This window comes from Liolophura sinensis, chromosome 9, assembly GCF_032854445.1.
Source record: "Liolophura sinensis isolate JHLJ2023 chromosome 9, CUHK_Ljap_v2, whole genome shotgun sequence".
Lineage (NCBI taxonomy): Eukaryota > Metazoa > Mollusca > Polyplacophora > Chitonida > Chitonidae > Liolophura > Liolophura sinensis.
In genome coordinates this window covers 24,216,619-24,504,976 of record NC_088303.1, presented here as the reverse complement: position 1 = coordinate 24,504,976, position 288,358 = coordinate 24,216,619, and the positions used below count along the sequence as shown (strand labels likewise).

The window sequence follows — 288,358 nt, the reverse complement described above, 5'->3', positions numbered from 1 at the left end:
CTTTAGCTGTGATACTTTATTTTTAGTGGGCTGCTCTATGATATTTTCAATTTAGTTGTTTTCAATGTATTGGTTAAAACACGTGTTAAAAGTTATATATAACTTCATGGGAATAAATTCTACATTTCAAAAAAAATTTAGACTGTAAACCAATAGGCAGCGCATTTGTCTCATAATCACACTGGCACGGGCTCTCTGAATGTTGTGAGTTTCATCCTCAATTTGTAATATATTTTACAAATACCTCATTTAAACTTGTTTTCATAAAATCAACTGCTTTCAGCTCATCACATCGAGTGAGTGAGTGAGTGCTTGGGGTTTAACGTTGTACTCAACAATTTTTCAGTCATATGACGACGAAAGAAATCATTAGGGTGCATGTACGTATAATGTGCCTCCTTGTTGCAGGACGGATTTCCACCGCTCTTTTATTTAGTGCTGCTTCACTGAGACGACTTACCGAAGACAAGTAAGCCGCCCCGCCCGAGCCATTATACTGATACGGGTCAACCAGTCGTTGCACTATCCCCTTCATGCTGAACGCCAAGCGAGGAAGTTACAACTTCCTCTTTTAAAGTCTTAGGTGTGACTCGATCAAGGATTGATCCTGGATTCATCACATCGAAACTCAATTTTTGATAACGAATTCTAAACCTTTCACCTTTTACCTCAATTGTTCCGTTGATATTAACCTAAAGCTTATAAAAAACGCTGTAATCAGCGGCCTGGGCAGCGCAGTAGGCAACGCGTCTGTCTCATAATCACAACTGAACGGGCTATCTGTCGATCCTCAGTTCGATCTAAGCTTGCATTTTTGTCTGAAATAGGAATGTTTGAGAAACTATTTTTAACCTTTCTGTTTTTACTTACGGTTTTGGTAAAAAATCTGGACAGTTAACCAGCAGGCAGAGCATTTTTCTCGTAATCAGACTTGCACGGGCTCCATAAATGTTGTGAGTTCCATCCTCACCGTGAACATCTCAATTTACTTGGAAACATTTACATATATCCTACAATTACCTTATTCCAACTAGTTTTTATGCATGAAAACTCTTTTCAGCTCAACACATCGAAACGAATTAAATGTTTGATAAAGAATTCTAAGCCTTTCACCTTTGACCTCAATGGTTTCGTCGCCACTAACACTAAAGCTCATAAAAGACACTATAATCAGCGGCCTCGGTAGCCCAGTAGGCAGAGCGTCAGTCTCTTAATCAGATTTGAACTGGCTATCTGATCGTAGTGAGTTTGTTTTGTTTGGAACAAGAATGTTTGAGAAACCATTTTGAATCTTTCTGCTTTTACTTACAGTTTTTGTCAATAATTTGGACGGTAAACCAGTTGGCAGTGCATCTTTCTCATAATTTAAAAATTAAACGAGTTTTACCTGTTGATAATTCTACCTCATGTCAGTCTGGAGCGGAGAAACTACGTGAAAACAAGGGTGATCTGGTCAATCTTCAAAGGCGAGTGGCCATATTTATTCACAGACGTGGCAGGGTAAACAAGATATAATCACTGAAACACAATGACACGAAAGGCACGTAATTGCTCCGTTCCTTACTGAAATGAGGTAGAATTACCAACAAACTTCAACTTACAGGTATGTCTCGTTTAATTTTTAAATTGTACCTCATCACAGTTTACGAAGCTACGAAATCACGTGAGACTTCAAAGCCAATATGCCCACGAGCAAAAGGAAATAAGGATACAAATTACAGTTTTAGAAATAATTAAGTATGTATTGTACCCACACAACATAGAAGATATGTATATAATTTACTGAGTATCATGTAAGATGTGTACAAACTCGCAAACAAATCATTTACCAGCGTTTAGCTTCAGTAACTCAGAGTCAAAATTACATGGCAGGTCAAGAAACTTATTATAAAATTCACCAAACACTTTGCAATTCGACCATCCGGCAGATTTCATAATAACCTCTACAGGTACACTATTCTTTAAATCAGCACTAGTGGAGCCTACTCTTGTACTGTGAGGTCTAAAGGTGACAGTATCAATTCCTGCAGCTTGAAGCACCAACCTTATCCACCTGGATACCGTGTCTTTGCTTATTAGCTTAAAAGGTTTTTGAAAACTTAACAACATTTGGGAGTTCTCTCCCCAACAGGTACAGTTCGCTTCAAATAAACATTGATATATAGAACAAGACAAAGTCTTTTGTCCTGCTTATATGCCTCCAAAATAATAGGAGCTTGCTGATAGCCTGGTTTCCTGTGCTTCAGCAGACTTTGGGCAGAAATCACACACTGACTTCCCAGTAGATCCATATGTAAAACACTTAGTGCTCGTAATGTCTGGCTTCTTTGCCCAGTAAATAACGCTAGGAGGGTTACTAACTTAATTCATAAGCTTTTCAAACTGATATCTTCAGCAGGTGATAAAAAACTTAAATATTTGGGCCTAACATTTACATCCCATGTTGACGAATATCGGGCTAACGTTGGTTTCTTCTGAAACACCCCTTTCACAAATCGATTAACCAAAGGATGAGCACCAAAGGCAGTCTGGTTTTCAGTGTTTAAGACCAATGAAATGGCCGACCTGGCCGTGTTAATAGCGCTGTAGCCTAGCCCACTGTTTACTATTTCAGCGAGGAAATTTATTCCCTGAGTCACAGGTGCTGAAAGCGGATGGATCTTTCTGTCAATACAGAAATGTCCCCATTTTGAAAGGTAACAAGTGTACTGTCCTTTGGTGCTATCTCTCCAGGAGCCCATGATGATATCTGAAGCCTCTTGTGAACTACCAAGACTTTGTAGCTGTTCCCAGACAAATGGCATACTAACATTTGAGGTTTTCGCCAGAGTGGATCTGGCCGATTTGGTTGAGTTGGCAGGCTCGAGAGTTGTCTGCTCCTGGTCAAAAGATTAGAGTGGTCTGTACGTAAGCGCTTTGTTTGGGAATTCCAAGGTTGGTTTGGCCAGTTAGGTAGCACTACTACTCCGGTCGCCCCCTAATTCACCAATTTCTGCTATACCGATGGGATGACCCTGAATAGAGGAAAGCATAAAAGTCAATATTATGCCATTAATGTGTAAAAGCATCAATGGCCATAGCTCCGGGTTCTGACCTATAGGACATAAACTAGGGAAGCTGTTTGTTTGCAAACAAATCCACATTTAAGTTAACTCTCAGTAGAGTCAAAGCTTGTTACAATGTAGATTTTTTTAGCATCCATTCTTTATTCATATTCTGTTTATACGATTCATTGTCTGCCGCATTGTTAAACACGTCTGCTATATGAGCAGTAGTGAGCCAAATACCTCTGAACGGTCACCAACTCTACATTTGATTAATAATGTCATTACAGGAGTCAGAATGGGTAATACCCATGTGATCTACACAGGAGATTGTTGTGGTATTATCCATTCTTAGACTAATGTGCTTAGTAGTGATTCAAAAGAACATAATGCCAAAAAAGTTGTCTGGGTGTATACGGTGTAACAGTTTCATAGGGAATAACTGAGTTAGAATGGATTCGCTGAACCGAATTCTGGAGTAACCTCCCTTCCTGGTGACCTCGCCACGTTCACCTCTGAAAACGCGCCATAACCACACCTCTTCGGAACGTTTTGCACGATGTTTTTGTTACGGCACAGACTTAGTTCAGCCTATAAATAAGTTTTGCTCATGCTATCCATCACATCAAGTTATTAGTCGCCACTTCAAGTTATTTGTAAGTAACCTTTTATGATTGTTCATGGAGTTGACTTCGCGATTGTCGAGTTCTGTAATCAGCGACTTATGTTTTAGAATAATGAATGTGTTTGTTTATTTATTTATTTATTTATTTGATTGGTGATTGTACTCAAGAATATTTCACTTATACGACGGCCGCCTGCATCATTGTGGGTGGAAACCGGACAGAGCCCGGGGGGAAACCCACGACTATCCACAGGCTGCTGCCTGCGAACGTATGGCCGGAGTGGAAGCTAGCATGACCTGGACTTGAACTCACAGCGACCGCATTGGTGAGAGGCTCCTGAGTCATTGCGCTGCGCCAGCGCGCTAACCAACTGAGCCACGGAGGCTCCCGTGAATGTGTTTCTAATAACATAAAAGTCAACATATCTAGTGTAGCACTACATGTACAATATTTCCTGGCATAAGATCAGATGGTATCTCAAACATTGTTTTGTGGAAAAGCCACAGGATAGGAGTTTAGTGGATTTATGCATTGTGAGGTAAATAATCAGTTACTAATTAGTTTTTTGTAGACAGTTACTAATTAGTTGTAATTTGTGTGGTTTCAGTTGGATAGTAAACACCCTCAAAAAGATGTACTATTGTTATGATGATATTAATTAGTAGTATAGTAAGTTGTTTCGGCGTCTTATGGGTGGTGTAGACCACAAGTTTCTTTAGTTTTCATGTATATCCATTTAATTAAGATTAAGAAAAACCGCCCTACAAACTAAGCAGGTAAATATTAGAATACTTCAATGCAGGAAAATCTTCGTATTGTTAGGCGTTGAAGATGGTGCGACTATTTGTACTAGAGCAGAATGTACAAATGTTCGCACTTCTGGCCGTTTTCGCTTCACCACATCAGCTGCTTACAATTGTGACGTGCGTGATTGTATATGTATTTTTCGGATTTTGTGATACTGAGGAGACGAAGAAAACATAATATAAGACTAACAGATTATTGCTAATAGAGGTCACTATGATTACTACTCTTGTGCAAATGGAGCAGTTATGTTTTTTGGGGAAAATGACGTCCTTTAATTAATACCAAAGTTGACCATCCTAGTTTGAGCAATAGGACATCTTATGGATTCATACAAAACGCTTAGAAGTTATATTTTAAAGCATTCTATACAACCCATTGAACCCAAAATAGCTTTGATATCCAACTTATAGCAATTAAACGTTTGGTGCTTTTAAGCACGGGAAATTTGGTGCTCCTAAACAAAAATTTTTTTTGACAGAAAACCGTTTAATGTTTCAAGATGGAGAGGCTGGTTGTTTTGGTGGTTTATTTCTTCCACGTATTCACTGACTACATAGCGTCAGGTAAGTTTACCGTTGCAATGTTTTCATGACTGTTAAATAAATGTGATGCTAACACAGCATTTTAAATGATTCTAAATGATAACTTGCAAATAACACCACTGTATTGTCTACCTAGTTCTACTTCGGTTTTGTTTAATTTGAATCTGTTTAGGACTTGAACAGAATAAAACCTGAAGTGAGGTGAATTCAGAACGGTTTCCATCGGTTACCTGTGATAATTATCACACACACACACACACACTGTCGCCGCTCCTTTGGTTTCACTCTCAGTACTGTAGTTTTTTATATTACATTCGTGTATGCATAAAACAGGATTCTCCAGCTGTGCTGTTCACCCCCATGACCGGACCCTTTTGCATTATGTTGACATGATTGTTCATTAAATGCTTTAATAACATACCGTTTTGAGTCGCTTCTGATAAACTGCAATTAGCACAATGCATTTTGTTTGCCTTATTGTGCTTGAACCATGATGTTAGGAGACGTACACATTGTTTCTATATGATCATTTATGTGAACAGATTTCACCGGTTGCATGTGACTATTTGCAAACTATCACACTGTCGTCGCTGCTCGAGTCTTTTATATTATATCCTTCATTACATACATTAACGCATCGGATGTTTATGGCTGGTTGACAAAACTTTGGTTCCCTTCTTGTGAACTGCTTACTGTAAGTGATAAGAATGTAAAATAAGTCTGACTTATGAGAAATCTTTGTGTTATGTAAAAACATATTGGCGGAGTCCACAGCCTAAACTGTTATTATCTAGACTGTATACCGAAGTCGAAAATTGTAACTAACTAACACATTGTTTCCACTGTTTGACAAGAGTCAGCCGTTTTCTAGAATCACCGTTTCATCCTTTGAAGTTGGAAAGGGTTGCTCAAATATACCTCAAATAATACACATGTAACTTAACAATTCGTGCCGGTTTTGTGATCTTCAGAGTGATGAAATGTTAATAATGATTACAAAACCATGCATGAGCTTGAGTGAACCATATCCGGGATACTTCTAGATAGTATAAGCAGACTCCAACCGATTCAGACTAGGAAGACTTCAGAGTTATGTTAAACTGACTTGGAAAAACAAGCGTGCAAAAACGTAATTAGCGCAACTCAGCTCTCTCATGAAATGTATTTAACTGTACACGGATAAAAATCACTATATTTTACGTTATCGGAAATCAATCAGGTGCTTACAAGTTTTAATCAAAGCCTAACTAAAGTGAATTGACAGGAGGCTGGATGTCACGAGAGATTCATGTAACCATTTGTCAATTGTGACACTGTCACCAATTCTCTGGTTTTATTCTCCATTCTGTTGTCTTTTATACAGGATAAATACGCTATGGTAAAATCTAAACATCAAAAGTCACTTTCCATCTGTCAGTGAATAAGCTTTCAACAAAGCAGTCATGCAAAATTTTCATGAACCAGTCAAGCCATGGACCAAGGAGTGAGTGGATCATCGGATGAATGAAACTATTAGCACGCTGTGTTATGAACTAATGGATCAATGATTAATTAATCGAATTCAAGCACTAATCGAAGCACTCAATCAATATTATTTGTGTAAATCAATTACATGCACATATACGTGCAATGTGCAATCAGTTAGACATCAGGCAATAAATACATGACACAGTCTTTGGCGCTTTTTGCCAGCATGCCATGCTAAAGTAATCACTTTTAAATCAACCAACCAAGGAATTATCTATTTGTGTTAATATTTCCCTCTGATCTCAGGTTGCCCACCTGTCCCTGGTACTGTGAACACATATTACAGAACAGATACAGACACGTGTTACTATGCATGGCCGGTTCAAGCTGTTTACAACGATGCCAAATCCACGTGTGCCACCAACGGCTTGCACCTTCTACAGCTGGAAACACTAGATGAGCAAGTGTGGCTCAACACACAAACCAGTAAGTCGAGCATTTATCTGGCTATGCCGCGTCATCATTCAAAATCCAAAACTCATTTTATATTATTGTGTACTTGATAGTACGTGTACAACCTAAAATATGGACAAGCAAATATTAATAAGTAAACCAATAAAATTATTTAATAAACTAATACATTAATTATTAACTTATAAATTAATTGAATAAATATAAGAAATAAATATTCCATTTCTACAGGTATTCAACACTGGCTCGGACTCTCAAAAAAGGAAGGGGTTTGGAGATGGGAAGATTCCGGGCAGGTAGTGTCTGGCACTGACACCCGATGGGTGGCTTGCTCTTCAGGAAACAAGGCATACAAACAAACCGCCACCCACTGGGCATCAACATTCTCCACGTCTTCCTACGCCGTTATCTGCGAAGTTGGCAAGAGTAGGTCTTTGCAAAGATGAAACAAAACTTATGTTGCGTGATGTTTAGAATTTGATGCCTCTGAAAAAAAAGAAAAAAAAGTTTACATATGATCAGTTAGGATATGCGCATCGTGAATTTAGAGAAAAGGGGAGTGAAAAAACAAATTCTGTGAAAATGCAGAGATTTGTGTTCTCAAAGATCATATTTAAAATAGATTTTTCAAATAACAGACTGGGATACAAGTGTCTAGCTTGTAATGGACTGCATTAAGTTCTTGCCTCTTTTGGTAACGACATCGAGTGTGGTGTATGGCCGTTTCGAGTTCGAACCCTTTTGTCGTTCAAAGTAGAAAAAGTCCAACTGTATCATATGACCTGTCAAAAATGTTAGGCAACTATTTTTGATCCCATTCACTATCAGGTGGGCGTCTGTAAAAAGTGTCATAAAAAGTACTTTTGAGGAGACGAACGGATGAGAAAACTGAGAATCGGAACGTGTGGTGAACTGGAGAAGTTCCTAAAGGAAAGTGGTGTTATTTGTGCTTCTGGAAAAGGGTGAGACAGTTGATCAGTAAATCAATTTCAACAAGGTTGCCTAACATTTCTTACCGTCCACATGGTACAGTATGACTGTTTTTACCTTTAACGACAAAAGAGCTCCAGCCCGAAGCTCCCTTATTGCCAGAAGTGATGTTATTCCTTCGTGCCATCCCACCAAAGGACAAGAAAATACTAAGATCTCCCTGCATTAAAGGATCAGAAACGGTCGACTGTTCAATCGATCACATATGTGGTTTAACATGAGTTTTTATAGGTCACATGCCGTCCACCAGTTTGGTATAACAGCGATTAATCGTCAGATGGCAATGTGTGTGTCATAAGCTCATCAGTTACTTGTCGGTGGCCCGTGGTTTACTCCACGCATTCAGGCATTTTTTCTAGGTATGAAACCGGTCGTCGTTGCTCCAGTGAACCTGCAGATGCAATATGCTCTCAGTAAAAGTTCCATCGTCGAAGAGATTCCTCTTTTATAAGACAAAAATAATTCGAAAACTAGAATAACTGTGGAACCTACTTGCTTTCCATATGCTCTCATATAGAGGAGAAAGTCCTTGACAAGGTGTTGGAGAAGAGATACAACCATACAAACGATGATAAACAAATACTGAATATGCAATAGGCTATATTTTAGCCTAAAGGAACCATGCAATCAATTGTTTTCTTAGGGCCGGGTCTGAAATACTTTGAAAAAGGTTTATTTATTTGATTGGTATTTTACGGCGTACTCAAAAATAGCATTATGGTGTGAGGAAACCGAGCAGACCCCCAGGGGATATCCAGGGCCATCGGCAGGTTGCTGTCCGACATTCCCAGGTAAAACGAGAGAGGAAGCCAGGATGAGCTACTCTTGAGTTCATAGAGACCAACTTTGTGAGAGACCACTCAGTCATTATTCTGCGCTAGCACGAGTCACGTCACCCAACGGCCCACCTCACAAAGAATGGATAACCTAACATTAAATTACTTGGTGATAATTTTAGTAAGCTGTATGGGATTTTAAAACATTAAAAGCCAAACTTCTAAGATGGTTTACATAAAACCTCACCCTGTTTGTTCTTCGAATGCTTCCAAATGTAATATCTGTGAGTTCAAAATAACTCCTTCTCAAGTTGTTCAGACATTTAGAATTCTTGCTCGACCTGCAAAGTGTTGATTGTGCATCCCTCTTTGTGGCCACTGACGGATTACTCACTGCACGTGTCACTCTCTGTACAGTAGTCTTCTATGTTGAAGTACGACGTTAAACCCCAAGCACTCACTCACTCACTCTTCTATGTTGTACTTCTTTAATTATATTCTATACTGTAGTCCAAGATAAACGAAAATTATGTTGGCGAACTAAGCATACCCGATGCTTCGTCCATATGCGCTGTTTCAATGTGTCTGAGTGACAAATCTCATCACCGCATTCTTTATTGATAATTCAGCTTAAGCCATGGTGCGAGAGGGTATGTAAGTTGTTACTACTTAGCATTTATTTAGACAGTTACAAAAAACTCTTACCGAAGTAAATTGATATTTTTCAGGTGGACGGTCATGTTTTGGATTTAGGAAATTTTATTTGCACAAATTTACAGCGGGTTACCGGGATACATTACGGATAATCGCACCTGTTAGAAGCAAACTGGAGAGTACAGTCAAATGCATAAAAGACGTCAGTTTCAGTGGTGTTCGTGTCGAGTTATACCAAGGAATATGCGCCCTACTGAATCCTTCCGCTGAGTACAAATCATGTGCTGACGATGCGACTTGTTATCGAATTGTTGATGACTCCATCATCATGCAGTGAGAGAAAATCTAACTTTTAAAACAGGCAATTCACTTTAATCTCTTACTTGATGAATGGAAACATTGCTGCACTAATGTCCTCACATTTCGTTAGGTCCTCTGTCAGAATACCAAAATAAGGTATCAATGAATGATTGACCGATAAACTGGTGTTTTAAGTTGTGTTTAAAAATTCCCAGCCTTAAGACGGCAGTCAAGTTGATGTGTGTGATTGTGCGCCTGAGAGTCGCAGGTACGCAGCCCTTCAGCCATCATTGACAAAACTAGATATGGTAGAACAATTCACCCAAAGTACAAATTCATGGGTTAATAACAGAAAAACGAAAACACAGGGGGGCTAATGTATAGAATAATCAGTTTAATCCGTTACTTTGATATAATTTAATCAAAAAAAATATTCTATGATCATTTGAATTATTTAGAGAATTATCAAAACAAAACATTAACCCAAAATTATTAATACATGTTAAAGCTTTTAAAGTTTTTACACAATGAAAGAAGAAACAGGAACAGGGACTTCCATTCTGAAATCGCAGGATGGCCTACACATATTCCATAATCATTGGAATCATTTAGAGAATTATCAAAACAAAACATTAACCCCAAATTATCCATACATGTTAAAGCATTTACACATACAAATAGAAACAGGAGCAGAAACTTTCATTATGAAAGCTCAAAATAGCCCACACCGGTGCTGCCAAAATTATATGCGAATAATATACGTGATTTATTGAAAAGAAAGTAAGACAACTGAATATAGCTTTTACAAAACAGGTTGTCTGGGTGGATGGAAGCTTTTGTTAAGCGTTTTAGAAATAATGTGTTTCTTAAGGAAACTAAGCCTACAAAAAGGTGCACCGTTTTGTCTAAATTGGACGTATGTGTCTGAAATCAGCTCGACCACAGCCAAGGGCATTTGGCACCAATCGAAAAAATCCAACAAATAACATACCGCAAATAAGCGGAAAGCACTTGAAAATAAGAAACGACTCGTCAGAAAACTTTATCATTGTAGTGACCGCTATATAGCTGTACTATTACAGGTCATTCCTCTAGAATCAGCATCCCAGAGCTTCTGACTCTTCGCGTCTAAAATGGTAATCAGGGTCGATCAAACTCGAATCTACACACTGGTTATGCATTACGGCCTCATTGTCCCGTGCACACTGAACTGCATTACAATCCCAATGTCTCCTGCAGGCTGGGATGCATTACAGACCGACTGTCTCTGACACAATGGGCTGCATTATAGCCTCATTGTCTCCTGCAGACTGATCAGCATGGAAGGAAATATTATGTTTTCTCCCTGCTATCAAATCAGGGTTACGGACAAGAGTGTACGCCACGTGCCATCGTCGCCTCGCCCGCCTGTTTGCGTCACCTTAAAAAAGACCAACGTATTAAAGCCCAAAGGAAAGGGCAACAAACAACAGTTCAGGTAATTCCAATATATAATGAAACACATACATTTGCTTGAAACGTATGAATACCAGCAGCATTTTTATAACGGAAAGCACTCCATGGGCTTTGATGCATACATTAATCTGGCAAGAAAAAATAACTATAAAACATAGGCATGGAAAAATACTCTTCGAACATATATAAATCATTTATTTAACCATTTGGCTCTTCTTTAACGCAAGAATTTTTCATAATATGCAAATTATAATTCTCATCCAAATATCAAAATCCAAAAGTGGTCCGAAAACGAAGTGATGCCTATGTGTACATGGGGATACGGGTTAAATGGCAATATGGTTTCCATGGCAGCCGCGGTAATAAACAAATGCCAGGCACGTCATGTATGCATCTACCAAAAATCAAGATTTTACATGCTGATAGGAAGAGTTAAACCCACGCCACGAAGCCATGAGTATTTATTTAGTGGATACAGGAAAACTACATTTCGTGTTGCCACAGTAACCACAGATATGAAGACGTGTAATGTCACACGTTGTCATCCTTCTATGTATCCACACAAATTAAAATTAGACTTGCAAGGAAAACAATTGGAGTTGTAGATCGGTCACGAAGCCATGCTTCATTATAGAATGAATACTTTATTAGAGATCTGGTAAGCTTGGCAACCACCCACGACGACAACAGTACCGTGCTGGCAACTACCCACGACGGTAATAGTACAGTGCCAGCAACTACCCACGACGGTAATTTTACCGTGCTGACAACTACCCACGACGGTAATAGTACCGAGCTGACAACTACCCACGACGGAAATTTTACCGTGCTGGCAACAACAAACGACGACAACAGTGCCGTACTGGCAACTACGAACGACGACAACAGTTCCGTGCTGGTAACTACTCACGACGGCAATAAATCCGTGCTGGTAACCACCCACGACGGCAATAGTACCGTGCTGGCAACTATCCAAGACGGCAATCGTACCGTCCTGGCAACTACACACGACAGCAATAGTACCGTGGTGGCAACTATCCACGACAACAATAGTACCGACCTGGCAACTACCCACGAGTGCCATGTTGGCAACTACAAACAACGGCAATAGTACCGTCCTGGCAACTACCCACGACAGTAACATAACCGAGCTAGCAACTACCCACGACGGTAATTTTACCGTGCGGGCAATTACCCACAACGGTAATAGTACCGTGCTGGCAACTACCCACGACGGAAATAGTACCCTGCTGCCACATTGTCTTCCCTAGTTACACATATCCAGTGGAAAAGAGCCCCATATCAAGTAAAGTGTGAAATATACAGGGCGGACACAAGGCTAAGAACTTACAGACGACCCGTCGCGATCATTATAAGGCCAACTCTACAGCGTCATCATCACTAGCGATAATCTCTGAAATCTTTACCTAAAAATATTTTTACATATTTTTTACCATTCTCCTGAACAGAATTAAATGAATTTAAATATTTCAAATTTAATTTATTTAAATATTGCAGATGTACAATTGGCTACTGACAGCATTCTGGTGGAATGCATTATGTATTGTGTTTCTACATGAAAAGAGTCATTCCACCAGCAAATATAATAAACAAAAACAGACACTTCCCACGTGTTACTTTGTGTTCCAAACATAAAGTGGACGAGAATTGTTTATCTTTTGAGGATTGCTAGCGTCTTTTTCTGGCAACCAGCAAATTCTGCACAGGTCTTGATGCTCACCCAACTGCAATGGTCGGAAGGGTCAGGTTAGACCTGGCCATTATGGTGTTTGCCCATATTAACAACATCGTACTATCCATTTTCAATATAACTTATTTCTTCAAACGCGAAGTTTCTTTTTGTATTCAGTAAACATGAGATAGTACAACATAGAAAAGATTGACGTCATCATCACAATTCTTCCACCATCGTCTAAAAAGCACATATGGTACACAGTTGAAATATCTCGATACTTTAGATTCTGTACACGAGACGCTATTCATTCTTATTACCTTTGCTCGAAGAAGCCATCCTGTATTGATCAAATGGGCTTTGAAACTTTAAATTATCTGTCAAAGTTAGCAACTCGTCGCAGAAAATTCTGAGCACTGGGTGGTTGTGCGTGTAGTCCAGGAAAAGCTGTCCGAGATAGGCACAGTAACCTGATGGGGAGCACATAATGTGGCACATAAAGCAGTGCACAAACAACAGAAAATACATATGAATATTAGCCCATCGAGCCGTGCTATACTGACTTAGTATCTATATATAGTGCCACGTGTGATACTATGTCGCCCAGTAGGAAAATTTCACTGGCCTTTACCACTTGATTCCATGTTTGGTATTCCTTGAATCCACAAGTTATCCAAGTTAAAATGATATAAATACTTCCACCGGCAAACCGTCTTCTAACAACGTCAGCCGTTGAATTTTGAATCGAAAATTTAAACTGACGACCGCCATGTTTCATGCTTGAAACTTATGCAAGGTACGAGCTGGCTGTTTGTCAACGAATTCCAAAAGTATAATTATACTTGAAGGCAAAACCATGAAAAAGAAGAAATCAAAATAACTTGCCAAAGAGAAGATACGAGTATGGATTTCACAATGCTAGTGATAAACTAAACGACAAAAAATAATTTGCTCATGATGACTTATTGACAAGCATTCGGAAGAGACTTCTGCCATCACCAGGTGTAGAGGAAAACAGCTTGTGAATAAGTCATCATGTACAAAGTGTTTTTTGTGATTCTCTTCATCACTAGAACTGCCAACGAGTCTCGCTGAAATATACTTTAGAGCCTAACCGGAACAAGTTAGATTTTAAAGTTGAAACGGCTGGATTTCTGTTAAAATATGGTTTATTGATGCAGACTTTGGCACGTTTACAGTTTGGATGAGTTAGGAGATCAGTGTATGCCACATGCAAAGGCGAGTTTAAGTGGTAAATGTCTGTGAGGCTTCCCGCGTGGAATAGATATCAGCCATCCAAGGCTACACCTAAGTAAGTAATATCCCTGTCCGATGTGATAAATGTATATGGCATGTTACAGAAAGAAATTCGCCCAACAGGACAAAATTAATTCTAAAATGTAGCGTTTTTGAGCCCCCTCCCCACTCCCTGGCCGAAATTGTTCTGAGTGCTCTCACAGCTTTGTGCTTACATTCGTTCAGCAGAACAATTTGGCAAATCAAAATTTCAACATGAACTCGATTAATCTAGAATCCTGGGACCATATTCATAAAAGGTTGATAAGCCAAGTTGTCTGCTAACTTGGCTTTTAGTTGATAGCTAAGCCTAACTGAAAGCTAAGTGATATTCATAAAACTTTGCTAAGCTTATCTGGCTGCTACTTTGGCTGCTAAAGTTGATCTCGAGTGACTAACTCACAAACTGGCAACCAAACATATTGAGAATAATACATTACGCAGGAAACATGGTAAGGCGCATATTTGAGTTGGCAAAATAAACCGCTTAATGCCCAGAGAACGTGTTTTCAGAGACAGGCTAAACCCCACTGATATATCTGATGACGTAAAATTAATAAAAATGTACAGATATTTACACGTGCAGGGATTCTCTTCATCGCACTTTTAGCAAAAACGGCGATTGGACACCCAACAACGAGAAACCAGTCTCTTCGGCTATATCAACAGGTCCTCATTGTTTACAGTATTATGCCACAGGGACGTTTCATTCTGTGGTGGGTCATTCTCTTCAAGTTTCACAACCAACTGCATGTAGAACAATTTATCGCTTCTCTCGGACATTTTCAAGGAAGATAAATGATTTCGTCCGATTGCCGAATGAAATGGATATTGCAAGACTGAATCAGGAATTTGCAAGAATCTGCCAATCCCCCTGGAGTTATTGGGTGTGTGGACCAGACACATTTATACTTGATTCTCCACATGAGAATGATGTGGACTACGTAAATAGAAAGGGGTATCATTTCATTGATGGCCAGGCCATACGTCACCATTGTAGTAAATAGATAAACACTGTGGCAATGTGGTCAGATTCTGCCCATGATAGCCAAGTCCTTAGATTGAGTAACGTTTTAGATATGATGGAAGACGGTGCTCTCCGGGGGTATATCCATATAGACAGTGACAATCCATGTCGTCCGTGGCTGATGGCGCCACGCTGCACCCTAACACCCAGAACGGTCGTACAACAAGGTCCATAAAAGTTTGAAACACAGTATGCCAGCCTAGTTACTTCTTAAAATGCTAAGTTGCCAACTATCTTGTAAGGTGCTTAGCATGGCTTAAAGAATATAAAATTAACTGCTTACTACGGAGCAGGCAACTAGGGATTGAGTAGTCTGCTAAGGCCTAGCTGCTTGCTGAGTTAAGAGTCTTTTACAAATATGGGCCCTGTTTTCTAACAAGTGTTCAGTTGATCTTCTTCACTTGGCTCGTACGTGGGAAGGTATGCAAGCAGCCTGCGGATGGTCGTGTGTTTCTCCCGGTTTCTGCCCGGTTTCCTTCCACCATAATGCTGGCGGAAAGATCAAATAAGTAAATAAATCTTCACTTGGCTCGTACGTTGGAAGGTCTGCAAACAGCCTGCGGATGGTCGCGTGTTTCTCCCGGTTTCTGCCCGGTTTCCTTCCACCATAATGCTGGCGGAAAGATCAAATAAGTAAATAAATTTTCACTTGGTGGAAGCGCTCCCGGAACTCAGATCAGCTACTGATTACCTTTCCGGCATAGTCAGTTCACATAGGCCACAATCTGTTTTACCTTTTCACCAATAACAAGTAAAGCATCAACATCATGTATCACGCTGGATTTGATTTATATGAACATAAATGTCTTATTTAATGTCAATTACCTTTGTCCAAGCGCTCATAGCCCCTCTTAACGAAAGGCTGGTCTGTTCTGCCCAAAGTTAGAAGACCAACAACGGATGACAGTAACAGTCTTTTCATACAAGCAAACAAACCGATGGTAATGTTGAGGAAGAAGGTGATGTAATAAGCCGAATCGAAAGCATTCCTGGAAATGTGAAACGAAAGTAAACTAAAATAAATATTAACACGCCTTTAAAGATCCTTAACAGACACTTTTTAAAGCGAAGCCAAAATGAAACATTTTCCAGTTTGTTGCCAGTAACGAGACATTTCATTGATATATTTATTTATTTATTTATTTGGTGTTTAAAGCCGTACTCAAGAATATTTCACTTCATACGATGGAGGCCAGCATTATGTTGGGACTGGCGAAACCCAAGACCAACCGCAGCACAGTTCATTGAGTTCAAAGATATATCTGCCCTTGCACATTCTATTTTCCTACATTTTTTCAATTCTTCACTGAATATGAAAGAATTTATCTCAAAGGCCTAAATCAACAAGCATTCTGGAAATAGTGCCTCATATGGCTATGTGAAAGTGCACAAGTTTTACACTTATAAATTTGATATGTTTTACACTTATATACATATGGTGCTATTACAGATACTGTTAGACTATAGTATTTTGCACTGCAGTACACTGCAGATAGTGTTACACCTACACTATATACGGTAAATGCTTTCACTTGTGAGCCAATCCAAAATGTTGGATAAAACACTAGTTATATATAATATTTCAGTTTTAATACCGTAATTACCGGTTATCTAGCGCAAGTGGGACAGGTTGATCGGGCCCGGGGCGAGGCTGAAGGAAGAAAAAACGTGCCCAAGCTTTTTGGCTGTAGAAAATGATGAGACTCATCAAAATTGGGGATCTGAAATCAGGGAACAAAACACAGATACAGTTTCACATTGTACTTACCTTTCCAGTCCCAATTTATTTATTTTACTGGTTTTAAAAAAGGCTGTACCGAAACTGAACTTTCTGTATTTCTCCTCTGAAACGCAACTTCTGCACTTTCAGAGAATGCCAATCTGGGTATTGTGAGATTTTCTATTTTTACACACAAATTAATTTCTTTATTACTTCCAGTTTTAATATGTGCACAAGCTTTAATGAACATTGTCATATGAGGATGCAGAAACCCGCCATTACGTCAAAGAAAGGTTGAAGATGTGAAATCAATCGTAATGGGACATTCGACTGATCTGTTTGCAGTAATATTGATTATCAATATATTGAAAACAACATAAGACAAGTTGATCACATTTTGACAGTTACAGTCAATACAGATTCTCACGGTAATTTTGCCCATGAAATGATCTATTTATTTATTTATTTGAATGGTGTTTTTACGCCGTACTCAAGATTATTTCACTTACACGATGGCGGCCAGTATTATGGTGGGAGGAAACCGGGCAGAGCACGGGGGAAACCCACGACTATCCGCAGGCTGCTGGAAAACCTTCCCACGTACGGCTGGAGAGGAAGCCAGCATCAGCTGGACTTAAACTCACAGCTACCGCATTGGTGAGAGGCTCCTGGGTCATTACGCTGCGCTAGGGAGCCAATCAACTGAGCCACGGGGGCCCCGTCCATGAAATGAATAAACTTGTTTAATTTCATGCCTTAACTCCATTTTCTTTACTTGTGTCTTTCCATTAAATAATACACGTTTGAAGATAAGGAATTTACTATCCTGAAACGATTAAATAGAAGCATCATGAATTTGATTATTGAAACGAAAGTAAACGTTGTTGTGGCTCTATTGACCAACAGTGAAACCCTGTTGGGGTTACCTTCGTCTAAACAAATCTTCTGGAGAGTTATGAAAGACAGGAATAGAACAGAATAAAAATGGTATCATAAAAGCAACGAAAAAAATTTATTTAGTTTGATTGGTTTTTACGCTGTACTCAAAAATATTTCACTTATGCGACAGCTGCCAGTATTATACTGGGAGGAAACATGGCAGAGACCGAGGGAAACCCACGACTTTCCCACTTACAACCGTAGAGGAAGACAGCTTGAGTTGGACTTGAACTCACCCCATTAGTGAGAGACTCAATGCACTGTGCTGGCGTGCTAACCCTCTAGTCCACAGTGGCCCCATCAACATAATTTAATGCACTCTTAAAGTTATCATCATATACATTTAATTTAAACTAAACCTTGCTTGAAATGTAAAACTTACACAATCCATTCAACAAGATTTCCCACGCTATTCCAACCTGATAAAATGACAAGATACACGCCAAATATTACACAGAAGAGAATTGCCCAGACGGTACAGAAGAAGATTAAAAGACCTGCAAAACAAACAAAAAAATGAAACCTATTTAATACAAGACGTAAATGCATGGAACGATTGGTTCAGTCGTGTTCGTTGTCTGAGTTGTAGTGTCAATTCGTCGAATGCGACCAATGGAATAAATATAGGAGAGATTCTGTTCATACATGGATCTTTTACTTTGTTCTCGAGCTTGCCGAACGCAATTAAGATAGGAACTATGAACATTCTATTTCAAATTGGTGAGCTCGGCAAGAAACAGTAATGTGTCTGCGATACACCTCATAATGCTACGCATGGAAGAGCTCAAGTGTCGATGAAAGAGCCCATGAACTGACATGTGTATTCTTGAAAGGTGTACTGGAATGGCCATCTGTGATTTCAAACTTGATGAGGTGAGATAAGGGTGGTGTATGTTTGCTTGGGTTTGCTTGCTGTTAAAGAGTTGTTGGGTTTTCTGTCAAGAGTATAGAACATACACACCCCAGAATAGGTAAGCAATCTGATATCCAGGCCATCGCATGCCGGTAGCCTACAATTAGATGAAATGGCAATAAGAAATAAATGAAATGAAATAACAATTCAATGAAATGACAGTAACAATTCAGTGAAATTACAATAACAATTCAATGAAACGACAATAACTCCCATAAGTGCTTTGGAAAAAATAAATTGAATTAAACTAGAACTGCAAATCAGTTTCGGCCGGGGTCCAAGTCGTTTGATGTCATAGTTCTCACTGTACACCATCAAATAGGTGACAGCACAGCTATATCTAAGCGCACAACCGCTTTGGGAAATCATATATCTGTCCTGATGCCATCTACCTCAATGTTCAAGCAATGGGATTGAATAAAAAAAAACCGTGGTGTCATTTAAACGTTTCTAGTGTGAAAACTACTGATCGTAGTTTAAATCTCTAGGCATTCTCCCGAAAGAACATGTGTTGGACTAAACTCTGGAGCAAGCGTCAGATATCTAGCTACCTAAGTGCTAGAGTTACAGTCCCTTTATTTATTTATTTTTTGGTGTTTTACACCGTACTCAAGAATATCTGACTTATACGACGGCGGTCAGCATTATGGTGGAAGGAAACCGGGCAGAGCCCGGGGGTAAACCCACGGCCATCCACAGGTTGCTGGAAGACCTGCCCACTTACGGTCGGAGTACAGTCCCTTGAAATTGCGTAACTAAAATTAGGTGTTTGAATATATCTAAAAAGTTCAGACAAAAGCAGATTCGGAATCTTCGTCCACAAATTCACCAGAATACGTTAAAATAGCTTTTAAAACAGCTTTTTAAAGGCAGCGAAGTAGCGCGGTTATGTTAACTACCAGAAAAATGTGATATCATTTGTACGTTAATATTCATTTTATGATACAGAGAGTATACATGTTGAATCAGTTCAATAAACCCCTCCGTCTAGTTGGTGAAATATTCTTCAGTGTGGCATAAAACACCAATCAAATAGATAAATAAAATATGGTAGTTCAATTAAATTAAATGTTGAGGTCGTTTTTCAGCTTCACCTCAACATTTAATTTAATTTAAATATAGTTGAATGTACTGTGAATAAAAATAAAGAACATGCTGTACAAAGCCTACAAAATGGCTTCCAGATAGATTTGATTGATGGATAAGAGTAAACTGTAATTCACAGTACAAATTGTCAGGTAGGCTACCTGAGGAGGTATGGTGATGCTTTTCTCAGGTCCTGTTTGGTTTTATTTACCCACAAAATTGACCGACAGCATACATTAAGCGAAAAATGCTCGTGTATAACATAAGAAACAACTGAATAAGTGACAAAGAACTTAACCACAGGTACTTTATAAATTGTATTTCCGTTTTTATATCGTTCTACCTGATACTATAGCCGTTGCCACCGTAGGGTCGATGCTGCTTTTACCTCAGTACAAACGAAAAAAAAAAAGAATGAAAAGAGCAATGTTTTTTAATAATACGTATTGAGTAAAGCATCTGGCAAGTGTCAGGAGAATACTTTCCATTCGAAAAAACATCAATTTACAATTACTTTCAACTGGGTAATGTGAAAGCGTGAAAGGTCCGTTGGATCTAGCATAAAGCATGAGCCGATTGCTGATTTGCGCGTAATTGCAAGAAAACCTCATGGCTGAACTTCGTCCAGTATTCATTCGTCTCCGGGCTCTTGCTCCAACTACGGCTAGGAGTCACAGAGAAAGAAAACGCTGTTGAAAGGATTAATGGTGATTATGTGTCATAAAATAGTGAAAATCAAAAGCGTTTAGCGCAGACAAATTTTAGAATCTGGAACGGTTAACACTTTTCCCCATCATGCTTTCAACGTGGAAGCCATGACATAAAAACCGGAAGTTCGGCGACCATATTTACCGTGTCTCACGAATATGACGGGTAAATGAATTAAACTCACACAATACCTATAGGCCTCTCTTTGTTCGACTCGTCCTTCGGCCTCGCCTTATTACGTTCGGTATTAAGTTTTATTTTAATGCATGACACCATTCGAACTTACCATCAATGTCGTTGGAGAGAGGTTTATGGGTGGTAGAAAAGATTTATCTCCCCTGAATAGTTGCAAAATGTTGCGCCTGGAATCAAAGATTCCACAATTTTTGATGAACTGACAGTCATTAACACATAAAATACATTAATTCTTAGACGGAGTCCGAGGGAAATCCAGAAGCATCCGCAGGTTGCTGCAAGACTTTCTCAAGCTCGACCGGAAGGAAGCCAGCATGATCAGAGCGAATTTATAGCGACCCCATCTGTGAGAAGCTCCTTAGACATTATGCTGGGCTAGCATGTTAACCACACCACCATATTTTTACTGTTACAAATCTAGCATAACTGTAAAGAAGGATGAGGTGCATATGGAAACTAAAGAAAGATAATGCACAGTTCTAATTTGCCTACCTGTAATTTTTTAAGATAAGGAATGAAGTTCCGATCATGATGAGTAGCACCAAGACGCTTGCGATCCACGTGCAGACTGGAACAAAAGATTTTTTAAAAAGGAATGGTGAGGATTTTGGATTGTAACAAAAATACAAACCAATATTCATCCTACGCCATAATTTAAGTAACTGTACCCGCAGCCCGAGCCGCTGATTGTACCCAACAACCAGCCATGCTATGGAACACAGCGTCAATCATTGTGTTCATATACAAAAATACGTAGGGAAATATTTACCGGTCATAATGGTCAGCGCGTCTAACCCAGTGGGTCTTAAACTCACACCTTCAGGGACAACCCGTCTGGCCAACTCTGCAGCTTTCGTCGAAAGTGTGACAGTAAGGTCGAATATGTCTATCACAATCTTTTAAAAAAAGGAAAAATAAAATGAACAGGGAGTAAGCAATAAAACATTCCAGCACAACTATGCACAGGCGCAAGTTGAACACAATGCCCTCCAGTTGAGCATAATGCCCATGAGAATTAGGCTGGGTTGGTTGCGGTTTTTGTAGGAAGGAGCGTTGCAAATGATCAAGTCGTTTATACAAGTCGTACACAGAATAAATGATTATGGCTTAACGCCACATGGGAAATATCGCAGCCATATCGTGGAGAAATGACCCCATTGCACAAGTGGAAAATCTACAAACTAGCACAGATCTTCTTTTGTCAAGAGTGTATCTTCCGCCTACCTAACCTTCAAAACTTTCCATTGATAAGTGTCGGAGGATTTGATCATACAAAAATTTTCTAAATCATACCAACGAGTTAGATATATACTGCAATGTAGAACAATCCTAGACCGTAAACGCTTCGCATGATTGAAGAAACTAATATACATGTAATTAAAACGACCCATTAACAGACAAACATTCTTAGAACTTGCATATATTCGTGTTTGTTATACTTGTAGACTTATATGGGTTATGACTAAAACACACCTGGTAAGACAGCGATATGCCCACAAACAGCACACACAGTATACGAGAGGGATACGAGAAACCGTGAATAGACTTGTACTTGAAGGTATCCACAAAGCCTTCATCGAACACATTTACTCTGGAAAGGTAAAACAAATTATATACACGCTGGTTTTTTCTCTAATACAGCAAAGCAATTGTTATTTGAGTCAAAAGAACGTCAGGTTTTATCGCTACTATCTCTTGACTGTGTGGAGGTCGGGCGAAAGTCGGATGGAAATAATAACACGAGCATCGCGTGACGTATGTACATGACATACGTCACGCGCTGCCGGTAAACGTGTGGCTGTTAGGAGTTCGATTCACGCGTCTACCTACAAATATAACGGCCGTCGTTCAAAGAAAAGTGGGACGTAGAACGACAACAAATAAAAAGGGTCAGAAGCCGTTAGAGTGATGTTCGAAAAAATGTTGTTCCATGTAATCGTCTTCTAAAGAATCCTATAAAGAATTTGTTTGTCAGTATACACCTATATTTACTTTATTTATTTATTTATTTGATTGGACCATTTTACGCCCTACTCAAGAATATTTCACTTATACGACAGCGGCCAGCATTATGATGGAAGGAAACCGGACAGATCCAGGGGAATTATGTGTAGAGGACAATCTGCTTTAACCGTGTGTTGAACAGCTGTTTAGGTTTCAATACTTAGTTTTGGTGCATGAATTGATTAAAATAACTCTGTCTTGTTGATCGAAAAAAATGCCCCAATATTAAAGAGTTCATTTACATCGTCATGCTCGTGGAAATACAATGGAACTGAAGTGTTTGTTTCTATGGTGTGACGAACGTAAAGAATTTACGGCATTTTGCTCTACATGGAAACCTTTTCCCCCATGCTCCTTTGCAGGCAAAGCGTCATTTCATTTGATGAGTTTGACGAAATAAATAGCAACTACAACTGCAAAGCAGTTCGGCCCGAGTCCACGTCGTTCGTTGTCGTAGTTATAATTTTACGCTACCAAATACGAAACAGCATAACTATATCTAATTGCAAAACCGCTATTGGAAATCATGATATGCTGCAAGTCAAATAAACCAAGCCCAGTTACTATCACATTCAATGATAAAGCAACAGGATTAACATCTACTTCCTAAAAAACGGTGCTGTCATTCAAACGCTTATAACGAGAAAACTATCAGTCATAACTCAAATCTGTTGGCATGTTACTGAAAGAGCATGTCTTGGGCTACAATTTCGTGCCAGTTTCACATTTCTAGCCTCCATGGTTTTCGAGTTACGTTACATTGAAATTACGCCACTAAGTGTTTGTTATTTTGACTATATCTCAAAAAGCTCCTGAGATGGACAAAAAATAAAAGCAGATTCGGGATCAGTGGCCCACAATATACCAGAATGTGTAAAAAAAAAAAAAAAATTAAATTTCAAATCTAGTTGTGACGATACAAATTCGGCCACTGGCAAGCTTCTTGCTTCTATTTGTATAGCAAATTTCAGACAATTCCGTTCAATGGTTCTTGAGAAGAAAATGTTTCATCAATTTGCTACATAATCCAATATTGCCGCCAAACCAAGTGATATAGAAAAAAGGAATAGCAAGATTTAAAACTTCAGGTATTAGGCAAATTTTACTGCAAAGTTTCAAGTAAATCAGTCAAACGGTCTAGGCTGTAGCGTGATTACAAAATCCGAACAAAAGCAACATGTGTCCCCCAGGACTACCTGCGTCGACCCATAATAATTCACATGAATTTTAACACCATATTTCTCACATAATTAACGTCGTAAATGTGGGGGGAAAACACATATTTAACTTTTTTATTCATATGAACGTTTCGTCCTTTTCAAGGCTGGACTGATGGGTAGTGTTCCAGAACAGTGAGATTCCGAACTAGCGTAGTTAGAAAAAAATGTTCTCATACCTGATTTTTTGTCTATCAGCGAGGAATAAATTTCAACCATAAGGTATACATCAACATGATTCAAATCATTTAATATGTGATTATACATTATTTACATATCAGAGAGGAATACAATTTAAACCAAGCATCAAATGAATTAAAACCATTTAAAAATAAAGACAAAAGAAAGTTAACTTGAAACACTCTTTATGCAGAGTAAATAATTTGCCCTGTGATAGCACAACTGGCGTAGAAGATCGTGGATAACTGTTGATTATCAAGAAATTTTAAATCTCCATTTACAAAGTTTGAAAGAAAAGGTATTTCACCCGTCCCAACACCAGCATTGTAAACAAATGTCACAAGAAAAGGAATACTTACATTCGCTTAGGCAGTTTCCCATTCAGCAGGCATCTAGCATAGACAAGATGATGGGGCAAGGCCAGTCGCCGTTTTTCCTGCAAAGGATGAAAATATGATTCTGTTCACAGCAGCAAACAAACCATTGCTATGTGAGTGTCATTTCTTTACTTTTGCAATATTATTATCACTGCCTTAAAGTTCAGCATGGAAGGGACAGTGCAACGACTGATTGACCCGTATCAGTATGATGGCCAGGGCGGTGCGGCTTACTTACCTTCGGTAAGTCGTCTCAGTGAAGCAGCACTAGACAAAAGAGCTGTGGAAATCCGTCCTGCAACAAGGAGGCACATTACATGCACCTTAAGGACTCCTTCGTCGTCATATGAATGAAAAATTGTTAAGTACGACGTTAAACCCCAAGCACTCACTCACTCACTCACTCAAGTATATCCCATTTTTCGGGGAGGGGGTGGGGGGTGTAAATAAGGTGCATCGTTATAATGATGTTTCAAACGACAAAAAGCCGGCCGATTGCACAGAATCTGTTACAACACGATTTCATCTCAAGTAAGAAAATTTTATGAAATGAAAATATTTTAATTTCTTGCAGCAAAAGCATGGCTCATTACAAAGGTATGGTGTGCGGCGAACATAGAAAAAAATCACGCCCAGTCAAAAATAAACTGAATTAATTAAGATTACAAATTACTGCTAACAGTTAACTAGAGAAAAAGGCTAATGGATTTATTGCTCTACTTCTAACTTCTAACAGTAAGAAAGAAATTCGTGTAAAAACCTTTAAAAAAAAAGACAACGGCTTCCTGTAAATGAACAAGAGCACCGCGAAAAGACTAGACAGCGAATCGCTACATTCTAAAACGTTTTAGCCTATCGGTATGCTTAAATAAAAATGCGGACTACTTGAAGAGGCTCTATAAGTAACGTAAAATTAGTCATCAATTAGTCTTGGTCTTCATTCACAATTTTTTGTCTTAGCTGGGATATAGTACTTCAAGCACAATTAGGAGCTGATATATACATGCATGTAGGTTACTTTACAAGATGTTAAGCTTTTCGCTACGTGCGCTACCACGGGCAATCTCGGTGGTATGTGACATTCACCGTTATGATCCCAAAAATAGCGCAAAAACCAATTCGATAACCTTTCGCGACATAAAATAAAAAAGATAATTTTAAATATAATTTAAACATAATTATAAATTTTATTCAGTCCATAATCGTTACATATAAATTCAAACAAAACAATAAAGAAAACATCACGAAAGGAAGTTAATATTTGACCGTTAAACACGGTCTATTTCGTTAAACGCACTCACACTGAGTACTTGGGTGAAACTACTTCCGGCAGTTTGTTCACATTTTTTCATGCCTCTTTGATGGGCGTCTGGCGATTCTCACCAATACACCCATAAAACGTGATCATAAACTTTGACTGATAGTATCAAAGATCCATGGCGACTGGCAACATCATTGTGTGTTGGGAGTGGCTCGGTGGTAAGCTGTACAACTTCTGAATTTGTTTTTCAGCTTCAAAAAATAAATAAATTATAATCATTACGTAAAAATAATAGAAAGCAGGTGAAAAATTTTACGCACATTTTGTAAACAGTGGGTGATCACAACAGAAAGCAGAGACGAAAGAACAAGGGTGCGTCCGGTTTTTCTGGAAGTTTTTAGCTTTAAGAATAAATACATATATTTGTTTTGGACACAGTTTGTAAAGAATGGGCGATAACTCTCACAACAGAAAGTCGAGTCGAAAGAACAAAGGACTACGCGCTTTGCTAGGGCTATGGTAGCTTAGACTTTCTTGTGCACACAAAGGGTGATTTATTCCTATTTTTCTCCAGTCAATAGATAGACTTTCAGAAATGAGACAAATAATAAAGTTAAAGCTGAATTTGTATTTTCCTAGCCACTTCCGGAAGTGATAAAGGATTTTGGACTAGCTTTCTAAATAGAAGATAAAATCATTAGTCTACAGCCAGATACATATGCTTTTTTCAACAATTTCATACATAAATATAAACACATGTATTGAGAAATAAATACGCTGATAAAGTAGTCTAGTAAGTCGATTTAGGCCCCGTTAACTATTTATGAAGCACGTTTCTGGTTGCAGCGAGCTCACTGATTTTTCCTGCCACTCCATTAAACGATTTCTGTAAAAGAAAGTGTTAAATCTTTTCGGCACTTTATCTAAACTACCTGTTACAAACAGAAGTGCATAAGTTTGCTATTTATGCAATATGTGAATGTTTACCTTGACAACAAATACCCTTGTTTCCCAGCAAATCCACAGCATGTAAACAGAATGACCCACGATGACGAGAAAAAAAGCTGCCGAGGGCCATTGCAATATCAGCTTGCTGTAGCTCAGGTTCAGTTTTGAAAAAAAAGTAGGAAACTGAAAAAAGACGAATAGTCCCAGTGAATAAAAGTGTAATTAACATACGTATCGCTTTTCAGATTGTATTTTTAACCAGGTACAACAGTATGTCTGCCAAAGAACTCGCACGTTTTACAAGCGAAGTGTGAATTATTTGATTGTTGTTTTACACTGACAAAAATAGTCCGATGGGAGGAAACCTGGCAGAACTTGGGGAAAACTCAAGGGCAACTTCTGCAATTACGTTCTCACGTACGACTTGAGAGAAAGAAAGGAAAATCTTAGCTCGAACTTGAACTCACAGTGACCGTAACATCTATATTAAACGCTATCACAACTTAAACAGATATTAACAGCAGCTGAGTTAAGATACACGCCATCATCATGATCTGAAAAACTGTCACTACACTCTGGTTCATTCACACTCAAATTTTGTAGTATGTCAAACATATTATCGCTTTTTATTGTCCCTCTTGCAAGTTTCTTTGTCCCTCATTGGATAAAATCTCGTCGCATGAGTTTCATCAATACGCCATGTTGCACCTTTGGTGCGAAGAATGCAATATATAGCAGCTAAATCGTGTTATAACACATTAGTTTGTATCCCGGTACATGCGTCGTCTGCTTTTGTATATGTACATAATCAGCATATAGGCATATGTAAAACAATGATATATCATTGAAAACAGTATTGCATGCTGCAGAGTGTAACACGTGTTTTGTCCGCTCTTGATTGTTGATTCGTCTTCGTTCTATATTAGTTATGTTGAGCCAACTAATCACCATAGTAATTATTTATGGTATATGAGAGCGGGAAAGGCCTCAGAAATAAAGTTGCACGACCATTAAAGAAGAGGCACTCCAGCCACTGGTTTAATTCCCATATTGGACAGCCTCTAGATTGCACCGCTGTCGTATGTGTCAAAGTGGTCCTTGAGTACGGCGTAAAACACCTATCAAACAAATCAAATAAACACTTCTGTCACTTTGGTTTCCTCACCCAGTAAACCCAGTAAACCCGACCACCCGTCATGGATGTGAAACATTCTGGAGTATGGAATAACTCAATTCAAATAAATAAATCAATAAATCAATAAATAAATCATAGTGTACAACACAGTAAGACATAAATAAAATCGGGTAGTTCACAAATGAGGAATGTCTTGATACGTACATCAGTGTGAGGGCAGTCAAACATGTATATCAGCTGAACGATACACCTGCAACGAAGAGACGCAAATGCAGTTAGTATGTGAACTCAGACAGGGCATATGTGAGATGATTTAACAAGGCCGTTTGACAAATATCAGGCCACGTTAATTTCGTTGAGTCTTGATTACCCACACCTTACCAGACGGTCTTAATTTTAATAGTGCAGACAACACTAGGCACTTTATGCATCGATAAAGTATCAGTCAAAAATGCTAAAATACATCCCTTTTCATTTTTTTAATGGTGCATAAAAAAGATATCACAGTTCAAAGTAAGTAGAATCGCGCAAACTCAAAGCGAGGCCACGCTGTCAATTTTAAGCAATCAAGAGCGAGGTATTTCCATATCCCGAGAACGCAGTCGTTTCCGCTGACGTCGCACGAACATTTTGTTTTCCCTTTTAACTGTATATGTGCTTGGGGTGCGATATAATCAAAGACGAACACCATAGAAAGTAAAAACGGAGCACTAACGATAGTGTGATAACTGACAAATGGCCACACCTAACCGGTGAAATACGGCCTCTTCTATGGGTTTTATTAGTTCTACAGGTTCATGTAAATAGTGGCAATTTCACGCGGCATGAAGCTGAATTAAGTAAAAAAACAAAAAAAAAAGAATGCAGTGATGTTCATTTCAATTTATTAAACGTCAGTAATCTAGATTCACTCAAAATGCTGTATTGTTATCACTTTAGCATATAATCACTTTAAAACAATGCCAAACTATTAGGCCTGGGGCATGCTTAGTCCACCAGCAGAATCCTGTTTTATGTAAGAATACAATGCAATTGAAGACGTACAGCATAGAGAGTAAAACCAGAGCAACGACGACAGTGTTTCAGCAGGCAAGTGATCACACCTAAGACGTACAGCATAGAGAGTAAAACCAGAGCAACTACGACAGTGTTTCAGCAGGCAAGTGATCACACCTAAGACGTACAGCATAGAGAGTAAAACCAGAGCAGCGACGACAATGTTACAGCAGGCAAGTGATCACACCTAAGACGTACAGCATAGAGAGTAAAACCAGAGCAGCGACGACAATGTTACAGCAGGCAAGTGATCACACCTAAGACGTACAGCATAGAGAGTAAAACGAGAGCAGCGACGACAATGTTACAGCAGGCAAGTGATCACACCTAAGACGTACAGCATAGAGAGTAAAACCAGAGCAGCGACGACAGTGTTACAGCAGGCAAGTGATCACACCTAAGACGTACAGCATAGAGAGTAAAACCAGAGCAGCGACGACAATGTTACAGCGGGCAAGTGATCACACCTAAGACGTACAGCATAGAGAGTAAAACCAGAGCAGCGACGACAATGTTACAGCAGGCAAGTGATCACACCTAAGACGTACAGCATAGAGAGTAAAACCAGAGCAACTACGACAGTGTTACAGCAGGCAAGTGATCACACCTAAGCGGTGAAATACGTCCACTTGTCAATGTTCCTCGCTCGACAGCGTGTTTCCGGCTGCTCTAACAAGGCGTACCACATGGCCTCGTGAGCATTCAAGATTAAAAGCTGAGTTTTGACGAAGCAAGTCAGAACAAAATAACCCGTCGTATGCTATATTAATTGTTGTCTTTTCTTTTATACCCCGTCGACAATGCTTCATGATTCAAAAGATCAAAGATACTGTTCAGTTCGATCGAGAGTTCACATGACGCGTACATTGCTCTGCTGTCATTTCCAAATTTCAACCCATCTTGACTGTCTGAATAAATAATTTCCAGATTTCAAACAACTCTTCCATACTGTAAGTGGTAGGCTTAGCCACTAGTTGCGATACTCAAACAACTCTTCCATACTGTAAGTGGTAGGCTTAGCAACTTATTGCGATACTCAAACAACTCTAAAAATGTGCAATGACCAAAACTTTTTCACTTTCATTAAGACCATCAGATTTTTGGGTTAAACTTAAAGTGTATAAAACCCATCAAATAGGTAGCTGAAAATTATCGTAAAAATACTATAATCCATTTGTTTTCACACTTTTCGGTATTATGACAGTATACCTAGCCACTGGCGGTATGGACCATGTATACATTATAATTTGCACATTTGACTGCATTAAATTCAAATAAAAAAGAGAATACGTGAACAGATGAGTGGAGACAATTTTCATCGGTCTATCTCAAGATGAATGTTAGATTTTCATGGTCATAGAGCTCAGGAAACCACCTCACCACGCCTAGAAACTGAAAAATCTTCTAGGGTAAAGTTGCATCAGATCCAGTTCGACTATGGCTTAAGGTGCTCTATACATAGTTCAAATAGTTCAGGTTGATTAACGCAGGCTATTTTAATCGCAGGAGGTTTAACTGGAAGTCGAGTGTGTATCGGTCTTGCAACTGGGAAGATTAAACATCTTCTGAAACATCCAGCTGTACCCAGTTCCTTCGATCTACACAAACCTCTACGTCCAGTTGGTGACAGTTGTTTACGACTTGTTCAATTGAACCCAACTGATTCGGATCGCAAGTCAACCGACCCATGGCTTAACAAAATAATGCAGAATTTATCATAAATGACGGGCAAGGATAAACAGACTTCATAAGATTTGCTTAAATCAAGATGGCACACGAGACTTACCACGTCAAGGAATAGCATACTCCCAAGATTCCCCCAACCAATTTGTAAGGTGAGTTTAAACACGCAAAGATGGGGTAGAACACCAGACTTGTTTCCAACATTGCCAAAAGCAGGAGTAAAGCTGACATGAGGAAGAAAATATGGAATAACGTAACAGGAGGTATCTTTAACTTGTAGAAAGACAATCCAATGTTCAATAATTACTTTTACAAAACAACACATTTCAAGGAAACATATTGCCGATTGCAGCAATAATTGTGCCGCTGTTTTAAACGTCATCTACATATAGTTAAGACTTTTAGATGTCTTCCCGCAAGCATCTGGCCTTGAGTGCACAATCGAATGTTCAGTTTTATCCCGGAGTTTCACTACGACCCGTCCACCCACTCAAGTCGCTATATTTACAGACACTGCCAAGGATTGACTTTCTTGACTGATTTACCTTCCCTTGTATTTTAAACGACGAGAGATGTTCGGTGAACTTCAAATATCAGACAGGAATTTGCAGCGTAATGCAGGCAACTTTTGTTCTGCCTTAGGCCAGACAGAACACTGAGAATTACCAAATATTCATAATGTATAGTAGATAGAAAGGAAGATCGTGTTTGGTTTACTAGGCTTATGACAAGCTTTCAATCAGTCATATTGTTTACAGGTGTGATCCACGAGCGAACATTGTATTGTGGGAATCTCTCCGCTGCGTCACTTGCAAGCTATCTGGTCGCTTGGACAGCTTAGACGAGTGACGAATTCCCCTTTGTGATTCTTTTGATTGACATTTTTTTTCGGAAAATATACGCATGGGGCGATTAGTTAGCAATTATATGCAATTCATTTTTGTATCTATCTGACATAACTCAAAAAAAATCTGAGTTCCTGTCCTTTTAAGACATCATCAGAGTACTCCATCAAGATCAACCGGAGATCAATTTAAGCTGTGCGAAACAATGCACAGGACCTCATTGCAGTGGGCGAAGAATTGCTCTCAACGTCTGTCTGCTGAAACGGCCATGTTCCAATTTTAGCTGATACATCAACAGTTCTGAATCGTTACTGTCCTTGATCTGGAACGTTATCACGTTGTGTGTTGCCCTGTTAATGGTTTTAATGGAAACAATCCACGAGTTTGTCTTTTGATGGATAATGCCCGATTGCCGTCGACAAGATTTGAAAATGGCGGTAACTGACTATCACATTATAGGGTTTACTATCCGCGAGTAACTAGGTAATATGAAATCAAAATTGCTTCAGAATTAAAGGAAACTTAGGGTTCCAGTCTAGTTTTTATTATTTTTTTTAACTTGGTACTCTTTATTTATTTATTTGACAGGAAGTTTACGCCTTACTTATACACTTGTACGAAAGCCCGGCGCACCGCAAATTGCTGGAACACCGCCTCACGTACGACCGGAGAGGAAGCCAGCGCGAGCTGGACTCGAACTCACTGCGTTGAGTTTGTGAGAGAACTGGCCAAAGTACTGAGGAGGAGTGTCAGATCTGGTGTCCTTGGCACAGCGTTGTTGTGAAAGTGTCAACCAGCTCGTTACAAGTCACAATGTAAATGTTGAAAGCGACGGTAAACCACAAACAAAAACAAGAACACAATTACGAAACTCGTTACATTCGTGTCAAATACTAGTGATACATGCAGTACACTAAACGTGAAACTGACTTCGTTTAACCCAATAGGGAGCCACGACGTCTTCACCCCAATACTGGTCACGATTCACAACGAGGGCGAGAAGCCTGTTCGACATAGCCCCGAATGCCGCAGCATGTGCCCAACGGTTCGTATAGCCATCCAGGAAGTCCACTGGCCTACAAGATAAAAGTGCCACAGATAGGAATCAGTACCATATTAGCACATCCGTTTTTCGGAAATGTAATTATTTGTATTTTAAAGTCTCTATTTGCTGCCAGCCTGCCTTTTTGTTGTGCAGGTGCGAGCTTGGTATCAAGCTGATGGAGACTGTCTAGACTTTGAACAGGTTATTTTATCTGATTTATTTATTTATTTGATCGGTGTTTTACGCCGTACTCATGAATATTTCACTTATACAACGGCGGCTAACATTATAGTGGGAGGAAACCGGGCAGGGCCCGGGGGATACCCAGTGGCAGACCTTCCCACGCACAGCCGGAGAGGAAGCCAGCAAGAGCTGGACTTGAACTCACAGCGACCACATAGGTAAGCAGGTTTTAACGATGAAAGTTTGAAATTCTGGGCGAGAGACCATATGGTGGTGATAAGGCTGCGAGGTCAACCTATGTCAAGGTTTTTATGGCTGCTTTCTCATAGCTGGGCAAGGTAAGCACCTAAGCTTACTGGCCACGGAATGTTCCGAACTGAGTTACAACACTAAACGTTAACATCAGCACTTTTCTTTTAAATTATACTGCAAAGGAATTAATTCTGATAATTGGAATGTCATGCTATTTTTAAAATACTAATGAATTCTACGAAATCAGCATTTTTCTTTTAAATTAAACTGCAAACAAACTGTGATAATTTCAACGGCATGCTATTGTTAACGCACACTTTCACTATAGACCCGATGTAATGGATACGTCTTTATCTCAATTATTGAATTCGTTATCTTATAGTGTGTGTGTGAGTCCCAATTGTACATTTCTGACATTCTATTCGGTTTCAAGAAAAGGGTATTAAGCGAAATTTTGTTTCGTATAAAAAGTAAGTACATGTAGCTCTGAAATCCCTGGGGAGAAAACTTACACGACCATCCCAGGCCTCCAAGAAAGGCGTCCGCATTTGGTATTTTTTCTATGCAAAATTGCAAACACCGCGATGATGGTAATCTGTATTAAAACAAAAAAAGAAGCAAATGGACCCATAAAAGAATGAGGTGACAACTGAATTAGAACGCATTTTTTCTGTGCAAAATGACAAACACCGCAATGAAGGCAATCTGTATTAAAACACAAAAGAAGCAAATGAACCCATAAAAGAATGAGGTGACAACTGAATTAGAACGCATGGATGGAAATGGTTAATATAATAAGCACAATGAACCCAAAGAAGGCAAAGGATGGATTCTTGCTCATGCACTGACTAACGTAAAAAGTCTTATAAATTACTACGGTTCCGTTGAAATACCTGGCTATTTGAAATGATACCTGTAACAAAGTAAATATTTCTATTAAATACGTTCCACTGCATGCACAAACAGGTATATAAGCGTTATTAACCGTGTCTTATCACCAATGTCCCACGTAGAACCGCCACACCCCTTTATGTTGTATACTCTTGTCTTAAATTTGATGATAATGATTATGCCGCATTATGAGATTTTAGATATTGATATGATATTACACACGACAAACTTTGCAGGTTTAGTATGTTAGTTATTGCTTTTCTTTAACAGAATCCGGTTATAGATAAGTCAAATATGTAAACTTACAGATATGATATTTATTTGACAAGAGAGAGAGAGAGATTAGCTATTGAGCTAAGCTTAAAATATATCATGATTCAGGCAAACTGGGGATTCTGGGGATTCTGTTATCGTGGCAGATTATTGTGTTAAATATTTATTTATTTATTTATTTCACGACCAGCATTATGGCGGCAGGAAAGGGCTCAACCCGCGGGAAAAACACGACCATCAGCAGTTGTTGACAGACCTTCCCACGTACGACTGGAGAGGAAACCAGCACGAGCTAAATTTCAACTCACAGTGACTGCATAGGTTATTTATTTATTTATTTGATTGGTGTTTTACGCCATACTCAAGAATATTTCACTTATACCACCGCGGCCAGCATTATGGTGGAAGGAAACCGTGCAGAGCCCGGGGGAAACACACGACCATCCGCAGGTTACTGCGGGACCTTCCCACGTACGGCCGGAGAGGAAGCCAGCATGAGCTGGACACAACGACCGCATTGGTGAGAGGCTCCTGCGTGACTTCACCGCGCTGGCGTGCTACCCACCTCGGCTACTTAGGACCTTTCTGTTAAATATAGCATACACATTCTATTAACATAAAGATTGTATCACATAAACAGTAAAATATGTTGAAAATAACACTACTGTTGTAATAACAGAAATAGGCTACATTTTAGCATTACTCAGACAACAGTCATTCTGTTAAAACTAACAGATTATTTTTTTTTTCAGTGTAAAACTTATTTTTCGGTACTTGATCTGATTTGCTGAGCGTGCTACTCTATCCACACAAAAACGCTTTTTACAGAATGCGAGTTCCTGTATACTTCGATGCCTTGCCTACCAACGATCAACACAGAAGAACATACATGTACTCACCGAAGGGATCAGGGCAAAGTGCATAAATGTGGACGGCTGAAGCAAGACAGGGCACTCGACTGTGACATTGACAGTCGTTCTGTTCATGTCGTACATGTTCAAGTCGTACATGTGTGTATCGTTGGTTAGCGCGCTAGCTCAGCGTAATGACCCAGGAGCATCTCGCCAATGTGGTCGCTGTGAGTTCAAGTCCAGCCCATTCTGGCTTCCTTTCCGGCCGTACGTAGGAAGATTTGCCAGCAACCTGCGGAAGGTCGTGGGTTTCCCTCCGGCTCTGCCCGGTTTCCTCCCACCATAATGCTGGCTGCCGTCGTGTAGGTGAAATATTCTTGAGTACGGCGTAAAACACCAATTAAATAAAGAAATAAAGTCGCAGTCAGAACAGCAAGAGCTGGAGTCGAAAACGTGACCTATTGGTCAAGAGCTTTGCGATAGCGAGGGCCGAAAGTAACTATTATAAATTGATAGAAATAAGACTGCAAATATTCATAACCAAACTTTGCAAATAGTATCAAAATAAGCTGTTGCAAAAATAATGCATGAAAGAGTAAACATCGTTTGGTTCGTATCAGGATACAATCCTAGTACATGTAATGCACTTTCGCTTTCCCTAAGCCCTTTCCCACAAATATTTGTAATACATGTAAATCCAGACATGACGTCTCTCTGAGAAAATGGTTTCCTCAATAAAGTTGGAATTAACCTGAAGTTATAAAGTGCAGAAATGAGAAGGCATGGTTTCAAGTTTCCAGCTTCTACAATGCTGACATTTTTTTTACGCTTCAATATTAAATTTGCTTTATGCAAGAAGTTCGAAAAGCATCTGGACTTGAAAGTTTTATTGGCGTAGTCAGGGCTTATCAGTACAACTACATGTACATGTTTTTCTTAGTTTTTTCCTGAACCAAGTCGACATGTTCCAGTCTGCTACATATAATTGATTGTAAGTGAGCCTTATTTTCTCCCCTATCGCAAACGTAAGAAAGAGAGAAACGGATATCGCATAGTTCACGTACACATGTGTGTATATATGTGCAAGCACACAGCTAGCTTAGTACAGAAACCGAAAGAGAACCTTTTCTTACTTGGTCGTCGCTACCACAGACGTACAGGGCAATAGCGACAGAGCGAGATATCAACGCCAGGTATCGAGGCAATAAAGCGAGTTAGACGTACTTCGCCCTGTATCACAAAAGCTCGATTCTTCGAGGAAGCAAGGTAGCGAAAGGCCCTCCATTGGCTGGTATTGGCCTATACTTAAAGGCTGTTAGGCTGTTAGGCCTAAAGCCTGTTTATTTATTTGATTTGCGCTTTACGCCGTACTCAAGAATATTATGGTGGGAGGAAGTCCGGCAGAACCCGGGGGAAACCCACGAGCATCCGCATGTTGCTGACAAACCTTCCCACGTACAGCCGGAGAGGAAGCCAGCATAAGCTGGACTTGAACTCACAGCGACCGCATTGATGAGAGGCTCCTGGGTCTTTACGCTGCGCTAGGGCGCTAATCGAATGAGCCACGGAGCCCCTCACCCCCATCGCAATGTCTGAAACCAATTCAAAATCCGATTAATTCAGAATAAAAGCCCACTGCGGTGAAGGACACCACCTTGCCCTAACTATACATAATGAAATTAACAGTACGCCTGCTTTATTGCTCTACATTATACTGCAATTACACGCTGTGACTACAAAAACTGGCACCTGATGATCAAATAAATCCCCAGCATCATTTACTGATATTTGGGCCTACAAATTTCCAAAATAACTGCTTTACATCACCATGAAAATGTATGACGGCTTACAACATAGTACTATAAGCAGACTCAAAAGATCCATCTATTAAAATGTACCTGAAGAGATTATCCGCAGGCGCACCAATATACATGTAGCCCTATTATCCGCCGAGACACACGTTTAAGGAGCTTGATCTCGTGTATGTGCTTATACAAGGGAGATAACTCCTATCCAGTGGTACTCACCTTTCAACGAACATAAAATGAAAACTGAATTTATGAGCATCTAGAAGAGTTTACAGTCGAGGACTTTTAAGCAAAGGCGAAGTAATATCCCTGTGACGTATTTATCATGCGTTGTACAAACCTCCTTGAAGTTTTGTAAATCTGTAAATAAGGAACTTTCCGAGTGGTAAGGGAGAGTGGGGCACTACAGTCTTGCTAACTTTGGAAGCTCAGGTGCGAGTTTCAGTAGTTACATGGGTAGTGTGTAATCGATCACGTTATAACAGACTACGTAAACTTTCATTATACACATGGCCAGGAATCTCACGTGTCCACAGTTCCGCCAGTAAATGAAAAAACGTTCACCTGAGAAATGTCCGTCTTGCCCCTGGGTCCATTTTGCCCCATTAGACATTTAGCACATAATTCGGCACTGATATCACGCTTTTTATTCTTCTTCTTTCAGTGAGGTAAACAAACGATTTGTAACACAAAATGTAACAACACCGATGGTACACTTACACATGCGGTGTGAAAAAGGCACAAATATCAATTTTTTCACTTCTATAGACAGTGTTCTCAATAACCTTTTTTCACATTTCTTTAGCAGATGAGTTTTAATTATAAAGCATACTTGATTATAATTCATAAGACTCAGTTGTTAGAAAGAATTGGAAATACTTCAATAGACAATGAATTCAGTTTGTTACTTTACTGGGGCTGCCTGCATTTGTATACATGTGCCAAGCCATGCAAGGGTGTGGAATGACACCTAAACACCATCCCCTTTATTTTGTTAATTATTTGATTGGGGTTTTACGCCGTACTCATGAATATTTCACATTTCATATTTCACGGCGGCTAGCATTATGGTGTGAGGAAAATGGGCACAGCCCGGGGGAGGTGGGGGGCGAAGAAATCCACGACCATGGGCAGGTTGCTGCAAGACGTTCCCACGTATAAACACTCTCCCAGGCTAGAGATGAAATGCGTTTACTTGGCCCATAACACAAACATAAACTCAGATGTGTAGCTTTGCTTTCAATTTTTATGTAGACCAATGGATGGTTTTAATTTTGGCGTACATATATATATATATATATATATATATATATATATATATATATATATATATAGGCCTATATTATTTTCTTACTATATATATAAATGATTAAAATAAAAAGTTGGTGCAAATATATACTTTTACATATACAAGGACCACGTGATCAACAAGCTGAGAGTTCGCAATGCCCTAGATCACTATAAACTCCTGTGTTAACTGCAGATATTGTAGATCCTTATGTTGGTCCCTTCATTTTTTTCATCTGTACTGAATGTTGTGCATGCTGTTGTGGTTAAGCAACCTGTCATGCACTAAGATAAAATAGAAGCGATAGGGCCTAAGTGATGGACTGCTCAACGGTTTAATAGGTTTCCAATAGTTGAATACATTGCACTTCTTTATCTTCGTCTTTGTTGTTCGTTTTAGTACATGTAGTGAATGTGGAAGAGTTTAAATTATAGAATGAGAAGTCAAATATAAGGCAGATTAGAATATCTAATCTAATAGAATAATTAAAAGATTCGTGTAACGTTATGTTCTCTTGTGCGCCTGCTCTATATTTAGGCGTATAGTTTATAACATGATTTGAGCTTGGATAATTTTACACTATTAATGAAGGAAAACAATATGTAAAAGGCTGGGAGTTTAATATGTTATCGTAAACTACCATTTCAAGCTGCAGTGAAAGTTTACATTATACATAATTCATATGTTGTAAACATCATGCATCATATACGTTTATATAAATAATGGCTCTCCCCACCTTTCCTCTGATTTGCTATGATTGTTGTTTTCAAACTGGTATTTTCTTCTTTAATCATGTTAATAGCCTAAAGAGTGTTTGCCTAAGTTAGGGTATTTAATTGAGCATATGAGGTAACGGGGCAAAATGGACAAGAAAGAAGGGCAGTTGTTGACAGGTTTTGCGATATTGCGCATTTGCCAGGCGTTGTAGGCGTTGTCGATTGCACATAACTGTCGAATATTAGAGGAGTCGGAGCTATTCCGTAAATTGCAGGTCGGAGATTACCAAGGCATTTTGCTTGGAGATCCGGCGTTTTCGTGTCGCTAATTCAGTTTGACGCCTGATGGTAACATACAGAAATTTGTTACAATAATGCCCAGAGAAGCACAAGACGTATGACTGAAAGGGCATTTGTGATTTTGAGGAAAAAATTTCCATGCATTTGAAAAGGAACGCACCTCTGGTGTTCAGTACCGGTAAATAAAAGTCTTCGTCCGTTTTATAGACGTCACTGGACTAAATGACTTATGCTTAGTAATTGTCGTGATTAAATTGAACCAAAATACGTTATAGCATACCGTATTGCCGAACAATGACACGGCTGGCGTTTAGCCTAAAATCATCCGCGCATAGCTAAACGCCCGATCATGTGAGCTCTTGATTTACCGTTTAGTCAGTCGTTTAGCTTATCTCGTACCCTGAGCTAAAATGTAAACCTTTACTAACTGTAATGTACACTGAACCTTTGAACACGTGAACCCTTGAGTCTGCCTGTCGTAGCCTTATATCCCAGAACTCTAACTCTTCAATAGCCACACACAGAAATATTTAAAGAACACCCACTACTTTGTCTTGAAAACAGCTACCGTTTTGTTCGAATAACAAGAGACGTAACCAGTGACAAGGGCGCTATGTAAGAAATTTCTGGGCAAATAAAGTTATACCCCTTGTTGAAATTTGCGTACCAAGGCTCACATAAGCAATGAAGACGGAGATATCTAGAAATTGCCTCTCCAAGCGAAGACTTGCATTTATGTCCTAGGCCTTATGGCCAGCCCCAAGTACAAGATTGCTATAGGCTATGTGAAGCAATTAATTCTCAGAGGAATCCATCAAACGTTGGATTCAATTTAATGTCACGTGCATACAATTATGTAGAATTATGGGCATGACCCCAAATAGAACTACAAGTGAAGACTATTCCACTAGTTTCATGTAACATTCGCGATTGGTTTTCATCATCTGCTTCAGCGTAGTGTTTTACGCCGTACTCAAGAATATTCATTGATATTTTAAGATACGCAGTCATATGACTGCTGTCGCCTTGATGGCATTTGGTTGAGTTTTGTTTTTCCCAGCCACAGCTATAAAACTTGTATTAGGTCAAAACTAAGGTCGCTTAGGGTAGCTCAGAACATAATAGTAATTGCCACAGGAGAACTGGATTTATTTATTTGATTTATATTTTACACCGTTCGTTATCCCCGGGCTTGCCTGGTTTCCTCACGCCGTTCGTTATCCCTGGGGTTGCCTGGTTTCCTCCCACCATGGGAGAAGGAATCTCAGTTCTTTTTCCGGATTGCCTCTTGAATTCTCCTTTGGGAGTATTTCGATTCTTTGTCTAACGCATCATTGTTTTAAAAAATGTGACCAGATTCCGTTGTGTATGTTAACAAAATCTAGTTGAACTGATTTACCTTCTTGTGTGCAATGTATATGATTGGATGGATGACAGCCTTCATTCATTTACCTGCCAGTAATTTCCAGATTTCATCACTGAAACTGATACATGCCCAAAGTTTAAACACGCTTCATTCCTACGAATGTATCTGTAGACTAAAAACTCCTGAATGGCAGCAAAGAAACAATTTATTCTGTGAAAAGGTCTGCCAGCAACCTGCGTATGAGCGTGGGTTTCCCTCGGGCTATGCCCGGATTCATCCCACCATAATGCTAGCCGCCCTCGTGTAAGTGAAATATTCTTGAGTGCCGCGTAAGATCAAATAAATAAAATAAATACGACGTCAGGTAATGATAAATCTGAGAGTGACCTCCCCCTGACGTTGTTGTTTACATGTACAGCTGCAGGCAAAGGAATACCCATCTTTTGATACCCAACATATATGTCAATATTTTTTGTGGAGCACAATTATTCAAGTATAAGCATAAGTTTTCACAGATTTTTTATGTAGTTATATGTAAAGATGTAGTGAGTCCTGTCGCACCCCTTCGTATCTGCCCACGAAGCCACAAGCACTGCATTCACAAGATAAGGGCAGCCTTCCCCGTCATGTCGTCTTCGCTCCTCGCGTCACTCCAAACCTGTCGTCGTCTTCTGTTCAAAACACAACAGTTAGCCTCTCCGCTAACAGGTAGCTGCACAGTAAGTCAATTCCACTAGTTTTGTATCATCTTGATTGATCTTTTCCCGTCTGTATGTTTTAATCTTCTCTACAACTCAAGCAGTTGTTCAAGCTTCAGCATGTCGTCGATAAAACGTCCAGCTGGTGATTAACTGATCGTTACGTCAAGACAGAACATTGTAGGGTTCCATTTGTTCGTGCGTTTCATTGATAATATTCTTGCGCGTACTTTGTTATTACGAGGAGGGGTCGTTTGTAAACAAACACGCTCTCGTGTGAAAAAATCGGCGCGAAAGTTGAAAGTTTGGAGCCTTACAACACGAATACGGTACAAACCTGAAAGCTGTAATTTTGCACATAAGCTGTATTCATCGAAGTCTATCATACAGTGGAGTTTCAATTTTCAAGCACTGATCCCACTACCTCGCTTCAATGTCATTCTTGTGTTACATAATTTAGAAGCTACATGCATTTGTCAAAGGGCTCAGTAGATGTAGGCCTACACAACACATTGCATGATACATGGCCTAGGCGGATACAATGGTACGGATATGTATCTTTACAAGTTATGTAGGCTACAGCGGTAAAAATGTAAAACCTTACGAGTTGTATACAGCGGTACGGGTATGTAACCATACGAGTTGTATACAGAGGTACGGATATGTGACCATACGAGTTGTATACAGCGGTACGGATTTGTAACCTTGCGAGTTATATACAGAGGTTCGGGAGTATAACAGCGCAAATATGAAGCGGCTCTAGTATTTAACAGTACAAGTATCTTCAGTATGGTATAGACGTATACAGCGGTTCGGGGATAATTTGGGAAATTTTGTAGGCTCCCACTTGTATCTCGGCCAAGTGTGTGTAAGAGGAGCTGAGACAGAAAGTTCAAAGTTGAAGTATTTGTGTAAACTTTACTTCGTCTGAGCAGATAATTCTATACTGTAGACCCCGTGTGAGTAAACAGTTCTATACTGCAGGTCTCGTCTGATTTTAAAATCTCCAGCCAGGCTATATTTGTCAACTATAAATCCGTCAGTCACTGCATTCAAAAATGATCATGCTTTAAGTCCGTAACACACCACGTGTTCAAAGGTTCAGTGTAGATTACGGTTAGTAAAGGTTTACACTTTAGCTCAGGGTATGAGATAAGCTTACGTGGGAAGGTCTGTCAGCAACCTGCGGATGTTCGTGGGTTTCCCCCGGGCTGTGCCCGGTTTCCACCCACCATAATGCTGGCCGCCGTCGTATAAGTGAAATATTCTTGAGTACGGCGTAAAACACCAATCAAATCAAAACGAGATAAGCTAAACGAATGTCTAAACGGTAAGTCAGGAGCTCACATGATCGGGCGTTTAGCTATGCGCGGATGATTTTAGGCTAAACGTCAGCCGTGTCATTGTTCGGTAATACGGTACACTATAACGTATTTTGGTTCAATTTTATCACGACAATTAGTAAGCATAAGTCATTCAGTCCAGTGACGTCTATGAAACGGACGAATGTTTTTACTCACCGGGACTGAACACCCGTGGTGCGTTCCTTTTCAAATGCATGGAGAATACCTCTTACCTCTTAACGATGTCATAATAACTATAATTCGTGTACATTTACATTGAGACATCGTGCCGCAACATGACTTTATGTTGAATATGATGCATCAATATTATATTATATAAACAGAATACATTCTAGCATCACGCAGACAACCGACTTTCTGTTAAAATCAGCAGATTATTTTTTGAGTGAAGACTTACTTCGACAATGATCTTGGTCCGATTTTAACACATATTTGGTGGTATGAACTTTTATGGCGTGTTTGGGGGCATGAAGTTTCAAGCTCCCGGTTTCCGCCCACCATAATGTGACCGCCGTCGTATTAGTGAAATATTTTTGAATACAGCGTAAAACTCCAATGAAGTAGATAAATATTCGCAAGTGCTAATGAACTGAGGTGGTAATACAGATTTCTTTTGTATTGTTACCCGGAGGACTGAAACATGATAAGCATCTATTTTCATAATATGCGCACTATTAGGCTACCCCATAGTCAGATTCAACTAAACAAAAGCCAAGTTTATTGGTTTATTCTGGGATTATAACGAGTGATGACATTTACCCCATGTTACTCATATTAAGTTGTTTTGCTTACTGCGTGTACATTTTGCCTACTGCGTGTACATTTTGCTTACTGCGTGTACATTCACATTTTATAACACTCGTAAAAATTCATACTTGTGCATCTAGGAAGTATAGGAAGGGGTTCCAACCAAATTCAACCACCATGACGTCTTCTGTAAAAGTAAGAATCGGGCCAGCAGTGCGGTGACCAAACCTTCCAACGATAAACCACTCTAAATAATTTTGCTCTTTAAGTTTCTTATTGTTAAAATATGAAACTTCACTTGAGGGAGAAAGTTTCAAGTTTTCTCAAACAAGCATGGTGTCATCATATGTTTTTTTCATCATATACCATTAAGTTTGATGGCGAGGCTTTCCTCCTGTGTGTTGTCTGCCCCCGACGGCCGATTCCACAAAGCCATTTCAGTCTAATGTCAAAATTCGAAATCCATTAAAAGCATGTTAAAGCTTATTTTTCGGCTTTAAAAATTAAAGAAATTGGAAATTTTTGTCCACCTTATCAGAGTCATCTAAAGACATACTTGTCTAAATTTCAACTTCCGGTACCAAAGACTGAGCACTGTGAAGAGATTTAAAGTTTTGACTTAAGTCACAAACGGCTTTGTGGAATCGACCTCTGGGCTTTAACTCGCCAGATTATTGTTCAAGAGGCATTTATGCATGCACGTAGATTTTGTCGCTCGCTATAGACAAGCATGCGTTCTTTTCCTCCAATGCATAAACGTCGTGAAGTCCGTTTTTCGCTTTTTTTTTTCTCAATCTTTTAATCAATACGTCACTGTGTCTGTGGAGTTGCGCTCGTGTCACGGATTGTACTAACTAGGGTTCTGAATCAACAATCCCTGGGTTTAGACTTCACGCATTTGCCACTGGGCTAAAGGGTTATATATGACAATGGTACATTCAGTGACAATTGGCAATCGTATGAACATGCACGTGCCACATTTGGTAGCATATTCGGTCCGGGGAAGGGACAAAAGCCCCGCTTGACATAAAGCCCGCGGACATAAAACTTGCGGTAAACTCCACCGCACAAAAACCAGCGGACGTAAACCCCGCGGTTGCCGGTCATCAACCTCGCGGCCATCGACCTCGCGGGCATAAACCTCGCGGCCATCGACCTCGCGGGCATAAACCCCATCGGACATAAACCCCATTGGACATAAACTGCGCGGATATAAACCAGCGGACGTAAAGCTCGCGGTTGCCGGCCATCAACCTCGGGGGCATAAACCTCGCGGCCATCAACATCGCGGGCATACACCTCGCGGACATAAACTTCGCGAACATAAGCCCCACCGGACATAAACCCCGTTGGGCATAAACCCCTCCGGACATAAACCAGAGGACATAATCCCCACCAGACATAAACCCCACTGGACATAGACCCCTCCGGACATAAACCCCTCCGGACATAAACCCCTTCGGACATAAGCCTCGCGGACATAAACCCTACCGGACATAATCCCCACCGAACATAAACCCCGTTGGGCATAAACCCAACGGACATAAACCCCTCCGGACATAAACCCTGCCGGACAATATATTCTGATTAATATGACTATTGATTATTTATGATGAATACGAAGATAGGGGAATACATTCTCTTTAAGGGACCGTTCAGACTTTAATAATGAGAAACTTCAAGGACGAAAAAAAAAATGGTTGTGGACTGTATGAGAACCTATCAACTGAACTCTTACTTCTACAAACGACGACATGCTGATTCAAACACATGTACAAGGGTCCGTGGAGGAAGGAGAACCCTTTCTCATACAATGTGTTTTATGTGTACAACGTGTATGACCTGCTGGCCTTTTCTCCTCGATTCTGCTGCTACATTGATGACTGTTTGACGATTGACACCAGCCACTCAAGATCAGATATTATCTGGTTTGATCGAACCTATGATAGAAACAGGTCTAACTGTAAAAGTAATTTGTTTTACACATCGTAATTACTATATGACTTCTGTATACGCCTTTATCACTATATGTCCTTAGGTCTTTCCTCTTTCAGAGTTCAAGCATGTGCGTACACTCAAAAAATCAATCTGTTAATTTTAACAGAAAGTATGTTGTCGGAGTGATTCTGGAATGTATTCTGTTATTGTAACACAATATTCTGCCATTTCAACATAACATCCTGTAATCCTAATAGAATCTTAATGTTCAATTAAATGAATATATATGAGTGTTATATTTAACAGAATAATCTGCTACAATAGCATAATACATTCTAGCATCACTCAGATAACAGGCTTACTGTTTAAAATTAACAATTAATGTTTTGAGTGTACGGTCTTTTACTCATATACCGAAAAACGTTCGCGTCGCTGTCTCCACAAACACGGAAGAGTACATACTATTTCAGTTGTAGTACATTTCTCCCTCTTTCCACCCACTCTCAGCACCGGCCCTTTTATATTTATTTATGCAGACTACACAAATGGCCGCAGTGCGGCCGATCGCATGTTGACACGAAGGCCCCATAATTGACAGGTGAGGAAAACACAGGATATATAACTTTAAAAAAATTAAAATGTGCAGGAAAATAACTGGATTTATATTTTTAGAATTTGCTCAACCTAGTAAAATGCATTTGAAACATATGAACATTTAACATAATCTATGGTGGGCTTTTATGACCATATTGGGCCCAATTACCTCACGTAATGGTTTTGCTACTGAACACACATAAGACGGCAACATTTCATCATTCAACATGCATATACATACATATGTATATATATGAATGCATTCGCCGATTTGACCTGGAAACGAATTATTTGAGGCAAAACATGTGGATGTGACGTCATTGAGACCCTTTGTGTCACAACAGACCGCCGCAGAATCTGACATTTTAACACCATTTTTTCTCGATTTAAAAAATTCCTACAAAATAAATCCAACTCTTTTCCTGGACAGTTTTAATGGCTTTTTATGTGATAAATTTTCAGTTTAGTGTTGTTTTTACCTTTAAGCAGTGAAGTTTTTTACTTATACAATGACGGTCAGTGTTAATGTGCGAAGGAAAGCGGAGTGAGCGGGGTAAACCATCGATCTAACGAACTTCCTCACGTGTGAAGTACTGATATGCATGACATATCGCTAGAAAGCGAGTATTCTTAAACAAATGTTAGACTGCGCAAACGGTGGAACAAGGTAAAAAACATAGAAACCAAGCTCTGACAGATGTTAAGAAAATGTTATTTAGTAAGAAGTATACAAGCCCGTTTTGGCTGGAAGTCCTCGCCCGGCCTAAGTCCGGTTAAAAGAAAATATAATATCAGCCAAAATGTATACATCCATCGATAAAGTATCTCACATGGAATTTAGAAAGCATACCGTTTCATTTTTGTTATGTTGCTTAACCGAGATATCGCCGTGACGCGACGTCGTGTTTCCGGTTGCTCTAAAACAGCGCATTCTGTAGCCTTCGAAAGAATTCCAGATTAAAAGTTGATTTATAGTGTTATACAAAGGACGTCAGAAAAATACAGATAGTCGTTTAGGTCTGTTTCCACCCTCATTTCTTTATAACTCAGCTTATATTATTTGCTGTCTTTTCCTTTAACACAGTCGCCATACTATATATACACGTGCCGTGATTAACATTCAAGGCTATGCTGCAATTGTACGTACAAAAGACTTGGATCTGTTTATCCCGCCAATCCGCTGTCTTTTTATGTGTTATTTTGATAGGATTGATCTCTATTTCCCTACTGTGTTAAACCTATAATGAAGCGTATGATAGGATTGATTTCTGTCTCTCTACTGTGTTAAGCCTGTAATGTGTTAAATTCAGGTTTGTACTCGCTGCATCCATCTGTAGTTCTCTGTTGTTAAGTGACCACCGATGTCAGTTAAACACTGATCATTCTGTATACGGCAATGATTTTACGCTGCAAACTCTCATTATATGGCAACATCGCGACATTTTGCTCCTTCATGCTCGCCTACACAAATTTGACTGCCGTCGACAGCTAGGACATCAGATGTAGGCCTGCTGCTCAGACTGCGCATTTTGCAAACGTACGCGCCAAAAAACACAATTATATATGCAAAACTGATGATGACGTCAACTAGGTGGTACTTAATGCGCAAATCTGCAATGTCATACAACGCACATGCGCCCTTCACACCGCAAGACTTGTGCCAGAGTCTACACGTGGTATCAGTCACATTGCCAAACAAGATCGGCCCCAAAAAACCATCCTGGAAGAAAGATAATAATGTATTCTGTGATATTAAAACGACTGAGGTTTTACACGTGTATCTACACGTGGTATCAATCAAATTGCCAAATAAGATCGGCCCCAAAAACCATCCTGGAATAAAGATAATAATGTGTTCTGTGATATTAAAACGACTCAAATTTTTATTTGATTGATGTTTTACGCTGTATAATCAAGAATATTTCACATACAGGACAGCGGCCAGCATTCTGGTATAGGAGGAGACCGGGAAGAGGCCAGCAGAAACCATGGTCATCCGTAGGTTGCTGGCAGACGGCCGGAGAGGAAGCCAGCACGAGATGGACGAACTCACAACGATGACATTGGTGACAGTGACTCGTGCGTCATTGCACTGCGTTGGAACGCTTACCACCTCAAGCACGCATCCCCCATATGTACTTTATCAAACAATGTGGCGCTAGAAGAGAGTATTACGTAGAACTGGCAAGTAAACTGACAGTATTGCTAATCTTTAACGGGCTAACTCGCTTGGTGCTAAGCACTGGGAAGTTAGAGCAAGGGAATATGACAAGTTGACCTGACGTCAGTTAGTCCGAATACCTGACGCCTTGGAGTCAGGTATTCGGACTAGGTGTCTGTATAATGTGACTGGATGGAGTGTCATGTCTGGTGTCTTCGGCATGATAATTCAGTGGCGGCAGCACTTTGGCGCCATGGACTCGCCCTGCCACAATTAAGAAGACACAGTACATGTACACACACCTAGTGACTCCTCGTCGTCGTAAGTTTGAAAATTGTTAAGTACGAGGTAAAACCCAATGCATGTATACATACGTTCTTGCTTAGGGCTTAACGTCATACTGAACAAACGTTTCAATCATATGACGACGGAGACGTCCTTAGAGTGCATGTACGTGTAATGTGCCTCCTTGCTGCAGGACAGAATTCCAAAGCTCTTTTATCTAGTGCTGTTTCACTCAAGCCAATATACTGACACGGGTCAATTAGTCCTTGCGCTGTCCCCTTAATGCTGAACGCCAAGCGAGGAAGTTACAACTTCCTCTTGTAAGGTCCTTGGTGTGACTCAACCCGGGATTGGCCCTAGATCTACCTCTCCCGAAGCTGACGCTCTACCGACTGAGACCCCGGGGCCGGTCCCAGATCGAGGAGGACTCGGACCTGCTACCTCTGTGGTGAAGGTTAAACGTCATGTAGCAGAAGCCATTTTCCACTCTGACAGCGATATCCTTTGTTTAGTGTTATAAAGAATAAATAAGTCGTCACCGGCTAACACATGCGGAGGACAGCATTGCATCAGAAGAGGAACTGTACATAAATACTAACCAATGAGAGAGTCGGTGAAGCGAGAAACTCCTGTGGCGAATGACTTGTCCCTGTGGTTTACTGTCCTGAAACGTAGGGGTATATTGATGTAGCTGTATGATAAGTGGGCATAGACGACATATTGCATAAAGCATTATATGTAGAGATAGACTGATGTAGATGTACACTATGTCAGGATATGTTTGATATGCACTGATGTAGAATGTATACATGTGGGGAACACTGATGTAGGTTGTATGATATGTGGGGATAATGCAGGTAGAATGCATATATGTGGGGATAGACTGTTGGAAGATGTATGGTATGTGGGGATAGACTGTTGGAAAATGTATGATATGTAGGGATAGGCTGTTGTAAGGTGTATGATATGTAGAGATAGACTGATGTTGATGTATAATATGTGGGGATGTATAGACTTTGATATAAGCTGATGTACGATGTAGATATCTGGGGATACATTGGTGTACAGTGTATATATCTGGGGACACAGTGATCTAAGATGTATGCTATGTTGGAATAGACTTATGTATAATATGCATGATAAATGGGGATACACTGATGTAAAATTTAGGATATGTTGGAATAGGCTGATGTATAATATGCATGTAGGGATGTACAGCCTTTGATATGCGCTGATGTAGAACGCGGATGCACTGATGTAACATGCATGATATGAGGATGTACTGATGAAGAATAAAGAAGACAGACTAAAGAAGATGTATAATATGTAGGCATGTATATACTTTGATGTGCGCTGATCTAGACTGCATGATACATGGAGATACACTGTTGGAGGATGTATGCTATGTGGGGATAGACTGATGTAAATGTATAAAATGTAGGGATGTATATACTTTGATATGCGCTGATGTAGAATGTATATATGTGGGGATACACTGATGTAGGATGTATATATGTGGGGATACACTGATGTAGGATGTATATATGTGGGGATACACTGATGTAGGATGTATGATATGTGGAGACACACTGACGTAGGATGTATGATATGGGGAATAGGCAAATGTGTGGATATCTGTTGTAAGTGAATAGACTGATGTATAGATGTATATGTGGGGATCGAGAGTTATAGAGAGAGAGGAAAGATAAGTTTAGATAATCCTGTGTCTTAAAGTTTGTCCAATTATGAAGCACCTTACGGAGCCAAAATGAACAAAAAAACAAACCGATCGTATATTGCATTGCAGAAAATAACGAGTACTGTACCTTATAATAGCCAGCGGTAGACACAGCATGCTCACGGCAGCAGTAAACCAGGCCAAGAACTGTAAAATGGTGAAGAGGAGGTAAGAGCTGCACCGGGAACTGCACATGCCTGGAACGATTTCCGGAAGGAGATCTTTCGTCGGAGATACAGTGGTGGTCGATATACATCTGCAGCCTGAATAACCCTACAGTGAAACCATGTATTATATATACACGTGTCCAACACGTCTTCTGTGGTCACTGTGACTTCAAGTCCAGCCCACGCTGGCTTCCTCTCTGACCGTGCGTGGATAGGTCTTCCAGCAACCTGCGGATGGTCGTGGCTTTCTGCCGGGCTCTGACCGGTTTCCTCCTACCATAATACTGGACACCGTCGTATAAGTGAACTGTTCTTGAGTACGGCGTAATACAATCAAATAAATGAACAGAGCCATCCATGTACCAGATTTTACATGCCGCAAAAGCTTTAATGAAGCAAATAATGACATCTAAAATGTCCTAGCAAGTTACAATGTAAAAACATTGCAAACATGTAGAATGTACAAAAAAGTACAAGCAGTTATTTATAAACATTCTAAACTGTGCATGAATGATTTTCAAACTAAAAGACAGTACTAGTATAATCTCTGAGAGGAAAGGCACCTTGTCAAATTGAAAGGAACATCCAGCATGGCAGGGAGAGAAGTAGGTCAGCCCATCCTGCCCGCATACCGGGTCATACCTCACGCCATGACAGTCACAGCTGGAACTACACTCGAGCGTGATGTTGGCGGTAACGACATCGACAGTGGTGGATTGAATACTAAACAAAATTTATATCATTTTGTAATTCCTGTATGGCATGCAAAATGTTTGGAAACAAAAGCCAAAACAGCAAGATCATACATGTACATTAGACGAACTTGATTTGTTTGTTTGCTTTGTTTGAATTATTTGTCATGTCAAACTTACCAAGCTTCTTGTGCAGAATTAACAACTTTGACTAGATCTGGATTGTGGATTACAGCAATAAAATGTAACAGCAACAGGAACGTGTATGTTTCTCAGGCTTCGCCGGACAGCTCGGTATAGACCATGCAGGCATCTGTTTTAAAAACTTCAGACATTTTGGGCTAAAGTCCACTCTTTAATTTCCTTTACAAAATTAAATATCTAAAGGTGGATGCTTAAACTTAAATTGTACTACGACATCACAAAATCAGCGGTCAAATTGTATCGTTTCGATGCACGTATTGTCATAATAACAGTTTAGTTTGAAAGACAGTTTAAGCTAAGTCTTGAAATCGCTTTGTGAAACTGACCCAAGTGTCCTTTTGTCAGATAACTGGTTTAAGTTAAATATAAAATACTAATTATTGGTGGACATTAAACCTTGAATCCGTGAATTTGTTCACGTTATTAACGTTCTATACTCGCCTGGTGATTTAGTGTCATGTCCATGGCTTCAGATAAGGGTTTATGCCTTCCAATTTACCTTGTAATCAAGTATCACTGGAATCATTGACATGGGTTTGTGCTTTTTGAATTTACCTCATGATGTCCAAACCTCTGATGGATGGCTGTGGACAGGAAATGGTCATTCCCAGCAGGAACAAGATGCTGGAAATCGTCTCACAAAGCAGGGCCATCCGCAGCAAACCTTTAAACTGCAGTTTGAGCCGGGAAATGAGAATCCCGTTGAGAATCACAGACACGATGATGGCTGACGAAGCTGACACACCTATAGGTACAGATCAGGACACATTCACAGGATTTCCAGAGTCACACAGTCAAATCTCTCACATTAAGCCTTAACATTTTAAGGCTAACAACAGTTCAGGTTAACATTTTGTATAGTTATATCACTGTACAGTGTTTCGTTCATTTCTGTGTCATGCAAGTCAGTTCACATTCAAAACTAAACTTTCTCCTCTATACGTGTTCGTGCTGCAGAGGGTGTGCCATCCGATAGGGATACGTGTTCGTGCTGCATAGGGTGTGCCATCCGACAGGGATACGTGTTCGTGCTGTAGAGGGTGTGCCATCAGTTATGGAGACGTGTTTGTGCTGCAGAGGGCATGCCATCCGATAGGGATACGTGTTCGTGCTGCACAGGGTGTGCCATCCGATGAGGATATGTGTTCGTGCTGCAGAGAGTGTGCCATTAATTAGGGCTTCGTGTTCGTGCTGCAGAGGGTGTGCCATCCGATAGGGATACGTGTTCGTGCTGCTGAGGGTGTGCCATCAGTTATGGATACGTGTTCGTGCTGCAGAGGGTGTGCCATCCGATAGGGATACGTGTTCGTGCTGCACAGGGTGTGCCATCCGATGAGGATATGTGTTCGTGCTGCAGAGAGTGTGCCATTAATTAGGGCTTCGTGTTCGTGCTGCAGAGGGTGTGCCATCCGATAGGGATACGTGTTCGTGCTTCACAGGGTGTGCCATCCGATGGGGATACGTGTTCGTGCTGCAGAGAGTGTGCCATTAATTAGGGCTTCGTGTTCGTGCTACAGAGGGTGTGCCATCCGATAGGGATACGTGTTCGTGCTGCTGAGGGTGTGCCATCAGTTATGGATACGTGTTCGTGCTGCAGAGGGTGTGCCATCCGATAGGGATACGTGTTCGTGCTGCAGATGTATGGTTGCTAATTTTCTGAGCTTGATGTAGGTAACTGGCTACAGATTTGGAGCTTTTTGTATGGAATAGGCTGAAGATTCTGAGCTTTATGTAGGGATTGGCTGCAGATTTGGAGCTTTTTGCATGGAATAGGCTGCTGATTGTGAGCTTTATTTAGGGATTGGCTACAGATTTGGAGCTTTTTGTATGGATTAGGCTGAAGATTCTGAGCTTTATGTAGGGATTGGCTGCATATTCCACAGGCCTGTGTACGCCTTGTGTTAATTTTGTATTAGCGAAGCGCAGTGATTTAACCAGTGATCTTCATATGTCCCTTGATATATTATCTGTCATATTTAATAAGCGAAATAATCGGTGTATAAATTAATTAATTAGTTATCAGGTCTTCCAGCACGTAGCTAGATTCCAGGACGCAGCTAGATTCCAACACGCAGCTAGATTCCAACACGCAGCTAGATTTCAGCACGCAGCTAGATTTCAGCACGTAGCTAGATTCCAACACACAGCTAGATTTCAGCACGCAGCTAGATTTCAGCACGCAGCTAGATTTCAGCACGCAGCTTGATTCCAGAACGCAGCTTGATTCCAGTACGCAGCTTGATTCCAGAACGCAGCTGTATTACGGATTTCTAGTTATTTACACCAAAAATTATAGACTGATTTCACCTGCTATGGAAAAGCCAGATATGCAGGCTTTCCTACTACCAATCTACATGTCGTAGAAGAAACCTTCCTTACATTTATTTCCACTCAGTTTCATCCCTAATCAAATCAGACGTATAGTTTAATGAGACAGTAGTTCATTCCATTGTGCATACCAAATCTGAAATTCTCATGGAAACCAATGTCGTCTATTACCCTCAGATCTTGAAATTTGCTTTTGTCAATTGGTTGCCACAGAACCCAGAAATTAAATGGAATCGGAACCAGTTTGACTGGGAGAGTATAGCTTACCTAAACAGGAATCGGTGTATTGAATTTGAAATCCTTGTGTGAAATGGTAAGGTTTTTGTTATGTTTATATCATTCAAACTTGCCAATTCTGGAAATTTGTTATGGCCATTCATCCACTTGTCCATATGTACGCTGCTAACGTACATCGGATAAATGTATTCCTACGGGAAAATAAATGTATTCAGTATTAAACAAATAAACTTACCGCCAAAGAGGTTAGCCTCCGATGCAGTGAGACTGAAATGTACTTCCATGTACTTCGGATTGAATGCTGCATATCCCGCGGTGCGGAGAGCCTTCAGCCCAATGCCCAGAACGAGGAGAGTATACACATGATTGATCAGTAGTCTTAAAGTTGTAGCAGGTATGTCTGCGAAGTGAAAAACTTCTAAGGTTATTAAGAAACTAAATGGTGGCAAGTGCAAATTGCTTAATTCATGAAATATGTGACAACAATCAACTCTCCACCTACCACTAACAGCACCTTGTACGGATGCGAAGGATATACTTTTTAGTAAGTCATTATTTAATTTATTTATTTATTTGATTGGAGTTTTACGCCGTACTCAAGAATATTTCACTTTAACGACGGTGGCCAGCATTAGGTTGCTGACGGACCTTCCCACTTACGACTCACAGTGACCGTATTGGTGAGAGGCTTCTGGGTAATTGCGCTGCGCTAGCGCGTTAACCGACTGAGCCACGGAGGCTTGTATCAGTTTTACATCTACAAATACAAAGCTATATCTTTGGCCAATTTTTTTTACCATAATTGCGATTTTCTGCCTAAATGCTAAGCTCGTTGTTTGTTTCCGGTGTTTGTTTCATCTTTGCATAAACCTGGCACTTATATAAATAAAAGTAGCCCTCCATGTACAGGCAAAGAATATATTATGTTTTACAACGAAGTATAAATTGGGCACAAAATAAACAAAAACTGTCATCCACAGATCAAGTACATATATTGCACCCTACATCCATAAGGTCACTTTATTGGTCGAATTCTGTACTGTATAACAGGGAGGAAGAAAAGTGGTTATCGATTCTTTCTGATTAAAACATTCAATGACCTTTGACCTGTGTGGACAGAGATGGCTTGATCTCCCCAGGACGCTCAGGTAGCTGCGTTCTCCTTTCTAGAGCTTGTGTTGTTGAAAGTCGTCTGGGAAAGAACCACAAGGGAACGGGAATGACGACTGCTACGGTTCCCTTGACAACGAAGCCAAGCCACCAGGCGCCGATCCAGCGTGGGTCCTCGGGTGCCATAAGCGTGTCTGTGAAAAGAACGATTGGATACTGCAATGACACTCGGGAACCTGCGAGATGTATTCAGAAAGCTTCATACAAAATAAGTCTCACTTATACATGACAATCAGATGGACAAAACTGCGTCCTATTAATGGAGTGAATACATCGACCTGTTAAGGATACATTTGGATACATTTGGATACATTTTCACTATTTTCTTACAAATGTTCTTTTATTTTTTGATTTTGTGATTTCCTGAAAGATGTTACACTATCCCCATGACGACATGTCCTCTGCCCAGAGTATTGTGTAAAAGGTCCGTCATAGCGACTAGGCCTAGCTGAACAGGGTGTTGGATGAACACGTAGGCAATGAGCAGAGTGTCGGATGATTAAGAGGACGATGAACAGCGTGTCAGAGAAAAAAAATGGACAAAGAACACAGCGTCGGGAGATCAAGTGGATGAAGAGCAGGGTGTCTGTTGTACATGTCAGCGATGAACAGGGTGTCGGGTGAACAAGTTGGCGATGAAGAGGGTGTCGGGTGAACAAGTAGGCGATGAACAGGGTGTCGGGTGAACAAGTAGGCGACGAACAGGTGAAAAATTGAGCTCAATCACACACCTTTCAGAGACACGTGAATCCTGCTGAAAACAGCGCCCATGGAATATGCCAAGGTGTAGCCAAGCAGCATCATGGATGAAGTGATTGCTGCAAAAAGAAACTTACACCATAAACGTAGTGCTTTTGTCTGCGAAAATATACCATTATTTATATCAATTTCATTCAGAAGTCATTGCTACATAATTGTTATGGCTGTTGTTGGTCATACAATTAAGATTAATTAAGATCAATTAAGACCAATAAAGTGAAGGATGTTTATTTATTTGTTTATTTGACTGATGTTATACGCCGTATTAAAGAATATTTTACTTAGGCCTATAGGTCCGGCGGCCAGCATTGTGAAGGGGATGTTACCTTAATGGCTCACTCATATGCAAATATTTTTGGAAGGGGGGCAGTTTAAGCAAATTCCTCTCTTAAAAAGTAGTCTACAACAATACTTCACAAGTGATTATAACGACTATATTATTGTCTTACCGGAATAGAGGACTGTTTGTGAGCTCTGGACGTTGTCATCTATGTATGTTAATGTCAGTGGCACTCTGGGACTGTTAGCAAACCCTGAAGAAACATTCCGGAAGCGATCAGAGCAAAAGCCACGGTTTTAGCTTGGTTGACGTGGTCTGTGTTGGACTTCGAACACGTGTCGACTCCGGCGTACTTTGATGTGTTTCGTTCACTCGACATACATAAGCTGGAAGTGTTCATGTCATCTCCATGTGCTGTCAGTGACCATGTGCTTTTTTGCTGTCGACCGGTTGACAACACAAAATGTGGCAGAGCACAGATGATGGCCCCGACGCCAACAAAAAGCAGCAAATAGCGAGGACCCTGGGGATGTGGGATTGGCGAGTAAAATAGGTAATGGCGAGAATGCTGGTTAAATAGCCCACCTCATTGATAGAAACCAATATGCCAATTCGACCACTCGACCATCCATATTGCTTCTCCAACGTTGTGATCTGAGAGGAGAGATAACTGGAGAGTGCTGACGTAACGAAGGCCACCAGACCGGCGTACAGGGCGAAAGGCATCATAGATAGGTGACATGATTGACAGGGTAGGTTACGTGACCTCTGCACCTCGGCCCGGGCCTGCAGATTTTCCGTAGGAGGAGTTTCTGGTTTTCATTCGAAGTGAATCTTCGGCTTCCGAAGAGGCTGCGGATGTCTCCATATTTCATCCACTTGACAAATACACACAATTCTTGTTCATCAACCTGTAAATTGGTGAGTTAGAATTTTTTGTTCATCAAAACTCCTATCAACAGATTTCCACAAGATTTCTTGAAACTTTGAAAGTGTCTGTTTTTTGGGGCTAGCATTGCCTAAATCATTTTTTAAAGTTATCGCCCTTTAAGGATGGAATCTGGGCTTAAACAGAAAACGAGCTTGCAACACATCTCCTCCTAAAGTTTTCCACAAATTTTCCCAAAACCTTGAAAATATGTTGGAACTGGCTCTCATTCCGAAATTATTTTTGCAGTTTTCGCCGTTTAAAAAAGGAATTTGGACTCTACAAAAAGAGAAAACGCTTCTTGCCGAAAACACTGCAAATGTGTTAAGAAAGGTAGATGTGCTTTTTCGTAAGCATTCCACCTCAAGAAACAGATAACTGGGGAAAAACTCTTGGATTGGAACCCTTGACAAGTATCGAGCTCTAGTCGTCTTCCGAAAAATCTGATCATGCACTTAGCGAAAGAGATGCCCTAGCTTGCAAAAAAAAAAACAAATGAAGAAGAACGAAAAACACAAATGCATAACTCACCGAGATCTGTTCAGTTTTGTCCTTTCAGTACATTATATATATGTGCCAAATTTTCACTAATGTTTCGCAGTGAATGAAAGCTGGTATATGGTGACATTGATTAACATTGATACGGTTTCAAGGCTGCCAACACATTCTACAGATAGTAAAGATTGCAGATATAAATGGGCACAATTTAATCGCATATCGCATCTTTTCAACGTTATTACATTTAATTTAAATATCAAATATGATTAAATAAAAGAAATAAAGGATTGGTGCTTGGCCACGTTCGAAGTTGTACACATAATTTCACCCGCAACAATCAGTAACTTTTTTGTGAAGTTCCAAGTATATTTAAGCAAAATTAACGACGGCAAAAACGAAACTCTATGGCGGTGGTTTTAAAAAAGTTAAAAATGTAAGAGATTACATGGATATAGTTCATACCGTAACTAAGATCACACAGATTCCACGTTTCTGTATTTGTGCTGTGTTGGACATTGCCGCAGAAAATTATTGTCTCCAGTCTTTGATTCAGAGCCGGATTTCATTAAACTCAGATAATCTTTGAGCAATATGTGCATGGTAACAACAAAACAGCGAGTTAGCGCTGAAAACGTAAAAATACAGCGGAAGAAAATTGACTTAAAAATAAGTAAACTGTCTAGTTGCTAATAACGACGAAATCTAAGATATAATAAAATGTGTTTGTGAATGATTATGGCTTAACGCCACATCGGCAATATTTCAGCTATGTCATGACGAGATTCTGTTTATACGTTATCTCATCGATATCAAATAATGACTATCCGATGGATTGGCAGGTTTCCAGCTTTCAGGCGTTTTGAGTGCTATCTCAAATCTCATTTAATGATAGCTGGGCAAATGACCTTGGATCATTATTGTAGGACTTCTATTTCATTTAATTGTGATGAGGGCTTCGCTCAATGGACAAACATTGTCAAGACCGCCATGAACACAAAACAATGAAAATTAAAGTAAGTTCAGTTTCAGTGAAGTCAATTTTTGCAGCTTTTTTAGTAATCAAATGTAAAATACATCAACCCATTTCACTCAAATGGTCTGTGTGTGGGATCTATGAAAATAACGCTGTTGATGCGTTTCACTGCAAGCCTGTTAACAAGTTATGACCAAATACATTCGAGGGTGGAAAGACGTACGGCTGCTGATCTGTCTAGAAGAACTCCAGAGGTACTACTAGCTGCATGGCCCAATACCGACATTGGACGATAACATGAATACAAAAGCAGATAAAACGCTACTGTACACTGGGCTTCACTTTATCTAATTTTTAATATCAAACAGCTGATTAATAATTAAGATAATTCTCTTTCAAGTAAATTTGCTAAATGAGACAGTCAATTAAATCTATGCTGAGCTAGATTTTCGAAAGGAATCTTCGAACATTTCTCTGCATACATCTAAGCTCAGTATTAAATTGATTTTTATCCCATCTGTTCCTTACATTTAAGAAACCACTATTATTAATTTCCTGTATATTGCAAGAAACGGAATGAAACAGTCGGAATGTAACCAATCCGGATGAAACCAAACAGTCGAGATGTAAGCAAACAGTCAGGATGTAACCAAACAACCAGGATGTAACCAAACAGTCAGGATGTAACTACGCAGTCAGGATGAAACCAAACACTCAGAGTGCAACTAAACAGAATGTATTCGGTCAGCATTAAAGTGTTATCACTCAGGATGTAACCAAATATTCATGATGTAAGCAAATAGTCAAGATTTAATTTAACAGTCCGGATTTAATCAAACAGCCAGTATGCAACCAAACAGAGCGTAAGCAAACAGTCCATGTACACTGTCAGGATGTACCGAAACAGTCAGGATGTAATTAAACAGTCAGTATGTAGCCAAACAGTCAGGATGTAATCAAATAACCAAGGTGTAACCAAACAGTCGAAATGTAGACTAACAATCAGGATGTAACCAAACAGTCAGGATGTTGTACAAAATACTGACAATCTTGACAAAACTGCCTTTCTCCAAGGGTGTTTTGAATATGGCTGCCTGTAAAGTTTTGTGCGAGACTAAAATTAGGACGAAAATCCTAAACAAGAGCAGATCACTCATCGACTCGTGCATTTACTTCGAATAAGCCTTGATTAAGAGATGTGAGAATGTCAAGGAAACATATTTCCCCGCGCACGTCAGACTCAGTAGACAAGATTGGCTACATATGGTGTTTTTGTTTGAAAGCATTTTTCCCTTTCCGCAATTTGAATGTATAGGCAACCCGTGGAGAGGATATGATATGAAGATGATAAAAGTCACACATCTTGTCGCTTCCCGCGGCCAACCCATCGTTATAACAGTTGCGAGCATGAACGCATATATAGAAGGAAACCCGTCTAGTTTTATTTAATCTCATGCTAACTAATCAGAGGTCCGAGAGTATTATCGTCGTCCGTCTTCAGCGCACTGGGAAGATTCCAAGGCTGAAATATTCCAGGGTTAGCTGCAACCAGGTATTTGATTTGTCGAAATGTTATTAAACACAATGCTGTTACCAAAGATGGTAGTTCTGTATAATGCTATTTTATGTTAAATCTTATCACAACACAGCATTTTCAGTAATTCTAGATCAGTGAGCTCGAATACATTGTCTGTTCTATTATTCTATGGATAAATCTGTTTAAGCCATAGTGCTAGACGATGTAAACTATCAAGAGGCCAGATTTCACCTGTTACATGCGGCCATTTGTCAACTATCACTCTCCATTCGCTGCTCTGGTTTTACTCTCTATGGTGTGGTCTTTCATTGTAACATATTTACTTTATTTTCCTCAAAAACATGCTTTTATGTTCATACTTCTTACATGCTCTCTTTTTGTTCTCAATACCTTGTCATTATCACTGGCCCTGATAGCACAATTGATAACGCTTTCGCTTGGAGGGCGATAGATCCAGGGTCACTCCCGGGTCGGGTCCCACCTAAGACCTTAAAAAGAGGAAGTTGTAACTCCCTCGCTTGGCTTTCAGTATGAAGGGCACAATGCAACGACTGGTTGACCCGTATCAATATAATGGCTCGGACGCGGCAGCTTACTTGCGTTCGGTAAGGCGTCTCTTTGAAGCAGCACTTGATAAAAGAGTGGGGGAAACCCATCCTGTAACAAGAAGGCACATTACACACACTCTACGGGCTCCTTCGTGGTCATATGACTAAATAATTGTTAAGTACGACATTAAACCCCAAGCACTCACTCACTCACCCTTGACATTACCTGTTTCACTTACAAACTTAAATTAAAGGCTTAAAGGGTACATTTTTATTGAACGTGATATTTTATGTAATTTGTGCTCAGTGAACTCCCCTTTGCATGCGATTGTCGGACTTGATACCGAGAACTAATTGTGTACGGTTTTCACAACATAGACCAGATGTACTTTTCATTCTGGATTTTACATAATTGATTTGTAACGGTATATAGCATAACTATCTTCATTAAATTGACGTCAGATATATTGTCCAAAATACATGTTGTCATTATTGTCCACAGAATTTAACAAAAACAGATTCGAAGCTTTGTACAAAGTTTTGTACGGAGTATTTTAAGCAATACATATACATGTAGTATTATGGCGAATTCCGTGACGTCAACAGTTGATATGTTATTATTATTATTATTTTATTTTATTTTAGTATTATGAATACTGAAAGGAGTACAAGTGAATATGTTTGTTGAATTAGGTAAAGATTGCAAACATGGGAACCAGAAAAGCCTGGCTATGCATCGTCGTGCTAAGTTTACTACTAGAAGACGGAGGTTATAATTCAGTGGCCATCATGGCGAGTGACGGTACATTGGGACTTACAAACATGACTGCTGAAGCGGGATGTGAGCAGGGGTTTAGCTGTGACGACCTGAACCCTGAAGAGAATTCAACTCTGGACACTAGAAATGACTCTGTCTTAACGCTCGTCACTAACAATGATAATGGCGCCCGGAGCGGGGGTACGACCGATGATAAAATCATGCATGATACGGTATTGTTTATATGTCGGTTAATTATTTCTCCACCTGTGAATTTTCTCGGTATATTAGGAAACGTATTGGTTTTGATCGCTCTCTGTAAAGGGGGGTTGAAGTCTCCGTCAGTCCCTTACTTCATTGGCCTGACGTTATCCGATTTGCTCCTGCTAGTCTTCGCTAGTATGACATTTTTGGCCTCGCTGGACGTCAAGTCTGCAGCACTCAAATCGTTTTACACAATTTTTGCTTGTTATCTGAATCCTTTGCAGATGTGTTTCTATACGATCGGCATTTTGGTGACCGTCGTCTTTACTGTAGAACGCTACATAGCCATTTGTCACCCTATCACAGCTCAAAAACTGTGCACCGGCTATCGAGCGAAGGTCAGCGTAATGTGTGTGTATTTTTTCGGTTTCGCGCTGAATATTCCGCGTCTGTTCGTATTATACCCGGTGAAACGGCGGGATCCCACAACAAATGAGACTTTTATTGCCATACACCCAACGCCATTTGGTCAAAGCCATAAATCCAACATGTATATTTTTTGGACAGCCTTCATCGTGAATATCACTTTACCATTCTGCGTAATGACAGTTCTAAATTCACTTATCATTCGCCAACTTGCTTTATCCAGGAAACTGCGAAAGTCCACATCTGTTACAACCAATGATGACAAAACACCAATGCCAGGGTCACGTGATGGACAAATAACTCGAACTCTGCTCAGCATATCGGCCATGTTTTTTATATGTAACAGTTGTTCCGGAGTGAGCAGTGTAATGCTTGCAGTCATTGGAACAAGCCTGTACTACAACTGGAAGTTCCTAGCGTTTATTGAAATATGCAATATGCTTGCCATGGCAAATTCCGTATTCAACTGTATGCTGTACACCTTTTATAGTCATACTATAAGGCAGACTGTCCTTAACATGGTCTGTTCGTGTTGCAGAGCTTTCAAACTAAGCCCTTCGCCATTTGTAAACAACACTCGGGCATGACCAACACATGTACATGTTCTAGGCGTATAATGTTGCTTGGCCAATGCAGCACGTCGGTGCCATGTTTTGTGCCATCGGTATGATGTTGCTTGAGCCATGCAGCGCTGTGGTCTCATGCGTGGTGTCATCGGTATGGTGTTGCTTGAACAATGCAACACGTTGGCGTCATGTATGGTGTTACCAGGATGATGTTGCTTGAGCAACGCAGCGCTGTGACGTCATGTGTGGTGTCATCGGCATGATGGGGCTTGAGCGATGTAGGACTGTGACGTCATGTGTGGTGTAACTGACATGATGTTGCTCGAGGAATGTATTATTGTGGTGTTATGTGTGGTGCCATCGGTATCATTTGAACTGAGAGATGCAATGCCCTCCTGCTATAATTCCTAAATAAATTTTTTCTACACGAAATCTTAAATCAGGTCAAGAACCGTGCAAAATCATACCTATTATTATCTGGATACATTAATAAATCTGGCCTGTTTGCTGTTTTTAGACGTAATGTTGTAGTTAATCTCCATGTGATTTTATTAGGTGAATGTATGATATATCGTTGTTATAGTCTTGCTGCTTTGCTGTTTGCTATGAATTTCTTGGCCTTGCGCATGTTATACAATGTTAGATAAAAATATATAGATTGTGGACATTGTCCATTTCAGAGTAATCGTCAGTGTAATATGTACTGATGTTTTAAGAGCTGAATAAAAATATTTTTCTTTCATTTATTTGACGTCTCACGATTTTGTTTTTCTTTTATGCGATGGGTTAAGGAAACATTGAGAAAAAGGAAAAAAAACATCGACCTTTGGCAAGTTACTGACAAAGTGTCCAAGGTGTGACACATAAACACGCACCGCACCACAAGTGTTTTCAGCGAATGTAATTACACTTCGAAAATAACCACAGGTGCACCTTCTATTGCTTATTGTCATCAAGCTTCAATGAAAAGTGAGAGGAGTGGAATCCATGTGTAATCCATGCTGTAAATTTGGTGCCGTGTAGTAAAGAATGCGCGAACTTTACCGAGAATTAAAGTGTAATCCAAAATAAATGAAGTACAGATCCAAAAACTCGTGCGAATAACTAGCATTGTTAGATTTATAAGTTTTCTACGAGAATTGCTATGTATGGGTATACTGGACACCATTACAGTATGGTTGGAGTTATGTTAACTCCAACCATACAACTGACCGCCCACATAAGCCAATTTAAATAAATAGAAGTTTTTTGACAACCTTGTGACGTCAGAATACACACAGTATAAGCAGAACATCGTAGATCAGTATTCTATTCGTCCCAGGTAATCTAAAATTCGGCTCGCTCTGCATGGTTGGGTTGCGCCCTTTCGTCAGCAGGTTTGTCTGTGCAGGTAGTTAGCGAGTTGCCGTGATTTATTGCTGGCTCTTCCTGATTACCTCGTCATCTTCACACAAATGCAACGTCCTTGGCGTTATATAAAGATTCAACTTGTTTATGGAGGTATAATTTTACAGTACCCCTATAATACCTCCATGGCTTGTCCTGCCAGTTTATTCCACAGGTTCTTGAATAATGGCCTGGCTACGTCAGATAACTCATATTCTTGTGTAGAGACTTTGCATTATATACATGACAAAATGGATATGGCAGGTGTCGCCTAGTCTAGTGCGGCTCAATCCACTGGGTCGGATAAGTACCATTAGAAAATATCGTCATTTCATTCCAAAACAAGCATTTCACAATGACGATCTGGGAAAGGGTCAATGACATGGACAGCAATACCAGCATTACATACCCGGGTTGGACTCTTGGGTGTGTGTAGGCTTCAAAAAATGGCCAGACAAAAAATATATACCCTCCAGATATAATCCAGTACACTTCGCTGTTAAGAAGACTGACGTTAAGGTATATCTACATCTGCGGGTGTGATGGCTGTGAACCAGTGCTCTCAATGCTTTTCCAGGTACGCCCATAGACACAAAAATATTGATACTAGGGTAAAGCTGCTGTCAAGCGTATCTCTTGCTTCAAAGCAAGAAAATACTGACCAGGTCGTTTTTATTCTTCTTTTATCTATTTCCCTCAATCAGCAGACCATTTTGTCACCAAGGAGAAATAAGGTAGTTACCGTATAATCCTATGTTTTTCACAACACGTTTTCGAAAACATTCCGAAACAACGCACAATTTTGTTAAATTGGGATTCTCTTCCCGCAGTTATTGAAGTATACTTCTCTGCTTCATAGTGTTCGGATACATTCTTTGTACGTAAAAGTACGTAAAACATATGTGTTCGTAGTTTGCTTTGTTATTCATAATAATCATTTTAGTTTTGATCCAGCTTTTGAGCCTAAAATGCTGAACAGATGAGCACTCTACAAATAAATGCTGTATTGTTTCTGTATTTTGCTTACAATAATCACGAGTATCCTATGATTTTCTTCCAATTTTATCAAGACATGAATTGGTTGGAATTATTCAATGTAAAAGCTTATATTGGAGGTCTTTCCGTTTTGTATTGTAATCCAAAAAGGTGCCCTTCACGTTATATTTCTCCTTAAAATCAGTAAATGTTAAAAACTGTTCTACTGGATTTATTAGATTTCTTACATACCGGACATTATTGTCATACCATTATTTTATACAGAATGGTGGGTATTTAAAATGCAAATTGTACCATATGTGTTCACCCAAAAATTTTGAGGGTAATGTGTGTTTTATTTTTTGTTGTTCTCCCCATGCATGTGTTTAAGGTATCTAGCCAAAGGGGATTTTTCAAAGAGTGTCTGTTTTTTATACACGCACTTCCAACGGTGAAAAAGTATTTATAATCCTTGGGTTTAACGCTTACATTTTGCCATGTTTGTGCTTTCGGAAGTATCTTTCTCATCCAAGACATTTTTAATGCTTACGCAAATTTTACTACATTTACCATACGTATACCTCCATATTCGTAATTTTGTGTAAGTTACAAACTTTTTATACGATCAGATCCATCATTCCATATAAACTTATACAGAACGGTATTGATCTCTTTTAAAAATTGCATCGGGAGGGTTTGGGAGTGAGCTAAAGAGATGTATAAGTTTGGAAAGTGCAGTGGATTTAGTTACTGCTATTTTTCTTATAAATTTCTTATTTTCCACTGATGTAACTCTTCTCAGAAGATTTTTTAATGTAAAATCTTTTCAGATTTTCTAGTCTTGTTAAATAGTTTATTTTCTACATATTATTAAAATCTGTAGTTGAAAAATCTATTCCTGATATGCTGAAATCTGTTGCCCAATTTCATTTTATATTTGGACCGTGCTTCATTTGTGAAGCGGAGAGGCCTCCAATCCAAATAGCTTTGGTTTTCTCAATGATTACTTTTAAGCCTGAGTAGTTGTAAAAAAGATCCAAAGTTGCTAAGGTTTCTTTTAAAGACTCTTCTGATCCGTCAAGGATTAGTTGGTGTCGTCGGCATATTGACTTTGCTTGCGCACAGTATTACGAATTGATATACCTTTAATGTTGCTTCTGGCCACAGACCCCCATCTGACGTCAATATACTGTGACAGGGCCTGGATGTTGTGTTTGGTGTCAGTAAACTGTGATCAGGCGCGGGTGTCACGCCTGGTGCCACTATGCTGTCGCCGAAACGCAGGTGTCACATCAGGCGTCAGTATACTGTGCCGGGGCGCGCGTGTACTGTCTGATGTCAGTATAATGTGACGGGGCGCCATTCTCTAGTGTCATTATATTGTAACGGGGAGAGGGTATATTGTCTGCAGGTGTCAGTATGCTTTGACGGGGCGTGGGTGTCAAGTCTGGTGTCAGTGTATACCGCGGCGCGTTGGTTTAATGATTCGTGTCGATATACATTGCTCGGGCGTGGGTTTCATGATCTGATGGAGCGCATGTCATACATGTAGGTTGGTATACTGTGGCTGGGCACAGGTGTCACAACTGATGTTGAATCCAGAACAAAAGTCCCGGGGACAGAAGTCCCGTCGTCTTAACCGAAAAATCATACCCAACAGTCCTATAAACATGAGGTTAAATATTTGTTGACGGGAATTTTTCCATATATAGTGTGACTTTGTTTTCCATCTAAAAATTGGTCATCAAAGCATCAAATCCCACTCTGTCACTCGACTTACCTCTCATAAGCGTTGTACACGTACGTTTTCAAAACAATATCGCCAAAAATGACTGTCTCTGATGTCTTATATTATTATCGAATGCTTATATCGAAATATACGTTTGTTTTATTACTATACCTAAGTTGTTTGGTTGAAATATTTCAGCATGACATACAGATTACAGCTTACTACAATTCACTGTATCACCTCGCGGCTGCCGTAACGTATGCTTTTTGTGTCTATTTACAGGTATCATATGCAAATATACGGGTTCACTATAAGAGATATATTTAAAAAATTTGATCATTTAGAAATTTAAATCAATTGATATTATAGCTCATAAGAAAAGTATTATTTTTGAATTATCTTTAAAAAAATAAAACCTAATAGTTTCTCTCCATAGGCTAGTGTATTTTTGTCTATTTTAGATGCCCCACATGGGTGTATAGGATAAATAAAACGAATCGGTGATTTTTTTTTTCTGAGGCTAAAACCATGACTTGCTGCAAGTATTTTCACCAGAGGTGTTAGGCTATAGAGTGTAAATTACATTTCCGGGAACGAAACAACTGACACATATAAATATAAGATCGTTAGAATATACCAAAAAAATTCTAACAAATGGTGCAATAAAGTAACTGTTTACCGTACAGGTAGATACATTTAGTTTTCAGATAAGCCTAGAATGGAGGTCGAGCATTCTGTATACGGCTGTATACTTATATAGCCGTCAAAAACTGTTAGAACAGCAACACCAGCGGGAGATAGATTAATCACACGGCGTCTTGATCAAAGCCATCATAGTAAAACAGACCGGAGCGTGGCTCAGTGGAATTAGTCAGGCTTAGGTGAAAGTGCGATCAGGCAGATACTTAAGGTGTACGAGGTAGCCCGGGTCCTGGTATTAAGTAAACATCGATAGTTAAACCGCAGGAGACGAAAGTCAAGAACATATCTCATAAAAACTGGTAAAAGATTAGCTTCTGAACATAGAGGATTAATTGGACACATGTTGATAGAGTAATTAGCTGTATTGTTGTTTGGATGATGTGTGCGAAGAGCTCGGAGAATCCGTCCCCAAGAGGAAAGCGTATGAATGGAGCTGATGAACTCTCAACACGACCCTGCTACGTACATGTGGCATATTCTTTGTTACACCCTAAAGAACTTCCTGGATTTGACGCTACAAGTTTTTTTGCTTCATCGCGTCTGAACATCTTTCCGTGACCGTCATGCAGTGTCCACTTAACACAAGACAGCCGTCCTCCAATGGCTCGTCAATAATGGATGAACTCTAAAAGCTGATCAGTGACTTACACGACATGTATTAGACTTATTCCAGTTTCTTATCAAGGCGATGTTCATTGAGATGTGATTGCCGTGTCATGTTATGTATACCGTGTTCAGGGGATCAAAACCATGACCTAGACCTGAAGTCTGATTTAGTCAGCTTTCAGAAATAAAGATATGGCAGGGTTTGGCAGCAGCCTGCGGATGGTGGTGAGTTTTCCCAGCGCTCGTTTTTTCTCGCATAAGATCGCCGTCATATGAGAGAAATACTCTAAAACGTTGTATCACGTTTTATGGATATAACATTCTGTTACAGAGGAGTACATTTTGAGATTGCATTACAAAGTCTTTGAATGGCTGTGACGAGTTTGAAATTCCAGTATATGTACACCCTTGTTCATCAGAAGAAGAGCTTCCGTTATTTATAAGAAATAAGATTTATAAAAAAATGGAACGTTTCGAGGACATTACACTACTTATCATTGCAATGTTTGCAAGGAAAGGAGGCTGGAGACAACGGTTCTCAAGCTAACGCAGTAATTTAATTAACAGTCAGCCACATAAGAATATATACATGTTCCAAAACAGTGAACCAGACCCACGCAATTTCCAACATATTTTGACGAACAAGTCAACTTTGGAGGTCAATATTACCGATATATTATCAGCATTTTTGTGTTTTATACAGGTACATACACAGTACATCACACGAGTTGTTTCTGGGAAAAATTAAGACTTATACTATTCAACGATGTTAGAAAAGTTAAATATTCCTCTATGTGATGGGTTACATTAGTTCAAGTAATTTATTTCTAGATTGGAGATTTGAATACTGCTGATTTATTCTTGCAAAGTTAGAGCCGTCCAAACCAATTTAGCGATAGAAACATGGGAATTAAAATAAACAAATAAAGACAAACAAGCAGTTCACCTAAGCTTCGTAACCGGTTTTTAGTCACTACGCAGACATAGCCAATGAACACCCCACCAGATGTCTAAGAAAATTAGACAATATTGCAAAAAAACAGACAGTTAACTCTTTGTGTGAGAAGTTATTAAAAAAAAATAACCTGAATATTAGCGATAAGTTGACATGTGTGCTGGTTGTTAAAGTTGTGTTGTGATAAACAAAAAGTGCTGTGAATTCACGAGTTGTAAATCATTGCGGTGGTTAAGGACACTCCACGAAGTTAGCGCACAACTAAGACTTACCAAAGAGATCTTCGATATGCAAATTGCGTTTAGCCATCAATGTACTATGGAAGGCAATTGCAATCCTGTGAAATAGCGGAGGAAAATGTTGAGCTATGAAATAAGGCTTCCTTGGTCTTTGAAATGCAAATCGCTGCCAATGATTGGCTATCTGTGTACTATGGGTGGCCACTGCAACCTTATGACTGGCCAAAAGCTATACCCAAACCGGATACCGACAGCATCTGACCCCCTTCTCACAATACCTCCCCTGAAAATGATCACCCGATTGCCAATGAACTTGAACATGCACAAGTTCAGATGATAGGCAAAATGTATGGTAAGTTTGATCAAAATCGGCGCAGTAGTTTGGAAGATGCCTGGACAAAATCTAAATATATGAACACTGTTGCGCAGTCTTGGAAGGAGAGTAATTACAAAATAAGATTTCAGGTGAACACAACATACGCCCCCAAGAAATGCATGAAAGAATGCCAGCAGCATTGTGACCGGTATAAAACCAGAGGCGAATCTTCATCGCAAGTGGACAAAGGTGTCCAGCTCAAATCCAAACTATGTGGAAAACAGTTGGTGTTGTAGCCCGAAAATGAACTCATTTCTATATATGAAGTAAAATATAAGGAAAATGGCTATCTAGTTACCAAGACAACCGTGAAAATGGACAAATGGGAGTGCATGACACACTGCCATCTGTGTATCTATGTATCCACCAAAAATTAAAAATCTGCGAGAAAAACAGAGGGAGGGTGTTGCCTGGACACGAAAATCACATTTATATAGTATATACAAGGAAAATGACTAGTCACCAGGACAACTCCGAAAATGGACAAATGCGAGTCGCAACACATCTGTGCATCTAAGTATCCACCAAACATTTAAACTCTGTGTGGGGAAACGAGTTATAGCAAAGACATGAAATCATATCTATATAGTGTATATATATGTATATATGGAAAATGGCTATCTGGTTACCATATCAACTGCGAAAATGGGCGTGAATCTCGACACATCGTCATCTGAGAATCGACCAAAAACAAAAACGATGTGGAAAACATAGTTGTAGTCCAGACACATTATCACTTATGTAGTATTTAAAAGGAAAATGGCTATCTGGTTACCTTGACAACTGTGAAATCATCTGTGTACCTACGTATCCACCAAAAATTAAAACTGTGTGTGGAAAACGGAGTCGGGGTGGGGGTTGTTGCTCGGACACAAAAATCATATCGATTTATGTAGTGTATATATATAAGGAAAATGGCTATCTAGTTACCATGACAACTGCGAAAATCGACAAATGTAAGTTGCAACACATCGTCATCTGTGTATGCATCCACCACAAATTAAATTAGAGCCCAGACACGAAGGGGCAGACAAAATCACTTTCACATAATATGATCCGCCTAAGGGGGTGGAGGGGATATAAAAAAGTAGCCTATTGCCATTTAACGTAAGCATGTACAAATTCGAATGTGCAAGAAGCAGGGACAACATCGGGTCTACATTGTACTATCCCTCGCCAACTTCGTTGAGGTGGGGGTGAGGGGATAATGGAAAAACCCTCCATCAGTACAATGATTCTTTACTGCAGAACAATGTACTAACCACAATTTGAGAGCTTTCTTCTTCCGAGTTTGACTTTAAGCACTTGCCCTTTATGATTTCAGCCTTAAGTTGCTTGAAAAAGACGGGCCCTGGTCCAAAGTTTCATAATCTGACATTTTCAGGCCATATATGTAACTATACAGTATCCTGCGTTGTGTTAGCTGTAAAAGTATAGCGATTGTCTCCTGGGTGTTTGTGATGCACACAGAGAAGCCTCACATGCTCCCAGGGAATGTTCCGCTGTGACGTCACAAGGTCAAGTTACCGCTGGTACAATCGTAGTAGAGTAGATTTTCTCATGTTTGATCACCAAATTCAACCGTTTTTGACTTTTCATATGATTAATATCGATTCAGGGGGCATAAAACCATCTACCTGCAGTTTGGAAGGCCCAGCACTGGGAAACCACTTGAACAAGACACCAACACAGACACTTTTCCCCCCTCTCACAATACCCCTCCTTACTTCGTACAGGCGAGCTAAAATGTAGATTAACACAACAAACCAATATTAAACACCAATGCACAGTTGTGTAAACATTTTATTATCTACAGTTCGGGTGCTGCAAGATATTAATGAAATTATTCACAATTATGATGTGCTGGATGATGAACACTATTTACACGGAATCCACGGATTAATAGAAAACCTTTCCTTAGGTACTGCAACAGTACTTTCAGATGAAAGGACCCATCAAGGTCTGCGACAATTTAATGAAGTTCTATTTACAGGGATTTATTTACACAAGCCTGTTTCAGGTATGTACTGTCATGTGCACAGCTTTGGTTTCAGTCTAATGTGACATGCCTTATGCACATACACAAGAGATATGATCAACTGTGGGTGGACATTTCTGATGGTTAAGCCATCCGATCAACTAGAGATATCTGATATAATCTTTGCTCAACAGCAGAGATTTGATGTTACGCACTCCGATCAACTGAAGAGATCTGACGTGACGCCCTCCGATCACTGAAGAGAGCTGATGTTAGGCCCTGTCATCAACTGAAGAAATCTGATGTTAGGCCCTGTGATCAACTGAAGAAATCTGATGTTAGGCCCTCCATCAACTGAGGAAATCTGATGTTAGGCCCTGCGATCAACTGAGGAAATCTGATGTAAGACCCTGCGATGAACTGAGGAAATCTGATGTTAGGCCCTCCATCAACTGAGGAAATCTGATGTTAGGCCCTGCAATCAACTGAGGAAATCTGATGTTAGGCCCTGCGATCAACTGAGGAAATCTGATGTTAGGCCCCTCCATCAAATGAAGAGAGCTGATGTTAGCCCCTCCATCAAATGAAGAGAGCTGATGTTAGCCCCTCCATCAACTGAAGACAGCCGATGTTAGGCCCTCCAACCAACTTTTCCTGTTAGCAGACATCTGGTCACTGGTACGATCAGAACAGGCATCACATCAACTGCATCTGTTATCTTCCCTACTTAGAAAGCATAGCGGGTCCTGATGTCTTCAAGCTTTTTGGAAACCTGGCAAAAAAGAAAATGTGAAAACAATGCAACATCTGTCGCTCAATGAATATCTTCACATCATGCTTTCTGCATAGAATATCACAAGATGTCCGGAGCATCCCAGGCTTTAACATGACTTACACTCCACGATTGTTTTCTGCATACAGATCTGTATGTATTTCACGTTCACAAATCAAGAGAGACTTCCACGCACCATGCAGTCACAAAACACAGCATGGCAGCAAAGGTGAATATTATGCTACAGGATCTTAGTATCACGTGACTGGATTAAGACAGTTTATATTCACATCTTGTAATGGACAGTCTCAGATCGGCGAGTGATATTTCATCAGTAGTCAGCACCAATGTAGTAACACAATCATCACAGACTGAACACCGAGCATTCTTGAAGTACTGCACAAGTCCTACATATCCATTACCAGTTTGACTCATCTGACAAAACAAAGTCCACAACAGCAAGCATGGCTATTATTTTTAGCACCTCCCAGGTACCTCCAGGGGATATACACGGGCAGCCAGGTAAAGGTATATACTAGGAATGTAACAATACAATGCTGTATTGGTGAATCAGGATTCGTTGCCCCACGATATGCGTATCGATGTGCCAAAACATATAATGTTCATAATGGTTGATTTACTGTCAATAAATCGTGCAATGTCAATGTACAACGTAGTTTGCGAAGGTCTGAATGAACTCACAAACCTTTAGCTTGCCAGGTTTAAATCTGTGTTTCGGCTACTGGCTTCTGGCCGACAGCAGAAGTCAGCCCGTTTACAGAAGCCTTGCTCTGATTGGCTCTCGGTCAGCAGTACAGCCAAATCAAATGACCTGTACTATGTCTCCTTGAAAGACCAACAATCAAAATGGCGTCGCATCAAAAACATGATACTCCGAGCCATGCAAGCAGAGCGAAGTACAAATCAGTGGAAGCATTTTGCTTTCCCGGAAGGTAGCCGCTCAGTAACTGTCAGACTTCCAAAATCCCTATCAAATATATGACAAGTACCACAAATATGGTTACTCACCTGAAGACGTACCACCCCCATATAACATTTCATTTTCCACATATTGTAGCTCTATGTTTTTTTTTATTCATTAAGAATGACTCATTCCCAGTTGGATTTATTTAATTTAACCAAAGAAACTTAATTATGTTTTCACATAAGATTAATATAGTTGTGATGTGATGTGTTTCCCCTTCTTCAGCAATCATACTTACCAAAATAATGAAATATGTCGGGCTTCACCTGGTTAGAACTGAATAATTATTTATTCTCCAGCCCAATTGTCTGACAAGGCACTGTATAAAGTGGGCGTATTATGAACGTATCATATCGCGACTCCTGTATCGTTACATGCCTAGTTTATACTCCAGCAGCCAGCTGAGGTGATGACCTTGCACCAAACCTTGTCCTCGCACACCCTCTAAATTGTGAGAATTACAACACATACTCCAGCAGCTATTCAGAAGACACCATATAATTCAGCCACAGGGCACCACATACTCAAGCAGTAACCTAAAGGACAGAAAACAGAGCCTGAAAGCTACCATTAGCCCTACCTCACTTGGCGTTCTATCCAGCTCTTCTGATACACTCTTCTGTTTGCCCAGATCCATGGAGTTGAAGATTTCACACAGGTCTCCATCAATCACATTCTGAACAAACAAACAAAACAAAAAAAAATTGAACAAAGTGTTGAAGAATTTTCTTTCTTCAATCCTTGATTACAATATACCTATATTGTCACTTTTCCCACCTGGGGGAAGTCCTTTAACCGTGCTATGGGGATAGGTTGAATGTCATGATATACATTTCTTGAAACAGGGTTGACTATTGACATATGGTGAGGACTACAGATATATCGCAATGCAAAGTGAGAGGTCAGTCTCAGTACGGCGAGTGTTATTTCATCAGCAATCAGCAGCAATGTAGTAACACAATCATCATAGACTGAATAAGGTGCACGCAATACAGCGGGTAGACCAATTAATATTCTACATATAATGTAAAACGCACCATCAAAATGTCACCAACATTTTTTTTTTACTTGTTAACTTTATCCCGCATCAGACAAATACTCTGCTTTTCATTGGGCTACGGTCACGCGGAGTACAGATATACTCTCGAATCCTCCAGACAACATCCAATGTGTCTGCCGATTACGTTATCTCCCTTTGTTGGGTTACGAATGCAATGGTCACATCGCTGAAACCATGCACCTATACATCGGTCTTTTGGACTGAATTGATGGATCTTTGCAGGATAGATTAGTTACATGGTTACTCAGTGATAGGATATGCCAATATATGGTATCAATAATCCTCAAATTGGGCTTTGTCAACATGAGGTTATTGACACCATATATCTGCATATCCTATCACTGAGTCAGAAGCACACTAAACAGGTATTATCAAGAGTGGCTATAATCCTCTTTTCTTCGGTGTCGCTAATCCTCGTAATCTGGATCAGAGATTAAAACAAAGACGGATGGTTATCATTATATAAGAAGACTACATTCGCACCTACTGTGAGAAGTATTCAAAGAGGTGTGACTTGTTTCCGCTCTAGCTTTCGAGTGAATACTTTTAATCAACTGACAAAGTGACCCGCCCCCTTTTGAGCAGTTCAACATAAAACAAATTCACCTTTACCCGAGCCAGTCATTCACGCAGTCAAACAAAGCAGTTTTTCATTATTTTCGGTTTGTATCGTCCTCTGTAACTGGTCAGAAACCGCTAACATTGCATAGATGTTGAACAGGCATTGCATTGTTGTATACAGTGCATAATTTGTTAACAGCTCACTCATTAGTCCACAGGACACACACAGCCAATGGGATAGCGTGTATCAAAGCGACATTCATCGAAAGCCAGCACATGATCTACTTTTCTTCCACTTTCCTGCCATACCGGAAATTTATACCCACTAAACCATTATACCACCATAGTTTGAATATACTGAAAGCCTAATTTTAACTGAATTACAGCCAATACACACATGACCACATTGGCTTGTCGTGGATACAGCCAATGGCAATTCAAGTCGACCGCTTATCCCTATACGCATACATTTTCGAATGCAATTCAGTTTTTATCTAAAAATTTGAGTATTTGTACCAGAAAAACAAAAATCAATTTTCAGTTTTCTACTGAATTTTACCACCGAATATCAGGGTCTAAAATCGACGCGTGTATATATATTTATATATATATACATATTTGAAGAAATAGGGAAAGATCCTCTGGTGAGGAGAATTTACGCAGGAAAAAAAAATAATAAAACACTTCAACTTTCTACTTTCTTTTATATTCCTGTAGAAAGTTGAGAAGGCATTCTATTATTTTTTTCTTGTACACAATATATATACACATACACACACACACGCATTAAATATTACAAATGAACTGCACAAATAAGACAAGATATGAAGATCTAATCAAGTGTGTACTTTAAAATAGCATCAGTCTCAGTACGGCGAGTGTTATTTCATCACCATCCAGCAGCAATGTAGTAACACAATCATCATAGACTGAATAAAGCGCACTTCTCACTCTTCACAGGTCAATAGGATGCATGTAATGCCCAAACGACTAAATGTCACTAATGTTTCAAATTCCATGAGCACATCTGAGAATGAATGATTATGACTTAACGCCACATCAGCAATTTTGCAGCCATATCGTGGCGAAACACATCTGGGAAGTTGTGCTACATGTTTCGCCACATACAAAACCGCTTAAATTGTTTGAATGCTGTATTTTCCAATTTTTTGTAGATTACAAAAAACACTTCACAACTTTATCAAGATCCCCATGAAACTTCTATTTCAAATTTTCTGTGGGTGTCCTTTTTCTCTGGAGAAAAACCATAACTGGCACCACATAAAGCCATCACCACAGACGGAAGTCGGGTGTGTTTCTATTTCTCACCTTGACAGGAAAGTAGTATGACCTGAATGACAGGTGATCTCGGCCACACAAGGGTGGCTGCTCTGATCTCATGTGCATCTCTAAATGCTGGAAGAAATCATGGTCCTGAAACACAAAACAGACATCCACTGTGACAATGTAACAAATCTCCTAGATTCAACCAGGCTTTGTTGTCAGGGAATGCTAATCACATTTGTCATCTTCCCCCCATCTCTCCCATGACTACATCTATACAATAATTTCACAGTACAAACTGAAAAACTTCAAGATTTAACTGATCAACAATTTGGGTCCTCAAACCCAAAGTGAAACACACAAACAAACAGTGAGTAGTATTTCTGTACTGTTCGCAGAAATTAGTACCACCCTGACCACTGAATAAATAACCATTTACCAAAAGTTTATCCCCTACCTACATCTGGTCATCATTCAAATACATCTGCCCTTTCGTGTGTGTGTGCGTGCGTGCGTGTGTGTGCGTGCGTGCGTGCGTGCGTGCATGCATGCATGTGCGTGTGTTTCAATCAATGTAGACAGCTCATAATGATGAAAAATAGATGGCTTGATCATACGATTGATCATACCTTGAAACCCTCCCAGACTGAAGACTTTCCCTTACCTCATGTGACGTAAAAGGGACCAACATGCCTATCCCACCAGACAGCGTGGTGTAAACCAGTGATTCTGACCCCCCTGGGATTAGGGTAGCCTTTTGCAGAGAGGTTACAACTTCCCCCACATGGAAATTTGCCACAATGTCAGTCTACAAACAGAAAAGTACAAAGTCCATGTATTCAAATTACACTGCTTTTTGATGTTAATCCACAAAAAGTAAAGCATGTGTCTGTTTTAGCTAAGTGAGTGGTATCTCATCACTGTTATCAGCTGGTGGTAGTAACCACAATCATCAACAGAAAACTTTTTCCTTTACAGCATCTATTGGCTTCTTGGTTAAACCAAGCTGTACACAGAACCTGAAAACTGTGTCACAGTTTCCATCAGCAAGTCTGATCACAACAAGGGGAACTACAGGAAGGGGTGTAAAGTAGCTACAAGCTGAGGGATCTTCTGTGCACTCACAGTGAACTACAGGAAGGGGTGTAAAGTAGCTACAAGCTGAGGGATCTTCTGTACACTCACTGAGTGAACTACAGGAAGGGGTGTAAAGTAGCTACAAGCTGAGGGATCTTCTGTACGCTCACTGAGTGAACTACAGGAAGGGGTGTAAAGTAGCTACAAGCTGAGGGATCTTCTGTACGCTCACCGAGTGACGAAAGATTTTATGCTAAACATAATGAATCAAGGCAGTGTACTACAGTTATTTAACAGCAGAGAAAAATTCATTTGAGTGAGCAGAAAGTCTAAATTGTACTTAACCATCTAAATTACTCAAGTCTCCAGAAATGTCTAGTGATCAAGAACTGTATATTGCTAGATTTTTTTTTCCGTTGCATGCATTTTTGGTTTCATCGATGAGCACTGATGAATTTTCCACCCACTGGTTACCTTTTGGGAGGCTCCATTCAGCAACCCTCTGTCCCACAATGCTTTATTCCCTGTGGGGTCTTCATCCACGTCATCTGTAATGTCTGCTGGTAGTCGTACCTGTGCAAACAGAACATATTTGTGGACTTTGAATTCCAGGGATTTGTACAGTACCAGAAAAAATGTAGCAGAACTGAGTACTGGTTCATTTTGGCAAATAGAACATTTTTTGTTTAAGGGGAATACAATATATCCATTTATACACATAATGATGCCTCCTGACCACATAGCCAAGATAAACTCAATGTATTATCCAATTCTGTCCTTGTTCTAAAAAATTAAATCCAATAATTTCAGTATTTTTGCTAGTTTGAAGGTAAGTCAAAAGTCAAAACACAACCCTAGATTCACACTTTTGGAACAAAACAAATCTTTCGTACTTACAGGAGGGTTGATGTTCTAAGGTGAATTTACACAATATGTAAGACAACTGTTGAAATCAAACTTTAGTATAGCTATATCTTCATTAACATCCCCTTACCACTGTCACATTCCCAAACTTGTCTGCCCCAGCCACCGTATTGAAGTCCAGCAAACATGAGCAGGTGAGCCAGCGAGGACAAGTGTCATCTGCAAAGATCACCAGCTGATTCTCCTGACGTTTGTAGCGCAGGAAATGGAAGCTGTCCTGAATGTCAGAAACCACAATCCTCTGTCCCGTCGTCTGGATGTTCACGATGAAGTTTGGTATGTGCTGTACAGACAAAAAACAAAGAGCGTATTATTTAATATTGGCACTTTCAAGGTGAATGACAGCTCACTCACAGAAAACAAGTTTTTAAAAGCTACTTGTAAAACAGGGAAATAAATTCTGATCTTATCCCTCTCAACTGAATGTTGTGACCACTGACAGTCAAAATCATGAAAAAAATTTATTAAATTTAGCATTAAAGCCAACTTTCACAATGAACAGATAAAAGACAAAGAGTATGGCTTTAGGTCACCTTAGAATTTTGATTGATGTCACAAACATGCAAATGGGAATGTCAACAAACCTTATTTTCACACTTGCGCAACAATTTTTTCTTTCCTAGGTCATAAATTCTGAGCTGCCTTCCAACACCAATGAGGACTCTTCCTTGGAAGGGTGCGATTGCACCAGGCATTTCATCCATGGCTGTTTTGTGCATGAATTCCAGTTGCTCTCCCTCATTCGTCAACTTGAAGACGTAGACATACCCCCCGCTCAGTGAGCGTGGGTTTAACACTAGCTCCTTTGCTGTGCCCACCAACACAAACTGGTCATCACCATGGTTTGCGAACTTTGTTAAGCAGATACTGCAAAAAGTCAAGAATACAAATAAGTTGCATGTACAACAAATGTACACAGTGTTACAAACTTTAAATACAGAATTGCTGACTTGTACATAACAAACAAAGCATAACATTGTCAGATTGCAAAATATTCTCTTCTGAAAGAAAAAAAAAAGTTCTAAAATTTAAACCTCGTTGACAAGAAACAAAACAACCAAGACATTATTAGCTTTTTCTCTTTAACTGAAATTAAATCCCATTGCTTTGATCTTTGCTGAGGTTAAAACAATATCCCAAAGAGTCCATAGCGGACATGCAAAGCTTCACTCTCATACCACTTCAAAATTTGCTGGACTACCAAGATGATAGACACTGTCAAGTTTTAACAGGCTCTCCTTTGTCATGAAATGTGTTTATATCTTTATATATCCAACTGGTTATTTAATCTGCATGTAAGTAATAGTACATAAATTTGTCACACTTTCTCACCTGTGTGCAGCTTCATTTTGCTCCAGGGCCACCTTGTCGAGGGTTTCCCCAGTCACCGGGTTAAGGATTCGGATCAGCGAAGCCCACATACCATTACCAGCTTTGGGGGCACCGAACACATTCTCTGGCATCTCTTCCTGCAGAAAGGAAGCGGCCATCTGTGCAGCTATTTCCTGTTCCTCAGGCCGAGCAGCCTCCACCATTTCCTGTCACACAAACATCACTCAATATAACATTTTGGAATTTACAGGATTTTTCCCTTCACTTATAAAACAAATAATGATTGACAGTTGGAGGTCTCCCATTATATGCATGGCGTATGGTCTCTCAGCATGCAAAACTTGTACTACTATAGTGTATGTGAAAATAAACAACCAAGTTTCATGATTACTTTAAAAGTTGTGGCCCTGGTTTGAAAATACTCTTACATCTATTCACTACAACTGAAATCACGACTGTTCACGTTTTAAACATGAAAGAACATTACATCAGTACATAGAGGCTCTCCATGAGCAAACTTTATTACTATTTTTTTTTTCGGTGGACCCTCAGTATTTGAAGTTTACCAAATACAACCTACCAATGCCATCTGCTGTTTACGCTGCTGTTTGGTTTCGTCTGTGTAAGCGTTGTGGTCTGTCTCAATGATAACCAGGTTGTTGGACTCGGGATGGATGACGAATTTACGAGGAGTGAACTGTAACGGCCAGGCCACTTGATTAAACACCGCCCCCAGCTTCTCCAGGGCTAAAATCCTGCAGAGTAAAATAATCAAACTTTCCATCACTTGGAGGATATAGGTGACACAAAGGTTTGTTAGTTTGTGGAAGACTTTGAAATGCAATTTTTAACCGTCAATACATTGGCTCTTGGCTAAGTAAATGATCAGTGACGGCCTCTTGAACATTGATGGCCCGAAACAAGTTTAGAAAACAGGTTTTGATTGATCCCTTTGACCCCTCTCACGTCTCTAAAACACTACAAAAACTACTTCTCTCTCTCTTATCCCCCCTACGAACACATTTCCACGAAATTCAAACACCAGATTTCTCCAGCAAAAAAGAGAGGATAAAACAAGTCTTGATTAATAAATCTTGTCGGTTTTGTCATCCCTTCGACTTCTCAGAACAGACATGACTGAAGATGTAATACTTCCATTAATGAATACCTTACCTCAGCGTGTTGGTAGAGATAGCGACGATACCCTCAGGGCACTGTTCCGATGCAAAGCCTGAGGCGTACTCCAGAGTTTCATATGACAATGGGGTGAGATGGAATCGGTTCTGGTAAGTGTAGCTCAACCAGGAGCGACTCGACATAGCAAGCACCTGTCAATGCAATACAAAAGCTTTTTAACATCTGTAAATGTCAACAACACATAAGCTTTCTAACATCTGTAAATGTCAACACAACACATAAGCTTTCTAACATCTGTAAATGTCAACACAACACATAAGCTCTTTAACATCTGTAAATATCAACACAACACATAAGCTTTCTAACATCTGTAAATGTCAACACAACACATAAGCTTTTTAACATCTGTAAATGTCAACACAACACATAAGCTTTTTAACATCTGTAAATGGGAGTTGATTTAGGCTCCAGTACAACTTTTGCAAGTTTTGAGAAAAAGCCTTGTAAATGAAGTATGCCTCTGGACATTATGTTTCAAAGAAGTGCATGTATAAGAATGTGATACAGTCAAAGACTGATATGTACAACTTAAAGGAGAAAAAAATTTAAAGGTCAAACAAATACCATTGAAAAGAGTATGCATTTCCTCGCAGGTGCATGCCATAAAAAAAAATTTTAATATGTACCTCAAGTTGATAAATTATAATTCCATTTTGCCTAAGAACTAGTCCTGTGTTAGGAGAATTGGCTTCAGAAGCCAACGACGTGCAGTTCGTACATTTCCGGTAGAACTCTTCTTCCAAGAAGGTAGCGAACAGGACAGTTTGTTTCCTGCTTGACGATCGGGAAATCGGAATGTTGGACATAGTTTCCGAGTTTATACAAACAAGCCGGCAGTTTTAACGACACTCACCGGCTGAGAGGCAACCCACTCACAGCATAAATCACAGGGTGTTAAAGATGGAGGACACGATTTATGCATGTATGGCGAGGAAAAATCGCAAAATTATGCAGCAGGCACGACCAGAGAGAAAAAAATTAGCTCTTTCCATCATATAAATTGATTTTTTTTTTTTACATTTTCTTCTCCGTTAATACATGGTATCTGGAGTCAACAATACAGTACGCATCCGGCTTGGATCAGCTACAGGAGTATAATCACAACATTTCAGGTGAAACACGGATGTAGTAAACATCATTTCCAAGCACAAACATCTCATTCATGCTCTGAAGTCAGTGAGATGTCACCTAACTCACGGGTTCAGACAGTTTTTCTGTAATTAGGCCCCCATAAGGTCAAAAAATACAGAGCACCAGTGTTGTTAGCATTCTTTGCCTTTAACACTACTAATGTCCGTCTAAAAATTACAAGAAATAGGGTAGTACAAAAATATTTTCACTATTTAATAGGTTTCCGTACTTGCACATGTAACCACTGCATGTGTTGAAATGGTGAAGGCATAATGAAATATCACACAAGGAGTCGCACTTACTGCTTCTGATCCCTGCATGGTTATCCTGAATAATTTGACGGCGCGAGACCCCAAGTATCTGGTCCTGGTGTCTGACAGATCACCTGTCACTGTGTCCAACACCGTCCGCAACAATACGCCATTCTGAAACCAAAAAGAAAAAAAATGCTCAGTTAATATCAAAGGACAGTTCATGAGACAAGCAACATGTTCTACCTGAAACTTATTTCCACAAACTTTCACAAGCTGATGTATTGAAACAGATTTAGAATAAAGTAGTAAAATTCTCTAAGCATTTCTTCAATTCTTACATGCATTTATCTTAATTCTTAATATGATTCAGATAAACATTTTCCCTGTAAATATCAATGTTTTCAGGTGTGATAAATCATTAATCAACTTAATTAAATTTGTCATTGGGATAAATAGTATGAGGAATCGAGGACTGAAGTGACTCACCTGTAACCCTATGTTCAGGAAGAGACCCCCAGCAGAGCCAGTTTCATCGGTCTCCACACTGGCCTCCATACTCCCCATCTCTATGATACATAGCGACTCTGGGGATGCCGGCAAGGCCTGCATGCTCAATGGGGATAGACAATCCTGAAACACCAAGTGAAACATTGTAGTCTATCTCTCACAGGTGAATAAGAAAATTATGGGAATACATTTTTACAAGATCATTTGAGACAAATCAAATTCAATCTGATGGTTTTCTGCAAAGTGTGCAGTTTTGCTCATTACCTGGCTGGTTCGCCACTCCTCAGTTACACGCCATCCCTGACAGCAGAAATTCGTGCACGTATGGCTATATTCATAAAACATACTTAACATCTACATGTCCCATATTTATTTATTTATCTGACTGGTGTTTCATGCCCTACTCGAAAAAATACTTCACTTACACAACAGCAGCCAGCATAATGGTGGGAGGAACCCTCTACACCTTTATCCCAAAATATTAATGCGATCATTTCATCACTGGATTTTCTATTCTCCCGCCAACAGTGCCACAGACCAATGAAAAAAAATATGCAACAGTTCAGGCAGTGATTTCCGAGTAACCAGTGCACTTTTATCACCACTATAGAACACTTACTGTTGGATCAAGGGAGATAATTCTGACGGTGTTGTCAGACAGACCAACAGCAAGAAATCGACATCTCTGTTCCCCGACCGGTACCTTGCCCAGAGCCATACACACTACGTCTGCAGACATCTCTTTACGCTCTGTATATTCATTAAGTTGACCAGTCTGCTCATAAAAACAAATGTAGGCATACGTAACATTGGGCAAAGCATGACAAGCATCCTTAACACACAATTTACAAGGTCGGGTACAACTCTGGTGTCTCAGCACGGAATGTGGTATTTCTTCACTGCTCTCAGCTGGTGGTAGTAACCACAATCATCATTGACACTTTAATAAGTGATTTCACTTCCTGAATACTGTCAATTTCTCTTCATTTGTTGCCCGATAATTTAAGACATCTTTTCCTTATTTTGTTTATGAATGTTTTTGGACCTGTCACTCTGGCTAGTTAATGTATTTTCCAGGTACTCTATACCAATGGTAACATCCTAATTACTTTAGCCTGATCTTTATTTTTATGCATGTGCTATGGCATAAGCAAAGAACTCTTTGAATAAACAAAGCATTTTTCTTGGTGGAGTGCAACAGAGTTGGACAAAACCGTGATAGAAGAGTTATTTAGTCAATTAACTGTGGTTTAAAATAGCACAACATTTGACTTGCATAGAGTAGAAAAGTAGGAACTAGACATAGGAATAACCACTAATAACAACTGACCGGGTCCATTTCGAAGTACACAAGCTCTCCTCCTGTCAGGGCAATGACTACTTGTCGCTGATTCACTGCACATTTCACTATGTTTTTCTTCCCCGGTGTTTTCCATTCGTTCACTCTTTTGTCCTGTCTGATGTGACGGATACCATCCGGGTAAATCTATTAACAGGAACATCAGGTTAACATCTTACAACTGTGTTATCCTCAAACTGAGCGAGCTATTGTTTTTATCATTAATGTCTACAAGGTCATCCTAAATCAGTCTCATTCTTATTTCAGATAATTACTGCCTGTTATCAGAAATTATCATAAATTATCATAAATTAAAACAGTGAAGCTATGAATGTTTAAGCTTCGGAAGGTAAGCAAAAAAAAAACCTAGCTTTTACAAAAATATAACTGCACCAGGAAGGTGGTACCTGAAGCCAAGGTTTTTAAATCCTGACCTAAGCTTCCAAAATTTCCAACATATTCTACATCCAAATCGCGGTAAAGCTAAGTTTACAAATGCTGTCTTCAATATCGTCCTGTCGCATGTGACATGCGTGTAAACCAGGCAAGTTTGACCTATCCACACATTATGACTGTTTAAATTGCGACATGTACTCAAAGGAAATATCAAACTGTATACCCAGCGGCCAGTACCTGAACAAGAGCTTCATCTCCCAGCTGAGAGCAAGACAATGTGGGTGTGGTTCCCAGAAATCCAGAATCCGTCACTTCCTCTACAGTTTCACCGATGGACAGGACCAGGGTGGCGTTCACGAAGGACACGATGATGTAGGCATCGTACTCGTCTGTAAGACACAGCAGAGAAATATATAAGTTCGCTAACTATCATGTGAAGAGCTTTAATACTCAAGTCTTCCTGAAAATTGACATAGGTTCCAACTTGCAGGGCAGAATTCAGATTAGAAGAGCTCATATGCACCTTACATTGGGAAGTTCATGAGATATCCAAGCTCAGCAATTCATCCTAAATATATGACCATGGCGCACCCAAGTAAAATCCAAACTTTAAAAAAAATTTTCCAGTTCAGGTAAACTTTGAGAACAGCCATATTCCAAAAGAGATCTCCTGACGGGTACTTATCAAAGGAGTAAAACCCTGCGACAAAAAATGGAAGTCGTACATATTAAAATTCATGGCTAAACTCTCATGAAATCCATCCTCATGCCTATAATTATTGGTGTATAAAACTATGCATTGCTGGGGGACTCTCCCGACTATAGTTATGTTAGCATGTAGGTTTCTTCTGAATGCGGAGGCTCTGCAGTTCCAGTGAAGAGTTACCAACCTGACCATCTCACGGACAGTGTTCACCGAGATCTGAAAGCAGAAAGTAGGCCAGTGTTGGTATAGGTACCAACATCTAGCCTTCACATTAATGTCTGCATACTGGAGGGAGGTTAAGGCACCTGAAGGTCCGGGCTTAATTGGAAATCACTGCAGTATAAAATCTAAGGAATTTTCTTTACTGTGTACTTTTCATCTCTGAACATTTAATTTCACAGGGTTAATTAAAGCTTCACTTGGGCATTATTCCTGGACAACTGAGAATATACTGGGGTGGGGCAGATTTCTGAAAAGTAAACACAAAGAGGGCAAGGCTAATTTAACTAATGAAATCATTTATACTAATCTATTAATCAGAAATGTGCAACTCATTGGAAACCATGTCATATTACTACAAATTAAGCATTCCATCACTATGAGCTGTATTTTTGGCTACATAACACGTAGTCTGTACATTTCAGGTCTGCAGAAACCTCTTACATTAAAGTCCATGTTTCGCGATATTTTCTTTCCAAATGTGTAATGCTTTCTGACTGCTTTTCTAGTTAAAACATTTTCTCCAGGGAGAGGCAGTGGTCAGACAGGGGTAGCTATGCCAGGTGGTTACACACTTCTGCTTAATAAATTCTCACCAAAACACTTGCATGTTGTGCAAAACCATAACTGATAACCCATAAACAGCACACAAGATGACAGCACTGTCTTACCTTCTATCATTTTCTTTACAGTCCACACAGCATTTGGGTTACCTGGAAGTTCAGAGACGGCCATCTCTGATACCTGAGAAAGAAAAATCCCCAGCATTTGTGAAATTCAACCCTACTGAGTTATGAATCCTCAAGAATAGATTTTACATATTTTCTCTGTAAATTTTCATTTGACAGAATGTAATTTTAGACTATTAAAAGTTGCCCTGCGAATGTGGATGAGGAATCCCAATTTGTTTTGGTGGTGACAGCTTGAACAGCATAGCACATGTAATTCTAGGGATTTGGGTTGATGAAAACAATAATTGGCTGTGATTTTCCAATCAGAAATATACACTGTCCACAATCGTGTTTCAGAACAGGTCTGTGGAATATCATCATCAGAAAACGGCCAATTTCAATACTTTGTATAAGACATTACAATAAGGTGTACAAGGGCTAGATTTATTTCTTTATTTCATTGGTGTTTTATGACATACTGAAGAATATATCATTTACACAATGTTGACCAGCATTATGGTTGGAGCAAACTGGGCATATCTCAGGGGAAACCCACAACCATCTGCAGGTTGCTAACAAGACCTTCCCACGTACAGCCCGAAAGGATGCCAGCATGAGCTGGACTTTAACTCAGCGACCTGGATTTCAACTGTTAGACGTGTGAAACATGCACAGTGTTCTGCTTACCTCCAGACCATGACGTAACACCCTCAGAGATGATCGTGGGCCTCGGCCACAAAGCGTGTAAAGCTGGGGGGTGTCCTCATTGGCCAAGTCTGCTATCTGCCAAACCAATGCCAGGCAAAAGGATAAGAGCGAAAGCCACAACTCTAACTCACACCACATATCACACTTATTTTGAACAGTACCGCTGCCAACAAATATTTATTCATGGTCACGCTTCATAAAGAGATGTGCCCATGCAACTGTTCTAGAGATTACAACCTAAGGTTATTATACACTTGTAATCATACCATGCAAGGTAGACCCAGTAGAGAACACAGTACAAGAGAAGTGACAATTACCGAAGTCTTTTGTAAGGAATTCAAAAGTAAAAATGTCCAGATAATGTCATACCATGTACTTGATTCAGCTTATATTCATTAATTCAGATATGTGCACAGGGTGTATTAATTACAAAAAAATTATACATAATCATAAGCTTCACAAGGAAGCCCTTGAACGCTGACTTTCCTCTTAATTCACTTGGAAACCAGTCACCTGAAGTCAAGTCTGTCTTCTAGAAAGATAGTCATGTTCAGCTGTTTCAAATTTTCGCCAGATGACAAAACACCCCAAATCCCTCCAAAATTTCCCCTATGGAAGCTTTACTAATCCCATAAGCCCATTCCTAACCTGACAACACATGATAGGAGACAAACTGTCCATTTCTTCCACCATAACAAGGTTCTTCAGGGGTCGAGGGTCAAAGAAAAAGGTGTCCCCTTCCTCCACAGGTTGACCACTGCTGAATTCTGGCTCTCCATCATCGTCTCCTAGGTTAGCAATCTGGTACAGGCAACTGACAATACAAAACAGCATCACCTAGGTTAGCAATCTGGTACAGGCAACTGACAACACAAAACAGTATCTCCTAGGTTAGCAATCTGGTACAGGCAACTGACAACACAAAACATTATCTCCTAGATTAGCAATCTGGTACAGGCCACTGACAACACAAAACAGCAGCATCATTAGTTATTTATCTGATGGGTGTCTGACTTTGTCAGACCACAGTGCCCGGCATGAACTGCTGACCTTTGACAAGTCACCAAGACACTTTCCCACCATACTGATGGCTAAGTTGTCCTCAAGGAATGCCATACTCTGCCAACGGCTTCACGATTGTCATAAACGGCTCAATGTTACCAAAGTATACTGAAGAGCGAGAGCAGGGAATTTCTTGTTTAAGATTTGGACTGAACCTTTATCTTGTGTGTCCAGTGAAGAGATGTAGCTTTACCACTCCACCTGTTTGAGGCTAATGCTCTTCTACACACGCAGTTCACAACTTTCTACACAGATAAAAATTGCATCATACAAGACAGATTTCATACTTACTGGTTTCCAAATTCTGAGGCCACATAAAGGAATCCAGTTTTCAGCACACACATACTTGAAGCCACATTGGTTGTGTCGAAGTATTTAAGTTTAATCTCAGTCACCTGTAAGCATGCATGGACGAATTCAAGCAAATAACATCAAAATTCTTGTCAAGCTGAAGTTCCAACATTTTTTTGTCTTGTCTGCATAACATCTGAATGTGTCTAGTAAGAAACCAAGTTTGCACTAACTCCTGCAGATGGTGTCAGACAATTCTGAAATGAGTGTATCAATCGATAGCCCTAGCATTTTTAACTGTTGTGCTATTTCCTAATTCTGTTCATACAAGTATTCAACCAATTCTTTCCACTTTTAAACCGTACACGTGAAATGGCAAGTCAGTTAAGCGAGCTGTTTGTATGTCTCTACTGCTCAGAGTCAGTGTCTGTCACACCAATGCTTTGTATAAACAGTTCAGGTATTTAGAGTTAAATCACAATCTTACCATGCCTTCATCAGCTTCCAACGTCACCTTGAAAATATCTCCTTGTTCAGTTTGAGCCAAGAAAAAAAACATGGACTGGAAGAGGAAAAAGAGTATCATGATTTAAATTCTTTGCTTTCTGCTAGAGATAGCGCAAGTTGCTTGGAGATTTACTCCAGTCATATGTACACCAAGTTCCAATTCATTTGTACTGATTTTGTTTATGTGGACATGGCGAATAAAATCAAATCACATTCAAAATCACATCATGGCTGCAAGGTTAAGGCGTACAAAACAGCAATCACAACCACAATCAAATCACATTCAAAATCACATATCATGACTAAAAGGTTAAGAGGTACAACACTGCAAATGGACACAATCCAAGGGAAAAATAGGTACAGTAGGAAGGGTACAAGACGACCATCTGACTGCCATTCCTACGCCACCACATAGGGCACAAGGTTAGTGCACTCCAGGAATTAGGCAATTCTGGGCCTGAAAATTCGTGCACTCCAGGGAATTAGGCAATTCAAAGCCTGAAAATTCATGCACTCTAGGGAATTCGGCAATTCAAGGCCTGAAAATTCGTGCATTCCATGGAATTAGGCAATTCAAGGCCTGAAATTGTTTTTAACAAAGCTTAATAGGATCAGCTAGCCGTTTCCAGTAATTGTGCTGTTAACAGGAATAATTATGTGTGTATGTGTTTAATTACCTTTGTTTTGTGAGTAGCGCTGCATACGAAGATCATTCCCCGCTCCGGATCATCCAAGTCATTCTGTCAGTGATAAAGTGTATATGGCTGGTTAATAAGTATCTGGTTAACAACAACAACAACAGAATCTAGCCTGATATTTACTGAGACACGCAGACAGGAACAGAACAAGCTGGGTCAATAAAACATCCCACTGAGAAATCAAACAAGAGCGTATATAGAATCCCTTGATGAGGCACCAATAATTACCCAGATGGTAATCCAAGTCAATAAAATAATGATCCACTGAGAAATCAAGACAGGTATTCGCTGACATCAAAGATTTTATCTTGATGCCATCAATGAAAACAATCCATAAAATGTTTTATTTGTTTTGCTGCCTCTGGGTGTAGATACTAGTTATCAAACAATAGTTAGAGGCATAATGTTGTGGAAACAGAGGATGGCATTGGGATACCAGCTATCTCAGTGCCGAAGACGTTTTCCTCATATTCTGTACCACCTTAAATATTCACGTCTTGTCACAATGCCGACGAGTCGTGCCAAGAACTGGTGGAGAATGCAAGCTTATATTCAATAAGTTTAAAGGGAGTGAGTGCTGAGCGGTTTAACGTACGTAACATTTTTTCAGTCATGACGAAGGAGTCCTGAGAGTGTATGAAATGTACCGCCTTGTTGCAGGACGATGAAAATAGGTTCACGTTCATGCATCTTTAAACCTATTTTCCTTACCCTTCTCCTTGGAATAGGACATCTAATATCTGGCTGGTCACCCAAGTTTTTGTAAGTTATGTAGTTCTCGGAGCAGATCAACACACCACTGGGTCCATCGTTTCCTCCAGGTACTGTCGAAAAGTTAATCAGAAATGCATGCATGAAACACATTATCATATGGAATATTATTTTAAGGCTAGATAATTACCTGGTCCGGGGGATCATGAAGCAATCTTTGACTCGAGTCAAAATTTCAATCATTAAACAATTTTTACCTGACCTAAGATCTTAAAGGACTAAGGTCATTCAGTCGCAATATTATATTATTTTAATTGGAGGCTAACACTGTTTATATTTATCTTATCTGACAACAGCAAGATTCATGAGCGAAAAAAACAATGTAGACTGCAGAAAATCACCAGTCACCAGCTACTGGACCAGCTAACATATTTATCTGCTTGGTGTTCTAGAACGTACTGAAGAATGTTTCACTGATATGATGGCGGCCAGCATTATGCTGGGAGGGAACAGTGCAGAGCCAAGGGGACACCCACGACCATCTGCAGGTTGCTGGCAGACCTTCCCACGTACGGCCAGAGAGGAAGCCAGCATTTGTCAAAGGTCATTTTATGAGACAAGAATGATGACCTTCACACTAATCACACAGGCAAAAGCACTGGAATCTTGCCTGGACTTCTCTCTATGGACAGCTGTGCTTATACAACATTGCGAGAACTGGAAAGTCACCTGTGATGAGGAAGTTGGCATGTTCCTCAAGCTGCTCAGAGTATTTCCTGACCACATGGTTTAGTCCCAGGTCCAGTTCATAGTAGGTTAACATCTGCTGTGTCTTGACTGCAGCCTCTCCTGTTGGGTCTGTGTCAGCTTCCTACAACATGCAGTGGCAAATCTTAATCCATGCCTTATCTGTATCTACCCTGTAACACACCACTTAAAAACCAAAAACACAGGTAATGGTTTTGTACTGTACTGTAAGCAGGTTTTACCTTCATAAAAATGTTGGCTAAAATACTGAACAGATGTTGTGAAGATTAGAGGATGGCCCTGTGACAGGTGCTGTCTCAGCGCCGAAGACGTTCTCCACGATTTCTGTGCCACCGTAAATATTCACATCTTGTCACAATGCGAACAAAACATGGCAAGAACTGGTGGAATTATCAACAGTATTATCATACATGTAAGCCACTGAGTTTCACACAACTAAATCAAGCCTTACACCAATTCCTCTACCTTTTGCTATACGAAAGAACAGCTTTCAGTACAACTAAATTTAAGCACACTTTTAAGCTTATTTTGGCAACAAAACTACGTTGTTGGATTGGTGTAACAAAAAGTGTAATTTTATCGGTCTACACACAATGCCTTCAGAATATGCCTGAATAAACACCTTGCAAAAATGCGACAAGGTTGAAGAACTACAGTACTTCCGATTATACAACTACATTCAGATGTATCCTTGGAGATTTCAGAAATATTTGCTATGTTCTTCAAACAATGTTCCACTCAACCCAAACTTGGGCTTGATGGCCTGACAAACACATGTAATAAGCCTGAGGGTGGTTTCATGAATCTCACTTAGCTAACAAAGCCCTCAACCACTGTGTCTTTAGTGAGCTCACATGTAGCCAATGGCTACTTAACACGAAGTACGCTTCAAGAAACGGGCTGCCGGAGTTCTGTTGTTGGTGAGGTCAAGCAGCAGCCAGGTACTTCATGGTACAGGGTGATAAAATAATATAACATAGCTGTGCAAGGTTATTAACTTGTGCAGGGATTTCTTTCTTTGTAATATGTACATGCCTAGTCACTCTACACTTACCTCATAATCAATTTCTAGACAGGCAAACGTTGGGTTTTCAAACCCTACATCTACCCCGACCACGTGATAGACCAGGGTGTTGGATTTGTGAGCCTCTAATGGGGAGGAGATGGTAAGCCTCGCCTGAGCATCTCTGTTTAGGATATATACCAGCTTCTGCTTCTCCACCGCACCTACAACACCACACGTCAGTACAAGACTGGATAGGAAGGCTGGCTTTTAATGTTGGCACTGATCAACCAGTTTTAAAGGAAGGATTAGATTATGACTGAATTCAGCCATATCATGGCGGGAATAACTTTGAAGTGAGGGTTTTGAAGCAATGACTTCAAAACCGACACTTGTGTTAAACAGTCCAGCAAAACTGTTGGTAGTAGCTGTCAAATGATGAGCAGTTTTACACGGGACAAAACCATTCATAAATACAGATGAATAAAAGGATTAGCATCCACATTTAGCTACTGGTGCTAATTATAAAGCTTATCACCTGTTTAAACAGTATTTTACCGGTAAGGCCTCCGAGAAACATAATAACTTCAAACCCACCAAAACAATAAATTTACTGCCCTAGCCGACCGCCCAGTACGGCGGTAGATGGCTAACCCAGTTCTAGCTGGCCAAAATAACCTAGGAATTCATATCTCAACGATATCATTTTTGAGATGCATTCTAGCTACACTGAAGCAAAATATGCTGCCGTATCAATTTGAACCCACAGTGGATGACCTTGACGTCCCAATTTATAACAGACGTCTTTGGCCAGACTTCAGATTCCATGTTCTCACACGTGGAATTTCATCTATGTCCAGACATTTCCAACCGCACTAGCAATACAGACTGGTAAGCTATAGCTTATCCTGTGTTACACTATATATGTCGTGTATTTTAAAGATTTTATCTTTATTTACTATTCTCTTCCTCCGCTTTACAACAAATGCCACTTTTATACCCAGAGGGATTCTAAATTCATACCCATATGCGATGACAACGAAATGGCATTCCGAAAAACCTATGCCATGCGGGCCTATAGTCATGTACAACATAAATACATGCATGTGTAAAATATGGATGTCAGCGTTAGTGTACAAACATTTACTATCCTTCAGTTTTCAGTTCAGTTAATAGTATTTTATGACTACTGTGTGCAGGTGACGTGGAAATTCAACTCAATCCTTCCATCTTTTCCTGTAAATCCACGCCTTCCTGAGGGCCAAATTGTCTGGAAACTTGAAAAAACTAACCCCAGGGTCCTTTAACAACCTGTCTTAACAGCCGCATGAAGAACAGTAAACCATTTCGTGGAGAACTTGGATTTGGCTGTTGTCACTCTTGTAGCTGTTTTTAACCCTAAATGGCGAAGCTCTCAGAGCTGGTAAAGGTTGGACTTGTAAGACTTAATTCGCTGAGACTACAGAGTGTTTGCAGAAAGAAAGAATATGTAGTGATATTAAAGGACAAGGCAGCACTTGGCTAAAACATATTTCACTTGAAAGCAAGCTTTCTAAAAAGTATTATACTTTATTATTTTAATGAGATTTCACCAAATAACATGTACAACAAAATGGCAATACTGCAAAATAGCTGGTGTGAATCAAGGCAGCCATCTTAAGAATTGTATCCAATCAAACATGTTGGTATCATTGCACGGTTTCAGTCACTCCATGATGTTTACAACGATTTAGTTATGTGCAGCCGAAGGGCCATTTCACAGTATTTTGGGACAGGTTTATATCATTAAAGGACCACCACAAATGTAAAATCAGTTGATTTACAAGCCGTGTAAAATTCAACGACAGTATCACAAATTTTGTAAGACAGTAAGTACATTAGCATAACGTCTCGGCCCAAACCGCATTCATCCGCCAATTGAACCTTAGTCGCGCTCTATTATTTGAATACATTTTTTGTCGATGTTAGTGTTAAGCCATCAGTTTCTAAATAACAACTATCAGAGCCACTGCTAAATTCATCAGGGATGCCAAAGTTTTGTGGAAATGAAAAGACGGCATATCACTCAACAAAGCCTAAAATGAATTAAATGATATGGTCGCATACTGACGGTATGTCGCCTTGGTATTTGTGACAGGCGTAACGTTACGACCCCTTTGAGATACAGCCCCCGGCAAACCCCATCAAGAGGCCAAGACCAGAGCCAGAAGTACTTCCGCTGTGCATCTGCTAACTATATAAACAAAATTGCTGGAGTTCCTTGTAAATGATTTAGTAGGCCAACTGTATCAACAGTTCAAGCAATGGAAGAAATATCCTTATATACAGTATGTCCAATGTCCGAGAAAGCTATTTATCACTTGGGCCTTCATTGCCAAGTCCACAACTATCTACCATTGGCTACTGCTTAGACTATTGTTTGAAAAATATGTTCAATGTTAGAGACTTATAGTAAACGTGACGTCACTTTGCCCTTGATAATGGAGACGTGCTGAAGCTGTGTCAAGACGAAGTTTCACGAAACTTTTACTGGGTTGAAAAAAATCTAACAATGCCTCTTTAAGATACTTTGAATGGTAGTCTTTCAGTGGACATAAACAGTCAGGTGCTGTCTTTCGCTTTCTTTTACTCCAATTAATGTACCCTTTTTTCCATATTTTTTGTACACTCAATTTAACAATGTATACAGGTGTAGCTAATTATGAATAAATAAGAAATCTGGACACTAATCGTTTAAGTATATTTAATCTTGTGAGCTTGAAGCAATTATTTCGTCACTTTCATAAGGTTGTTCACGAGACTGTACTTACTGATCATGACGGCACGTCCTTTAGGGTCTACAGCCAGGTACTGACCAGGAACAATACGCCGGCACCCGCTCTTACCAAACGTCTCCTGATGAACCTGGTGAATAGGTAACAAGACAAAGATTGTAACACAAATGCTGCTGAAGGCAAAATACGGAAGCACTCCAAACTTTGCCATAATTTTTAAAATATCAAAATAGTAAATGGTTTCCAGATACATGTATCTTACCTTTTCAAATGCATTTTTGCCTGGCATGTATTCCAAGATCACAATCCTTCCCGAATCTGACCCGACCACAACATAATCTGCAAAGAGTGAGAAAGGCAGGTTTATCAGTCAGGAAAACTGTAACTAAACAGTTCTATGGAGGGAAGGAATTAACTGTTGTCCTACTGTTAAAAGTGAAGCACATGCTAGTTTTCACAGCAGTCCCAGAAATCCCAAGTAGAGATTAAGTTCACTTCAGAGCTGTCTATTCTCAACTTAAAACCTTGACATGCATTTTGTTTTCTTTAAAATATTTATACAGCCAAAATTTGTCAAAAACTACCAGGACATCCATTATAAATAATCTATTAAAAGAAAAATATGTTCATATCAACCACATCAACACGTAAATCTCACCTTTTGAGCCTCCAGTCAACCTGAATGGCATAAGGGCACGGATGACCCCAAATATCTCCACGGTGAGGATAGTGTACACTTTGCCAGTATTAGGGTCTGGACGCAGCAGCTCCAGGATCTTGCCCTTGGCCACAATTATCTCCTGTAGCTTGGTGCCCGAGAAGTTGCCATGGATGGCCGAGATGACCCCCGTGGCCCTCTGCAAGGTCAGGTTGTACAGGAACATGGTGACCAGGTAGGGACACGCACGTCAATCACAGATCTGAAGGTAAAACATGGACATATGACATGAATGAGAAGAGCAGGACTGACTGTAGCGATGAATGGTGCTAATGGAACTTTTATTTGATTGGTGTTTTATGCCGTACAAGAATATTTCACTTATACTACGGCTGCCAGCATTATTGAGAGGAAACCCGTGCAGAGTCCGGCAGAAATGAAACTTACAAAGTTGAAACAAGTCATGAACCCATAGACAATGGCAAGCCAAGTCACAGTGTAGTGCCACTAGATGGGTGCAGGCCTTCCTCAGCTGTCTCTTAGATCATCACTACTACTCAGTAGCAGAACTGACAGTGAAATTTCTTCATTGGTTGGCCACTTATTCTTGTGTTGTAGTCCTTCATTAGCTACATAACAAGATTTAGCCGGAAATTATAATAGGGGGTGTGCTGGCTTGCAAATAACTTTCAGGCATGATTGGAAAAATTTCAAATCCAGCCAGTCACACTAGTGATGTGAGATTCCATATGTTATTACTATGTTAAGTTTGTTAGGTACCACTTAGCTCCTACCTGACAAATTGGATTTGAAACCAGGCAATGTCCTTTTCAGGCATGTGATTTGCAGAGTTGGAATGTGTGTTTGTGTTGGAAGGACAGTTTGAGAGGGGGGACATGAGAGGAGAGATAAAGTGCTGAGAAGGAAAGTTGAAAATCAGCATTGGCTACCTGAAATACTACTGACTGCATAGCAGGATGTCAATAGGCGAAGGGCTGGTCTGCTTAACTGTTTCTTGAAACTACCAGTTTCTGCATTCTGAGAAATATTTGAAAAAAATTAGTACCAGTATTAACATACCAGGTCATAAAAAAGCAGTCCGTCCATTCTGTGAGGCCTTGTTTTTCAATGCTGATGTGGTTCAAGGTGTAGTATTTCAGGTAGCCAATCAGAATCAAGTAGTCAATGTGTGTGGGCATGTTTAGTGCCTTGCCAGTGGAAGTTTCAAATCCGCCATCTGTCGACCGTCATTGCATACAAATCATGAGATTCGGGTGTGAAATGCAGTTAAATTAGCCTTGTATTTACTACCAACAGAAAGCTGAATTCTTAATGAGAAAAGTAATGAAAGTTATTTTATTGAAACAAATGACTGATACAGATGGTTTGTGTCAGTGAAGTGGAAAACCTTGCTCCCACAGCTCTATGGTCTATCTACAAAAAAGTCTAAACCCATGTATACGACACATTTGACGTAGCCAGCCATGTCTTTCTTCAGTATGAACTCTCCTCAGGAAATCGAACTCATCACTACCACTCAGTAGCAGAACTGACAAATTGGGTTTCATCATTGGAGAGGTACTCCTACTACCCAGGATTTATCACTGATAAATCTTTCCACCAAATCATCATGGATCTACTACGTGTTGTTTACATCTACAGATATTCTGTCCACAAGACGAAGGTTATGTATTTGTGTTAATTCGGGGAGTTGGAACTGTGTGAATATTGGTGTCTTTGTGTGGAGAGGCAATTAAGGATAGTTTTATGTATATTTTTACTGCTGAGGCAGTGGATGTGAATGAACATCTGCAGACAAAAGAGGCATGTTGAGAATTCCAACACTATTTGAGTAGCATTGCTTTCTATGTTGCACAAGTTTTTCCCCTTATGAAAAGTGATCTTGATGACTTGTAGCTGCAACTGCTCTAATGGTCACTGAACTAACGTGCATACCATCATAAATGTCACCTGGTTCAAAGCTGGAAGTTTCAATTTAGGCCACGCCTCGCTACACAAGCGGCCTGCGTAAAGTAGAAGCATTGGGGAAGCCCAACCCTTTCCATATTTTCCCCACAATGCCAATGTGACTCCCCAAAAACGAAACCAGAGTTGTGATGACAACATGGTGCCCAGTGATCCGTTCAGGTGAACACTTGGGAGATATTTCGTTTCTAGTGAGTTTCAGCAGTGAAGAGGGGAAAAAATGATTAGTGAACACTTCCCCAGTATTTCTGATTCACGCATAGCGCAGTCGTTGCGACACCAGGCCTAAATTGAATCGTGCGGGGATGAACCTCCTCCTTTGAACTGGGTAGCATTTGTCATGATACGTACCTTGGTTCAGTAACCATCGTAACAGATGTGTATAGTTGACTAGCAAATTGCAAGGGCCTTGGTGATTGGGTTATATTAAACCTGTAGCCCTAACAGCATATCATTTCAGAACAAAAATTGAAGAGCGTTGAAAGGTTGGTGCTTCACGCTGTTCCCACGTTTGAATATCACGTGCTGTACATCGCTTCAAGCTCATTCATCAACCTTGTGAAAGGTCATTCGTGAACTGTGAAAGTGAATTTATGTGGAAGTAATCAGTCAACATTACTTCTTTCTTTTAACATTCCAGATCCGACAATTACCAATGAATATGAAAATAGCAGAGATCTGAGAAAGTCCAACACAATGATCAGCTTGGTCCAGAGAGCATCAACTCCTGAACTAATGGCCAGTATCGACATCACCTGTTTCAAAAATAACGACTGGGATATTGAACAGTCGTTTTTCAGTGCTTTGCAACAAACTAAGGTAAGATACTCTTTGTTCGGGAAGGTGGATTACAGCGGATTTCATCTTACCAGTCCGCAACACGACAATTCATCATGGTGCACACAAGTCTTTATCCCATGAGCCTCTGGCCGGTCAAAGATGGCGTCACCCACACGCTACCACCAGGTGACGCTGTGAACGAGATGTAAGCAACATGGCGGCCTCCACAAAACTTGCCACGTCTCCTACAATATTAGAAAATGTGGAAAATTTGACAGATCTTGAGGAGATTAGAAGTGCTCTTGATGCTCTGGACGATGAGGAGGTATAGCATCGATGTCTGGATGTTTTACAACACAGATCGTTCTTTGGCAGTAAAAATTGTTTGTTTGAAATGGTTGACAGTAGCCGGCGCCAGACTGCCACTGTCAGTCCGAAAAGTGACATGCAGATACGGAGTTCTTTTGTTACAGTTACACTGTCACAGTCTCAGTCATTGTCATCTATCTTCAGTTTGCTAACCTGGTACCACTCATGCATAATTTGGTTTACGCCAAGGCTCTGCAGGCAATGTACTGCATGTGAAAAGTAAAAACTAGGTTGCTGTCACATGGTAGAGTGAAGCCAATAAGGCGAGTCGACAATTCAGGAGTCGTGAGATACATATTTAACCTGTCAAGTGCCGTAAAATCTCACCTTTTAGCTGCATTAGTTTGCAGTAGCCCCGACCCTGTGTCATCAATATCTGCTTGAGCTCGCGCGACTCGATCCTGAAATGCCGACTTGGCTTATTCATTGAACGTCCCCGGTAATACATGGGAAGGTCTGCCAGCAATTTGCGCATGGTCGTAGGTTTCTCCTACCTAGATCGATCTTCCAACATGACCGATCAAAAGTCCATTACCTTTCTGCCGTAATATATATATATATTGGCCATGATTATATGAGTGAAATGTTTTTTAGTGCTGCGTAAAACTTGAGGTAAATAAATAAATGCATTGAAGAATCTCTTTTTCACAGTGAACATCAACGACCCCTATGTCCTGTATGTAAGAAATTATAGTTATCTGCAGTGTACTCTCTGGTTGTAAAGGCCAATAGAGCATTATTGTTTGATCTTCCAAGAACTGAATGGACTAGACTTTTGTATGTGCAGAAAGGTTACCATCCACCTTATTGAAGAAAGGACATTTTGATTAGCGACTGGCTGGTGAAGAATGTGTGAGACAGATTAGGAGATGTGCCTAGCTTTGCACAGTATATGAATGAATGTCCAATTACTGCATGCACTGATGTGGAAAGATAACCCAAGAAATCACGAGGGTTTCCATAATTACTACAGTTTATTTATGTAGATACAGTGCACCGTCAACACTCGCTCATGCCAACATGATTGATGGCTTTTAAATCAGCTTGGTTTTTCAGAGAATCTCTCTCCTGTCTTGTATCACTTTTTTTGGATTCCTTGTGATGACAAAAGACAGGTGAGAGATTTTCTGAATAATCATGCTCCTCTAAAGACAGCAAGAAGGTACATTGTCAACCATGCTATTAGAAAGTAAAAAATGGCTTACTTCCCACCTAACATTAGTGTACATTGCCAGCCCTACCCAATGCCGACCCCTATCCCTTTTCTCTTTTTTTTGTATTTAAAGTGAACATAAAGTCAGCCACTAAAGCTGAAGTAATTAAGTGCTATCCCAGAAATGTTTTAAAAATATTTTAGATATATTGTTAACAAAATAAGTAGCAAACAATCATCAGTACCTCGCCACTTATTTGGTGACGCCATTTTGCCATGTTATAGCTATCTAGAGTGACGTCACAAAACCTAGGAGCTCTCCCGTACCAATAGTATAAACTATGTGACAATGAGAAAATACAAACAAAAATGCCTGATACCTAACCAAAGAGTATCAGCCCTGTTCTGTCTTCAAAAGGATTATGTTTCTTTTAGTTTGGCGCTTGGTCAGTGCGATGTATGTGGACTCAGGCATTGAGTTTCAGCGATCTTGGTTGTTTTCGTCCTGCATGCGTGTAACCATTTGGCTTCGCTGGCTCTGTCGACATCAGGGAATTTATTGAATTAGCACGACCTTTTCATTGATAATACCGGCCCGGACAGCACAGTTGGTAGAGCGTCCGCTTCGGGAGCAGTAGATCCAGGATCAATCCTGGGTCAAGTCAGACCTAAGACTTTAAAAGAGGAAGTTGTGGCTTCCTCGCTTGGCGTTCAGCATGGAGGGGATAATGCAACGACTGGTTGACCCGTATCAGTATAATGGCTCGGGTGGGGCGGCTTACTTGCCGTCGGTAAGTCGTTTCAGTGAAGCAGCACTAGATAAAAGAGCGGTGGAAATCCGTCCTGCAACAAGGAGGTACATTACATACACCCTAAGGATTCCGTTGTCGTCATATGACTGAAAAATTGTTGAGCACGACGTTAAACCCCAATCAATCACTCACTCACTCACTCCTTCATTGATGACAGACCCTTTTATTCAGATTTTGGGAAGATATTTTCATAATAAATCTGACTTTGCTAAGGAAAAATAAGGTAAAATCATAATATTTTTCTTCAAGCAATTAATCTCCCAAGGCTGTTTTCTTGCCAGTTCTCCCCAATAAGTTACTACAGCACCCTGCCCAACATGTGCGCATTGTGACATGAGCAGCCATTCTGTTTCCAGCTCATAAATGTGTGGCTCAAAATGCATCAGATTAACACTTAAACTAGTCGCAAAATCCAATTTATTGCATCGATATCTGTCTGTCCACTATAAGAAACCACACTGACAATCGAGAGCTAATAGGTTTTTTGACGTGGCATCCCATTATCATGTGGCTCTTTCACCGCTAGTGATTGGTCAACTTCATAAGGGCTTCCACAACATGGCTACTCTGAGTGAATTGTCGGTCAGTGTCATATCCCCAATGCCAAACTTCATCTTCTTGGCTTTCAAAACTTCACAGAATTTTTTTTACATATTTTTCTGTGATAACTATCTCCTATATCATTTTTTCTGTGTATATATAGTGGCAGACATTACGGTCACTTTAATTTTGAGGGGTACCATTTGGTGCCACAATAACTTTTCACGTACAACAGTGTACGGTTAGGTCTGTTGGTAGAGGACACCTGAATGCCAAAATTACACTCACCCTCCCCGCTCCACTTTACCTGCCATGAGCCTGACAACTTATGACTTGTTTTGTTATATTTGTGCTTTTGTGTTACATTTGTGAAGAATCTAGTTTAATGTATCTGTTAACTGTATATTGATGTCGCCCAAGCAGTAGGAGTTGCTTGTCCATCTGTTATGGTCTTTGCATTGGCTTTATACCAAAGCAAAGGACTGACGAAGAATTAACATAAATTGGTGCCAAAACCTGAACTTAGACTTTTCGTGATCAGTTATTTTATCATTATCAAATTTGTGTCATTGAAGGAAGTGGTCAGTAAAGATTTGGATGCATTACTGGAACATCAGAGAACACTGGAGACCAAGATGATGGGCCTTCACAAAATGCTGTGAGTATTTGATTTATGTTATGCAGCTTTTAGGTACCTCTGGCCCCATTCCACAAAGGCAGTTTTGACTTAAATCAAAATTTGAAACATGACTTGAGAACCTGTTTTCAAGCACTATAAATTAAATTTTGACCACCTCATTAATGTTATCTTAAGACAAATGTGTGGAAATTTCAACTTCTGAAACTAAGGGCTTAGCATTGTGACAAGGTTTTAAATTTTTGACTGAAGTCAGAAATGTCTTTGTAGATTCAGATCCTGGAAACCATGAAAGGCCCCAAACAAACACAAGGTATTCCTACCTCTCTTTGCCTTGTGACAAAGTTTTTAAGACACCTCGACAGTGATATGGTTGATACATCTCCAGTATGGGTACACCTGTGTAATTTCACAAGCAATTGTCTTCTGTTTCCCACAGCCCCAATCTTCAGTTGTTAGAGGGAGATTCCAAACAGTTGGCAGGCATGATTTCTTTCACATCCACTCTGGCGGAGAATGTCAGCAGCAAAGTCAGACAGTTAGATTTGGCAAAGGTAAGCTATTGTTGGTAGTGATCAAAAACCTTGTAAACAGATATTTATATATTTATATTTTTATGTTATTTCCAACACTACTGTAAACACACAAAAGGAAATTATCTACCAGAACTTAACATGGCGTTAGACGCCAGTTTGATTAGAATAAGATAGCTTACTTTGCTTGTGTCCTAAACACACCAACTAAGTTTCCAATCACCGTGGAAACGGATTGTTTATTAGAAACTAGTTACATGTCATGAATTATTCTGCCAGTTTATTTACTCCCAGAACACACTCTTGCATGAATGAAAAGATTCCAGACAACATTATCGCGCAGTCGTTTGTTTCAATAGAGTGGTAATTTTCCTCTGATATGTGTTGTATCGTAGTTTTAACTTTGTTTGGTTAACTTTTTAATATCGATGTTGTAAAGATTTGCTATAAATTCACACCTTCAGCTCCAAACGGAAAGTATTTATAGTTATATGTATGTCCTACAACATACATGTGCATGTAGACAACCACTAGGTCACAGTGACCCCTGTGTGCTCTACAAGACATTAGTATTCCAGACTAGGGGGTTTAAATTGTATATCATTTCATGGAGAAGTACAAATAGTTTGAAGAATAAGAGTGTCACGAGGAATAAATCTTTGAAATTTAAATAATACAAAAATCCATGCGTGTATAGATGGATATATATGATTCCAGAGTCAGGTGACGAGCTGTCTGACACGTGTGGAGGACATCCTGGACCTGAAGTTCTGCACGGACGGAGTTCAGTCAGCTCTCCAGATGGAGGACTATGAGACAGCAGCTGGACACATTCACAGGTTCAGGAGTCTGGATGAAAACATCCTGCGCATGACGTCAGACGCAGGGGAAGGTATACTGTCTCTATGTCATTCTCATCCAGTACAAATAAAAATATTTTGGTGAGCTTGTTTTTTAGGGAAAGTCATAATGCCTGAGTGAATGCAGATATGTGGTAACATCTGAATGTCTACATCCAGTATTTGACAAGCGAATTGGATGTTTGAAAAGAAAATCTCAGCTAAGCCCATAAGGCGCTATAAGATTTTTATTTCATTCTTAATACATGTACATGTAAACTGGCATGTTGTCATGGTAACACATACTGATATGCCAATAACTGTCTCTGTTGTTCAGGTAGTCAGCTTGAAGTCTCATTCAAACTTCTTCACGAATCAGAAGATAAGCTGAGAACGATAGTCCACAATAAGTTTGACGCTGCAGTCCATTCTGGTGACTTAGCATCAGTAGAGAGGTTCTTCAAAATCTTCCCTTTGGTCGGATTACACGAGGAAGGATTGACAAAATATGGCAAGTTCCTGGCAGCTCAGGTAGGCATTGTTGGAAGTGACACAGATATTGATAGTACTCTGTATGACAAACCAGATCAGTTTCAGTTTGAGGACACCTCAGTATCAATATTAACATTAGTTAGGCTTGGCATAGTATTATGATTTTCTGGGCAAAAAAATATGTCTGTTTTTTTTAAATAAGGACTTTAATTCTCTATGGCAGAGGTTTTTTTTATCATACAATGATAATAATGGATCAACACTATACATGTATCTCTTAGTGGAACATTGTTTATTTCAGAGCAAATTTTATTTTCAGGTTTTGAACATCTACGCATTTTTACTTCAGTGAATTACTCCAGTTGACCAGTAATACGTAATTCTCATCGAGTACAAAGTAATCAAGCTGTTTTAAAACTGATAAGTAAATTGAACAAAGATGATGGTTTACCAAAAAACAAAACAGTTTTCTTGCAAATTGTTTGTTTCAGTTGTTTAAAGGCTCTAAGAAAGCTTTCTTTGTGTACAGTCATAATGTCACTCTTAAAATTTGGGATAGATGTGGCTCTGCTTTTAATCTTCACCTTATTATAAAGAAGTTGTAAATCTTCAACCCTTTCCCTTCCTCTTTCTTCCCCCCTCCACTGGTAATTCACAACCAGCTGAACAAATAAATATATCAGTCTAATTTTTAGCTTTCAGAGAAAGCTGAAAATGATCTGAAGTTAGCTCTGGTATCTGACTCCGATGACAAGAGGGCTAATGTGCTTTATGCTGACACGCTCACACTTCTGTTTGAGTCCATCGCCAAGGTGGTTGATGTTCAACAACCATTAGTGGAAACATATTATGGTACGTGAAAATGCTCTTCTAAATTATCCTATTTCTGCGTTGACTACTGAACTGAGAACTTTGCCTGTTTACAACAAGTTGATCCAACAGCTGTTTGCTCTTCTTTTCTGTATTGGGTCAGAGTTTCTGAATACAAGTAGTTGTGCCTCTACAGTGTAAAGTAAAGAGGTAGATCACAAGCATGACAGCATAAAATGATGTGTTTTTCACACAGCTTGGAGGCAGCTTGTATAGGCGGGGAATTTTCTCTTTGTTGTTTTACTGAATTGTGTTCTTGTCCATCTTACAACTTTATGAGGATTTTTATATTTACACTACAGTGTGTTCTTCATGGAGTTGAAGTATTCGCATTGCATGTGATACACTTCAAAAGAAATGGTTGTAAAAATATATATGTACTATGTAAAATAACTTTTCAACTTTTCATGTTGTCAATCTTTATTTTATGGCTGATTTGTTTTGTTGTATATTGTTTTCTTACTCAGGTCCAGGCAAGCTTTTTGTTTTGTTAAAATGGGTACAAAGAGCTTGTGATCGACAGGCGAGGAAACTTATAGAGCATTTTAAGAAGAAAAGGAGACTTTGATGCCAAGGTAAGAGGTATTTCCAGTAAAATGTGTGGCAGAAGATGGAAGGCAGAAATTCAAGATACTGTACTTCACCTAAAGTTTTTTGCCACAATATGGCTGAGAGAATTACCTATGTTGCGTTAAGCCATAATCGATCAATCAATCACCTAAAGTTTATCCTGTAAAAATTCAGGAGCCTTTAAAATGACACTTGTGATGCCTTCACTTGAGTTTTTCTGATGATAATGAATTAAGCAAACTCTCACAAGTGTCCCAATAAGGCAATGAATCAGTCAGAATGAAGTCAAATGTTTTCATATGAAAACTTGCTTAACTTTGTGTGAAAATATGGTGTGTGAAGGTACATACATTGTTTGTGGAGAAAGTGATATGGTGACATAAATACATGTAAAATGACTGTCTGGAACATTTCTTGGTGTTTTTCTCTGATTGGGAAAACTTGTAAAACAGTATTTAAAACACTGTGAAAGTTGAGTTTGTGATGTTTTGTTTGTAAAATGTTTGGTTTTTAATCAAGTTACCTGGAGAATTGGAGTATTATAGGCGTAACCTATGTTTGGTGAATCAAAAAGCAATGTTATCAAAAAAATGTCAAACATTGATATGCTTATAAGATTGTGTCTGTCACTTTCAGTGCTGTTGTCAAGCTTCTTATCCAAATGTTATCAAGTTTCTTGTATTTCACACAATATTTTGTGCTTTCGCGTTTACATGTTAGGCACAACAGGTACAGCAGAGTACCATGTTTCATAAACAGGCAGCTTCAGAGAAGTAAGTCATGTGTCTCACATTTACTTACAGTAACATTTTCCAGGATTCTCAATTTGTCGTTGGTACTTGAAAAATGCTGTTATTTGATTTATTTATTTATTTGTTTTTATCATGTTTTTACGATACTACTCAAGAATATTTCACTTAGAAGACGGCAGCCAGCATTATGGTAGGAGGAAACCGGGTCATGATTTGAAATCTTTTCAAAAGGACATTGTAGTCAACTGAAGCTCCAAACTAATGAAAAGTTGAATCAGGAAGGTCACAAAAGACAAAAAACCACCCTTACTGATTGTCTAGCCTTATGGCTTTTTGGGGAAGTCTTGTAGGCTTTCACCAAGAAAGAGCACAAGTTCAAAGTCAGCAGTTTCTTGGTGAAAATGTGAAAAAGAAATAGAATAAATCGGGGAAATATGAAAGGGTTTCTTGGATTGCACCTATAACATATTCAGAATGTGTCCCTACAGAAAGGTTTCTCTTGTAAGTAAGAACAGTCATAATAATAAATGTCAGGCAGATATGAATCAAGTAATTTTACTGTTTAATTTCTTTTAACCTTGCAGATTGGATCCCAAAGAGTTAGATGTTTTGTTGTCTGAGTTAGTATCTGCTCTCTGCCAGAACTGAGCTTTATCTACGCTTCTTACGGAGAAGATCAACAGTAAGGCCCACTCACATTTCACGCAGGACACAACAAATTGATTGCTAGTCCTATTGTGACCTCCTCACAAAGCACCCTCATGCTGATCTGAAGGACAGCCCAATCCTAAAGCTTTTGATTGGCTGAATCTGAGTTGTAATGTTGGAAATGTAAACAAACTTAAAGAAAATGAGAAAAAATAAAGAAATAAATAAAGCCACCAAAGGCCTCATGTGAACATTTCTGTTTTGTTGTAACATCAATTCATAAGTGCCCTTGTACTTGATGGCTGCAGTGGAATTACTGGCTGTTTGTATTATACACAGTGTACATTTGAAATGTCTTGTTTATCTTGTGTTGTTTATTTATCCACAAAACTTACAATTTTCAGTCAGACATGGAAGTTGCTGAACAACAGGATGAGACTCAAAAAGGTTTGGTTAAGTTTTTACTTGAAATTTCATTTCTTTATTTGAAGGCAAATCTAGAAATATTAAGACTCAGTCAGATGCTTCAACCTAAATGAAATTCCCTCAAAGGTTTTTTACTTTCAGTGTTGCAGAGATGATTTAATTTATATGCTTGTGTTTTCAGAAAAAGAAATGAGATAAGTAACTTCTTCACCAATTGTGAATTGAGTCGCTTAATGCAGGAGCTGATTGGGGAACTATATCATGATGGAGGAATATTTTATGAGAGAAATGGTTTTAAGGTGAGTGACTTCTGAGGCGTTTGTGGTTAACACCAATCCAAAAATTTATCTAAATCTGTAAAATTGTGTGAAATATAAATAGAAATATTGCTGGTTGTTCTGTATGTGAATAGTACAGTTATTTGTGATGGACTCTATTGCCAGGATTCTCTTCCAGTGGGGCTGAATTGATTGGGGGTTAAGCTTTTTGTTTAGCTCTCCTAGTCTAAAGTATGGTTGTGTAAATGCACAAACTCTGATGAAGGTTAAGCTTTTTGTTTAGCTCTCTAGTCTAAAGTATGGTGTGTAAATGCACAAACTCTGATGAAGGTTAAGCTTTTTGTTTAGCTCTCTAGTCTAAAGTATGGTGTGTAAATGCACAAACTTCTGATGAAGGTTAAGCTTTTTGTTTAGCTCTCTAGTCTAAAGTATGGTATGTAAATGCACAAACTCTGATTGAAGGTTAAGCTTTTTTTTTTAGATCTTGTATATTGGGCTATCACACATGGATTGAAGGTTAGGCTTTTTTTTTTTGGCTTCCTAATTTAAGATATTGTGTATAAATGCATATTTTCAGATGGTAGGTTAAGTTTGTTTTTTTAGCTCCTGTATAATGGCAATCATACGTGGATTTCAACAACCTTCCAGTTCAAACATTTACCAGTTACATGTAAATAAACTACAATTTGTTTTCTGTAGTAAACACGTTCTTTAGAAATTAAACCTCACAATTTCTTGTATACAGGGCTCCTGTGGACTTAATTGCTTATGAGATTTTATGGACTTTGCCAGTTTTACCATTTTTGCAAACAAGAAAAGTTTGATGTAGGGCTACAATTTTTATTGCACATGCTTACCTACATGTAGGAGAACAAGATGGTTATTGTTCCTCTGGTGATTTTACCAGATTATTGCCGTTTTCCTGTTTGAGGGACACATGTTCTGATTGACTTCATTCTGTTCTCTTGTAAACACAGATTTCTACTTTTCTTATAGGGCTACAAGTTTCTTATGCACTCCCCTTATGGGGATAGGGTTTTTTGTCTCTCTACCTACTTATACCAGATTGTAGAGTGTAAGAATTTACCTTGGTGTATACCAGTTTATCTGGTATGCATAGTGTCTGTAGAAAACTTTCCACATTAGGACACTGGCTGATGCATGTGCCTTTCCCTACTTTGACAGAATGTTTGAACCATCCAGCTTTGTCAGCTAAGTACTTGCAGAGCCAATCAGAGGGCTGCAATAGGCCAACCATACTACACAGATAGCCAATCATGGGAAGTGATTTGCTTATCAAAGACCACTGCAACGAGCTGGTACTCGAACACCCCTCAATGAACTTTTCTTACTACCAATAGCTCAACATTTGCTCAGTCATTCACAGCGTTGGAATTTTTCACAGTTTACATATCAAAGACCACTGCCTCAGTCTTGTGCACAAACTCCTCACAATGATGTCTTTACCACCACAACATTTTACAACTTTATTCTGATTCCATTGTCTAATTGACTGCTATAGCAGGCAAGCTGGTGGGATTCTCTGAATGCCTTGTTACATGTGTACAATGTAACATATTGTTACAGATGCTTAGCATGGGTGATTAGCATAGCTTATGGACATCGTCAATTATTCTTTGCTTGAAGGCCTCAAAACATGTACGAGTGCTGTTGTGTAAGTGAAATCTTTATGAGTACGGCACAAATACACCAATCAAATAAATGAATAAATAAATCAAAACATGAAGGACAGGACTAAGTGAATATGGTCAGGAATTCTGTTGTTCAGTTTTTTGAACTGGTGCATACAATTTGTGTTCATGTTTTTCTTGCAGTTTTGTTCTCTTGTAGCTAAATTTTTGACCGTTTTTAAGATAAAACTTTCACACTTTAAGACTGAGGTATACGTATACTTTTTTTCTAAATGTTTCATTTTAATTATTTGAAAATAAAACTGACAATAACGTTGTTATTGTTGTTGTTGGTACTAGGCAGTAAGCATGGACAGCACAGACCAGGGCATGCTGACCTCCAGTATGGTGGACGACACCTTCTTCATTGTCAAGAAATGTGTCAGGTTTGTGATCAGCTGAACCACATGTACCTAGATCATTCACACTTTTCATGAGAAAGAATATTTGAATATACTTCATGAAAATGCTTACTTTGATACCCTATATTTGTTGGATCAGTCAAGGGTCTAAAGGGCTACTCTGTCAGTTTAGACAGAACTCATGATTTCAGAAATATATACACCCTAAATGACCTAAAATTTTATCCATAAAAATTAATTTTCAGAACAAATAAATGTCTCAAAATATTAATTTTTGGTGCTGAAACTTACAACTTTAAAGTAGAATATTATTCCAAGTTCCAAGCAAAGCTCAAAATGCTTTTCTAACATCAACAGAACTCTCAGAATCAGAAAAACTGTTAGTCATGGATGAAATTTATTGACATTTAGGGTGTATACGTGTGATGTATTTACTTACTCATTTAATTGGTGTTTTACGCCATACTCAAGAATACTTCACTTATGCAATGAAGCCAGCATTATGATGGAAGGAAACCGGGAAACCCACGACGATCCGCAGGTTGCTTGCATACCTTCCAATGTACAGCCAGAGAGGAAACCAGCATGAGCTGGACATGAACTCACTCACAACGTCCACATTGATAGGAGGTTCCTGAATCATTGTGCCGTGCTGGCATGCTAAGCCCATTGGCCATGGAGGCACCATGTGATGTAAATACTCATATTAAAAAAAAAGGGATGTGAATGACAAGCTAAGATGTCACCAGTGTCAAGTAAATGTTCATGTGATCTTGAAATAGCACACTTAAAAAGCATTCCACTTCTTGTGACAGGAGAGCTATTTCGAGTTCGAGTGTTGATGGTGTCTGTGCCATGCTGAACCATGCCTGTACGACCTTGGAACAGGACTTCAGAGAGGTGTTATTCTCACATCTCCGTGCAGGCTTCCCCTCAGGCTTTGATCTGACACAAGCATACAACCTGGTCCAGTCTAGCATACAGACCGGGAAGCTACAGAGCTCTGATGTGGAGAAGGAGAAAGCTAAGGCCATTTTTCTGGTGAGTCACCCTAAATTACTGGGGTCAAACCTTACTGTTGTGCCCCCCATTGTAAGGTCACCCTTGCATATCGCCAGCTTAAGGACCTAGTGCAAAAAGCTCTAGTGTTATATTTGATATTTGACTACTGCCACCCTCACTTAATACCCTCCAGTAGGACCTATTGTAGACAAAATGTATCAAAACCGTAAACCATGACTTACCAAGTTCACAACACCAGTACACAGAAAGTTTATTGAAATATCACGAAAATAAACTTGACCAAACACATTTTTGGCCTACATTTTTCTCATTATTTTGTTGACTATGTTGTATTATAGGTAACTCTGAACAATGCTGAAACAAGCTGTGATTACTTGCAGAAATTAAAAGCCAGTTTAGAGGTGAGTGATGTTTAGAACAAAGTGTGCGTATTGATTTCCTTATATGATCAATTTTTTTTTTTTTTGGTTCTGGTTTGGTTTTGGTGTTGGTGTGTGTTTTTGGTTCTATACAAAATATTTCACAAAGAAGCTGCTACTGACACAGCAGTCTAACCATCCTACAGACCTTCATTCTAACCAGTTTATTTATTTATTTGTTTTTATTTAATGGAGGTTTTACGCTGTACTCAAGAATATTTCACTTATACAATGGTGCAAAGAAGCTGGGCCAAGCCAGGGGGAAACACATGACCATCAGCAGGTACACTGGCAAACCTTCCCACGTACAACCGAAGAGGGAGCCAGCATGAGCTGAATTGGAACTCACAGTGACTATTGGTGAGAGGCTGCGGGGTCATTGTACTAATGTGCTAATGACATAGGCCATGGAGGCCATCTTCTGGCCAGTGGTATTGCTTGTTAAATTCCAGATCTCTGTTGAAATGGCAGGGACTTGCATAGGGATTGAGCCTCGTTCCTATTATCCTTGTGACAAACTCACAGACTAATACATTATTACAACTGCATACCCTTTACCTGTACATAGCATTTCTTCAGAATGCATTGAACTTCATATACAGGGTATACCCTTCTGTTGTCACATGGGGTTGTGACTCACTAACATAATGGTGTATAGTAGTATTATATAGGATATTCTTTCTGTTTATTTTCACCATTTTTCATGATCATGATGTTTAAGTTCTTATGTTCTTATGTGTCTGATAACGTCATCAGTCATCTTTTTTTTTAGGAAGAAGTTTCTAAACTTTACGGTCAAACAGTGGAACAAAATAAAGCTAAACTAGAGGTGAGAATTCCATTAACCTTTTATTATTTTGCTCTATGAAATTGCTTTCTTTCGAATACAAATTATTGGTAATATTATCTTCATGCACTCATGTACAACTTAAATTTACTATTCGTCCATGATATTGTTGAACTTAACAACAGCAATTTAGTGCAAGCATTTACCTTGTGAGTAAGACAAAACAGACTCTGTCTACCTCCATAGCCTTCTAAAATGACATTTCTAGCTTGTCTAAGCTGTCAGAGCTGTCTATTAAACCGCATAGCACAGAACAAGAGCTCCTATTTTAGAATACCAACAAAGTTTACTGTTTTCCCGCTTTAATGAATGAATTTCTAGCATGACTATGGCACCTAATTTTGCAGGCTTTTACTTCCATAATAAGTCATTAATGGACCTTTTTTTCTTGCAGAGTTGCTTGTCAGATTTGTTAGGTGTTTCCAATCGTTTTAAGGAGGCTGTGGAGTTTGGTTTTTCCCAACTGCACAGCAGTGCTGTCAAGCCAAGAATCAAACCTATTGTAGATACATTCCTTTCCACCAACCACAACATAACTGAGGTTTGTAAAAATAACTTGGTTTTACAAACATAACTGGTTTTGGAAATGTAACCGAGGTTTGTAAACATAACTGAGGTTTGTAAACATAATTGGGGTTTGCCAATGTTACTGGGATTGTAAACATAACTGAGGTTTATTAACATGATTGGGGTTTGCCAATGTTACTGGGGTTGTAAACATAACTGAGGTTTTGAATATATTCTACTATGGAGAGGTTTAACTAAAAACCAAAAGATATAGGACTATTTTGACAACTTTGTCCAAGGTGGTATATTATGAGCTTTTGGTGGCAACTGCTGCCGTCGTCAGATGAAAACACGTCACAACTTGGGGTTTGTAAATGTTACTGAGCTTTGTAAATATAACTGAGCTTTGTAAAATTAACTGAACTTTGTAAATAAAATAGAAGATTTTAAACTTAACTAAAGGTTGCTGACAGAGCACAAGTTATTAACATTGCTGAGTTAAACATTCATGAAATCTATGGTTTGTAATCATGATATGTTTGTATACGCCATAATCATTTATGCATTCATCCCTTTGACCATTGAGGATATAGGCTCAAATTCAGCTTCCCTATGTCAGGAGGTTGTCAGGTGCTTAGTAAATGGTGGTATTTTTCTCCAGACTCTGTCTGTGCAGGATCCTCCACACCTCAGTGTATGTTTCACTCAAGTTTCGTTTTGCTTTGCATATATCACAAAAGCCATGAATGCATCATTTTAAATTTTTTGTGGACTTTGCTGCTTGCAGGATGAGTTCACAAATTATGAAGCTAATGACCCATGGATTCAGAACTTCATTGTCAGTTTGGACACGTTGCTGGCCACATTTAAGGTAAGGTCATCAGTTATGTTCTCACACTTCCTGGTAATCTGTTGACAATAGGTCTCTACCTTACACTGATAAAGAATGATGCCTTCATTCTACAGTGTGTCCTCCAACCATAATGTTGGCCACTCTTGTATAAGTCAAATATTCTTGAGTATGGCATAAACACCAATCAAATAAATAAATAAAGAAATAAATCAACAGTTGTAATTAAAGATAAATGTATCCAGCGAGTGCCTCATTGGCTGTATCAGATTGCACTTCTTTATTTACAGCTGCCCTTGACATATATCGACGTGAAGCATATTGATCGTAATGTCTGATTGAATATCAACAGTCAGTACCAGTCAATCACTAAATCAGTCAATGGAACAATCCAGATCACTTAACCATAGTGGTGGTCAAAGCGGTCTTTGGTGGGTGAAAAATTTGGCCAGACTGCACAGACAATCATGGTTTAATGATTTGAGGTGCTTAAACGATACATGAGATGCCTGGTTTTTATTTTTTAATATGCAGTTTAGGACATGTCCAAGTTAAAATAGTAGAAGAAAGCCTCTCAGCTTTCCCCTTGGGGTGTAAAAATTGTAAAAATGACTTTAAAGTACAGTGTTCCAAAGGCCCCAGCAGTCAGCACAGAAATTAAGCAGTTATGGCTGTCAAAAGTACAGGGGAGATCCTGGCCCGGCTTTCTTAGTTCTTAGTATGTCCATCAATGATGTCATATCCAAATATTCCTGACCACTGACGGAAAATATGCATAGAGGGGTTATTAGGAAATGCCTCAGAAATGAACATTTTTTTTTTTTTTTTTTTTTACCGGTCTTTCCGAATTCACTTCATAGTACGTTTTCATGTTTCCCCTAAGTATAATTAGCACTGTTAGTGGCTAGGTCTGTGGTGATGTCAGCCTTATGTCATCTATATGTATAAAACATTTTCCCTAGAATTCAACATTCAGTATTTTATGATCATATAATGTTATCACAACATGTCTATTGATTTTTCGATAATTTTCAGATGATCACAGTTAAGACCTTTTACATAGTGTCACTTACATCAGTTTCTTCTGCAGCATGTAGATGTACATTATCATGTAGATGTACATTATTCTGCAGCATGTAGATGTACATTATCATGTAGATGTACATTATCATGTAGATGTACATTATTCTGCAGCATGTAGATGTACATTATCATGTAGATGTACATTATCATGTAGATGTACATTATTCTGCAGCATGTAGATGTACATTATCATGTAGATGTACATTATCATGTAGATGTACATTATCATGTAGATGTACATTATCATGTAGATATACATTATCATGTAGATGTACATTATTCTGCAGCATGTAGATGTACATTATCATGTAGATATACATTATCATGTAGATGTACATTATCATGTGGATGTACATTATCATGTAGATGTACATTATTCTGCAGCATGTAGATGTACATTTTCATGTAGATATACATTATCATGTAGATGTACATTATCATGTGGATGTACATTATTCTGCAGCATGTAGATGTACATTATCATGTAGATATACATTATCATGTAGATGTACATTATCATGTGGATGTACATTATCATGTAGATGTACATTATTCTGCAGCATGTAGATGTACATTTTCATGTAGATGTACATTATTCTGCAGCATGTAGATGTACATTATCATGTAGATGTACATTATCATGTAGATGTACATTATCATGTAGATGTACATTATTCTGCAGCATGTAGATGTACATTATCATGTAGATGTACATTATCATGTAGATGTACATTATTCTTCAGCATGTAGATCTACATTATTCTGCAACATGTAGATGTACATTATTCTGCATCATGTAGATCTACATTTGCTTGTAGATAATACACCTAATACAGGGAGAAGTTTGTCATTTGTCTGTAGGCTGCCCTTACTCCCACAAACTATGATGCCTTTGTCAGTCTGGTGACAACAGAAATCACAACGACACTGGAAAAAGCGCTGATGAAGTCGGTCTTCAATAGGGTGAGTGAAGAACTTTGTGACAAAAAGACATAGGTTTGTAAATCATGGGATGGGAAATTAACATTGGGAGAGACATTAAAAATTACTTCTATCAAAGTCCCAATAAAAATTTGGATTGTAGCCCTTCTTTTGGAGGGTCTCTCTGGTTACACTCAATGAATATATTTTAACGATGGCCACATAATAGATTGTAAAAATTCAGTGTACTGGTGATTTTCACATGATTGAGACAATTTTCATGCATAATTTTAGACATTAGGGTATACACTTAACTGGAGGCCATGAGTTTTACATTTAAGGGGTACAGAGTGGACAGTGATTGGCTAATGTGAGAGATAGACAAGATCACGCTATGCCTTGCTTAAGCTGAATGTTAGGTATGATACATTTATTCAAACATGAAGGCTGCAAGATTTATCCCAGGAAACCCTATTTCTAGTGTCTGCCAATCAGTGTCAGTTTTGTATCCCTTTAAGAGAAAACTTACTGTCTGTAGATCTCTTGTAAATTTTCTTTGTTTTTTGCTTGGATGTAGCTTTTGTTTTTCTGGCTTGTTTCCAGTTGGGAGGGCTTCAGTTTGATAAGGAACTGCGGTCGTTAGTGGCTTACCTGACCTCCGTCACCACCTGGACGATACGAGACAAGTTTGCTCGTCTCACTCAGATGGCCACCATACTCAACATGGAAAGGGTAAGCTCAGACCGCATTCATCAGGCTTTAACATAACTCAAATGACGGGTTTACCCACAGCCCTTATATGTAGACCTCAACCTTTTTGCATATGTACGAGCAACATTCAGTGCATAGATGAATCTTTTTAAATTTGATGTTAAAGACAAAAGTACATGTGGTGACCAATTTCAGGGCATTCACATAAAAATATAATTTTATCACCATTGTACTCAAAATATATATAATACCCTCAAAATACGCTTGAATAGATTGAACAAATACCATAGATGGTGCCCTTGTGGCATTCATCATAGAAGTGAAAAATGGGACAAAGATTGTACTGAGTTAATTTGAGACTATGGATGTGTAATATATGTCGCTTTTTTCTCAGTGATGAGTTCCATAGAAGTTGGATCCCAGACTGATAAAATCACGGGTGTCTTTGATCACATGAATCAAGCTTAATACTCAAACTGGAAAAAATACATACTGAAGCATGCAGTTTTTGACAACCTCTTATCAGACTTAATTGCGTGAAAAAAGTATTTCATTGTTATATGACACTGACTTTTTATGCATCACAATAGAAACAGAACTGGGTACTCTAATTCACCAACCTTTTCACATTTGAAAAATCAGATTTTAGTGCACTTTATGGACATTTTTATTTGATTTTGCAGACAAAACTACATTGGTTGAATTAGCCAATTTGAGGGCTTTGCAAAAAGTATATTTTCATCAGGCAACATAGAATAATGCCTTCAGAATATGCTTGGGTAATCATCTTGCAAGCATGCAAAAAGGTTGAAGAATTACAGTATCTAGGGTAGAGTTAATCATGTTGTAGTCATACTCTAACATGCCTTCACAACTTCATGTTCTCTAGTCATACCCTGTGGGTTGTAGGTGACAGAGATCGTGGATTACTGGGGTCCTAACTCTGGACCCCTCACCTGGAGGTTGACCCCCACAGAGGTCAGACAGGTGCTCTCATTAAGGTATGGATATCAGCAGCTTTCACAAGTTCTTCACCTTCACTATTGGATTCAGTGTTTTAATATTCGTAGTGACTGCAGCATATGTATTTTTTGTGGCTAGGGTTAACTCACTGAAGCCTCATACCAAACTCATCAGACTGTGACATCTCTTTGTGCAAAAGCAGAATCACACAACCAGTTTATCATTAATGAACTGTGCAGAAAAATTATTTACCTGACCTCCCTCCATATCAGCCATATTGTTTCTTTTGATAAAAGCTCAACTTATTTATATATGTACCGTATTTGATCTAAAATTTTGAACTCGACTAAGTTAATCATTTTGTCTTATTCAGAAACTTGTATTTATTTTGAAAAGTGTGTTTTAAGATGTTTATTTGGGAGTTAGAATTTAGTTTCAGCACCAGAAGTGTTATTTTATGGGGCTAAAAATGGATTTCTTCATGCGAATGCATTAATATTTAAGCCTGTTTTTCATTTCTCATTTACAGGATAGACTTCAGAAGTGAAGACATCAAAAGATTAAAATTGTGATTCTGTTAGAAAAAAATACTGATGTATTATATATACAGATACATATGGAGTTGTACAATGAGGCCGTTTACTGACTGGTTGTGCAGTTTCCCTGATATTACAGTTATTGATTCTCATCGATCTTTATGCATAGTTACATGCTGAACATTAAACAACAAATTAGGAGGATTATTCTGTCCAGACAACAGGTTATATGTTTTTCTAAAAAGCTGAAATAATGTCTAAAATGAGGTTATTAAGTATACGTATAAGTATTAAGTTGACAGCTTATTCCGAGGTCACCCATGTTTGCCTTCCAGTCCCATGGACAAAATGCATTCTCTTTACATCTTGTAAGGATACTGAGACAAAAGGTAATACATAGTTTAGATACTTTTCAGACCAGAATCAAACTGCATGTGATACCAGAGCACTTAATTCCATACTCTAGAAGAGGTGTTCATTTAGCCCATCTTAGATGTTAAATATATTAATTCTGTTAATTGAATTTCTCAAAAAGCCATTACAAATGAAGTGTTCAAAGACTTTGTCTTCAATGCAGGTTAACTAATAAGTGGATTAATAATAATTTAATGTGAAAGGAACATTGATTAAAGAACAAAGTTGTCCAAGTCCCATTATTTATTTATCAAATACATATTTGTGGGGTTTTACGCTGTGTACAGGTAGCTCACTGGGGTATTCCGTCTGAAGCCTACAGTGGAGGGTAGCAATTCATGGTCATTCGTCTTCATGTATATACTTGTAAATATGTATATAGCTGTATACAGAAATATGCAGACTTCTGTCAGCTCTGTAAAGGGGCCAAAGTTATTGTGGACTGCAAAAATAAAGTATATTTATACAATTTAAAAAAACTGCTTTATTTTATTTCTTCTTGAGAAAAACCTGGAATTACATTCTAACAAATATATATATATACCAGTGTCAATGTCCTGTCAGGGACTACAGGACTAAGGCTAGGTGCATCTGACAGTGAAGTTGACAAGTTTATAACACGCTGATATGCTAACGTCTCAGGCCTATACATGTACTCTATGTCTACATAGATTGCAGGCAATAAAAGTGAGAATTAAGTGAACATTCTAATGTATTTATGTTGGTTAATGCTGAGCATAAATGTATCTACAGTTTGGAATAACCTTTTAATTCATTTTGCACTATGATTGTAGAAGGTCTCTAGGGGGAGTGTGGAGGGTGAGAGGGAGGAAAGAAATTCTCAAATGCAATTGAAAATGAGTTGTATAAATGAAGATTTCATTCATGTATTTATGTACACCCACTGCCCGAATACAGTATATCTGTTGTGAGGCCGTGATTTAAACTGTACATGGATCGCTACGCACTCTGGCAGGATAATGGCAAGGCTATCTCAGGTTATGGAAATTGTCACCATGACAAAGATTTAACTCTCCTATCACAAGCTAGAAGAAGCTTGGTGGTAACATATAGCATGGCAAAGTGTAGTCTGTCATGTCTGTTACTTCAAATGAAGCAAGCACAAGACAAACAAAATGTCACAACGTAAGTGCTGGAATAATGCCAAAGAACGGCTAATGTCAGTATCGTTTTTCATATGGTCAAGTTGCATACTGAAGATTCTGGCAGTTATACTCTAAGGTGGTGTTCGCACGAAGCAACAAGTCATTTTAGACAGGATTCTAAATTAAGCTCCAGACATTCTCTTGAAAGTGGGTCAAGATCAATAAAAAAAATCGAGCCTTAGACTACTGGATTTGGGTTCCTGGCCTCAGTTCCTGTACTACAGCATTACGTGTGAAAGTTTACCTTCGATGAAATGTCCTCTAAGAGGCATGACACTCGACACCAGGAATCAGAGGGAGTTTTGCATAACCCGTATTGAGAGTGACCTCCCCTTGTTGTCGCTCTTGTTGCTTGGAGGTAGGAAGTGGTCCTATGTGACACTGGTTCTGTGAATGTTTTGTTGGAACTTTACGACCCAATGATTGTATCTGACGCTTTAGGAATAATACAGATGAAACGCGCAACTAGCAAAAACAATGACTGAGGTTAATTCAATTGAGTTTTTGCTTCCGCATAATATCTTTGACCAGATAAACAAATTAGGTACAGGAGAAAATGTTGCATGGAAGAGCAGTGCTGTCGCCCATAGTGCAGAGTTTCTCCAGTCACAAATCGCGGGCGAAGGGAAAGAAAGCTCCTTCCGTTCTAGTGACTGTAATGTAGCTTCCGGCACTGAAATAAACATATCAGCGACTAAGTTCCGTTCAGGAACATTGCATCTGCTTTTTGACAAACTGACATTGAATGTGATTGCTGGAAGATTAGGTTGTGCCATTTCTGAAGTTGAAGAGCGTTCCAGTTCTGGAGTTCAAGATTCCTCTGGTTCACAACAGGAAGAAGATATCACTTATTCTGGTTTCCATGTTAACACGTGTTCAGAGGATGGAGATCAGCCTGTCATTGAAAACTATATGATTGCTGATGGAAATGAAGTGGCAAGTGAAACCGTTATAACACAAGATTCAATGTCTGTCAGTGCTTGTCAGGCTCATGCATGTGGGGAAAACACTCCTGTAACTGGTAAAAGTCTGCATCAGCCTGGACCTGATGGTGAAGGGCCTGTTATTGTGAAGCGCAAACGAGGACGACCAAGAAAAGTCAAACCACCAGAGTGTGATCCTGTTCCAACAAAAGTTGTAAGTACGTCAGTTGAAATTCAGCCAGATACACCTGGTAGACGGTACAGTTTAAGAGGTGTGAAGCTACGCAAGGAGCTACTAGATGCAGAGAGAAATGGTAGCGATGAAGAAACAGACTTGAGTGATGTCAAAGAAAGTTTGCATGAGGAGGTTGAAGCTGGGGAAGGAACGCAAAGCAGTGTCAGCATGGACATTGTTAAGACAGAATCCACAACAAGTCAATTTCAAGAAATGGAAAATAGTAAAGGTACACAGACTTTAAAGGAGAGGAATAGCAGAAGCAGTAATCTTCCACAAAGAGGAAGTCATCGGCGAAAAAGGAATAATGTTAGAGTAGCACCATGTGAAATTTGCAACAAAATGTTCTGTGATTTCACAGGAGTAGAAGAACATGTGCGTAAGTCTCACAGTTCTCACAACCGTTTCCAAGCTTATATAGAAGAGTTACAGGCACTTAAAATTGTGAAGTGTTCACGTTGTGACTTGACATTTAAAAACAGATACTCATTACAAATACATGAAGATATGGCACACTGTAAATATGCTGGTTCTTCATGCAGTGTTTGCAAGAAACAGTACAAAAGCTTGCGAAGTCTTCGATTGCATGAAAGGATGGTTCACGGCAGTAAAAACAAAGAGCATCTTTGTCACTTGTGTCCAGCCAAATTTAAATGGGCAAACACTCTAAAACAGCACATACAAGAAATACATGATTGTCTTGAAAACTTTCATTGTAGCTTTTGTGAGAAAAGGTTTTCCAGAAAAGGTCAGCTAAACCGGCACATTAGAATACATGGCATGGACAGTTCCAAGCGAGTGCTATGTAATCTATGTGGCAAAGGATTCTGGTATGATACAAATCTCCAGCGGCACTTGTCCACCGTTCATCAAAAACATAAAGAGAAGTATCACTGTTCATACTGTGGGAAAGGCTTTACTCAGAAGAATAGCATGGTGTCTCATGTTCGCCTCCTCCACTTCAAACTTCATGCTTATGTCTGTAAGCTCTGTAATGCATCATTCCCCAGGTCTAAGATACTCGAGGACCATATGAAGGTAGCCCATGGAGACGAAGCCTACAAAGCTTCTAACTTGGGACGACAGAGATTCAAATATAACCGCACACCTGATGATTTATTTTATTGCACCTATTGCAGCAGCAGTTTCTTTTACAAAGCAAAAATGGTGGAACACATCCACAAGGCTCATGCAAATGAATTTCCTTTTGTATGCACAATTTGTAGCCAAGGCTTTCTGATGAGGTCGTATCTAAGGAAACACAAAAAGGCAGCACATGACCTGGTAGATGATCAGGCAGGGGAAAACTCTGATGATGACGATGATGAAGTGAATAAGTTTTCATTTACAGAAGATAAGGAACAAAATAAATCCAGCGCACATATAACTGTTCTTGAAGACACCAACAGCCAGAAGGAGATGGCTCCAGCATCGTTAGGCATGACGGGTAATATTGACATGGATGATCTTGAACTGAGTGATGCAGCTGCTGCAGCCTCTGTGCTGGTCGAAGTAGCATCTGGAAGCCTGACTCACTATGTCATACAAAACACTGACCAATCCACTGATTCCATGGCACAGCCTGAGATAATGGGAGAACTGTCAGCTGACCAGAGTAACATTGTCCAGATCATCACATCAGACAATGGCTCCACTCAAGTGGTCTTGCCCAGTGGCATGAATGGTGAAAACTATGAACTGGTGGAAGGATTTGCTGAAGAAGCTATCCTTCATGATGGTGAAAATGTAACAGTCCTGTCAGAGCCTGTGGAGGACACAGTTATTCTCACTGATCATAATTTACAGTTCGATGGCAACATCAATCATGATGTTCCTCTCAGTGTTGTTGTTGTAGAATCAGAATCATAGTGTATTATTCTGTACTTGTCCAAATATCCTACAACAAGATACATGTATGTTTGCTGGCATGTTAACTTTATTCCTTTGATATTTTTCTTTAATAAATGTACATGGAATGTGAAAATATGGGAACCTTTTCTATCAGATTTTTGTTTCTTCAGAAACATGTCAGATAAAACAAAGCTAAATATGGAGGTTAGTTAACCAGTGCTTTAGTTGTGGGTGCGCAATTCTCCAAATATGTGTTTGCGAATGTGTGTGTGTGTGTGTGTGTGTGTGTGGAGGGTGGGGGGGGGGGGGGGGAAGTTAAAATGTTAAACATACACAAATATGTAACATTATGTTTAGAACACATATTTAAAGGTGTTTTCGATTTGATTAAGATATTTAATGCTGTTGTTACTTAAAGTGAATTATGCTGAAATGCAAGACTATAAAGTGCACACAGTGATCAAATAATTTATGTTCTGCAACAAATTGCTTTGCAGTTGTCCTGACAAGGCCTTACTGGTGCAGATTCCATCCTGGTCTTGGATGAGTAATTTGTGGATTTCTTTTGTGACTATTTTTCTGAGTCTAACATTCAGTGCAGAGCTCTTGTCATCCAAGATAGTGCACACACATGTATATGTAAGTCACACATGGGACAGCTTATCAGTAAACTACCAAAGGTTTGTGGTTTATCTTGTTCACTCTAGTTTCCTCCACCTATAAAACTGAAAGCCATTGTTTAAGCAGAAAATTCTTGAACATGATGTTAAGCAACAACCAGATGAGTATATAAAGTGCCTGGTATTAATTCCAGTGATCACCAATTTCTAGATGATATTTGTCACAACCAGGTTCTTAACTTAATGAAAAGATCATCCAGTAAATAGTCCACAAGTAAGCTAATCATAAAATCTATTTTATAAGCAGCACCTTTATACACTCTCCTTCAAGTGGCATTGAACACTGTTGTATATGTGAAATATTCTTGAGAACTTTGTCAACCACTAATCAAATCAAGTTGCACTGGGAAAATAATTTTTTACCACAGTACATTATCAATGAGTATTCAGGAATTTTAAGGCGCACATATTAGCCATTGCACCCAAAAAACTTGGGTGAAATGTAGATACATGTACATTTAATGGAAATACTTTATTCCACAAGAGGTGCCTCCGTGGCTCAGTTGGTTAGCACGCTAGCGCAGGGCAATCACCCAGGAGTCTCTCACCAATGCGGTCGCTGTGAGTTCAGCTCATGCTGGCTTCCTCTCCGGCTGTACGTGCGAAGGTCTGACAGCAACCTGCGGATGGTCGTGGGTTTCCTCCTGGCTCTGCCGGCCATCGTCCTATAAGTGAAATATTCTTGAGCACAGCGTAAAACACCAATCAAATAAATAAATAAATTGTTGCACAAGATATTATAACAGTAATGGCATTCATATGATTGTTGTCTCCTGTAAATTTGGCTCTTTGTGGCTGGTTTTAAAATCAATTTGCACAAAGATAAATGTGCTGTACGTATATATCTATGTTTAACCCTATTCCTCCATATGCTTTTTTAAAAATTGTAACAGAAATGAACTGCATCTTAATGGCCAAGGTGCTAGTGTGTTGTCTTGGGAATTAGCCTTGCAATTTCTGGGAATTGGTCTTTCAATTATTGACCTGGGACATCCTTACTGGTTGACAGTTGGCATACAAATGTCTGTTTCGACGCATAGGTTAAATTTATTTATTTGATTGGTGTTTTACAGTGTACACAAGAATATTTCACTTATATGGCAGCAGCCAGCATTATGGGAGGAGGAAATCAAGCCAATCCTGGGGGAAAACAAAACCATTAACAGTTTGCTTGCAGACCTTCCCATGTATGGCCGGAAAGGAAGCAATCATGAGCTGGACTTGAACTCATGGCTACTGCATTGGTGAGAGGCCCCTGGGTCATTGCGCCATGCTGCCAAGCTAACCACACAGTCCCCCTGTCTGTTGTAAATCAGAGTGTCTGTGTTTGTTAACCGAAGTGTGTGATTTGTAGGCCAATGTTTCGTTCTTATAAGCCACATAGATTGAGTGTCTGCCTAGTGGGTCAGAGTGTCTAAGTAGTAAACAAGAGTGTCTGACTCACAGACCAGTGTCCATGCGTATAAGCCAGAGTGTCTGCTTCACAAGTCAGAGAGTCTGTCTCGTAGACCTTAAGTGTCAACTTTTCCCCTGGCTCTGCTTAGTTTCCTCCCACCATAATGCTGGTCATTGTTGTATAGATGAAATTTTCTTGAGCACGGCATAAAAAACACCTATCAAATAAATAAAAGTGTAATCTTCATTAACCAGAGTGTCCGCCTCACAAGGCCTAGATAAGTAATCCACTGTTTGAGCTGAGTGTTAAGTGATGGACCATATTCTTGTTGACCAAGTGTTTGTATTATGTGACTGTTTATGTATGAGCTGTACTGCACATGTGGTGTCTTTACTGTGTCGTTTCAGTGAGGCTGCACAAAAACTGTGTCAGCATAACCTAATCATAATGATGTGACTGAAACAACGTTGAAAGTTATATTAAACCACAACTTGAGTTGCTTGCCTTTGAGTCGACTAGAAACACATCTTGATAAATCAGTCCCAGCCTTCTACAAGGATACCTTGAGATACACCTTTACATCCACTGATACGTATTCTGGCAATTATTTTTTTTTTTTAATTACTGGTTTTAGGGCCACTTTCCTGGCGGATATTGTGGCCCATCAAATCAGTGTTTTATTTATTTATTTATTTTTTTAGCACATGAATATTTTGGTTACATAATAGCAGTGCGTTGGTATACTATTTACATATGTACATGAGTCAATTAGTGGGATTAAACCTCTTTGTGGTAGCATGTGTACAGCTTATTGGATAGGTTCAAATGCTGCCATGGTCATTTAACAGAAAGGGGATAAATAGTAAGCTATTTACAGAGATTAACGTTATCTTTACATTAGAAATACATAGGTCTACATTAAAGAATTACAATGAGTTGCCTATACAGAAATTTACACAGAGAGAAAAACAACAGTAGTGCTTTTATTTATTGGTTAACAGTTTTGTTCTCTTGCTTCCTCCTCTGTGACGTGGAGTTAAGGAGCTCCCGCCACTTGTACCGGACGCCGTCCAGGAAAAACCAGCGTACTGGAAACCTGTGCCTGTAACAGGTGCGACAAGTATAAATGAGGAGCAAGGATGTCAGGCCTCATCCACTTAGTTGAAGCAAGAGATAGTCCTATTGTCATGATGTCTTTCATGTTTCTGGTCTTCATTTCCTGGGTGTTAATTTTCTTTGGTCCCATGGGTCTTCTTATTGTTTTCCCTGTCTTCTTCTTTAATTGATTTCCTTTTCTGGCAATTATGGGAGTCAACAGCGCTTATAAAGCTGGTCAGGTGCATTGCAGGTAGACTATCATGTGGAAATACATGAAGTTTATAGTCTACAGTATTCAGTTGCATTCGACTAGTAAAACTTATATGTGGAAAAAGATTTGGCTTATATTGCCAAAGACTGTTGGTTTCCTCTTGGCAATCCAGTATCTATGATACCATCAATGAAACAGACCACCGTTTGCTTTTCTAAAATTGGTATTAACAATCGAATTCAAAGTTTTACATTTACAATTTTTATCAGATATATGCTACAGTCTAATTCCCCATATGTACTATACAATATTGATATTTAACGCATTTGACAAATTTATTAAAATTGTTTTTAATTGCAATATGACATACAATTAAGGTGCTGGTACAATCCCTAGACTAGAGCTAATTTGCGGAGTCCTATTTGCTCTCACTGTTCACGGGTCCTTGATAACAATAAGCGGCTGGATTTTTGCACAATCTAATGTTGGTAGAAGACAAATTGTCGTCGAACAATATGGTAGGCATGTACGTGGGAAACTTTCATCAGCAACTTGCCAAAAATGGGTACTGCTATAGTTTACCCCATGCAATCCAGTTTCCAGAACTTGAAAAACTGACTGTCATGTTATGAATGAAAAATTCTTCAGTATGGCGTAAAACAACTATCAAATAAGTAAATATTATAAATAACTGAAGACAACAAACTTCCCTGAGCCGTTAACAAACATTTTAATTCCTCAGTTAACTCCCTTGCAAAACTTCTCTTGAAAACCGCGTAGATTTCGTCCACGTCAGCTGAGCCCAGTCAAAATGGCTGTGCACGAGTCCCTACGATTGTAAGTACTTTTGGGGTTGAAAATGAATATTATTATCCGATCAGTCGCGCACATTAGTATATTAATGTGTTGCCAAATGCCTGGATATTCAGGGATACTTGCCCTCTGAAACACATGCAAACAACTTGTCATTTCACGAAAATCGGACACTGGGTTATGCGTGATGCTTTATTTTGTCAGTAAATTAGTAATAAAGCGAGTGGTGCAGTTTTGAATACGTGGTGTATCTAAATTACATGGTGTACTATTTAAAATTCACCCATCCATATCTCTAAAGCCATTTCTTCAAAGATTTGAACTACAACTGGAATTCGATAATTGAAAGAGTTACTCTAGCGTCAAGACCTGTAGGCAGTATAAAGAAAGTCAAAACAGCTTAGTTCATTATGGGGACCACACTGTTGACATGGATTTACACAAGGGAAGTTTTAATGCACGTGTGAAGATGCGGTAAAGGTGACTTATCATGAATCCGACACATCAGAACCAGTTTCCACCCACGTAACTCCTGCAACATTATACAAGAACACTTGGGGTCATCCATCACTGACATTTCTGTGAATAAGAATATAGTACTGGTACATTATACAGATAGTACATATTTTGGGATGGGATTTGAGGAATTCAGCTCGAGAGAAGTGATATTCAGTGATTGCGAAGCAAGGTGTTGTAGTTATTGTGAATATTCCTTAATTCCTTAGGGTCTATGATCTACACGTGTCTTGTACTGTATGTGTCTGCGGTACTACATGTGTCTGTATTGTATGTATTTAAGACTTATCCTCTACATTCATGGCTGATTTTTGTAGCATTACTCACATGGTGCAAAGAACAATTGCTTGTCTGCAACCTTAAATTTGTCACTATTTTGTTTCTTGATATTATAAGCCAGATAGCTGTTTTGAATGGTGGATGGATTGTGTGGGATAAACAAAAGCACACGCCCATTTTATGCCTATGCCACATTGCAACCCAGGACTCGGCTGAGCTTAACTATTTAGCGTGTAATTTTCAAATGTTTTCTACTTGAAACTACACTCGAACCCATGTAAAATCTCAAATGTCACTGACTCACATCATGTCCACAAAATTGCTGAATTGTTTCTAACTGCCCAGGGTTTGAATTTAAGGTTAACGTCAAACTGTACACTAGGACTAGTAATCCCTTAGTTTTTCTGGTCTGCCCACAAGTTTATTGGTACTGACATAAAATTATTTTGTGTTATTCTGATTTTGCATGGGATAGTACAGAATCAACTTGCAATGGCTAATGACGAACAAATCATTTGTCATTTTTGGACTTTTCTCGGAGAAGCTTTCATTTTCTTCTGGCCTTTAGGACTAGTACCTTACAAAATCTACTGGCCTCAGGCCATCGGACCAGTGCTAATTTTGAGCCCTGTGTCCAAGGACTGTATGCTTTAATATAAGTTTGTGAGTTTGTTTATCCCACATCAAGGAAATCCTGGTCATGCAGACCCAAAACAGTTACTTTGCCTATGACATAATAATGATAATTTTTTTTTTTTCTTGCAGACATATTACCTCAGATAGCTTCTTCATAGAACCTTACAATGATTCTGGCACTCATGAACTGCTGGTCATTGATCGTCTTACTCAAGAAATAACCTTGAGCAGTAAGTCAGGAATAAGGAAGGTTTGAGATCAAACTTGTATGTCGCTTAAGGTGAAAAAAGCCTTACTGTATCATGTGGCTTGTCACAAGTGTTAGGCAACTTTTGTTGATGTTAATTTACTTATCACCTGTGTCAACGTGTTCACGAGGCACTAATGACCCCCTTTTCCTTCAGAAACTTATTATGTTCACAAACATTCAGCTCCTCAACTTTCCTCATTTGCTTACTCCAAATAGCTGTTTGTGAATCTTTTTTCAGGTGCCCGTGTTATAGCATATATAATTAAAAATTATTGCCTAACATTTTGGACAGGTCACATGGTACATAGGACTTGTTTTACTGCTAGCAGTATGAGATTTCAGACTTAAAACTCCCCTATTGCATTACCTGAATAACTTCTGTGCTGTTAGTGTTATAACTAAGATGGCTAAATTCTCTTGCATCAGAGCATTAATTGTTGAGGCGAGAAACAAGTTGCTCAAAAGTTGTTGAAAAGATATGTCGGAATTTCATAAATTGAATTACCAAAGAAAACTGAATTTGCTGGAGAACTGGCATACGTGGTTAAAAGTTGGAACAGGGAGTCCCTGAATGGTGTGTGAACTGGTGAGGATAGGTATTATAGTATTCAACTGACTTACGAAAGATCAATATGTGGCTTCTCCCTCTGGTTGGTGAACATTATTAACAGTAAAAGCAATGAGCATGTCCACCCATGTGAACCTCATAAATGTAGTGTACTCATTGTGTATCACGATGTTGTTTCAGCCAATCATGGACAGATCCCGTCTTCCGCTGTAACCAGGACTATATATGGCATCATGGGAATAATTCGTCTTCTGGCAGGTACTGTATAAAACATGGAGTATTTATTTTTCGGAAATTTATTCCAGACAAACTGTCACTTATTTTATGCTGATTAAAGTATTTGGGTAAGAGGCTACGTATTCAGGAAAATAGTTTGTTTGGGGGTTTTTTTTGGCTTTTTTTGCCCTCAAAAACTATCAAATGGTAAATATTAAGGAATTTTAGTCAGATATATTTACTGTAACTCTGATTACAGGACCATATCTGATTGTAATCACTGGTAAGACCAAGGTGGGTGATGTGGATGGACATACAATATGGAGGGTGACCAGCACAGAACTCCACTCCTACCAGAGGACATTGTTACACCTTAATGAGCAACAGGTAGGTACAAAATAAAGGAATGGTTTCCTAATGTCATTTGGCTGAACATGTGACAGACTGACGGACAGACTGAAGAGCCTTCATTTGTATTCCAGTGCTAGGGTACATGTAAACCAGATTAAGAGGAGGATAAATGCTGAGATGCATGTAAAGTATGTGGTACAGATCTCATGTTACAGACAAATAGTTATGTTTATGTCTCTATAACATAAACTGGGGTGTAAAAAATGGCTTCAAGCCACAGTTTTGCTGTATATTCATTGGTGATGTCATTGCTGAATATTACCGATCATTGATGGAAAATATGCGTAAGATAGAGAGATTATTAAGGAAAATAACATGTTGAAAAAAATTTTTTTCCTTCATTGTCCTTAAATCCACAATGTTCATTGTAAAGTACCTTTTGGTTTATCCTTCAGATAATTGTGGAGAGATATAAGTTGATGTGGAGTTGCTAATTTTGTATGTGTCATATATACAAGGAATTGCTAAATAAAATATTCTTTATTGTGGCGTAAAACACCAATGAAATGAATAAATAAAATACAAGGAATTGTGGGACACCTACAAATTGAACTTGAATTGTCTATTAAAGAAATATTTAAAATCTGATAAAAAGACAAAGTTCTCATAGTATGAATGAATGAGACCTTTCTTTAAAGAGAGTAACTGTTCGAAATTGTGCAGTTTGCATCCCCACATTCATCAGCATAGACCATAAAATAGATGTGTGTTCCTGGTTTTTTTTCTGGTTAAAATAATTTTTCAAATATTGTGACATAAAGGGAGAATCCGATGGTGCTGTTTTGAATTGGCAATTTGATCATTAACCTGAGAATGTTTACAAGAGCATGATAATTTGCTTTTGGTTGTATACAGATCAGTGACAATAAGACATATGTGTCTATGGTGGAACTAGCCCTTAAGTCCACTGGCCTCTACTTCTCCACCACTTACGACCTGACCCACACCCTACAGAGGTTACAGAACACTAGTCCCGACTTCCTTTCCCTGGCCATGCATGAGCGGGTAAGTAGAGAGATAGAGTGGCACTTCCTAACCTGCATTCATGTCTACTACCCATCCCGTGGGCAGTGCAGCTTATCGTAGCTTTGTGTTCACCAACAGCTAAATGACAGAGCCCCCTGAAGTGTTGTATCATGAGACACTATGGTTAGGGAACAAAGTCTTCTTATGAAAGGTGAAAAATGCTGATCTAAGAAATAAATCACTTATAATTTCATGGAATTTTTCACCTTATCATGTAAATTAATCACCCTGCCATACTGTGCTGGTGAAATCATGTGAAATTTTAGGAGATTAAGAGTAGATCACCTGTATGGCTGGCTTCATCACATGATTTTTCCCCATTCAGTTCATACAGGATGGCTGGTTTTGGGTAAAAAATTCCATGAAATTATGGACTATATAATCGGACATTACAAATGATCACGGCTCAGTCGGCTCTAGCTTAACGTAATGACCGTGGACCCCTCTCACCAATGCGGTCGCTGTGAGTTCAAGTCCAGCTTATGCTGGCTTCCTCTCCAGCCGTACTTGGGAAGGTCTGTCAGCAACCTGTGGGTTTCCCCCGGGCTGTGCCCGGTTTCCTTCCACCATAATGCTGGCAGCAGTTGTATAAGTAAAATATTCTTGAGTACGACGTAAAATATCAATCAAATAAATAAATAAATCAAATAAATAAATCAAATACAAATGATCAAGCAGCAGCGAGTACATTACAAATGAACCAGCAGTGAGTATTATGTACTTGACATGCGTGTTTGCTGTTAACTTTGTGTACTTGACATGTACGTTTGCTGTTTACAATGTGTACTTGAAATGTGTGTTTGCTGTTTACAATGTATATTTGACGTGTGTTTGCTGTTTACAATGTATACTTGACATGTGTGCTTGCTGTTTACATTAGGTCCTTTTTATGCGAGTTTCCTGTTTGCATTGTGTTTTTGACATGTGTGTTTGCTGTTTGCATTGTGTACTTGACATGTGTCTGCTGTTTGCATTGTGTACTTATCATGAGATTGCTGTTTGTATTGTGTACTTACCATGTGTTTGCTGTTTGCATTGTGTACTTGACATGTGCATTTTGCTGTTTACGTAGTACATGGTATGTATTTGCTGTTTACACCTTTTACTTGATGTGTGTTTGCTCTTTACAATGTGTACTTAATGTTAAATGTATACTTGCATGTGTGTTTGACGCGTGTTTACTGTTTGCAGGCAGACCAGAGGGTTTGTATGGAATGGTCATGTGTTGAGGGAGCTGGCCCAGCAGTCTGAGTTAGCACGCTATTGCCTACCTGTCATCATGGGATGTATCCTCGCCACACCTGACTCTTTTGATGTCAACATGTTAAAATATAAAATACTTAATTTGTGCATGGTATGGTATTTTCAAGACCATGTGTGACTCTATAGTTGTAGGTTACTTTTGATAAACCCAAACCTCTCTGGTGTTAGTCCTTCTGAAGTTATGTGAAATAGTCCCCTATCAGTGAGGACCTTAACCTAATGTAGTATGTTATAAGAGTGAATTGAGTTAAGCAAGGAATTAATAAATTAGAAACTATGCTTTAATCGTCGTGTGTTATAATTATTGGAAAGAAACTGTCAAACAATTTTATTTGTGACACATGTGCATTGTGTAATATTAATATTACAGAATTTTAGTAGACTTCTATTTTGGTAAGCTTTAAAGTACGTAATGAAGATTTTTTGTCAGAACCGTGCATTTTATTCACTGAAGTTTAATGACAAGCTTTGCTTTTCATTATATTCTATGCTTTATTTGTTTGTAATGGTCCTTGAGTAAAAGCCTTCCCTTAACTCTGTCACAGTTGTACATATTCATACAAATATGATCAACAACAAGCAGTTTGACTACGCGTTGATATCGCGGCGCAGCGTGTACCGTGCAGGCACACGGTTCTACGTGAGAGGGCTGGACACTGAAGGTTACTGCGCTAACTTTGTGGAGACAGAACAGCTGGTACTGTTTGATGGACACAAGTGCTCATTTGTTCAGGTAAGGTTTACCTGTGGCCTACTGTCTACACCTGTAACCATCTACGCTCTGGCCCGATAGGTGCATACACCTTATCCCTCAATAAGCTGGCTCTGAATTAACTCTTGTCACACGACAGCGATTACACTGTAACGCGAGATTAGTTTCTCAGGCATGAAACTATGAGAAGTGGGACCGCATCTATTACAACATGCAGTATGTAGGTTGTGTCACAACAGTGACAAATATTTTCTACCCAGCAGAATGTAGTGAAACATGATATCACCGTTTGAGAGTCACAGAAATATGCAGAGATCATAATTTAAGTCGATATTTTCAGCTTAAGAGTTTGCCGAGGTTTAAAATTACCTCCGAACGGATAAAGAATATACATAAGGCTTATCCTGGGATTTCTAAATATATTCACAACATTAAATTCTGCCTTAAAGCTAGGTCATCGATTAGCTTATGCTGCTTTATCTCGGAAACTTGCCACTAGCCCTTTTCTGAGGTCCCACCTAACCACAGCTTATCCCTTAATAACGCATAAATAGGAGAGTGACCTCAAGGGAGGTAATTCGGTGCAGCCCTGTTGCCTATGTACTTATCTCTGTTGCCTATGCACTTATCTCTGTTGCCTAAACTCTAAACCCTTGATGTCTTGGTGTCTATACACTGTCCTCAATTGCCCACACCCTTAGCCTTCAACTGCCTCAGTGGCCTACATCGCAATCCTTCAACCAGTATCCCATAATTGACTACACCATCTTGTCTCATTTGCACACACTGCATATCTGTTAATCGTCCATAACTCGCTTTTATTTCTTAATTGGGTCCACCATAATTTCTCAGGTGCCATAATCTCTAATCCCTAGAGTTGTCTCCCTTCGTCCTTAAATATATGTGTCAAGTTATCAGCTCGTTTTTGCCCCTTTTTTTCGAGGCTGAAGCAAAATGTCATCTTTTATATCACTTGGACTTGGAAATGACAAAACTCTTAGCCACTACCGTTTGAGATTCACTCTGCTCAAACTCGCCAGTGGCATTCTCTTCTTCACTGAGTGTGAGGTCTTATTGTTTTATCATCCAAAGGGCTGCTAATGCTGAAAATGCTGAACTAATGTGTAATAGCAGCTGTTTTGTACTGTAATCAACAACAGAACAGTTGGTGAAGGAATTGTTTGTTTTATCTTCTACATGTGTGCCTTTATTTCTCTGTGTATGGGTTTCATTCAGGGTTTGACAAGTCACAAGGCCTGTGCTTAAGCTCTTTATCGGTGAGCTTGGAACTGAGTTGCAATGTTTTGTTATGACCAGGTGTTCAGTGAAGTTTTATCTCCTAACCGGAGTGAATTCCTTACTGTTTATTCAAATAAGCGGGTATGAGGTCAAACTGACCAGCAGTATCATTCGTTAGATCGATATGCAATTAAGTGGGCACAACTGTATTCACAAAGACTCATTTTTCTGATTTTTCTCATTGGGGTTACCAGTAGCTAGACAGATTTTTTAAGTTAGCCATGTTAAACCACAAAAAATAAACATGCAAATCTAAAACTTCAATTTATGTAGTGATTTATATCATAAGGTTGTCTCTCTCTCTCTCAGACACGTGGCTCCATTCCCCTGTTCTGGTCTCAGAGGCCCTGTCTGAAGTACATGCCCCAGCCAGTCATCAGCAATACCATGGGACATGTAAGTGTTACAACCCTGTGTTCTACAGTCAGATTTTATGGGTGGAAGAAGCCAGAATGCTGGCGTAAGGCACCAACTTTGTGGATGAATCTGAAATTCCATGACACTAGGCCTTGTTTGCCTAGAGATGCCAGTATTTGAAATTCGTTAACTCCGGTGACATTAAATAATACAAACTCTGTTTTCAACAGTCAAATGTTTGAGACTAGTTATTGTCAGAGAAGGTAAATTTTCCAGGATACCTGTAATAAGACACAAGAATGACTTAAGCAGAATGTAGGTCATCAATTTCAGCGTTTTATGTTTTTCCAAGCCCTGGTTTATCTGACAATTTCACTCAGTAATTGATTGTGCCATATTCATGCCTGCAAGTATACCAGTCTCTAAATGTTTTACAGTCTCCAATTGGGTGTGTTTTCAGACTGAAGCATTCAAAAGACACTTTGAGAACCAAATTTACAATTATGGGAAACAAGTCATAGTCAGTTTGGTAAGTATTATTCATCGGATAATTTAAACCCCCAAAACATTCTGAAATGTAAAATTTCACGTTAAATTTGTCAAAATATTTGAAGGGCATGTTGACACAGACACTGAACAGATTGCTCAAAATTTATGTAAGAATTAAACAGACAGTGACAGCATGGTTTGAAAATTGCAGTTCATTTTTTAAGAAAGTGATAATTAAAACTATAAAATGATCATGTTGCATTATAAAAGTAATTCAGCATACCCCTAAATGGTCTAAATTTTCATCCACAAAAGTGCATTTCTAGATGGCAAATAAATGTCACAAACTATTGTTTTTGGTGCTGAAACTTACAATTTTCCAGTAGAATGTCTCCCATGTTCCAGGCAACCTCAAAACGCCTTTCTAAGATCAATAGATCTCAGAATCAGGAAAAATGGGCATGTTAGTCATGGACGAAATTAATGGTCACTCAGGGTTATTGCATTTAATCAATGGTAAATTTGTCTTTATTCCTAAAGATTAACCACAAAGGGAGAGAACACCTACTGGAGAAAGCTCTGACTCAGATGATCATCAATGCACAAAACAACAGCATACGGTCAGTATGTACAGCATACATGTAGGAAACCAATGGCCAGAAATACTGTACATGATTTTGTGGCTGTCTGTGATCCTATCAGTTGACATGTATTGCTGGTGATAAGGTACATGTCATTTGAATAAGTCATTAGTTTGAATCCTGGCAATGCTAAAACCCCTTTCTAAATGATACCAGTGGCCTAATGATTGATCAAGAGCAGCCAGATGAAGCACTATGGTTTCCTCTACCGGGTAATCAGGGTTTCTGTGTCAGTAAAAGTAAATGCATTTTGGTGGCCAGCGTGGAAAAATCTTTACTTTTTCTCTTTATTTCTTTACTGTATTAGGAGCCTCTATGGCTCAGTTGGTTAGCGCGCTAACCCAGAAGACCCAGAAGCCTCTCACCAATGCGGTTGATGTGAATTCAAGTCCAGCTCATGCCGCCTTCCTCTCTGGTCTGGCAGCAACCTGCGGATCATAGTGGTTTCCCCTCGAGCACTGCCCGGTTTCCTCCCATCATAATGCTGGCCACTATCGTATAAGTGAAATATTCTTGAGTACGGCATAAAACACCAATCAAATAAATAAATCAAATAAATTTATTTCATTATTATTTTGAAATTATAAATTTATTGTAAAGCATGATGAGTGCTTTGACGTGTCACCACTAAAGTCTTGTTACAGAATCTGTGTCCTTCTGCCAGTTGTGATCAGAGTAAGTGCCTTATGGTGTATGATGTTCGTGTGTACTCTACCATTGTTGTAAAACCTGTCAGCTCCAAGCAGTTATTTGTGTCAACACATACTGAAAGTCAGTATTAATGGGCATCTGTTACTTGTAATCTGTAATTTGTAATCTGTCATTTATTGTATTTCCTCTTTGTAGATACGAGTCCTTTGACTTTCACCATGAGTGTCGGAAAATGCGGTGGGACAGACTTTCGTTGTTGATGGACAGACTGGAGAATGACATCAACAACTTTGGGTCAGTTTTAGTGTTGAGCGTTTATAAGTTTACCTTGAGAAAGTGAAGATACCGGATATGTTCATAAACATATGGCACAAGTTCACTGCAAAACTAAGACAATGGAATTAACACTGGGAGTCATGAATAGTCTCTATACTGTAAGCAGAGCACAAAACAGGAAAAAGATCTACCAGAAACCTGCAAATGGTTGTAGGCTCATCTGGGCTCTGCCCGCTGTCCTTCCAACCTTAAAGCTGGCTGCTGTCATATAACTGAAATATTTTTGAGTACAGCGTTAAACACCAATCAAGTAATAAATAAATAAATCAGTCAAAACATAAAATGGGCTCTATATAATATCTATATAATATAAATTTGTATTACCTATAGTAACTTTGTCTGCTAATGGAAGAAACGGCATCGTACTCTGATTTAGCCGAACTTTCTTTACACGAGTACTTTTTATCATTCTCCTACCTAATATTAAGACTGTAGGAGATGATCATGATCTTGTCCATCTGTCTGTATGTCTGTAGCCTGGTCCAGACTATAACTCCTAGCATTTTAGCACTATGCTTTCAATTTTGGTGGATATATGCATATCAGTATGTTGCAATATGAACAAGGTAAATACATTACCATTAATCTTACAGTAACTCTAGTAGAAGTTACACATGTGGGCTACAATTCATTAATACATTCTGGATAAACACATGTGGGTGAGACTAATTTGAATGTTGTAGCTTTACTTTTGGTGAATAAATATATTGGAAATAATTTGTGTGTGGGATAGTTCATGGTACAGAGAGATGGGACTATCGTGAGTCACCAGACAAGGTTACAGAGGTCTAGCTGTATTTAGGTTTGTGTGTTTGTGTGTGACAGATACTTCATGGTACAGAGAGATGGGACTGTCATGAGTTACCAGACAGGGACACAGGGGTCTGCATTTAGGGTTGTGTGTTGATGTGTGACAGATACTTCACGGTACAGAGAGATGGGACTGTCATGAGTCATCAGGCTGGGATACAGATGTCTGGCTGTATTTAGGGTTGTGTGTTTGTGTGTGACAGATACTTCATGGTACAGAGAGATGGAACTGTCATGATTCATCAGACTGGGATACTGGGGACTAGCTGTATTTAGGTTTGTGTGTTTGTGTGTGACAGATACTTCATGGTACAGAGAGATGGGACTGTCATGAGTCATCAGGCAGGGATAATGAGAACTAGCTGCATGGACTGTCTGGATAGGACCAATGTTGTTCAGGGACTGATTGCCCGGGTGGTGCTGGAAACACAACTACAGGTAACACCAGGTGTTTTGAGTCCTGGGAGGTATGAACTTGAAAACTTTGTACAATAGAGAAAACTCATGAAAAGGTTCAAAATTATAACTCCAGTTTAATTATCTATAATTAAATATAATTATGAACAACTTTTTGCTACATACACAAAGAACTTACTCAAACACCCCCTAGAGTATTTTACGATTGTGAAGCAATTGTTAATATTAGTACTATAATGGTAATGTCCATGTCAAACAACACATTTCATGTCAGTTAACGCAAAGTTTTAGTCGTTAGTTGCTCACAGAAACGGACCACATGTGAAACATGCTGCTCATTCATTTTGTGAAAAGAAGTTTCATCCACATCTGGGTTTTGGGGTGTAAAGCAAGTAAATTTGGAGCTGTTGTCACCAGTACGTGTACCTTTTGAGATGGTAAAGCATTGACATGACAAATCATTGGTATGCATGTGTCAAGCATGTCATTGAGCAGTTTCAACTGTAAAAGTTTTACCTGGAAATCTTACAATGCTGCATTTGTCACTCCTTTAGTGTGCAACTCAGGACACTTTTAAAATTCCTGAGTACTGACGTAAAATATTCATAGACTTATTCTAAATTGAAACTGTAATGAACATGTAGGAAATACTTTCACTTTTATGTGTAAAAGTACATAAATACTGAATTTATATGTTCATCCTTTCATAAACCCTGTAACCTGTTGGTTTTTTTTATGAACTTTTTTGTTTTTTCAGAGGTTAGGTATTCTTCATCCAGGACAGAAATTGGTGGAACAAGAAATGTTCATGACGGTATACAGAGATGGTAAGATTCATCTTTATATTGAGAGGAAAGCTGTAGAATTCTACCCATGTAGTGGTCAGCAATATGGCTTTTGTCGGCCGCTTTTGTGAAGATTGGGTCTTCATGCGATCAGTCAAAAGTCACAATCACTTACTGCGTATGCTAGAGCACTGTGTGGATGACAGTGACATACAAATGTAGTTGATGTGTCATTTTAGACCTTTCATATTGCCAGGTCACCATCATATAAGTGAAATACATATATTCTTGAGTACGACGTAAAAAGCCAATCAGTCATATTGACAGGCGAGGCTTCCATAAGATACGATTTAGTCAGTCTTGTAATGGAACAGGCCATAGTTTACTGGTTAAAGGTACATGCACATGTCTCAATAACTGCAATGTCTTTTCTTGGACAGTCTGGGCTGATCATGCTGACGCACTCTCTATCCAGTACGCAGGCACCGGAGCCCTGAAAACAGACTTCACCAGGTCAGTCATTTGTTTATTGTCAGTATTTGTTGTGAGTGTTCATATTTGTAGTGAGTGTTCATATTTGTAGTGAGTGTTCATATTTGTATGAGCTGTGTGACCACTGCGCCTGTCCTGAGCCTAGTGCAGCTGACCTCAGGCCAGAACTGCTAACCTCAGACCAGTACAGCTAACCTCAGGCCAATCAACACATACATGTGCATTCAGACCAGTCAAGTAATGCATGTACTCTCTGACCAGTGAACCAGTACATGTTCTCTCTGACCAATCAACCAGAACATGGGCTATGAGACCAATCAAAGGATACATGTGCTCTCTGACCAATCAACAATTACATGTGTTATGAGACCAATCAACCAATACATGTGTTATCAGACCAGTCATTCAGTACATGTACTCTCAGACCAACCAACCAATACATGTACTCTCAGACCAATCAACCAGTACATGTGTTATCAGACCAGTCAATCAGTACATGTACTCTCAGACCAATTAACCAGTACATGTGTTATCAGACCAGTCAATCAGTACATGTACTCTCAGACCAATCAACCAATACATGTGCCCTCTGACAAATCAACCAATACATGTTGTCTTCGACCAATCAACCAATACATGTTCTCTTTGACCAATCAACCAATACATGTGCTCCCTGACCAGTCAGCCAGTACACATGCTTTCTCACCAATAGACCAATCCATGTGCTGTTTTACCAGTCAACCAATACATGTGCTCCCTGACCAATCAACCAGTACACATGCTATCTCACCAATGAACCAATCAATGTGCTGTTTTACCAATCAACCAATACATGTGCTCTCTGACCAGTTAACCCGGTTCACCTCCTCTCTAACCATTCAGCCAGTGCATGTGCTATCAGACCAATCAACCAGTATATGTGCTGTCAGACCAACTAATCAATACAGTGCTCTCTGAGCATAAGCCAATACATCTGCCTTCATGCTGCATACAGATTACTTCTGCACAGACCATTGCTGCTCTTAAATTGAGACCAATCAGTTTGTCATGCGATAAACTAAAAAAACTGAATAAGGCTTGGAAAAATTCGAAAAAAGTATTTTTCTGAAAAGTGTTCTGCTGAAAAGTCTCTTTTCTGATATATACTTCATTGTAGTGAGTAATGCCAAGGATAATAAATGGTTTAAGTAAATAATAGAAGAATTTTCATGGATTTTACTGCAAAACAATTCATTCAGACTTTGACCGTCTGAACACAGTTGTCTTTTTAATGCAGTGTTACATTGTTATTAATGATTAAATGTTTTGTTTTTTTTTTTGCCAAGGACTGGGAAGAGAACCAAAATAGGAATGCTAATGGATGGGGTGAATTCCCTGACCAGATACTTCAAAAATAATTTCAGTGATGGATTCAGACAGGTGTGGAAAGATTTTATGTGTAGAATAGAATTATTTTAACCAAAAAAAAACACTTTGGTATATTTATTTTAATTCATGTCAAGCTACAACTGTTTTTATTGGCTTATTAACTGAATGAATGGATGATTCAGGACTTAATGTATAAAATGTACTGTGTTTTAGAACTCTGTAAATCTATTTACTATTAATGTACTGTGTTTTAGGACTCTGTTGACCTATTTACTGTAAATGTACTGTGTTTTAGAACACTATTGACCTATTTACCAGTGTACTGTGTTTTAGGACTCTAGTGACCTATTTACCATTGTACTGTGTTTAGGACTAGCGACCTATTAACTATTAATGTACTGTGTTTTAGTACACTATTGACATATTTACCATTGTACTGTGTTTTACGACTCTGTTGACCTATTTACTATTAGTGTACTATGTTTTATGACTCTGTTGACCTGTTTACCAGTATACTAGAACTCTGTTGATCTACATGTATTTACCTGTGTACTGTGTTTTAGGACTGTTGACCTATTTAAAAATGCACTCTGTTTTAGGATTGCGAACATATTTACCCAAATTACTCTGTTTTAGGACTGTGGACCTATTTAAAAATGTACTCAGTTTTAGGACTTTATTGACCTATTTGTTAGTTTATTCTGTTTTAAGATTCTACTGACCTGTTTACCCTCGTACTCTGTTTTAGGACTCTATTGACCTCTTCCTGGGGAACTACACAGTTGGTGATGGTGATGGGATATCTCACATGTCTCCTTTCAGGAAAGACAAAGACTGGAAGTACTATGCGGTGAGAATTAGCACATCACAGTACTATCATACATTACCAGCAAAAGTTGATGAAAGATGTTAATATTCTTCTTCCATAGCTCCCTGGATATAAAAATGCTCAGAAAAGAGGTCATTTTTTTTCCACCTAAAAATTCACATGGACTGTAGGGACTGTCATGGTATACATTGTAAATGAGAAGTTGAACAATGATTAAAAAATAATTAAAGTAAAATTTCTGTTGGTCTGTTCTTCCATTTCTTGTCAAACAATTATGAAATAAACACATGACTGTAAACTATCTTCCCATCAAGTCTTTCATTTGTGGCTTGTTTTTCTATTTTCAGTTACCTGTGATATTTTTGGTGGCTTTCATGATGTGTGTGATCAGTGTGCTGTTACCTGATGGTAAATTTACTCTGATTTATTCAAGCGGTCTGGGTTATGTCAAAATAATAGAACATTTTGAATCTTATAACATGTTGACTGATATCCAGTTTTGCTCTCTTCCTTATATGTAGTTCACTACAATGATGCCATTTCTCCAAATTGCAGATTTGTCAGTGTGACATGATGTGTCACTAACATGTATATGACTGTGGTACAGTGCCTTACTTGCCCACTTGAATGGAACTTTATTAGCTTAGGATTCATTTCTATCCGGTGAAGGGAGCATTCCGTGATCAGTGGCTAGTACACATCAGGTGCAGGTTCAAACTTGGCCTTTGACAGGGAATCTGTACATTCTCCTGCTCTCCTCATTTCTGGGGGCCACATTGACAATATGACAGGGAGTCTGTACATTCTCCTGCTCTCCTCATTTCTGGGGGCCACATTGACAATATGACAGGGAGTCTGTACATTCTCCTGCTCTCCTCATTTCTGGGGGCCACATTGACAATATGACAGGGAATCTGTACATTCTCCTGTTCTCCTCATTTCTGGGAGCCACATTGACAATATGGCAGGGAGTCTGTACATTCTCCTGCTCTCCTCATTTCTGGTAGCCACATTGACAATATAAAGCAGTTCATGATGCTCATGTGACCATTTTCGCAGTCTAGCATTGGTTGAAGACGATTGGTAGTCCACCAGTATAATGTGGATATCTGTACATACATGTAACACATGGGAAAGTTCTCCAGTAACTGGCCAAAGGTTGCTGGTTTAAACCAGACTTTCCAGTCCCCTCCACCCAGAAACTGAACCACATCATATGAGTGAAAAATTCTTGAGTATTGGATTAAACAACTGTCAGATGAATAAAAAATATATCAAATATTTTTTGTTTATTGGGCTCCAGATCCATTAAAAAAATAACAAATATCCTAGTTTGTTGACTCATTTCCTATATTGTGTATACTGACAAGTTCGTCATTGATCAAAGTGTACATATTGTAGGTTACAAATCAGGAGGGCGGGTTGTTTTCATCAGCTCGGCGCTATGACCCAGGAGCCTCCCACCAATGCAGTCGCTGTGAGGTCAAGTCCAACTCATGCTGGCATCCTCTCTGGCTGTATGTGAGATGGTCTGAGAGCTACCTGCGGATGGTAGTTGGTTTCCCCCGAGGTCTGCTCGGTTTCCTCCCACAGTACTGCTGTTTGCCATCGTATAAGTGAAAATTCTTGAGAACGATGTACATGTAAAACACCAATCAAACAAGTAAATCCAAACAAGGTGGTCAAGATGCAGACAATCCTCATTTTGTGTTATAGTCCTGTCATAACTAGTAATGCACATATTGATGAACTCCTTTTTGAATTCCTTTATTTGTTTTATATTTTTCAGAACATTTGAGTGAGCAGGCGATGTATGTCCTGTTCTGGGGTGTGGCTAGTGTGGTGTCAGTCTTCTTGATCTTTGTCTATGGGGTGGAATTTGTGGATCAGCCACGCCTTACCCAGGCCCAGTCCAAAACTGAATAGCTATATGGACCTGACAACACTAACCCCATTTTTATTGTGTAGTACAGGACCCTGTTAGAAGCTTCAGAGAAATTTGCATATAAATGTAACAATAAAAAAATGTTTTGTGCAGTGCTTTTAACATATTGTAAATAAAATGAGCTATTATAGATAGGAAGCTTAGTGTGTAGTTATTTTTAGACAGAACTTACATCGAGCAGCTATTATCATATTGAGCTGAAATTTTCAACATTTCTGACCAGGACCTAGAGTCGTGTTATGTGAATGTTCTTACAGAGAGATACAAAACAAGAAACAACAGAAAGTTGTGCACTTCTGTGTCAAACATCTTATAATCCATCCTCCACCAAAACCCCCAACCCCAAATTGTTTAAATTATGTGAAGATGTTTTATTTACGAGTGAATGCCGGGTTTCCATTTGAAATGAGTATGAGGTTTATTAAATGATATATTGATTTTGTGTATGCGAGGTGCTGGGGAAAGAATGGAGCTCAGTTGTATATGACACTGGTAACCCATTCATATGATTGTATTCTTTGAGGTCTGTTTTGCTTTGAACGGTCTGTAGTTTCATTTTGCTTCAAACTCAGTTTCAAGAGAAAGTAATAAATGCACTGTTTATCAATCACACCAAAGTTATTTACATGTCAACGAAGCAATTGGTTATAGCTTATTGTGCACCAGTGACAGAATAGGTGAAAAAAAAACAATACTGCAATAAAGAAAATCACTCCTAAGTCTATATACAAATTAATTTTACAACAAACTTTTATTGAGGGCAGAAATTAAGTTGAAGAAAAATTGTTTTGTAGTCATAAATGTCACAGTTTGTATTTAATTGTTGCTATTATTTTGTATTCGTAATATGATGTTTTTTTATGGCTGTGGAGTATAACTTGGAGACGCAGTTTGAAAGTATAATTCGCAATATTTTGAAGACCAAAACATGTTGTTCAGGTATATGGACAGGACATATGTGAACTTCACCGAATTAATACAGTAAACTGTTCAGGTCAAATAATATTCCTCAAATATGCTAAAACATGCATTATGTCTATGGAATTTGTTGACGATTTAGGCAAGTCCTCTAATTTTCCTATGGTGTGGCTGTCATCTAAGGTACATTAGATGTCTTCTGCAGGTTGTTTGATAGATTTACTCCTTGAATTACTGATGACTCGCTGCCTTTTATTGTTCGTGTATATGTAAAACAAGGTTAAATCGATGTTTGGAAATCTACTTGGTATGGATTACAAGTACATTGTAGATATAACGGAATATCAAATACCAAGGTTCATTGTAGATATAATGGGATATCAAATGCCAAGGTTCATTGTGGATATAACGGAATATCAAATGCCAAGGTTCATTATAGATATAATGTGACATCATATACCAAGGTTCATTGTAGATATAATGGGATATCAAATGCCAATGTAGACTGTAGATACATGTATAATGGAGTATCATATGTACACCAATGTTCATTATAAATACATGTCTAATGGTATACCGTATAGCTGTCATTTCTCGTAGGACATCTAATAATGTTTTTATAGGCTGATTATTCCCATCAAACTACTGGATACTAGCTTTACACGCTAGAACGTTTTCTTCTCAGTACTAGTATTTGCCTTTATACATTTTATTTGTTGTCTTTTACCTATCATTACCTTCCAATTCTTATTGTGTTAGCACAAGAGATTTGCATGGGTTATTCAATGTGCTTCTGTTTACCTGACATCGATGGTTTATCTTACCATGTGGGTACGGATGTTGTCTTACTACCATCTGATGTTCTTGTGCAATAATACTCAAGTTATTCATACGTATTCATTGTTGTGCGCGGACACATACTGATGTCACTGAAATATATTAAATATCAAATACAATTTCTATTCTGATAGCGATCCAGGTCAAGGCTTTGTTAAACTTCTTAACTGGTGAAATGGCATTTTATCAGCAGAATGTTCCATACTGGATGAGTATAAAAATATTGTTCAGAAGAGAGAGTTTCGTGATGAGTTTGGCATTTGAGGCTGCTGCAATGATGTTTTCATGAACACAATATCCAAGTCATTGGAAAAGTGAAACACCAGCTACCCCTGACCCAAAAAATATTGACATATTGACCCATCTGTGTCTTGTCCATGGCAAAGACATGTCCATATCTGCTTAAGAAACAGAAAACAGCTTTATTATGATTGCACCTATTTTGGCCCATATTTCTATTATTCACTTGAAAATAATGTTGTCATGTGAACATTGTGCTGTCATGTGAACATAGCGCTGTCATGTGAACATTGCGCTGCCGTGTGATCACTGCCACTTTGTGAACATTGCAGAGCCTTGTGAACATTATACAGCTGTTTGAACTTTATACAGCTGTTTGAACATTATACAGCTGTTTGAACACTCTTCTGCCCTGAGAACATTGTGACACCTTGTGAACTTTCTGCCACCTTGTGAACATAATAGCGCCTCGCGAACATTGTGACACCTTGTGAACATTGTGCCTCCTTATTGGGCATTGCGCCTCCTTATTGGACATTGCAGCACCAAGTGAACATTGTGCTGTTTTGTGAGCATTGTGCTGTTTTGTGAACATTGTGCCTCTGTGAACATTGTGCTGTCTTGTGATCATTAAGCTGTCTTGAGAACATTATGCCGCCATGTGAACATCATGCTGCCTTGTGAACTTAGTGCTACCATGTGAACATTGTGCCTCCTTGTGAACACTGTGCTGTCTTATGATCATTGAGCTGTCTTGTGAACATTATGCCGCCATGTGAACATCATGCTGCCTTGTGAACATTGTGCCTCCCTGTGAACATTGTGCTGTCCTATGATCATTGAGCTGTCTTGTGAACATCGTGCTGCCTTGTGAACTTGGTACTGCCATGTGAACATTGTGCCACCTTGTGAACATTTCACCGGCATGTAAACATCGTGCTGCCATGTAAACATTTTGCTGTCTTTTAAACATTGTGCACCCTTGTGAACGTTGCACCTCTTTGTGTGAACATTTTGCCATCTTGTGAATCGCTTTTAATTTGAAGACGAGTGCTGCCCAGCGAAATACATGAAAGGCAGTCACATGTATGGTTGAGCCTCTTGTTATATTGGTTTGCACAGTACAGGTTTAGACAGGGCCAAAATCTAAGAACAGGGGCCAATAGCTACAAACTGGGGCCATTAGTTACTGACAGGGGCCAGTTTGCTAAAACCTACGAAACTATATATGGCATATTGACACACCAGCACTCTGTTGTGTCGCAATATGGTAGTTGACATTTATAGATAGCTCCAGATTAAGACTAGTACCCTGCAGTCCTTTGACATGTATAATACTTGAAGCCTTTGTATCCGTTGTGCCAAGACTGCTACCTGTGGGACTGTTTCATGGGTAAAACATTCCTGAGATGAAGTTTTGAACAGACTAAAGATTAGCACAGATTCAGACTTGCAGCCTGAAGCGGGCTCCTGAGTATCTACTGTAAACGTATTATGAAACGTGTACAACGAAGAATAACATGGTTTTTTGAGCTCCTGTACAAGTTGCTACATTTCGTGATTCGCATTGTTTTGTTTTGTTTTTTTCATACATAAGAGATTTGCGATTCCTGATTCAGTAACAATGAATGCAGGAAGTTATTGATGTGTTTGATTCGGTTTTAATTCACCGTTATGTGGACGCATACATTTGCAACATCGAATAATATCACTTGCATAATTTGAAAATTACTTTAAATGCATCGTAATCACAGGCAGTTAACATCTGTAATTGTTTTTGTGTGTGTGTGTGAAATGAATGCTAAATGAGGTATGGAATTAACTCCAGGAAGTAATGATATTTCCTGACTGAAATTTCTCTTTGTGTGATTTTCAATGAAAATGGTGCAATGCTGATACAAATGGAGTCTGCACCAACATATAAATCTTTTTTTTTATGTTTTGCACATTTTCACTTCTGAAATTGGAGAAACTGAAATACATTTTGGGTGACCAGTTATTCCAACCTTAGGCATGTCAACGGTGTTGTTTAAGAACCTTTAATCATATATCAAACTTTGAATGACTTTTAAATATCTCTGTGTGTATGTGCTGACGACAATATTTTGAGTTTTATTAATAATTCTACGAATAAATGCACTTAAAATGCCTACAAAGGGGATTTGCTTTGTCCACTGCTTACTTGTACGAAATATCATAGACAGACACGTAAAGCTGACAAGCACGGTTTAAATCACAGGTCGCATTTCACCTAAAGCATCACTCTTGTTACCTGCAATGAAACCTTCAAATCCAGTTCCCGTTGGCTCATCTGCCGGGATCCCGGCAAAGGAAAGTGGTTTCTCTGGGTTTTCTCCGCGCATAAACCTAAACGCCGGCGTATAAGTAAAATATTCTTTGTGACGCGTAAAACACCAGTTGTGCCAATAAATAAATAAAGCAAATTATAAGCTTACAATCTTGGAACTTCAGATCCGCAGAGAACGGACAGTCAGTGTTCTCAATATATCAACTGTCGCCAGGTGACCCGCCACGGCCACGTGGGTTCGATCCCATTATCGCACACGAAATTTTCAAAATTGCCTTATTCTATTGTCCTGGTGGTCTTGCTGACAAGAAATGGTCGTCTGTGCTCTCTTGATATTGTGTGGAGCCCACAGAACCTAACATTACGATGTACATCACTCGTGGACACCCCCCCCCCCCCGACTCCCTAATAACTTGCCAAGGGGCAGCGGCACGCCGGTTTGACTAAGCCCATTAAGCTCTGTCGTCCATAGGGCTCTATCGAAAGACAATCAGCCATTTACCAGTTTTTTAATCGATACCATGATAGTTTTGCTGCAGCTTAAATCCGAGATACAGTGTGGCAGAAATATTGACAATGTGACGTTAAGCATAATCATTCATTCATTAAATCCGAGATCGAGTGTTCGCATCCATTGGCGGATTGTTCTGTTGCTGTTCAAATCAGGGTTCACGTGTCCGAACCCATCTTTAGATGATTCTGCGGCGGTTTCAAGTCCGAAGATTTCTCATGTATCTGGCCTAGACCCAGAAACCCGACTGATGTCGAAATATTAGAGTACGACCCAAACAGTCAAATATATAAATATTATTGAGTCAAACAGTTTTCTGATGTATTCAATTACAACTGATACCAAATATTCCTTAAATGAATCAATGTGATTGAGGCAACAATTTCCAGGTGGCCTCATTGGACGCTCGGTTTGTACTGACAGGATTGCCAAAGGGTAAACCTCTTTAGATCGATTTGTTTTAAGCGGGCAGTGCATTTCCCTATATTAACGAAGCAGGTTATTAATACACATTCCAAAGAGACATATATAGACTGAATGGAAATATAACGCGCAGCCACGCCCTTATATTGCTTAGTTGAGCTCTTTCATTCTCAACTGCAACAGCTATATGTCGGACACTATTCGAACACATGTACTTGATCCAGCCAGGGTGGAACTAAGGCAAGCTATGTATACATTAGGACCAAAGGCCTTAACTTTATGTCACATGCATGTTTGAGGACGGCTGTGATATGGCTTAATCTTACTGTATTGGCTGAATGTTTACTTTATTAATTATAATAATATTGAGTGAGTGAGTGCTTGGTGTTTAACGTCGTACTTAACAATTTTTTCAGTCATATGACGACGAAGGAATCCTTAGAGTGCATGTAATTTCCACCGCCCTTTTATCTAGTGCTGCTTCACTGAGGCGCCTTACCGAAGGTAAGTAAGCCGCCCCGCCCGAGCCATTATACTGATACGGGTCAACCAGTCGTTGGACTATCCCCATTCATGCCTCCTTGTTGCAGGACTCTTTTATCTAGTGCTGTTTCACTGAGACGACTTACCGAAGGCAAGTAAGCCGACCGCCCGAGCCATTATTCTGCATGGGTCAGCCACTATCCCTTTCATGCTGGACGACAAGGGAGAAAGTTACAATTACCTCTTTTAAGGTCTTAGGTGTGACTCAACCCAGGATTGACCCTGGATCTACTGGTCCCGAAGCGGACGCTCTACCAACTGTGCTATCGGGGCCGGTCACACTGTAGGAGGTTATACTATAAATCATGTTGGCGTTCCTCGTCGCCCCAAAGAACTTTTTTTGGGACTGAGAAAATATAATTTACAAGTTAATTTGCAAAAGCATAATGGCACTGACGATCAGGCAGTAGCCCCATATATATAGATGAGATTATAGCGTAACACTTATGATTGGTCAATATGTCGGGGCCCAAAAGTTGGGGGTTAAAAAAATACTTTTTCTTCCAAAAATTTATTTTTCCTCCAAAAATTTATTTTTTCTCATGTAATTTTTTTCCCCCACGTATTTTTTTTTTCACCATGTCACTCTTACGGTTCCGTAATGTTTTGCTAATTTTTATTTTCAGTATTAAAATGTGATCGGTGTTAAAAGCTGTTTTCAAGGATTTTTCACTTCTATATGGCAGCTGCGAGGTTTATGGGTGCACGAAAGAAGAGAAAACCACCGCCCTTCGCCAAGTACTTGACAAACCTCCTGACTTAAAGTTGCAGCAGGACCAACGAGAACTGGAATCTACCCTGCGACGTCATTGGTCAAGGGTGATTCCATGCTCAATCAGCGAGGCCCACTTTATTCCTAGAGACCGATGGAAAGCAATCCCTTTGACGAGTTTTAGTGGTCCGCGGGAAATTTCCACACCAGGGAGCAGTAAAGACCATACGTACGTTTCCATTCATCCAATTCTCCCTTTCTGTGGTCAGGCTACAACAGTCCTGCCAAATGTTTAAGTTTTATTTAACATTTTAACTTGTAATAGCTTTTTTTTAACCCTCTGAATGACCACATGAGTAGAATTTTTGACAGAGATCCTCTTCAATAAAAGAAATTCCTAAAAATGTTCCCAAGGCTCCGATAACACAAATTTGGTCTGTGCTTAACAGTATATGATACAAAAAAATGCCAGCAGATTCGAGTGTTTTCATTCTTTTTATTCCACATACATATACACAGGTATAGACGAGTATTATATGTGGTCAGTTGAAAGGCACAAAACAAAATGGTTATGCATCTCGGCGAAAGCTGTCAAGTTGTCAAGTCGTGCGTCCGATAAGTGAATAAAGCAAATAAATTCTGAAGATAATTATGCTTCTTCAGTATGTTTAGTTTATAGAAGAACTGTAAATGCTAGATTTCATGCTTAATACGAATAATATAATTTTGTGTACTTCTTATATACTTTTAAAAAGCGATACATTAACTAGCATATATAGATGTAACATAAAGGGACAACGGATTCATACTCCGTGTCATGACTAAAATGAAAGGAAAAACAATTGTAAGAGGTCAACTAAGAGTGGGCCGATGTCAAGAGTGATCCTCATCTGTTAAGTTCCTCAGAAGTAGACATACACCGCCTTCATCCCGAAGATGTCCGGAAGCTCATTCGTATCCAAGGTTACCACGAGCTCTTTAACTCCTGCTTTCCGTGAGATTAAAGAAAGGCTTTCCGAAAATCGACCACCAGCAGGAACAGTCCTGTGTACAGCGTAACACAAACATGAACAGTCAGTTATGTTGTTAATCGTCACAAATAACATGCATACAACGTTGCAAACAGCATACAGTTTCTGTGACAAATAAAATACGATTACAGTATAGAAGCACAAATGTTACAAACAGCGTAGAAGCGCTGTTGCAAACAGCATACGATTACAGTGATAAACAGTATAGAAGCAATGTTACAAATAGCATATATATTGTCTAAAAAAGCAATAAAGAAACAGAATAAACAAATTGCTGTTAGGAATGGGAGATAATCACTTATATATGTATCATATGACCATAGCCGACAAAAGCTACTTTTAATAGCATGCCATCTCATACATTCACTGTCACAAATAGCATGCAGGAATCCATCATTACGATACTGTTCAGTGGGACTTTTTAATATATTTCTTATGATATACTTAAAATGCAAAAAACTGAAGTAGGCCAAATGTTGAAATTATTTTGAGCTGAATAACCTCACAATCTGACTAAAATTCCAATACTTTTACGACCTGTTAATAGTTACATTTGAACAACGTATTAATATAATTTATATAAATGCGTAGTTTTCTGATGGTCTTACACTTGACGTGGTTCAATTGTGAAGGTCCTTCCCATGAGCCCTGGGCCAGATAGTTCCAGTTTGCAGCCTGTAAGGGGCACTTTAAGGGGGTTGGTGAAGGATATCATCAGTTTGAAAGGCTTCCTGACGTACACATCTCCTTCCACCTGTGGAGAACAACAACAGCGTTTGAGTAACGTGGGGCATATATTCTCTTACGGTTGTTCTGACAAATGCTATGATGCCTTCATATACCGTATACATCATAATATGCAAATATTCAGCCACTTGTAGTGTACATAACACTTTTGTACCGTAGTCCAGGTTAGGATTATCGCAAAAGTGTGAATATACAGTATAGAAGTTGACAAAAATACATCCCTCGTATACAGCAGATGTCTGATTGACGGAACAAAGTTAAGTTTTGTACCTCAACACTCAGTTCTGGAGGCTTGACGATAAAATTGTCCATGGCCACGAAGGATTCGCTTGTCTCCACGACCCGGCCTTGGGCGCGGACTGTTATAGATCCATTAGAAATCAGGTGGCCCAGGTACTTGTCAGATCCGATCCTCAACTCCACCCGTCTACCTGAAGAATAACACGGAGTCGCATTATGATCGATGCATATCTATATTTGTATTCGGCCTTGAAATTATTCAGGCTATGAGCTTGGAATCTGAATTTGGTGTCATGCCTAGAATACCGACTGTATTCACACACCACTGAACACTGACGACTACCTCTATCTTACATGTTAACAGCTTTATTTACTATTTATATATTATTTCTTACATATTCCTATGTGAACTGGTGTTTTAGGTTGTTTTGGAAATGGTTCGTTAGATAACTGACTTGGAATAACCATTCAAGGTTTACCAGTGGTATATGCCAATGTCGAACTTGAACCTTTGATTTACATAATAGATGAATATTAAACATTGACAAATGCAATGAAGTGCCCCTAGTTATTTGAGGTTTGACATGCCTACACTCGTTGATTCTATATAACTTCTGGAGCGTGATGGTGTTTAAAAGATGGTGTCCAGTTTTCTTCACCAAAACAGATTTTACTGTGTAAATCATTTAAAAAACGCCGGCGAGAAATAAATGTGCTAGGAAGAACTAAAACAGACACTAGCCCTGTATGCCCTACACAAGCCAATATCAAACCGTTTTAGGTGTGGTAGGAGCAGTGGCTTCGGTTTTTGGACAAGGTCATGCACTGATCGTCTTACTTTGGCCTGGTTGGATGGGCTCCTTCTTGAAATTCATCGTGGCGATGTCCTTGACCCCGACGCCGTCGTAGGTTGTTGTGGTTGCGGACAAGCCGACGGTCACATTACGCACCTTGGTGGAGTTGTTGTCAATGATGGCGACCAGTTGGATCTCCTCGCCAGCATACACAGACACGATGTCCTGAAGGCGAACTGTCACTTCCTGCAGGTAAGTAAACAATGATAAAGCTACACGTACGTCTTTGAGATCTTTTTAGTAACAAGTTTTATCAGTAACATGACTAACAAGATTTGGCTAAGCACATGTCAACTTCCACTTGCACAAAGTTTTGTCAACAACGAAAATGGCATTTTTAAGGGCATTTTATTCTCATAAGTTTTATTCGCTAGCAGACAAGCAGACTTCCATTTCAGAAACCTGTCTGTACAATGATACAGCTACATCTTTCAGGACATCTTATTCACCTTTCTCATAAGTTATATTCCCAAGTTGCCAAGAACACGTCCACTTTCGCACACGCTAGTGAACACGTCGCCGGTTTAGTTCAGGGTGACATTAATGTTGGAATGTACTAAAGCGACTCGAAAAAAGCGACTAAAAAAAAAAGAATCATAAAGTGTTTTTGACCCTGAGCCATAAACGCCATTCCGAAAACCTGAGGTGTGAAATCAATGAATAGGAATTCCTAGTAAATAATCATAAAAGAATTGCTTCATACAATGGCGTTTAGATGTTGAGAAGTTAACGAAAGCAACGCGTTGTCTCATGATTAACAAACGTCTGGGTTTATCTCGGTTAGGGTTTATTTGATAGTGGTGTTGGCTCAAAGTTAAACCTCAGATTGTCTATGAGAGAAGTATTGATTCTTTTCACTAACACGTATTTGGTATAGTGTGGTTATGTGTTGAAGAGGGGCCTCCGTGGCTCAATCGGTTAGTGCGCTAGCGCAGCGTAGTGAACCAGAAGCCTCTCACCAATGCGGTCGCCGTGAGTTCAAGACCAACTTATTCTGGCTTCCTCTCCGGCCGTACGTTGGAAGGTCTGCCAGCAACGTGCGGATGGTCGTGGGTTTCCCCTCTGCTCGGTTTCCACCCACCATAATGCTGGCCGCCGTCGTATAAGTGAAATATTCTTGAGTACGGCGTAAAACACCAATCAAAAAAAAAAAACAAAAAAAGAAAAGAAGAAAGCTTGTGTTGAAGAATGCACATGCCAGTTACAGGCAACGCTTACCTTTTTAGGCTGTTCGTACTTTAGGCCCAACTCAAGCTGTTTTGTGACCTCCGCCATGGTTGTCTCTTCCTGTGGGCTTCCTACAGAGGAAATAAGGTCATTTTTAGGTTGGGTCTATCAGAGTGAGTTTTTGTCTTGTTACAGTAACCTTTTAATTCAGCTCAAGTAAAATAAACCTCTAATAAGACTTGTCTTGAGATGTTCCGTTTTATGGTTGGTAAAGAAATTGTGTTGGGAAGTTGCCCATGTGGTGATTGGCCAGTGACACAGGGGGTGAGATTGTTATCACTTTTGTAAATGGTCAAGGATAATGGCTAAAATGTTATTCGTGTGATGATTGGATTTCAGAAAATTGTATTTCACAAGAGAACGTCAGTTTTATATTGTGAAGATATTTTGCTTTTTAACGTCAGTGTTTTACACAGACAGAAAAAAAACTCTATGCAATGATACTCGATTCCTGTAAAAATTTAAACTATTTTGGTGAAATCATACAGTGTCTATGTTAACTTAATATGTGTTTCTGTCTTTAAGTATGGTGTACGTTTACACTGATTATCACATGATGCGCTGCACATGATTCTAGCTATTGTTAGTATTTATAGTTGCCAATTTAACAAACTCGCTACGCTTTCGGATAGTCTGCTAATCTTCAACAAAAGTCGACAATCTCCAGAGCAGCCCGAAAGCTTCAGGATGCCCTGACAACCTAGTGAGGGCCCTGAAAAATTTCAGGGCAAGACTAGGCAAGACCTACAAGACGTCCTGGGCCACCTAACAGACTTTCTAGGCCATCTAACAGACTTCCTGCCAACCTGATTATATGACAACCTTCATGACAAAGTGATCGTTTTTTCTGCACTAAACCTGTCGAATAGGCAAAATGTAAATTAGACTGTTAACACGCAGTCACAAAGGGTACAACTCATTATACCTACCATCGGGGTGTTTGTAGAGATGTGTGATATCCTCCCGGTCCGGGTTATTAGCGCCCCAGGCCAGACTGGTGAGAGCCTTCCCATTAGGAACCTTCGTACTGATGTAAGCACCAACCCTGTTTACCAAGGATACATACTTATTAAAACGCGTGGGCCAGGGACAAAACGTTAGCGCTCGATGGATACCAAATTTGATTTGGATATTATTGGCATGTACGTTACTGATGGTTTGAATAAATGAATGATTATAGCTTTTCGCCGCATCGACAATATTGCAGAATGTCAGATTGGAATTGAGTCTTTTAACCACACCGGAAATGTTCCGGAATGTAAAATATGAATGTTTGACTTTTAATGTGAAAGGCTTATGAATGAGTATTAATGGCTTTTAATCACATCGGCTCTATCTCGGTCATATCGCAGCGAGGGGTGGATTCGACTTGAGGGAGGAGAGGGGGGAGGGTAGTGATGGGAAGGGGCAGTGTTGAAGGGTTGTTTTCAAAGATTTCTGTTATCGTCATGAGGTGTATGTTGAATACGTGTAGATAAGCAAACGTTACACGACGTGAAAAGTAACTGGACTAACACAAGAACACATGCAGTTTAATGCTGAAGCGAGAATCAAGATAATCTAACCAGTGGGAATAAAAACTCACTCGAATCTATCCACGTGGACCTGCTTCCATTCCGTGTCACTCTTCATCTCCCAGTATACAACATGGCCGTTCACTTCGGCAAAGACAAAAGGCGTGTCGTAGGGAAGGTGGATCTTCCCCGATTTGGAGGCCGCCACTGGACTGGGTCCACATTGAAACGAGCCTAGAGCACACAATGGGTTAGGTGATAAATGGCTTTTCTCATGTTCGTCAACGATTACCGACACCATACTTTTCCACGCTATAAATTAATAGGTGATCATCTTTTATAACCAGCATAGATGTCGTCAATTTTCTGGGTTATGCAAAGTGTTAATCATTTCTTTAATTAGAGAGTCTTCAATATTTAGTATTCATTAGACAAAAACAATGATCTCAAAACAATGAAATATTTACATAAAGTCTGCTGTCTGAGTGATGCTACAATGTATTGTATGATATTATAACATTATAGTGTGTTATACTCTGTAAGAAACATACATCGTGTTAGCCTACTGCAATATTTATATGTTGAATGAACAGAATGTACCGCAATATTTATATGTTGAATCTACTTTTTTTGAGTGTATAAAATGAAATGTGTAATCCTGAATTAAAAAGATTTTGAAACTCTGTCTGACAAGACAGTATTTGAGCTTACCTTCACTGAGCTCCTGTGGTGTAGAATCGATAGTCTGCCATCCATTATGCCCTTCCGGGAGGTCGGGTCGTGTCATCCAGGCGTCGTTCCACACGTGGAAATTCCTGACCGCAAAACAGCAAACATTTAAGCAACTCATATATTTTTTTTGCATTTCATACATTGCATCAAAATTTTCGGAAGGTTTGTGTTTTTGCATCACCACTCAGGCGCCTGCGCAACACATGTAGGAAAATCCGAGATAAACATTACCACGTGACATAACTAACTGTAGTTAAGTAATTGGCTTCGTAACTTGGTATGATTAATATGCTAAAGCGAATACTTATACATAGAAATTCATAGAATTAATACACTATACATAAAACTTCCAATATGCTCCGTTAATAAAAAGTTTTCCTTAGAGGTTTGCCAGAATGAGATGAGCGTGTCAACCTGTGCATTTAGGTTAAGACATTTTCTATATTGTCAACAAGAACTCTAATGACCGCTTAGGTGGTACAATGGAATATAGATGACACTATGACCTTACAAACTTTGAACCTTATGAGAAGCTTTCGGAATTCAACGATGACTGAGGATAAAACTGTGTCGAGACCATACTTTATTTGTAAAATAACACAATGTCATACATGTTTGAGGTAATTATAAGAACGTTACCAAATAGAATCCTTGTCTCTCTCGTTAAGGAAGACCACGTCGCCATTCTCGTCAAACTTGATGTGCCTGTCTATCGTGGTGTTCCCGTCAGTGTCATGAGCAGATTTGAAGTTACTGACACTCCGCGCCGGCAGACCAATGGCACGACAAACTGGCGAGGAAATGCCGAAAATATGTAATTGTGTTCGGTGTACAGGGTTGGCGAGTATACAACCATAGAGTGTGAACTATATCCAAACAGCTGACTTGAAGTATTTAAAAAGCGGGTATCCACTTGGAAAGAAATCGAGACCTAATTTCCTCAGCCCCCATACCATTTTTCTTATCATATACTAATGTACAAAAACAATATATAATTTTTAAAAAAACGAACCAATAAATTATTTCTGTAGCATACAATACAACCGGATGCGTCTGTGAAGTTTAGATTTATATACATGGATTGTATACTGAATGCACTTATTAAAGTATTTCTTTATTTAAATAAGTTTTAACTAGGCAAGGCAGCTATCCTTAATATTTATTTTTTGTCTAATGGTATTTGTATGTTTATATATATATATATATATATATATATATATATATATATATATATATATATATATATATATGTGTGTGTGCAGGTGTCAAACGGGTCTGTTTTCTTCTTAATGTATTGTTTTCCTTTATGATGATATCTATGTGTATGTTTTCTTAGCTGTTAGGTCGGTGATAATTTCTTTTGTAAACCGACGATAAATAAAGTATATCTATTTGTCTAGCTGACATGACAGGATTTTAAGTCGTTTAGGATCACATTCTTTTTACAGATAGCGGAGGTTTTGGTTTAGTGTGTCATGTGAGCAACGCAAGTAAACCATATCGCATACAGATTTTTGTTTAACATCAAAACTTCTGTTTCACAGCAACTTTTAATCGTTACTGAGCAAGAAATCAGTTTTTATTACATAAATCATCTTGTCCAGCCTAGAATAACAAACGTTTTTGTTAGTGATGTGATGCGTTTATTTGAATCTAAATGAGTTTTCATTTTGCCAGTAATGCTGTATTTACTCCAACAAGGTTGGCTGTCTTCCTGACCCAGGACGGTAACAACACTGTTTTAGAAAGCATTACAGTTAATATTATCGCTGTAGCAATGCTGAATGAAACAAGCACGGCTTCTCTCGTAGTGCCATGAATGAAAATGTAGGTATTTCAGACGAAAAATTTTCTATGTGTGTGTATGAAACCACGATACTTGGAGAGGCTTTGGATGAAACAGAAGACACAGCTATTAATGTATTTACAGGTAGAATACCCCAGGCGCAATGTGTGTTTTGAGAAATGAGTTTTGAATTTATTGTAACCTGTTGTTAGGACTCCGGAGAACACCCAGCATTGACCGTACTTGACGGCCCCGCCACTCTTTTCGTACTGATCCAAGATGGAGACGCTTCCGGTCCATGACGAAGGGGTTTTACCATCCGAGTACTCTCCGTCCCACCGCCCAATTACAACACCTCTGTCATCGTTCGCATTCACCTGCAACCAAGTAAGGTAGCTGATTACAAATGGAAAGTCATATGCCATTCTTGGTTTTACACCATGCACGGCAAATCTTAATAGACATTCGTATGACCATTAGTTCAACCATAAGACTATGCAGGGCAATAATCGTAATATCATGCATTTTCCACAACAATGTTCAACACAATTCTGCAAAGAATTAAGAAAGTGTATAATGTATAAAATTAGGTCATGCGAAGAGAAGCAACGGACAGTTTCCAATGATGTCGGAAAGACATGAGGAATGTTTTATGCACCTGTTCCATCTTGTAAGTTCTCGACGATCAAAATAATTCACCATTGCTTCAGTGGCAACATATGGGCGATATGTGGCGATTTTATTCAACACCGTGCAGATACATGCCCATGTGGCCACGTGACTCTATGTGGCCAGGTCATGGTCATTCAAGATACAAACCAATGTTGCAGTATACAGCACGAAAGTGTTCTACGTACCATTTTGGAGAGCGCACGGCTGATCTGTACAGGGTCGGCCATAGCAGTAGAGATTCTGTAACCGAACGCTCTTCGCAGCAGGTGAAGTGTTATTTCCAGAATCCCGTCTTCAAACTGTCACAGGAGAGACTGACAAACATTACAGGCGAAAAACAACAAACAACAAGGATTACGTATAGATCAAGTTTGCCATCAGTGTTAAATTATAACTTTTTTGTTAGGCTTATTATTATTGAACGCAATATTTTTCTGTTAACGTACACACCAGTGAAATTACTAATTAAATGTATATATATAAAACAATTATGCTCTCGCCATTATGCGTTGCGATACCTGATTCACCAAAATGACTAAATTGGATAATAGCTCGTTCTAGTACATACCTGGCCGAAGAACCAAGGTCTGGGTCGGAACTGCTTGTAGTTACCGACAAAGATGCCACCGGTGTCGTTGAGCACATATTCATTCAACAACTCTTGATTATCCAAGTACACCGTGTCGTCTAAAAGAATAGAAATGGATCCAATTCACGGGTTACGAATGGATGGACTTATCTGTTCCTATGCAGGCCCTGTTCCGATTCTGCTTCGAATTTACATGTTGCATCCAAACATATTTGCAACTTATGCTTGTACTCATATGATATTCTAAACCGGTTTGGTTTGTTTGTTCTATTCTATTCGAAAATAATGTGGAATAAAGAATTAAGTTTCGTTTGAGAATCCTCAAACAGTGAGAGCAAATATTTCGGCTACAGGAACTTGCTGGAGATAATCGACACGTTGAAAAAAATATGGAAAAAATAGTAAATGTGGGTTTTTTTCTCTTGAGTCAAAGGTTACATTTACATTTATATCTTAAAATGTATCGTTCGACACAACCTAACCAATCAAAAATTTCAAAACGGCACCTCCTAATCAAGAGCCTCGTTCTTAAGACATAACAGTTTAGCCAAAGAGAAGTTAGGCTTACCGCGGCTCCAGGGATTCAGGAGAATGAATATGTTATCTGGGTGGTCGTACGCAAATATCTTGGGCCGCTCTCCTGATTTATGCATGACGCTGTACACAGCCAAATCCCATTCGCCAATAATACAATCAGAGCCGATATAAACCGAGACCAACAGTGAGTTTCCTTCTTGGGACTTGATGGTGGCACTCCAAGCTCGGCTGACGGCGGTACCATCACTCGAGCCAGTGCCAGCTTGTTTGACGGGCACTGTCACCATGGTCTGCCATTGTGGGCGTGGCATGGTTCCTTATTCGGATAAAACAGTTTGACAGTCAGTAAACATGTGATTTACGAGAAGTCCAAGCAATATATTACATTTTCTTCAGATGAATCAATATTGGTCTAGAATATCAGATGTTTGTTCAATGAAATATAAAGAGCGTCTTTCGCGAGAGGAAGTTTGAAGGGTTACAGATCGTTTCTGTTTCGCTTTAGATGATGTAAACTAGAAGATTCCTTTGTTTCATCCAAAGTTTTTTGCTTACCAATCTGAAAGATCAGCTGAATATTGTCACCATCAGCCTGGAAAGGTCGATCAAAGGTCAAGGTAAGGTCAAAAGTCTGCGCCCGCCTGACCACCAATTCTGCTGACTCATCCTTCCCATCATCCGTCTTACGGTCTTCCGTCTGCTCATACTTGTCAGTGTGGTGAGCTTTGGTATTCTCCGCGATGTGGAGATCAACACCTTTAACCTGGAGGATCTGTCGCATTTCATCTTCAGGTGGCCTTATCGTACGACGTCGCGCTGTACCTGGTAATTAAAGAAAACAATCAGTGCATAACAAGTAGTCATCGTCGTTATTTTGTCCCATGCCTTTCGAATTGATTATGTGTATAGAGAGAGAGAGAGAGAGATTTGGATTCCAAGGCAAAGGGGTAATCTTTGGAATGAAACGTTCCAAACCGTATGAATATATTTGAAATGTGTTTCTATGTTGACCATATCAGTATAAAACCCTTGAACTGCACGTTTGACTCAGCCAAATTTCCGACAGATTCAGCAGTTGCCTGAATTGTTTATTTGCTTACCTTAGCAATGTAAGTTAATGTAAATTAAATGAGGTATCGAAATTTTGGGTATTGGTTTGCAAAACTGTCAACTTTTCATCAGAAAATCTGTCCGTAACATTGGCTATTTCTGAAAGTGATTTTAAGAGGTATCTTAATTGTGGCGCATTGGGCCTCCGTGGCCAAAGGGGTTAGCACGCCAGCGCGGCACACTGGCCCAGGAGCCTCTCACTAATGCTGTCTCTGTGAGTTCAAATTGCTTCCTCTCCGGCCGAACGTAGGAAGGTCTGCAGCAGCCTGCGGATGGTCGCGGGTTTCCCACGGGCTCTGCCCGGTTTCCTCCTACCATAATGTTGACTGCCGTCGTTTGAAGGAAATATTCTTGAGTATGGCGTAAAACACCAATAAAATAAATAAATAAATAAATATGGTGCACAAAAGCAACCTGACAAAGAAACGTTTCAGAAACTTTTCATAAAAGTTCATAAAAAGCATGTGTGTTTTTTTCCTGAATATCACATAATATAGCAAGTTTTACAATATGTCTGTTAAGAAAGGATGATGCATCTTGTTTATTGATCTGAAACTTCCAGAACTCTTTTCTGGGAAGTGTTTCCATTTAAACAAGCTAGTGTTCGTCAGCTGTTTATCACACAGAAAGCAACGCAAGAGAGTTCCCATTCAGGAGAAGATAGCTACCTTTTGCGAATACGCTCTATACTATAAGGCAAAACGTTACGTTGCAAACATATGTTTGCTTCTCTCATACATCTATTGAAGAACAGAACAACTGTATATTCATTGCGAGATGTATTATACTGGTGCAAATTGTGGCACACAAGCTGATGGGAATATATACCCGCTGGAGTCAAGTAGCTCCGCTTGGGTATACCTAGGATTGTCAAGAGTACAAACGCGGGGGAAGTGGAGCGTGTATGATATAGGCGCACTTTCCTTACCCCGTGGTGGCGTGTCAGAGGTCCGCTGTTAATTGTCTCGCTCTGCAAGACAGCAGATCCTGATATACGCTGCACCAGGTATGCTAGCTATATACCTCTGGACACCACTTGACGTGCCATGTTCTTAAGTCTGCGCACATAAATGCACGCATTAACCACAAACATATCCTTCATCCAGTTCAAGTATTTTTTCCTCACTTTGCAAAACACTTGCTATTTCATTAGTAATCACAGATGTGCTTACAGAACAAACACTTGAATGTGCATTTCGCTAAGTGTTCTTAGAATGAAGATATTTCAAAACTTCACGAAACGTTCGGCATGTTGTGTCCTGTAGATTTACTTTTTCTTATTTTTTTTCTCTCTTTCTTAAGTATATCTCGTGACTAAAAAGAGAAAACTGAATATTTTCTAGCTGAACAATGCAGAAAATGCTTCCCGTAGTACTTTGAAAAATAGGGCCCACTAGTTTAATAACTTTTTTGTAATTTCTAGAATACTTGAACAAAAATCGATCATTAATTAAATGTAGGCCTACGTCCAACGTATTTTAGCTGGTACGTAAAAAAATGATGACTCCTCAGATCTTATCAAAAAGGCAGCCAAAAGGGTTGCACTCACTAGCTGCCCTACCTAATTATCAAAAGCATATGGTGCTCTATCCGCATGTTAATAACTTACGAGCTGAGGGCAAAATTTTGTCTTTCTCTTCGGGGTCAATAAATTTCATATCACGGGTGTCCATGTCAATGCGCCGCCTGGTGGTTGGCCCGTAGTTGAACATCATGACGCTGTCTGGGGGGTCTGGAAGTGTCGGGGGACGCCTCGGGGTCACCGGAAGAGACCCCGGTCCCCGAGGAATCCTCGGCTCCCGATCCCGACCGAATCTCGAGCGACTCATTCTTGAATTCTTTTATGTGGTATACTGCAAAGAAAAAATGACAGGCGAAACTGTTGTAGATCAGTAATATTAGTTGGGACACCGAAGTCACACAGTTGAATGTTGATATTAAAGGATAATGTGGTGAATTGTGGTATATAAAAGTTTCACTGTGAGTTATCAACAAAAGTTGCCCTATGAAAATATCTCGAAACCTTTGTGGACAAAGTGAATATATTCTCCATATTTGTAGTTCATACACTGAAAAATTCTCGCATTTTAGGGGTCTTCAGCGTCCTGTGACACTTTCCATATTCTCTGCTTTATTCCGGTGCGCAGTTTTATTTGTTGGCATTTATCGATCATTTAATAAATGTAGGCCTCTAAAGACTGGTGAGTAAATTTCACTGGCAACCAGTTCTCGTTGCTATATACATGTGCGTGTTCCCTTCACTGATGTGAAATAAGTCTCGCCTATGCATGGATTAAATTTATTTATTTATTTATTTGATTGCTGTTTTACGCCGTACTCAAGAATATTTCACTTATACGACGGTGGGTGGAAACCGGGCACAGCCCGGGGAAAACCCACGACCATCCGCAGGTTGCTGGCAGACCTTCCCACTTACGGCCGAAGAGGAAGCCAGCATGAGCTGGACTTGAACTCACAGCGACCGCATTGGTGAGAGGCTCCTTGGTCATTACGCTGCGCTAGCGCCCTAACCGACTGAGCCACGGAGGCCCCCTGGATTGAATTTAAGATATAGTTGTAGACAAAGCTATCAAATCTATTTTCAACCTTATAATCTTTGACGTGTAATACTGGCAAAATCAAATTTGCATTTATGTCAGTTAGACGGTAAATCTGTTCAGCTATCAGTTATACTTAACAGGATTCCTATAACCATGGTCACTGCACAACGATGGAGATCGTGGGGGCCTTCTGCCTACGAGCATTGAAGACAAATTTTCATCTAACAATATGGCCAGCAAGTCTGTCACACGAGCGAAAATTGTTAGCAACTTGTTAAAGAAGTGGTTAATCTTGGGCACTCCGATTTCCTCCATTCATAATTTTAAGAGTTAAATTCTTGAATGAAATCAGTCAAATCTAGTTTATAGGAAAGTGTGAAAAATAACGGTTACACACATTCTTGAATTTAAGCAACTTAGAATCAAGCCCAACAATGACAATATAATTCTATACAGAATGGTGTATTTCCGGTCTGCAACCGTCAGACCGTGACGGGACTGCATGTTTAAACCAATTCTCAAGTTTAATTACAGATAAATGTTTTTATGCGCAATATTAAGGCATTGTTAAAACATTACTCCGGGCACTGTTGACCTGGAGCAGCCTGTGTGTGTCAACATGCCCCGCACACAATACTCTACCGGGGTGCCTGTTACATATTGCCTTCACACAAGCAAACATCTGATGCACATTTTGCACTTTGCACGATTTGTGGGATACTTTCAAACTAAAGGCTAGTAATCCATGTATTAACACCACACTGTCAACTTTGTTTAAATTCAGTGGTTTTAATATTTCATGCGTGCATATACAATGTGCATGTCGTCCTTCGCTTCAGGAGCCATACTTGATATTGAAACAGGATGTGCACTCGCCTGGGGAAACATTTACATTTGCACTGACCTCCGCTTTGGAAATAAAATTTATGCACTTGAGTATCACCATAATGAAGCGGGAACAGCAATGGATTCCCCAAAATCCAAATTTTATCAGTTAAAGTACGATACAGGTGACCTAAAATACGCGTACTACGCCATCATGTAAAGTACTCTCTTAAACGGTAATGTTGCATTTAACCCTTAAGAGGCTGGAAGCGTGACCACACTTTCAAAGTGTCCCACTGGACACTTACAACTATAAAAGATAAAAGTTACATCTGATACAGTTTCACTCGATCGATCTTTTAGCAGTCAAATCTACCTCTTTTAGATTTATGAGTTCAAGCAAAGATGTGAATAAAAATCAAGCAATTGAAGTATGTATCTACTCAGTAAATGTCATGCAAGTTGTCTGATCTGAGTTGTTGCACAATATAGAAGAAAAACGAAGCTTAAATACTCACTACGTCGTCACCAGTGTAACTGCAGCACCTAATCACAGATTTCAGGAGTCTACACGGTAATTTATACCTACCCTGGATCCGGTCTGGGGGCCGCCAGACCGGAAGCAGCTGTGCAGTCGAATTAAGCCGGTTCCGTATGAAAGTTTGACACGTGCTGGATTCAGAAATAGCCATGCGCTTAATTGCATATTATGTTTTGCATAGTATCTCACATTGTATAAATAAAGCAGTCCGCCTAAGGTTAAATGAATTTCAAAACAGATTGAATTAAAAAAACAAAAAAAGAGACGATTATCGGTAGCGGAAAATAATGGCACAAATAAGGATGTTAGTTGAGCAATTCAATCAAATTTAATCATCTGTAGTGTTTATTTGTCTGTTTTCTAACGGAACTAGACCCTCCCAGGTAACTCCTTAAATTACTAACAACGAAAACAATGTCATCAGCAGGTCCGGCATTGGAAAGAAATTTCATACATTCGCATAACCAAGAGCTTCGGTTTGCTAGAGCCATAAAAGTATCAGCCGTAGAACATTTATTAGTAAATAAATAAACAAAAAAAATTTGAGGGAATGTGATACAGATATATAACTTAATATCAAATTTTTTAGAAACTGTAAAAGCCTAATAGTGGGTATACAGCACAGTTTCGTCTTTATATCCAGGTTACTTAATGTGATATGTATTGCTCAAGAACCGTATTAAGCCCAATAATTGCTTGCATATTAAACAAATACGAGCGTAATCGCCAGAGGAACACACACCAAAGACGAGTATGTACAAACACTGAAGATGCGGTTCACAGGCTAAGTAAACTAGCGTTTTACCTTCACATACTTTTAGTCTTTGATTGCTGGCGTCTCGAGTTCTAATCCAGCTTTCGTTGGCTCTGATGCGGCTTAAATCAGAAACACGATTTCGTGCCGAGGTTTCCTTTGTTAATTGGTCGATTTCTGTTAACGCTATACTGTTGTGAGACACACTTTAAAGTGTGTATATTAAGTGAACTAAATCGTACACAACTAGATTGGGACAAAAGTAGTAGATATAAGGCTAAATGTATATTGTAAAAGGGGAATGTCACTCGGAAGATGTAAGCATTCATATGTAGGACATAGCTTCTCTATCCAAAGCCTACGCACGAACTGATATAACATGTATGAAAAAGTGTTTTGAATGAATTTTTATTACACTACACAATGGTCTTTAAGGGGAACATTCGTGAATTTTACAAGACAGTGTGACACGTGTAGGCATTTGCCTCCTTTATAGGTTTTCCCTGAGGGCAAAATTCCTGTGCTGATGTTTATGTAAGAAAACAAGGGAAAACAATTTTCCGACCAAAGTGCTGTTAAAAGACAATTAATTAACTGCAATCCTGTAGTATCATGTCATGCTATACCGTTGACATCAGGTTTTTTAATAACCTCAATCGTTGAGTACAGAGTATGTTTAGCATACCCTATATTGACGTTCTCATCTGTCCTCTGTAGTATAATGAGTTATAAAATAAATAATACAGTCCTGGAAAGCACTTGAAACCAAAAATATTTGCGGAGCAAGCAGGTAAACAACTGACAGAAAAAAAATTTGACACGATGCTGTTTGTGTTGACATTGAGCAATGCTATTACTGTTCTGCTGGATAAACATACATAAGCATGCATATATAGACTGTATAGGTGTTCCCATGCCCTATGCTTTATACTGTATCTATTTATAAACACTCGGCGCGGTTGCTTGCCTTTCTTTCGGTTCGTCATTTTTTTGTCATTGATAGACACAGCGTTTCGTGTAGATATTTCTCTGAGCTCCTGGTGGTATAATCAGTGCACTTATTAACCCCGGTAGATCCCCCTGGCGCAAGCTTGCTGACACATGTGGAAACTACGCTTCTATCTGTATATATATTTATGTACACATACACTGACTTGTGCACACGAAACATCTCAAAGTTTGGTTCAAATCAGTACATGCAGTGTTCCAATGACACGGTGTACTTCATAATTCCTACATGAGAACATCAATCCAAATTCTTTGTGCACTCAACATTTTTTGCCTAATTATTCTTTTTTAATATAGTCTACATCTTTATATACCTACACCTTATATTTGGATCCATATCTTTATACACCAACTGCACCAATCATCTCCATTTACCTTTGAGTCTCTCTTACTGTCAAATATAAATTGAATGCCCAGCATCTGTCGAGCTGTTTCGTAGTTGAATCTGCACTGATATCGAACTGTCCAAATGGGGCATATCGACACTGAATAAGGATTAGAAAACATGAGCGATACGAGTCTCAAAGGCTCTAGGTTATAGGTATATTGGCATTTGAGAATAGGGCATACAACAGAACAAAGGCTGTATGTTAGGGGTATATCGGCATTTGAGACTTGGGCATGCAACAGAACACAGGCTCTATGTTATGGTTATATCGGCATATTAAGACCAGGGCAACAGAACACAGGCCGCATGTTATGGGTATATCGGCATTTGAGACCAGGACAACAGAATACAGGCTGTATGTTAGGGGTATATCGGCATTTAAGACTTGGGCATACAACAGAACGCAGACTGTATGTTATGAGTATATCGGCATTTGAGACTAGGGCATGCAACAGAACACAGGCTGTATGTTATGGGTATATCAGCATTTGAGACTAGGACAACAGAACAAAGGCCGCATGTTATCGGTATATCGGCATTTGAGACTGGAGCATGCAACAGAACACAGGCTGTATGTTGTGAGTATATCGTCATTTGAGACTAGGGCAACAGAACACAGGCTGTATGTTAGGGGTATATCGGCATTTAAGACTAAGACATGCAACAGAACACAGGCTGTATGTTATGGGTATATCGGCATTTGAGACCAGGACAACAGAACAAAGGCTGTATGTTGTGGGTGTGTCGGCATTTAAGACTTGGGCATGCAACAGAACACAGGCTGTATGTTATGGGTATATCGGCATTTGAGACTAGGGTAACGGAACACAGGCTGCATGTTAGAGGTATATCGGCATTTGAGACTAGGACAACAGAACAAAGGCTGCATGTTAGGGGTATATCGGCATTTGAGATTAGGACATGCAACAGAACACAGGCTGCATGTTAAGGGTATATCGGCATTTGAGACCAGGACAACAGAACACAGGCTGTATGTTAGGGGTATATCGGCATTTAAGACCAGGACAACAGAACAAAGGCCGCATGTTATGGGTATATCGGCATTTGAGAATAGGACAACAAAACAAAGGCTGTATGTTAGGGGTATATCGGCATTTGAGACCAGGACAACAGAACACAGGCTGTATGTTATAGGTATATCGGCAATGGAGACTAAGGCAACAGAACACAGGCCGCTTGTTATGGGTATATTGGCATTTGAGACTAGGACAACAGGACACAGGCTGTATGTTAAGGGTATATCGGCATTTGAGACTAAGACAACAGAACATAGGCCGCATGTTATGGGTATATCGGCATTTGAGACAAAGACAACAGAACACAGGCTGTATGTTAGTGGTATATTGGCATTTGAGACTAGGGCAACAGAACACAGGTTGTATGTTAAGGGTATATCGGCATTTGAGAATAGGACAACGGAACAAAAACTGTATGTTGTGGGTATATCGGTATTTGAGACTAGGACAAGAAAACACAGGCTGTATGTTATGGGTATATCGGTATTTGAGAATAAGACAACAGAACGCAGATAGTATATTAGGGGTATATCTGTATCTATACGACAAGGAAAACTGAACAAAAGGTAATCCGTTAAATAATGAGAAAATATAGTCATTTGCGAATACAGGAACGAAAATTATACATTGTAAAAGTGTAAACTGGTTTACAGCAAATAGGAAATGTAAACAAGTGTCATACAGTAAGAACAATTTAGATCAGTTATGAAAAGTGAACATACCTTATACATTAAGTAAATTTGCGACTAGGAACACTGAACAAGGGATAATACACAATGATCATGGACAAATCGCCACAGATCAACGACTGGGTAAATTGAAACAAGGATCGCCGATTAAGGGAATATCGGCATCAAGCATCTGTAAAACTGGAATTCCCAGGTACAGCACCGTCCCTTTTCAGGTACCCGTCAAGCCTTCCGACGAAAAGCTGCAGTCAGCAGGTTTGTCACGTTCGCCAGCCGAGGAATACTGGTGCATGTTCCCAGGTCGAGTCAATAAATGATTCGTTTGCACTAAGATCCATTTCCATCCAAATATCGGATATATTTGAGACCATTAAACATGGTATTTCCACCAAAACCGTGTTCTATTCAATTGAACGATTGTTTGACACTGAATTCCCAAAGCAAACATTTAACTATTTCCAAATGTGGACATACCAGTTGTCCATCATTTGATACATCCGCCACTTTTATTTCTTCACTGACTGGTAAATGTTATTCTGTTGATTCCTATGTTAACTTAAGTTGTATTGCCTCCAACTGTATTTACTTGGTAACAGGCAAGAGGTGTAGTCAGCAGTATGTTGGGAAGACCACCCAGAAACTACATCTACGGGTGAACGGGCACCGTAAGTCCGTGCGCAAAAAAAAAAAAAAAAAAGCAATTGCTAATAGGCAAGCATTTCTCTGCCTCCGATCATGATTGGGACCACTTCAGCATTCAGAGAATAGAATCGGTTTATCCATCAGCAAATGAGACAGATGTCGAATTTGAACCTAAAATCCGTGAGCTTTTCTGGATGCTAGAGATTAGCTCAGTCTTCCCGTATGGGTTGAATGATAACGTTATGGGAATCGGCAAAGTAACATCCAGCCAACCACATAACTCCATCATAACAAATTTATTCAAATACCACAAACGTAGATCTCGCAGTCATGGTAGGAGGAAGTCCAATAGAAACATGATTCACAAACATGTTACAGTTAGCTATTTAGTAGGATTGTCGTATGACACCAATAGCATGCATGCTCTATACACATTATTGTATGCACTGCCATTGAATTTACTAAAACAGGTAGTTCAAGACGTATCCAGTAACATACATAATGTTAATGTTCCACCTCACCTTGTACGTCTGTGTCAAGACATATCGTATTTTAATTTGTATCGCCCTGTAACTACAATTGAAACTCAACTCGACTCTTTCTGAAGATGAAGTATTTAGACAGAGGCCTTAATCAACCTACCACGCATCTTGAATAAAACTGATGTTCGTAGTGCTGTGCCTAATTATTTTAATATCCAACAGCCCCCTTCCATATCCTATGAGTACACAAAGCCTATCGCTTCCAAAATTTTCAATTATTCCCAGGCCATCAAGGAGTTCGATTTGGCGACGTATACTTCTGGCGGCTATAACTGTGATTGTGAATCCTCAGTTTTTACCTACGACAAAAGTAAACATGTCCTGACTGGTAACCTTAATATTATTAAGAATCATGATCTAAGGAATTTCTTTGTGAGAGGTCTTAAGTATAGAGAAAAGAGAAATGTCAACATTAGATCTAACATAAAAAATATCATTTCGGCACTTGAGGAATATGTTAAAAAAGGGTCAAAACGGGAGAAAGTGGATTCTTCGGTACTTAACGATTGGCTTGAGATTGTCAAAAAGAAGGTTAGTTTAGCTATACACCGTATAGACATTGATGTTCTTCCCAAAGCTAAACAGGTTCTGAAGGATCCCACTGTGCAAGAAACACTCGCTGACAGTCACAGTAAATTTGTCATCACTGTAGCAGACAACGCTAATGTCAATGTGATCAAATTCTTGTTCAAAATGCTATGTACATCTACAACACGTATTCTGCTACCACACGTATCCTGGAGGAACTGTTTAATGAATTTCTTAAAGAAAGCCGCATAAGTATACCTACCCGTCATACAGAAATACCACAACTTTACTGGATTCATAAAATGCGTAAATCCCCATACAAGGCTCGATTTATTACGGGTTCAAGAAGTTCTACCACCAAACTCTTGTCAACCCTACTTACGAGAGCGTTACAAGAAGTAAAGTCATTTTGTAATAAGTATTGTTGTGCCATAACAAAAAAGTCAGGTGTCAAGTGCATGTGGATTCTTAACAACTCCAAACGTCTTACAGAAAAACTTGATCCTCATATGCATATACCGTACAAAGACGTATCCACAAGGGATTTCTCTACTCTCTATACTACAATTCCTCACAAAGATCTTATTGAAAGAATATCGCCGTTAATTGTATCGGTATGTACTAAAACAGGTCACCGTTACATTAACGTCAGAAGCAATAAGGCTTTCTTTAGTTCTACTATTTATGAAGGTTACCGCTCATGGGATGTTACATTATTTATTGAATTAATTGAATTTCTCATTAATAACATCTATGTGAAATTTGGGGGTCCCATTTACCAACAGCTATTCCAGTGGGTACCAATTGTGCGCCTCTTTTGGCAGACTTACACCTGTTTTCATATGAATACGACTATATGCAGAAATTATGTAAAAGTAATATCTTTAAAGCTCGATCGTTTTCATTTACCAAGCGGTATACTGATGATCTACTGGCGTTAAATAACCCCCATATTGCTGAAGCGGTGAAGGAAATCTGTCTGCCTTCATTGGATTTAAAGGAGACAATAAATAATCCTCATGGTACATCTTATTTGGATCTATATCTTTACAAAGACAAACGAGGTCTCCTTTCACGCCGCCTTTACGACAAAAGGGATAATTTCAATTTTGATATTGTAAATTAGCCTTATTTGGATAGCAATATACCAAAGGGTCCTGCATATGGCGTGCACATATCTCGCATTTGTCAGATCTTGCGACTTTGATCTTCGTCACAAGTTGTTAGTTCAAAAACTAGTTTGTCAAGGATACTCCATCAAACGCCTTCATTCTAAGTTTCTCGAATTTACAATGAGTGTAACACTCTCGTTGGCAGGTATGGACAGAGCGTTCACAATCTATGGCGATCTGCATTGTGATCAACCACACAGACGGCGCTGTTATCCTTAAGTACATATCTATCGCGTACATGGTATTTAACAACATAGACAGCGCTGGTTGCCGAGCGTAACCGTCTATCTCGTAGACAGCTTTTATACAGACCAGCATGTCATGTGTAGCATCATAGATGGCGCCTCTTGTAGTATGAGATCCTTACATGTTAACGGGAAAGACGTAATCGTCCGTTACTATTGAATCACAATCTGTTCGGTTACGGTCTGTAACGCTCGTCATTGTTATTTGACCTGGAACTCATTCATGGACAACGAATTTGAACTTTGATATGGAATTCATGCCTGGAATATCAACTGTCTGCCCGGCATCACTGAAAACTGATGACCGCTTCTCTCTTGTGTGTTACCGGCTTTATTTCCTATTTGTATCATTTCTTACATACCTTTGTCTTTGGGAGTTAGTGTTAAACTTTGTGTTGGAAATGGATCTTGCGATTATCGACTTGGAACGCCCTTTACGAACTACGAATGGTATACGATTGTCGGACATGACGCTTATATCATCTACTACACCCTTCGCCGGTAAAGATGGCGGTTTGTCAAATACACGTCATGAAGGACGGTGGGCTCACTTGATAATTTTCATACATTCATTGGATTTGTGTTAACACTATAACTCACTTTTCTTCACAGACGTGATTTCCTCTCCGGCCGTACGTTGGAAGGTCTGCCAGCAACGTGCGGATAGTCCTGGGTTTTCCAGCGGGCTCTGCCCTGTTTCCTCCCACCATGATGCTGGCCTTCGTCGTATAAGTGAAATATTCCTGAGTACGGCGTAAAACACCAATCAAATAAATAAATAAGTCATAGACGTAAACTCTATATAACAATTATAAATCGGGGAGACCATTCTTTGGTTTGACTAGAAAGAAAAACAATATTTATACAGTGCAAATATTCATATTTATTATTATAGTGTTATTGCATTGTCATTTAACTCGACGAATGCATGTAGAATCAAGAAGTATACACATCAGACTTACTCTAATTCCTTAACCTTTTTGCATAAGAAACAGCAACTTTTAGAGATATTTATGAACCTTTAATTTATGATGATTTTGGAGACATAACTACATTGCTTGGATTGGCCAAGTTGAGGGCTTCACAAAATGTTATCTGCCCACACAGAATAATGCCTTCAGAATGTGCTTGAATAAACACCTTGTAAATATGTGAAAAAGTTGACGAATTAGAGTAAATTGGGTACGGTATTGGGTTTTTCCACAGGAATACAGCACACATGAAAGTCAGATCACACCAAATCAAGGATGGTAGAGTAACATTTTGAATCTGTTTCTCATAACCAGATAAGAATAACAGCTTTATAATTCTTGGTACCGATAATTCTTGATAATTTTGTGATCCTGGATGATAATTCTGTCATGGACTCCCATCTGCCTGCCATTGTACGAGTGTATGGTTTAAAGGTGACACAGCCACCAGCAGGATCCCCTAATAACTTCATATCGCAAATGCAGTACAAAATAATAAAAAAGTGAGCAAAACATCTTGATCACAGAAATGCAGTTCCGGATAAGGTCATAAAAGACCTTATATACATATACACACACGCACGCACGCACGCACGCACGCACGCACGCACGCACGCACGCACACACGCACGCACGCACGCACGCACACACACACACACGCACACACACACACACACACACACACATATATATATATATATATATATATATATACACACCGTTCGTGCAAAAGTGAAAACGATTTAAATCCAGAGCGAAACGTATTTTAAGCGTGATAGAATTATCTTCGTGTAGAGTTTTGTAGCAAACGTGTACAGCTTGTGCCGTGTGGAGGTTGCAACAAGGATGTAACTGAAGTTATATACATAGGCCTATACATTGTAAAGACGTAATATAAGAGACCTATATACGATATCTCTTATGGATAATCCGTGGTGATTTTACACACTGGTATAAGGCAAATAACTATACTTACATTAATTAATCGTCTTTGGAAACCTTAACTTGGGGGTATATAAACGTACCGTATCTATGTAATGTTGCTGTTGCACACTCCTCTTTAGCCTGAGTGTACCGGCGTATATCCCCAAGATCCAGATCCTCTACGACTAATGTTGACGGCTAGAAAGTCGAGGTGAAAACCTGACAGAGCTGCACCAAAATAAACATATATGCATGATTTAAGTATGGAAGTCGAGTAAGACCTTCAAGCACTCTACACTTTTCCCCGTACTGTCTGACAGCAACCTGCAGATGGTTGTGGGTTTAGCCTAGGCTCTGCTCGTTTTTCTCCCACCATAATGCTGGCTGCTGTCGTATAAGTGAAATACTCTTGAGTATGGCGTAAAACACCAATCAAATAAATACATAAATAAATAAATCATTCACGTGCTGTTGCGCAGATTTACACAGCTCTAAATTCTGTATACGAACAGTAGGTCCTACATCACAAATCGCGCTAATCCTGTGTTGCATTGTTACAAAGAATTACAGCTTTATGCCGAACAGGTCTATGCCCTTACGGGGGTTATAAAAGTGTGATACTTTACCTCGCTGCGTGAAATTATTACAATGACATACGTGCAAAAGACAAACAAATGATATTATGCTAAAACATTAAATACCAATTGTAACATGAATGCTGGACCTCGTCAAAACACCAGTTATTTCAGATTCACCACAAAGTATTGCAACGTAGTCTTCAAAGTTAAGGATTTGAGCTAGATTTCATGGGATGTATGCAATTTTCCTAATCACTCGTTCTAGGTCAAGAGGCAGTCATGCTTAATTCAATCTTCAGCAACTTCCCTTCAGGACATAACCAGCTCGTAATAGTATTTGAACTTCACAATGTTAATACATATCTTTGTCATACAGCACGCATACCATGCACACAAAAGTCAGAGGAAACTGGATCTAACAGCTGGCTGCTTTTTTGCCTAACTATTTCACCAGACATGCAGTTAATTGCACTCTTGAGAAATTCACTTGTCTCTTTGCCTGCTTGCTTGAGTTATAGGTAGCTTCTACACACATTATATATACTTTTCCTTATTGCAACGGTCTTTTAACTGTTGTATAATTGGAATGCATCGTCGAAAACGTATAACAGAAATGACAACCCAGTCAGTAACACAGTGTTGATATCTGGGCATACGGCAGTTTTCTCACTGAACACATTCCATAAGACTCAGCGAAAAAGTACCAAAGATACACGTATCGGGCATGACATCCCAACCAGTAACAAAGTACTGACGCCGTGTTGGGGTCTGTTTCTCGAAGCAGTCGCAAATTGCGCCTCGCGTGTTTTCCATGGCAACATATAGTGAAGAGATACGTCACTATGGTAAATGCGCTTGGTGTATTGGTGCGAGTGCTTCGTAAAACAGGCCCCTGGCTTATCGAGCCCATTCCATACGCTCAAGGCCAACCAAAAAGTACCGAATATACACGTACCAGACATGACATGCTAACCAGTAACAGAGAACAGAAGTAAACCCGTGTGCTCAACACCTTATGAAGAAAATACTAAAGATACACGTATCACACATGACATCCCAACATTTAACAAAGCACTGACACCGGGCTGGCCGGTATTGTGCCTACTGAACTCATTCCATGTGCCCAACACTTAAAGAAAAAATATTAAAGATACACGTACCAAACACGACACCCCAACAGGCAACATTACTGACACCGGGCTGGTCGGTGCTTTGCTTGCTGCACCTATCCCATATGCCCAACGCCAAGGGATAAAATACCAAAGATACATATATCAGACATGACATCCCAACCAGTAACAAATACTGACACCGGGCTGGCCGATGTTTTGTTGTGGCACCTATTACATATGCCCAATGCCAAGAGAAGAAATACCAAAAATATATGTACCAGACATGACATCCCAACCAGTAACAAATACTGACACCGGGCTGGCCGATGTTTTGTTGTGGCACCTATTCCATATGCCCAACCCCGAGAGATAAAATACCAAAATATATGTCCCAAGCATGACATCCCAACCAGTAACAAAGTACGGACACTGGGCTAGCCGGTGTTTTGCTTGCTGCACCTATTCCTTACGCCCAATGCCAAGAGAAGAAATACCAAAAATACATGTACCAGACATGACATCCCAACCATTAACGAAGTACGGACACCGGGCTGGCCGGTGTTTTGCTTGCTGCACCTATTCCTTATGCCCAATGCCATGAGAAGAAATACCAAAAATACATGTACCAGACATGACATTCCAACCGGTAACTAAGTACGGACACCGGGCTGGTCGGTGTTTTGCTTGCTGCACCTATTCCTTATGCCCAATGCCAAGAGAAGAAATACCAAAAATACATGTACCAGACATGACATCTCAACCAGTAACAAATACTGACACAAGGCTGACCGATGTTTTGTTTGCGGCGCCTATTCCATATGCTCAATGCCAAGAGAAGAAATATCAAAAATACATGTATCAGACATGACATTCCAACCGGTAACTAAGTACGGACACCGGGCTGGCCGGTGTTTTGCTTGCTGCACCTATTCCTTATGCCCAATGCCAAGAGAAGAAATACCAAAAATACATGTACCAGACATGACATCCCAACCATTAACGAAGTACGGACACCAGGCTGGCCGGTGTTTTGCTGGCTATACCCATACCATATGCAACATCAAGCAAGAAAGCACTTCGTATACCAAGCCCTTTAATTTCATATGTATGGAAACTTAAGAAACCGGTAAGAAATGTTGCGAAGTGTCCAGCGCACTTGGAAACTACATTGTCAGATGCTGTAAGTTCCGTATAATTCTGCTATGCATGTCTGTTCCTCTGACTGGTAAACCGTGTAACCTCTCCGTTGCATTGCATGATCTGAATTACCAGTACTTGCTTGCAGGAGGTGTAGTTTTTGTCTTATTAGTTGTACTTTCGCAGTTAGTAGTTATCCTGGAAAACTGCCCATGTTATACCGTTAGCTTTGTGCTATCAGGAGTCATTATGATAACTTCAGCTGTGCAATGTTTTTTTTAGCTTTTCTTTAATCGTTTTTCCCTTTGATGTTACGCTGGCTTGCATGGCATAAATTCTCCTCTGTATGTTTCTAGTTTACCCGCGTAACGAATTCATTATAAGTTTTCTTTTAATATAAGTATTTATCCTTATTGTAGCTAACCATATTTTCAGCTGTCCTCTTGTTTTGCTTTGGCGTGGATCATTCTAATGAACAGAACGTCAAAAATCTGAAATCTATGTCTGGGAGAGATACGGGAAATTTTCCCTTTCGTGTTAGGTCTCCGAAGTTTCCTAAAAAAAACTGCCATTTTGATATTTCATATATCATTTTCATACACACTATTAGCAAGCAGATAAATTTTGCGATGTTTTTAATTAGAGTATACCATATGGGTATCAATACAGAGGAACCGTGGTGACCTTACCACGTTTTCATGTTTCGGAGGTGTATCTACAGCTGTACCAGTTGTACCAGTTACAATCTACTGCTATTCATACAAATGGTTCCGTTCATAATTGGTGGGCATCGACGGTTGTTCGATAAATTTGACTCGCGTTTTTAGGCCTTAATCCTTAATCAAGAATATTTCATTGGTACGAAGACAGGCACACTTGTCCGAGCTGAAAACCGCTGTACCTCGCCTGGTACCTGACAAACCTGACGTAAAGCCGTTGTAGCACCAGCGGGAGCTGGATTGTAAATTGTGAACTCATGTACATGTAACGACCTAGCCCGAATCGTCTCCAAGCAGACCCCATTCGACAATTTGGCCAGCAGGTGCGCTTATAATTGTTAACATTTATAATTATGGCCTTGAACCTACGTAGTACTGAACTGCCGCAAATGCTGGTTAGTCTTGGTTCTTAGAGGGAAACCAAATGGCTCCTTAATTAGACTACCAAATTGGTGCCAGTTGGCAAAATTGGTTCTTCGGTCAACCAATATAATCAAAGATGGTACTATTTTGCCATATACAAAAGCATTTTCAGCTTTGATTCTCCACAAGTGTTCCCAAGATTCATCTCCATTCAGCTTCGCGTGTGCAAAATGCAGAAGTAATAAAATTTACAGGATTTGTTTATGAGCCGGGAAGGGTAGGGGAGGACAAAAGCCCTGGCAGACAAAGGCCCCTCGATCAGTATTAAGAATATATAGTGAATGACAAACGTTGATAGCTTCTTTGATAAAAACTGAAACTTTCTACCTGAAGTGATGTTTCGTATTTTAATATATGTTTGCAATAGAACCCCTTCCTACTCGTTCAAACAGCATTTAATCTGACAGTTTGCTGACGAAATGGTTTTGTTTTTATTTTTTGCTTGGCTCGAAATCCGAAGAGCTGTTTTCTCTAAAGGGTATACAGAATGCTTGACCCCCATTCCAGGGTCTGAAAACAAAAGGAATCTACAAAGATGGTAAACATATGCTTTTGAAGCTGGCGTTAGACTTTCGTTCCTGCAAGAGCACAGATCTTATGAATATGTTGATTGTTTCTACCCAAGAAATATATTTTACATGACATAGATTATGGTTGATTCCAGATACTGGTAGCAGGGAATGTTTTATCCTCGAAAAACAAAAGAAATAAGACGTGCCTTTTTCATTGCTTCGTTTACTACTCACACTTTGTCAGTTTGTGAGCTTTGCCAATTTATGATTCCGAATAATTTGTATTAGATCACATACATCTATGTTGCACTTACAAAACAGAAATTACACGGAAACTTACAAATATAAATTTTTATTTTTTATTCTTTTTCGTATGGGAAAATAATATTTTTGAGTATAGTGGTAGATGCTTCGGAAAATAAACTTACATTTGCTTGACGAAAAGCATTCCATAATAGTTTTTATTTGACCAGGTTGTTTTGAAAAGCTATGTGTACAGGCTTTATGAGAAGACATCTGTTGAACCCGAGTGCCTTACAGGGATACGTTTGGATTGCAAGTTTTAAAATGGCAAACGAAGTCACACTATATGTAATTCTCGTCAACAAATATTTAACATCATATTTTTTAGACGGTCGAACATGTTTTATTAGTTAAATAAGACGACGAGGCTTTTGTCCGCGAGTCTTTTGCCCAGGGTGATTCATGAGGCGATCTCAGAGATTCTGGATATTTCTCTTTGACTTTCTGTATCAACGTCAACAGTGAGCTAATAATTTGTTCCACTCTCTCTTATTTCATGTTTTTCTTTGTCTCACTAATATTAAGAAGACAAGAAGACAGGAAAGACAAGAGCATCTTATGTTCACCTTTATGCATTTATTAACACAAATGGGCGTCCACAATGAAATCCCCTTTGATGATCCAAGAGACAATTTAGCAAATACAAAGGCTGGCAATAATCTCTAAATTGAATAGGCGTTTTCTGTCACGAAAAACCCTTTTAAGACAAGAGAGATAATTACCTATCTTCCTATCGGCTAAGTACCTCCATTATAGTTGAAATGATGATGAATATTATAAACCGACATTAAAGACATAGAAAAACTATACAAGGTCTATAAATGATGTCTGTATAACAAAACTTAAAACATTCTCCTGCCAAAGGTTGAATCTCATTAACCTCATCCCGTCTGCCAGTGTAGGGCATGTAACACCACCATTATAAATCCACTGTTTATTTAAATTTATTTTGTGCTTTATGCCCTCCCCTAATAACATTACACACAAATTTCACTGAGTTGGCTGACTGACAGTCAACGCTGTAAGCACATTCAGTGGAGGAAACAAGCGCGCACAGAGTAAACCGCAAACAATCACATTAAGGTTTCATGACTCAAGGGTGCGTAGGAATCCATTGTACATATATCTAGACATGGGCGTAATAAACATATCTGTGGATGCCTTAATGTTCAGAATACATCAGCTTTAAGTTATCTGATAAGCAGAACATTTAAATCCAAACTGCGTAGTCAGTGAGAACATGTGATTAACCCCACTATGCACTGTCCAATGAAAACGTATGAGGTGCGCATGTGGTGGTCTTAACATGTCTACGATGTGTATTGCGACAAAAAAAGAATGTTTTAACAGCACATGACTTATCAACACCTCATGACTGATTATTCATAAATTATCGATCTCAAAAAAAAAAAAAAAAAAAAAAAAAGAAGAAGAAGACAATATTCAGTTAAATTTCTAAGAACCATACTACAGCAAAACAGAACACTGAAATCTCAGGTTTCTGGGTTGACTAAAAAGCCCACCTCATTAGAGTCTCAACTGAATGTATTAGTACTACAGTTAAAGCTCCCGTCTTCACTGAAGGTGGCCTGTAATCTTGGCTCTGGCTCTATTCTTAGGGAACAACTTCCAAGTGCATATATCAGTCCACAGTGACTTGCGAAGACGTACAAGGAAATTACTACCTCACACTGCATTTTGTCTTTTCCACCAGATGGCGTATGAATGACTGATTATGGCTTTGGTAACACACCATATGAACAATTTTGTACGCCATATTGTGGCCTGCGCCATAACTAACTTTCATCAAGTGCTTTGTAAAATGATGAAAGATTTCTCTGGCCCTAATTTAAAGGATGGCAAATCTTGTAATATCAATGCTCAGCAAATAAAATGACTGCTATTGATGTGAAAGAAGTTCTTGTTTTCCTCACTTCTGGGTGAACTGGTAGTTTCTGGTCAGGTACATGAACTTGTAATTGTATATAACTTATCATTGCAGGGTAATGACAACTTTCTTACCGTCTGGAATGCAAAGCTGACCTCCTAATACATGTATAAGCTTGTCCATGAGGAATTTCTGTGCGCAACACAGAAGTAAATCCAGGCACAAATTTTGCTTGACAGTTTCTTTGTCAATGTGACCATGTTGCTTAAGATGCCAACCACATTCGTTGATCCAGTTCCTTGAAAACAAAACGATTTTAATAGCAATCTTGCCAAATTTAGTCTGAATGTATAAAATGAGCTCCAAATGTCTGTTGTCAGCTCCAAATGCCATGCCTAAGTTCTAGACTTCCAGACTATGCTTGGGATGTCCAGAGCTCTGAAATTTTGAATGTCCAGGATGAGTTTGAAATGTTTCAGATGAGCACCAAATGTCCATAGTGAGATGTGAAAGTCAAAAGTGAGGTGAGAATGTCAAAAGTGAGCTGTGAATGCCCACAGTAAGCTCTCAATGTCAACAGTGGGCTCTCAATGTCAACAGTGGGCTCTAACTGTTCAGAGATCTAAATATTCAGCGCTTAACGCGTGAAAGAACGGAAATGGCGCCCCTGACCACCTTGATCTCGACGACCCCGCATCCCAAAGCCTCCTGGTGACATAAACCTGAATAAAACAAAGGAAATAATTAGCTACACGGCTGAATGCAGAATTAGCATTGAACGGTGTTGAGACAGATAAGAGTGCATATAACCTGGGACTGATAGTTGATCTAGACAAAACAAACTGTGTGCATTTATTAGTATTAAAGTGACAACTCAAACACCTGTACAAGTGTTAATTTAGGATCTATCTCCTCTGTCAGCCACTCAGAGTGTAAGGAGAGGTGTAAATATATATATGTCTTCCAAGATTAACAACCTCCATTAGACAAATCTAAACACCTGAATGTACAATCAATAAATGAAATATTACGTGAAATATATGAAATATCAAAGTATCAATGAAGAGGCAACTAAATGTTTATTCCAAAATGCTTCTCTCTAGGCTCTGCTTTACGGGAATTTTTTTCAAATATTCTAATATCCAAGGACACATCCATCATTCCAGCCCATACTAATGTGTTTTCTGTTAACAGAAAGCTGACATTTCCACAAGTCATTAATTGATGAGCTGTTCCTGTTTGCCTGTCTTCACAGCATATATCTGGGAACAGAGCCATCTTAACACTACTAGCAAGTTACTGTCATGGTGACCTTAATGCCTTCAGTGCTGGTTGCCATGGTAATTACTCGAAGTTGCAGGTTATGCTACAAGAGCCACATGTATGTGAATCCAGGCCCAGGTACTTTCTTCTATAAAGTTCTTCTGTAGGGTGTTACCATCTCATATACCTGACCAGCACCTTCATAATACACACGCAAGCACATGTAACACATATCCAAGTACAACATAACATATATCAAAGTCCAACATAACACATATCAAAGTCCAACATAACACATATCCACATACAATATAGCACATATCCAAGTACAACATAGCACATATCCAAGTACAACATAGCACATAAACAAGTCCAACATAACACATATCCAGGTACAACATCACACATCCAAGTACAACAAACATACAATGTGATCATGGCTTTCAACACCATATAATACATCCATATTAACTATATCCGGGATTCACTGCAAAGTTTCTTAGGAATTTCCTATCCATATCAGCTTTAGAAGCATGAAGTTCATATCTTCCCTTCGAAAAATTTCAGGATAAATTTCTTGGACTCTAATTGTCACTGTCAAACAAATGACCAATATGATGGCCTTGTACATAGCTCATTTCACAAAGCTTTCGTCATCACGAACTTTATTCATTCACTCACACGAGAAGATCCAAGATAATTGGTGTTAAAAGTGTTAGCATGGTAATTCCATTTGATGAAAATTAAATTAATGTTTGTAAAACAGTATCTGTAAAGCTGGATTCATGCTATTCTCAATATTTCTACCTCAACTGGAAACCTAGATTTCGTAGCAAGGCTATCAAAGAGCTTGCCTGTAGTAGACACCTAAATGCAAAAACTCAATACATGCAACATATAAAATACCTAAGTCATGAATTTGGTATTATTTTAGGTAATAAATACGCACACAAAGCATCAGCAAATGAAACACCATCCTCTTGTCATTGTAATTTATATGCATGGAAACTAGGGGTAAATCCATGCAGTGTTTTTCATACCACCGCTAACATTTTGGTCAACACTGATTCTATTACACAATACACTATTAGTCATGAATTTGGATTTTGGCCCAATCTGAATCAGTCAATCAAGTTGTTTGTCTGATAGGGACTTTGGCTCAATCTGAATCAGTCAATCAGGGTGTTTGTCTGATAGGGACTTTGGCTCAATCTGAATCAGTCAATCAAGGTGTTTGTCTGATAGGAACTTTGGCCCAATCTGAATCAGTCAATCAAGTTGTTTGTCTGATAGGGACTTTGGCTCAATCTGAATCAGTCAATCAGGGTGTTTGTCTGATAGTGACTTTGGCTCAATCTGAATCAGTCAATCAGGGTGTTTGTCTGATAGGGACTTTGGCTCAATCTGAATCAGTCAATCAGGATGTTTGTCTGATTGTGACTTTGGCTCAATCTGAATCAGTCAATCAGGATGTTTGTCTGATTGTGACTTTGGCTCAATCTGAATCAGTCAATCAGGGTGTTTGTCTGATAGTGACTTTGGCTCAATCTGAATCAGTCAATCAGGGTGTTTGTCTGATAGGGACTTTGGCTCAATCTGAATCAGTCAATCAGGATGTTTGTCTGATAGGGACTTTGGCTCAATCTGAATCAGTCAATCAGGATGTTTGTCTGATAGTGACTTTGGCTCAATCTGAATCAGTCAATCAAGTTGTTTGTCTGATAGGGACTTTGGCTCAATCCGAATCAGTCAATCAGGGTGTTTGTCTAATAGGGACTTTAGCTCAATCTGAATCAGGTCAATCAGGTTGTTTGTCTGATAGGAACTTTGGCCCAATCTGAATCAGTCAATCAGGGTGTTTGTCTGATAGTGACTTTGGCTCAATCTGAATCAGTCAATCAGGGTGTTTGTCTGATAGGAACTTTGGCCCAATCTGAATCAGTCAATCAAGTTGTTTGTCTGATAGGGACTTTGGCTCAATCTGAATCAGTCAATCAGGGTGTTTGTCTGATTGTGACTTTGGCTCAATCTGAATCAGTCAATCAGGGTGTTTGTCTGATAGTGACTTTGGCTCAATCTGAATCAGTCAATCAGGGTGTTTGTCTGATAGGGACTTTGGCTCAATCTGAATCAGTCAATCAGGATGTTTGTCTGATTGTGACTTTGGCTCAATCTGAATCAGTCAATCAGGATGTTTGTCTGATAGGAACTTTGGCTCAATCTGAATCAGTCAATCAAGTTGTTTGTCTGATAGTGACTTTGGCTCAATCTGAATCAGTCAATCAGGTTGTTTGTCTGATTGTGACTTTGGCTCAATCTGAATCAGTCAATCAGGATGTTTGTCTGATAGTGATTTTGGCCCAATCTGAATCAGTCAATCAGGTTGTTTGTCTGATAGTGACTTTGGCTCAATCTGAATCAGTCAATCAGGTTGTTTGTCTGATAGTGACTTGGCTCAATCTGAATCAGTCAATCAGGGTGTTTGTCTGATAGGGACTGGCTCAATCCGAATCAGTCAATCAGGGTGTTTGTCTGATTGTGACTTTGGCTCAATCTGAATCAGTCAATCAGGGTGTTTGTCTGATAGGGACTTTTATGATATGTGTCCCTTTACTCACTTGTTCTCATCTTTGCCTTTGAGCCCGCCCCAGTGTCCTCCTCGGCCACCTCGACCACCAAACCGGTTTTCCTCGCCCTCCGCCCATTCTCCGATCAGCAGAACCTGGCCGGCCATCATGGCTAAGAACACATCAGAGAAATGCAATATACAACCTGCCTGACAGAAGACTAGTGGCATATACAACTTGTCTGACATATGAGAGTGAGTGAGTGCTTGGTGTTTAACGTTGCACTCAACAATTTTTCAGTCATATGATGAAGGAATCCTTAGGGTGTATGTAATGTGCCTCCTTGTTGCAGGACGGATTTCTGTCCGTTTCACTGAGACGGCTTACCGAAGGCAAGTAAGCCGCCTCGTCTGAGCCATTATACTGATACGGGTCAACCAGTCGTTGCACTATTCCCTTCATGTTGAACACCAAGTGAGGAAGTTACGACTTCCTCTTTGACGGTCTAAGGTGTGACTCGACCCAGGACTGATCCTGGACCTACCGCTTCCGAAGACAGAAGAAAAGTGGCATATACAACTTGTCTGATAGAAGACAAGTGGCATATACAACTTGTCTGGTAAAAGAGAAGTGGCATATACAACTTGTTTGACAGAAGAGAAATGGCATATACATCTTGTCTGACATAAGAGAAATGGCATATACAACTTGTCTGACAGAAGAAAAATGGCATATACAACTTGTCTGACAGAAGAGAAATGTAATATACAAATTGTGTGACAGAAGAAAAGTGGCATATACAAACTTCTCTGACTGAAGAGAAGTGGTATATACAACATGTCTGACAGAAGAGAAGTGGCATATACAACTTGTTTGAATGAAGAGAAGTGGAACACACAACTTGTCTGGTAAAAGAAAAGTGGTATATACAACATGTCTGACAGAAGAGAAGTGGCATATACAACTTGTCTGACAGAAGAGAAGTGGCACACACAACTTGTCTGACAGAAGAGAAGTGGCATATACAACTTGTCTGACAGAAGAGAAGTGGCATATACAACATATCCAGCAGAGAAATGACACATACAAACTGACTGGAAGAAAATGGTGTACACAACTTGTGCTGCAAACATAAGTTATCTACCAATACATGTACTTGTTTATGCATGTACTTACCCGCCTCTACCAAACGACCTTGGGCTGGTGAAATTCGATTTGGGTCTACCTCCTCTTTGGTTTCCTTGAAAATAATCTGAAACAGTGCAGAGGTACAGCACATACAATGTGCATGCAGAGGTGTACTATACATAAAGAGTCTTTTTTTTAAACAAGCTGATTTACTTTATAATGATTCAGTGGTGAAATCTGACATAAAATGATCCAACAATGATAATTTTTGAATACTTCCATCTATTTGAAGCAATAAGTGCAAGATATCTTGTTTTCCATAAGTTGAGTAATTAAAATATAGCAAACAAAATTTCTTCTTTCCATTACTGTAAGTACCTTTTTGACTGTTTCTCTTACCTCCTTCTCTCCTGCCATAGTTAAGTGGAGGTGTGAACAGACCCCTCCCTCCCCCTCCACCGCCTCGTCCATTTCCTCCACGTTTTCCTCCAAACCCTCCTCCCCGTTCAAACCCGCCTCCAAAACCACCCCTTCCTCGGCCTCGACCACCCTCCTGACAACAACAACATATCAATCATTCATGTCATCATCAAGTCTGATCCACTGTATAAATCTGTGCCAATTGCCGTGTGATTTTGTCTGTACTCAGTATGGCCTGATTTGCCATGTGTACTGAGGAACACTCGCTACTGATATCTTGCTTATACAGAAGATTGGCATCATTGTTGATCAGCACCATGTTTGAATAAGATTTGGCCTTTTGTTTGTCAGTATACTGTTTGGCTTACCTTATCTGGACGCCTCTGTGGGGCGCCTGGCTGGTTAAGAGTTTTCTGATGAGTCTCCATTTTGACAAAGTCATCAACATGCATGGAAGGGGGTCTGCTGGTGTTCGGGGGACGACAACGGAAAGAATCTGTGCGGCCTGTGTGCATCATGCCACGAGCAATGCCACGTCCTCTCATTGGGGCAACTTGTGAGAGACAAACAAGAACAGATGAAGATTGCAAAGTAGACACCCTTACACAAGTCACAGGTCCAGCACATCATAATGTAGCTAAAAGACAATGGTCAGCTTGCACAAAGAGATCGTAGCTACGATTGAATTCAGAATTGATTGTAAAAATAAGATACACCGCTTGCACAAAGGAATTGTGCAGTAATTGTAACATTTTGGAGTTACGATTGCAGACTTACAAAATGGTGGTCCTTGTAAATTTAAAGATCATAATGATTCAACAGTCAAAAACAACCAAGATGTGAAAAAATTCTCGTAATATCTTTTTGAAAAAATTAAAATGCATGTATTTGCAAACCGAGTCGAAAATTACAAACAGTCTACCCAAGCAAGTATTTGCACCTACATTAAGTTTGACTTGATTGTAAAGATTTACACAGGCTCGACTTAATTGTAATTTTAGGTTGTAAGTTACTACTAGTATAGTTTTCAATCCCTTCCTGCAAGAGGTGCTATTGTACATTAGAGCTACGATTGTGATCTCGGTGATTTTGTGTCACAAATACCTAATGGTACAAACTTTCAAGATGCTAAATCAACTGTTATGAGATCTAATGCTTAATGAATAAAAATTCAATATTTCTCTAATTTCATTAAATTTTTATCACTTGATAAAAAATGAGAGATCTGAACTCACCAAAAGGTCTCTTGCCACCACGGCCTCTACTGGTGTTGATGGTGTCCTGTTTTCTTCTCTCCCTGAAGAAAGAAGACATGTTTGTCAGCTTTTGATTTTGATTTGATTGCTGTTTAACACCAGAATTTCGCAGTCAAGTTTTATGGGTGGTGGAAACTGGATTATCTGAGATCATGGACAAATTTTCCACATCTGATGTAAAGAGGCCAAACTAGTGGAAGACCACTGGTCCTCAACAAATGTCACACTGAACAAACTGGGTGAGAGAGGAAGTGAAGTGAAAAATGTTACCACTGAGCCAGGTCCCTCTTGGGCTCATATCTGGGAAATCATTTTGAAGGTGGTTTACTCTTTTTCCCTCTAAAAGTGAATTTTGACAACAGAACTAACCTGCATTTCTTTCGTTGTTATCATATATGACTCCAAACATTTGGTATTTATTTCATTACTGTGTATTGATCTATATATACAACATGAAATGCCCAATATTGATTTCATTTATGTTGAAAATCTTTTCTCGTTTTTCTGAACTCTTGTTCCATACAATGCCATACTCGTACCTGAGTTTTCTGGGCCGTGTGACTTCCGTGTCTTCTATCACACAGGATGTGGCTCTCTTCAGCTCGCCCTCCAGGTCAAAATCGTGGCAGTAGCGGGAGCACAGGTCGAGAAAGTCTGACTTCACCATGTCAACGTCCTGCTCTAGGTCTTCTGTCACCGGATTGGCCAGCCAATATGTCGGACTCAGCCTATCATCATCCATGTCTGTCAGGACAAAGGTCGCTCTTGTTTCAAACTGTGTTGCCAGGTCATCAGCAGAAGGTAATTCAGGCTCCAGCACTGTACACAAAACACAAATATTTATGATGTATAAAAAAAAAAAAAAAGAAGAATTTGCCACCAGAAAAGGCCATCAGGCTTGGTGTTAATGATCAAACTACTGGGAATAATCTTATATCAGATTGGTACAGGAAGTAGTTCTCCAGTGTTGACATTAATAAACAATGAATCAGGGGGAATAACTCTGACAATTTTACACCGATGGGACTGGTTTTTCAACAGGCTCCTCTCAGCGTGCTGGTGGTAGAAAAACGCAAACAAAACATTGATTAATTTGGTAACTCTAAAGCAGTTCTGCAGACATAATGGTAATTCCAAAAAAGTTTATGTACATGTACTGACTGACATACATACATACATACAGACAGACAGACAGACAGACAGACAGACAGACAAACAGACAGACAAGCCAGACAACGATGCCATACCCTAATACAACTACCCTAATTCAACCTTTTCAACCACCTCTTTACCAATATTTGGTAAAGAGAAAGAGAAAGAGAAATATGGGGTGTAGTGAAATGATTTGCACAGTTTTATGAAGCTTGCATGAACCCAAGCTCTGCCAATGTTGGAGAAAAGCAGTAGAGGGACATATATGTCATAGAGATGCCTAGTAACTGTGATTTGAGCACGGTAAACTCACTCACATCAGGCCTTAACAAATCTCTCAGGATCAGTGCACTTCTTAATAACATCAGTTCAGATGTAGTCTTTGTATATGCATAAAGTCCAGTCAGAAATGTTTGTGGAGCTACCATACATGTACAGCAAGTGGGAATCCGTTAAAAAAACGAGGAAAGAAATAAGAAAACAGGTCAATGTATACATAACTGAAGTCTATGGTATATGTGGACATTGCAAGAAAGCCATGGTCTATCTCAGATATGTCCTATTTCCTAGGGGGCTTCCATGGCCGATGGATTAGTAAGCTAACATATTACAATGGCTCAGGAGACTGTCATTAGGGTGACGGCTGTGAGTTCAAGTCCAGCTCATGCTGGCTTCCTCTAAGGTTATCTGTGGGAAGGTCTTCCAGCAACCTGTGGACGGTTGTGGGTTTCTTCCAGGCCCTGTTCAGTTTCCTCACGCCATTAATGCTAGCTGCCATCATATACATGAAAACATTCCTGAGTGCACATGAAACATTTTCATTTCCCACTGACTGGATCTGACCGATCCATCATCTGACAATAACACAGAACATCTTTATTACCTGGTTTGGGCTCTTCATCTTTTTTACCTATGATCAGGATCAAACTAGAGATTGTTTCCTGCAAAGTCTGCAAGGCTTCCTCATCTTTACTGCATTCCTGCAAGTGGAGATTGAAACCACTCAACTTCACTGAACAGTGCCCTGAAAAGTGCTTCATTTGTTTCACAACACACTGCCATGCACGCTGTGGGAGAATAAGATTACATCTCACACATAGCTCTTCATTAGCCTGATAATAATGCTTCTGCCTGGCAAAATGCCATTGATGGAAACATGAAAAACTAGTGCATCTTTATACAGAAAAGACAATGAAATGCAGTATAGTTTAGTACATGAAGTTATTAACAGCTAAAAAGGGGGGTAAATACACTTTACATTAACGGACCTAAATGTATAGATTCTAAATTTGTGAGGTTATGAATGTATCTGACATCAACATCATATTCAATAATGTTTCACTGTAACCTAAAGGCAGTCAGATTGTAATCGGATACCGGCTGAGATCCGAAGTGGGACGTATTACACCATTTCAGTGACAGCGTGACGTCACAGTAGGTAGTCCAAATACATCACAGATAAAACCGAAGCACGCAACATGTTTCCCATCGCGCAACAAAGGACTTGTGACAGGCCAGTCCTAATTCACACTGGCGCCACCTTTTATGAGAGGAAAATCTGTCACAGAGATGAACTGATAAGTTCTACCACATTAAATTCCGCAAAAGGCATGATCTATGGGCACCTGCAGTTACCTTAATACTTGTAAAGTAAAACACGAAGATAAATGCACTGCACGCTGATCACTTCTTATTTGGACACTTACCACCAGGAGTTTGTCTAGCTCATTGAGGGGGTGATTCTTGGAGTCTTTCTCCCAAGCCAGTGCCTCTCGCAGCTCCTTATTGGTCAAGTGTTGTATCCTCGTTTGTGGTTGGTTGTCGTCGGGGGCATCAGGTATCACCAGTAACCGTAGCAACTCAATAATGGTGGACAGTGTAGACAGAATATCAGAGCTGTCCTTACTGAATGTGTTGCTGATCCTCATTATCAGATTGTACAAAGAAAAACGACTTTTCTCCAAGGCACTGAAAAGTTACACCAAGTAATGGCTGAATAGTAACTGAGCATGATGTGGACAGTACATCAGTGACAGGCATGTACAGGATGTGTGGCATAGCTTAGTCAGTGAGAAGCCAGATTCCTCACCATGAGGCATCAGATTCCAATACACAACAATCAAGACTGAAGCCAATATCAGGCCAAACTTTGAATAGTCTTCACTTCATGTTACCAGTCTCAGACGAAAGTTTCCCTTCGACTAACTAGTGTACACATACCCACATGTAAAATTTTTTCTGCCCAACTGGTTTAAAATTCAAGGTTAAACTTTCCCACAAGTAAATCTTCCTCAGCAAAATGCCAGGTATGTCAAGAATCAGACACATTTGTCTTCAGAAATGTCCCAAAAAGCAATATTGTGACCATTTCGTAACAGTTGTACCACAGTTCCTTATCTTTTCTGACCATATTTTGATGATTATATGTAGCATGGTATAGAAATACAACATTCACTTGTGACCATACACTGTAGTAGGACTTTTGAAATCACATGGCATGGTAATGCAAAATCAAGCAGCAAATATTAAGTCTGAACTTACCACTTGAGGTAATAGAAGCCATAATCATGATCTGTGAGCATGACGAGGGTCCTGAGGCAGGGGTGGATAGAGGCGTAGGAGTTGTCAGCGTTTCCTACATGTTCTAACAAAGCCAGGGCAATGGCCGTCATAGACTCCTTGTCAGGCAAGGCATTCGCCAGCTGAAATCCACAGAAATCAAACAGTTCATCAGGGCATGCTTATGTAACAGTGACACTACATAAAGGTCTGTCAGAATGACACAGACCATGGGGTGAATTTGTCTGATAAGAAAAATATGAACATAACTTTGCACAGATCTGTACTATAAAACACACACACTTAAAATACTTTGCAGTTGATTATAACTTAAGGTATAAAAAATAAAGGAAATGAAAGGCAGTCCTACAAAAATGCAAGTTTATGTACAAAACAAGTTATTTTGGGGTAATAAAATTCCCTCACAGCTTTTTTTTTTATAAATAATTAAAATCTTAACTAAATATTCCCATTGAAATCAAGTATCAGAATGGGAAAGGAGCTTTAAGACACAAATCAACAGCAAGGATTCCTCAAGCAGTTTTAGGTGTATGTATGAGGTTTCCTGATCTTGTACTGTGGTGTTCCCGGCAGCTGACATCATGGTGATGCATGCATGTGTCAAGTTACCTGATCTTGTACTGTGGTGTTTCCATCAGCTGACATCATGGTGTTGTGCGTATGTGTGAGGTTACCTGATCTTGTACTGTGGTGTTCCCATCAGCTGACATTATGGTGATGCGTGCATGTGTCAAGTTACCTGATCTTGTACTGCGGTGTTTCCATCAGCTGACATCATGGTGATGCATGCATGTGTCAAGTTACCTGATCTTGTACTGTGGTGTTTCCATCAGCTGACATCATGGTGTTGTGCGTATGTGTGAGGTTACCTGATCTTGTACTGTGGTGTTCCCATCAGCTGACATTATGGTGATGCGTGCATGTGTCAAGTTACCTGATCTTGTACTGCGGTGTTTCCATCAGCTGACATCATGGTGATGCGTGCATGTGTCAAGTTACCTGATCTTGTGCTGTTGTGTTCCCATCAGTTCACATCATGGTGTTGTCTATGTGTGAGGTTACCTGATCTTGTACTGTGGTGTTCCCATCAGCTGACATCATGGTGATGTGTGCATGTGTGAGGTTACCTGATCTTGTACTGTGGTGTTCCCATCAGCTGATATCATGGTGTTATGTGCTTGTATGAGGTTACCTGATCTTGTACTGTGGTGTTCCCATCAGCTGACATCATGGTGTTGTGTATGTGTGAGGTTACCTGATCTTGTATTGTGGTGTTCCCATCAGCTGACATCATGGTGATGCATGCATGTGTCGAGTTAACTGATCTTGTACTGTGGTGTTCCCATCATCTGACATCATGGTGTTGTGCCTATGTGTGAGGTTACCTGATCTTGTACTGTGGTGTTCCCATCAGCTGACATTATGGTGATGCGTGCATGTGTCAAATTACCTGATCTTGTACTGTGGTGTTTCCATCAGCTGATATCATGGTGTTGCGTGCATGTGTCAAGTTACCTGATCTTGTACTGTGGTGTTCCCATCAGCTGACATCATGGTGTTGTGTATGTATGAGGTTACCTGATCTTGTACCGCGGTGTTCCCATCAGCTGACATCATGGTAATGTGTGCATGTGTCAAGTTACCTGATCTTGTACTGTGGTGTTCCCATCATCTGACATCATGGTGTTGTGCCTATGTGTGAGGTTACCTGATCTTGTACCATGGTGTTCCCATCAGCTGACATTATGGTGATGCGTGCATGTGTCAAATTACCTGATCTTGTACTGTGGTGTTTCCATCAGCTGATATCATGGTGTTGCGTGCATGTGTCAAGTTACCTGATCTTGTACTGTGGTGTTCCCATCAGCTGACATCATGGTGTTGTGTATGTATGAGGTTACCTGATCTTGTACCGTGGTGTTCCCATCAGCTGACATCATGGTAATGTGTGCATGTGTCAAGTTACCTGATCTTGTACTGTGGTGTTCCAATCAGCTGACATCATGGTGTTGTGTATGTGTGAGGTTACCTGATCTTGTACTGTGGTGTTCCCATCAGCTGACATCATGGTCACTTCTACATCACACAAGTTCTGGATCAGCGACTGAAACCACAACATTCATGTATGAACTACTTTAACAAGAGTTTAGCCACTGAAAAAAGGCAATCTAAGCTGTATAGCTTAATGTTCAGTCCCCAGCTTAATGTTCAGTCCCCAGCTTAATGTTCAGTTCCCAGCTTAATGTTCAGTCCCTGGAGGATGCACATGTTGTTGTTACAATATCACAGATATCACAGAGTACAGATATATTCATTATGTCATGCTTGTGCACACAGTACTTCAATCTGTCCCTACATACATGTACTTTTCAGCAAGTATTGAAAAAATTTTAGTCTCCCACTTCTGAATACACATATATGAAGAGTACCATAGCTGTCAACCCAGAAAAAAGCACACTCCTGGGCAAATTCCTGGTTTTTGTGTATATGTAACGGTAATTTTATAAAAGCTTTTGCTGGCAATTACATGTACACATGTTGTTATTTTGTCATTAATAAAGATGAAAAAATCGTAAAACATTTTTGTATCAAATAAAGGAAATAAAATAAAAGGCGAAAACGTGATTTTTAGTTAAAAAACGTGAGACTCATGTCCAAAAACCTGACAGTTGACAGGTGCTGAATATGGACACGCATGCACTTACCACAACACACTCCTGGGAATGTATATGAGAAGAACGGGGTGATGCTGTGGTCAAAAGATGCAAGAGTTGAGTCAGGAAGACGGCATACTTGTCATCATCTTTACTTCTGTAAAACATGCAGAAGATCATTATACTTCATGGCACTGTACATGCCAAACAGGAAGTATCTTTCTTTGTGGAATACCACAAGTTTTGTAAGACGCAGTCTCTCACTTAAAATAAACCATTGGTTTCTAAATTTAAAAAAAAATATAAGTGCATATAGTGCAGCGGCAGAAGAATCTGAAAATCTGATTTTACTGTGGCGAAAACAGATACATGTACATGTATATTCTATTTTACAGGACCTTTACAACAACAACGCCATATTACTTTTAAATAATGCTTTAATCAGTTTGAAGAGGCACCCACAGTCACCAAACTACTAATGAATACCCTGTTATTCATCACTGTTCTGAACTTATATACATATTCCTGGATGAGCTGACTGACTACAATTCAAACAACTGATATCCATTTTTGACATGTTATCTGTCTTGACATGTTGAACTTACTCCCACAGAGGCAGTACAATGATTACTCTGACAAGTAATCTATTACTGATGATGATCAATTACTAGTTTGAACTGCTTACTCCCAGAGTTGTTGTAGGATTTATACGATTCTGACATGTCATCTATTATTATTCATTGATTACTGGTTTACACTTACTCTCTGACAAGCTGCAGGAAGGAGGCTTTGATTGGTGGCTGTGAGGAGAGGTTGGCCAGTAGGTCGAGGATCTGGGTGGTTTGGGTGGAAGCAGGCCGTGGAGGCGGAGCAACATCATTGGGAGGCGTAGCCTCCTTCTCCTTCATTTCCACATCCCGAGGATCTGCATTCACCTCATCATCTGGGAGCGCCATACTCTCCATTACTACATCAACTATACACCTAAAGTTAGAATAATTGTTTTTACATTTCATATTAAATTTTTTCTTATTCAACTGATTGTCACCTCCCATTTTAACTAACTATATTTTTCCAGCCAACTTTTTCTAAAATCTTTGTACATTTTGGGACCATCTGCTAATCGTACCTAGCATACTCACATAAGGAATCCATCCACATATACTTATAATAATACAAGTTCTTACACCTGGCCAAAAAATCATCATCAAAACATTCTGACCATGTAAAATGATGAATATGATGAACAAATGTAACATTGTCTACACTTGTTTGATTTGTTTGTTTGATTGGTGTTTTACGCCGTACTCAAGAATATTTCACTTATACGATGGCGGCAAGCATTATGCTGGGAGGAAACCGGGCACAGCCCGAGGGAAGCCCACAACCATCCGCAGGTTGCTGGCAGACCTTCCCACTTACGGCCCATTGCCTATGCCTGTATCCTTGAGATGTTATATAATTACCTCACAATCATGGCCGCAGTGGGTGCAGCCAGGTCAGCCAACTGCAGACATACGCGGCGCAGAATCTGCTGCAGGGGCTGACAGGTGGATCCAGCGATGATTCGCAGCACTTCTAGCAGATGACTGGTCAGAGGGTGAAGGTGGGCACTCCACAGTTTACGACTGTTCACTACCAACATCTTCTCTTCATCAGTTAGCCTCTGAAACCAGCATGTGTATGTACAATAGACAGAGGGTGAGAAAGGCAAACAAACTGCATAAAGCTGTAGAATGTTTGATGATCACAGTATTTTATTCTTCTTTGTTTGCTGTGTCTCCTCAATTTCACTGTTTTAAAATACATTGCATTCTATATGACAAGACAGCTAACAAATGAATGAGTGGCAAAGGTGAAAAACAAAGCACTTCACAGATAACCCAAAATTAAATACAAATACAAACTTAAGTGTTAACATCTTAACACTAGGTTAGTGGGTACCTGTCTGTGAAATATCAATTAGACGTACAAATCTCAATGTAGACATTACATGATGTAACTCAAGAGTTAGGAATATGTCCTAACTTTATAAATTCTACCATAGTAGAACTGCGCATGGTCGTGGGTTTCCCCGACAGTCTGCCTTATTTCCTCCCACCATATTTGGAAAACTAAAATGTATTGCATGTATGAACTTCACAGAAATTATGAAATGACTGGTCCACATCAGTGTAACACTCCTTGAGTGAAAATTGTCCACAACATTTGTCGTTGAAATGGTAGAGGATTTAGGGCAGATTCACTTATCATTCTGTCTTCTCACTACCTCAATATGGCTGTAAAATCCTGCTAAAACTGCTTACCTCCCTTGTCTGTAGAGGTAGAGGAAGTGGCAACAGCTCTGAGATCATCAGTAGACCTCCGTAATAAGCATAAGGTGTAGTGACAGTGTATTTGAGGGCTTCTTTCACACACTGTGTCCACAAGCTCTGGCTTAAAGCTGAAAATCAGACCATGTTATCATCTCATTAGACCTCTCATCAACTACAAATAGAGAGGAAGGTAATCTTTATTTTATAAGTTTTAGGCTGCCTATTTAAGCTTTAGGAATTGTCCCAAAGCACATACTGTATTTTACCATTAGTTCAGCATTTTCCCAGGGACAGATTTTGCTTGATTTTGCTTGAGTCATCCACCTTACAGAGCCATTTCAAGCGTTTTCAGTGAAATTTGATTAATTTTCTGCCAAAATACTTGAGGATACATTTTACTACTCAAGTCAATTCCATGGAGATTGCAAAGAAAGCGGATTGTGTCCAGATGACAGAACTGGATACTATACATACCTTCATCTGACTGGGCCTGCTGCAGTGCTGGCTGTGTGTAAGCCAACAAACAGTCTATCACATCTCTTTGTACCTACAAGCACAAGAATGAATGCTTATATCAGGCACGGGTGAGTTACGATGACTTTATACTTTACACAGTGATAACAACCAATACATACAAAAACATTTCCAGTATTCACATGCACCTTTGTTTCTTTTCACAAACCAATGTGAGTGTATCACATTCTAGTACAAGGAAGACAACGCTAGACCAAATGTATGCAGCGATACAGTATCCCATATAAATTATAAAAAAGTATATCTTCTTATTTTAGAGAAATCAAAAGCACTGCCATGTTATTAATTTTAACCAATCAGACTTGAGTTATTTCTGAGACCTAAGAACAGAGCCGTTTCCATTATTGTCATGTGATCTATTCTGCCATTCAGCCTTACGAGTGTAGGGTATGAGTTTCTAGTTTCTCTATAAACATGACATATCCCACGGCCTCATAAGAATTCAACATTAAAAGCTGGTTACAAAGAGTTACATGTATAAACCATACGTGAACAAAATGGCTGTGGGACATTCAGTCTGTTTCCGGCTTCCGAAACAACTATTAACGTTATATTTATTTATTTATTTATTTACTTGATTGGTGTTTTACGTCGCACTCAAGAATATTTGACTTACACAACAGTGGCCAGCATTATGGCTAGAGGAAGCAGGCCAGAGCCTGTGGGAAACTATGATTATATTATTTACTGTCTTTTCTTTCAATCAAATCAGCAAAAATTAAATTGCAATATGAGTAAAAGTGGGAATGCGAGTGATTGGCGTTTAACGTCGTGCTTAACAATTTTTCAGTCATGTGATGACGAAATGTCCTTAGAGTGCATGTAGGTGTAATGTGCCTCCTTGTTGCAGGATGGATGTCCACCATTCTCTTATCTAGTGCTGCTTCACTGAGACGACTTACCGAAGGCAAGTAAGCTGCCCCGTTTGAGCCATTATACTGATACGGGTCAACCAGTCGTTGAACTATCCCCTTCATGCTGAACGCCAAGTGTGGAAGTTACAACTTCCTCTTTTAAGGTCATAGGTGTGACCTGACCCAGGATTAATCCTGGATCTACCGCTCTCGAAACGGGCTATCGAGGCCAGTCAGAGAATGAGTAAAATGTATCTGGAGTACTTTTTCACAAACATGACTGCAGTGAGGTTTATGGATAGAGGACACCAGGGAGGCTGAAGTAAAGACTTGTTTGTCCCACACGTCCAAAAACAGACACACACAGTAAAAATATAATCTCTCTACCATAATATGTAGTAAGGGATAAAAATAGTAAAATCAAATCTGCTCTTCCTTCAAAGAATTGAATGTCACAAGATCTATGAGAAAGTACCTATACATAAGAATCTTTGCGACAAACAGTGGAGAATCTAAGCACAAACCTTGGCAATGTCCTCTCCAAACACTCCTGCAACAGGCAGAGAACACAGCAGGGTGTGCAGCTCAAACAGAGTGGGCAGCGCAGTGAGGTCCTTGAACTGAGAAACAAACCATGATACCTTTGAGAGATTTGTTACTCAGACATGCCGACATACATAGGAAGACAGAAGGATACACAGAGCCAAGATTAGGTACTACAGGGTATCACCATAGAATTTTGCAAAAAATCACAGAGACACAAAATTTATAAACAATCTGAAAAATGTTGATGACTTCATTTTTTCAAAATAATTCACTGTTTATATATGAATAAAATGAAATGTGATATTCACAAATTTTTTATCTTTAACTGGCTTATCTGCACTTTAGAATACCTAATTGATTTCTTATTTCATTAGATTAATTATTCTAAACAGTCAAATAAAGACCAAACATTACTGGAATCAACACTGAGAACTGAAAAAACTCTAGACCTTGAGAAGACGTTGCTGAGGGGGTGTCGACACCTGCAATTAATGGTGTGGACATACACTGTGACAGTTTATGTAACATTGCACACATATGGTTATGTGAGCTATCCAATGACACTAACCTGAGATCCTCTAGCCATTATAACCTGGGACACGATGGCTTTCACCAATGAGAGAGCAGGACGGATAACACTTAGCAAATACAACATCTGATTGGTGGATTGAGGAACACCCTGCTGCCATGGACGCAACATCAGCTCTGTTAGTTTCTGAAAAAACATGCAGCTTTTAAAAATGCAAAGATCAAATAAATAAATAAAGAAATAAATTTTATTTATTTATTTATTTGATTGGTGTACTCAAGAAAAAATAAATACACAAATACAAATAATAATAATAATAATAATGTGACATGTCTGTATTCTGTCATTCACTATTGAATTATGGAAACCACAGTTGTTTTCCACAAGAAATTATTCGACTTCTGTAAACAGTGCAACATTCCTGATAGGAGTAAAAAAAATTTACTCCCGCTAACCTGCTCTTTTCTTTGTGTTTTAGCAGCTTTTTATTTTGTCTTCTTGGAAAGCTCAGGTCCATGTTAAATGTAATTACAAAAAACATAAAAGACGAGCACAAACTTGAAAACATGAAGATGTACCTGTAGTATATTGAGGAGGTCCGGTAGGCAATCCTTCCCATACAGTTCCACTATAACGTACAGGTACTTCAGCTCTTGTCGGGACTCTGCAACACAAGAACAGTAAAGATTACTTCAGAAAAATGACCACTTTACACAATGACCATCTAACAAAATATCCACCAATCAAACTCACCATGTAACAAAATGCACCACAACGAATAACAGAGTTACGATGATGTGAATCAAAGATTAATGTAGCCAGTTTCATAATTCACACAAAATTTTTCAACCCAGACTGAATAACATGTATATCACACTTTTATACGCATCAGTGCACTTTAAAGCTAAGTTTGAAGGACAGATTTTATGTGAATTGTTAAGTGTAATGGGCTGAGCAGTTCAGTTGGACAAAATATCACAAAATTCTCACCTTCCTGAAATGGATTTTCTACAGGAATTGCCAAATGTGTGAGAACTCTGAGGGTGGTCACCAGACCACGGGGCAGTTTGCTAATATCTTCATTGTACTGTTTTAGTAATTCTATCACAGGTTCTAGACCCTCATAACTATATACTGTGATTTTCTTGGTTGGGGCTAGCCAGTCCTGAAGCTCCAGGATCTTGCTGCTGACATCTGTAAGACAAAATCCCCACATGTACGGTTTTTATACCCAGAATTCATGCCAAGGGTACATGTAGGTGTGAAGAAAAATGAAAGATTAAACGACATTTCTTTTACTTTCAATGGAATAAGCTTACCTTCACTTGATAGAGGCAAATGGAAAAAACATACACGACTTCATGATGCCTAACAAAGGCAACTCGGTGCAACATTACAGTCATGTAACTACCATGGGGTCTACAGCACTGAATCCACCAGTTCAAATAAGATTTTCTGGTTTTAAATAAAATAGAAAGAAAGTACATATAACTCAAAATATAAATGTCATAGTTGTCAATCTATATTTCAGCTGCTTCACATGTATGTTTGGGTCTATCTAAATATTCTTATTTAGGGACATAGTATGTTTGTTAAAATCCCATTAACCCCCACCCCACCCCACCCCCGTCACCCTGTCTTCAAGTACATTGTATTTTTATTTCCACAGTATTTCCTGCAATTCCTCTTATACCAGTTTACTACATGTATTATGTAAATTCCTACTCAACCATTCCTGCCTTTCTGCTAACATACAATGCTTTGTTTTGTCATCAATACCTGTATACATTTTCAACTTACACTTCTGCAGGTATATAAGCCTATGTATTCTTTACTGTACGCATTTCCTGATGATGGCACAAACATAGTCGCCAAAATATTGATTAACAACTAAGACTTTAATATTTAGAGGTGCTTTCCTTCAATTCTAAAGGCCTGACTTAAAGAATCTTTCATTTATATGACAACAATTGGATTTGCCCACTGAGAAAACCAGACGGAGCCCCAGAAACACACAGAAGACTGTGAAGGATTGATCCATGTTTGTGTGTAGTTATTTTTATACCTTGGTCAGTGAGAGTGAGAAGCTTGGAGGAGTACTTCTCTAGTACGGAGACCTTCTCACAGTTCTTGATGATGAGGAGGAGGAGTTCTGCAGTGTAACCGGCACACACAGACTTCTTCAGTCGACAGTCCCTCTCATCGCTTCCTACAAACAATACACACACAAACCAACGCTATATTTATCTGAATGATGATTCACTCCACTGAACATTTGTGTAACATCTTCACTACACCTTAGTTCCACGTCCAAATCATGTTATTTCAGGAATTAAAACATTTGGAAATCTGGAAACACAGCTGAACAACCCAAAGTGTAAAGTTTTTTTTTACAGAGACAAAACGCCTCATCTACCAAGAAGTTTTGTGTAATCATCACTAGTTTGTACAGGAACCACTGGATTATCTTCATTTCTTGCTAAATCAGTTTGATTTCCTATTCACAAATTTTCATGTTTCTAATATCTTTCACTGTATGTTTCATAACTTCGTCATAAGTTTCTAACTACTGTTATCTTTTAGATCACAATGTTCAACTGTACAGGTATTAAAGATTTACTCGTGTCAAGATCTGTATATGTTAAAAGCAGGGTAAAATAGCATGGATTGAGACAGTCTGAACTGCTTTCCAAAGTTGGAAAAACAATTACACCGTATTAAAACCGCTCTCGTTAGTATTGGAGGAAAGCATGCAGACAAATGTTTTCTGACGTTTTAAATTTTGCATGGTGAGACGTCATGCAAGAAACCTGAAGATTTTGTTTTTGTGGACTCTTATAGGGGTTAAATAGTGTTATTCTACGTAAATTCTTTGAACCCTGGTGTTAGCTCTGTTCCATAGGGTATCCTTCATATCAGTTTAATAATTCTGCTCAGTGTCTCTTAGGACTGAAATAGCGCATTAAGTTTCCACGTAAACAGACTTACAGGTATAAAGTGTCCTCGTACAAGAGAATCCCCACAGGTACATGTATTACACCTGCCCCATCACAGCTTACCTGAGGTCTCTATGAAGGGCAGAAGCAAGCCTAAGTTGTCCTCCAAACTGAACACATGCACCACAGCGTCCTGACCCAGAGGACTGAAGGTCATCGTGTACAGGCTATGCAAGATCCCCAGGGGTTCGGCGTCATCTATATCCTTTTCTGAGCTACCTGAAAACAAGAAGACATCAGCCATCCTGATTTACAAAAAAACTTATGACAAATTTATGAAGACTTCTGAAGCTTGGTGAACGTGATCCTAGATTTATTACAGCTGCGTTTTACTTTCATGCCAATGGGGAACTCCTAAAGCTCCTTTATTACTTCACATTCACTGGTGAATGTGTGCTTGTAAAACCTATATGAAGTACACAAGCACTGGAACGTCACAGGAGAAAACGATGCATTCTACTGTCATTTGGACAGTCTGTGTAGCTCGTTCCCTAGTCTCCCATTTCACGAACACCACCAACTCGTACATGCAGCAACCAAGGCAACAACATGTCTAGTGCCATAAGGCAACGTCATTTATGAGGACGGTTACGAAAAACTGATTTACAAAGTTTTGTGAAAGTAGACCCAGACTTTTTTGAACTGCACTAAATAGATTATGATGAAATGTAGAAAAAATGATCAAATAAGACAAGCCACAAAAGGACATGCATATAACTCTATACACCTGAGATTGAGAATCACAAGAGGAACAGAGCAAAACTTACCTTTTTGGTTGTAATGCCTGAGTTGGTCAATATACTGTAGAGTCTGTAGATAATAGATGAGCTCCATCCCTAACTGCTGGGTGGGTATGTCCTCAGCACTCTCCTCCCGGCTGAAATCCTGCCAACACAGACACCACAGAGTGAGCTTTATCCAGTTGTCATGGAGAGATCCAACAGTTGACCTGGACAGATCCCCCAGTTGTCATGGAGAGATCATCCAGTTGTCCTGGACAGATCCCCCAGTTGTCATGGAGAGATCATCCAGTTGTCCTGGACAGATCCCCCAGTTGTCATGGAGAGATCATCCAGTTGTCATGGAGAGATCATCCAGTTGTCATGGACAGATCCCCCAGTTGTCATGGATAGATACCCCACTTGTCATGGATAGATACCCCACTTGTCATGGATAGATACCCCAGTTGTCATGGAGAGATCATCCAGTTGTTATGGAGAGATAACAGAGTTGTCATGGACAGATCCCCCAGTTGTCATGGAGAGATCATCCAGTTGTCATGGAGAGATCACCCAGTTGTCATGGATAGATACCCCAGTTGTCATGGAGAGATCACCCAGTTGTCATGGATAGATACCCCAGTTGTCATGGAGAGATAACAGAGTTGTCATGGACAGATCCCCCAGTTGTCATGGATAGATACCCCAGTTGTCATGGATAGATACCCCAGTTGTCATGGAGAGATCATCCAGTTGTTATGGAGAGATAACAGAGTTGTCATGGACAGATCCCCCAGCTGTCATGGAGAGATTGCCCATTTGTTTGTGATATAGAGATTCCCATTTGTTGGGATAATGAGCTATATAAAATCGATTTGCTGTGATGTTGCACTCTGGCAGAAACTTTGATTGTGATATACATGTGAAGAATTATATTACCCACTTGTTGTGACGCATTTACAGATTATGTATTCTATTGTATGTGTATACCTAGAGGTTACACTTTTGCTGTCGGTGATGTCAAAACTGAAATTTCAACGCCTGCATGCCTCATAGTGGAAAATTATATTTACATATTAATTTATCATTACGTTGATTTAATGCCACTTCAATACACATTAATTACAAAATATCAAAACATAAGATTAGTGTTGATCAATAAAACGTTCCTAAATTATGAACAACAATACCTAAACAAACACTCTGGAATTATTGTGGAAGCAATACATGTCCCTCTGATCCAGTAGCATATTAGATAGATGTATGTCCATAATGGGAAAAAAATGGCCATAATTTTGATGAAAATTGACAAAATGTCTCAAAACTCAAACTTGGTCATTATAAACTTGTCTCTGTGATGCGAGATACCCAGATTCAATATAGAATAACCAAATATTTTTGAAAACAGATTCTATCTAAGTCTAAAACAGGACAAAAACAACCATAATTTTAGTGAAAATTGATGAAACATTCTTTAGTTAGACCCTGATTTGTAACTCGTCATAGTGAAGCTATGTACATGTACCAAGTTTCAATTTAATTGAAGGACCATCTTGAAAAAAGTCTGTAAAACTGATTTCTGAAGGACTGGCAGACTGGCCATCTGAACAAACCTGGTAAAATATTAAATAAAGAGTGACAATCTTCACTGTACAAATATACATACTGCTGTTTGGGTGAGGGATCGGATGATACCATTGGTAGTTTCTGGTCGTGAACTTAGGAAGAGCAATCCATTCTGTGTCTCCAGGAACTGCTGGAATAGGTCCTTGATGGCCGAGAAGAGGCTGGGGTGATTAAATGTGGCCGGAGAAGACATCAGTATGAACAGGCACTCCAGCAGGCGGCTGAAACAAGACGTGAACAACGTAACAGACGTCCTTGATGTTAGAGAACAGGATAGGGGGAAAGAACATAGCTGGAGAAGACATCAGTATGAACAGGCACTCCAGCAGGCAGCTGAAACAAGCAGTGAAAAACATAACAGACGTCCTTGACGGCAGAGAACAGAATAGGGGAAAGAACATAGCTGGAGAAGACATCAGTATGAACAAGCACACCAGCAGGCGGCTGAGCAAGCAGTGAACAACATAACAGATGTCCTTGAAGGCAGAGAACAGGATAGGGGGGAAAGAACATAGCTGGAGAAGACATCAGTATGAACAGGCACTCCAGCAGGTGGCTGAACAAGCAGTGAACAACATAACAGACAAGTCCTTGATGGCAGAGGAGAGTCTGGGGTGAGTGAACATGGCTGGAGAAAGACATCAGTGTGAACAGGCACTCCAGCTGGCAGGTGAAACAAGCAGTGAACAATATAACACATAGACAAGTCCTTGGGGTCTGGGGCGAGTGAATGTGGCTGGAGAAAGATATCAGTGTGAATAGGTGCTCCAGCTGGCAGCTGAAACAAGCAGTGAACAATGTGCCTGTAACACACAGACAAGTCTGTGACGTATTTGAGTGATATACAACTGTGACTTGTTTTCTTGTAACTTACTGTTGCTTTCAAACCCATTTTAGCTATATCACAACAGTGTCTGCCTGTAACAGGCCAGTCCCAACATTTGCATCCTTGCGGTGCTGCCTCAGTGGATTGTTCACCCAGTCAAGACATCCAACATGGCACAGTACACAGACACCAGACTGCATTACGTTTTCTGCTGTGTACCAGTGACACTTCAAGGGTAAAGTATAAAGGTGGGTAAATGGAAAGCAACCGTACTCACCAGGCATGGAACATGTGGTACAGGTTGGAGTATGGGTCATACGGCGCATGGCTAACCTCAAACAAGCTAGTCCTGGGCAAGGCACGCTTGGGCTGGCCCTGTAACATGAATAATCACAAATAACACTCACAATATAAACAAGACTCTTCTGTACAGCTAAACTCGGGACTCAGAATACGTTTAATGTAAAACTAGTGAAATATACATTTGTCATCAAAATTAAAAACACACATTCAGAAGCACATAAGGGTGTTAAAATGATACTTTTGATGTATCATTTTATACTGATTAGATGAGTAATTAATCAAACTTCACAAAAAATCCTTAAGGTAGATGTATCAATCAGAATCAAGCAAAATAAATCACAAGAAAAATGTTAAACTTTTCCTAAAATACAGTACCCACGCACTTTTTACCTAATTCATCAGCAGTTTGCTAAATCCAGGGGGCTTGTTTTGCTGTTTTGACTGCCAGGGCAATGTATCTGTACAGTATGTGCCACCATGACAATGTATCTGTACAGTATGTGCCACCATGGCAATATATCTCTACAGTATGTGTCACCATGACAATGTATCTCTACAGTATGTGTCACCATGACAATGTATCTCTACAGTATGTCACCATGCCAATGTATCTCTACAGTATGTGTCACCAGGGCAATTTATCTCTACAGTATGTGTCATCATGACAATGTATTTCTACAGTATGTGTCACCATTACAATGTATCTCTACAGTATGTGTCACCATGGCAATGTATCTCTACAGTATGTGTCACCATGGCAATGTATCTCTACAGTATGTGTCACCATGGCAATGTATCTCTACAGTATGTGCCACCATGGCAATGTATCTCTACAGTATGTGCCACCATGACAATGTATCTGTACAGTATGTGCCACCATGGCAATGTATCTCTACAGTATGTGCCACCATGACAATGTATCTCTACAGTATGTGCCACCATGACAATATATCTGTACAGTATGTGCCACCATGACAATGTATCTCTACAGTATGCGCCACCTTGGCAATGTATCTCTACAGTATGTGCCACCATGACAATGTATCTCTACAGTATGTATCACCATGACAATGTATCTCTACAGTATGTGCCACCATGGCAATGTATCTCTAAATTATGTGCCACCATGACAATGTATCTCTACAGTATGTGTCACCATGACAATTGTATTTGATGTAAGTTAAAGTGAAACTGGGCCGTACATGTAGGTGTATATGAATGATCAGCAACACAGTCATACTTACAATCATATCTGGGGCTAGAACTAGGGCTTTGGTCACCTCCTCCAAACACATCGCCAGTGTCTCTACATCAGACTCATTAAGGTTGCCTCCCAGCCCAGACTCCATATCCATGTCTCCTCCATCTCCACCCTCACCGGGTTTAGACACTTCCTCCTCCGTCGACATGTTCTCCACAACACTGTAACAACAACTTGTATCATCAGCACTGGGAAATCTTCACAACGTCTGGCCCAGTCGTGCAAGTTAGTGAAGATCATTTAGACCTTTCTAGGTCTAACAGCAGCTTGCAGATGGTCGTGGGTTTCCTTCCACACCATAATCCTGTCCACCTTCGTATAAGTGAAATATTCTTGAGTACGGCATAAAACACCAATCAAATAATAAATAAACAGACCCTTCGGTCTTTTAGGTGTGAAGTACTTTTGAACAAACATTTTCACAGACTTCAGACCTGTTTACATACTTGACACTACTGTATTCCCTCAAATAAGTAAACAAATCAATAAAAACAAGAAGTTTATCTAGAATGCAGGGGTTAGCAAAAGGGTACGTATAAAAGGAAGCCGTGAAAAATTATTAGGAACACTAAGATCATTTAAAATACATGTAGCAGTTATGATGCAATTTATTTCAATAATTGACTATATTTTTCTGTTTTCAAAGGTGCACATTCTCATTCCTTAATAATTTACCGGTATCTAGTGCAATGTTTTGTTTTTTTCTTTTTAACAGTTTTCTGCCAGAAAAATCAGATATGTTAACAAGTTAATCAAAGAGGACTACAACAAAACCCTTAGACTAAAATTAGAGAGAAAAACAGATGAATGGTGCTACACAGACCTTGTATCTTGCATTTCACAAACCATAACATTTCACTTTTTAATAGCTATTTCATATGAAAACCATATAAGATATAAAGGTAAAATAATCACCTGGGAACAAAGAAATCTCAACCATTACTGGAGTAACGTAAATTGCACATGATAACCACCATGTTTTATAAAGCAGTTTTACAAAGAAGAGCGACTAGGCTCTAATGGGCAGTGTATTCCAATGCATGGCCCATGAAGTCTTTTGTACCAAATCAGCTTCCTGCTTACCTTGTTCCGCTATGGTCAGTTCTCAAGGTGCATGTAAAATACTGGGTCTGACCGAAATATCATTCATTGCTAAGTTAATTATTTAGCTCTTACTCTGACAGTTCCCAGTTTATTGATTACAGAAAGGTGATTTCATATTTATTTGGAAGGTAATGGAAGGTTTTGAAGGGTATTTACATCCTACAAGTAAAATATCAGTTTCAGTAATATTTTACTAGCCTTATTTTCTTGTAAAATTGCCCTATTGGGGGAAAAGTTTTAAAAGGAAGTCCAGTAATCATGTTAAAATACCAAATCAAAGAAAAGAAACCATTCAGCTGATCTGATCCATATTAAGCTCTGACTGAGACCGAATTGTCCACAAAAGTCACTGCAGGTCTACTAATACTTTTGTGTAACGCATTTGTTTCCGATAAACCATGCTGATGGAAAAAAATGACTAATGAAAGAATCTCCAACCCAACTTCTGTGATATCAGAATCTACATATAATACAGGTCTACTCAACAGTTAAGGCCTACAATTACCAAATGTTTACACACATGTACATGATAAGCTTAAAACTATAATAAGAGAACTGCAAAGGTTTTGCACACCGTTTTGCGTTAATTTTGTAAATTTGGTCTTAGAAACACTCAGACATGTTAAGCATGAAAATGGGGACAGTGTAACCTGTTTATAAATTGCAAGTGCATTTTAAAAATTAAAAAAAAAAAAAAATTAACAATATGCAAAACGTTTTGCTGAAAACAGAAAAAAAGACATCCGCCGCATTCCTCTGATGAAAGATGATCTTCAGGGAGGATATTTTATGGCATAACTGAAAGCTTTGGCGTTCACGGTGATTATGAGAATACGTCACTAGGCTGGCCAGTCCTACTTACCAGTATGAGCACCTAGTTGTGTACACACCATGTAACATTTACTTAAACCATTGTACATTATCCAACAAATGTTTTCTCTCTTTTCTTTGTGTCATAAAGACAGTTACAAACACTACAGTTCTACTTAGGCTGATACAGATAGTGTCACACAGACAGTTACCGACAATAGGTCACTACAGTTCTCAGTGTGCTGATACAGATAGTGTCACACAGAAAGTTACTGACAACAGGTCACTACAGTTCTCAAGGGGTTGATATAGATAGTGTCAAACAGACAGTTACCAACAATAGGTCACTACAGTTCTCAGTGTGCTGATACAGATAGTGTCAAACAGACAGTTACTGACAACAGGTCACTACAGTTCTCAAGGGGTTGATACAGATAGTGTCAAACAGACAGTTACCAACAATAGGTCACTACAGTTTTCAGTGTGCTGATACAGATAGTGTCAAACAGACAGTTACTGACAACAGGTCACTACAGTTCTCAAGGGGTTGATACAGATAGTGTCAAACAGACAGTTACCAACAATAGGTCACTACAGTTCTCAGTGTGCTGATACAGATAGTGTCACACAGAAAGTTACTGACAACAGGTCACTACAGTTCTCAGGGGGTTGATACAGATAGTGTCACACAGACAGTTACTGACAATAGGTCACTACAGTTCTCAGTGTGCTGATACAGATAGTGTCACACAGACAGTTACTGACATTGGGTCACTAAGTTCTCAGTGTGCTGATACAGATAGTGTCACACAGACAGTTACTGACAATGGGTCACTAAGTTCTCAGTGGGTTGATACAGATAGTGTCACACAGACAGTTACTGACAATAGGTCACTACAGTTTTCAGTGGGTTGATGCAGATAGTGTCACACAGACAGTTACCGACAATAGGTTACTATAGTTTTCAGTGGGTTGATACAGATAATGTCACACAGACAGTTACCGTCATTAGGCCACTACAGTTCTCAGTGGGTTGATACAGATAGCGTCACACATACAGCTACAGACACTAGATCAGTAAAGTTCTCAGTGGGTTGATACAGACAGTGCTACACAGACAGCTAGACCCTAGATCACTACAGTTTTCAGAGGGTTGATACACATGCCAACAATAGGAGACTTCAGATGAAAAACACAGTGGATGCTGGTAATGGTTGAAAGCACCTTCGTAACTTACAGTTCATGTAGATGAAGCAAATACACCAGTGGTCAATATTTCACCATTCATTTGCAGCAATATACATGTATGTCTGAAGACATCATAACACCCGTTGCAGGCTTTCAATTGTGGAGAGTTTGTGGTTGTCATTAGTATGTGGTTTTAGCCACAAAACAGATCACATTCTGACCAATCCCAAATACCCACTTCCATTATATGACATGATCCAGTGACATCATGTACTAAGCACGACAGTGGAATGGACTTATCACTTCATATCACAGTACCTGATACATCAGCAGAGTTGTGGCACACAGATAATGTTGTGACTAAATTTGGACATGTAAGCATCAAAATTTTCTGGTCACTTTATTTTAATGGTCTGCTTTATTCTAAATTATACATGAACAGAAAGGAAGAAACTCAGGTCCCTCCTTAAATGAATGGCCCATAGTACACTTCAGTGAATGGCCCATGGTACACTTCAGTAAATGGCCCATGGTACACTTCAGTGAATGGTCCATGGTACACTTCAGTGAATGGCTCATGGTATACTTCAGTGAATGGCCCATGGTATACTTTAGTGAATGGCCCATGGTATACTTCAGTGAATGACCCATGGTATACTTCAGTGAATGGCCCACAGTACACTTCAGTGACTGGCCCATGGTACACATCAGTGAATGGCGTATGGTACACTTAAGTGAACGGTACACTATGCCTATGACACCATGTCACAAATCTGACTGACCAAATGACAGACAGACACTTTCAGACAGACAGAGTGACTTTAACAGGTGGGTCTTGAAAAGCACAAGATGTCTCAAATACACAAACACTGTATGTACATGTATTTAAAAAAAAAAATGAAAAACAGGAGGACAAAGAAAGGTTTCATCACTTTCTGTGTTTTTAAATGGTATTCTTCTGGAACAGTTTTCATAATTTAAGCGCAGCTTTTCAGCATAGTGTGAAGGCAGGGAAAAGTTCTACTTGTGAATACAAATATCCAATGTTATACAGTTTGGCTTAGAGGTTAATAAGGCTAATGGGATTAGAACAGATATCTAAATGTGTATCTTGGTTAGAACATCTTTGATTTAATGAAAGAATTTAATTACAGAACAAGGTAAACTATGAGTAATGTCTACTTAATCAGACACACACACTTTGCATGTTTTGGACATATAGAAAAAAATACATTGTGATTGAACTCAGACATCTGAATGACTTGCCATGTATATTTTACAAGTTATACTAAAGAATGCAAGATAGTAATTCTTTTAACACTTCAAAAATAAACATTATACTTGAACATTATACTTGTTAGAACAGTTTAAAATGAACGAGCTGTTGACTAAAATTATGTACCTAGAAATGTGATGACAAAACTCCAAAACAAAATTTAATACAAAAACAGTCTAGGTATCATACTTGTTTTTAATTTTAGCATTACTAATCAAACTAACTCAAAGATGGCATGTTTCTATAATATATGTTTTAAATGTATCACAGAACTATGAACATATAGACAGAGATACACGTTGGTTAGTCAGTTGGAAGCTGCTTATACTAAACATGTCACTACACATTCTACTCTAGTATGTGACAGTACTGAAGTGTTTCATGGACCAGTTCCTCATCTTACCTAGCCTTCTGTGTTGTATCTCGATGCTGATCATCTGAATTGGACATGTGCTTTACCACACTACACAAAAGAGTGAACAAAAGGGGGATAACAAACTATACAAAAAGCATGAACACTCAACCAGAGATCATGAACACTCAACTATACGTCATGAACACAACGGACTCCTTTCTCACATGTACAAGTGAAACCCACCAAAAGAAGAGAAGGGACAAAATTATGTATTAAAAGACATGGTTTGCCCATTGGTAGGTTAACAATTCTAATTCATGAGAAATCAGAAAGAGCTTTGTATTGGGTACGTCATAAGATGTCCTCTCTTGTATTTTTATACTCACCTGGAGAGACAAGGGCCTTATAACCCGTAATGTGGAGTTAATTTGTGTGAAAATAATACAAATGGATACAAAGGTCTTGTATTCAAGCCTTGTCTACAAATGCTTGTAGAAACTATCTTCCATTAAAGATAACAATTTTTAAATTGAACACAATAAATTCATTTTTTTTTTATTTCTATGATATGATGTATGAGTTACACAGCGTATAACACATCACAAACTGATGGGGTACACATACATTTCCCAGTGCAATTGCAATTTCAAGCTCATTTGACAAGTGTTCTCTTGAAATAAGTGGGTATTTTTTTACCAGTTTGCCAAATAAACACCATGACAGGGGTAAGAATGGACAACAGGCTACATAGCCCATTCTCTTCTCCTGGGAGCTGGTTTCAGGAAGCTCACTTAGTGTTAACTTAAGTTGCTCTTAGCTGTGTGCACAACATATGCTTCTTGAAACCAGCCCCTCACTGTTAAAGCAGCAAGTCAGTAGTGTCACCAGGAATGGTGAGTCAGACACTGGGATGGCAAAAAACACACTACCTCACACACATTTTGCCATCTTTAGCACTTCTTAACTAAATTCAGAACTTTTTCCTTCTAAGAAAAGAGGATTTCTTCCACAAAAGAGACAATATTATATGCCAGATGTCAGGTTACTGCTGTTACAACTGTATGTGTATAGATACAAGCAATATGAAACACTGTCATAGTACAAAAATGTGACCGAAGGTAAATTTACAGTAAGCATGCATTCTTATAGTGAGTTTTAAATCAAGAAAATATGGTCTCTGGCAGGATTTTTCAGGAAATTTTCTTTTTAATTTCCAATTTAGGCAGGTGGGCAAACATGATCATGTAATCAGTGACCATGAATCCGTAAAGCACAAGGTGTTTCATTTCATTGCTTAACTGATATTTCTCCATAACACAAGACACACTTTTTAAGAATCGAATCTGAAATTTCATGATCTCTCTATTCTGGCAAATTCAAAATCACATTTAATGGCTTTACAAGATATCTGCAGGTTGTAACACCCCCTGCTACAGATTGACATTCTATCACAAATGCTCACACTACCTTCCATGGCATACACATGTACTGACTACTTCACATGCATGTTTACCTTATACAGCTTTTCCACAATAAATATTCCAAAAAAGCGTGCACAACACAAGCCTTGTGGCTTCCAATTTTACCCTGTGCTAGTTTTAAAACAAGGTTGGGGTCGTGGAATGGTCACTCCCACCACAACGCTGGCCGTTGTCTTAAAGGGGAAATATTCTTGAGTACGGTGTAAAACACCATCAAATAAATAATTAAACAAGGTTGGTATTTTATTGGTTATAGAGATGTCATTTGGGCAACTTAAGCTTTAAATCCTCAGCAAAAAACAATGATTAAGCCTTCCAAAGAGAGATTATCTCCCAGTGACTGTTTCTATTTCCATCTATGAATTTGACCACTGACTTTTTCATAGAATTATTGTCTTCTTGGAACATAAGGCTTTAACATTTGCAAGATAAGAATACCAGCTATCATAAACACTACAAGTTGTATATTAGCTTCACATCTCACATATCACAAATCAGGGCACCAAATGATGTAAGACAAAACATTCAGAATGCAAAAAGATTTTTGTCACAACAATATTTGACTTTAACTCCCTTACTTCACCATAATATGTAGCTTGTTCATCAAACACTATATCGGAGGAGAATTCTTTGACGGAGCTGTCTCAAGCTCAATATTAATCTTGCCTCACTTCCGAGATGTAACACACCAGAAGTATGTCTTTCTGCTTGTAAAACAATCACTGTACTGTCCTATAAAACAATGCCATGTTTTTGCTCAGCACAGCAGACACTAATGTGGCGTAGAACCACATCATCTGCCTCTATTACAAGAGAGGAAATGAAGATGTGAGAAAACACTGATACACTTACTGTTCTGTGGCCTGGTTAAGACGTTTCATCACGGCATACAGGTGAATCTTCCTCATCAAAGCAGTGATGGCCACCACGCAGCGGACCGTCTGCAGAGCAACGGACATTTACAGTCAAATACAGTATCTAGCACAGATTTCCCAACAAAATCAACCACTTTTGCATGACAATACCAAGAAGTTCTGTTCACTTCAGACAAAGAGGAAATAAACCTATTCAAAGAACCATGATCATTATTAGTTTTTTGGTAGTGAAATCAACTTACCTGTTTAGACATGACAATTTCTAACAGTCTCTGATAAACAGTGGCTTTTTGTCCCGTCTCTGACACAGGTGCTGATCTAACTTCTGTGCCATGTCCGTTTTCCACATTTGCGTCGCTCTCTGCCTCTGTTTGGAGGTCTTGTTTACCTAGCAGCCAGTCAATGCCCTCCTTGAAGCGTGTGGTCTGGTCCAAGGCTCGGACTATTTGTACTTTCAGGGAGACAGACATGGACGGTGCCTCATACAGATCCAGTAAGATGTGTTGAACGTTTCGGGACTGCAACAACAACAACAACGAGGCCCTGCAGTCGATGAAGATGTTGTCACAGATCAAAATGGGGATAAAAATCAAGGGGAGGGGGATACAAAAGAAGATGGGGATACAAGAGAAGACAAGGATACAGATCAGTGCAAGTATAAAACCAGACACAGAAGTTTTATAATCTCTTCCTGCCCCAAATCACTCTCTCCTGCTATTCTAGATAAGCTGTAGTTTTCTCTGATGACTCACTCCTAAAGACAGTTTAATAAAGCATAAATACAGAAAGCCACATGCAGTGTTTCTTGTTTCTGGGCGTGACAAGTCTACTCACAATCAGTTTATTGGATATGCTGGGATCACATGAGGCCAGGCTACCGCATAGCTTAATGCCCATCTTCAGGTGTCGCACTTTGAATACTGTCTCTGGCTGGTCAATCGCCTTTGACAAGTCCAAACCTTCCATGGTCCACTCCACCAAAGCATCTAAAATATCTGGGAAACAAAAAAGCGAATGAGCTTGCCTGCAAACAATATGCTGCAATATTGAGTCAAAATGAAGCTTTCGTTCTACAAAAACTTTTCTATGGATCTACAAGTTTCGTGTACGTGTCAGGTGTATTACCATTTCTGTCCTCTCGGTGCAACAGGTAGCTCAGCCCTTCTGTCAGCATGAGGGGTACCTCCTCTAGAGCCTCCACCCATCTGAAACCCACAACAATCTCACAGAACTCCACATAAACCAGTACGGGCTACGACTATGACGGAGAATGACAAGAATCATGGCTGTCATTAATGTGACTGTTAATGTTTGCATATACACTGGCTGTTACAAAACTATAAGAGCATCAGGATTTCACAGTGAGGAAGGCCTGCCTATACAGACCATGTTTACGGTGCAAAAGCCACAAAAACAAACAACAGTATCAAGAAGTCAATAAATACATGCATGTCAAAAGTAGAGAGATAACATTTCGCTCAAAATTACTAAATGTACATGTACAAAACAGTTTTTCTGTATGCGTACGTTGCAAATGGTAGCCAAGCCACTAGAAGCTAGGCTCAAGCACACAACGCCTCTTTAAAGCATATCTTTCCACCCTAGATTGCTATTTAAGTTATTTTTGACTGTTCAGTGAAGTTTCAAGAAAACAATGTTTAACTGGCCACTAACTTATCGTGATGGTCACTGTCTTGGAATGTAGTGTAGATATCTATCAGGTCTGTGGCAGTCTTGGGTGGACCTTCAATCTCTGACGAGGACATTTGCTCCCATTTCTGAGCCTCCACTTCGTACTTTGTAAGGGACGGGTCTGTGAAAGTCTACAATATCCACAGACAATGATTAATGGCCAGACTGGATGGTGTTCAATACTATGTTCTGGAATTTTTCACTTGTATTAGCGTGATCAGATCTATGAGTGTTGGTGAAGGAAACCAGAGTGTCTGTTACGATTTCTTGTATTAAAAAATGTATCACATATCAATGATTTGAACAAAGGCTACTAAAATTACCTGTTTATCAAAAACTGTTTGTAGCACTGATTCCAGGCACATCCAAATTGCAAGAAATACAGTAACTAAAAACAAAATTGAGACTTCACTATTTCCTGATTAAAACATACAATAAATGTATTGTTACTTCATACTTCCAACAAAAATTACTCATCGCTTTTTTTGATAAAACAGTATCTTGTAAGTAGCTCCCTCAGTGATTCAATAATGCTTAAAAAGAAAAAAAAACAAACGGAGTTCCACTTACATCCAAAGGGGCCAAGTCACACTGGAATGGATTAAAACTGGACATGGCAAAATTCCACGAGTCATCGTCATAATACCCTATATCCTGTGCGAAGAAAATATTAATGAAAATTAAAGAAAAGATGTAATGAAGAAACAATAGCTAATAGTTTTTCCTTTCTCAAGAGAGCAGGAAGAGGGATATATTTGTCATGTGAGTTGGTCATGTGGTTTGGCCAACAATATCTTCATTATAAAAGATTAAATCTAATTTACTACTAACATGCTAATCCACATTATACTGATAACAACTCAGGCCTAAATGATGATATATATCATCTGCGCTTAAAATGACATTTACAATCTAAGACGAACACCAGAAGTAAGTTTGTACTGACAGCTGTGATATCGGCCTCCAGATCTGCTATTCCCATGTCTTCATCAGATGAGATGGCTTCGTATGGGTCTTCCTCCTTGTTCAAAGAAAAACACAAGAACAGGAAATGGTGAAGAGGTTGAAGCATTAGGGTACCCCCCCCCCACCCCTTGAATTGATTTTAAGTTCTGCGTTTTAAATTGATGTTTTCCGAATGTGTACCAGGATGATACTAAAGCATTTTCAAATATTCAAACACTCTCAAGTTTCCAAATAAAGAAGAAGGTAGAGTTTTCACAGAAAGGCCATCATTAAAAATATGAGCCTTAGGGCTAACCCTAAAATTGATATCTTCTTCATTCGACAAAATTATGAAAAAAAAAAAAATTAATTTCCTACCAACCTGCCTTATTTTTCCCCCTAGGGTGGGAATACTCACGCAGTGCAACATTCATGCAACTACTATGGTGACATAATACTTACAATACTGGCTGCCATGGAAGAAATGTGCACAAAACGTTATGTGCGCTTTGAAAAATGGGCCCCAGGTACCTAGCAAACATCCTGACTGTGGCCACACCAACCAGTTATGTAAAGATAATCACTTTGGCATAATGAGTGAGTGTGAGTGAGTATTTTATAATGATATGGGTCAACCAGTTGTTGCATTATCCCCTTGATGCTGAACACCAAGCCAGGAAGCAACTTTCTCTTTAAAGATCTTAGGTGTGACCAGACCCAGGATTAACCAAGGATCTACTACCCCTGAAACAGACGCTCTACCCAATGAGCCATCACCAGATTGGTGTAATGAGCCTCAGCCTGCCAAAAACAGGACAATAATTCTGTGCAATCTATAAACATACCTGTCCCTGCAACTCGCCATCTGACAGGTAAAGCTGCTCATTCGGAGAGTGTTCAGGTGTGAGCTGTTCAAACATGCCAATATCTCTGTCTTCAAGTTCACCTTAACAGACAAATACATGCAGTTATAATAAAATACAGAACACAGCATATACATGTAGTTCTTGATGCGCTTTATCAAAACTCAGGCCTGGAGAGACAGAATCTACTCTAATTCCCCAACTTTTTCACACATGAAAGAGAACTTTTCAGTGCAATTCGTGCACATTTAAACTACATTAGTTGGACTGGCCAATTTCCGAGCTTCACAAAAAGTATAATTTTATCAGTCGACACAGACTAATACGTTCAGAATATGCTTGAATAAACACCTTGCAGACATGTGAAAAAGAGTTACAGTAGTTTCTTTGTCTTAAGTCTTACACGTGGTTAATTAATTCTCCATATGAGTGGCAACATGCAATGACAACTGATGAATGGTGTTTGACTTCAAACAATATACAAGGCACTATTATTACTGCAGTACAGCAGATCTGAAACACAGCGTGTTCAGAAAGGGTAAGTAGCAGGCTGCAGACAGATGTCTACTGCCGTCCCTGTAACTGTCTACTTTGGATGCTCTGACCACGTAATCAATAGTAATCAATAGTAATCATGACGTAATAACTGTCAATTCAGCCCCCTACTTTTGAGCTCTGAACTTCTTAAATTATAAATGAAAACCCTGGACACAGGAAGCCTGACTAACACCCTCTGCACAACAAACGCACCTGTAACACTAAATATTTTCCTCAGTGGCCATAGGTTCACATTTCAAATTAACACATGACATATTCTGACTCTCTGGAGTGGTACATGAACATGTGGATCTTCTTTCCTCCCTTTGAACTTTTGCATCGTTGTTTTGAGTTCAATGCTGCATTCACTATTATACACTAGGTGATAGTACACCTGGCTGATCTTATTGATTAGGAAAATCAGGACTGACTAAACAGTCATGGTGTACTTACAGAGAGCAGTCTGGTTCTGAATTAACAGTAATGATATAAAAGTGTGCTTAAATCTTTGCAAGCTTGCATGAATGTCCCTCTCAGCTGCCCTAGTCACCATGGCCAGTGAGAAATTGTTTTATTTGTTTTTCTAGTTGTTTAACATGGCAATTATTTTCGCTCTTATAAATCAGTGCTCCCGTTTAAGAGTCAAGGATAACAAAATCCAATGACCTCGAAAGATACCTCACAAACCGTAGCTTCAACACTCTCAGCTAGTGAGAGCCGCTGAGAAATCGAGGCTTAATGTCACTCAAGTAAATTGCTGCCTCTCTGACTTACCTGTTTCAGGTTGGTCTTCCACAGGCACATCTCTGGGTTTGATGGACTCTGGGGCAGGTGACAAGGATCTCCTGACTGGCGATCGTCTGGCTGGTGACCTGCGAGGTGGCGACCTGCGAATAGGTGATCGTGACCGAGACCTAGACCGCGATCGTGATACAGACCTGGGAGGGGTCATTCTCCTGGGGGGTGGAGTCCTTAGCCTGTCACTAGGCTCTTTATCAGGGAACTCTTTTCCAGTTTCCCTATCAGTCTCATGACTTCTAGATCTATCCAAGTCTCTGTCTCGGTTATGGTCCCAGTCTCTGTCTGAGTCACGTTCCCTGAAGTCACGCGAGTCTCGGCTGCTGCCCCTGAACTCCCTAGGCTCTCGCGAACCTTCCCGTGAGCTGTGAATGTCTCTGCCATAGTCACTGTCCCGTGAGCTTTGAGAGTCTCTCCTCTCTCTGTAGTAGGGGCGATCGAAGTCCTTAGATCGTCGCTCTTCATAGTATGGGCTTGTGTAGGGTTCTCGGGGCTCTGGAGGCCCACGATAGTCCCTGTGAGGCTCACGAGGGGCAGATACATCCCTCATCTCCCTCTGACTGTCTCGCTCCCTGGTGTCGGTGGAGAAGTCCGAGGCCTGCCGACCATACTCCTGAGTGGTGTCCCTGGGAGCAGGGGAGTGCTCTGAGCTCAGTGCGGGGTAGAGATCAGGGCGCGGGGAGGTGGAGAGGGGTTGTGTGGGGTGGGAAGCTGGTGTGTGGGGCTGCTGTAGGGCCTGCTGGGAGATCTGAGTGATGAAATCTAGAGGATGCTGACGGGGCTCACGAGGGGGGTCCCTGGGCGGTTCCCACTCTGTAGCTCGGCCTTCTGGTAGAGAAAAACATGTCAAAATATAAAAACTGATTTTACAGGATATTTTGGCACATTACAAATTAAAATTCTGACCACTTTTATCTCAAGGCAAATTTCAACATCTGATACCAAATATAAAGTATTTGACGAGATTTTATATATTTACTCAAGTCAGAAATGTGGAATTGGCCCATGAGCACATACCTATGGCTTTGCTCCTAGACGCTGGCTGCTGTGGGGGCGGGGGAGGTGGAGGAGAGTTACGGTCCTTTGTTACAGTTGTCAGCGTACCATACACTGCTAGAGTTATTGTTGTGTACCACCCTTTAAGGATTAGACCATCTGTTGGTAGCTGTAATGAGAAAAGACCCAAAAATAAATTACACAGTGCTCCCAGTGGAAAAATCAAACCAAATTTGATGATCAAGATGGGTTGTTATGTTTATAATGATTCATTTTTGTCTTGACATATTTCACATGGTAATTCAAACTGGTTTGTAATCTATTTATATATTTATTTGAATGATGTTTTATGCTGTACTCAAGAATATTTGAAGTTATATGATGGCGGCCAGCATTATGGTGGGAGGAAACCGGGCAGAGCCCAGGGGAAACTCATCACCATCCACAGGTTGCTGCCAGATCTTCCCACGTACGGCCGGAGAGGAAGCCAGCATGAGCTGGACTTACAGCGACCGCATTGGTGAGAGACTCCTGGGTTATTGCGCCACGCTGGCATGCTAACCCCCTCGGCCACGGAGGCTCTGTTTGTAATATAATCTGAAACTAAAACATCACAGAATGATTTATATTTAGCCAAAAAAAGCATACTTTTCCAAGTCTCTGTCTGAAAGCATACTGTTCAATGCAAAATTCACTTTTATAGTATTTAAATATAAATTTCTAAAATTACAATGTATCAGGCAGAACCAGGTTCCACAAAGCTGTTGCAGGCTTCAATAGTTGATTGTGCCTACATATTCCTCATCACATGTAGTTATGATAGTTACAACCAACTTATAACTTAGCCTGGAACTCAGCCACAGTCATGCAATTCAGACACAGCTCTCGCATACATTTCAAATCTGCAATGTACTTTTTTCTGTCATGAACCAAAAGTCAGTAATTCCGCAAATTTAACATTATTGGAAGTGGTATAACTGAATATGTACTATTTGGAAAACAACTTACATTCTCTGGGGGTAAGAACTGTATCTCAACGTTCTTCTTGTAATCTAGTCTGTTTGGAACAAAATGTAAACAATTTTACTGACATAAAACAATACTAGTACATGTCTTAAGTTATGTATAAAAAGTTGAAATGTCACTTTTGTTGTTGCATTTTGATATTTCCCACTCAGAAGCCATGATCACAAAAAGAAAAAAAAAACAAAACATTTCATTTTACACTGTTCCAATCTGAGCTGGGCTTATACTTTTACATTCCTACATCACACAACAGCATGACATGTATATGTATGACATCACACCATATATACAAGCCTATGTAGGCCTATATCATTTAACTTGTTCAGATATAAGACATCGTGATATAGTCAAACTATATATAATAAATAAAATCTGCCACTCCATCTGCCACTCAAATTCCAACACTTACATGCCAAGCTTTTCAAACACAGCAGAGTTAGGTTTACTAAGGTTGTTGATGAAGAATTCCAACTTGAAAGATGAAGGGTTTGTTGCGCTGCAGATGGAAAAAGATAAATATTGTCATTTCTTGAAATTTCAATACTTAAAATTACTAAACATGTGCTTAACAGCCAGCTTTATTCTACTGGAAATATTTCACGTAGCTTACTAACAATATTTTTGTTCACTTTTTGCCATCACAAATGTTAATTATCAGTATATTTGGTTGAGTGAAAGTCAAGACACCTAAAGAATCTGGGCTATATAGATGTCTTTGTATTCTATTTCTGTTTCTGGGAAACTGACACAATGCAAACTTACCCTAATCGTTCCCCTCCTGGCACATTGACCTGGACTCGAGTACCAAGGGGAATAACCCTTACTTCTTGCACCAAAACTGGACGGGGAAACTGAACCAAGTCTAAATTCAATTCCTGTGTAAATATTAAACCATCACATATTAAACTTAACTGAAATATAACCATGGCTTATTTACTTGAATGTTGCTTAACGTTATACTCAAGAATTTTTTATATATATTTATTTATTTGATTGTTGCTTGTACTCACGAATTTTCTAAATATGATGGCAGTCCACCAAATTGGTGTAAGATAATTGATCTCAACAAAAAAATGGTTCCCCACAAGTGGCATCAACTGCTTATTGTCAACTTCATCACTTTGTCATTAGGCTTAATAAACAACTGATAGTAGTACTACTAGTAGGGGATGTGGTCAAGTTCCCACAGTAGCCTGAAATGTGACAAGGAATATGCAGGGGTTGGATGTATAAATGGCACAATGTGTTGGATGTATCATAGCCCAAGGCTTCGTTCTAAGGATGGCTTATATATACTGAAACACAGGGAGTGCCGATTACCCTTAGTCCAGGAGTTATGCATACCTGATTCCGGTATAATGCTTACAAAGAGCTACCCGTTCGTTCAATTCCGATGCCTACGCTTTAGATTCATCCTAAATACATATAAAGCACGGCAATTCTGAAAGCTAAACTATTTACACACACTGTACCACAATCACTACTTGTCTTCACATCACCATTCTCCTGTAAATCTTAGCCAAAGTCGAAAATGGGGTCGTATTTAGCAGGCTGCTGCGCTGCCATGTTTTTAAAATCTGGGTCAGCCAATGTGCAGCAGCTGTTGAGGTTCCGTGACATTTAGACTGGAACGGTTGCTGAAGATAACCCCCCTTTTTTTTACTTCAAACTTAATTTGACATTCCACACAAATTGTGGAGTCTGTCATTCTCCTCCATAGCCTCCTGACAACAACAAATTCGCACCTCCGTAGTAACATGATCAAAACATGGAGACGTTGTAAGAGGTCAACCACGCATGTACGTCAACAGCCCGATTTATTAGGTCATGATGTCTGCATGAGCGATGGTAATTTGGTTGAAAAACATTATATCAATCTGTTCAGCTGTTATGTAAACAAAAATGGAAATATATGTATTGTGGAAGTGACCTTTGCTTCACCTATGACTTGACAAGAATCCTCCCTAGTGTTCATTTCGAGCGACAGATTTCTTGTCACTAGTCCAGAGATGTAACAATGTGTCAACGCCATCTTTGGTTTTCTTACACATTGTCAAGGCCGATTAAGGTTTGTTTTCAGAATACATTATTTTATACACAAAAAATTCTTCACATACTCTTGAAAAGCAGGTCTAAAGTTCGCCTCTCTCGAATATAACAGATTCTCGATTAGCTGATAAAGCAAAGGTAAATCACTTTACATGTGATAATGTTCCATCATTTCAAGACTTTACTGCAAGACATGCAAGAATTTTTATAATTGTTATTGTTTTATAAAACCAGGTAACTCAATTAACACAAGTACGTGAAATCCTTGTGTACTTTGTATCATACCGTACAACTGCAGGCAGTCACGTACAGATTTATGCTTATTCCAGCCATTACAACTTATCTCCCTTGTCAGGATTCAATTTTGCATGGATTCGATTATAACACGATATGAATCTTTTGGTCCGCATGAGCGGGTTATTTCAAGGGAGGAGTGTATCAGTAGAAGAGATGTGTGTCAAAATTTGTAACAGAATGCTTTATTTGGAGTTCATTCAGTGTACTTGAGGGGCTTTAGGCAGGAAAACCTTTCCATTTTATAAGTCCGAGGGTATAGGGTATAGCATGCATAAGCACGAGGGATCTACTAGGCCTAAGGGCCTGGGCTATGGTTGCGTCTAGCGCTGATTGTGTCATTTGAAAAAGTAGCCACAGTGGGCCTATCCCACTAACCATTCGTATTCCCTGTGAAAATATTGGTATTTTTTTTTCTCAAACTGAAATTATGAATAGATGTACATGATCCGTGCATTTAAAAGTCAGGTCTAAGTTTACAATGGATCATCTCGATGCATCTCCATCCCTGAATGCGACCAACAACTGAGATCCCCGGCATATTGACAACAACAACAACAAAGCACATCTTTGATCACGTGTATGAACAGGTCAACCATTACTGTTGATCACCCGTGCAATTAACGCAAGTTAGGTGTGCAGAAGACAATATCCGCAATGCTCATACCTCTGTGTTCTCATGGGAAAACGTGTCAAAGAACAAAAAGCTCTCCCTGAGTTTGGCTTCCGTCCGCCATTATACATCTTGCTCGCGTCTGCAAACCGCGTGCAGAAATTACTTCCCTTGATGACGCCAGGGCAGTCAGACTTCTTAAGTGACTTGGGAAGTTTAATAACTTCTGTAATGGTGATACCATTTTATTTTAGAATCGGTCTTAATACATCATTACATTCATGAAAATATTCGTTTAAACCTATATAAGTGCTCGCAGTTTAAACCTTGGACGAAATTTCTACTAGTAAATCCCTCCAAACCGACCCTCATTATTTCGGGGGGCCTTAAATTTGTGCTAACGAACAGTCGATGGTGCTCTGGATCCGTCTGCTCAGTTTTATACTCATTGCAGCCATTAATGTAACATCCAAATTTATACGTCTCACATGAGAAAAGCTCAAGGAATGTGGGAAGGTCTTCCAGCAAGCTATGGACAGTCGTGGGGTCCCCCCGAGCTCTACCCGGTTTCATCTCACGATAATGCTGGCCGCGGTCGTATAAATAAAATATTCTTGAGTACGGAGTAAAACACCAAATAAAAAAAAAAAATAAATACATTTTCGGCAAAGGTTAACAAACAAACAAATTAATAAATAAATAGATGAATAAATTTACAAGCCTACATTCAGTTTATCACGTAGAGTTGTAGGCCTAAGGGTTGCGTACAATGGCTGTTCCATCGACCGCAAATGGCGGGGCCTACTGTCAACGGCTAAATAAGTATTTTCAAAAAGTGCGAAAAAAAACGTTCAGAACAGATGTAAGAAGACTGTGAAATATACCCAACAATCATAGTTACTATCCACACTGACGTGAAGCTTGCCGATCTCTGTTTGAAATAAGTCTGGGGGGCCTCCGTGGCTCAGTCGGTTAGCGCCCTAGCGCAGCATAAGGACACAGGAGCCTCTCACCAATGCGGTCGCTGTGAGTTCAAGTCCAGCTCAACCTGGCTTCCTCTCCGGCCGTAAGTGGGAAGGTCTGCCAGCAACCTGCGGATGGTCGTGGGTTTCCCCCGGGCTCTGCCCGGTTTCCACCCACCATAATGCTGGCCGCTGTCGTATAAGTGAAATATTCTTGAGTACGGCGAAAAACATCAATCAAAACAAAACAAAAACAAAAATTTGGAGCTTGTATTCGTAGAAATCTATGGCACCGGTAATCTCTAGTTAGTGTTAGTGGGTTTTCTTTAATAAACTTAAAGTAAACTTTTCGAGAAACTTCTCACCTGTGTTGAATCGTGTAAAACAACTGTTATGGTTTCCTGTAAATTATAGGTACTGATCCCGGCATGTCTGGTTTTGTGTAACATTAAATGACCAAAATCTGACACAGATCAGTTCAATGCCATCTCTGTGAATAGGGCCTACGCGAGTCAATATCAAGAAGTAAGATTTCTTCAGCTGATATCTGGTATGAAAACGAATATTTCATGTGCCTCACTGCTGAGGCATATTAATTTAATATGCCGGGCGTGTGGGAAAGCTTTGTATATAGGGCCCACATGTACATGTAACAATATCCAGCGTCAATTTCCAACAATTTTCAGTTTATATTTGTTTATGATAGCTTTGCTAGACTCGTTGTTAGTTAGAATCATGTGGGACTAATTTAGCATAAGAAATACAATTATAACTGTAATATTAGCCACTAGAATCATGTCTGCATACCATTCTCAACATGGCCTGACCATGTGAGAGATTCCATGATTTCTTTGAATTATGTTCCATTTAATCGCGTGACAAATATATACTAAGTCATCATCATAACCTGAAGTGGGATATATTTCCATCATAAAATAATCCGTTTTACGTCGGTAACAAATGCAGGTGGTATTCTGCTTCCTGGAGAAGTCCAAAACCTGATGCTCTGTCAACAGATCATGCCTTATTTTAGAGTATCAATTAAAGTTGTTCATCTGAACGAGGTAGTAAATTAATAAATTCAGCTGAGACGGCATGCATTTGTTTTCCCCTTGACGTCTTTCATGTCTTTTCATAATCATTGATAAGTCTTGACAACTTCTCTTTGCATGAATTCGTCCTATTTTCTTACTTTACGTACTATCTGGGGTCCTCCGTGGGCGAGGGGATTAGAACACCAGCACGGTGCAATGACCCAGGGCCCTCTCACCAGTACGGTCGCTCTTGTGGGTCAAGTCTAGCTCATGATGGTTTCCTCTCCGGCCTTAAGTGGGAAGGTCTTCAATAACCTGCGGATGGTCCTGAGTTTCCCTTGGGCTGTGCCTTCAAGCACGTTATACATGGTTGGTGTTTTACGTCGTACGTAGCAGGTTTTCAGTCATGCAGCCATTCAGACGAGGAATTGTTATAGGTGTACGTATCTTCCTGAATCCATACCGCCAAAGAGCCACATGAAGTATCATGCTGAAGACACCAGACATGACAGCCCACCCAGTCACATTATACTGACACCGGACCAAGCATTTCTGTTCCCTTGTTCTAACCTCTCATTGCTGAGCACCAAGCTGGGGCGGCAACTAGTACCATTTTGAAAGTTTTGGTATGACCCCAACCAGGGGCACCGTAGAGGTGTTGTAGAGGCGAGGTTCGTCGCCTCCCAGTTAAGATGTTTGCTGAGCCCAGACACTTGACCCACTTGGCAATTGGTATCAGCCGACCCGGATTTGAGACTTCATAGAATCTCTTCCTAGAATGTCCCTTTATGAATCTCCTTATAATGAATGAATCAGTGGTATAAATCTCCTTATAATGAATGTCATGGAAAATCTCGTGTTCAATGGTAAAGGCGTATGTCTGAGACACCCATCTCAATCTCAATCGTCACATAAGAATCAGTCATAAGCAAACCGGTCAATTGGCTATACCACGTATTGATTTATGCACATTTTCCATCTTTCTCAGTCATCAAGATTTATTTATTTATTTATTTGATTGGTGTTTTACGCCGTACTCAAGAATACTTCACTTATACGATGGCTGCCAGCATTATGGTGGGAGGAAACCGGGTGGAGCCCGGAGGAAACCCACAACAATCCGCAGGTCGTTGGCAGACCTTTCCAAGCACGGCCAGAGAGGAAGCCAGCATGAGCTGGACTTCAACTCGCAGCGACCGCATTGGTGAGAGTCAATATTGTTTTTACTTTAAATGGAATGGTAAATATAACATATATATAGGTAGGTTGGTAAAAATTAATCAAAAGCAAACAGACATTTGAGAATTAAACAATGAACTCTTCCACACGTGACATTCAGATATGCACACAATACTAATGGAAGACCAGTGGCCTTTAACCAGTCAGATTCATAGGTTCCCCAACCGGCCACACCAGCGGTGACCGCTTATTTTTCACCACTTCAATTATTGATTTGATTGGTGTTTTACGTCTTACTCAAGAATAATTCACTTCAGCATACAGAGGAGAAGGGACAAGAAAGTCGACCCTATCTGAAGCCTCTTGACACCAGACAGGGCACCACAACCAATCACTGCAGCCTTGTGAAGATTAAGACATAATCAAGCACATGTAGGAGAAAGGGCAAGGAAGTTAACACTATCTGAAGGGTGATGGATACTAGGCATGACACCAGAGCCAATCAAGTAGTCCTGGTGAAGATGAAGAGATAATCCAGCACACCTGGCAGATAGGGCAAGAAAGTTAAATTGATTTATCTATGGATTTGATTGGTGTCTTACATCATACTCAAGAATATTTCACTTATGACAGCGGCTAGCATTATGGTGGGAGGAAACTAGGCAGAGCCTGGGGGGAAACCCATGACCATCAGCACGTTGCTGACAGACCATCCCAAGCATGAGAAAGTTAAATTGTCTTGAAGGTGAGGACACCAGGCATGACAAATGGTCACAATGTCTTTTTCCCTTTTTCTTCAAGGTCAATGCCTCTGTCAAACACTAAAATGAAGGATTTGTCTTTTTTTGGAGTTGCTATTCTTCTCTACGCAGTGTTTTTGTCAAGATGAAGAGATAATACAGCACCCAGAGGAGAAAGGACAATGCCAGTTAACACCAAAGTGGTCTTTACAGTTTATTTATACATGTACATGGTTTGTTACAGTGTATATGGGGGGTGGGTATGTGTGTAAATGCATGGATACACAGGCGAAAATAGTGTGTTACAGCGAGTGGTATCAAACAAGAAACTATCCCATTTTGGCATCTATCAACTTCTCATTCAGACCTTTGACAACAAGTGCACCATGAACCTCTAGCCTCTAAAAAAATAATGAATCCCCTAGTTTGTTTATTTATATACATGTACTTATAGTTGGTACCAGTAACCTTCCGATAATCAATAATATTTTAGATGAAAATGTACTAACGCTTTATCATCGTCACACAATAATCACCGACATGATTCAATATTGCTACATAAAGAATGACAATATTCAATGATAAAAAAAGCTAAACAATAAAAATGATGTTGATTAAAAACAACACCCATGTGGTTATTTCAAACATAGCTCCACATATGACAACATCGTTGTACTTTGTAATCAAATTTTACATTAAAAAAAAAAATGAAAGTGACATCTGTGGTAGATTATCATGTAAAAAGTAAGCATTGAGTATATATTATAATTTTAAATAAGTAAAATGGAATATGTGATGTGTGTTGTAAATTATGCAGTTTTCAAGACAACTGTAATGAATATGTAACTACTGTATAGGCATGTTACCAAAATCACATCTTAACTGTGTTTCTGTCATCCATCCTAACCATCACAAATCATCACTGGTACTTACATGCAGTATTGTTAACACACTGTTTAAATAAGCTTTGTTTATTTTTATCAATAGTATACTATCAACTTATTTTAGAAATGTTTTTGCGTTCTATCTTTGAAAGTTTGATCCTGATTAGAGTAACAGATATTAGTTACTTGTAGGATTATACAACTGGTGATTCTTACAACTATGTTTGTACATCAAATTAAAAAAAAAAAAACCCAAAAAACAAATTTTAGCAAAGTTTACATGTGATGTTATCATTAATTAAGAAAATTCAAGTAAAACCCCAACACAAGACAGAAAAGATAAGCACTATGTCATTACATTTCTAAGCACGTAGCATAACAAATTTGCCCTATAAACCTAACTTGTTCAATATGTATGATTTTACCTGCTGCTAGGGATTTTGATCGTGAGGTTTTGCTCTGTTTATAACACGGCTTTGTTCATTATATAAAATTGCATTTTTTCCCCTCACACCTGATTAAACCACCCAAACAAGTGCTGTCGAGTTTAGAACACACTAAAGAGCAACTTTTTAATTTTAGAGCTTGCCTCACATTTTGGTGTAAATGTTATGTTATGATATATACATGTTGGGTATAACATTAAAACGATCAACAAACCCCCTTCGACCAAGGCGGTATCAGCCATAAATATCATCATTGTACATCCTTACATCTGTAATATTGTGTTATGCACGTTATGGTGTGCATCATGGTGTAGAAGTTGTCTCTCCTTTCAGCGCCTGGCAGCAGCCTGTGGCTTGAAGGGACGGGCAGCGTCTGCATGCCATGTACGGATATTCAGCAGGGCCCGATTCACCTTGTTACACCACAAGATTCGCTCCTCTTTTGTGTCTGCCGATAACATGTGTCTGCAAATATAGAGATCAATAACACATTTTATTCTGAAGTACCATAAGGATCCAAAAGCTCAAACATTTAACATACGTTGGTATGTGTATAGTTTAAATAAGTGTTACATTTAGGTGAAGTACTGTGTTTCTTTGGTAAAAGAGAAAATCTTTGCACAGCCAGTGCTCAAGATGGCATGTTCATGGTTGAAAGGTGGGAAAATTTTATTGGGCAATTCCTCGGTGCTTAGAAGCCTGGAATGATATATTTACAATTAGATTAGGGCTGTACTAAAGAAGTATTTCACTCCTGAGATCACTGAGGACTGAGTCGGGGCTGGAGAAAATCACTTCCCATCATGGGGACTGATAAACCTTCCGAGTTCATGTCTCAGCCAAAACAAGTACCAAAACAACCAGCTGCAGCTCTACTTATACTAGCCAAATGAGCCAGTGAAATATTGTGAGGAAACAATACCACTGAATGCATCTGCATCTGAACCAGAGACTTACTTGAGAGTAGTCATTGTGCTGTATGTCTTGGAGACCAGAGTATCCTGCTCGCCTTTACGAGGTTGTCTCACAGTCACCAGCTCAAACGTGTGCTGTCTGGCACAAATGTCTCGTGGCATCACCCCAACCTTCTCTGTGATACAACGCTTCAGATCAATGAAGCCCATGGGGTCCTAAGATAAAGAGAAAGATGAACTCACAGTTGAAAAACTGACAATATAACCCAATATCTGTTTTTTCAGTTACCCTAAATGACCACAAATTTCGTTCATGACTAACTTGCCCATTTTTCCTGATTCTATTGAGTTCTATTGATTTAAGAAAGGTGTTTTGAGGTTTGCTTGGAAAACGGGATGACATTCTACTGGTAAATTGTAAGTTTCAGCATCAAAAATAATATTTTGTGGCATTTATTTGCTTCTAAAAATGTCCTTTTGTTGACAAAATTTGAAGTCATTTAGGGTATATATTAAAAGCACTCCTCACACCATAACACTAGCCGGCATCCTATAAGTGAAATATTCTTGAGTATGGCGAAATACCCCAATCACACAAATAAATATAATGAGAGCAAAGTGAGGTCCCTTGGTGGACTGGCCTTTTTGGTCTGGTTCATTCTCACGTCTTTCAACATGCTGAATGCACTGAAATTATCCTACACATACCACATTGGAAGGTAATCTAGAAATCTTTGTTAAGAGGTCTTACTAATTGTAGTAAATAAAGGAGCAACTCGCAAGTTTCGAGATACAACAAATGAGTGATGCTTCGTTATCCAGTATTGCCAAAGTAATGCTGACTTGTTGGTAGTATTGCCTGTATATCCATATTACCATTTTAAAAGACAGACAAGTTGTCTCTTTTACTACCATGCAGTAAAACATTTTGCACTAGGCTGTTTTCGTAACTTGGAAAGTACGCATTCTTAGAGCATTACAAGAATTCTAGGTCATAAAGGGAATTCTAGGTCACAAAAGGTGTTGGTCTACCATTACATCACTATTTGTCCTGGATCATATATATCGTATATTTCACAGCTTGATGGCTAACCTTCAAATCATGAGGATAATTTTACAAATATTTTTAGTGGAGATTTATTGACTGTTTACCTAATTTAAACCTAGATTAGGCCTTTTCAACCATGAACAGAAATGATGAAGATTTAAACTTGTAGGTTAACAAAGAAATAAAACAGCTCCTACCTTTTTGCCTTCTTCATCAGGGTATTTCCAGAAGCAGATCTTGTTGGCAGAGAGAACACACCATCTTCTGTGCCAGGCCCCCAGCCCACTCACATCCTCAAACATTGTCTGTGGACAGAAGCAAACAAGCTAAAGCAACAAACCATTTGTATGTCTCTTGTAGAGCATTATGTCAGGTTGTAACACGGCCACAGTGACCTTAAGCCATATTCCTTCATTCATTTTGGTACAGTCATGGGAATTCAATGTCAGAAATAAGTGTCTCAAGACAGTCTGAAAATACCTGATCCTAACTCCATATTACATTAGCAATCACCAGGTTTGATGAAGTCTGTTGCTTTTTGTTTTTCACATTTTAAACAGAATAGTCTGAAATCAGTCCATTGGAGGAAAATTTCAATGCTTGTAGGCAAGAGAATCTTTCTCTTGAAAATCAGCTGAAATTTCTTCTACAAGCTGACCCTCATTAGTAAATTAGTTAATTTTGGCCATTTAGTTTAAAGATTAGAGACTGAAAATTCTGAGATCCCTAAAAATCAGCTGATCAGCTGAAATTTATTTATTTGACTGGTGTTTTACGCCGCACTCAAGAATATTTCACTTACATGACAGCGGTCAGCATTATGGTGGGAGGAAACCGGGCAGACCGAGGAAACATCTGCAGGTTGCTGGCAGACCTTCCAAGGAATGGCCGGAGAGGAAGCCAGAATGAGCTGGACTTGTATTCAGTGACCGCATTGGTGAGAGGCTCCTGGGTCATAGCACTACTGCGCTAACCAACTGAGCCACGGAGGCCCCGATCAGCTGAAAATTCTCATCCTTTTTTTAATTAAGCCAGATGGGTGATGTCCAAGCCATAAAACACAACTCACCAGAAAGCCTCTCTCCTGAACATTGGCCTCTTTGGTACACTTCAGTCTCATGTAAATGGTGCCGTATATGGGAGACACATATGGAACCTGAAACATGGTGAAAAGAAGAGCTCATGAGAAATGAAAAGGAAAAAATATATACGAATGCAAGCATGCAACGGTAACACTGTTAATAATGTTCTGAGGAAAGAAGACAGACACAAACAGTTCTTAAAAAAGAGAAAAGTTGGAGATGAAATTGCATGGTGATGGGAAAAGGAATAGAAATACTGGAAAGAAATTCAGATAGCGTAAAAATTGGGAAGAACAGAACATTATGGGAAAGTAAAATATACAACACAGTTCTCTCACCTTGTCAAGATTGAAGCAGGCTTTGTCCATCATCTTCATGGATAGAGGTAACACAGCTATCAGCTTGAAACTGGATGTCATCACAGCATTAGGACCGCCAGGACTCTGAACTGTCAATCACAAGATCTACATTCACTGGTCTGCACATCACTGTATGTAGGTATTTGTTTATTCATTTGATAAGTAGTTTACACCATAATCAAGACTATTTCAACTGTAAGTGTGATTGCTGCCAGCAATATGATAGGAGCAAACCAGGCAGAGCCCAGGGGAAACCCACCACCATCCACAGGTTACTGGCACACATTCCCACGTATGGCCAGAGAGGAAGCCAGCATGAACTATAGCACTAAATAAAATTCAACGTTATCACTGGTCAGTAAATCCAGTGGTTATTTTATATTAAAGAAAATCTTGTCACTTGACTTTTGAAAATTTTTTTATTTAGATACCATAGTGTTAAACACCTGGTCCAAAAGTTTAACATTAACATACATGTACAGTGTACAAGAATAACTTGAGTTATCTAACTATTACAGACACACTGACACAGCCACGTATTCTTGAATTAGGTAAAACTGACATTGCAATAGGACAGGCGTAGAATTTCAACAAATTCTCTCATTTAAATTTTCCCAGCATCTCACCTGGTCGTAACTCCTTCTTCTTCTTTGGAGTTTTAGCTTTCTTCTTGTCTTTCAAGTTCACCTCCCTTACAATGGACTGAAGACAAATATGACAAAATGCATCAAATGCGGGACTAATGCACAATATCAACCTGGAAAGCAAAGTCAACAATCCGCCCATCAACCAAATAACCGTTACAAACTGATCCGTGGTTATGGTTAAGATCAAAGTTTTCCTGCTTTTCACATTTTATCATTGACAAGTTATTTAATATTTAAGTAACAAAAAGTCAGGTCTACACAATCAAAGTCAATTACTAATGTAATATGTCCTTGGAGAAAAAAAAAAGACTTGCCCAGGTGATTTTTTAAGAACATAATTGCAGGTTTTAATGACATTTTGTCAAGTCAAGAGTTCAGAACTGGGCTGTTTCAACAAAACATTGTGGTATGCCTGTATGTACTTGTTAAAAAGGTTTAGTCACCATTCCATATAGCTCTAACTGGACCTCAAAGTCCCCTGTGATGTCATTAAGGTTGATGTGGTTAGGGAAGTCCAGGCTGCCCCTCATCCTCTCGTCGTGGGTTGACAACATCTCGGTGACAATGATCCGTGACCCATTACGGATCAGAATGATAAAATAATGAACAGCGCTATCTGTAATGCAAAAGATGATAAAAAGTTACTTCTGAGAACAACACCACCCGATTGTTTAGTGAATTCAAGTCACACCGTCATACAATCAGATGTCAGGTTTAAATGTGGCTAGATAAAACAGGCATGTTTCTGATTTAACATCTGGAAAGTCTTTGCGAGTCTTTATAGAATGTTCATCTATAAACTACAAAACATTTATTTATTTATTTATATATCTGATTGGTGTTTTACCCAGTAGTCAAAAATATTTCACTTGTACGACAGCGAAGAGCATTTTGGTGGGAGGAAACCCATAACCATTTGCAGGCTGATATCAGGCCTTTCCACGTACAGCCGGAAAGGAAGCCAGCAAGAGCTGGACTTAAACACACAGCAACCACATTGGTAAGAGATTCCTGGGTCACTGCACTGCGCTGCGCTGGCACGTTCACCACCTCAGCCATGGAGGCTCCAACTACAAAGGGAGAAATCTCTATGTTTGTATGGAAGTCTAGCCTTCTATTGTGTCCACAACTGTTTATCTGATTGACTTCCTCCTAACAGGGTGTATTGTTGATGACAGGTAGATGTAGAAGTGTTATGCAAATTAGAGTGATGATGTTGAGCACTTCCTTCAACATGCTGGGTTTGTGTATAAAACCAACATTCCAGATGTCTCAAGAACACCTCAGCGACTCTACTGCACTGGTAAACTAGAGGTGTAAACTGGACGACAGAGGTGCCCAGCTTGGTGACAATCTCTCTCTTCACAGACAGATTAATCTCACTGATCAGTGTTTGTATAAAAAAACTAGTTAGCGGTGTGAGCTGACTGACTGAGGTGCCCAGCTTGGTGACAAACTCTCTCTTCACAGGCAGCTTGATATCACTGATCAGTGTTTGAGTATAACAACTAGTAGTTAGAGGTGTGAACTGACCGGCTGAGGCGCCCAGCTTGGTGACAAACTCTCTCTTCACAGGCAGCTTGATATCACTGATCAGTGCTTGAGTATAACAACTAGTAGTTAGAGGTGTGTGCTGACCGGCTGAGGCGCCCAGCTTGGTGACAAACCCTCTCTTCACAGGCAGCTTGATATCACTGATCAGTGTTTGTGTATAACAACTAGTAGTTAGAGGTGTGAACTGGCCAGCAGAGGCACCCAGCTTGGTGACAAAATCTCTTCACAGGCAGCTTGATATTACTGATCAGGGTGCTTATGTTTAACAACTAGTGACTAGAAGTGTGAACTGACCGGCTGAAGTGCCCAGCTTAGTGACAAACTCTCTCTTCAGAGGCAGCCTAATCTCGCTGATGGTAAGAGAGCCCTTGGGTCCCCCGGATCCTTCCTCTACTCTCCTCTCATCCTTCAGTCGCTGGATCTCAGACATGTACGCCATCCTTCTCTGAGCTGTCAACACAATGGCAATCTTAGTCAACGCAATGAGATTTTGTTAGCTGGTAAGATAATGCTATTTTACAATCAAATTAATTGTGTAACACGAAATGCACACCTAAATGTGAAACACAAAATTCAGATCTAAACTACAAATGAAAAAATAATGAACACACAAAAAATTGCTTATTACAATGTAGGTCCAGTGTCTTATGTTCAACATAACATTGCTGACACCTGGTTGTAGTCTTGTTTCAGATTATTTTACTTGCTGTAAATAAACCTTTTCGACCTCTAAAGCACATTTTTCAGTGAAATTTACGCACACAGTTATTAGGAAAATGACATCAAAACTGATTTGTTTGAGTCAAGAATGATGCAAGCTTCACAAAACTGTGCAGATTATTTCTCTACACCCTATGGTTCTCTCAGAAGGTTTCTTATCAGGGTTCATACAGAAATGAGGTTTTAAAATTCAATGATATTCCTTGATTTTCGAGCCCATTATTGCTAAAATTCCTGGATGTTTCATGGTAAAATTTAAACTGTTGAATACATGTTTTGTGGGAATGTTAGTGAAAGTTGATGAAACAAGCAAGTTGGTTTTGTTGTGTTATGGTTTCTCTAAGCCTTCAGCATTATTTCAATCAAACCACTTAATTTGATCAGTGTTAAACATCATACTGAATAAATCATATGCCTATGGTTCCTGTCTGCTCTACCAAAGCTGCAATATTTAAATAATCATGCTAACCATGACACAATATAACAATACACAGACTATGTTCCATTTTTACTGAAAAACAAGGCCTAAGCAAGTAACATTAATACATTTAACACCAGTTATATTAAATAAAGCCCTTGGCATGGCCCATAGGTGGCAGAATCGTCCAAATGTTGTTTATACCTTATATATATACATGTAACAAGGTACATAGAAGACTCAACTTTACATAACTGGACATAATTGACCAAGTGAAATGTTCTTTTTATAAAAAAACTTTGAAATACCTTGATTGGATACGGTTTACGGCAGTTATGATGCACTCCCTGTTTTTTTTACTTCGCAAAAAATCGCATCTGTCAGGGCGATACAAGCTTACCTGTGACTGGTTTTATTAAAGCAAATCGATGACCATTCAGAGCAAAGCTGATGGATTACAAGTGATGGGGGCAGACTGAACTGACAGCTGTGCATTTATGGTGTAAAAAACAGGGAATGCCGCATAAATCCCATAGACCGTAGCCAATCAAGGTATTACGGCTTTCCGGCTTCGTGTAGACAAATGAATGCACATTTGTGGGCCGATCTATACACCAGTGTAAAACTTAATGTGTCAACGTCTGAACTAACGTCATTTGGTTGAAATTGGACTATTTTTCCGTGATTTGTGTCCAGTTATGTAAAGTTGGGTCTTCTGTCCGAGGCACTGAGGTTATGTGACAGCGGTCGGATGATTCTGCCACCTATATATTTTCCAATAATGTATGGTAATTAAGACTAGAGCAAACTGGACTGCTCATATTAAACCATTGACCTTTGGTAAATTACAGACAAACTTCTCCCATGCAACATTTAGATAAATGTATATACATCTGAGGGGGGAGGGGAGGACGGAAGACAAGCTATCTTATGAACAATATATCGTGCGAGTGGCCACACAAGAATCATAACCTGCTTAGCCTGACTGTAACTAAGGCCCCACAACATGTCCACGATTTACAAACACTTGTTATATATCACTGACAATGAACAGAAGAATCCATGGTGATCATTATCAGGTACAAACAGGAAAGATGCTAGTTTTGCACGAAAGTTTCATGCATTTTTGTATGTAAGAGGTCTCTAGAATATCTTTTGCTGTGGCACATCCAATGAATTCAGAGGAAGTATCTAGCACTCACAATGTCGCCTCCCCATAACCGCATGTGGACTTCCATCTATTTGTTTTTGTGATCTATTCATCACACAAAATCACTTTCATGACCTTTTCTGTGGTGTTTTCTGAAATGCTGTACGTCACCAAATGTAGTCATATACACTGTAATGTATACTTTTCCTCCCCACACTGGGATTATGATTGGTAATGCTTGGTAAAGCGTCATTTAAGCTACAAAATATAAATGACTACTCACATGAAATGAGCAGAAGCCTATTACATTCTGCCTGTTCTGCAGAGCCAGCAAAGCTAGAGTTGCCCATACAGCACTGGTTGAGGGCATTGCTGGTCTGCTTGATCACACTCAGTTCCTGGTTAGCCAGCTCTGTCAGTTCCTGTAAAGGTAAGGCACATGTATTTGTCATGTACTTGAAGTTTCATCAAAAGGACAGAACACAATTATAATTTGTTTTGAGTGGCTTTTAATACAGAGGTTGAAAAAATTACTTCAAGCTGGTCCCTATTAAAAAATGTATTTATTTCATACGTGTTTTACACCGTACTCAATAATATTTCACTTAAACACAATGGTGGTCAGCATTACTGTGAGACGGCCCTATTTATAAAAGTAGTAAAACTAAAAACTGTGAAGTCCTGTTTGAATTTTGTTACATTTAGTCAGAGACTAGGTGAAACTGTCCTACAGAATGTTTGATTCCTGATCAACTTGGACATAATAAAGTTTACCCACCTTGATCTTTTCGTGGATGGTCTGCCTCTGAGCCTGGGTAGTGAACTGGGTAGTAGCAGGCATGTCAAAGTCCTCTTCCACGACCTCCTGAGGTGCTTGAGAACGCTTGATCACCATACGGGGAGGTGGCCGTGTGTCTCGGTTATACCTTGAGGAAATGGAGTACAGCCTTAGAAATATTGAAGTTGTCATGCACAATACTAATATCAGCTACCTATTTATGTTTAACCCAAACTGCCAAGATGAATACCTTCAGGCTGAGCAGGGTTGGGATTATTATGGGGAACAGTCGCCCGTTCGCCACAAGCTAAGGCTGAGATTCAAATATTTTAAGCTCACAGGGAAAAGGCCTTTAAAATCTGAACTGCAAGACGTATTTAAGTTGATTTACTCCGGCACTTAAATTCTGTCAGCATTTTGTAAGACAAGTGTCCGCGCTCATATCCAATCTACATAGTATTTCGGGTATTAAACGTGCCTCCATACTAAAGACTTCAATGTAACCAGTGAAAGTCGGGTAAAATGATAAGTTGATCTCCCGTGAAAATGTCGAAAAGTAAGGGGACAACTTCTGAGTCTGTCACTAAAAAAACATTTCTTTCATGGGACTTCTGAAACGACTGAGGACAAACGACTGACTAGACTCCGAGTATGTTTGAAACATATTTCCAAGCTTCGCGGCGAGGCAGAGACTTGAGGCATTAGTGGACAGTCACTGCAGTCCCTCATAAATTATGTGGATGGCGTAACTTATGTCCAAAAATTCAATGTGACAAGACATGTCAAGTCTGAGAAATGAGAAACATCGACAACAACAACATCCACTGTTTGCAGCACGAGTCACGCCAGTGAAAGTAGGCTAGGTGGCAGTTCAACATCACAACAGGGGTCTGCCATTCAAAAATTATTCTTAAATGTGTCACAGTGTACTTTATTCAACAAAACGAATTATTTATTCTACAATGAGGTATATTCATTGTGTAAAACATTTTTTACGGGAAAGGCACAATGAACAACATTATGGGCTTTTGCAGAAAAATATTCTGTTAGCTCTAACTAATCAATAACATATACTAGTATTGAATGAATGGGTGGTATAATATAATGGGTTACAACACATGAAAAAGTGGCAACCCGTAAACAGGTTACCATCATCGGACCTTAATTCCAACCCTGCTGAGTTAGTTCAGCTGGGGCATAACCTAATTTTTACTTCCTAATTTAAAAATTTCATGAGGTTTTAAGAGTTTTTACATATTAAAGCATATGGTCATTTCACTATGATCTACATGTATGAGTTACATGTACATGTACTTTTATGAATTTTCACTTTAATACAAAATTTAAGAAAAAAAAAGGAGCTTTCAAATTTAGGAATTATATATTAAGACTAAGTCAGAATTATGTTTAAGTCAGTTTTGTGATCTCAGAACTGGAGGCCACTTTTACACAGGAGAAAAACTTCTGTACACAGATGAAAATGGCACCCAAACGGGCACTACATAAGTACCCAACTAAAATTAAACTGGAATAGATGAAGAAGTTTTTTAACAACTAGACATTCCACATCAAAGTTCCCCAAAAAGTCTGTGTAGCAGATGAATTAGGTAGCCAATCTCACCTTTTAGATCTATACATGCTGATGCTGTACACTAAAGGACAGTCTGTTTCAGATGTAGCACTATTTGAATTGTTGGTTGCCATCATGTGACTTCTCCGCTTCCGCTGCACAATTAAAACACAAATGAGAGCCCTGTGTTAAATCTGTTACATTACTGTTTAATGTTATATATAGAATTTTTCAGTTACACCCATGTTTCATGGGTGAAGGAAACCAAAGCAGCCGGAATAAACCATCCACCTTTGGCAAGTTACTCACATACTTTCTCACATGTGAGGTACAGAAATGCACACTACATGTATATTGGGGGAAAACAAGTGGTATTTAACAGGTGTTAAAAAACATTCATGGTCATGTGAGCATCATCAACAACTTACTGTTATCAAAGCCCAATCAACAGGTCTGTGTCAAAACAAAATACCCACAGAAGGCCTTCTGGGCACACAAGACACTTACAGATGTTGTGAACGTAACTGCAAACTTGGATTATTATTCAAATAAACCCCCAAAAACTGCTCTTAATAAAAGCCTGTAACAGGAATTAAAATACATGTAAAAAACTCATGATTGAAAGGCAATGCTGTACATTGCAGTCACAGGTTCTTTGTTTCAACAGATTACAAAAGGACCTGACAAATTTCTCTCAAAATATTTATAAGATAGACTTACCGGAGCAGCCACTGGTGCTTTATCATCAATGGCCTCATCCAGGAAATCTCCCATCTCTTCACGACAATCGTCGTCCTCTGTCTCTGTTCCTTCAGACTCTCCGTAATATCTTCGTCTGGACTCGTAGGTCTCCCCAACAGAGGATTCACTGTTAGTACTGACATTACTGTTCAGACTGGTGGTGCTGTGGACATTGCCAGCGTTCTGCATGAGCTTCTTCACATCTATAACACTGCGGTGGATGACATAGCGATCACCACCCTGTTGGCGTACAGGTTGTAGATCCTCAGCGCTGCTCTGGCTTGTTAGGCTTTTGCGATCAAGTGCACCCTCATTTGCAGCGTTTGGCAGGACGCTTTGTCTTCGTACAGAGGCCGGCACAAAGGCACTCAGGCTAACATCAGCATCATCCAAAGGCTCTTCAAAGTCCCCTTTGAAACGCTCAAAACTGCTGTCAGCATCCAATGAATCTAAAGTGCCTGTGCTGCCATAGTGAGGGGCTGATTCCCCTGGGTCTGTCTCATCCTGTGTGTCCAGAACGTCTGAGTCAATCGAGCACTGGCTTTTTGGGCGTGAACTGGTTGTAGACTCGCCACCATCACTATCAAACCCGTCATCAAATTTTGACCGAACCGGAGGTGCAGACTTCGCATTTGACCCCTTGCGGACAATTTGCAGTAAACTGCCCTCTGTACAGTTCTGCTTCCTTTCAATGCCTTTGGTGGGCAATGAGAACTGGGGTGTTTTGGGGGCAGGTGGTGTGGGCTTCCTTGCAGATGATGGGTGGGGACGACCCTCAAGACTCTCCTGACTGCTGGTACTTTCTGCAACAGCATTTCGTCGAGACTTACGGAAGGAAACACTGGCTAAGCCATGGCTCTCATTAGATACATCAAAACCCATAGAAGCCAGTTTGCCTTCAAAGTCTGATGAAACACGGAAAGAGAGGACAGAAAACAAAACCTACCGATAACACCCAATTAATCATGCAAACAAGGCAAACAGTTAGTTAGTAGGGAGATGTCAGTGTGGTGTGAAGGCAAAAGGAGTTAAAATTTTGATCTACATGATAAACTAACACATATTATGGCTGTAATAAAATGCAGACTTATGACATCTATCAATTATACTAGCTTAGTAAAATTTCAAATTCTAATGTTAAAGGAGAAGAAAACAAAAAAATGATGCCAAAATCTGATGAAAGAGCATGAAAACTTAATTGCAAATATGGATTTTAATATCCTTTACAATTTTTTTTTCAAGAGAAAAAGAGTATCTGAAAATATTTGGGTATTAGGGGCGCCCTTTTGGTAATTATCTTCATCGCATAATAATGTTCTAAATAAGGACGTGATGCATGTCTAATAAATTTACTTGAATATAAATTTGTCGTTAATATCCAAGCATATGCATTTATAAATATGATCAAAAATTGAGGTTGAACACATTTGTTAGCTGAAAGGACCAAATTCTAGTGCATATATATCTATTAAACATGCATTACATCCTCATTTATAACATTATTATACAAAGACAATATATGCCAAAAGATGGTCCCAAATACCTACCATACAAAAATTATTTTCAAGTGTCTTTTCTTTCTTAAGAAAAATCAAAAAAAATATTGAATACCAGATTTACGACTAATATTTCATCTGAACTTTGTGTAATTTTTATATTTTCTGCATCTTAAAGTTGTGTAGTTTAATTGTGTTTGATCACATAAGAAAACACATTTTTGAAGTTTTAAACTCAACTTTTCATCTAAGAGAAACATCTGATCAGCCAGATTTTATCCATCTATCGTATCACTGTTCCCAATACTGGCATTACTAAGCAAAAATAAATAAATGCACAAAGAAAGAAAAGGGACACAGCAGTGTTCATGCCAGTTAATTCATCATTAAGTGTTTAGTGTTAACAGCAACAAGATGTGTGAAAAGAACACAAGCAAATGACCTCAGACATAAACAAAGGTGATGAACAAAGTACATGTTCTGGTTAATATACACTAGGTAGGTATTATCAATAATTAGGTCTTCCAGGTAAAACAAAATAAAGTTTCCTCTGCTATGAAATAATTTCAATTATGACAAAAACAATGAGTTATGTTGATCAGAGGTTTCAGAATAATCTTTATCCATCATAAAGGAAATGGAAAATGCATATCAATGGAAAGTCAGGTACATGTACAACAACCGCAAAACTTGTAAAAAGAAAATTAGCATTAAAGTAACACGTTCCTTGATGTATGTTGCTGGTTTGAGCAGACAAAACTTACTTTTTGGGTAGTTTAGATATAAAAATAAAAATACCAACATTGACCTCCCTGAATATAGGACTTGAGAAAGTTCTGAATTCAATTTTCCAATCATAAATATTTTACAAAAAAATTAGTAGAAAATTCAAAGCAAATGTGCACAGCAGGAGACACAAAAGGTGTGTGCACAGTTAAAGCTTAGTTAGGTTGCCAAGCCATGCCTGTCTAGACCAGGACAATATTCTTTATACATGTACCAATCAGACATATTAGGTACATGTGTAACACAGATAGACATAAAAAGGGACTTTGGAGTTACAAATATGGGCATGTATATAGAATAAATTTATAGCTGAATTCCTGTCCTTAAAGGATACATGAAACGCTTTAGTTTTATTTCTTAATGTGCAGTTTAGGACCTGTAAGTTTTTGGGGGAAAAATGGCTTCAAAGTTCAGTTTTCTTATAGCCCCAGTGGTGACATTAAGTAGCTTGCAGTGGTGGCGACAACATTGTTCGCTGTTAAATGGAACTCTCGTGAGCACCAGACTGAATAGGGTGAGAGGCAGGTTGGGGGTGGGAATAAGGAGTGCTGGGTGGGGGTAGGGGGATTGGGGGCACTCAGTCGGCCCAGTGAAGCCATGCAGAGTCTGATCGCATGTCACCTTGCTTACACTGTACACATATGTATACAGGGTTACCAGCCAGCCGACAACAAATCATGTGCAATGCAAGTGAACAGAGACCAATGTAAATTTATAAACCATGGGAGACTGTCACTTAGCATGCGTTGTACAACTGTATCAGTTTGAACCAAGTATCTGTGACTTTCATGGAGACGTTCTACAGTGCAAGAGCACTCCGACTCAGTTATTTGGGAAAAAGTTGGATCGCTTCATTTTCTTTTTACTGTCGAAATATCACATTGTGGAAATTTGAAGAAGCTAATGCCCAAAACCATCCCACACTTTTCAGAAAAACTGATGCTGGCACAACAAACTATCCCTGAAGGTAGGGAAATATCTATAAATAAATGCGTTGTTTGCTTGAACTCAAAAAATCTTAGCAGAAAAGAATATGCACGGGTTTGTTACTATGGCAACGACAGTTCACTGGGTTTGGGTCACTTCAGGGAGTGTTAGCCGGGTTCCAAGGGAGATAACGATAACATAATTTACGGGGAAAAAAACTGACAATGGACGAAAAATATACAAAAAATATGCATAAAATATTGGGGTAATTAGCAGGTGTAAATAATACCCTAAAAATGAAAGTTAAAAGAAAACAAAAAATTGGGCATAATTTTCTTTTTTTGGCTTAGAAACACAACCTTTGTTTTTGACATCATTTTATGTATTAAGCACAGGAATTAATACTCAGCTTAGTTAAGAAAGAGAACATTTACAAATATGGGCTTTGCCTGTTCTCACTGTTTACAAGGAAAATGGACATGTAGCGGAAAAAATAAGTCAGTGGTTAGCTTTTAAAAGCCAAGACAGCTGAAGTTAATTCTGTAAATCCTTTTTTTGAAACACTATACCATAGCAATCAATTCCATGGGTAGAGGAAATTGCATATCCTGGGCTAAACCACCAACCTTTGTTCATGGTAGTGAGGACAATCTCAAGATAAGGGTACACTGTCTAAGCTACTCTTAATATCAATAGAACAGAGTTTTTTGTTGGGCATACCTGCTCTGGCTCTTGCACGGATAGCATCTTTCTTGGCCTCCTTTGAATTGGCAATATCAGAGAGTCTCTGCATTTTGGGTGGGGAGTGGTCCTTGTTAGCCTGGGATGAGACATGCCTTGTTATTAGATTTGCCTTATACACATTTCTCAATATTACAGCATTATTTTGAGACAAACAAATGTCATCAAATATTACTTTACAAACCTCAAAACCACTAAGGTCAATATCTGTTTGATTTATTTAACTGGTGTTTAAGGCTGTACTCAAGAATATTTCACTTATATGATGGCAGCCAGCATTTAAAGTGGGAGGAAACCGAACGAAGCCCGGGGGAAAACCCACGACCATCTCCCAGTTGTTGCCAGACCTTTCAACCTAAGGTAGGAGAGGAAGCCAGCATGAGATGGACTTGAACTCACAGCGCCTGCATTGGTGTGAGGCTTCACCTCGGCCACTGTCAACAGAACTCTGAGAATAATGTAATATTACGATATAATGGCAGTTATGGAAAGTGGAGACTGAGAAGTCAGTAGAACCCACTGTATATCCTCGACATTGTACCTGGCCAGTTTCTATCATAATATGAAAGTCTCAGCTGTTAAACCATGAGATGGATTACAACATTTTAATATAGCACCATGCTGGCATGCCAACCACTCGACCACAGATGTCCCCACCTTCTAGTTTAACCAGGGTTCACATAAGAGCACATAAAACAGTAGCCACTCATATTTTTTACAAAAGGTTGATGATATCAATAAGTATATTAAAGCTATTAAATATTCAAATTATTTGTTCAGATAAACAGTTTATCAACAACACAGAGACCTGTATGTGATAAAGGAAATAATACTCGGACGTTTAAGTTGTCATTTAATTAGCAAAATGTGCAGAAATTGATAAGTTTGAATGAAAATTTTGAAATGCACAACAACTAGATTCACATCCTTCTAGATTTCAGAAATATCAACACGAAGAAGTGTGGAATATCCCCTGTTTTTTGTTGTAAATAGCATATTTCTGAGCCCTGTATAAAAGTGATACCTGTGCTTGGTCATGTTGGTCAGTGTCTGAGCTGTCCTCCTTCAGTATACCGTTCTGCCAGCGGTTCTGTATATTTGTCAGCTCCTGCATCCTCTCCTGCCTCATACGCTCGGCCATGCTCTGACTCTGGGTGCTGTGAGTCGTCTGCTCCATCAGACGCTGGTGTATCGTCTTCATTGCGCAACTTGCATTCGTTGGTGACAGCACCTTCTTAAAATTGAAATTTTCATAGACAGTTAGTAAAAGTGTAATCTTTTAGGAAATCTCTTTACTGTTTCCTCGAGATGCCTTTTAGATAAATTCAAAGAGCACATCTTTCTTGCTTGAAAACCACATCTTTGGAGGAAACCCAATCCTCATTGTATATGAAGATGGCTGAAGTTTGTACACGTAGACAGCAAAAGTATATTTAAGTAGAACTGCAAAGCGGTTTTTAGCAAGAAAACTATTTCATCTAAAATCCAATATGGCCTCCATAAAAAAAAAAACACAACTTCAGGTATTGGTGAATTTTACTGCAAAGTTTCAAGTCAATCGGCCAACTGGTCGAGGGTATATATTGCTCACAAAATCTGTTTAATAATAATAATCCGAACGAAAACTATGAGTGTCCCGGAAGACTACGTGTGTGGACCCCTAATTACAACACAATACATGTCGCTCTCAACGGCAGTGATCTAATGAATATTACCTGAAATCACTTCAGCCACATGTCTTAGTGTGGCCTTGAGCAAATGTTTACCTGTGTTCATTCTTGCTACTCAAATTATGTTTGTTAAAATGACCAAAAAACCCCCAAAAAACAGCAACTTGAATCAACACTGGAAGCATTTTCAAACACGTACCTTAGTTTCAGGAATGTGTTCATCCACTGGATCATCTGTGACTTTCTGGGGTGTCTTTGCCTTGGGGGCACTTGGCGGTCGTGAACGGGGCGGTTTCTCCATGGTGGCTGATGGAGAGCGAATTTCATTAGCTTTCTCTAAGATGCTTTCTGCGAAACTTTTCTGTGGTTTTAGAGTCTGTTTTTCCCCTGTGTTTGTGGTTGCTTTCGCAGTTGCTGGCTTGATGGCTGAGGTGTTCGGTTTGGTCGCTGGTGAACAAGGTGGCGTTTTTGTTGGTGGTTTAGCAGGAGAGTTTCCAGGTTCAACTTTTTTGGCGTGGCTGACTTGATTGGAAGATGACAAGTGTTCCCAGGCTGACATGCGTGCAGTCACAGAATACGCAGTCGGCTCGTCTTCTTGTGGTTGTATTTTGTCTCCGTCTACCTTCTTCTGCCACTTTGCCATTCTTTCAGACACTGGCTTGCTCGCAGGATCGACGGACTCCCTCTCTCGTGGTTTTGACTTTGTCTCGGAGCTGCACATCTTTTCTCCAATGAACTTTGTTGATGGTGATGGTGCAACAGTTGCCTTACTGGCTGATGAGAATTTCTGTGGGAGAACAGATTGCTTTGGTGTTTGTGGTGCTGGAGCTCGAGGTACCACAGGTTTTGTTGGGGTCTGGGACACTCTCTCCTCCCATTTGGCAAACCTTGCTGAGATGGGTTGTTGGATAGGATCAACAGATTTTTGCGAGGCAGTAGTTTTCTGTGCCCATTGAGCCCTGCGTTCCATGACAGGTTTCTTTGTTGGTTCATCAGTTTCTTCTCCTGATGTCGGTGAACGACGTAACTCTTGCTCATTGATTGGAGCTTGATCTACTCTTTGACGAATCTCGTAGCGAACCGGTTTGGCAGGGGAGACCATCTTGGTTGTTTTGCTGGGAGCTTCCTGGGGTCTAGGTGATTTTCCTGCTTGTGCACTTGACCATTTATCACTGGAAGCTGTTGTGGTTGGTAATGGTGGAGCACGTGGAGCTTGGTATTTGGTCATGACTGGAGCCTGACTTGGAGGGTTAGGTGCTCTCCCCTTGTTTCGCTGGCCACTCAACTCTCTGTCTCTTTGCCTTGGGATATTCTCCTGATTTTCTGACACATCAGTTGGTTTAGTGGGTGGTTTCCATCTTGGTTTCTGAGGCTCTTCTTTCCTGAAAAGGAAATTATATAACATTACTCATATGTACATTACTCATAAAACTGTTCACACATGTAAAAATCTAACACCACCATTTCGAACACTCCAAACATGACATGCATTGTAAAAAATATTTTAATATTGGCTCTCAGAAACAACAGGAAAAAAAAAATATCCTACTTCAGACTTGTACAAGATTAAAATGTGTGCTCAGTGATAATAATGAAGTCAAGGCATCTCCATATAAATTTCAAACGTTATACAAGCTTTCTATCCTCATGCCAGAGATCTTTATCCAGTGAATAACATTTACAGGTATTTCAAATAAATTACAGAATATGCAATGGACTGTGTAGATACATGTACCAGCAGCACAATCTGTTGTGGTGTTTACCCATAACCAAGTTATGACATCACAATATAATGACAATGTCACACAGCACAATGACAATGAACAAACACCACAACTTATTTGCTGCTTAGTATCGACACATTTCACCATTTTCATATTTGAAATAAACTGTATTCATTTGATAAAGATCCCAGTATGAGAATCGAAAGCTTTTTTAAGATTTGAAATTTATGTGGAGATGCCCAGGCTTCATCATTAATACCATTTCAGCTCATTAAAAAAGGTTTCATCCACTACATAAAGAACCGGATTGTATCTATTTAAGACGGCAGAACATCTTCCAACTTACGTGATTGTAGGATGGCTGAGGTCGTCCTCCCAGCAGTTGATGGTCTGTGCCAGATTAGCCAGCCGGTTCTTCCTTGACGGAGGGTTAGAACTCACCTCTGCAGCAGGTGGGTCATAAGCCCGTCTGGCCTGAGGGGGACAGTTGTCAGAATCTTCACCTGTTATAGATCAGAGCAAAACAGAGACATGAGAACTCAAATATTACTGCCACAAATAAAACTTCACCACATCCTTGCTTTTCTCTTTACAAGGTTAGAAATGCATTTCTCACTTCTCTTTTTTTTTTTTAACAAAACTTAAAGACATTAATTTGTATCAGATTTTTGTTCAATATGAACACAGGTGCGTTTAACATGGTGATTGAAATAGGTTGACTTTTTTGAATTGTATCACTGACAGCAAGATCCACTTTCTAAAGCAGACATGGAAACTGACTCTCCTGAAAATCTGATATTTATATCAGACAGTCTGAAATATACATGGCCGTAAAAGAGATATGGTTAGAAACAAAATTGTAAATAGAAAAAAAAACATAAAAACTTTTTGAAACTTTCAGATATGTTTCTAAATAAATTGCACTTAAGACATAATTGACTGATAGAAATACACAATTATGTTGCGTGCATGAGATCTTGAGCACAAGGTAATTGCTATATCTTGCACATGAACTAACAAAGACCTCGTACAAAGGAACAAAGATCTTGCGTGCACAACCTAAATGTGTATTCCTATAAGTCATGCACACAAAACCTTTACTAACTTGTGCGAATGACTCATCAAAGATCTCATGACAAACATAACTGAAACTTTAAAACTTATGTTATTTTTTTCCAATTTACATGTTTTTTTTCTGGCCATGTAACTTTTTCAACTCCACAGAAATTCAACTAAATTGGGGAGACAATTATTGCAACATTGAGGAATTCTTTGACCAAGACATCAAGAGGATTCAAGACATCATATGTGTCACAACCATTTTTTACAGTTTTGTGTCTGAGCAAAACCAAAGTGAATTCACGACTCTTGATGTCCAAGCAACCTCAGTGATCGTTATGCCCTGACAAAATGTCCAAAAATTAAACCACAGGCATTAAACAAACCTAGTTAACTCTGTTCTGAACTTCAAAATAACACCTAAGGATTCAGTCATATGACTGAAAAATTGTAAAGTATGACATTTAACCCCAAGCACTCACTCATTCACTCAAAATAACACATACAGATCATTTTAGTTCAGCATACTTTGGAAGATGATTTACATAATGAAATATTAAAGCTATACACTCCTTAAAGACCTGACAGTGCCAAAATCATCTGTGAAAGCCCTACATACACAAGGGCTGTAGCTTTAGGTCAGAAAGTCTGTCAGATACCTGCCAAATGGTGATGGTTTTTTATGGGCATTGCCCAGTTTTGTTAAACCAGACTCACCTGACTGTCAATGTGAATAAGCTCTTGTGAGTGTGGGGTTAAACCCAATCAAATACAAGAAAACAAAAGCAAAGAGGTACACTCACCACTTTCTGCCGACCACTGATGTCGCTGACTGGCTAGTGCATTCATGCGTGATTTGACGGAGCTAATGGCAGGAGTGTCTGGTTTGATCTCCTGTAGCTTTCCTCGAGCACAATGACGTTTGGGAGAATCTGGAATAAATTGACATGTCACATATATGCAGAAAAGTATACACATAATACATAAAATTCCAAATTAAGAATCAAGCATCTAAATATAACGGAATCTCTTTATGTCCTTCATATTTCTTGACAGCAGTACGTGTAATTGACTTCAAACCTGTGACATATTGCTGCGGATTCAAGAAAGTGCTGTGTGGAATATCGACGGAGCATCAGCAAAGTATGTCATTTTCAACAGGCACTGCCTTCAAGATTATTGTTGGGTTTGTGTACAAAACCTATATTCCACCGATCTTGAAAAGAGCTGGATGACGGTATAACAATTTTTATGAGCTGGCATTTTACTTTAATAAGAAAACTGTCACAAACCATCATCAGCATGGTCAATCTGTATTTCTGGCATATTTTGGGTAACATCATCTACAAGCGGAGTCCTGCGCTTCCTCGGTCCCTGATCTGGAGTCTCGCCCAGTTTCTTCGCCAGAAGTTCCCTCCTCTCCTTTGTTCGTTCTATTATGTCCTGCAACCATATTTTTACTTCTTTTAATTTTACAAATTTCAGTCAACTTAGAGCCAAACAAGTGCATCTAAGGAAAAAGTGGTTGGTAGGTGACACAGTTAACATCATGTACCCTGTACGGTGATAGCTGTCAAAATAACTGTGGAAGAGAGGTGGGGGTGGAGGGAGAGCCAAAATGGGGGCAATAAGCTGACCCTTAATTCATCACTGATGTCATTTTCCAAATTTCCAACCAATGACAGGAAGTATATATTAAATAGAAGGGAAAAGAAAATACCTGAAAATTATTATATTTGGGGAGAAAAATCATTTTTGGCATCAACTTTTTCACTCATCTCAAAACCATAATTTTCCTTTCCACATGTAATTGAAGTTCTTTTGACTAAAATCGCATATTTACTAAATATGCCTACTGGTAGGAGTTTTTATATTTTAAATATACTTGTCCTAAATAACAAAGAGTAAGAACATTTTCTCCCAAATAACACTGAATGTAAAATGCTTCTCCTTTATACACTTTGTTTTAGTGCATTAATTAGTTTAATGACTGGTAGCATCACGTGACCTCAGCTGTTGCATGTATGGTCAGTGGACATAGGTATAATTATTCTTTACTTCCATAACGTTGCGGCATTGTGCTTCGTAAAGTGAATGTGTTTATGTTCAGCTCTATATACATAGAAATATGTCAAACCTATATATATTGACTATATATTGTCATGAATAGATTCATGACCTCATATCATCGTCCGCTCTTACTGTTTGTTTGTAAACACTGTTTGACAAGATAGTTAGGAAAGGCAAACAGCTGAGTATGAGGGGAAAAGAAATGATTGAAAAGCATCATTTTATACCCTAGGTAAATCAGAGTTGGCATGTATGTTTGGGATTCCCAGGACAACAATTACCAGCATTTTAAGTAAATTTCGAGCAGAGGGTAACATTGAAAACAATCCCCGAAGCAGAAGAAAAAAAATGTTCACAGTAAGAGATCACACATCTGTTATTCGGCTTGTGAAATGTAACAGAAGTTTGAGTCGACAGATGTGACCAACAAGCTAATTGAGGGGACGGAGAGTCAATTTTGTAAGAAAACTGTGTCAAAAGCAAGTAAAAAGGCGTAAAGAGAGGAGGAACTAGACAAATGATCGACAGTGGAAAAATGTGATATTTTCTGACAAAATTCAAGTAGTGATAGGGACGGACAATCGTGTTTATGAAGTCATCAGTCCCCATCTTGTCTGCCCCCATCTCGGAAGAAGGTAACTTTAATGGTCTGGGGCTGTGTCTGTTACAGTGGTGTTGGAACATTAGTATCGGTAGATAGGAACATAAATGGTCAGAAATATATTGATATAATTGATAATAATTTATGGCCTGTTATAGCCTGCCATTTTCCTAATAATGATTACGTTTTCATGGATGATAATCCACCTGCACATAGAGCTCATGCAGTGTGTGAATTTATGGAATAAAATGACTACTGAATGGCCAGCACAATCCCCCTGTCTAAATATCATCCAATTTGGCTTAGACTGAAATGAAACTTTCAAGAAGTGGTCACAGACATCGCCAATTGAGACCAGCGGTTGAAAATCCACCGCCTGTGGCAAAACATACCTCTTGAGTACGTCAGAAATTTATTTTCAAGTATCTCAGGACAAATTCAGGAAGTCATATACATGAAAGGCAATCTCACAAAATACTGAGGTAAGATACATCTTCTTTTACCTTGAAAGTACAATTGAAGTTACTAGGATAAAAATGTCATGCAGCGTGACGCCATGTTGGAAGTAACGAATACTTATGTCCATTGCCTGTAAATGGTGTTTGAATTTTTGCTGGAGGCTGACAAAGGTTAAGAGGTGAATTAGAAAAAATAAGTTTTCCTTGCAGTCAGTGGATTTGTGTGAGCAAAATGAAACCTGAAAGGCTGATTAAATCAGCCATAACTTCACTTTATCACGTGACATGATAAATCTGAGCATGAGAGTCAGACGAGTTGATCAACAATGATCAATCCGACAACGGGTGGAGAGAAGATCATACAGATGAGCATAACAAGTGTTGCCTTGGTCACTTCAGGAGAGGAAGTCCGCACCATAATCTGAGTTCTCGTTCTGATATCTGCATGAGACACTGTGCCGTTAAGAATGTTAAGCTTTCCAATGATTTAAAAGGTTGTTTTAGCGCTCACCCATTACTTCTTCTACTCTTCGCACTGAACAAGTAATCATGGAAGTCAACATCACCCACTGATCGAGCCAGTGCTCGTGCGACAAAACTTTACCTCGAAATGAAACGGGCACTTGTCTCTCTAACAGCCATCAGTGGCTCTAATTTTTGTTCTGTGACTTACCTCTGTGTGCGAGTCCATTGTTTTCGCATGCTAATCGGAAAATTGCTACAGAAACGTTACTTTCTTTCCAGTTCTTTCACCCCGTGTTTTCGTGAAGAGGGACGGTTTTAAATTTGGCGGTTAGTTCTCGCAAAATCTCGAGAATCCACGCAGTAACTTCCGCCGTTCCACTTCAGCGCCACGACACTTTGAAGCCTAGGACCGTTGACCTGGTATTTACTTACCGGTACAACTACAAATAAACCAGCAGCGAAATTCGAATAAAAGTGAACGTTAATCTCTGTTTCTGTTTTTATAATGGTAGTAAGCATGATGTTTACATGTGTTCATTCCGTAATACAGGGCTACAGTGGAGGATCTAGATTGGCTAGCGATCAGGGCACGAACCTAGTTCATTACTGATCAGCCTTCAACAGCCGTTTTCCTTATCATGTAAATTGTGTAAATGAATAATTGACATGTATATTGTTATTTCCTTAGACCTACACTCGTCGAATAGGCTTATACATATATACATGAGCTACGTGCGGTAGACACGCAGGCCTTGGCCTATAGGTCGTACGTATAGCTTACCGCCGTACGTAAGCCCCCTAAATTAATATCCTTATAGCTCTGATGTGTTAATTTGTGATTACATTATCGCACAGTATCAGTAATACCGGTAGTAACCCTACAGAACCAGGGGGAGCTCCGTAACCGTGGTCGTTAGCACACCTGGAGCCTTTCACCAATGCGCCGGTCGCTGTGAGTTCAAGTCCAGCTCATGCTGGCTTCATCTCCTGTCGTACCTGGGGATTAAGGCCTACCAGAAACCTGCGGATGGTCGTGAATTTCCCCCGGGTTCTGTCCGGTTTTCTCCCACAACTGTGCTGGCCGCCGTGGTATAAGTGAAATATTCTTGAATATCGTTACGACGTAAAAACACCAATCAAATAATAATAAAAAAAAATACAGAGCTAGGATTAGGCCTAAATAAATGATCACTTTACAGATTCTGATCGTGTAGCACGGGGAAGAACAGTTGTCAAAACGCGGGTTCGAGCTAGAGCTATTTTAGACGTATATACCCTATATATACTAATAGGCCTGCAATATGACGGTGTCAAGTCAGAACTGCATGTACATATTAATAGTCATATTGTGTCATATTAATAGTATAGGTCTATTGCAGAATCAACATTCCAATGTATTTATTTATTTGTTTATCATGGGACTATGGTTAACTGAGCACGGAACATGGAATCTTTAGATGTAGCCATAGAGATGGCTTTCTTTGAGTTGCCGTCGGATGGAAGGGTGGCTCACTTCGCCAACATTCGCTTTTTTTGAGTCGCTTTACTTTCTTTTATTGGACTTAAATTACTTCTTATAGTCGATGCATATTCTTCGAGTTCATTCGCTAATCGTTGTGAGTGGTAAAATGAAGGCAGGGATTAAACCCTAGGCGCCGGTAGAGAGTCACAATAACGGGCCCCTATACAACAAGCGAAAACGTCAACGAACTTATTCCTATCCTACTATAAACATTGCAAAACATTCTTTTGGTCTTATTACCTTCGTTGTAACGGTCAGCAAATCGTGGTGAACCATTACTTGTTTGGCCAAAATAGTTCTACATGCTGGCGCAGCATAGCTCTAGATAACTGTACATTATCACTAACACTACGGGATAGAGCTATACGGAATTTTCCTTTTGATTCTCGTACAGCAGTGCCAGAGTTCTACCAACTCGCACCTCAGGAACTTATCGCGTGTCTCCTGCGAAAGTACAGGCCAACACAACCATGCACCCTACAATTTCTTAAATCTTATAAGGTATACGGTTGCGCTACTAAAATTTGAAGTTTTATAACCAGATCTGCAGCTTCTTCCATGAAGTATTTTATTTTTCTTTTCAGTTCTGACAGCACCTGCACCGAGGGTACAGCTGGTCTTAATTATTGCGATATAGGTGCCTGCATGTGTATGCTCATTATATATTCATTGGGGCTTCCATGGCCGAGGTGATAACCACGCTAGCACGGTGCAATGACCCAGAAGCCTCTCACCAATTGGTCGCTGTGAGTTCAAGTCTAGCTCATGGTGGCTTCCTCTCCTCCATGGTCGTGGGTTTCCGCCGGGCTCTGCCCGGTTTCCTCCCGCCATCATCCTGGCCGACGTCGTATGAGTGAAATATTCTTGAGTATACTTGACGGCGTAAACTGTCAATCAGGTGTATGAATAAATACGCACATTAATAGATTAATCAGATTTATTATGTGGCTACATAATAATGCTTCCGTCAGGGTAATCCCCTGTAATTTTAGATTATTTTCTTTTGCTCATTTAGGCTGCCTTTTTTCGTTTTCGTCTTCTGCTTGTTAAGGGATATATTGTTACGACCCAAACTGTCTGTATTATAAAGAGATGGCTTGTTCGAAATACACGACAGTTTAGCGGCACAAAAAAGTAACCAAAACCAGCAGATTTTATTTTACAATAATTTATTAGCTTAACAAGAACAGATAATAAGACTTGTACAAATACTAAAGTACTTAAGTTTAACAAGAAAGGATAGCAGTATCTATACAAATACTAAAGTACTTACGGTGTCAAGTCCAAACGGACGCATAGGCCTATATTCCACAATATATATACCACACAGGCATAAATGTTCAGAGGCAAATTCACAAGAGGGAAAATCCACAGTATAACTGAGTGTATGACGAAATATACACAAAATTCCACAGACAGGGTCCGTGTACTAATAAGCACTGTGTATACAAGAGCACAAATTAAATATACAATTTCAGACTGAACAAGTGCTCGGTGGAGATAGGATATAAAAAAAAGCCAGAGGCTATAGACACACCAAAATTCAGCACAAATGGCCTAAAGTAATACACAGCAAAAGCATCCAAGCTCTCAATAATTCTCCTTTCTCCGTTCTCCCCGTTTGACCTGAATAAGAAAATTCCTGAACACTTGATGTAAACAAACAGGCACCGAACTGAGCGCATTCTGGAATATTCTAAGGTAGACAGCTGAACTTAGCGTATGTAAACAGTGGCAAGCTAAATTTAGAAACTGACGACAGTCGTGCACATAACACACCCACCATTCAAGAAAAAAAAGTTTTCCTAACTTTCTTTTTTACTTACAATATATGTTAAACAATATATGTTAAACAATAATATATACAACATTGTAAAACCACATGTAATTAAACATTTATACACAACTTATACACGAGACAAGCAATCTGCAATAACATTATCTTTTCCCTTTACATGTTTGATTTCAAGATTGTATTCCTGCAACAATAAACTCCACCGTAACAATCTCTGATTCTTTCCCTTAACTTTCTGTGGAAACACAAGTGGATTGTGATCAGTATTTACAATCACAGGTTGTCTCGAAGCTGTTACATAAACTTCAAAATGTTGCAGAGCTAAAATAACAGACAAACATTCTTTTTCAACAGTTGAATAATTTCTCTGAAACTTGTTAAGTTTACGAGAAAAGAAACAAACTGGATGATCAACACCAAGATTGTCCTCCTGAAGCAAAACTGCACCTATAGCAACATCGTGAAAAATGACATCATTTCTTGATGGTACATCCGGAAACAAATGTGAAAACTCAAAAACAAGTTCAGACAGTTGCTGTTGCTGAATGGGTTCCAGATGTTGCAGTTTAGAATCAAGTTGTTTTAAGACATCTGAATTCTGAAGCGTTGAAGAATTGAGCTTAGAATCAACCAACTGTTCGCCAATATCATCTGTATTACAGCAACTCTGGTCAATGTCAGCAGCAACAACATTAACAGAATGTACAGCAGTGTTGTCAGCGTCACTTCTGTTTACATAGGGTTTCAGCATGTTAATATGACATAACTGACTTAATTTGCGCCGATCAGGTGTTTTAACAACATAGTTAAGCTCACTCAGCTTTTTGTCAACAACATATGGACCAAAATATCTGACATCAAAGCATTTACCAGGTACAGGTAACAATACTAAAACTTTCTGACCAGGTTGAAATGACCGAACAACAGATTTCTCATCATATCTACGTTTCATATCCTTCTGAGTACATTCAAGATTGGCTTTAGCCAATTAACATGCTCTGACAAGCTTAGCACGAAAATCAGATACATAATCCAAAAGATTTACATTACTTGTGTCATCATTGAGAAACTGTTCCCTGTAAATTAACAAAGGTCCTCTAACAGTATGTCCAAATACTAAATCAAATGGACTGAAACCCAATGATTCTTGTACTGACTCTCAAACAGCAAACATAAGAAATGGAATACCTTCATCCCAGTTTTTCTCTGTATCATAAAAATAAGTCTTAATCATGTTCTTTAATGTTTGGTGAAATCTTTCAGTTGCACCTTGACTTTCTGGGTGGAAGGCAGACGACTTGTATTGTTTAATGCCTAACTGGTACATAACTTGCTGAAAAATACCAGACATAAAGTTTGAACCTTGATCAGACTGTATGGATTTGGGTAAACCAAACAGAGTAAAAAACCTTGTTAAAGCTTTGACAACAGACTTGGTGTTTATATTCCTTAAAGGAACAGCCTCGGGAAATCTGGTTGCTGTACACATAATAGTTAACACATACTGATTCCCAGACTTCGTCTTAGGTAGAGGGCCTACACAATCAATCAATATTTTGCTGAATGGCTCTTGAAAAGCTGGTACAGGCTCTAATGGTGCCTTAGGAATAGTCTGATTAGGCTTACCCACTACCTGGCATGTATGACATGATTTACAAAACTGGGTTACATCTCCCTTTAATCCTGGCCAAAAGAAGTGGTTCAGTATCCTGTAGTAGGTCTTGTTAACACCCAAGTGACCAGCTAATGGCATTTCATGTGCCATACGTAAAATTTCAGTTCGGTATGCCTTAGGTACAACAATCTGATGTTTAACAGCCCAGTCATCATCAACAGATACATCAGGTGGTCTCCATTTACGCATAAGTATATCAGACTTGACATAATAACACACAGGTTCAGGTGAAATAACACAATCATCGAGAGCTCTGTCAAACAAACATGAAATTTCTGGGTCTTTATGCTGTTCAGTTACAAGCTGATGTTTAGAAACATGTGATATGTCACTGGGTGTACAGTGGTCTGATTCATCATTATCAATGCAGTCGCCTTGAGTAAACATTTGTGTAAGAAATGTATCTTGTAAGTCCGTTACTGTGTTTTTGCCGTTATCAGAAAGTTTGTTTGACATAGACCTCGTTACAGCACAAGAGGGACACAAATCTGGAATTTCTTTCTCAACCGGATCAACAGTTTGATTTAAACAAGGTTTGTCAGTCACAATAGGATTAACCATTACTTTGTCACCAGCAAGATCATTACCAAGTAGTAGCTGAATTCCTTTAAAAGGCAAAGTAGGTCTAATGCCGACAGTAACAGGACCCGAAATAATATCTGATGACAAGTAAGCTTTGTGAAGAGGCACAGATTCAAATTCAGCAGAGCTTACACCTCTAATTAATACATTTGATCCAGAATATGACTCATCAGAAAATGGCAAAACATCTTGTAACAATAAAGACTGAGAAGCTCCAGTATCTCTTAATACCCTGATCTTTGTATCACAAGACATGTCACTTTTAAGTGAGACTTTATCGTCACAAATAAATGGCTCAAAAACCTTCATAACATTATCCTGTGAATTCTGTGTACAATCTACTGGTGGAGTCTTAACATAATCAAATGCATCAACGTTGTTCACTATATCAGACTTTTTAGCAGTAACACACAAACCAGTAGGCTTGGAGCTACCCTCCTGTTCTTGCCTTCTCTTTAAAGCATAACAACTTGATATGACATGGCCTGGCTTCCTACAAAAATTACATGTAACCCTGCTAACCTGTCTATCAGTAAATGTATGGTCAGACCTTCGTTGAGAAGTGTTCGAATTAACAGGTCTTCTTTGATCACCTGATTTGTCAAAATTTTGAGCCTGTTTCGGTGGGCCTGAATTTGAGTCAAATGAACCGCTGGAAAAGGGTTGAGGCTTTCTAAATGTAGACGGCTTTTTCTGAAATGAGACCTTATGTGTAACCGTGTATGTATCGGCCATAGTGGCTGCTGCTTCTAAAGTATCAGCCTCTTTGTCCTCAATGAAAGTTCTGACATCATCATTAATACACCTTTTAAAGTCTTCAATCAGAATGATCTGTTTCAACTTTTCATAATCATTACCTACACTTTTAGCATAACACCACCGCTCAAACAATTGTTCCTTCTGCATAGCACATTCAATGTAAGTCTGATCTCCTTTCTCAAAATTTCTAAACTTCTGCCGATAGGCCTCTGGCACAAGCTCATATCTTTTTAAAATAACATCTTTCACAAAATCATAATCTGCAGCCTGTTCTGTTGATAACTCTGTGTATATATCCATAGCTTTGCCAGTTAACACACTCTGTAAAAGGGTAGTCCAAAACTTTTTAGGCCACTCTAAATTCTGAGCAATCTTCTCAAACTGTAGAAAATATTTATCTACATCAGTTTCACGAAATTGTGGCACCAATCTTATGTTTCTAGCGACGTCAAATTTTGGAGGCATATCAGAAAAACTTAAGCCAGACCTATCTCTCTCTAGTTTCCTTGCTTCAATTTCGCTCTGAAGTCTCAATTTCTCCAATTCGAACACTCTTTCATTTTCCCTTTCTCTAAACAGTCTTTCTTTTTCATTTTCTTTCTCTTTAAACAATCTTTCATTTTCCTTTTCTTTCAGTTCTAACTCCTTCAGTTTTATTACAGTGGAATCATCGCCCATAGGCCTGTACGCATCTAATGCACTTTCATCAAACTCCTGTAATTCTACCAAACATTTAGCAATACTAAACTGCATATCTTTCTTACGTAAGGATCTTTTGATATTAAGATTCAGGTACTTGCTTAAAGCATACAAATCATTCTTATTTAACACATCAAAAATATCCTGATCTGGCGCTTCCATAAACTCGTCGGGCTTAAAATCCGACATGATGAATAAAATCTGCTGGCAAAATTTACTACAAAGTCAAAGACTAGAAAAATGACACAACTTACACAAAATCCTTTCAATTCCAATTCAAATTCACTTCCCGGACAAGCCCCCAATTTGTTACGACCCAAACTGTCTGTATTATAAAGAGATGGCTTGTTCGAAATACACGACAGTTTAGCGGCACAAAAAAAGTAACCAAAACCAGCAGATTTTATTTTACAATAATTTATTAGCTTAACAAGAACAGATAATAAGACTTATACAAATACTAAAGTACTTAAGTTTAACAAGAAAGGATAGCAGTATCTATACAAATACTAAAGTACTTACGGTGTCAAGTCCAAACGGACGCATATATTCCACAATATATATATACCACACAGGCATAAATGCTCAGAGGCAAATTCACAAGAGGGAAAATCCACAGTATAACTGAGTGTATGACGAAATATACACAAAATTCCACAGACAGGGTCCGTGTACTAATAAGCACTGTGTATACAAGAGCACAAATTAAACATACAAGTTCATACTGAACAAGTGCTCGGTGGAGATAGGATATAAAAAAAAGCCAGAGGCTATAGAGACCAAAATTCAGCACAAATGGCCTACTAAAGTAATACACAGCAAAAGCATCCAAGCTCTCAATCATTCTCCTTTCTCCGTTCTCCCCGTTTGACCTGAATAAGAAAATTCCTGAACACTTGATGTAAACAAACAGGCACCGAACTGAGCGCATTCTGGAATATTCTAAGTTAGAGGCAGACAGCAGGCGCTGAACTTAGCGTATGTAAACAGTGGCAAGCTAAATTTAGAAACTGACAGCAGTCGTGCACATAACAATATATATATATACATTTTTTTTTTTACGTTTTCAGGAAATGGAGGCGGATGCACATTGAGCAAAAGTAGCGGAAAAACCTATTTCACCGGCCTCTGACTGGATGGGTTTGACCCCTCAGGGAACAAAACCGTGACAGATTTAAAAAAAAAAAAGTATGAGCAGACTTTTAGCCGTTACAGAGAAAAAATTCCATGTTTTTGCTATTAGAAAGTGAAACTGTCTGCTTCAAACTTTTCGTGTTCATCACACTATAGTTCTATACAGCAGTCAGTTATATATGTATACATGGATCTATTCGTAGCATTGTATTTTCAAGTATGGGTCGTGATATCTAATGTAGATATTTCTCATGACTATAGGCTCACATACCGCCTGGATTCAGGACTCCTATCGACCATCGTAAAACTGGACATGTTGTGTGGTATTGTTATTTAGGACGTGGTTGTAGGTGTCATGATGTAGAGATAATAACCTCGACCTTTGCTCACTAAAGATGAACTCATGTTATATGTGATGGGCTAAGCCAGTCCATCGTTTGTTACTACCTGGATCCGTAGGCCGGTATAAAAAATGAGTGCGAAGACACAGGCTATTTTCGTGTTGGTTTTTGCTGGGATTTTAGTCAGCCCAAGTCAACCACTTTCCAGATTTTCGTCCCAGTCATTTCAAAGAGGTGTGAATGGTGGGGCAACTTGTGTCGGTAAGTATTTGTTTATTAGCTATGATATATAAGAATATCAAGACCCCCCCCCCCCGTTTCTAGCACCTTTCTATGTAGAAATTCAACGAATTTCATGCCCACAGTTTTAATACACTGAAGATAGAGACTACCGCATATCATGTAAATGACGCAACTATGTATCACATGGTCTTCACATCTTTTCTAGATAAATACGTATATCAACGTTTGGCCGTGAATGAAGAGGCCTGTCGGCAAGCTGGCCTCTCGGCCTGTCGGTCATTGGTTTTCCCCCCAGGCTCTGCTAGGTTTAAATAATATAGTAAATAATATAGTTTAGCCGCACAAAAAAGTAACCAAAACCAGCAGATTTTATTTACAACAGTTTATTAGGTTTAACAAGAACAGATGACAAGACTTTTACAAATACTAAAGTACTTACGTTTAACAAGAAAGGATAGCAGTATTTATACAAATACTAAAGTACTTACATGTACAACGATGTCAAGTCCAAACGGACGCATATACTCCACAATGCTTAAAAATTGCACAGTGGCAATATTCATAAGAGGGAAAATCCACAGTATAACTGAGTGTATGATGAAATATACACAAAATTCCACAGACAGGGTCGATGTACTAATAAGCACTGTGTACACAAGAGCACAAATTAAATATACAAGTTCAGACTGAACAAGTGCTCGGTGGAGATAGGATATAACAAAGCCAGACGCTATAAAGGCACCAAAATTCAGCACAAAAGGCCTACTAAAGTAATAAACAGCGAAAGCATCCAAAACTCTCAATAATTCTCCTTTCTCCTCTTTTGACCTGCTTTCATAGGTCTTATATAGACTGGTGGAATTGTCTAGAATAAGAAAATTCTTGAACACTTGTTGTAAACAAACAGGCCCCGAAACGAGGGTATTCTGGAACATTCTAAGGCAGAGGCAGACAGCAGGCCCTGAACTCAGCATATGTAAACAGTGGCAAGCTAAATTTAGAAGCTGACGGCAGTTCTTCACATATTACATGTTACCAAGGTAAAATGATAACGAAAATCCTCCCAGCTTCGGAATGATCGACATATCGGGTAAATATATATTATACAGGGCGTACAGATATGAATTCCTTATTACTAGTGGCTTTGTGTCAAATCAAGATAATCTGCCGTAAATTAGACAACGAAACTGATTGAATGAAGATAATAACTTTTCTAATGGGTATCGACATTGCGTAGCTAGAGAATTTTGGCATCGTGTAGCTAAGGAGTTTTGAGCTCGTGTAGCTATAGGGAAATTTGGCATTGTGTAGATAGGGAATTTCGGCGTAGCTCAGCTAGAGGATTTCACCGTCGTGTAGCTTGGGAACTGTGGTGTCGTGTACTGTATTGAACTTCGGCGTCGTGTACTAATTCTAGGAAACCTCGGCTTCGTGTGCTATGAAACTTCGGCGTGGTGTACTTGGGAAACTTCATCGTGGTGTAGTCGGGAACTTCGGCGTAGTGTACCTATGTGGAACGTCGACTCCGTGTAGCTATGAAACATCGGCGTCGTGTAATAGGAAACTTCGACGTCGTGTAGCGGCTTGGTGTAGCTTTAGGGAAGTTCGGCGTCGTGTAATAGGGAGTTCAACGTCGTGTTGCTAAGGAAATTCAGTGTCGTGTAGTAGGAAACTTTGGCGTCCTGTAGAAATGAACTTCGGTGTCATGTAGTAGGGAACTTCTACGTCGTGAAGTAGAGAACTTCGGTGTCGGGTAGCTGTGAAACATCAGCTCCATACGTATTTATGTATAGTACATGTACACGTTTGTGTTTCATTTCTTTATTTATTTGATTGATGTTTTACGCCGTATTTAAGAATATTTCGCTTACGGCTGCCATTATTGTTAGAGGATACCGGAGAAAGTCCACAACGGTCCGCAAGTTGCTGACAGAAATTCCCACGTACGACCGAAAAGGAAGCCAGCATGAGATGGATTGATGTTTTTTTTTTTAACTTTAACTTTTTTTTTGCTTTAACTTTTCCCCCCCAGATTGTGCCGTTATTGTGGCATTTGTACTTTCAGCATGCACCGTTATTGTGGCACTAACAGAACAACTAAGTGAAATCTACAACGAGACCGCCGTCCGGGCCTTTGACCGCCTGTGTAATTTTCTACCCGTCGACTATCAGATCTATTGTCAAACATTTGGAAGTTACTTTGTTCCGTTAATAATTGACAGGTAGGCCTATTTATTTCTGAACCTTCAGTACTGTTTTTGGAAGTAAATACCATAGATGTATTTCAAACAAGCCTAACCTCCATAACTACTCAAAATGAAGTTCAACACCATCGGTTAGCCCAGCTCGATTCTAGGTTGGTTTCCTATAGCCTGTTTCTTCTGGCTTCTCGCCTATTTTCTGTTCTCTGTAAAATCACCCAAAATCACAGCCACAACCACAAGTCCTACATATTGACATGTTGATAGTAGATAGTATTGCCAGAAAAATGCAGGTAAAGTGCTTTTTTTTTTTTTACTAATTCATGATGTTAAACCCCATGCCACTAGTTTTTGAATAATTATGACCTCGCACGAGGCAATTGGTTTAGCATGATGTTGAAAACAAGCTTATGGAGTTTAACAATATGAATAAGAAAAACTTTTCTAACTACATTTCCTTTACCATGATATGGATGTTTGTTGTGTCCGTGACGATAGGCAATTAACTGATTTCAAAGACTGCTGAGTATAGGAGAGAAGTTAAAAGAAACAGATTATTCTCCCACCAACAAACATGGCGACCGATGTGTAAGTGAATGCATGTGGGATGCCACTCAGATAAATATGTACATGTTATTCCAGGTATTTGGCTTTGCAAAATGTCGAACATTAGAAATTTTGCAATGCTTTTAGCATCGTATAAGTAAACCACCAAAATACTGTCTTTTAACTGAAAAAAAAGCCCAATGATACCTTCTTGCTCAGATATTTTGTACTTTTAGGGAGCTGTCAATGAGGCATTTCCAGTACGAAAAACAAACAAACATGCCAACGATTTTTTTTCTATACGTTTTCCTCACCCTGTTTGATTTATTGTACCTAAAATACTATCTCACACACCCAGACGTTTTCAGAAATCAATCGTCACTTCGTAAGCGCAGCCACAGCACAGGTTACGGTACCTGTTTTTAGAAACATTATTTTTAGCGATGTGCGAAAACATGAAATGTTTAAATTTCTAAATGTAGCAACTTGTTCAATAAAGTTCTAACGCTTGATTTGCTTTCGTAGGACCGAGTTTTCTTCTCGAGGAAGGATTTTCTTCGGAAAGCCCGCATTTTCTTCTGAAAGCCTGAAGTTTCTTCTCAAAGCCGGAATTATCTTCTCAAAGCCTGAAATATCTTCTAAAAGCGTGAATTATCTTTTCAAATCCTGGATTATCTTTTCAAATCCTGAATTATCTTCTCAAAGCCTAAATTGTATTCAATAGGCCCCATTTGTCTTCTCATGCTCCCATATCGTTGCTACGGTACCTTTTTTAGAATCATTATTCTTTTGTGATGTGTGAAAACGTATTCAGGGTTAAAAAATGGTATGAGGCAATTGTCTGTACAGAGTTAATAATGTCTTTTACAATTCATCAGTTCTTTCGCGTCTTTGTAGTTTAGAGAAGAAAGTGACGCCGGATGTTGTCTGTCACCGTATAGGGTTATGCTACACACAGGCCGGAAAACCGGAGTGCACGATTTTCCCCCCTCCAAAGGCAGGTATAAATAGACCAGTTCAACTCATTCATGTATCTATGTAGCAATACAAAAGCGGTTTACTCAAATTACGAAGTCCTCGCATACATGAATTACAGGTGAATAACTCTAAGCCAACAAATAAAGCATTCAATCAATGGAGGACAAAGTCCGAATACATGTAGTTCAACATCCTTGTAAGACTGTCTGACCTATTTTCTGTGTACGGTACAGGCTTTATCTAAGATGTTTGTTGCACAGATCGAACGTTTGTTCTGATTTGGGATGTGATCATTATCATGTTGAAAGCATTAAAAATTAACTGGAAGAATATTAATTGTTTATATTTAACCAGTAATGACATAGATATTACTTTGATTTCTTTCTATACAGGGTGGTGTAAAGGCGCACGTTGACCGTATTGCAAAGCGGGACACCAAGCTGGTAAGTCAAGTGGTCACAGTATACGGGCGTGTCAGTGGTATGTATTGCGACAGTTTCCAACATGTGGTAAAGTGGTGCCGTACCAAAGGTGGTGAAGTTAAGCCTTCAGTACACGTCGTCAGTTGTGTAAGGTGAGTGGAGGTACTGGATTCAAAAAAGCGTCGCGCTCGATTGCCGGCCCACGTGGGGTGGTGTTACTCAACTCGGGTTGAGTAACAACCCTGTCTGACACAGGGGACAATCAAGAAAGTGTCGCGTTTTCTGGTGCACGGGAGTGGTGGAAAACCCAGTCTGAGTAATAACCCTATCTAAGAGAGGAGGGAATGAAGAAAGTGTCACGTTTGCTGGAGCAGTGGGGTGGTTGAGAACTCGGGTTGAGTAACAACCCTGTCTGACACAGGGGACAATCAAGAAAGTGTCACACAGGCTTGCTGATGCATGTGGGATGGTGGAGAACCCTGGCTGAATAACAACCCATTCTGATACAGGGAGTAATAAAGAAAGCGTCGCGCACGTTTGCTGGTACACGTGCTATGGTGAAAAACCCGAGCTGGTAACAACCTGTCTGATATATGGGGGAATGAAGAAAGTGTCACGCATGATTGCTGGTGCACGTAGGGTGGTGGAGAACCCGGGTTGAATGGCAACCCATTCTGTTACAGGGAGCAATGAAGAAAGTGTCACGAACGTTTGATGGTGCACGTGGGATGGTGGAGAACCCAGGCTAAATAACAACCCATTTTGATACAGGAAGTAATGAAGAAAGTGTCACGCACGTTTGCTGGTGCACGTGGGATGGTGGAGAACCCGGGCTGAGTAACAACCCCGTCTGATACAGGGAAGAATCAAGAAAGTATCACGTTTTCTGGTGCACGTAGGGTGGTGGAGAACCCAGGCTGAATAACAACCCATTCTGATACAGTGAGTACTGAAGAAAGTGTCACGCAGGTTTGCTGGTGCACGTGGGAGGGTGGAGAACCGGGCTGAGTTACAAACCTGTCTGATACAAGGGAGAATCAAGAAAGTGTCACGTTTTATGGTGAACGTAGGGTGGTGGAGAACCCAGGCTGAATAACAACCCATTCTGATACAGGGAGTAATGAAGAAAGTGTCACTCACCCGGACGTGAAATAGGGTACGGTGTGTGTACATACAGACTGTTTATGTACGGTATAATTCCTATCACACAGTGTTTCGCACGATCTCAAAATACCGACATTACAATTTCAGTGTAATGAGACCAACGGACGAACTTCATTCGCTGTACCCTATTCGCATGGAAATATGTTTCTTTGCGTAGCAACAAAAAATATCATCGTTGATGTATTGATTTATGTAATAACGTCCAAACACCCGTTTGTTTTGTTTTACAGAGATATTTGCGAGCTGATATCTGCGATTTACCAGGAGTGAAAGAATTATGTGAATGGATTAAAAAGTAAGAATAATATTTTATACATCGTTCCTTAAAATGTTTGGGGCGTTGATTATACCGATATGCCCATAACTTCCGTCTGCGAGTTTTCAAGACTATCCAAGATAACAAAACAAAACAAAAAACGCGCCAGATCAGAAACTCAATGGTGGAATACATATTTAGGAGGAGTTGCTTTCGTCATTGTATTTTTTAATCATTCTTTGATTTAAGCTGTGAAGTATGATTGAATAATTTCACGTATATCAATTTTGTTTGCCTCATTGCGGTATGTTTTACTTTTCCGTCAGAATATTTGATCAGCACGACCCAGCCTTGGATGCAGACGGAGATTACTATAGTATAGCACAGGTAATACCATATTACACCTCTGTAATAAAATCAACAAAAAATGATAGTGTTTCAAGCATTCAGCTTCTAAAACCATGTAACTTCACTGAAAGGCCTTGAAAACACTAACGTGAAGTATCTGTCCGATGAAAGACCATTGAACACTGTTCACAAAAATCGTGCCAATTATTTTTTTTCAACCTAGTAAAATACATTGGATTCTAAAATGGAATTTTCTGAACATAATGGGACCAGTGACGTCACATCAGGTTTTCACCACTTAACACACATAGACTGCTAAATTTCAAAAATGCATAAACATTTAGATCTTTGAATGCATTCACTAAATTCACCATTTCATGGGGAAAAATTGAAAGTGACCTCACTACATACCACCACAAAAGCGGCTGGAAAGAATTCTTACAAAGTAAAGCGAACTATTTTCCTGGCAAATTTTGAACGGCCTTTCATCTGATATGATCGGCTTTCTGTACTTCATTTTGCTTTTAACCCGCTGACGGTATAATGCGTAATGTTGATATCCATAATTTGGCTGGAAAATACATGTATGATTACATCATGATACACGCTCCAAAATATGGCGGCTTTCGAACCATGGCTAAAGCGCCATACACCTCCATAAACCTATACCGTATAATATCCACGTGAAAATATACCAGACCTGTTCCTGTCATTCAAGGCGTATTACAGATCAGTCATGTACACTACGGCGTCACATTTTTGAATAAAACTATTTTTTGTGTGTGTTAATATCTATATCGTGGTGTTGAAAGAGCAGTTATATGTTACTTGGTTGTTGTATCATCTTCAGACATTACGCGGTGTGTCATGGCGTGGCAAAGATTGTGACGATTCTAACCCAGGTATACATCCGGGCGCTAAGTAAGTATAGACACGCCTACACCGCGCTTGACTGGTTGCTTGATTGATTCGTGTTTGACGCCGCATACAGAGCATTGTCACTTTTATGACGGCGATCAGATTTGGCGACTGGAGTGAACCACCGCCCATTGACGGATATCTTACAAACCTCATGACCTAAAACCACACCATAACCAACGAGAACTTGACTCAAACTCGTGGTCTTATTTGTCAAGAGCCTGAGTCAGAGAACTTCCCCTCCCCTCCCCACCACCGTGTGTGGTGTCTTAAAAGCGGATCCAGTCTTTCATTTTCACTCAATTTATTCAACTATTTATGCAGTTTAGCCAATTTTTATATAGCATTTGAAATCAAGGTTTTAGAAGCCGTCGTTCTATGCTTTCTAAATCAACATACACAGGTTCACATTTAGTTTATTCAATTATTTGATTGATGTTTAACGCTATATTCCAGAATATTTAACCTATACGACGGCAGCCAGCATTATGGTGGGACGAAACCGGGCAGAGCCTGGGGGAAACCCACGAGCATCCACAGGTTGCTGACAGACCTTTCCACGATTCACATTTAGGCTTAGTTATATATTTTTGTTGATCACATTGCTTGCTTTTACAGACCTATTGACTCGGACATATACGTCGACTCGAATTGTAATGGCATATACGTGAGTTGTATTTCTTTATATTATATAAGTTATTTTGGATTTTTTTTTACAAGGAAAATAGAATTAGGTTAGTATCCAACTGTTACACTGGCGTATTTAGCACCATGTCGGCAAGTTGTTCATTTCCCGGTTTCACGAAACTTTTGAAGTTATTTTGCTTAGCCAAAAGCGTTTTGCTTAAGCAAAATGTACTATTTGTCTTAAGTTTGGTCGAAAAACACTCCATCTTGGACTTAAGCATAGAATGTCCGACTTACACAATCTACTGGAGTTAGGAAGCTTCGTGAAACTGGGCTTAAAATGCTTGGCAGAAATAAACCTTTCTCATTTCAAAGTTTGGTTTTAGAGGCATTGTTGTTCTCTATCTTTTAAAGACATGAAATTCTCAGTATTTGCATTTATACGATATTTATATAGACACCTGTATTATTTAATGTCAGGGCGTTGATGGTGCCTCTGGGACCCCGTATGAGGACTTGTTATGTGGGAATAGCTCTTCCCGAGGGGTAGCTATCCTGGGCGACTCTGTGGGTGCCCACTTCCACCTCCCTGAGGAATGGTTCGACAGTAGTCTGATCTCAGTGGTAAGTTGTCTGTCTGGTAGACCCAGAAGCTCTCGATGAAATGTGATGTTCTGTTATCAATAAACATCAATAATACCACATGAATAATAAGGATAACAACTACAGTTTTATATGCAAGGAGTTTCATTGCCTGCTTCACTTGTCTTGAACCATTGTTTTTGGTGACAGGTATAGTATACAAATGCCATTTATTTGATTAGTACTCGAGGCCGTGCTATAGAATGTTACACTTATACACTGTTAAAATTGTAAACGTTTACTGAATAGGTGCAGTTGGGCTTCAACCGATTCAGCTAAGTTACACTTCACATAAAAGTATATGTTAACTTTAGTAATGTAAAGGTTAATATTTATCTTGGTAACTTTTTACCTAAACATTTACTATACGGGATGAAGCCTACACTTGAAGTTCTCATTCATAAAGGCCTATTTGCTTTAGGAGAGAAGTGATTTAATATACCTCATTAAAAAAAAGTACAAACGTCTTGCCAAAAACCTTTGCTAGGTACTAAAAAGATGCAAGAAACGCTTGGTTCCTACTTCTTAATATATGAGTATACGGTATTACCTAACGTATATAGAAGAACAGAAAAACTTCTTGCCTTTCTTCTTTGGGGCGTAAATATCTCTTTAAACTACTTTGTTACTAAGGTCAGTCCGGAAAGTAGCTTGCTGTGGTGACGTCAGCAGTGACAATTGTTACATCATCTTTGTTGATGGGAAAACCCGAATTGAGGGCACTAAGCTGGTCCCGTGATCCCATTGTGTACATCGATGACGTCACAGGCGAATATTTCCGAACATTGACGGAAAATATTCTTAAAATCGAGGGGTTATTAAAATTTGCTTCAAAAGGTTTTTTCCATCCATCCACTGTCCATCTATCAATCCATCAACTGTCAATCAATCAATCAATCAATCCACTTTCCACTAAGGTTTTTGTTTTCAAATTTTTTTGTGCATATCTTTCTTCACTTTTCGTAAAACCGCAATATATTGAACTTTAGAACGTTTTGTAGTAACTCTCCGTGTATCCTATAGTCTGAAAGGAAATGACGTGTAGAATTTCACTGGTTTTGTACTCGATGCCTCTTTTTGTGTAGACTTGGTGAAAGATTGTAGTTGTAGATGTATACCAACACGTCACTTCGTTCATTTCAGTTCAGTCAATCATGCAGTAGTATATTTTTTCATGGTTACTCAACGTTGTTTGCTGAATTGCTTCTGTGTCGTCGAGTGAAAGTGTTCATCAATCAACCCATCCACTGTACATTGATGAATCTGTCCGCGAATCAATACATCATTCGATCCACTCACTGTCCGTCAACGAATCCATCCACTGTCCATCAATCCATCCACTGTCCATCAATCAACCATTAACTGTCAATCATCAACTGCCCATCAATCAATCCATCCACTGACCATCAATCGATCATCAACTATCCACCAAAGGATCCATCTATTGTCCATCAATAAATCCATCCACTGGCCATCAGTGAATCCATCCACTGTCCATCACAGTCCATGCATCAATCGATCCACAGTCCATGTATCCATCCAATGTCAATCAATCAATCCATCCACTCTTCATCAATCAATCCACCCCATGCCCACCAATCCATCAATTGTCCATAAATAAATCTATCCAGTGTCCGTCAACGAATCCATCCAGTCCATCAATCCATCTACTGCCCATCAACCAATCGTTAACTGTCCACCTATCAATCATCAACTGTCCGTCGATAAATCCATCCACTGGCCATCAGTGAATCCATCGACTGTTCATCAATGAATCCATCCACAGCCCATGCATCAATCCATCCATCGTCCATGTATCAACTCTTCCAATGTCAATCAATCAATTCATCCACCCACTGTTCATCAATCAATCCACCCCATGTCCACCAATCCATCAACCGTCCATAAATAAATCCATACACTGTCCCTAAATAAATCCATCCACTGTCTGTCAATGAATCCATAAACGGTCTATCAATTCATCCTCTGTCCATCAATCAGTCCATCCACTGTCCATCAACCCATCTACTGTCCATGAATCAATCCATCCACTGTCCACAACCAATTCATCCACTGTACATCAATCTCTACAGGAAGCCTTCAAGGACCTGACATTTATTTTGGAAAATGAAATTGACTGGCCGGAGTTCTCCGCTGCAACAGGTACGTGATCGGAAAAGCTGTTAGATTCGCTCATCACGTACAAAGGCTAAATGCATGTAAATGGTATCATTGGAGACGCATATTCAACTTATATAGGTTTATCCATAGTGAAGAAGAAACTATTGTCAAAAGTCAAAATTTAAACATTGATTACGATGTTAAGTTGATTGCTTTGGAAATTGAAATTGTGAAAGGTTGTCCTTAACATAATATATATTGAAAGTGAAGTATACAGTTTAAATTTTCATTTAAAAAAGTAAGGTAAATAAATTAAATTACGTTTAAAGTTTGACTTTTTACTTTTTGAAGATTTTGTTTCTGGATGCTTCCCCTGTGAACCCATTCAGACGAAGAGCCTAAAATCTAAATTGAAAAAATTGCAAAATTGAATACAGTGGATTGATTAGAATGGAACTCTGTTGGGTATTGCCAATGTGAAGTTGCCATGTTTCGAAGGCACCTCATAGGTTTGTGTTTTAACGTAAGGGACAAAGTGCGGCTGAGACTAGGACATAAGAGAACTGCATTTTTACCGCTGTGTAATTTTATGGCATTGTTTCATAGAGCCAGACCGTTTTCTAACGGGGGCCCACGAGCACAAAGCCGATTTAATAACGTAACGAGCGCGTGGCAGTCATGGCGACGTGGTGCCTACAGTGCACGGTGGTTGCCATGTGACGCTTAGATGGCTGCATGTAAGGCGGCCCGTGGACTGTCTCGTAAGGTAGATGATCAGTACGATTTGCTCTGACATAGTTACACATCTGTCAAGATTTGTGTTCCTGACAATGTGTGTCTTCATTTTTATTACGGGTGTTATAGGTTACAAGAACAGCACGTATTCGGTGACGAAGGGTCCGACACATTCCATGTATCACAGTATGTGGGAGAGGAACCGGTGTAATCACAGGGATTATCAGAACATTGCCGTCAACGGTGTGTACCGTTATCTTTTCAATTTTTCCATACTCTATATCGGACGATCATGTCCGTCAGTGTCACTCATTTATACATGGAAAACAATCAAAAAAACTATCAAGTAAATCAGCTTCAGAATGTATGGGTATGTGCTACATATTGTCCTGATTTTGCTTAAGGGAGAAGAAAATTTAAATATCAATCACATACGATTGAAAAGAGTTATGCAGTGAAAAAATTCTAATATGTACCTCATGTTGATAAATTATAAATAAAGTCAGCGCCAAAATCAGCTGTGGGCGACTCCATTTTGCCTAAGAACTGGTCCTGAAGCCTTCTGTGTTAGGAGGAGAATTGCCGTCGGAAACCGCCGAAGTGCAGTTCGTATATTTCCGTTAGAACTCTTCTTCCCAGAAGGTAGCGAACAGTTCGTTTTCCGTTTGACGATCGGGAAACTGGAATGTTGGACGTAGGGTCCGAGTTTACACGAACAAGCCGGCAGTTTTAACGACTCTCATTGGCTGAGAGGCAACACATCCCCTGCATAAATTACAGGGTGTTAAAGATGGAGGACGCCATGGACTCAGCGATTTATGGCAGCTTTGCCGTTTTCAGGCATTACGTGTATAGCGAGGAAAAATGGCAAAGTTATGCAACATGCACCACCAGATATAAAAAATGTGCTCTTTTCAGCGTATAGTGTCATGTTTTTAAGTTTTCTTCTTCTTTAATATCGGAAATAAAAGTGATACGGATGCATTGTTTAGAAAAAAGCAAATTTGAAATTCCACGTCTTTCGGCCGCATAGTGACCTGATAAAATGTCAGTGATCAGTAGGCCTACCTGGATGTAGGGTGTATTGCATCTATTCTAGTGTCAAAAATTAATCGACATTGTCTCGGAAATTGACTTGGAAACATCCAATACCATGTAGTTAAAAGATACAAAGATATATCTAAACAAGGAAGGTTCACATTTTCAACTCTGCTTGTCTCTATACAGGTGCACGATCCTCAACGATGCTGTCCAGCATCGTTACAAGGTAAATATCAGATTTATTATGTGCGATTGCAGATTCAGAACGCGTAAAACATGCTAATTCATATTCATGGATTGTTCTTGGAAGTTCGAGGAATTTAATCTAAAATGCAAAGAGCGGTGTCCTTACACAGTGAAATGTTGATCGGGTGAAAGTGTGCTGTGGCTGGAACTGGTGTAATTTCTGGGCAAGATACTCACTGAAACAACACTGTAAAGCACCATGACAGATTCACCTGGTGTCAGTGCACTATATTTGGACCAGGTATCATTTCGGCTTGACAGCTCATTGAGACAAGATTATGAAGGACACGTACGTGGGAAGGTCTGCCAGTAACCTTTGGATGGTTGTGGGTTCCCGGGACTCTGCCCGGTTTCGTCCCACCATAATGCTGGTCGCCGTCGTATAAGTGAAATATTCTTGAGAATGGCGTAAAACACCGAGCAAATAAATAAATAAAGTATGAAGGACAGTGTCGGTGTAGTGTGGCTGGATCACATGTCATTTCTGAGCATGATGCCTCACTGAGGCATCACCGTACGATGTCTTCCAGCCATAAACGTCCTTGCATGTGCCAGTTATATCAATCGGTTTAACTATTTAATTATTTTTGCCTCAGCCTGGCTCGAAACCCTAGCTCAGACACTCCTCTGCTCATCATCTACGCTCTTATTGGTAATGACGTCTGTAATGGGTAAGTACTTGCAGAACATAAAATCATCGCCATCCTTTGTACCTGAAAAAGATTTTTGTAACTATGTCTGTAATGGATAAGTACATGTACCTGCAAAAGATTAGATCATCATCATCAAGAAGGAAACTACGTAATTACTGTAACTATGTCTCTGTGATAGGTCATTACCTGCAAAAGATTAGACCAGGATCACCCATAAGGATAGTACGTAATCACTGTAAGTATGTCTCTGTGACATGTAATTAGCGGCAAAAGATTAGATCATGATTATCCAAAGTGATAGCACGTAACTACGGTAACTATGTCTCTGTGACGGGTAATTATCTGCAAAAGATTAGATCATGAAAAAGGGTGCAACATAATTACTGTAACTATGTCTCTGTGACAGAATTACCTGCAAAAAAGTAGATCGTGATCATCCAGAAGGATAGTACACAATTACTGTAACTATGTCTTCTCTGTTACGAAATTTGACAGTAGTTAAATGAGTGATAAAGACGACCCTTTTGTGAGGCGTCCCACTCAGTTTGCCATAGGTTAAATGATAATGAGTTTACTTCATTTAGGGCCTCGGCTATGGAAAGTTTGATAGAGTGACATCACGCAAACTTAGGGCTCGTTTGGCCAGTCTATCTAATCGTTCATTACCAGGCACCCCAGAACGCCCAGGAACCCAAGCGAAACAAATGTCAAGATCAGCAAAGAATACAGAGGACGACAGAAAAACTACTTCGTACAGAACAGGGTAGCATTTTGTCCACTTAAATGACGTTATTGACTGTAAAGCAATGAGATCATCTATAAATATGAGCAGAGCATTGAGAATTGCATTGTGTTGACAAATGTCAAGATCAGGAAAGAATAGTGAGGACGACAGAAAAACCTTCGTATTAGACAGGATAGCATTTTGTCCACATAAATGACGTCATTGATTATAAAGCAATGAGACCATCTATGAATATGAGCAGAGCATTCAGAATTGCATTGTGTTGACAAATGTCAAGATCAGCAAAGAATAGTGAGGACGACAGAAAAACTACTTCGCATTAGACTGGATAGCATTTTGTCCACTTAAATGACGTCATTGATTGTAAAGCTCTGAGACAATCTATGAATTTGAGCAGAGCATTCCGAATTGCACTGTGTTCTGCTGAATTTATTGACAGGTTATCCAACAATCTAAAAACTTTTTCACATCGCAATTGTGAAACGCAGACAAAAGCCCCAACCCGTACCAATAAAAGAACGCTTAGAGGTATTGATATTGTTGCAGATATATTCGTTACAAATCACAGAAATATAGTGAGGACTGTCTGAGCGTGTACATCCATGGATATAGATGGCAGTTGGACCTTCCAGTGGGGTTATGGTCGGACACGTTCCTTTTGTAAACGCCCGATATTGTCCCAAGCACTCACTGACCTTGAGCACGAATACTGAAACAGTGTGACTTTTTGCTGGCGTTAACTAAAAAGACTAACATTTTGTTTTGTCAAAATTGCAGTGCGATTTACACGCGCTTTGTTTGTATTACCACTGATAGGGATTTTTTGTATTATTCTAGGCACCCAGACACATTTGCTCACATGACAACCCCCGAGGAAATGCGAGAGAGTTTTACAAAAACCTTACAGTATTTGGTATGTTCTTTCTCCATGATAAAGTAAACGTACTTTGTGGTTTTCTTTTGTCTATAAAATTAACATAATCTCTCCACCGTCATATTCATTTCATGACAAGGGTTCAGCTTTTCCTATACAGAAAGGTATGTTGGAGCGAAAATTGCTTTAATCCTTCTGTGTCAGTCTCAAATGAATGTGGGCGGAGATTGATATGAACCAGTTTAAATACCTCCGATAACCGTGTATCTCTATGTACATGTACATCTTCCTATAACCTATCCGTATATACATGAACTCTTACTACCTGGTATACAAAGATTATTTTGTGTCCTACAGGATGTTACATAAAACCCCCAAAATGCTGTTCTTAACCAACACCGGATCAAGCACTGGGCAGCCATGTTACTTTGTACATTGAAACTTGTACGATAGAATATATGTTTACATATGCCCAAGACTTTATCCTCAATAATTGTTTCCTTGTTTCTGTAACTGTCAACTTCTGCATGTATCTTCCTTAAGGACTGGCAAGTGAACTTGAAACATATAACAGCCACTGTTTAGATTATCTTCTAATTGGAAATCTGTCTTCAGCAGCATAGACATACGTTTTGTAGGAAACCCATGTTCCCACCGGCAGCCATATTGTGGTGAACGGCCTAGTGGACGGACGTATACTCTTCAACAACCTTCATGACAGGATCCATCCTATTGGCCGATTCCGCAATGACGTCACTTACTCTGATTTTTACGACTACTTGTATTGCTTGGAGGTGAGTTCATCAAGATTTCATGGCTCGCATGAAGTGTTATTTCCGCTTTAAGAATTCAGTGAGAACTATCATAACAAATTACATGTTAATAAAAGTTTAAAACAGTTATTATCTTTGCCATCACCCGAAAGTGTTAAATATTTCATTAACCATAATAAAAAACATAATGTTGAGTTTAATCGAGTAAATACCTCCTAATATCTAAGTACTTGATGTACAATTTTTGGGCGTCTTTTCTCGCTGTTGGCGCAGGTGGTTAAATCACTGGCTTGCTGCGACAATCAGGCCCTTGGCCCATGAGGTCACGTGTTCGGATCCAGCGCTAAAACCAGGAGGTTTGTCAGGTACCTAGCGAAAGTTGGTGGTTTAATCGAATCATCCTGGTTTCTTTCAGCCATAAACCTGACCTCCACCTTAAATATGAAAAATTCCCGAACATGGCGATGAACTCCAATAATAGGCCTATAGACAAGTAAATAAATAGTTCGCCAAAAACGTAATTTCAGACATTGGGTTTGCCCGAAAAGTTATAATTCATCCCTTATCATTCAATTGTTTATCTAAATTTACTACCTCTTCTATCCTAAAAAAACATACTATAGTCTATTTCTTTTATCTAGTCGCGTATTTTCAGCCGTCTGTAAAATTCATTTATGAAACCAACTGTCTGTAATAATTACGTTTTTATACTAAAACGAGCGAACAATGTCAAATATACTTTCAGGTGTCCCCATGCAATGGGTGGCTGACTTCAAACGAAACTGTCCGAGATAAGACGACTGAGGTAGGGGTTTACCATATATATGTGCTGTACTTCTCATTAAATCTAAGTCGTGACGTAGGGCTTAAGTGTCGAGTAACATTTAAATTTATATTGCGAAGAATGCAGCCTGAATTTTTTAGCCATCAGCGCATTAAATTGCTACCAGATAAGTTCCTCATACGCTCATGACAAATTGTCAGAACTGTATTTTCTGAAACTTGTGCACATGTATTTATCAGATCAAACGTTTACCGAACAAATGAATTGGCTGTAAGCATAAAAGTAAATTTCAGAGAAAGCATGCATCACAGGTAGTTTTTTCGATCACACTGTGAGTTTAGCTCCATTTATCTTTTTCAGAGAGCAAAGCTATTAAACAGCGTTCTCAAGAACGTATCGACGTCTTATCAGAGTCAGGTGTTTGATGTTCACTACTTTGATTTCCCTATAGAAGATGGTGAGCTTTACAGATCAACAAGTACATGCAGATCAATAAATACAGATAAATAAATACAGATCAAGGGGAACAGTTTTCCACCTAACGGACCGTGCTTACGAGGTTAAGATGCTTGTCTTTCAGTCGCTCGGATTCACAATCTGTTGTTCCATTCCCAGTCTGAAACTGTTTTCAAGTTTCCCTAAGGTCTCTGCCCCATTTGCAGCAGTAACCGGCCTGCTTATCAGCTAAGGCCTTTGAGTGTTATTACTCGAAGTTCTGTGGATAGCACTTACCGTCTTGCAACATGACGTACACACTGGCCTCTCTCTTGATGTGAAAATATGTGTTTACATGTGAGGAAGTTCATCAGTTATTTGCCAAAGGCTTCTGGTTTATCACGTGCAATTATATATCTGGACACTCAAAACTTGTCACACCGGTCGATGCTTAGCTAGCTGTTCAAGTGTGAACAGGTGAGTCTTGATCCCAGAATTGTCCAGCGCGTCAACAGATTTTAAGGTGTCCTAAGTTACACATCTAACTGAGTCAGTAAGAATACGGTCGGATATCTGCCAAGCCGTGTGAACCCGAATCTAGTAATTTCCGGCGAAATGCTGATAACCTTATTGCTTGAGAGATTTGTTGTCATGTACTCGTTTCAGTTTTCCAGTATTCATCTGCCGTTGTTCTCATTTTGAACTTGTGTATACACCATAACATACGTCTTTCACCCAGTCCTTTATCTAGTCGCCATCATGAAAAGTGAAATAAAAAAGAGAAAAACATAAAGCGACAAATAAAAATCTGAAACTTAATACTGACTATGTGGACAAATATGATTTCAGCTATAAAGACGTGGGAAGCTAATGGAGGTGAAGCGTGGCAGTTGATAGAACCCGTGGACGGTTTTCATACCAATCAGGTACAGTATACATTTCTCTTTGGAGTCAACTAATGTCACACGGCCTCTGAACGTCGCAATCGCCATATGCGATTTGAACAATAAGACAGAGTGTATCTGTTACTACCTCTGGCCAAACCGCTCTTTACCTGTCTGTCAGGTCTGTCCTTCATTTGAATAAAACTTTGAGCTTCGTGCGGCACACGCCAGTATTCATTCAATTTTAGTGCTCATCTAGATCTGGACACGAGTTTTTAAACAATTTCTCACCGTTGTCAGATGCTCGATTTTTGAAAAACTTTCCATGCGAGTTGGACTTGATACAAGACACAATCCATTCCATTTTTGGTGCTCATCCGGATCTGGATGTGACATCAAGAAATTTTTAAACTATTCTTCATCAATTGCCTAACTTCTCTGTAGCCCAGATTGTCGTTAAAGTTGTGCTCGTATTTTGATGAAACCTCGTGCCCATTTTGACCTTGGCGCAAGGACCAATTTATTTCATTTTTTGTGGTGATCCTGATGTTGACCCGAATCCAGGAATTTTTTGACCATTCGATACGAATGCGAAGTATCGCCCCTCTGTATTTGTGGAGGAGGTTTTTGCTTTTGGAGATTTTTTGGTATACTATTTACCCGTATATATTGTATATGTTTAAGATGAACTGAAGGTAATTTTGATTTTCAAATCGGACTGTTTTAAATGTCTTCATCAATCTGCTTCAGAGAGCTTTGTGAAAGTAGACCATTCCCTGTTATTTGGAACACTGATCTTTTCATTTTACGCAGTACGGTCAAGCCTTAACGGCCCAGGTAATGTGGGACTATCTGCAGACGAATTTGCCCGATGTCATTGGCGAAGAGAACCCACACAACAGCGATATCCAATCTTTGTTCGGGGACCAGGGAGGTTACGAGTAATCGGATGTCTTCGCCATCATACACCGTTCACCCATCTACAACACAGGGCTACTGGTCCCATGCTAAGAAACAACACAAGAAGAAGTGCTTAAATTTGGACCAGTGTATTACGGAACCTGTTCTACCTGACTGTTATATCCTGGTTCCAGTATAATTCACATGCCTATGCATGTGAGCTGCGTGGTTGTTTTTAATATGTGATGGTAGGGTAATTTAGTGTTATGATCGTCATAGCCTAGGATAGTTTTGTGGAATAAGGTCGATTCGGTATAAGGTATAAAGTAATAACGTTACTTTATACCTGGTTGTTTTAACCGAGATACTCAGAAAATCATCGAAATATTCGTGTCCAAAAATAGTAAAGAGGCACTCAGATTTTTAAACTATACTTGAACACATAAATTCTAGTTAATTAGTGTTATCGGTACACGTTTTGTGGTATCCAGAGCGTTATGTATTTACCAGAACTTTGAATAATTACTCAGTATCTTATGAATAATCAGTCAGTGTCTTGTGAATAGTCAGTCCGTTTGCTTTGAATAATGATTTCATATCCTGTGCATTAATACTAGCCCGTGTACTAATACTGAGAATAATCAGTCAGTATGCTGTGAATAATTAGTATTGTAAATTATCATTTAGCATGCTCTGAATAAACAACCAGTATGTAGTGAATAGTCATTTAGTATGTTTTGAATAATCAGTCAGTATCAAGTGAATGATCAGTCCTAATATAGTAAATTATCATTTAACATTCTGTGAATAAACAGTTAGTAGTTGTGATTATTCAACTAGTATGTTATGAATAAACTGTCAGTTTCAAGTGATTAATCAGTCCGAATATAGAAAATTATCATTTACCATTCTGTGAATAGTCAGTCAGTATGTTGGAAATAAGTAGTCAATAATAAATGAGTGAAATTCTCTCTTTCTTTTCCTTCCTTGGAAATGTGTTGTTTGTCTTGCCTAAGTAAATCTCCAAAACTAAACCGAGTAAATACCCAAACCTTTGTTTTTGGATGTCAGTGAACATTTCGTCGAGACAGGACGGTATTTGGCCTGTTCCTTATGCTGAACATTTACAGTGTACTGACCCCAGTTCGACCAGTATTAGGCATATCCTTCATGCTGAGCGTTCACAGTATACTGACACCAGGTCGACCAGTGTTTGGCTTTCTATAATTAATGCACCATTTGTCTATAAAGAAGAACATAGAGGAAATCCATACAAAATTGTAACAGAGAAAGCATTTTGTTTGATATCCGACACCACGCTTTGTTATTCAACCATGATAGGACTAACGACCCTTAACGCAGAATTAAAAAACTAATGTCTCTTAACGCGTAGAAAACTGGTAACTGGTTGTAGAAAACTTAAGGAGCCTAATATATTTCATAGCGAACAAATATCGCCAGTGAGTTTCCCCAGTATTAGTCAAGATCTCGCGGAAGTAACATATCGTATGCTAACTTGAACTGTACTCGACTTGCTTGACAACCAAATTAACCTTTATAGTGCATGTTAAAGAGCTTTTGCCTGGCTTTTAGAAGCTCTAATGATTAATCAAGCTGTGAAATTCCTTCACTTAGTGTTTTGAGTGACACGAGTTCAGATCGTGTCTACGAGATGCGTATATTGCATAACATGTAATCTAGTTTCGATATGAGAAATATGTAGCTTTCAAACTTGTATACTAAAGAACCTTCCGATATATGGGTTGATGGTGAACAGAGGAAAATTTATTGTACGGAATATTGGCAAATGAAAATCAGATTCAATAAAAAGGTTTGTGGAATTTATCAAAGTGCAGTATTAAGGGGCTTTGCCCTTCCAAACTGAGGTGTGTACACGTTTCTGAGCAATGCCGGTCAATAAACCGAGTAAGATGAAAAGCCACGAAGAAAGTAAGTAGTGGAACATTGCCAGGACTCTCTATTTCTTTGTTTTCATTTGTGTGTATCCAGACTCTAAGATGACACGTTATTTATTTATTAATAATTACGAAGTAAAATTCGATCCCCAAGCTTCTATTTAATCAATAAAACATGTTAAATAATAAAGGTACCCGTTCGTATCGGTTCGACTCTATATCCAGTAAGTAAACTTGTAAAACTGAAGTCACCACTAAGGCAATAGTGTGGTTTTGGATGCTCCCTACTGTACTTTGCCAGATGGCATTCTGAGACAGTCGCTGGGGATTAACTACGTTGCCAAGGCGATAACAGCAATGATCTGGCAAATAGAACCTTCCGGTAAGGGTCATCTGGTGATTTAATCAGATGAAAAAAAGATGTGTACTTTCACTTATAGTTAAGTTTTTCCTTATGAAGAGGTACTTTGTTAGGTGCTTTTAAGTTATTTTCATCAAGAATAAAGAACTATATCGGAGGTTGTCTGCATGTTTTTGGACAAGTTAAGTGGATTTTCTCCAATGAACTGTTTTAAAAGGGTAAAATGGGAAAAAAAGGTAAATCGACTGGTAATATAGACTGTATAATCATTTTCTTTCAACATTGTAGGTTTTACGTGGCTTTTGCTTTTGACGAGTTGTACGAGTACAGGTATGTGTCTCAACATTTTAACATCACCCAACAGTCACCACTTTGCCATCATATGCTCAAGGCTTGTGCTATATATAGCCGAACCTTTGTAATCGTAAAACAATCTCCGTCACTTGAGAAGATGTTCTTAAATGTAAAGGAAATTCTCAACAATAAACCAAAACATTACCAGACAAACTCAACATTAGTTTTGTCTTGTTAAATCAAAAAATCAAAACAAATTAGGGATGTAAGTTTTATTTGCTTGGTCGTCTTTCATCATAACATGATATGTATTGGTGACAAGTACATCAACTCAACTTTCTTTCGAAATAACGTTCAATTTAGTACTGATAAAAACAACTGTACTTTCTTTTATCTATAACGTGCGGTGTAGTACTGGCAAGAACATCAGATGCATTCGAGAATCGGAACAGGCCGTGGTCTAATGTTTAAAGGCGCTTGTCTTCCAATGGCTAGGTGCAGTGTAGTACTGGCAGCAACATCAGATATATTCGAGAATCGGAACAGGTCGTGGTCTAATGTTTGAAGGTGCTTGTCTTCCAATGGCTAGGTGCAGTGTAGTACTGGCAGCAACATCAGATGCATTCGAGAATCGGAACAGGCCGTGTTCTAATGTTTAAATGTACTTGTCTTCCAATGGCTAGGTGCAGTGTAGTACTGGCAACAACATCACATGTATCCGAGAATCGGAACAGGCCGTGGTCTAATGTTTAAAGGTGCTTGTCTTCCTATGGCTAAGTGCAGTGTAGTACTGGCAGCAACATCAGATGCATTCGAGAATCGGAACAGGCCGTGGTCTAATGTTTAAATGTGCTTGTCTTCCAATGGCTAGGTGCAGTGTAGTACTGGCAGCAACATCAGATATATTCGAGAATCGGAACAGGCCATGGTCTAATGTTTAAAGGTGCTTGTCTTCCAATGGCTAGGTGCAGTGTACTACTGGCAACAATATCAGATGTATTCGAGAATCGGAACAGGCCGTGGTTTAATGTTTAAAACTGCTGGTCTTCCAATGGCTAGGTGCAGTGTAGTACTGGCAACAACATCAGATGCATTCGAGAATGGGAACAGGCCGTGGTCTAATGTTTGAAGGTGCTTGCCTTCCTGTGGCTATGGGAATGTGTTTGGTGTATTGGTAACGATTAGTTCCCGGTAACATTTGTGTGGCCATTTGCGCACATTGTTATTCCACCGATATAGTGTGCATATCTATGCGTCACGCGTGAGTAGGTTCGCCAGTTCCTCGCCAAAGGTTGCTGCTGGTTTACCCTTGTCCCATGACTTCTCTCAACCCAGAAAATGGACCGTCATGGTGAGGGTGAAAAATTCTTGTGCATGGTGTGCTAAACAAAAATCAGATAGATAAATAAATTTGAGAATCTTTGAATTTCGAATGCACGTAGATTGAAATCTTTCTTCAGTATATGTAGACACATGTAACTTACAAACATATTAAGCACATACATACTATTCCACAGCTATTATAAACATCCTGGCATTCAGGTTTGGAAGATGTCAAAAGAAGTTCAGCCAGTCCAGGGAAATTTAGAGAACAGAAACACAACTGCTACTTGTTAGAAAAGAGGATTTGGGGAATCCTCTTTATGATTTTGAAAACAGGCACACAATTGCCTCACTCAACACAGACGATTTAGAGAACACGCACACGAATGCCTCTCTCAACACAGAAGATTTTGAGAGCAGGCACACATTTCTCCCTCAACACAGGAGATTTAGAGAACAGGCACACATTTCTCTCAACACAGAACATTTTGAGAGCAGGAACAAATTTCTCTCTCAACACAGGAGACTTAGAGAACAGGCACACGAATGCTTCTCTCAACACAGAAGATTTACAGAACATGTACACGAAAGCTTCTCTCAACACAGGAGACTTACAGAACAGGCACACGAATGCTTCTGTCAACACAGGAGACTTCCAGAACAGGCACATCAATGCTCCTCTCAACACAGAAGACTTACAGAACATGTACACGAAAGCCTCTCCCAACTCAGGAGACTTACAGAACATGTACACGAAAGCTTCTTCCAACTCAGGAGACTTACAGAACATGTACACGAATGCTTCTCTAAACACATCTCAACTTGGGGATGGGCTATAACTCGTGTTACCAACAATAAAATTACCAGACATAATTGTCATTGACTGGTATTATACAAGGTACTGATACATCCAGCGAGTATACACACCTTTCTGTGACCGTGTTATAGCTATTTGTAAGACGTATAGTTGTTTTTCTGATATTGTCAACATATTTTTATTTTTTTAGTTTCGGCGTTCACTACCTACCAAGCTCCCATTAAAGCCGACAAACACTACACACTGGATGAGCTGGGAAATGAACCGGGTAAGACAAAAGTAAACACATCTTTTTCCCAGAAATACTTATCGCATGGATGACCGAACTGTTCTGTGTTCATTTTGGAAGAGGGTGTATGTGGCTGTACATTTTTCTAGATTTTGAAACCCGAGACAGTAGTGGTTCGCAGTAATGAAGTAGTACCGGTACACAGATATTTGAAATTCACCTGGCTATGTAACACAATCATAACACCTGGTCATGTGAAACAACTTAAAACCATCTTAAACACAGTTATGCATGTTTAAGTAAATCATTATACAATTCATTTGCTTAAACATGTATAACAAGGGTAATTAATTAATCTTGTACGCAAATGGCAAACTTTTACCTGGTATTATTCTTTGTCCTTCTCTGCAGACCATCGGTTTGGCCAGATCTTGGAGTCACGATGTGTTGTAGACTATGTCTATACTTTATATAGTTTGAAATATTGATCTAGGGTTCAAGATGTTTAGTTGAGCACGGATATACAAGGTGTTATAATTAGACAGCATGCCCTGAGTTTGAATTAACATCCGTCTCTTGTTGATGGTTTCCTCTTTGCACGCAAAATTCTGGAATACATGTATTTGGATCCCCGGTTAGGTGGTACTGAACACAGAAAATGCGGACTCATAACGTTCTCCAGAAAGTCTGTTACGTACTAAGTACTTATATTTTCTAATAATCTTCCTGCTAAACGATGACAATACCTGAAAGCAAAATATGTTCGCAGTGCACTGAGGGAGGACTGGATTCAGTGTTAAAGCAACCCGTCATCTGTCACAAGAGGCCCACAGCGTCGCTTCAGCCAACGTGCAAAACAGAAAACTGTAGAAACCCGCATGGCTGCGTACAAATTAGGAATTACGCATATGTCCGGGTTCTTTTATATATAGATACAAATATATGTTCATCTGACTCAAAGTTAATTTATACATATGTGGACAACGTTTATACATGTGCATAAAAAGTTTACATATGTGAAATAAAATTTTATTTGCACATATGTACAAAAGATTTCGGACTAAGTACAAAGGACTTGTACAGGTGTATAAAATAACATCACGTATTTGTATAGTAAATAATTAATGTACAAATCTTAAAGAATCGAACATGTGTAGAATTTTTTTGCACATGGAGAAGAATGAAGATTAATTCGCCAAATGGTTTGCCATATGTAACAGTTATTTGTGACATTTGAGTTTGTAAGTTATTACTATTTAAGCATTTACAGAAACAGAATCAACCCTTAGGTAACGTGTGACGTGTGAACATTTGTCAATATGACTACAACTATGCTATAGTTTTTTATATCATAATCGTTGGCTGTTGTCGGAGTGTTTACAGTAACGGCTGTTTCTTAACGTGTATCCCATGCATCATTCGTCATTTGCCCCTCTTGTTTGCATTTGTATGTCCGTATCCACTGTTCTTCATGTCTTTCATTTGATTACCCTTTATCATGTTTCTCCCACCATTCTTCGTATCTCTGCGAATATGTGGGGATTTTAATTAATGAAAATGTTTGTCCTCCGGAGGGAAGAGAAATCAGATACTTTCCCCAAAGAGTAACACCTACAGATGGCATAAGGTGGTGACACCAGATGCTGAGATAAACGTCCCATTGTCATCTGGTGTCATCACTAACTTTCTCATTGTATAACTTGGCTGAAAATTAATTAAACTATCTATCATACTTTAAACTAAATCAGGCGAACATTCGTTCAATTCAACAAAAGCAGAAACCGATGTAAGCGGTGTCAAAATTGCATGGCCCTCTGTGGGAGTTAATTAACTAAGAAGCACTGTTAAAATCACGAAGCTATTGAATGACTGATGCCGGTTGTTAATTAATGAATTAAAAAGTTAAGAAATCAATCACTGAAACAGGTTCATTTTATTGTATCTGGACAGGTGTGTATAAGAAAGCCTTATACTTCAAGCCAAATACTGAAACAAATCCGATACAAGTGCAGCCTTTTGTGAATGCAAATTCTCCGACGTTCTCCAACGACACTATGACACTATGGATGTGGGTGAAAATAATGGCAATTCCTTCTGATAAGGTGTATTTGATACACAGCACCGGGACTCAGAAAGGCCCCTCACTTTTCCTTCACAATGCAACCTTGGCTTTTGAGATTGGAAAGAGCGTTTCTAGGATATCTGTAGACGTACTCAAGCCAGTCGGTGAGTTGCACATTCAGTACACATACACAGACATGAATTATCAGTAATGTACCACATATCTTTTCTCTGACTCGCGATTTTACGCTCAGCATTTTGGACTAATTGCTGTTAATTCGCTGTGGGAAGAAGACTTATGGAATTACTTGCTTTATAAGATGAGCGACGAACTTTATATGTTAAGTACACTCTGTGCATTGTAAATGTGTTTAATCACATATTGTTGTTTTCTTATTAGGTTCATGGCATAGTATACAGCTCTCAATTAACCCCGGTATACGGGAAATGACCATAGATGGTGACATTTCAGCCCTAAACCCTTTTGAAGAAGCGGGCGTAAACTTGGCCGCTTCCATGGCTATCACTTTTGGTAAGTTAGACGTGAAATGTAACAACTATTTATTCTCTGAATAGAGGCCTAGGTTTGTAGGGTAAAACCTGCCTTTTAACGTAATTGTTGCTGTTAGCCAATTGGATTTATCGTTTTCAGTTCTTTCACAACCACAGCACGGCACAGTACGAGAATTGCACGAGTTTAGTACGATTTCGTTACGGGAATGATTCGAGGGAGGCCGAGTCTAGTTACATTACACGAGTCTAGTACGATTTCATTACACGAATCTAGTACGATTCCATTGCACGAGTCTAGGTCGATTCATTACGCTAGTCTAGGTTGATTACATGAATTTAGGTCAATTTCATTACACGAGTTTCTAAATGTGCATTGTATGTATGCATGTAAGGTGATGTGGAGCTTTCCTGTCTCAGAGGTGCTTTGCGTCAAGGAGCAATAGATGGTGAATGAAAACGTGATTGTTGAGACAATGATTGAGTACGCTCGTGTTGTATTAGTGATAGCAGAGCGTGCAAGATGGCACAGAACTGCAAGAATCCGCCTGTGGTGGGCCCTGGACGTGGTCCGGTAAAACGAAATACAGATCTGGCGGTTCGTCACAGACCTAGAAAAGAAGCGTCAAGTATTGGCTGTTACTCTAACGCTGACCGGCCAGGCCCGCTCTAGAGCTCTGGAGACACACGTGGCGGAGTTAAACAAAGATGGCGGTATGGACATTCTGTTGAACGCGCTTGATGAGTTGTTTTGGAAAGAAACCGAAGTTCTGGCCTTTGAGTCTTACACGAATTTCGATTCATTCCGGGAACTCCCCGGAGTCAAAATGGCGGACTTGGTCCTTGAATCTGAGCATCGTTACACTCAGTGTAAAAAGTACAAAATGAACTTGCCTGAAGCGGTCTTAGCCTTTAAACACCCCGACTCGGCAAGTTTAACCGCACAGGAGAGACAGCCAGCTCTTGCTGCATCATCGAATTTAAAATTCACACCCATGAAGTTAGCGCTAAAACGAACTTTTACTGATCAACAGACGGCTTTTTTATCCTCTGTGGGCAGAGCCAGTGCTATTCAAGAAGAAGTATTTTTCACTAGAAGGGATTTCCTACAAAAATCTAATCAAGGGAACCCTGCAAAGACATCCAGCAATAATTTTACCAACCCTAGAGGAACCAATCCTTGAAATCGTTTTGGTAAACGAACCAAATGTACAATATGCCAGTCTGTCTTCCATTGGGCGAAAGATTGTCCACATCGTGCTGACCCTACATCAGTCCAAGTTTCTGACAACCCAGTATCCCGGAGAAAAAACCTCACTCAAGAGATCTGGTACAGTTCTTGACCTCAGTGATAATCAGGTTAACACGTTCAATCAATTGATCCCAGTACACCTCATTTGGGCCACATAGCGCTGCTGCTGCTCCCAGTCAGAAATCCTCTTAATGGATGCAGATATGAACCCAGAAGAGAAGTAGAAAATCCTCATAAAACTCCACCAACAATTTAGTCATCCTTCTGTTGATCCTGAGTGCCGGGCTGGCTCTGACTTGTCCCGGGGGTGCAGTCTGAAATCTTAGGAGTTTTCCTCCTTTCAGTCGAGATTTCTGCGAGTTTGCCCGAGTATGTTACGATTTGTGTACGTTCCCGGTGCTAAATATTATCAGTATTTACAAGTTCATCGTTGGAATTTTAGGAAGTTGGCGGTATATAAGTAATTCAGTCGTAGGACATTCATTCATTCTCTATCCATAGATGATTGCCAGTACCAATATGCTCTCTTCTGTGCGATTTATGCCGAATTGCTCCGCGAATTTCTGAAGGAGTCGACCGTGCACTGTTTTTGGAGTAGTCTTGCAGTGAGGACCCGGGTTAAATGAATGGCTCATGTTAAAAGACCGTGTTCAACTGACCAACCGATCAACCAACGGACAGAACGACAAAATTTTTTGCTGCTACGGCACAGACATTAACGTATTGTTTAACAACCTGTCAATCACGACAGGTGGACACACCTCCTCCAGCCAGTACGCAATAAGTACCCTTTATCATTGGCAGTCTGTCTTTAAACTTCAGTCGGCTTCAATAGCTATGAAAAGTTGAGAGTGGCACGCGCCAACATTTTTAATAATAATAATAATAATAATAATAACAATAACAACAATAACAATAATAATAATAGTTGTGAAAATTTGCGTTTTGTTTTCAATAAACAGGTGGCTATAATGCAACCGATTCAAGTACCAACTGCAACTGTGTCATAGACGACATCAAATTATGGCTTAAAGCAACAGCGGACGGCTTGATGTTTTGGAACATGTACCTTGACGGTAAAGTCCTCAACTCTTTGACATGTTTGAAATTTGAACTGTATATTGGGCGTAGCCTAAAAAGAATCAGGGCACAGTGTATAATACTAAAACATTTCAAATATCCACAACTCACCCATTCGACACTTTCCAATACCCACAACTCACGCATTCGACACTTCCCAATACCCGCAACTTACACATTCGACACATGCCAATACCCACAACTCACACATTCGACACTTTCCAATACCCACAACTCACACATTCCACACTTCCCAATACCCACAACTAACACATTCGACACTTTCCAATACCCACAACTCGCACATTCGACACTTTCCAACACTCACAACTCGCACATTCGACAATTTCCAATACCCACAACTCGCACATTCGGCACTTCAAAATACCCACAACTCACACATTCGACACTTTCCAATACCCACAACTCGCCATTCGACACTTCCCAATACTCACAACTCGTACATTCGGCACTTCAAAATACCCACAACTCACACATTCGACACTTTCCAATACCCACAACTCGCACATTCGACACTTCCCAATACCGACAACTCACACATTCGACACTTCCCAATACTCACAACTCACACATTCGACACTTACCAATACCCACAACTCAACCACTTCAAATTCCACAATACCCACAACTCGTCCATTTCACAATACCCACAACTCAACCCCTCCACACTTCACAATACCCACAACTCAACCACTTTACATTTCTCAATACCCACAAGTAGACCACTCCACACTTCACAATACCCACAACTCAACCACTCCACACTTCCCAATACCCACAACTCACACATTCGACACTTCCCAATACCCACAACTTAACCGTTCCACATTCGTCAATACCCACAACAGAGGCACTCCACACTTCATAATAACCACAACTCGACAACTCAACACTTCACAATACCCGCAACTCACACATTCCACACTTTCCAATACTCACAACTCAACCACTCCACATTTCAAAATACCCACAACTGAGTCACTCCACACCTCATAATACCCACAACTCAACAACTCCGCACTTCCCAATACCCACAACTCACACATTCGACACTTCACAATACCCACAACTCAACCACTCCACATTTCACAATAACCAGATCTCAACCACTCTACACTTCACATTACGGAACATCCTACGGAAATTTAAGATGAAGACATTTTTTGTACACGAAGAAAGTATGTATATACATGTATTTATTTTCTTGATTTGAGCTTTACGCCGTACTTTACTCTTCAATTATACGACGGCGGCCAACATTATGGTGGCAGGAAACCGGGAAAAGCCCGGGGAAAATCCCTCTAACCACTATGCCACGGAGGCCATGTAGGACTAAAACATGGTATACTGTGATGTGCAAACAGCACTCCAACGCTGGAATAAACTCTTATCCCTCTTCACATCTAATTATAAATTCACAGATAGTGACGTCATTTTCTAAACGGACCGTTTTTTGGGTTCAAGCAATGCGGATGCCATACAAATTAAAACAGATGCCCTCGTGCTATCACCTTGTTCTCCTGAAACTGCGCGAACGTGTCTTGTAGGTATGGTCAGAACCGTGAAATAGATCACCAGGTGTTATTACCGTGTTCACCTAACTGTATTGTGAAATAGATATCCTAGTGGTATCACCTTGTTCACCTGAAACTCCATGTACGTGTCTTGTAGGTATGGCCAGAATAGTGAAATAGATCCCCTGGCGCTATTACCTTGTTTACCTGAAACTCCATGAAGGTGTCTTCTAGGTATGGTCAGAATTGTGAAATAGATTTCCTGGTGCTATTACCTTGTTCACCTGAAACTCCATGTACGTGTCTTGTAGGCATGATCAGAATTGTGAAATAGATCCCCTGGCGCTATTACCTTGTTCACCTGAAACTCCATGAACGTGTCATATAGGTATGGTCAGAATTGTGAAATAGATATCCTAGTGGTATCACCTTGTTCACCTGAAACTTCATGAACGTGTCTTGTAGGTATGGCCAGAATAGTGAAATAGATCCCCTGGCGCTATTACCTTGTTCACCTGAAACTCCATGTACGTGTCATATAGGTATTGTCAGAATTAAGACGAAGCTTGAAGACTTACAGATGACAGAGCATCTACCACTGTTTGAGGAGGACGAGAATAATATGACCTGTTCCCTACTAACTACAGGTTCGTATACAACTTAACCCGACTCACCCAAATAATTTGCTCACCGTGTTTAAACCTTTTCTGTGATAATGGATTTAAGCCGTGGTATTAGGGGAGGCGTCCATTTCGTTCATTACTAATTAAGCATTTGTATAAAGTGCTAGAGTAAAATCTTAACAGGGTCAAATTGGCAAGAGGTCGGATTTTTCTCATTTATT

General features: G+C 39.3%; 10 protein-coding genes and 1 non-coding gene across 12 annotated transcripts; 4 read left to right on the top strand and 7 right to left on the bottom strand.

Annotated features, from left to right (window-relative positions):
• Window positions 1–10,319: 10,319 nt before the first annotated feature.
• LOC135475939 (stimulated by retinoic acid gene 6 protein-like) lies at window positions 10,320–21,274 on the bottom strand. Its single transcript, XM_064755906.1, has 7 exons — window positions 21,202–21,274; window positions 20,801–20,876; window positions 18,769–18,817; window positions 18,190–18,304; window positions 16,753–16,869; window positions 15,974–16,137; window positions 10,320–11,097 (listed from the first exon to the last, which is right to left on the bottom strand). Exons 1-7 carry the CDS (start codon window positions 21,237–21,239, stop codon window positions 10,928–10,930), a joined length of 729 nt encoding a protein of 242 aa, XP_064611976.1. The 5' UTR covers window positions 21,240–21,274; the 3' UTR covers window positions 10,320–10,927.
• Window positions 21,275–47,149: 25,875 nt separating this feature from the next.
• LOC135475728 (solute carrier organic anion transporter family member 5A1-like) lies at window positions 47,150–56,476 on the bottom strand. The gene is given in 9 exon segments (XM_064755662.1): window positions 47,150–47,449; window positions 48,836–48,839; window positions 51,532–51,721; window positions 53,777–53,941; window positions 54,642–54,887; window positions 55,443–55,529; window positions 55,920–56,006; window positions 56,009–56,136; window positions 56,250–56,476. Coding segments are annotated over 9 exon segments (1,434 nt in total).
• An 11,705-nt stretch (window positions 56,477–68,181) lies between these two features.
• LOC135474823 (splicing factor 3B subunit 3-like) lies at window positions 68,182–97,657 on the bottom strand. The gene is made up of 28 exons (XM_064754431.1): window positions 97,584–97,657; window positions 94,729–94,990; window positions 94,333–94,409; window positions 94,107–94,200; window positions 91,348–91,520; window positions 90,255–90,396; window positions 89,526–89,638; window positions 88,794–88,856; window positions 88,097–88,171; window positions 87,610–87,713; window positions 86,905–87,070; window positions 86,236–86,331; window positions 85,549–85,621; window positions 84,190–84,341; window positions 83,548–83,703; window positions 82,837–82,992; window positions 82,197–82,340; window positions 81,759–81,881; window positions 80,302–80,456; window positions 79,709–79,883; window positions 79,129–79,334; window positions 78,381–78,663; window positions 77,867–78,079; window positions 77,347–77,445; window positions 76,460–76,603; window positions 75,841–75,945; window positions 73,471–73,566; window positions 68,182–71,905 (listed from the first exon to the last, which is right to left on the bottom strand). Exons 2-28 carry the CDS (start codon window positions 94,952–94,954, stop codon window positions 71,861–71,863), a joined length of 3,654 nt encoding a protein of 1,217 aa, XP_064610501.1. The 5' UTR covers window positions 94,955–94,990; window positions 97,584–97,657; the 3' UTR covers window positions 68,182–71,860.
• Window positions 96,234–96,305, bottom strand: LOC135475987 (small nucleolar RNA SNORD38). The gene has a single exon (XR_010445087.1). It is a non-coding gene; the product is annotated as a small nucleolar RNA SNORD38 (small nucleolar RNA).
• Window positions 97,658–97,708: 51 nt separating the features above from the next.
• Window positions 97,709–117,172, top strand: LOC135475234 (conserved oligomeric Golgi complex subunit 4-like). Its single transcript, XM_064755050.1, is given in 24 exon segments — window positions 97,709–97,819; window positions 100,944–101,026; window positions 101,445–101,559; window positions 102,256–102,430; window positions 102,715–102,908; window positions 103,565–103,721; window positions 104,207–104,298; window positions 104,300–104,314; window positions 105,030–105,082; window positions 105,646–105,688; window positions 105,690–105,743; window positions 106,114–106,166; window positions 106,323–106,383; window positions 106,385–106,438; window positions 108,405–108,490; window positions 109,282–109,507; window positions 109,828–109,890; window positions 110,681–110,737; window positions 111,150–111,296; window positions 112,050–112,133; window positions 114,057–114,158; window positions 114,720–114,848; window positions 115,737–115,828; window positions 116,320–117,172. Coding segments are annotated over 24 exon segments (2,289 nt in total). The 3' UTR covers window positions 116,363–117,172.
• Window positions 117,173–118,305: 1,133 nt separating this feature from the next.
• Window positions 118,306–121,048, top strand: LOC135475456 (zinc finger and BTB domain-containing protein 17-like). Its single transcript, XM_064755365.1, has one exon. It carries the CDS (start codon window positions 118,384–118,386, stop codon window positions 120,931–120,933), a length of 2,550 nt encoding a protein of 849 aa, XP_064611435.1. The 5' UTR covers window positions 118,306–118,383; the 3' UTR covers window positions 120,934–121,048.
• A 3,911-nt stretch (window positions 121,049–124,959) lies between these two features.
• Window positions 124,960–145,558, top strand: LOC135475242 (phosphatidylinositol-3-phosphatase SAC1-like). The gene is made up of 18 exons (XM_064755066.1): window positions 124,960–125,137; window positions 126,674–126,774; window positions 127,543–127,620; window positions 127,838–127,965; window positions 128,845–128,998; window positions 130,218–130,301; window positions 130,824–131,011; window positions 132,599–132,685; window positions 133,107–133,175; window positions 133,676–133,755; window positions 134,623–134,721; window positions 135,873–136,011; window positions 136,748–136,817; window positions 137,216–137,288; window positions 138,593–138,686; window positions 139,384–139,485; window positions 139,812–139,872; window positions 141,254–145,558. Exons 1-18 carry the CDS (start codon window positions 125,112–125,114, stop codon window positions 141,388–141,390), a joined length of 1,770 nt encoding a protein of 589 aa, XP_064611136.1. The 5' UTR covers window positions 124,960–125,111; the 3' UTR covers window positions 141,391–145,558.
• Window positions 145,559–148,383: 2,825 nt separating this feature from the next.
• On the bottom strand, window positions 148,384–171,934 carry LOC135475214 (hemocyte protein-glutamine gamma-glutamyltransferase-like). 2 transcript variants are annotated; one of them, XM_064755025.1, is made up of 16 exons: window positions 171,869–171,934; window positions 160,550–160,793; window positions 158,386–158,652; window positions 157,862–158,146; window positions 157,273–157,391; window positions 156,890–157,003; window positions 156,235–156,409; window positions 154,886–155,036; window positions 154,226–154,329; window positions 153,586–153,748; window positions 152,930–153,045; window positions 151,992–152,071; window positions 150,758–150,959; window positions 149,950–150,110; window positions 149,541–149,686; window positions 148,384–148,945 (listed from the first exon to the last, which is right to left on the bottom strand). In XM_064755025.1, the coding sequence occupies exons 2-16, from the start codon at window positions 160,767–160,769 to the stop codon at window positions 148,804–148,806; spliced, it is 2,445 nt and encodes an 814-aa protein (XP_064611095.1). In that variant the 5' UTR covers window positions 160,770–160,793; window positions 171,869–171,934; the 3' UTR covers window positions 148,384–148,803. The 2 variants fall into 2 exon arrangements, with proteins under 2 accessions (XP_064611095.1, XP_064611094.1); XM_064755024.1 differs by lacking the exon at window positions 171,869–171,934 and adding an exon at window positions 162,845–162,864.
• A 6,030-nt stretch (window positions 171,935–177,964) lies between these two features.
• LOC135475727 (protein virilizer homolog) lies at window positions 177,965–223,479 on the bottom strand. The gene is made up of 42 exons (XM_064755661.1): window positions 223,437–223,479; window positions 220,925–220,980; window positions 218,677–218,789; window positions 218,324–218,410; window positions 217,897–217,945; window positions 216,910–217,057; window positions 215,869–216,720; window positions 214,540–214,640; window positions 213,696–213,770; window positions 213,320–213,403; window positions 212,732–212,880; window positions 212,183–212,262; window positions 211,892–212,052; window positions 211,300–211,575; window positions 211,035–211,123; window positions 208,750–208,809; window positions 203,952–204,129; window positions 202,682–202,779; window positions 201,619–201,799; window positions 200,001–200,118; window positions 199,297–199,452; window positions 198,303–198,446; window positions 197,228–197,431; window positions 196,816–196,901; window positions 196,277–196,423; window positions 195,687–195,782; window positions 194,249–194,321; window positions 193,766–193,902; window positions 192,926–193,125; window positions 192,222–192,443; window positions 191,511–191,616; window positions 190,835–190,909; window positions 188,767–188,927; window positions 187,932–188,193; window positions 187,109–187,205; window positions 185,613–185,892; window positions 185,053–185,114; window positions 184,186–184,370; window positions 183,797–183,950; window positions 183,446–183,521; window positions 182,321–182,441; window positions 177,965–179,161 (listed from the first exon to the last, which is right to left on the bottom strand). The coding sequence occupies exons 1-41, from the start codon at window positions 223,477–223,479 to the stop codon at window positions 182,327–182,329; spliced, it is 6,036 nt and encodes a 2,011-aa protein (XP_064611731.1). The 3' UTR covers window positions 177,965–179,161; window positions 182,321–182,326.
• A 1,600-nt stretch (window positions 223,480–225,079) lies between these two features.
• LOC135475389 (anillin-like) lies at window positions 225,080–249,499 on the bottom strand. The gene is made up of 19 exons (XM_064755261.1): window positions 249,302–249,499; window positions 246,792–246,942; window positions 246,303–246,431; window positions 244,787–244,943; window positions 242,916–244,098; window positions 242,071–242,280; window positions 241,026–241,125; window positions 237,076–237,899; window positions 236,407–236,510; window positions 234,786–234,933; window positions 234,291–234,429; window positions 232,014–232,169; window positions 230,609–230,781; window positions 230,145–230,220; window positions 229,498–229,607; window positions 229,147–229,233; window positions 228,275–228,382; window positions 227,073–227,245; window positions 225,080–226,580 (listed from the first exon to the last, which is right to left on the bottom strand). Exons 1-19 carry the CDS (start codon window positions 249,317–249,319, stop codon window positions 226,445–226,447), a joined length of 4,182 nt encoding a protein of 1,393 aa, XP_064611331.1. The 5' UTR covers window positions 249,320–249,499; the 3' UTR covers window positions 225,080–226,444.
• An 8,021-nt stretch (window positions 249,500–257,520) lies between these two features.
• Window positions 257,521–277,121, top strand: LOC135475103 (acyloxyacyl hydrolase-like). The gene is made up of 19 exons (XM_064754844.1): window positions 257,521–257,861; window positions 259,909–260,065; window positions 261,488–261,587; window positions 261,961–262,011; window positions 263,385–263,449; window positions 263,737–263,797; window positions 264,609–264,679; window positions 265,295–265,343; window positions 265,784–265,927; window positions 268,039–268,108; window positions 268,931–269,044; window positions 270,029–270,068; window positions 270,685–270,759; window positions 272,324–272,399; window positions 272,999–273,154; window positions 273,879–273,938; window positions 274,278–274,374; window positions 275,202–275,278; window positions 276,050–277,121. Exons 1-19 carry the CDS (start codon window positions 257,732–257,734, stop codon window positions 276,179–276,181), a joined length of 1,725 nt encoding a protein of 574 aa, XP_064610914.1. The 5' UTR covers window positions 257,521–257,731; the 3' UTR covers window positions 276,182–277,121.
• Window positions 277,122–288,358: the final 11,237 nt, after the last annotated feature.

Bases quoted from the DNA above. Each gene is read 5' to 3' on its own strand.
- LOC135475727 (XM_064755661.1), bottom strand. From the start codon at position 223,479: ATGGTACTAGTTGCCGCCCCAGCTTGGTGCTCAGCAATGAGAG. The intron at 198,447-199,296 runs GTAAGCTGTGAT...TATTGTTTGTAG, and splicing joins GCCCTTCATAGAGACCTCAG to GAAGCGATGAGAGGGACTGT. The intron at 196,902-197,227 runs GTGAGAATTTTG...CTTGTGTTGCAG, and splicing joins AGAAAATCCATTTCAGGAAG to AGTCCCGACAAGAGCTGAAG.
- LOC135475456 (XM_064755365.1), top strand. From the start codon at position 118,384: ATGACTGAGGTTAATTCAATTGAGTTTTTGCTTCCGCATAATATCTTT.
- LOC135475389 (XM_064755261.1), bottom strand. The intron at 234,934-236,406 runs GTGAGATTGGCT...CATTTCCTCAAG, and splicing joins AGCATGTATAGATCTAAAAG to GTATAACCGAGACACACGGC. The intron at 234,430-234,785 runs GTGGGTAAACTT...TTACCTTTACAG, and splicing joins CCATCCACGAAAAGATCAAG to GAACTGACAGAGCTGGCTAA.
- LOC135475103 (XM_064754844.1), top strand. From the start codon at position 257,732: ATGAGTGCGAAGACACAGGCTATTTTCGTGTTGGTTTTTGCTGGGATT. The intron at 265,344-265,783 runs GTGAGTTGTATT...ATTTAATGTCAG, and splicing joins CGAATTGTAATGGCATATAC to GGCGTTGATGGTGCCTCTGG. The intron at 272,400-272,998 runs GTATGTTCTTTC...TACGTTTTGTAG, and splicing joins CAAAAACCTTACAGTATTTG to GAAACCCATGTTCCCACCGG.
- LOC135475939 (XM_064755906.1), bottom strand. From the start codon at position 21,239: ATGATCGGAACTTCATTCCTTATCTTAAAAAATTACAG. The intron at 18,818-20,800 runs GTAAGTTCGAAT...ATCTAATTGTAG, and splicing joins TCTCTCCAACGACATTGATG to GCTACCGGCATGCGATGGCC. The intron at 16,138-16,752 runs GTAATTACGGTA...TCACATTTCCAG, and splicing joins CCACTTGCGCTAGATAACCG to GAATGCTTTCGATTCGGCTT.
- LOC135474823 (XM_064754431.1), bottom strand. From the start codon at position 94,954: ATGTTCCTGTACAACCTGACCTTGCAGAGGGCCACGGGGGTCATCTCG. The intron at 94,201-94,332 runs GTAAGATACATG...CCTATTCACCAG, and splicing joins GCAAAAATGCATTTGAAAAG to GTTCATCAGGAGACGTTTGG. The intron at 78,080-78,380 runs GTTTGTTGACAT...TTGTCTGTACAG, and splicing joins TGCGCAAGTGTGAAAATAAG to CACATACCAAACTTCATCGT.
- LOC135475242 (XM_064755066.1), top strand. From the start codon at position 125,112: ATGGCTGTGCACGAGTCCCTACGATT. The intron at 133,756-134,622 runs GTCAGTATGTAC...TCCTCTTTGTAG, and splicing joins GCACAAAACAACAGCATACG to ATACGAGTCCTTTGACTTTC. The intron at 139,873-141,253 runs GTAAATTTACTC...TATATTTTTCAG, and splicing joins CAGTGTGCTGTTACCTGATG to AACATTTGAGTGAGCAGGCG.
- LOC135475214 (XM_064755025.1), bottom strand. From the start codon at position 160,769: ATGAGTCGCTCGAGATTCGGTCGGGATCGGGAGCCGAGGATTCCTCGG. The intron at 154,330-154,885 runs GTAACGTTCTTA...TTTTGCGGTCAG, and splicing joins AGAGACAAGGATTCTATTTG to GAATTTCCACGTGTGGAACG. The intron at 150,960-151,991 runs GTAAGCGTTGCC...ACTTACCTGCAG, and splicing joins AGTACGAACAGCCTAAAAAG to GAAGTGACAGTTCGCCTTCA.